The sequence below is a fragment of the Hippocampus guttulatus genome, chromosome 9 (assembly GCF_054856545.1).
Source record: "Hippocampus guttulatus isolate MCC_2025c chromosome 9, RoL_Hgut_1.0, whole genome shotgun sequence".
NCBI lineage: Eukaryota > Metazoa > Chordata > Actinopteri > Syngnathiformes > Syngnathidae > Hippocampus > Hippocampus guttulatus.
The window spans coordinates 8,375,103-8,646,303 of NC_141269.1; the positions used below are offsets into that span (position 1 = coordinate 8,375,103).

Sequence of the window (271,201 nt, forward strand, 5' to 3'; positions counted from 1 at the left end):
CAGTAATCCAATAGTGGAAAGTTCACACTACGCTCAATGTAAATATGAAGAAAATGTATGTGACAGCAGGGTAGGGAAAATAGACCAAAAGATGAAGTCATGACAAGTGCAAATAGTGAGGAATGTTTTCTTATCATCACCGACGTTAGTGTGGGCCAGCTGTCCTGATGATGGGGTCTTATCGGGTGCTTTGGACAGATCAATTGAGTGGTGATAGATTCCAGGAGTTGGGTGGCGGGAAGAGTGTGATAAACTGGGAAACGCCAGAGACGCAATTATTTAAGTTATGGGGTGGGCAAACTTGTGTGGACAAAGGCCACAAATGCATTTTAGAACTGATAGATGGGCCAGGTTATTTGTAGAATGAGGTAAAAAAAATAATAATAATAATAATTCAAATATATCCGGTACATCCATCCCTGGGGGCAGCAGATTTAGCAGATAAGCCCAGACTTTCCTCTCCCTACTCTTTCGCAAACTGTTTCTCAGACCAGCCAGCATGTCCTGGTTCTTCCCAGGCCTCCTCCCATTAGGACAGGAGTGTCCAAACTCGGTCCCCAAGGGCCGCCGTCTTGCCTGTTTTTCCATCTGACTCTGCTGCAACACATCAGATTCAAATGATGAGGGTCATTCTCATGCTTCTTCAGAGCTTGCTAATGAACTGATCCTTGGAATCTGGTATATTTTGGAGCGATGGATAACAGGTAGGACGGCGGCCCGCGAGGACCGGAGCTAGATATGCCTGCATTAGGACATGCCTGGAACACCTCACCGGGGAGGGGGCCGTTCAGCCCTCATTCATGAAAAAAAGCTCAAGATGCTTGAACTCCTCAACTTGGGGAAGGATCTCAACCCGGATCTGGGGTGGGCACTCCACCCTTTTCCAACTGAGGACCATGGCCTCCGATTTGGAGGTGCTGATTTTCATCCCAACTTCACATTTGGCCAGCTAGAATTGTTGAAGAAGCCACATCATCTGCAAAAAGCAGAGACTAATTTGTCGGGCCACCAAACTGGAACAATTCAAAGCCTCAGCTGCACCTAGAAATTCTATCCATAGTCATGAACAAAATCAGGGGCAAGGCGAAAGGGCAGCCTTGGCAGAGTTCTACTCTCACTGGAAACAAATCTGACTTGCTGAAGGTATAAAGTGTTTATATTATATATATATATATATATATATATATATACTGTATATATATATATATATATATATATATATATATATATATATAGTTTTAAAGCTTTATATATGTCCATAATACCAGTACTAGCATTATCTTTGTCCACTTGGTGTTGCCATCCTCAACTTTTACATGACTATATCTATGACTGAACGCGCGTGACTTAAAAAAAAAAAAAAAAGATGTCGGAGTGATGCCCATTCACTTATGTAACTGAATAATGTGTCCGAGTGAAGGCTGCTTGCTCATAAAATGCCAACATTAGACAAAAATGTCCATGCTGTCAGCAAACTCACATATTTTGGTATTTGCATGTACATTGTCTGGTGATAGCTAATTTATTGACAAAGAAAAGTCTGGGAACTCGAACAGCATAACATCGACTTAATACAATGAAAATGGAGTTGAATGGAAAATCCCAAACTTTTTGGGGGGGGGGGGGGGGGGGTGAAATGGTGACGTTTCAAAGGCTCCCTGTGGTGATATGAATGCCCCAGCTCTTGGCCAAAGTCAACTGGGATCGTCTCCAGCTCATCCCAACCCGAATAAGGACAATCATTGTCGAAAATGGATGGAGGGCTTCATGCTATTATCGCTACAAAGAGTGTCCTACAATTTGTAATCCTGTTTATACTTCTCGTCGGCATAATGGCTCCATGTTCCTTTTTTCTTTTCTTTTTTTTGTCTGCTATAGTTTTGCCTCTTCAGACATGTCTGAGAAACAACAGACAAAGGCTACGATATCTTCTCTTTTCCACGGTAGGTGGTCCTCATATACCTCCTCCTGACATCCACTCCTTCCCACACACTCGGACGAATATCACAGAACTATTAATCCCAGAGTGGATGTCTTGCATACACAAGCTATAACATTGCCGGAATCGCTTACGCATGGCGGCTGTGGTTACAGAGTCAAAATATACACTCTCGGCACTATAAACGGTTCCTGTTGGAGCCATTGCTGGTCCGTCAAGGTCAATATTACTTCCACACCCAGGATCAGCTTGTTCGGCGTCAGAGTGGTGTGAGTGAGTGAATGTGCGTGTGGGCAAAAATAAGAATACGAGAGCCGTTGTTGATGTAAATTAAAGTAGAGTGGGAAAAAGACAAACATGAGGTTTAATAAAGAGAGAAGGAGGAAAAAAAAGTAGACTGCGGGCCTCCAATTTTGTACGATTGCACTCTTGTTCTTTACGTGGTGGTATTGTGCATTTCGTCACAGGTGCCAACTACCACGCATAAAAAAACACATTTCTTTTTTTTTTTCATCATTTCTGCTTTGATTTTGCTCCATTCTTCCCAAGCAAACCTCCTCAGCACATGTAAAAAGATGAAAAAGGGTAACATGACCTTCCTGTCCGGGGTTAGCTACGTTCCATTTATCTGTTGGACTACTCCTATTGGTGCGTCAGACGGCCTTTTCTATGTATTTGAGGCTTTGAAGTGAGGCCTCTGCATCACCCCCGACAGGATATTACTCTCGAATGACCTCCGAACAGGCGTCCTCCTAGCGCACGATGGCATGCAGACAGCGTGGAGTGCTGCGAGACATTTAGCATTACAAAAACATAGACTGGAGCTGGAGGAAGGAAGTTCTGTCCAGAAACCTCAAGTCCTTCACTGGCCTTTGATGCATAAGCATGCCAATAAAGGTCATAAAAGTTTGGAATGCCACCAACATTTGGGGGGGCACAAAAACTATTCTAAAATGTGTGCTCCAAAAGAAGGAACGGCCTCAACGAGGGGTGTCAAGAAAGAATGGATGCGGGGAAAGTATGTGAAAAAGCAACCTCCCAATTGAAGTGTATTTATCAGATATGAAAACATTCATCTGCCCATCTATTTTCTATGATGCTTATCTTTATGAGATTTTTTTTTGGAGCTGGAGGCTCTGCTAACTTGGAACAGTGTCCTCTTTTATTGGAGAAGTATATCCTTGAAGGACATTCCACATTTGCAATACTGCCAACTGCATTCATATGTCCATCAGACCTTCTTGAACGGAGCCGTAACATTCTTCTACTGAAAAAAAATGTACAGTGGTACTTCTACTTATGTACGTCTCTTCATACGAAATGTTCTCGTGACGAAACGTCTCAACAGGAAAATATTGCCTCCTGTTACGAACGAAATGTCAAGATACAAATGGTAAAAACACACTATGGGCTGCTACTCGCAGCTCCGAGTTTGCAGAATGCAACATAGCTATAGCTGCTCTGCTATTGGTTATTACTGAGCGTCGTCCTGGCATCCCATTGGCTAAGAATATTGCAAGGCACAAGGATTGTTAAAAGCCAACAAAAGCGAATGTCCTTGGATCAGTTCTTTACAAAATGCCAGGCAAAAAACACTTCTGAGAGAGAACATGGGCTAAAGAGGGCAAAAAAAACCCGACGAGGACGCATCACTTTTTATTCTTTACTCTTTGTTTTTTACATGATGTACAACTCTCATTTATTGTTCAATGATCTAATTGTAACATGTATTTGTTACGTATTTTGATGCATTTTTATGCTTTACGAAACATTTATGTCTGAATTTTGGGGGGGGGGGGGGGGGGGGCTTGGAACGAATTAGGTCATTTACATGGAAAACGCGTCTCGACGAATTTCTTCCAAAACCAATTAATTTCGTATGTAGAGGAACCACTGTATCTGGATCCAGAGGATTTTATTTTGTGCAGCCACTTGACAAAATAAAACGGAGGAAATTCAACACACTGTTTTTTTTCCCCAGTATATTTTTTTTAACCTGTTGTCAGAGATCTCAACAAGCTTGTCGTTGCCGCAGCTCGCCGTCCAAATACTTTTGTCTGGACCTGCTGCGTACTGCAAACTTGATCCAGCACAGAAATCTGCTGGCTTTTCCATTATTTTTATTTCCACAAAAGTAATAGAAGACATTCCAGTATGTGTGACAATAAAAAGAGCCGCTGCCTGCTGAATTTTTCATGATTTGTCTTGTGCTGAGTGACTGTTTAGCCTCTTGATTCACTGACTTAAGTATGTCAACAGGCCTACTCATTGACACTATCGGGTGCTTAAAAGGCCGGCCCTTGACCCCGTCAGTCACTCTTTTAACATGGACGAAAAACACACACGGGAGTATAATTAGATATGGTGCAATGACAGACGATAAATGCACAAATATTGGAAAGGTTATTCCTATTCTTCATCATCTGAGAGGTAATCCTTAAATGCGGCTACAGGTTTACTGGCACGAAGCTTCTGTTTGATTAGTTAGACCCTATGGCGCATTTACTAGGAGCAGCCGGATAAAGGGTATGATTTCGAACTGTCAAAACACAGAGGGTGGGAAAGGAGAGTAGCTTTTAAAGACACAAATAGCGCAGCTCGGAACAAAATGCTTGATTTTACGCGTCGGCGTGTTCTCAAAAGATGTATGTCATTGATGGCGCTTTGCAACAAAAATCTCTTTGAAACCACAAATGAAAAGCTTCATTCTGTTGTGCCTTCGTAAACATTCCGCAGGCCCTGCAGGGGACAATCCACAAACGTGTACAGCGAGCGTGTTACGGCATGATGAAATCCTACCATGAGGCAAAGGGAACGAGACCATGGGAGTTCCATTCATGTGCCACACTGGATGTGTAAAGAGGGCTTTTTACAGTTAATAATCGTGGCAGGAATACATTTAACTTGGACAGAGGTCAACTCAATTGCTCTTTGTCCGTGTTTGCTTTGGAATTGCTTCCAACCAATTCCCTTTTCCAAACCGGTTCTGCCAGGAAAACACCAACAAAGATTTACTACGGAAAAAAGAAAATACACTTGTGGGCTAGCGGTTAGCACTTTTGCGTCCTGAGTTTCAGGGTTGGAATCTTGGGTCCGGCCGGCGCTTGCATTCGGTTAGTTGAAGATTCGAAATTGTCCACAGTTGTGAGTGTGCACGTTTGTTAATATGTGCCTTCTGATTGACAGGCGACCAGTCCAGAGTCCCTGCCTTTTACCCATATTCATCTGGGATAGGCTCCAGCTCAGCCATGATAAAGCACGATAGAAATGGATGGCTTGGTGGAAAACATATTGACATAATTGCTCCCCTAACACTTCAATGTTGTGCTCCGTATGTGTGCACATTGGAGATTTAATGCTGTGCTTGTTGTGGTGACATCATGAAAACTTTGACACACAAATTGAACTGTTGCGTCTGAGACATCAGAAGTGTTGCCTGTCAATAGTTACCACCGCTAATTAGTTTTTTTTGGTTGTTTTTTTTAGAATGCTTGCTCAATGGATTTGCACTCAGCGTTGTGGGGCACTGGGGGCATAGACCAAAGAAGAAGAAACATTTTGCGGGATAAATTGAGTTGAACGTGTGGATCTACAGGTATTTTTCTGCATTTTACTTCAATGATGCATGAAAGACCAAGCCCACCACCAATTTGATATGTGTGACTATTTTCCATGTTGCTGGCCCGTTTCAGTTTCTGTGCTGTCCATCAGATACCTAGCCGTATTCTAAACTAAAAATTTGTCCCAGGATATTTTAAGTAATTGTTTAACATAACTGTCAGACAAGTGTCAAGTGAAGTTAACCACTATATCGTAAAACTAACCATTTCTGGTTCCTTTTTGCCAAAACTAATACCGACACACAACATGGAAAAAATAATAATAAAGCAATATGATTTCTAGTTCATCCTTTAGTTGCTCACTGATCTGAAGTCAGCTTGGATTTTCTGTGTAATGCGATTTCTACGACCTTAAGGACATTCATGTGTTTCCATGAATAATTATATAGAATTACCGTATAATAGTTTGGCCTTGGCCAGCATCATTCCTCCTTATTTCTTCCTTTGTTCAAATAGTTTTAAGGGGCTTTGCAGTGGTTTATCTGTTCTTTAGGCAGCCTAATCTGATAGTGAGGGCCAAGAGAGCAAAGAGGGGTGGGGTGGGGGTGGTCAGAGAGAGAGAGAGAGAGAGAGACAGAGAGAGAGAGAGAGAGAGAGAGAGAGAGAGAGAGAATGAATTTAGGCTAGACCAGCCCCTCGAGCTGTTGCATGTTTAGACTGAGGTCTTACTTCCCACCCCACTGCAAGCTTGTCAGTTTGACTCAGTCGATGGATGCTCACATTTGGATTCTGTCCCTCTGAAAAGCAACTTAAAGCGACACTTCTCAAGGTACTGATTCTTTTTGGTTACTTTGTTTACTTCATTTCTTAAATGACACGTCTTCCACAGTAGTTTTACTTTTTACTTGTTGTGTATGCAGAATAGTAGTCTCGCATCAACAGTGTGGAGAATACTTTAACTAAATAAGAGAAATAATTTAACACGGTCGACTGCTCACTAGTGAAACAGTATTGCGCTAGATGCGATTCAAAAGGAAACTACTAATTATTATTTGAACATATTATTGTGATCAGCAAAAAAGGCTGATTCAGTGCACACATCCTTAATTGAGTAATTTAGTCATTTGATTTGAGTGGATGATTTGTTCGTATTTACGACTTATCAATTTTACAATAACTTTCGATTGGGTTCTTGCCAATAACATGCAGACTGAATTAATTACCACTAAAGGTGTGAACTATCCCCAAACAATAAATGTTAACATATGACGTGAAGGCAAAAAAAAAAAAACCCCAAAAACACCCAACCTCACAAAGGAGCCTGAGGAATGCAGATCAAATTACCTCTGATTGACTTTAATTTCCCTGCTTATAACAATTTAAGCACAAATATGCGACGAATTTATGATAATAGTTTGCTTATGTGCTTTGGCACTGATGGTTAAAGCACATTTACAATGTGCCTTACTTCAAACACACTTCATCTATACAATAAAAGTTGGATGTGGATGTGTCGCAGCCAGTGCAGCTGCATTCTTTCAAATTGGGTGCACATGTCTGAAACGATGTGGAGTGGAGTGACTGAGTGACATGTTCTTAAAGTGACACTGAGACTTGAGACTAAACATTGGTTTGACATCAACATGACATAATAACCATTGGAAGCGGCATTTCCCAGCCTCATCTGAGCCAAGGCACATGAATGTTGAACACACCCAACAAGGACACCTGATGATCTCTCATGGCACACAAAGGCGCCACATCACAGTGATTGGGAATGGTTTAGTTGATTTAAATCACATGATAATAATAAAATGTATTTTTCTCACAGCATGCTGCTCTATGCAAGACTGTCATGTAATATGATAACAGCACGTTTTACACATTTTTTTGTATTATAATAAATTGTATTGATGTCATAATTTGTTGAATTCTTTTTTTTTTTTTTTTAACCAATTCAACATACTGTATCTCCTTTCTCCCCCTGCAGTGGCCTGGACAAAATAGGGCTCAATAGCTCCCTCTTGTGGCTAAGCAACCAAAACAAAGATGAATATCATTTCATACCCGAGTGTGTTGAAGGACCTTTTTCCATAATGCTGGCCAAAATCATGTCAACTGAAATGACTTTATAGCCACTCGGCCCAAGCAGAAGGACCATAAACTATGGAGGCTTCAAGTCCTGCTCTTGCCGGGACTTTCCCAACTGCGTCCGTGATGCAGCCATCCTCCGCCACACTCTCCTCTTATGGCTATCTTCAGTTCTTTTGGCATTATCAGGACAAGTCTGTCATTATGGAACATTACAACTACACGGGCAAGCTGCAGGGGGACCGTTACCGTGACGGCCTCCGACCCGAGGGCATCGCCTTCCTGGTGGTGTGTCTGCTCATCGTGCTGGAGAACGCCGTGGTTCTCCTGGCTATATGGAGGAACAAGAAGTTCCACTTGCCCATGTATTACCTCCTGGGAAACCTGACTCTGTCAGACCTCCTGGCCGGGATTACCTACATGGCCAACATCATCATGTCCGGGCCGAAGACTTTGCAGCTGACGCCGTTGCTGTGGTTCCTGAGGGAGGGAGGAGTTTTCATCACTCTGGCCGCCTCTGTCATCAGTCTGCTGGCCATTGCGATTGAACGCCATGTAACCATGGTGACGATGAGGCCGTACCACGGTGCAAAGCGGGGGCGGATGTTGGCGCTGATTTGTGCGAGTTGGGCTCTAGCGGCCTTTTTGGGCGTCCTCCCAATCCTGGGATGGAACTGCATCCATAGACTGGACCAGTGCTCCACCGTGCTTCCTCTTTATGCCAAGAGCTACATCCTGTGCTGCGTATCAGTCTTTAGTGCAGTTCTCCTCGCCATCGTGGTCCTGTACGCCAGAGTCTTCCGCATCGTCCGTACCAATACGCAACGGCAGCGATTAGGCTTGTCCAGCAGCATGAGAAAGGGCTTGGCCCGAAAGTCCCAAAAGTACATCGCCCTCCTCAAGACGGTCACCATCGTGTTGGGTGTCTTCATCGCATGTTGGCTGCCTCTCTTTCTCCTCCTCCTCCTGGATTTCTTCTGCCCAACGCGCAGCTGCCGCCTCCTCTTCAAGGCCGACTACTTTCTGGGAGTCGCGATGGTCAACTCGCTACTCAACCCCATCATCTACACCCTGACCAGCAAGGACATGAGGAGAGCCATTCTGAGGCTGCTCTGTCGGCCGTGCCTCATGACCAGGGACGGCCAGGTGAAGAAGATTGGCATGCCCTTCCTTGAGTGCAGCTTCAGTAAGACAGAGGTGCCCTCCCAGAAGTTGGAGGCGGGGGCGGAGACAACAATTTCCTCTGGGAATGTCGTCACCGGCCCGTCTCCTATCAAGACCCTCTATCCGAAACTGTTAAAGTCTTAAGACACTGGTGTCAAACTCAAGGCCCGGGGGACAGATTTGGTCCACCACATCATTTTCTGTGGCCCGCAAAAGCAAATCAAACATGTCAGCTTCCATGATGCTTGCTAAAATCTCTTCCAAAATTTGAAATTCTCATATGTAATAAATAATAGCGAGTTATTGTAAGCATCGTCTTGTTACCAAACCCCTCATTACAGTAACTTCAACAATAGTTGAATAAGTGACTTCTTTAAATGGTTTTATATGGTTTCAGTCATAACGGCCCACCAAGGGGAATGGTAACTAAAAGATGGCCCGCGACAAAAACGAGTTTGACACCCCAGCCTTAAAACTTGTTGGCTTGGCTCGCACTTTACAGAAGACATGTAGCTCACCTTTTGGAGGACAAATACCCCTTTTTCCACTGCATGGTATCCGCTCAACTCACCACAGGCCAAAGGAGATGTACGAGGTACTATTTTAGTGTGTGGTGCGTGCCAAGTTGACACCACATGGGTTGATGTAAACCCATATTGGTCTCTTAGTGGTCCTTGCTTACCAGTTGTTGTCCACTTGGATAAAAATGGTTTTCCTTACCACGAGGCCACAAGCCGAGAAGTAAATCCAGGAGAGCATTGTTGTTGTTTGTTAGGATGTCACAGATTTTTTTTCCGGTTGGTTTTCGGACTGACAACCATGGTGATACGGAAGATTGAACACCGGGCAGCAACTTAAATTTCAATTATCCATAGGTGTGAATATAAATCGACATTCTTGTTTGTCTATATGTGGCCTGTGATTGGCTGGCAACCAGTTCTGGGTGTAACCCGCTTCTCGCTCAAAATCGCCTGGGATAGACTCCAGATCAGTCGCGACCTGAATGAGGAACAGCGAAACAGAAAATAGATGTTTGCAACTTGTGAAAGCGAACAACCCAAACAGCAGCGAGCAGAGCTGATTTGAGGCGAGTTGGGACCGTGCAGTGGAAAAGGATTACAATAGACTCGAAGCAGAAAAACAAAGACACGCCGTGACCGAAAAATGCAAGAATCCAACACCCAAAGCTACAGAATCTAAACGATTCCTGTTATAGACCAATTACTGGTTCCCTTGTAGCCAACCATGACATGTACTTGCACGATGAGACAAGGCCACACAAATCTGAACAAGGCAACTTGTGAACTAATTTGCACTGAGATATCAAAGGGAATGGATAAACTGGCTTGCACTCGTGTGGTTCTGTGGTTCGAATCCAAGCCTGGAAGGACACTTTGATGAAGCAAATTACTGACTAATGTAAATATCACATTCAGACTTTCTTTGAATGGCTTTCTTCAACGCTTCAGTGTGGTTTCTCATCGATTCAACACAGATAAACAGAATTTCGTTCTTCCATAAACACATGGATTTTGCTAGATCGAAGGCCCGACATGTGAAGTATAGTGTTCTAAATAGACTGTCTGGCTTACTGTGTTTGTAATGCAAGGTGAAAATGAACAGGAAAGAGAAATGCACACATGATTTGACCACAGACAGTTTCAATGCATTGCGTGGGAGGGAGATGCGGAGACCGTTTTGAAATGACAGTGAAGTCATTGTGCGCCCAGTTGAAAAAGTTGAATGTCAGCCCAACTGAAAAGCTCAACCACACAAGCACAATGTTGTATTTGGATACAGTGACAGACCCAACACATCTTTTCTATTATTTTATGTTTGGCATTAGACTTTTGTACAAATGTTTTTTTTGTCCTCTGCCAGAACCTTAATTGACAAATGATGGAACGTTGTTGGTTTTTTTTTTATACTGTCATTTATTTTGTGAAACATTTTCTTTGAAAACTTGTGGTTACTGTTGTATAGTAAATTATGTAGGTGTTGTAACAGCGTATGGTATTGATTCTTTTTTTTTAATAAAGTATTTAAAATTATTCTAGGATTGGGTTTATTTGGATGTTTTCTTAAATTGTTCATGATGCCTTTTTGAAGAACCACAAGCAGCACGACAGGAAGTGAGCCCCCTCGTCTCACATCTGGTAAGGGCATTGACCTGTATTACATCTACACCTTTTACGCACCATATAACGCACCTTTTATTCCAAGGGTGACCATATAAACAAGCTTTCTTTTTCCCCTTCATCTGCCAACCCATGAGGTTAAAGTGGATGTCAAACCTAATTTTTTTTTTAATATGCAAATTTTATTTTTTTTAATATGCTCAATGCTGCCCCACGAGTCTAAACAGGGCATTCTGATTAATGTTGTGTTTGTGTAATATGAGTTAGGCAGTAAAATCCATCCGTTTTTGTCCATCTCAGCGGACAGCCATTTTGCCACTTGCTGTCAACTGAAAGTGACATCCCAGTTGCTCGGGGCTCAGGTAACAACCAGTCATGGCTCATCTTCAGAAAACAGGTGCAACAAACCAAACTGACAGAGGTCACAAAGTCATATTTACAAAAGACTCAACTGCCCTCTGGAGCGATTATTCAGCAACACGATATTTATAACAGAAAACATAACACCAAACCTATCTCAGAGCAGCCTTAGAATAATGAACTGGAAAAATATGTCTGCAAGGACATCAAACAGTAGGCAACTGGGATCAATTGAGTGGAAGGAAAGACAGATTTGGGCAGTCAACTGAGTGAGGAATTTTAAGGAAAGGCCTTTTCAAGGCTTGTCAGATCATATCATTGCTTTGTTTCGAATCAAATTACATTTTGAAAGTCATGTGTTTAATCAGCTGTGATTGGCTGGCAATCAGTTCAGGGTGTACCCCGCCTACTGCCCGAAGACAGGTGAGATGGGCTCCAGCACGCCCACGACCCTTGTGAGGATAAACAGATTAGAAAATGGATGGATGGATGGATGGATGTGTTTAAAAAAAGATAAAAAGATAAAATACAAGATTAGAAGGATAAAATGCCATGCTCAATCAGATCATCGGCCTAACAGTGTGAGCTGTGATTGAAACGCTCTGCATGCATCTACAGCAGGGGTCACCAACGTGGTGCCCACGGGCACCAAGTAGCCCGTGAGGACCACACCAATAGCCCGCCAGTGCTAGGATTGTGATTTGCTAGTAGAAATTATTATTTAAAAATGTAAACATGGGCAGTATTGTGAGACATCTTTAAGATGACAAGAGCCTGAAAATTAAAATCATTAAGTGTTAAAAATAACACATTCTAATATTATTAAATGCAATTTGGATAAATTTTATTTCAAACGTGTGTCAATTTGGTAGCCCTTCACACAATCAGGACAAATGAAGTAGCTCTCATTCTCAAAAAGGTTGGTGACCCCTGATCTACAGTGTTTCTTGCCACCTTGTGGTTGTAAGTAGAATAGACAGTTGTGTCGACTGCAACCTATAGGGTTGGAATTTATGCCGAAGGGCCACCAAATGACTATTAAAGTAAAACTGTTAATCATTGCATGAAAACGTATCATCTTAATTGCTCATAACCATTTTATGGCATTCAACTGCTGATGCAAAGATGCTAAACGTCGATTGTGTAAAGTTGTGGGGAACGCCACAGATAATATACATAACACAATATAGCCGAGGCGCCTGAGTCAATATCTGATTCAAAGGAACAGGATCGATATCAGGCTTCTGCAGAGCTTGCTGATCATTTGAATCAGGTGTGTTACAACAAGGAGAGATGGAAAACATGCGGAGTTTGACACCTGTGGTTTAATCAGCTGAACCTGGCAATCAAAAATGTCACTTTTCCCTGGGCACTCTGGCTAGGTTCCACAATCCTAAGCAATGCATGTTAGGTTCAGTGTAGAGGAAACTCTGAATCTGGGGTCACTAACATGGTTCTGGCACGCACCACGTCATCCCCAGGGACTATATGAACAGCCTGCATCCCTAGGGCATTGTGATTTCCTTAAGATGTAGATTTGATCATTTGGAATATATATACAGGTAAGTGTGCCATATTTATTTGTTTCTTACCTTGGTCACACATTATTGCTAATTAGTGTGAGAAATTATTTGTGTGATCTCTGTTTTGGTAACAGTAATTTACAATTAAATGTAATGTAACAGAAGTTGTATTTGAGAAGTGTTTAACTTTTACATGAATCAACATGGTTCGTGAAAATTAAATTTACCAACTGTGAATAGTTTTGGGTTTTGTTTTGTTTTGTTTTGTTTTTTTGGTGGTGACACTTCTAAATGTGCATGTACTTCTACATTCCAACATCATAATAAATAAAAACACAATAACATTACTATACACAACCCAAGTTAATCGGCTGCTTTGGTCGAGGCTGTCATGTTGAACATGCCTTCGTTCGTGAGTTTGACTGAGCTGGCTGTTTTCCAGGACAGTACTTTCACTCTGACCCAATCCTTTGTCAATAAAAGCTTGCATCTATTTGATCCCATTGACCGTCGTTGCGTGTCAACTGAGGCCACGGCCGTTCACTCTTATTGTGAAGGGGAGAGGAGGCCCTCGTACAATGCTTAGTCATGGTGAGTTACCGCTTCCCCCACACGCACCGCCCCCCTCCCGGCGCTTCCACCACCCCCCTTCTTATGTGGTGCACAGTTTATCATGGAGGAACTCGGCGACGCGACGTAAGTAATTTTCTGACAGATTTTAAACTCAAGTTTGACTTTAATGCGGCTATTACCGAAATCGAGGGGCTTATTATACCATTACAACACGACTAGTCGGACCCGATTTTGCGTGTTTGTTCTTGAATCGATTCAATGCCGCTAGCTACCGTCTGTTGTTATTATCAGAAGGTAGCTCGTTCACTTTGATTAAACTGAACAGCGAACCGTACCCGTGTCAGTCAGGGACGAGTTCGGGGTTTTCGTAGCGCTACATTAAGGCTTCAATGAATTCATCTTAATTTCGCTGCGTCTTAATTTTCAGCGCTTTACCGCTGGTGTTTACGAGCAAATCAAGCGCCAAATGCAGCATGTGGACGCGGATGTGGATGTGGATGGGAATGGCTGAATTAAAAAAAAAAAAAGAATAAAGCAGAAGCTATGAATGGTGTGTACTGTATCGAGTACGCGGCGGTCCCATTCTGTGTAAATTCATTATGTAAGAGCTGGCTTCACTTGTGGGTCATATTTTGGTACATTCAGTTTCACCGTGAAGAGTTCAGGATGAGTCACCCAGTAACTCGGTGCCAATATGCCAGTGATCAAACGTATCCCACTTTAGTGGCTTGTCCTCGTTTGACCATTTACAGTCAGCGCTTCGAACTCCAACAGCTGCATTGTTGTGGATTTTTCAGAGGAAGCCTGTAGAGGCTATCGTGGAACTGGGCTGAGGGACACAAAGTGGGAATCATGAACTGGGTTGAACTTGGAGAATACAAATACGAAAGCTTCTCGAAATACTCCAAATTGGATCCTCCCGTCCAGGGGTGTAAAAACTATTTTTCATCATGGACCACTTTGGAGTCATGATTTCCCTCAAAGGGTCATTATGACTGCCAAATATATATAAATGTATAATCGTATTTTTATTACACCTGCCTGTACAGTACATTTCCCCCGCATGTAATTCTTCTCTTATAGATTTTAACGAATGGATTGACATTAGAATTCATGGAAAATAGTGTAGATTATCAAGTAAGGGACTTGATGAAAGAATACTTGTGCTATCTATTTTTTAAAAATTAGAACAGGAACTTAATACAGATTTTCTGCCAAAATGAAGAGAGCAAATCAATTTAGCAAGACACATGGTAGACAGACTTTAATTGCTTTAGTCGACCATAACAAATGATGTGGCGAACGGGATCTGGCCTCGAGGCCTTGTGTTTGGAAAAACATTTTAGCATTGCTACCAAATTTAGAGACCTAACCATGAACTCCTCGCCTTTTGATGACTCGTGACATAAGGTGCATCATTGAAGCAGGTGTCGGCGTAATGAATGCTTTGGAGGATAATAAAAGTGCCGATTTAGAGTACTGCTTGTCGTGGGGAGGTGATATTTTTTTTACGTAAAATGCAGTTTGTTCATCTCAGCCAGGGAGAGCAAAACGTCTTGCCTTGTGGTAAATTGCAAGCTTTGCGATTTAAAAATTGCATTTTACTCCATCGCAATGCTGATTTGTATTCAAATAATTGTTCAGCTTGGCCAAAAAAAAAGTCAATTTTAGCACTGAAATCTTGAAGATATTTTATGACGGGATCTCCTGTGTGGTGCAATATTAGAATACAACTCAAACTCAATGTTTGTCTCTGCCTATGAATGATCCATTTTTTGGGTGACTCATCTGTCATTGAAGCAAATGAGCCAATTAGCTCACATATTAAGTAACATAATCGGCAAAATAGTAATTGTGCCACACGAAACTGGATCACATTTTGCAAAAACACCATAAACTGCAACATGCTAAGCTGGAACTATGTGGTCGGTGATTCCGTGACGGTGTGTATTTTCAGGCTGAAGAGACGTGTAAGCAAAACAATACAGCACAGTGGCAGCATGTTTCATATCACTGGGATGTGTGAATGGAACTATTTGATTAAGACTGCATTTTGACCTGAGCAGTTCGTCAAACACCGGAGAGCAGGCAACAGCTTACCAAAGAGGAGTCAGGTGACCTCGGGTGTAAATGCAGCGGCCAGGAGAATCATACCCGAGACAATTCGGCTTCTTTAGCCTCCTGTGGGGTACCTCATTGCCAGTTGCCCGAAGTAGTTCCCCCAACGCCACGTTTGAAAACACAAGCTTGTGATTCACTCTCACGCTCTGCCCGAATGAGCTCTGCGGCCAACTGACCTGTCAGGAGTGGGGATTTAAGCACATGCCTCCCATATAAAGATCAGAAATCTCTTTTGGCAAGGACTTTTTTTGTCGGGTCTGTCAGACAAACTCCGTTCACATTTTACCATTTTAAAAAAAAAAGCGTCATCTTGTTCAAGTGCTCCCGCTGTGTACCGAATCTTTGCCGGTGGAAGTCCAGCTGTGACCCAAAAAAAGTTCACCTGGCTTAGCATGAAGCACTGCAGTTGGGTTAAGCATATAAAATAATATTTTGACTCAAGTCGACTCGAGTCATTTCTTTGGCTCGCATTCATTATTTATTGTCATTATTTCACACCAGGAAAAATAAAAGACTGAGTCATGCTGAGTGTGACTTCATTTCAGTCACACCCAATGTTTGACTTCCAAAGTATGCGTGCACTTGTTCAGCTACCATTAGATGTATAGTTAAGCTACAACCTAAAGCTGTGTTTACACAAATATTTTATCACTCTGCTCAGGACCCAAAAGTAAAAATAAAAAAACCAACATTTAAATGCATGCATTTTTGTTTTTCAAATTTAATCTCAGTTTGCCCGGTGCTTAGTAGAATAAATATGGATAAAGTCCCAGCATGATTGGACATTGTAACATATTGCGTTCAAAATGATAATACTATCTACGGAGTTACACGTGCTCATTGCTTACGTGGTAAGATTTTTTTACCAGCTGAGATTACACAAAGAGCTTCGAAAAAAGATTTATTGTACATACACGGACTTCTGATGACTGTATTGTGGTGATATATTTGTGATTTGTGATACTTTTTAATTCCGCTAAGTGTCTTTATTGCGTGTAGTGTTCACATTTGGGCTGTGCCAGAGTTTGCTTGCAAGGGGGGCTCGGGCCACGTCTTCAAGCAGTCACTGTCCTCGTGTTGAAAGCACCCCAAATGCATACGCGATTGAATTAGGCTTCCTGTAAGCCGCCACTATTACATAAAATCATTCAGCGTTACCACTTGGCACCACATCATGTATCCGTTTCGCTTTTTGATTTTATTTTTATCCTTGTTACTGAAGAAGACTGTAAAAACCCGTTTTGCTTGGTCAGAGCGCTTTGTGCTTTTTTTTCCCCCCGTGTCATACGCGTCACCTTCAACTAATGCGCCTCAGCTATGTCGCATGTGTGAGGAGGGAGTTTATAATCTGTGCTGCGATGACTTCAGGTGGCATGGGCGTCATGATAAGAAGGAAGTGTCGATCGCACTCGGAATAACTTGTGTTGATGCACTTGTGCTGTGTCATGTTGTACAGGCAACATAAGATTGTGTTCGTTGGCATTAAGTGAGCACACACAAAGATGTATTTTGACACCGTATTAAGTGAATGGAGTATTTGAATTCACTTTCTCCCTTCTCTTTCCAGGTGTTAGTTGTGCGGACTGCTCCCTGTTGCCCACAAGCGACTGCACTGGAAGGATTCCAAAACAAAAGCTACCAAATAGCTTCTCCCCGACTTCCATTTCAGAAAAACCGCCAAGTTATTCCTTCAACACCATTTGGGACACTAAACTTGTTTTTTTTTTTTAAACTTCTGTTTCTGTGAAGAGACGCGTAAATTCTTCCCCCCACCCCCTATCTTTTCAGACATCTCCCCTCCCCTGATATTACTGTTTTTCAGTGTGTTGATTGAAAACTTTCCACCGAACCGGTTAAATGGGCTGTCAAGAACGACAAAACGTTGATTTTACAAACATTGGACTACATTGTCTTTTCCCATCAGAGTTTAAAAACTTGTTTGCAAAGCTGTTTTGATGGCACAAAGAGTCTAAAGTCGTTCCCGTTGAAGCTGTTGCATTTTGCTGTCATTTTCCGGCCACATTTTTCCCCTCGCTGGTCAATGGAATTCTCAAGTTCAATGAGCGGTATGTTGGAACCGAGTCACGTAGCAGTTCCAAGCACCTGCGAGGTCTCAGGTAACTTCGCACTGAGTCATAAAGCTTGACACAGGTACTGAACTCAACAAGAGTCATTGTTTCTCCATAAATTTGACTCAAAAGTCAGCTAAACCACAGGATCCACCCAATTTCACCCGCGCTTGCCCAGTGGTGCCATGATACCGCCAAACTATTCTTGTGCGAGAGACTGAGGAGGAGACAAGGAAGGAAATGTCAGAGTGCCTGACAGAATGCAAAGCGCTGGTGACTCCATCCACGCACAACGGCCACCGCGTCTTCAGCTACACGCTCGAGAGCCACACGGCCGCCGCCTTCACCATCATGAACGAGCTGCGTCTGGAGCGCCAGCTCTGCGACGTGACCCTGCGCGTGCGCTACCGGAACCTGGAGGCCGTGGACTTCGTGGCTCACAAAGTGGTGCTGGCGTCGTCGTCGCCCGTCTTCAGGGCCATGTTCACCAATGGCCTGAAGGAGTGCGGCATGGAATTGGTGCCCATCGAGGGCATCCACCCCAAGGTGAGACACCTCGCCCCCTAATTCAAATCATGTTTGATTTGACACATGAGATGCGTTGAATTGTGAGGTCACATAGATCCATCCATTTTCAAAGCCGCTTATCCTCATTAGGGTTGCGGCGTGCTGGAACCTATCCCATGTGTTCGGGCAGTAGGCTGGCCAATCGCAGGGCATACATAGCGCTGATACTTGGGGTCAATTTAGAGTGTTCCATTGACCTGCCATGCATTTGGTAATGTGGGAGGAAAAATGGAGTACCCGGAGAAAACCCGTGCTGACACGGGAAGAACATGCAAACTCCACACTGGAAGGCCGGAGCCGGAATCGAACCCTGCACCCCTGCACTGTGAGGCTGACGTGCAGTGACATTGTGGCCACGGGCCATTGGGCCACCATCAATGTCGAACCCTCATTATATTGCGGTACACTGCACTGAGCATCCAGACACTATACTATGCCGCAGCGCAGGGTTTTGGTTGACGATGGCGTTAGTCACCCGAATTTTTGGGGAAAGTGTTGTCGTTTATACCGACCCAGTCAGCAAAGACATTTGGCCCAGATTCGGCATGAAGCCGGCACAGATGGCATTGCGTCGGCACTGGCGTAAGGCATGTGGGCCAAACATGGCCCAGGAGTGGCAAAGGAGGCAACTGGCTTGACTCTGGCAAACCAGATGTGGGCGAGTTGTTGAGTGAAGTATGTGGCCCAGAAATCAATTTACAACTCTGGGCAATATATGGACAGCCAGTATTGTGCCACCGTTAAATGCAGTTTCAGATTTTTTATTTTATTTTTTCTGCACACAGCCTTGTTTTACATCGCAGACGTATGCGGATTCTATTCATCACACTCACACACACACACACACATACATCGTCATGAACCGAGGAACCCCTCTATCCTGTACCGTTTTGTTTGTTGTCCAGGTTTACTCTACAATGTTTACCTGAAACACTTTTGAGTTGAGATAGTTTTTAAGGGCAAATCATTAATCGACTTGGCCATCAGCAAGCCTTCCTCTCCACCACATTCAACAATGGTTAACTTTGTTTTTGCATTTCTGTGACAGCGTTAAAATGTTACTGAAAGCGTTAAAATGTTACCGAAAACGACGGCCGTCCAGTTTTACGGTGGTGACAGCGCAAATCTGTGGTCATCGCCGGTACCCTGCGGTGGCTTTATGTGACAATGGTTAATCATTGAGATGCTCACTCCCATGAGATTTGCCATCATGGTTTGAAATTCACATTTTATGTGACTCGCCTATTTCAGAACAATTTGGTTGGCCTCCCAAACTGTATGAAATTTGACTCGTGGGGCTAACCATGTTGCCCCCCCCCCCCCCACCACCACCAAATTTAGCTTGACTTAGCGAAATGATTCCCTTTCCCAAATATGCATCATGTTCTGTCCTTCTGGTTATACAGGTGATGAACCGACTGATCGAGTTTGCCTACACAGCCAGTATCTCTGTTGGGGAAAAGTGCGTGATCCATGTGATGAACGGTGCCGTCATGTACCAGATAGATAGCGTCGTCAAGGCCTGCTGTGACTTCCTGGTCCAGCAACTCGACCCCAGTAACGCCATCGGCATCGCCAGTTTCGCTGAGCAAATCGGCTGCACGGAGCTTCACCAGAAGGCTCGGGAATACATCTACATGAACTTCAGCCAGGTACTGTCATCAGACAGATCGTTTCACAGGGGCACCATGACTTGCAAATTTGATTAGTTCCATTACCGAGATTGTAAATCAATTTAATTGGATGCCAAAGTAATCTTCCCCATTGAATTTCATTGAAATGTCATTACTCCTTTCACCGCCCACCAAAAAAACCCCAAATGTTTCTCTTGTTTTATGTTGTTGTTTTTTTTAGTGTTATAAATGAATAGACAATGTAAAGAAATTAATTGGTTTTGTTGAACAGTTTGCATTTTAGTATTTGTGTGTCAGTTTTTCTCGTTCAGTTAACAGCTAAAGGTACATTGCAGCTTGGCATTTTTTTTCTTTTTTTTGGCGATTTATAGGTTAGTCCTATGCTAAAACAAAGGCAATAAAGACTTGCAGTTTTTTCATACTCAAAATTTGACCCAAAAAGTCTAGCGTCCATCCATTTTCTATTCCGCCTATATTTCTTAAACACTGAACTTATCTTGCAACCTTTGGAATTTGAAAATTGCATTGGCATGTACAGTACGTATATACATCACGATCTTGATTTGAAATTGATTTTTGCAGCCCGAGTTCAAAGTTGGTTTCCATCATCCTCTTTTCCAGGTGGCGACACAGGAGGAGTTTTTTAACTTGTCCCACTGCCAGCTGGTGAACCTCATCAGCCGCGACGAGCTCAACGTGCGCTGCGAGTCTGAAGTCTTCCGAGCGTGCGAGGCCTGGGTGCGCTATGACCGAGAGAACCGTCGGCCGTACGTCCAGGCCTTACTCCATGCTGTCCGCTGCCATTCCCTCACCCCCAACTTCCTGAAGGCGCAGCTCCAGTCTCTCGACTGGGACCCCCAGTGTAAAGACTACCTTGCACAAATCTTCCAGGATCTCACCCTGCACAAGCCCACCAAACTCAACTCTTGCCGAACCCCCAAGGTGCCGCAGCTCATCTACACAGCCGGGGGCTACTTCCAGCAATCTCTCAGCTACCTGGAGGCATACAATCCCGGCACGGGGTCCTGGCTCAGGCTCGCAGACCTGCAGGTGCCTCGCAGTGGCCTGGCAGCTTGTGTCATCAGTGGGCTTTTCTACGCGGTGGGTGGGAGAAACAACGCCCCCGATGGCAACATGGACTCCAATTCACTGGACTGCTACAACCCCATGAACAACTGCTGGTTGCCGTGTGAGCCCATGAGCGTGCCCAGAAACCGAATAGGAGTGGGAGTCATCGACTGCATGATATATGCGGTGGGTGGATCTCACGGGTGCATTCATCACAACAGTGTGGAAAGGTAAGTGAACGGTGCTCATAGAGTATGTCAGTTAAGACATAACAGACATGTATAACATTATTAATGCATGCAGAAATTGTTTAGCACGGCTCAAAATAAAGCGGGTGCGCATTGCAATTGGCGGGTCGAAAGTTGCATTTTGCGCCTCATCCAAACACATTGTGTAGGAAAACTTCGAATCACAGATTTTTAACTTTTTCTGATCATTGCCAATAAGAGTTACACGAGGCAGGATGCTGACTTTGACCTGCATTTGTCGCTAGCAGCTAGCGGTAGCAAGAATATGATTAATGGAGAACGATAACACAGCTAAGATGATTAGCATGCGTTGCATCCTCTCGGTAGGTATGATCCAGAAAAGGACCAGTGGCAGCTGGTTGCCCCCATGTTGACTCGGCGTATCGGGGTGGGCGTGGCCGTCATCAACAGGCTACTGTACGCCGTGGGCGGCTTTGACGGGGCCAGCCGGCTCAGCTCATGCGAGTGCTACAACCCAGAGAGAGACGAGTGGAAGACCATGGCCTCAATGAACACCATGCGCTCAGGAGCCGGTGAGTACCAAACGCAAGGTTGGGTCTCTTCGCAAAAGACTATCTTTGACCAACAATATATCTTCCTCACAGGTGTTTGCGCTCTGGGCAATCATATCTTTGTGATGGGCGGGTATGATGGCACAAACCAACTGAACACGGTGGAACGTTACAACGTGGAAACGGATACGTGGAGCTTTGCTGCCTCGATGCGGCACCGACGCAGTGCTCTGGGAGTCACTGCTTTACACGGACGCATCTATGTTTTGGGTGAGGAGCACCGCAAAGCACAGAACTACCTCTATTTTAAATACAAAATATACTTGGAAACAGTGCGAAGGGCTGCCTCAGTTCACGAAAAAAATTTCCGTTCCTTTGGCAGTGACGTAACTCGAATTTGTAATTCAAAAGGCGGCATAGTAAAACCACGTAGTCGTCACATGGTCCAATCCCAAACTTATTTTAGCACAGTCGTAAAGTCACAATTACAGGAAATACTTCCAAGCCATCACTATAAAACAATAGAACGGAAAAACTGAGCTTGCCTTTTGTGTTGTTCAAGGTGTGTACTGTTTACAAAATCTGGAAGAAAAAAAAAAGTTTAAAAACATTTAAAAAAGCAATTGCTATTCACTTGGTGGAGTAGCCCATATATATGTACAAATGTAATACAATGTATTTAATTGAGAAAATTCAGATTTTTTTTTCCGAGTATCGGATCGGGTCTTGGTATCGGCAGATACTTAAGATTTGGACTCAGGTGCCCCAAAAACGTGATCACGATATTCATCGTTTTTATGTCTCCCCTCTAAGGCAAACTAAACAAACATATTCAAGAATGATTGAAAACATTGTTTGTGTTGACAGGAGGCTACGATGGCAGCACGTTCCTTGACAGCGTGGAGTGTTACGACCCCGAGAAGGACACTTGGTCGGAGGTAACACACATGACATCGGGGCGCAGCGGCGTTGGCGTGGCCGTCACCATGGAGCCCTGCCAAAAGGACCTGCCTCAGTATCCCACACCCGAGCGGGAGCGTGACGAAGCTTCACCACAAATTCGGCAGTACAGCACACTGTAACCCCGCCCCCCTCCCAATTTCCCATTTGTACACCTACACATCGATTCTGGAGCTAATACCAAATCAGTATTATAACTTGAAAGGCCTGAAGTCCACTGTCGGCGGCAGTCTAATCAATGGCGACCTTCTTTGGAACCTGACTTGTGTTCTGCCAAATCCAGCAAGGCCTCAGTCCGTGCTCACTTCTGGTGTTCAAAGTTGGCGAACGGAGCCAAATCTTCCAGATTGGACGAAAAAGGGCTGCACGCATGCACCGGTCCATCAGGGGCTGTTTATTTCTCACTAAAAGAGGGGGTAAACCTGTGCAAAAGGGTGATTTGAGGGCGGAATATTGTTTAAAACATCTCATCGAATTCAAAGTCACCTTTTTTTTTTTTGTCACTGCTTAAGTGCCAGCGTCATGCATGTTCACGTGTGTGTGTTAACATCAGTGTACTGAGGGGCAAAATCAAAGGTTCCCATGATAACGGAGGTCTCAAATTAGAAGACTTTCTCATCCCGAATCAGCAAATCCAAACTCATTTGAATTTGGTAATCAACACGAACATAATTGTGGACAAAATTCTCCCTTAAATTGATGTCAAATGTTAGTTATTTGTCATAAATTCGGAATTGAGTTAGAATTGATGCAGAGCATCTAAAGTGGGTGTGGGAACTTTTTTCCTATTGTTGGGGAAGGGGGGCATTTGAGTTTTTGTAAGTCCTCAGAGGACCATGATCAGTATATTGTAAACATTTGATCGGACAAACGTTTATTTCTATATATTATCAGAATTTGTGGGTTAAATATTGTTGGGTCTTTTTTTTTTTTTTACTATTCCTCAGAGGTTTTACTACGGCCCAAGCGCAAAGCCTTGGGGCAATTGCTCAAGGGTCACAAAATAATAATAAATACAATTTTAAGTGCATATCTTCATTTGAAGACCAGGGCACCAAAACATCATTAAAAAAAAAAAATCTACCTTAAAGGCCCTGTACAGTCAATTCTACATACATAGAAAATGAATAGAATAAATAAACAGAATAAAGTTTAAATCCTCCAGGTAACATTTTGATGTGAGATGAGCTCCAACGTATTGAACAGGTAAAACCTGGTCTTTAATGAAAGTGCCAAGACAAGGATTGTGAATTCATGAGGAAATTTAATACTGTAGCTTTTTAAACAACTTGAGTTAAAAGTACTGATTTCTCACTACAAAGTTGACTTTTCTTCTTCTTCCACCAGACCTCAAAAAAAAAAAAAAAGTGACTTCTTTGTCCAAGTGCGCTAACAATTGACCACATAGGACAAATGGAAAAAGAAATGTTTGTAACAGCCGTTTAAGCTACAAAGGTTTCTACATATGTTTTGTACAGTGGTAATTCAAATAATTCTTGTACAAAATTGAAGCGCTCACCTTTTTATTTATTCGTTTGCTTTTCGTGTTCCTCTGAACTGAACATTTTGGATTGAACCAGGCTGGTGTCGTGTTTGAGCAACGAGCATGTGTTGTTGTTGCGTCGAAATGCCTGTTGAAGGGGGCTGGGGGATGTTTGTAAAGAATTCAGTTCACTTTGAAAGGGATTTTGTTGTTCATCTGTAGCTGGGCTGGAAATTCGAGTATTTAAAATCTGCTTTGTACATTTTTCCAACTGAAACCTGTATGTACAATAATTGTATAGTAAAATGTTTCTTGTATTGCGTGGTGTCCTGTTGTTACAGGGAAGTTGAATGGTCACTGCACATCACACGTAATTTCATTGAACAGTTTCAATCTGTCAGAGAAAGAAAAATGATACCAACAGAGGGAGACAAACTGTACTCGACTGTAGTGATCTGCAAACATGTACAGCATCGGTCTCGGTTATGTAGACTGCAAATTTAAAATATTTTTTTTCTTCTTCCACCTATTATAGGATGTCCTCAGTTTATGATGGTCTTGACGTGCGAGGTTTCAAAGTTGCAAATGGTGCACAATGAACCGATTTGTTCAGTGGCAGCGTAAAGAAATCATGGTTCGAATCTTTTTAAACGGTACTATGTAGCATCTATTCATCCTTCCAGGCAGTGTTTCTAGAACTGCCTGGACCCCGGGCAATGAGAACCAGGGAACCCCACCCCGCAAAAAAAATCCTCAATTATGAAAGAGCAAAGATATCGTTTTGCATTCCTAACAAAATATCACTTAAACATAAACGGCAATATGTGCTGTATTTTGTTATTTACCTGGTCCATTCTCGGCATCCAGTGCAATTTGTATGGGGCCCTATGAGGGTGATGTCTTACACTGACACATTGCCTTGTTTCAAAAGCTGTGATTTGTCATTGATATGTGACAGTTTTAAGTGTCTATTAGGGGCCAAAGGAAATTATTTGTGGTGCAAACGGTTTTGAAGGCAGTTCGTTATTTACTGATTTATGCAAAACAAAGTAATAATAATAAGTTTCCTGATTTACTGGGAAAAAATACATAAATTGAGCTTGCTAGCGAAAAATGTCCGACCCCTTTAAGTGCTTCTCTGAACTGGGAAACATCCATTCATCCATTTTCTAATCCGTTTATCCTCACGAGGGGTACGGGCATCCTGGAGCCTTTCCCAGCTGACTTTAGGTAGAACCCTGAACCAGTTGCCGGGCACACATGACCATTCACACTCACACCAAGAGACGATTAAGATGCAGGCGGTGCTCAACCTTTTTTGACAGAAGCTCGACTTCCCGGATCGAAACGCTACCGCACGTGCACGCATACACACACTCATGTCATGATTAGCAACAGCCATAACATGAACGAAACAAATCAAATAAAGTCAATACAAGAGCTTGTGAATTTGTAAAAAGGAATCAGCGCTTACCTTGGTCGAGACCTGAGGCATGGGACGCACTTTGGCTGCGTCTTCAGTGCAACAACGTCACTATCGTAGCTCACGTGTATTGTTTTAATTTGTTTTTCTCCTGGCACTTCAGGTTCCCATTCTCTGCCAGTGCCATCGGTGAATTGCAGATGAAAGAAACTTTGAATGAGAGTTATAAAAATAAAAAAAGACATAAGGCAGCAGCTGTGATGGCAAACTGAAATCGCAGACTGGTGACCGCTAACAACTTCCGTAGGTTAAAGGTGACCTGCTTTGTTATAATATTTTATTTTTTAAAATACTTTTTAGGGGAAAGTGAAACAGAGAGGTTGCTTAGGGTGTCGTGTGCACTAACGCAAAAATATTTAAATATTTCTCGATAACATGCCCATTGACACTTTTTTTAAAAATCTATTTTCCTCCCAAAGACCCTGCGATGGCTTTGGACCAGTTCGCGTGCTACCGGTCAATCTCGACCGACTGGTTGCCCACCCCTGATTTAGAGTGTTCCATTAACCTACCAAGCATGTTTTTTGGAATGTGGGAGGAAAACAGAATACCCGAACAAAACCCATGCAGGCTGGGGGAGAACATTCAAACTCCATACAGGAAGACCGGAGCCCAGAATCGATCTCTGGACCTCTGCACTGTGAGGTGGACATGCCAAGCAATCGGTCACCGTGCCGCCCTGGCAAAGATTTTTAAAAATAATATAATAAATAAAAGCACATAACTATCCATTGGACAGTGCTTATTCTTCCTATAAACGAACAACTTCCAGTATTTTAACAACTTTAACCCTTCTCTAAACCCACCTTATTTTGAAGTGTTTGATTCCGGATAGGTTGTTCAAAGCGCCTTTATTTTTGAAGCGTCATTCCGCGTAAGCAGGAACTCCACGCAACTTGACACCAGTGCGCTCTTCTTTTGAATCCATGAAGACAGCCAGCCTCCCGACACCTACCTGATTCCACTGCAGGTCCTGTCGACTACGCAGGGTAAGTCCAATATTTTGGATGAGTCTGTTTTGAAGTATGCCCGTGATTGGTAACAATGAATTGGGAAAAACAAATCACAGAATCACAGAGTCTTGGGCAGAAAGTGTCCGTTCGTCAGGTCGAACGACTTCGAGGAGATGTTGGTGATTTCGCAACTTTTTTTTTTGTGGTCGTGCACCTGAGATGGCTGTCTTAACGCCTCTTCTACTCACATAACAACAGATGGACTGCATCAAATTTCTCTCTCATCATATGAGGTATTATCAATCCAGAATGTTAATGGAATAGCACAAACTGTAAAGATCCATTGAGAGCGTGTGTGAAACTGGGAAATTGGTGGCTGACATATTGTTGTCAAACTGGTTGATCCACTCGGAATACACCTGACCTGATCCTGCCTCCTGGTTTTGTGTTGCACCAAACACGTGCGCGCTCTGGTCTGGGGCAATATTAATAATGAGAAGAAGAATCTTAATACTTGAGTCATAAAATATTAATTGCAGGCAACAGTCACAATCTTAACTGTCATGGGGTGTTATAATAAGGTAATTTCAGCTAACTAAACGAAAGAATAGAAACGAGTGCCCAATCATGCGTGGATGACAAAGATGTGGATTGGTCACCAGTCCATATTAGCGGACGGATAGGGCGCATAAAAAAAAAAACGCTCTGGTCGGCAGGCAAAGTCGGGGCACACAAAGAGGCAGTTCCTTGAATACTGCATGCACAGAGTCCAGTATTTAGTATTCAAGCCACAAATGCATAATTTGTCACTATGGGCCGCAGGACCTTGAAACACACAAGACGATTCTCGCTCCGGTTTCTTCCCTTCAGTGTGGACCAGCAGTCAGGATGATCCCAGTGGGAGAATTCCGAAACATCGGCATCGAGCAAAACTCCAAGTACCGCGTCCTCAAGCCGTGGTGGGATGTTTTCTCCGAGTACCTGTGCGTCGCCATGCTCATGATCGGAGTCTTTGGCTGCACCCTGCAGGTAAGCGCCGCTGAAAGTTTGACAAAACTCTGAATTGACGTGCTGCCATTAATCGCTCGTAATTTAGGACATTTCAAATAGTATGAAAAAAGAAAGGGAGGGAGAGAGACTGTCAAATTTTCTGTTGTTCAAATAAACTTCACAGATCCATTTCAAGTTTTAAAAAAGTTATTTTGTCTCTTCTACAAATGACCAAATTCACACGCTTTGTGTCTGTCACCATGTCTACATCATGTTAAAATAGCACACACCAGAATACACTGTCATTTGAAAAATTGAATATTTCATGGTAAGGTATCCTCCGGCGCGGCATTATCGACTTTCGGAAGTTTACCACCTCTGCCTCGCGGAGGTTGTGGGTTTGAATCTTCACTCCAGCTTTTGAGGAGCTTGCGTGTTTAGTTTGAGTTTCAGGTTATTTGAAGACTCTTGTCTGAATCGTCCATATGGTGTGAATGAAAGTGAGTGTTGAATGTTTGTATATCTTTACGTGCCCTGCGATTGGCTGGTGTTTCCTGCCTCTTGCTCACTTATCTGAGATTTTGCTCCACCACGACCCCAAATGATAACAAGCACAATAGATGGATGGATGCCTTCCCTCTGTTGACTGAAAGAGAGGAGTTGCCTGAAATTCATGGACGGACACACACACACACACACACACACACACACAAGGGAAACGCGTCTCAACTTGTCAGGTTCTTACGTAAGGAATCCAGAGGTCCAACTTACTTTTCACAATTTTAATGGTACAATTCAAAACAATACCATAGTTATATTTGTATATATGGTATATATATTTCTTGTTTATATTTTTCAACACTATCGTTTTTTTTTGTTTTTGTGTGTGTGTGTGTGTATGTGTGTGGTTTGAGGTACAAAGTGATCATGAGCAAAGGTACAAATCACAGTTGAATGTGACCTCCCGCGGAATGTGGAAAAACTGGATTCGATTTTCTTAATACAGAGTATTTAAGTGTAGAAAACAGCCTCACAGTGTAGAGGCTCTGGCCTCTCTGTGTGGAGGTTGCATTTTTTTGGTCCAGGACCTGCGTGGGTTTTCTCCGGGTATTCCGGTTTCTTCCCACATTCCAAAAACATGCATGGCAGGTTCATGGCCCACTCTAAATTGTCCCTAGGTCTGAATGTGAGCGCGGATGGTTGTTCGTCTTTGTGTGCCCTGAGATTAGCTGGCAACCGGTTCAGGGTGACCCCCGCCTTCTCCCCGAAGACAGCTGGGATAGGCTCCGGCACGCCCCATGACCCTTGTGAGGATAAAGTGGATCGGAAAATGGATGGATGGATAGAAAAAATATCTCAAACACATCCCCATTACTTCAATTGGAAATAATTTAACTAGTCTTAATAAAGCGAATACTTTTCCATTCGTAAATGGAAAGTCCTTATCGTAAGGTTTGGCTGCTGTGGTGGAAAATACATCTTGTACTTGCCCGTTCTTCGATTTTGGAGTCATTACGTTATAAACTTTAGAAAGATTAACGAAGGCTTTAGAAATGAATGTAGGATTCCCGCATATCTTCAGTCTTCATCGTAAACTTGAATTTTGGCAAAGATAGTGTACAATGAAGCTACCACTGTCTAAGTGAACCTTCCACATACTTTCAGTGCGCCGTCGGCATAATAAAGATCATAAAGCGTTACATGAGGTCGGCGATCAGAAAATAGCTCGATAATTGCAAGAGTGGAAACACAATTTGGATATTGACACTTACTTTGACAGGGCTGCTCTTCCCCGTCACCCAATAATCCTTGCGTCCGTTCTCTTCAGCTCACCCAAGACAAGATCGCTTGCCTGCCGAGTCCTTTGACCAGTCCGACGCCCAGCGCCATCGACTGCAGTCACATCCGCAACTACGGCAAGAACCAGACGTGGGAGAGCCTCAATATAAAGCCAAGCCATCCCGTCATACGGGAGGTGCTCGGTCGCAAGAATGACCTGGACATCCACCAGTACGTCTTCATCAACCATTACTGCTACGAGCGCTTTGTGCACTGGTACGCGAAATACTTCCCGTACCTGGTGGTGATCCACACCATGATTTTCATGGTAACCAGCAGCTTTTGGTTCAAGTTCCCCGGGACGTCCTCCAAACTGGACCTCTTTGTCACCATCCTGGGGAAATGCTTCGACTCCCCCTGGACCACCAGGGCCTTGAGTGAGGTTTCTGAGGAAAGGGGCGAGGAAAAGTTGGTCAGCTGGAGGAGAAACACCGTATCCAAAGATCCCACGGAGAGACGAGCCGACGAGGAGGAGACCGCCTTGCTTCAGCGGTCCACCTCCTGCAGGTCTAATCCAGATAAGAAGACTCAAGAGTCTCAGTCGGCTCCGTCCGTGTTGGATAAAAAAGAAGGAGAGCAGGCTAAGGCCCTGTTTGAGAAAGTGAAAAAGTTCCGAACGCACGTCGAGGAGGCGGACATCTTGTACATTATGTATGTGCTGCAAACGTCCCTCAAGGTCTTCAAGTTTCTTTTAATCATCACCTACACCGCGGCGCTGTCTCCAAACATTGAGATTGTGGTGCGCTGTTTGGTTCCACCCGAGCTGACGGGTTTTGACATCTACTGCTGTAACCACAACAAAGCTCACCTCTTCTCCAAACTGGCCTATTGCTACATTTGCTTTGTGGCCGTCTACGGGATTTTGTGCATCTACACGCTGTACTGGCAGTTCCACCGCCCATTGAGGATCTACTCCTTTGAGCACGTCAGGCTAGAGACGGGCATCAACGACATACCGGACGTGAAGAACGATTTTGCCTTCCTGCTCCACCTGGTGGACCAATACGACGACCTCTACGCCAAACGATTTGCTTTCTTTCTGTCCGAGGTGAGCGAGAGCCGACTCCATCAGCTCAACCTCAACTACGAGTGGACCGCCAAAAAGCTGCGCGCCCGTCTGGCTAAGAACGCCAATGACCGACAGGAGCTCCACCTGGTTCTGTTGCCGGGACTTCCCGATACGGTTTATGAGCTGCTGGAGATCGAGTCGCTGAAATTGGAGCAGGTTAAAAACGTCTCCATTTCCCCCAGCGTGGCTAAGCTCGAGAGTCTTCAGGATCTGTCGCTGATATACTGCCAGGCTAAGGTCCAGCTGCCCGCCTTAAACCACCTCAAAGAACATTTGAAGTACCTGCGCCTGAGCTTTCAAAGTCTAGATGAGGTTCCCGAATGGATGTACCACCTGCAAAGACTGGAGGAGCTGCATCTGAACGGCCCGCTTACCAACGAGGTAACTCGAAGTGCCACCCTGGACTCCCTTCGAGAGCTCGCAGCCCTGAGGACCCTCACCCTGCGCTCCAACCTGACCAAGATCCCGGCGAGCATCTGCGACGTGGCGCAGCAGCTGCAGCGTTTGAGCATTTACAACGAAGGCACCAAGATCCAAGGCTACAGCAGCCTGAAGAAGCTGACCAACTTAGTCTCGCTGGAGCTGGTGGGCTGCGAGTTGGAGCGTATCCCGAGCGCCGTCTTCAGCCTGAGCAACCTGCAGGAGTTGGACTTGAAAGAAAACAAGCTGACCACCGTGGAAGAGATCCTGAGCCTGCAGCACTGCCAGCGGCTGGCGACGCTGCGCCTGTGGCACAACAAGATCACCTACATCCCCGATCACATCAGCAAGCTGCACATGCTGGAGACTCTGGACGTCAGCTGGAATAAACTGCGGAAGCTGTCGCCGCGATTGTTCTACTGCACCAAGCTGAGGCACCTGGACGTCTCGCACAACCAACTCGCCGCCATCCCGCCCGAGGTGGGCATCCTGCAGGGCCTCCACTTCTTCTCCGCCGCTTTCAACTCGTTAGAGACCCTACCGGATGAGCTGTTCTCCTGTAAAAGACTAAAGACTTTGATTCTCGGAAACAACTGTTTGTTTTACCTTAGCTCCAGGGTGGCCAACTTGGCCCAACTCATCCGACTGGAGCTCAAAGGAAACCGCCTGGACGCTTTACCTGTGGAGGTAGCGGATTGTCCTCTGTTGACAACCAGTGGGCTCGTCGCGGAGGAAAACCTGCTGGAGTCGTTACCATCGCATATGCGCACGAGGTTGACTAGTAGCTGAGTCGATTCAAAGGTCCAACTTCACTCATTAGGGGTGGATTTACACAGCACATGCATGTGCCCAATTATTTCATGGATAGCGGTGTACACTACACCTGATTTTTCTGTTCGAAGGTAAGGGTGTCTGTCCAACGCACACACGTGGCACCATGACACCCGAGGCTGCAGTTCGAGGATCGACTTTGTGGGTGGAGTTGTCAACTGATTTCCACCTGTAAAATATCAAATTGAAAAAGAAATTTCTGTTTTCACATGACTTGTTTGATTTTTTTTTTCACCTGGCAATATTATTACTTTGTTTCAGGAAAATATTATCGTTATTTTCAAAACGTGACAACTTTTCTACCCAAAAAGGAGGCATTTTCTGAACACCGGAAAGAGCCAGCCTGCATTTTTTTTGTGTGTTGTGGGAGGCAATGGGATTGGGCCATCGACCTGGGTCACTTGAACCTTGAAGTGTGAATCTTTAAATGAACTGAAGGGGGAAATAAGCTTTTTTTTGTTATTTTCTGTTTGAAAATCATTTACATTTTTCTTAACCACACACACAGATACAAAGAGAGAGAGACATTTATATGTACCAAGTATCATACCACTTTGTCACTTCCAAAAGGTGAGGAGATCCATACTTTAAACTTACCTTGAAATTTGTTCATTTCTAATGTAAAATATGATTATTTCTGTCCAAAAAGTGTAACATTTGTTTCAATGTAAAATGGCCATAATATTGTGACTGGTTATTTGTTTACAGTTTGAAATGGCCAAAAGTTTGATACAAGAGCGAAACACAGTGTTCTGATTGTTTTGTGCCTTTCTTTGCAACAGCTAAGCACAGGTTTTAACCGCGTGGGGTCTTTTGGGGCTTGAGGGGGCAATGAGTGTTTCCCACAGTGTCACATTGCCGCCTTTCAGGTGGCAAACAGGCGGAGTGGAACCGTGAAGGGAGCTTTTCTTTGCATGACATAATACACGATGTGTTCTTCTGTTCAACCGGGCAGAGGAAGAACACCGAATTCATACACTGTTTAAAAAAAAAAAAATTGAAAGTCAACAAACTTCCACCAATGTCAACATTGAGCAAAAACTACTGAGCAATTGTCTTGGAGAAAACAACTTGTTTTGTTTTGGTAACTCGCCTTGAGCTGTCAAGATGTTTATTTTAAAGTTCTTTCACCTTCTTAAAAATCTGTTTTAGCTCCTCCCAGAATAAACGTTTATTTTATTTTTATTTTTTTGACAGCAGACATTTAAAACAAGCCAATAAGTGTCAGAAAGATGCGGTCGTACTTTAAACGCTCTATTTTTAAAAATATTTGTATCCATTAAATGCTACAGAGCAGGTTGGTTTGCATTCTGTTTTGTCATTTTCGACCTTTGCAGCATTTTATATCAAGTGGAAAAAAAAGAAAAAAACTTTCATAACGCTTTGTAATGTTTTCCACTATTCACAGTTAGCATGTGTCCCCTTCCACAAGGAACTACAGGATGTCATCGTTGTTATTGATGTAATCATGTGGCACCAGCATCAAACCGGAACTTTGGGTTTATGCGTATTCAGTCTAGGCTGCAGCATAGTCATGTTGTGACTTGCATGTGTAAGACCAGATCACTTTGCAAACATACCTCAGGAATACAGTAAAGCCGTACACTGCGCCCAATGCTCTCAACGTGAACGTTCTTGTTCTCGGCAGATATTTCTGTGAAAAGAAGACAGACGTAATGTGTGACTTTAATTGTCTTATGTTTCTTTTCCTTGTCAGCCATTTGCTGGTGCAATGTAGTCGGTGTACAGCAGGTGTGCCCAAACCTTTTTGACCCAGGATCGACTTTGCGATCAACCAACCTCCCGCGATCGACACATTACCGCGCACGCCCTTGCACCCGCATGCCATGATGAGCAACAGCCATAACGGCCCCAAAGATGAACAAAACAGAAAAATAAAGTAGACACAAGAGTTGACGAGTTTGTGAAAAAGGATTTCCTTTGTGGGAGACCTGACGCATGTGACGCACTTTTGCAGCCTGTTCACTAGCGTAGCTCACGCATACCATTTTAAAATGCTTCTCTCGGCCTCCAGATTGCCATTCTTTGCGAGTGCCATTGGTGAACTGTACACAAAACGAAATTTGACTGATAATAATAATAATAAGAAGAAAAGCTATATCGCAACAGCTCTGATCGCAAGCTGCAATTGCAGAAAGCTAAGCGCTAACAACTTCCGGTGGCACAATTCACGCACCGCCGTAGGTTAAAGGTGACCTGCTTTATTTATTTAAATATACTTTTTGTGCAAGTGAGACTGATAGGATGACAGGGATGCAGTGTGCATTAACACAGAATGTACATTACTAACATGCACAGAGATAAATATTTGTTTGTTTTTTTCCTCTACACCCTTCGCAATCGACTTGGGACCAGTCCGCCAGCTACCGGTCGATCGCGATCGACGAAATCGGCACCCCTGGTGTACAGTTTTTTAAAAAAATGTTTATTGACTTCATCTGGATAGATTAACCCTTCCATGCACCCGTGTAACCTGATAACATGATAAACTGTCCACTGTAGTTACCGCTGTCCCTGTAAGGCTTTAGATTGGAAAACATTAGCAGACACAAAATGAAAACACACATCCTCGCCATTGTCCGCCCTCGACAAGCTCCCACACGGTTGACAGGGCGTATCCTCGCAGGCAACATTTTGTATGAGCAATCCCGTTGCGTGTCTATGCTGTGTTGACCAACATGCAGAAGAAACCACAAACACTGTTTATCCAGAGCGTGTTCACACACACCCAGTCAACCAAGTGTGCCCTCGACACCACGGTGAAGTCATGCAGTTCTACCTAGCGGCCAGGTGCGCACCTCTTTGGTCGTCATCGGTACTGATGTATACTTACAATCCCAGGAAAGTAAATCAGGGTCTCCTTGTCCACTTTTACTTTGGGACAAATCTTCAGAGTTGGAAGAAACATTTTTCGTGGCTCAGGGGTAGACTGGTCATCTCCCAACGCAGAGGTTGTGGTTTCGATCCCCAGTCCCTTGTGACCACGTCAAAGCGTCCTGAAGCAAAAATACAGAAGCCCCAGTCGCTCGTGATGCCGCGTCACCGGTGGTGGAGGAGAAGTCGGTGTGAAGCGCTCTGAGGGTCCTTGCGGATGGAAAAGAGCTACACAAGTGAAAGCCCGCAGTAAGTACTTCTCATTTTGGTGTTGGTGTTTCGCTGTCCTTATTCTGTATAGGTTCTTAAAGAACTGAAGTGAAACATGCACAGTATATGCAGCTCACAGGGCAGTTTTGACTTCAAAAGTTACTTTATTTTGTGCTTTCATCTTCAAATAACAAACTGAATTCTTCCTCTTGCGTATTAAAAGTACTCTCGGTATAAATAACATTTCCCCAAAAAATTCAAAGAATCATCACTGCTATATCAACAACAATAAATAATTTAAGGTCTAAACTTATCTAATTTCATGCGAGGAGTGTAAATTCATTTCAAGTTTCATAACATTAAAAAAAAAAACAAGACAAACACATCAATTGTTACAAATAAACACAAACCACTGGGAGGAGATCAAACTAATGTGCACTCCCAATTCAAAGAGATAAATATGTTTTTGTAAATAAGGTGCCTACATTGCACTGTGCAAAAGAACCAACTGAAAAGTAGCTGCCATGACCACATAACAAGTGCATCATGTCTGAACGTCAAGCTAAGAACAAAACACAAAAAAACTTACATAGATGCCAATGAATTCAAGTCACCAGGTTTGAACAGGAAAAGGAAGACGCGTGGCCCAAACTACGAATGGATGTGAGCGAACAGCAGACGGATCATGTCAGGGCGGTGAGCCGCCCGGGCCACGTCTACGGCCGTCTGCCCGCGGGCGTTGGCGCGGCCCAGGTCGGAGAGCGGCGCCAGGAACTCCACGGCGCGATGGTGACCCTCTCGGATGGCCAAGTGGATGGGCAGGGCGCCGCCGTGGTCCGCCACGTTCACCGAGGCGCCGTGCTCCACCAGGACCTTCAGCGTGTCCACGAAGCCCGTGCGGGCGGCATCATGTACCGGAGCTGTGCCGCCCGCGTCCTGAACGTTGGGATCGGCTCCTCTTTCCAGGAGCAGGCGGGCTACCCTGGTGTTGCCCATCATCATCACCTGCGCAACAAACAACACTGCGTGAGGTGTTCTTTCCGCCTTTTTTTTTTTTGTGCCTGCGTCACCACACAGAGTCGACCTGCCACAACTCTCGTCTCTTCTCGAGCACTGACAGAAGCAAGGGGACCAACAGGCCAAAATACGAAACATATTAAACCAATTACTGGTGCACACTCTGAGATAGTTGCAAGTCAATTGCAGGGCACACATAGACCAGTAATTTGTTCACGCCCACATTCAATAAACCTAATGCATCAACCCACAAAGCATATAAAATCAGAGGTGCAACTCAACTCTTTTTGATTTCTTTTTTTGCACTGATTCCAAATTTGCCCTCATTTTCTCGAGCCCATGGGGTCAATAATAATAATGCTAAGAATAAAACTCATAATAATAATAATATAAAATATATTTCGTAACATTCATGAATGAAGGATTAGATTTAGCAAAATGTGGATTTTTTTTGGGGGGGCGGGGGGGAACGTCATGGCTATATTACAACTCAAGGTAAATTCAGTACTGCACAACGTCAAATACAAACACGAGAAAATGAAAATGTCTCGAAAACCCAATATGCTAGAAAAAGTCAAGACAATTTAGAAATTTACATCGAAAATACATTTATGGACACAAAAAGCCATCTCTGATTATAATTTGCTGCTAACCAGTGTAAAGTAAAAACTCTAAAATATGACCTGTATTGTTTTATGGTGGCTACATTTTGACTCTGGTAACAGATTTAGTCTTTGCCATTGAGTCACCACTGTAGCAAAGTCACCACGTCTGCATTTCAGTTCTCAGGTTCTGGATTCAAATTTCAGTTGCAGCTTTCATGTTTGAGTTTGCATGCGCTTCCTCATCTTGTGTAAATGTACTCTATGTACACGCGCCCATTGGCATAGATTAGGCTCATTGTGAACACTAAACTGTCCAAAGATGTGAATGTGAGCGGCTGGTTGTCCATTTGTGCCCTGCACCACTGTCAGGCGACCAGTACAGGGTCTCCTGCTTCTTGCCCAAAGTCAGCTGATTAGGCTCTAGCTCACAAACAACCCTAATGAGAACAAGCTATAGAGAGAATAGAAAGAGTAGGCTAGAGTCTCAGGACACAGACAATGGATCAGAATGTGGAATTATTGCATCAGTCACATGAATATTTCGGTCCACATCAACTTAAATACGTATTTTTTGCTCTTTTGTTCAGACTATAAACACATAAACACTCAAACTATGAAATGGAAAAGACGCAGTACTTATTCTAAACTGCCAGCACGCTCTACACTTCACCTGTAGCGCCGTCCTGCCGAACTCGTTGACAGTATCGGGATGCAGCTTGCATTCCTCCAGGATCCTCCGCACCTCGCCGAGGTTCCCCCTGGCCGCCGCTCCCGTCAACCCTCGGGCGCCGTGCATCTGAACCATGTCGGCCTCGTCTTCACGTCTGCTCTATGGAGAGCAGACCAGCAAGGACGGAGAGACGTCTCAGAAAAAAGGAGAAACTCAGTCCGAGGATAACGTTGGTTCGGCTCCTTCCGTCCCTATCGCGGCAGTGGCACGTCAACGGAATCTTTTGACTGCGATTAGCTCGCAGGCTAACGGCGAACATAAAGGAGAGCGGCGAAGAGGGGGTTTAAAAGCCTACCTTGGTGGCTTGTTTTGGGGTTGTCGACGTCGCCGAGCTCTCCTCGTCGTACGTCCTCAAGCACGGTTATTAATGAAATATAAGACGACCGGTAAATGTTTGTGGACGTTCGGAAAATACATTTGCGCGCTGAGTGCCACACAGATACGTCTCGAGCGTACCATTTACAAACTGTGAAGAGGAGCACGCGTCGACCAATCACGGCTCGCCAAGAGGGTGGGGTCTTGCCATATATGGTAAAGAGGCGGGGCCAGGGATCCGTTACTACACTATCACCGTGGCAACTGTGGGAGTCGGCCAATCAGAACCCGTTTTGAAGTAAGCGGCCGATTCGTGTACGTTAATGCTTGTGGAGGAACTTCATTCATTTCTGGACTTTTACACAAGACAAGCATCTGGAATTCCACCAGTAAAAAAAAAAACACGATGCAATACTGCAAAGCTGCAATATTATCCGAATAGAATATATGTTGGAAACTCAGGGTAGCATGAAATGAAGCGATACCACCAAAACGGTACTGATGGCAACTGGAATCATTTAAATATTTTTTTGAATGCGAATATGAATAGTTGTTTGTCAGTGTATGCCATGCAATTGACTGGCGACCTGTACCCTGGCTTCTCACCCAAAATCAGATCTGTGAGCCTCCAGCTCACCCGCAACCCTAATGAGGACAAGCAATCATGGAAAAATGTTGATTTTTTTTTTCATTAAGGTTTAACACCCAGAATAATACAAATCCCCCCATCCACATGGATTTCAAGAATCAATATCAACGACATTAATAAATAGCTCGGGAGAAATTGAGACATCCTCATAGTCCAGTAGTTCAAGGGAAATGGTACTGATTACAATCGGAATAATTTGAATAAACAGGTGCTTTATTTGTTTTTAGAAGCTTTCAATATTCAAAATAATTAAAATCCACTTCATTACATCATTAAAATCCACTTCCTTTTCAATAATCAAGATCAGAGACACTAAATAGCTCAGCTGAAATTGAAAAGGCAGTCTCTCTGTCCACGAGTTCATGAGATTACTCGTATTAACTGCTCTTCTTCCTTTACATATTGGTCCGCAGCTGGTAATCTAAAACAAAAAAAGGAAACAACGAAGAAAAACGTTTATTATATTTGGCTGAATATCTTAATATCTAACACAGGAGTCACCAACCAGGTTGGTGACTGGTCCGTAACATGTACAAAACAGGCGAAAGTGTTGAATTGTTTGCTTTCCAAAGGAAGAGCAGATGTTTGCAAATGTCTTATTTATATTTCTTGTCTTTTGTGAGGCTGAAATCAAAGAATTTCAAACATTTTAAGGAAAACAATGACAACGATGAATCAATTCTCAAAATAGTTGCGAATTAACTTAGTGATTACTTGTCAATTCATTGTTTAATTACGCACCTCGACTGGTAGCCCTTTGCACTCATCAGGAGCGCAGAAGTATTGCTCAGTTCCAAAAAGCTTGGTGACCCCTGTTCTATACATACAGAGAGCTATATCTTTTAGTTTTAACTGATATGGAGTATATTAGCATGCTTGTGTACTACACATGATAAAAACTCAAACAGTGAGCATATACTTTGTCCAGTACATTCCACGTCCAGATAGACTATTATCAATAATAAATAAAATGAAATACTCAATTACCTCCACTTTGCGTAATGTAACGGACCCACGGCAAGGCTTGGTAACCACTTTTTTCTATGATCTTCATGTATCGCACCTGTTCAAAACATGAGTCAAACACACGGTGTGGAGGGTCTGTAATTGATTTTGCATTTTCACGCCATTTCATCTGTCAGGCCGAATTCAATGCACATGACTTGGCACCCAACCCACGCCAAAACGCTTCACGAGTGTACACTACTTCGCACTCAGGCAATTTATAGCAATTAAACAGCATACCTGTATTCCAGAGACTGTGAAGTAAGGGATTTCAAATTTGACAGTAATGGGAGGTTTGCCCTCAAGCTCATCATTCTCCACACTGGGTAGACCAAAGTGGGCCCTCATTAGAAACTCTTTGCCTCCCTACAGAGATGGACAAAGTTTTTGTGAGAGCAAAATTGAAAGAAAACATAAATAAACTGGAATAAAACATCATCACTGTCAGGTACAAACCTTTGATGTCCAAATTTGGAGCGTTTCATATTTTTAATACACAGTATACTACTGGTCGGTCCTCACACGGGTCTGTCATCTTGATAAATGACTGACTAATCTTAAGTGTAGAAAAGGGCTTATGTCTTTGTCAACAGCTCAACAAACATGCTGTTTTTTGTTGTTGTTGTTGTTGTTTTTTGAAAAGTGGTGATTTGGGGTTTGCATGGACAATGCCCGATGCTAGCCATATGCAAAGAAAAGTAAGTGGAGTTTTAATTTTTAAACAAACAAAAATCAAGAAATAATTCTCGACGAAAATACATATACCGGTACACAAAAAGTCAGGTCAAAGATATTTCTTACTGGGAAAGATTTGATGGTCCACACCACCCAATTCTTCTCTGGTACATATTTGGCATTGCCTGTACTGGTTTTGAATTTGGGAGAGTCGGCATCACTGGGGACAGGAATTCGAACCTCCACGTTGTTTGCCACAGATTGTTTTTTAAACTGGCCCTTTGCCTAAAATATGACAAAGCAATAATGACGCAGCACGACATGGAAAATGAAAGCTTTTCATGACGAGCTCAGCAAACTTTTGAAACTGTTTCGGGCGCCGCACCTTCACCATGATTTCCACTCGGCTGTGAGAGAACTTCTCAATGATTGATTCAATCCATATCAGCGGTTTCACCTATGACAGATGACAATTGAACACGTCAACATCAAAAGAGTGAAAGACAAAAAGAAAAAGAAGACGTTTACAGTAAAACTAACACAGAATTAAAATAATTACACACCAAGCTTCAGCTCACAAAAGGCTTCTTAGCGTTCACGAACACGCAATGACCAACGCAACAGAAGGAGAACAGCATTGACATTGCAATATAAACCTTTAAATAAGAAACATTTTTAAAAACAAATTTATCAATATGACAGGATGTAATGTCATTATCAAGTATCGGTATTCGTCATTGGCAAGCGAGCACCCAAATGTAACAACTACAAATCATCCTCGGTTTAAAAAAAAAAAAATGGAATCAATTGTTGAACAAATGCTAGTTATTTCAATTGAATATGAAGTCGTTGCAACAATTTTGGTTGTTATTCTCCATGCAAATGAGCATCATTAGACACGAACAACCTATCAGTGTTAAGTCGTAAATAAGACAGGGGAACCTCTGAAGTTGAGCGACCAAGAGGTCTTACCAATTTAACCAAAATATTTGCAGAAAAATTTGCATCTTCTTTGGATAACCGTCAAATCACTCAAGATGCTGGCATACGTCCCAAGAGTGCAGTTCAACGTGCATCAACGAATTATTAGTCTGCGCGCATTTGTGGCTTTTCCTTTAGCTTTATTTGCAACACCTTTCAAAAGACTAAGCGATTCAGAGAAGAATATGAAAAAAAAAAAAAAAAGAACTATTCAAAGTAGAATCAACATACCCCTTGTAAATTGTCCTGAAAGCACAACTATCCATCCATCCATCCATTTTCCGATCCGCTTTTCCTCACAAGGGTCGTGGCGGGTGCTGGAGCCTATCCCAGCCATCTTTGGGCAGTAGGCGGGGGACACCCTGAACCGGTTGCCAGCCAGTCGCAGGGCACACAGAGACAAACAACCATCCGCGCTCACACTCACACCTAGGGACAATTTAGAGTGTCCAGTCAGCCCGCCACGCATGTTTTTGGAATGTGGGAGGAAACCGGAGTACCCGGAGAAAACCCACGCAGGCCCGGGGAGAACATGCAAACTCCACACAGGGAGGCCGCAGCTGGAATTGAACCCGGTACCGCCGCACTGTGAGGTCGATGCGCTAACCACTGGACCACCGGGCAGGATCGCACAACTGCATTTTTAAAAAATGTTTTTATTACAGTCAACCGTAGGTTAACTTTTTCCACTACTATGCCAAATGTAATAATAAGAATAATATAATTGAATTTAAAAAAGTGTGCTGTGTGTATATTGAGCTTGACAACCCATAAAAATATCACTAAGCGTCTGTTTGCTATATGAATCTAAGCTGCGATTATTATTAGTATTAAAAATTGAGATGCTTGATGGACATCTGCGACGCACCTGCCAATTACGTTGCCATTTGTTCCCTGAAGTTCCGAGTGTTTTATTGCTTTTTTTTATTGACTTTGTAAGGCCATTAAGGATGTTAATAGGTTGCTTTAAAATGCCTGTTCAGATAAATAAAATCTCAAAAAGAATTGTTGTTGTATATATTGTATATGTATGTGCTTGATGTTTCCTGAATGGAACGGCAAATGGAAATTTGAATTGTGCTAAATTGGGTGTAGTCCCTGCGCAGTTTGGCACTTTTCTACTCAAATAAATTGACTGAATATAATGCAGAGAAATAAAATATGGTGGTTACCGTCTGGCGCATATCCATTTCCTGGGGGTAATTTTTTTTTCTTAATCAAAACAAAATGGAGATGCACCATAGTGTGTGATATTAGGTTGTGAAAGGGACTAACGTGGGTATTGATGCGGTAGGACATAAGCTCAGACTCCCCATCCGGCGGAATAAAGGAGATGGTGCGGTCGTTCTCGAAGCGTGACAGCCGTACACACTGGTGGAACTTCACATCTTCCATCACCACCGTCTTGCCCTTGTCACCTAAACACACGACAAAACCGTCAAATAATTTGCCACGGCGGATTTGCAATGGCCTTTTTGCGGCGTACGTACGTCCGGTGAGTGCAAAGAGCACTCTGTCGTTGAGACCGAGTCGCAGTTCGGGCATCCCTGACAGCATGGTCTTCAATTTGATGCTGCCCACAATGTCGCTGCTCATCACACTGCCGTTTGCATTCACCTGAATACACAAAGTTGAAAAAAAGAAAATGTGTATCTCAGTATATTAGAATTACGGTACAAAAGTTAATTTATCTCAGGGTCAAAATAGAAACTTGTTATACACAGGATAAGCATGGGAAAATCCTTTTTGGAGGGTCAATTCCTAATCCTAAATCGTTTTGTCTCTTTCTTATAAAATACTCGAAGCAAGGCAGCACTATTTTTATGGCACTTATTGTAAAGTGTCCTTGGGTGTCTTGAAAGGCGCTTATAAATAAAATCTATTATTATTATTACTTAATGCAATAATCAAGTCTACTGGAGATAAAAGCATGGATAAGTGTCTCTTGGTCTGCTGGCAAAATGCAACCTTTCAATTTGGTTGTGTGTTTGTTTTTCAGCTGGCAAAAAGCTGTCTTAGTGATTCCTTTCACATACAGTAATTGCTGAAAACCAAGTCCGAGTTTGCCAGCACCCCAAAATTTTGGACTTTGTCTTTGGTACACCCTGGACTGGTCACCAGCCAACAACCAATCAGACTCACATTAACACCTACATGGACAATTTAGAGTAGCCCGAAAAAGAAAAAAAAAATCACACAAGCATAAGAAGAAGCTGTAAACTTCAGGAAGGCCATGGCCGAGTTTAGAACCCTGAACTTTCGAACTCCCCTAGACTACTATAATCCCCCGCCCCCCTACAAAAAAAGAAGTGCTTAAATTTTAATTTTCAGTTGTATAATTTGGCTTGTTGAAATAGAAACTCACCAACACATTGATGGACTCGATGACGTCGATAAAGACTTCATTCTTCTTGTATTTGATACCCTCGGACCTCCAGGAAACAGCGTTGGTGACCGTGGTCGGCACCTTCGACTTTGCCACCTCAAGTTTGGCACCCTCCTGTGTAATGTATCTACACAAAAAGACAAGATGACCACTGCATTTGTCGTGCAATTCTAGTCGGTAGATTATCTGCGTATGTCTGGCTGAGCCTCACTCCTGAAGGATTTTGCTGTCGGTAGTCTGAGGAAATCCAAAATCCATCAACTCGTCCAGGAGCTCGTAGACAACCACAAAGTTGTCCTGAATGCTCTCCTCCTCCAGCTCCTTAAAATACTCGGTAAACACCTGCAGTTAGCACAAAATAATTGTGCAATGAGTCACTTTTCTGGTTGATTTCCAATGTGACTGGAAAAAGAACAAACAAATAAACCAAATAATAAAGGAAATCCGCTCACCTCGACAAGTTTATAGAGGAAGGAGTACACGAGTGAGGCGTTAGAGTTCTTGTTTGTTGTGGCCACCACTGCAGGAATATCAAGTCAAGGAGCTTTTACACAGTGCTGGCTACCTACCACAAAGACAACTACGTACTTGAAACACATCATATGGTACACAGCAAAGTACTGCCAATCCATACAAAACACGTATTTTTCTATGTGAATGAATCTGTATAAATTCTACTTTTTGCATTGATCTACTGAAGTTAATTATACATTTTTGGGATATTGTCAGTCACTGAGATCCAGCTGGACTGATTCAAGGATATCGCAAATCTGGCTGTTAATTGGGGGAAAGTGTGGATTAGTGTGCATTGACAAAATGCTGTCATGATGCTTTGGCACCTTCAGAGAGCTATTCACTTAACAAGGTGTGTTTACAACTGTGTTTGTCATTTGCAGTGTGTAGTGGTGTACTGCTACATACTGAAAGGTATTTGTAGGATTTGGGCTCTTTTAAGTCACAGAGTGTCTTTTATTGGACCTTGTGATCCGCACGTGAACTCATTTATAACTCATCGCAGTTGAAAGTTTCTGTGCTCTCCATAGAACAAAAGCAGGTGAAGGATACAGTAGAGGTTGCTGTGTTTGATCCACATGAAGTGAACGTTGCCGTGTGACATCACAGGACACGTAAGCCCTTCGTCGTCGTGCTGCATGAGCAGAGGCATGAAGTGGTCAATCTCCGCCATGTCCACATCGCCCTTGTAATTGCGACATATCAACACCTGAACACAGAAGCATATCAGATGGTTTAATGGGCTGGAAAAATTAGAAGAATAGAAGTATTTATTTTCCTTCTTGCCTAGGGTTCTTTGTGTGATTATTATTATTATAAGAAGAAGAAGAAAGGTGTTCTAAACCCTCTTCTGACACATTTGTTTTGGATTCATACAAGGGGGTCATGTTTTATTTTATTCAACTCTATTTGAATTTATGTCAAAATGGAAATCACATTTTATCTTTGTTTGTATTTTTCGTTGTTTTGAATATTGTAGAATTCTAGCATGCGATCTGACCAAACTGAAATCGACGACTGACCCCAAAATTTCGTGGACTTCTCAGATTGGTATTTAGTATAGCCTAGAATGTAGTATAGAATGTAGGAACAAAAACATCACATCACTTTACTAGACTCCACCAAATAAAGGATGAGACCTTTAGACAAAATTGGGTGGTAACATGACCGTCAAGTTATATTTTTATTAGATTTGATTACCAATGTGTATTTGACAACACGTCTGAGGAGCAACTGATTTATCAGCCGCAGGCGTTCTCCACAGACACCTCTCGCTCAACCCGGAAGTAGAGAAATAAGGTTAAATGAGTATCGTGAGCGCTTAATTAATTTTTAACTGCGCCATTAATATTTAACAGTTAAAGTGACATTCACGGCATAAAAGGTACACTTTAGACGAAGAATGTTTCGTCACGTTGGTATTAAAAACGGTCGTTTGAAAGTTTGACATCACACACGCACAAAAAAAAAACAAGGACGTATGTAAGCTTACCTTCCCCTTCAGATCCAACACAAACACAGCCGAGAGAGACATAGTTCACGAAAACGCGCAAAGCAATTTAAAGTTTGAAATCCGAGTCCACAGCTGTTAGTAAATCGATCTCATAGCTGGAAAAAAAAACCACATCGAAGCAATGCTGGCTGGACGTGCTACTCGAAAAGGCTGCGCTTCCCTGAACGCCTCGCGACGTCATCGTATCCAGGTGAAACATTGACCAGGCTCACCTGGGCCTCAGACGGGAGTTCACTGCTCCAGTTGGCCACTAGAGAACGCTGCATGCACACAAATAACACGAGTAACTTTGATTAAAAGCAGTCAACGAATAAAAAATATCACTCTCCACACATACACGCAAAAACACAACACGACCAATCCAGGGCAGGAAAAGGCTCCAGCTGGATGGTCGATTAGTGTTCCCACACTCAAGATAAGGGGAATGTTACTGCCTTGGCCCTCACACAACTAGTCTGTAAACAACCACAATGCAGTTCAGCTTCTGGATAGCAGAAAGAATGGATAGTAATTTGTTAGGAGGAGGGAAAGAAAGAATTAAAGCGACACAAACGCAACTTCCAATGGCATTTAACCATCTTGAGTTTCAGCAAAATTCATAATAAATGACATTATTCGTGTTTATAGCACAATCAGACTGTATTGACGTTACATTTTATCTTGCACTAGTTGCTAGCACCAGCTATGGCTGACATGGCCCATGACGAAAATACATTTGTCCACCTTTGCATTCAATATAAACTCAGTTTTATTGCTCATTGTTCCCCTTTGGCTTCTCTTTCTCCATTGAATTTCTCTATTGTGAGACAAATAAAGGTTTTTCTTATCTTTAATGTTTAACCACCTTTCTGGTGGTTAAAAATGAAAAATATATTTTTACTTTATCTTTATTTATGTAAATATGTCAATCCGGAGCATGGACTTCATCCATGTAACTGGGATGGCGCCTTATCAGTAGTATGTGGAGTGAGGCAACAACAGTACCCTGCTGTAAAAAAAAAAAAAAAAAAGAAATAAAAAGGTGCATGAGTGTTTGCCCAGATGGATGCCTTTCCCCACTCACTCACTCCTTGTGTCTACATGGGTTTGGCTGTTGCTCATTGGAGATAATGTAGACATCAAACAACAGACAATGTGCACGCTGTGAACGTGAGCCATCAGATTCACGGATTACACATTAAACTAGTGCTCTTAACAGAAGGGTAGCGGTAGCAAGAGTGTTTTCCCAATTAAAAGTAACAAAATAAGAAATGCCTCCCCGCACACATATACGAACACACATTGATTAAAGACTTCTGAATTGAAATAGTGAGTCGTGTTTTTTTTCATTTTCACCTTTATTTTACAGAATTGGCCGGGACAGTATATTTGTTAGCAAAAATGCAAAACATGATTCATCTTTTGCTTTTCATAAATGAAACAACAATTCAGAATTTTATTTCATTTGATTTAATTTTAAAGAATTGGGAATGCGGTGCCTTTTACGAATCTTAAATCTCTACTTTTGCCTTTTCAAGCAAAAGCTGTCTTATCTTTTTTTTTTTAATTAAACCACAGTTAGGTGTTTTATTTTATTTGTTGGGCGTGGCTGCTGCCAAAAAGCTGCTCTTATATGATCTCTCAAAATCAAAACACAAGAACAATAAAAAAATTAAAAAGAGAACAGGAATGTTGTCCAAGGACAAACAGAATAGGTGTGAAGCGGAAGAGAAGTCAGCGTTGAAGTCGATTTAGTCAAAGAATGCATTGTTGAAAGCAGCCAAGGCGAGACAAGCTAAGTTAGTGTGGCGCATCATTGTGAAACCGATACTAGCCCATAACACCTCTTTCTGCACCATTGCTTCACAATTAGAGGTTTTATCCCTAAAAGGTACATTTGTTATTTTTGTAAGCCACTGTAACAAAATGAAGCATGAATATAAATGCTTCGCCTAACTATAAGAAAAAAATGGCAATTGAATAACGATGAAAGTATAAAATGTTGCACATAAAGATAAAAAAATATATTCTAAAAGACAACATATGGTTGTATTTATTGTATTAAAAAAGTTAAATACAACTGAACTGTATGCCACAAGGAGCCACATTATGAGAATCATTCCATTAGAAGCATCTCTTGGGAACCATTGTAGAAAAAACATTCACCACCTGCCGCTGATACGGTATATTATGACCTAATAAACTGTTAATAAACTGTTAATAAACAGCATATTTACTCCCCAGTGCAAGTGAGGGAGCTTGATTGGTTCCCAAGCAGACATCTATTGTGAGTTTCTCATAAGAACAATTGGTACCATTGTTAGGAAGCTGACACATACATCCCAACCTTCAACCGTTTCATCTTTGTAGACACTCCCGGGCCACGTTGATGATGCAGTGGCGTGAGATGCGTCTCCTCCCACTCCTTCAGCCAGCCAGCCAATGGGGAGTCGTCGTCAACATGAGGTGAGGAGGATGAGGGCGGGCGGTGCAGGTGTAGCATGCGTTGAATGTGCCCATTGTCTCCTGGGAACGACATCACAATCTCATTAGGATGTGTCAAAACACATGCATGTTGCATGATGCAAAGCCTTGGCATTGCACCTAAATTATGCACGGTGCCATTTGTGCATAACGTTCAAATAAAGTCGACTGATTTAAAAAAACAAACGAACAAAAAAACAACCCAAAAAAAAAAAACCTTGTCAATTGTTTCTAGTGGCATAACAATTGGTTGTAGAATGTGGATGCCGGATCCAGACTAACAGCATTGCACACATGCAGGCAGCAATTCCAACTGATAAAACGTGCAGCGTGTCTGCAGAATCAAGTGTTACTTCTCTGTGACATTTTGGTTTCACGATTGCACACAAGTCTTTTTAAAAGGAGAAGTCAACGGCAAACTTTTCTGAATATGCTCTATGCGGCCCTACTAGCGTAAACACAGTATGCTGATGGGGGTAGCCATTTTGCCACTTGCTGTACCAGAACCTTCCAGTCCTCATTCAACACCTATAGTAGAAGTGTACACAGTGTTCGAGAAAACAGGTTATGAGTGTGCAAAAATTGCAGAATTGGGACAGTGGGTGTTCAGTTATCGACTCGCGCCACTGTGTTGAATCTGAGACATCCAACATGGCAGCACCAGTTATTGTTTTGGCAATTTTGCTGCTAAAATTATATCAAAACTGCAATAATGGAGGGCCGTTATGAATTTTGGGAAACCATATAAATGTTTAATCACCTCCTCATATTGAATACACAGCGCACAAAAAACAAAAAGACGGATAACGAGTTTTAAAATCAGAAGTCAAGAATAATGACTGTTATTGTGGATTACATATGACAATTGGAAATTTGAGTTCAGATTTTAGCAAGCATTATGGAACTTGACATGCTTCATTTGCTTTCGCGCGCCGCATAAAATGATGTGGCGGGCTCGATCTGGCCCCGGGACTTGACTTTGACACCTGTGATGTATACAAATGATAAAATATGTAAGAATTCAATACTTACACTTGAAAAGACTTTTTTCAGCACAGGCAAAGGAATCCCACCAAATGTCGCAATTTTCCCATTATTTTTTAGTCAAATCAGCAGTGATTTGTGGGTAATATGCTTTGGCTTGAGTTAGCATCAATGCAGGTTCAGCAGAAGTGTGGAATAAGGGCTCAAAGTGGGCGGGATGACAGAGCAGTTTGGAGTACGGGGACAATTTACACCAGGGGTTCGTTCCCAAGTCCGGTCCTCAGGAGTCCCAATCCAGCCATATTTAGATGTTTCCCAAACTCCAACACACCTGATTTGATTGATATGATCAGATGTCTCATTTGAACCAAGTGTGTTGCAACTGGGCAAACATCTCCAACAGGTTGGATTGGAGCTCCCAAGTACCCGATTTACACACTCACACCCTCAACGTGAACGCGCAATTGAGGGATAATTGGGACTGGGCCCTTAAATGACATCACGGTTGCTTGGGGCTCAGGTAACAACCAATCACGACTCAGCCTGCGGATGTCACGTGATCAAATTCAGAAAACAGCTGAGCCGTGATTGGTGTTACCCGAGTCCTGTGACATCATTTTCAGTTGTCAGCAAGTGACAAAATGGCCGCCCTTTCATATGGATAAAAATGGCTCCGCAATATTAATCACAATACTGTGTTTAGACTCGTGGGGCTGCATCGAACATGTTATTGTTAAAAAAAAATTGGGGGGTCGACGCCCCTTTTACATTATGTGAAATCACCTAAAATAGCGATGTGAATTTCTCACGATATTTCTTGCCAATACATTTTATACAATTGCAAAGCCCGTTTAGGGAGCATGTTGAGCTAGTAGTGCTAAGTACATCTTGCGGACAGTTGAAAAGTTCTGGCTTTGGATCTCAGCTCAGGCGCTCCTGTATGACGTCTGCTTGTTTTCCCCCCTTGTTTACATCGATTTTCTATGGGTACTAAAGCTTCCTTCCGCATACCACAAACATGCATGTTGGTTTCATTGATGACTCTTTGTCCATAGATGTGAATAAAAGTTTGAATAACCGATTGTCTGCAGTGACTGGCAACCAGGAGGTTTACGGGTTTAGAGACTCTTGTTCTGTGTTCTTTGGATGATCGAAGTCTTATCAGTAACAAGTAACAATGTCAATTCACTCGAAAAATGTGGATATATGATTGGCACCGATTGCAGAATCTTTATCACCCTCTGCATGGAGTTCACCATCAATGAGACGATGGTTAGATAGTGATGGAGATGCCATGCATACCATCACACACAATCTGGCACCTGGTTACTGACCCGAAGCTTAAAACAAGCAGTTTCACAGATGCAGTAAAAGCTTTGACACCTTTTATAGCAGAAATTTTATGTGGCAAAAACAAAACAAACACACACAACAAGTGTATTTCAGTGACACTTCTTGAATTGTTTCAAAAAAGACAAACATAACCTGACAAAGAATACTAGCAATCAACAAGCAATGTAAACTATGGACAAGTTGACACATTCTGCTTTACAACTTAGCACATGTGCCTGACTTTTCACAGTGGAAAAACAGAGTCATACAAAAAAAAAAACACCTAACAATCCACAACAAATTGTGATCGTCATCACTCAAAAAACAAACAAAAACAAAAAGGTTTAATTGCACGCAGCACTTTCTCTTAAAAAGACGCAGTTGTGAACAGATGAAATAACAGATGTATAGTTTGACTATATGGGAGCCAAGATTTAGTATAAGTAAGCTCAAAGTATTCATGTCAGACACATTTTAAGTTTCAATTTGTTGAAACATTAAATGTGTAGTTTTGCCTCAAAATTAAACTTCACACAGTGACAATAACTAAGAAGTTGAAATATAACGCACACACACACAGTACTGTATATATGTGTGTGTGTGAGATATAGTGTATGTATAAGACAATGGCAATGCTAAATTTTAATATGGAGTGATGATCAATATTTCCTCCCACCGTACCATGTTCTTTACATAACAAGAGCCAATTTCCGCAAATAAAATCCCAAAATATGTCCAAAGTATGAATAGGTATGGGCATTTAGCACAACACCACACATTCAGGAACCTTCAAATATCCACACCATTAATAAATAACCTTAGGAATTTTCAATATTTCCCAATTTCAGCGCACACAGAAAAGGCAACAGAGTGTTTTATAAAATAATTCCAGACTATTTACATTTTTTTTTTCATTATTACCGACAGTCACATTTGACATCTTCAATTGAAACAGCTTCTTCATTTTTGGTTAATAGGAAAATTAGCAGCTTAAGCATTTAGAATGCAAACCGCCTACGCTTCATTGAAAGAGACCATAACACCTCACAAAACAAAATGTGCGCAACACTCTCTGGAGAGAGGACAGACACACTTTTACTAAGTAAACGAAACCTGAAAGGGATACTTTATATATGTACACGTGCAGCAGTTTCAAGTTAATATTTTGTCTATTATGTAATTCATTTGAATTCAAATTGAAAGCATCTATTTAGTGTGAATCCTGAAAGAATAAAGCCATATAGTTTCCAGCCAATCCGATTAATTAAGTTGACGAGTGAGATTCCACTTTTGATGTGAATGATTCAGCGCACGATGGTCTACACTTTGGAGAATGAGTGGAACAGGAGGTGTACCAGAAATGGTGCTCATTTGTGAGCTACAAACACGTGGACAATCCTGGAACTAATATGTCCGACCTTGCATGCATAATCAAGTCCCTCAATGGCCTAATTTACGAGCGTGGACCCCGCTGGCATTTTGTACAGCCCCGCAAGCGTCACCTGCATTGCCACAGATCGCAAAGGTTTTGAGAAGTCGCGCAAATCTTTCCTCGGCCAGTTCAGCTCCCATTTCGCCGGCTTGTTAAAAATACTCGGCACGGCATTGGTTTTTAATGTCAGCTGCATGCCATGTCCCATCTCAAACTGTAAACCAGTCCTCGTCTATGAAATGTTCACTGCACACGTGTGCCTGCCTGCTTGTGCGACAAAGCTTGCTTAAGTACACGTTTTATAAATATTGTAGAATGACATGCCAGTGTGCACTTTGTTTGCCGTTTCTGGTTGACCTCTTTTTGCACTGCATTATGGCAGTGATTTTCTGTGTATCCGCCTCATTGTCCAATGTGTGCCTCTTCTCCAGCAGTGAGTTGACACACATTGCATCTTGTTGGACCCAACATGGACATAATCATGCGTTGGAAATTTCATTGGGCAGTTTACAGTAGCACAAGACAGCAGTCAGGAATAAATATGTTATGGAAAAGTTGCAAAAGGCTTTTTTTTCCCCCTCCTTTACATTCAGACACGCACAAAAGAAAAGATGTGCAAGAAAGAGCTTTGTCTTCTGAAATTCTTGATTCTGATGACATGTTGAGGGTTTGACTTGGTGGCATACTGCAGGCAGGTATGCCCCACCCAATCCTCCATCTTCATTCATGTAATGTCTAGTGCTTCTTTGGATTGCGCCGAGGTCACAAACAAAGTGACAGCAATGATAAAATAATTCTAGAAAAACAAAAATGGCTTCATTTTCATGCTGGAAAATCAGCAACCAACCAACCATCAAAGTGAATGTCTTTGACATGTTGGGATCATGCAACGTCAATGTCCTCCGTACTCAGCATTTGCCGCTGCAAAAAGAAAAAGACAATTACATTCAACTTTAGAGTCATTGCGCATCACAGGAAATGAAATGGAGACTGCATCTAAAGTGGGAAACGCATAGGGACGGTTACTGAAGTCAGTACCGACCGATTTGGGTACAGCCGAGTTCCGATTTACGTGAAATCTAATGGTACCGTGGGTCAGTGCCTAAGCGCATCCTTGTAAATTGTGGATGTGAGGGGAAGAGTTGGCAATTTTCCATGGTGCACTCGAACGCCGCGAAGCATGCACACATGCAAAATGATGTCCCTCACTCACATACACAAACATTTCATCGCTGTCGTATCCTCTGCGGATGCACGCCATTTCACCGCAGCAAGTCACGAACAATCAAGCGTCGGAAAAATAATTTGTCCCATCCTGGGTTGAGCAGACATGAGCGTGAGCGTTACCTGAAGATGGACATAGCCTTCAGAGTTCCTGCGGATTTGCATCTCGTCCTCGGTGGTCTTCTGGTAAACGGGGTTGATAAAGTGCATGGTGTTGGTGTTCCTCAGTCGCCAGTGTCTCCATAATAACACCGCTCCAAACAGCAACATGATCATGACCACTGCGGAGAGGAAGGAAAGCACGAAGGGGAGGCTTTACATGTGAGGCGAGAAAGGGGAGGCTTGACGTGTAGGATTTTAAAATTACCGATTGGAATCGCGATGTAGAGAGCGGCGGTGTGAGACGACTGCGCCTCTGCAGGCACATCTGCGTGTCTGTTGACTGAAAAAGTGAGAGAACAATACTTTCAGTTATATGGGGTTTATGCCACGGGCCTCTGGCGATCTCCGCGTCTGTTCATCTCGATGTAAAATTTCACTCAAGGCGATCATTAAAGCAATTCCATCCATATCAATATCGTACATTATACTGGGTGACCTTAAAAACACAACCTGAAACAACAGCTTCAATATGAACACAATTTCTGATTCATATTTAATATTATATTAACATTAATTAACATTACTTAAAATACAAATGTGTTTCAAAACATGGCCCAAATTTCATATCATGGGATCAATTGCATCCTTTCACGGTAACTACATATATAAAATTAAGGGTAAAAATATTTGTAATTCATATTATTTTACAAAAAGAATCATTTCCAAATAGGTTCATTATATATTCATTAGAGAAGCAAAATTGCTCAAATAGCGATAACACAAATATGATTTAGCATAACATTTGGTCTGCAAATCTCAAGTCAGAATTAGCACACCCGAATGCAAAATAGAGCAAACAAGAAATAATACTGCTAATGTGATAAATGAAAACAGCTCAACTGACTTTATTTAGTTTTCTCAAATTCTTTCAAATGATTGTATTCATGGATTAATTAGCCTATACCGAATCTGTTTTCAACTGCTGAGAAGATGCTTCAGATCTCAAAAGTAAAAAATTACCACTCGGTACTCAAAATAACAAATAATGTCGCTGATTGATTGGATTGGAGAGTTAATGCACACACATTTCAGGTTTCTATATCGTGCAGTGTACTTCTGATACAAACATCTCTGGCATGCTATTTTTTCCATTTCCTGTATCGACTATTTCTGCTGAAACAATAAGGGACTTAGAGAGGTTTTGTATTTTAATTTGAATATTGACAATACAATTAATATACATTTGACCTTGTTGAAAGAATATGGACCAAATGACTGCTCATAACCTGAAAAACACATAGGTCGGGTCATTTGTATCTTGAGGCATCAGTGTAAACCGTACAAACATTTTAGAAAATCAAATCACAAAAAAAAAAGACCAAAAAAAATCCCGCAGATTTTCATGCTCAAGCAGGGACTTCTGCGACAGTTAACTTCCTAAAAAATAATAATATTCATAATGCTCTGCAATGTAGCATGTGCCCAAAGAATAAACCCTGACTGAGCGGGGAAAACTGTCTTCTGCCATGAGTCACAAAAAGTACTGAAAGCATTTCACAAACTTTGACTCTGCAGGTTTATACCATTGAGGACATACATGAGTGAAGCTACCGCCAGTGTAGGTGTGACGTACCTTGAGCTGGAGTAGAAGGCTGGGCTGCAGGGGAGATGTTGGGTTTCCTGGGGCGGATGGGCGAGGTAGTCATGGTTGTTTCGGCAGCTTTGGCTGTCGTCGTCATTGTTGTTGTTGAGGTTGAGGTTGTTGTTATAACGGCCCGGTGGTCTGGCTCACTCTTGTTGATTATGGTTGGAGGCGTTACTGAACCTGACGCAGAAAGAGAAATTGAGAAAATACGATTTAGTGCCTATTTGATTGGTGAAAAAAAAAAAAATAATAAGATGCCCACCTGCCACACATTTCCTCATATCGGGCGCCATGCTCATGTGATCAGGGCATGCGCAGGTGTATTTCGGCGAGCGCTGGTTGATGACAGGAGCAGGAAGGCAGAGGAACTCACACCCTCCATTTATACTGTTCCCCTCTGTGCACCAGTTGTAACCTACAAGCGAGAGAAAAGTTTAAAGAATCGGACAAAAGTTTTTGTTCCTTTGTGTTGATCTGAACCGTGGTGATTTCGGTGTACCGCTTGGTTGCTTGAGGTTGTGGTAGAGCACGATACCCTCTGGCTGGTACAGGTCAGCGGCCAGCACCGTAATGTCCTCTCCCGTCACTCGGTTGGCACTGAAAACAGCATTGTTGCCCGTGTCCGTCCAAAATACTTTATCCTATTCAATAGCAAAAGCACAACCAAAAAGTGTTTTAACCACTATGTCTGCGTCTCTTTCTGCTGACATGTGATCAAGACATTAGCAATGTATTGAAACCGAACCAAATGAATAAGTAGTGCACACTCAGCATTTCAAAATCGAACTGAGCCACCATCTACAGCATGTATGGAAAGTCCTGGATTTGAAGGAAATGAAAAATGGGCAAGAGAACTAAAAAGTCCAATTATAAATGGAAGGATGTATAGGCAAGTGAAACTAAAGAGCCACTTAGGAAAGGACAGAGCCGACTCTTCCTACTCAGGAAACTGAGGTCTTTTGGGGTTCAGGGGTCACTCCTTAAGACTTTCTATAACTTGGTGGTGGCTTCGGCCATCCATTATGGCATTGTCTGCTGGTCAGGCAGCATCTCGGCCCAAGAACTGAGTCGACAAAAGTAACTCCAGAAGAAAAATGCAATGCACAATGTCAACAAACTTTTTTCGGACATGACTTCTTCACTGACCTCAAAGACAGCCAGAGAGAGGGGATGCGAGAGCTTTTCTTCGCTGAGAATGAGATTATGTCTGGTCCCACCGTTCACATCCACACTGGACAGGGTGTGTATCTTGGAATCCACCCAGTAGAGGCGCTGGTTGACAAGGTCTGACCAGAAACATTGGCTTGGTCACGATGGCTGTTTGCTCATCTTGTGTGCGTTCAAGTGACAAGCGATGGATGCGATCTTACCGAGGGTGATTCCATTAGGCCATGCAATGTTGTCCGTTACCAAGGCAACGCGGTCGGCTCCGTTCAAGCCGCTCTTTTCTATCTTCGCCTCCTCGCCGCAGTCAGTCCAGTACATGAAGCTGACAAAGACATACGATGATTGGAATCGTGCCCAGCGGCAATCAGCAACAAAGCCCTTCAACTCACTTGTTCACAGGATCCACCGTGATGGCTTTCGGCTTCTGAAGATTGTCGGCGATCAGTGTCTTTCTCTTGTGGCCGTCTGTTGTCGCCACGGAGATGTGCCGCAAAGAACTGTCGGTCCAGTAGATGTTGCCGTGGATCCAGTCAACGGCGAGGCCTTTCGGGGCCTCGATCCCATCGCCGATGACCACAGTGGGCTGGGAGGAGTTGGCAGCCGCGTCGATGTCGGAGCTGCGGGGGAGGAGAGTGGGGCTGAGCGATTCATTCAATTCAAATCAACATTGCAGTGAAGTAGATCATTTGTGGTTCATTTGGCTTTTTTTTTTTTTTTGGTGTAAATCTGAACGATAAGACCAAAAAATGTTGGTTAATAAAGCTGATATTTGTTATTGTAATTTTATTGCTTGTTTGTTAAAAAAAATACATGTGAACAGGACCTTGGGAAGGAAAAAAAAAATCACATTAGAGAAAAAATAAAATTGCAATAAATCCCAAAAGCATTATAATACGTTTATAATATTGCATGATCTATGATAAAGTGACTCAATAAAAAAATTAGCTCAACCCTAATGAAACTGTCTTTGGAATAACACCGACTCGAGAAGCCAAATAAAATTGTGGCCCAGCAGATGACTATGACTCTTTGACCAAAGGCAGATGATTGGATGTGAATTTTCACCTGTAGATTTTCTTGAGCGAAAGGTCGGACCAGAAGATGACCTTGTTTGGCATGTCCATGTCCAGAGCCACGGCGTTCTTCAGCCCGCTCACCACACGCATGTACTCACTGCGATCCACCGTCACCTTCCTCACATCATGCCTATTAGTGAAGTAAAGTGTGGGGGTGGTGCCTGGAAAGACAGTTGGGGGGTGGGGGGGGGGGGGGGTGATGACAATATGATAACGTGATCTCCATTTTGGTCCGATTAATTAAATGTGATGCACACATTTTCGAGCATTACCTGAAACAGCTTTGCACTTCTTGCTGACAGGGTCAATCTCATAGCCGTCTTTACAATCACACTTGTAGCTGCCGGGCTCGTTGATGCAAATCTGACTGCAAATGTCGGGCTCTGCACATTCGTCGATGTCTGCGGGTGGTGACGAGGTCAAAAGGCTGCGGTCAGCTTTCATGCATACATCAAGCTTACAGCCACGTTTCCCTGTCGCTCACCTTCACAACCTCTTTTGTCTGCCTTCAATGTGTACCCAACAGGGCAGGAGCAGCTGTAGCCGAGCTTCTGATCGATGCAACCGTGGGAGCACCCGCCATTCCCGACCAAGCACTCGTTGCGATCTGCGGAGACCCACAAAGGCACGCCTATGAACACGACGTTCAATGACTACTTATGAGAGTATAATTATCTTTGTCAAGGCAGACGATGTGACCCAGCTCTTTAATGACTGAAGTCTCCAGTAATGACAAACCTCAAATTACTCTTTCAAACAAACCGGTCAGATTATCCAGCCGATGAGCTGAGACGGTGAACAAAAGTGAGAAAGAGAGCAGCAAGGGGAACACCCACCACACTGTCTGACTGGTTCATCTGAACTGTCTCGACAGTCTCTCTGCTTGTCGCACACCTTGGCCATGCTGATGCACTCGCCGCTGCTACACTTGAACTGAGCGGGGCCATCGCACACGTTTTCTAGGCAGAAGAAGCGCATGCGTGTGAATAAAAGCAGCAGGCATTGTGGGAAGGCCTCAGCCTTGACACGTTATTCTACACCAATATTAGTGTGCGAATGCCGAAACGAACGTGTACTGCCACATCATACATCCGATTTACACTGTTCAACAAACTCCAAAAATTCACGGCTTTCGAGGCTACTGTTTTTCACATGCCTATAGTTTTCCCACAATTAAATATTGTACATTAAAAATTCCTCATTCACTTCCACTGGGACAGACAATGTCAGCATCCCACACCCTTCGATACAATTGAACATGACTTCACATGCTATTTCACCTGGGCTTTGGTGGAGTCGCTTACCCATTAGCATAAGGGTTGGTGGTTTGAATCTCAGCCTCTGACTGTACATTATTATGTAAATGAACAAGGATCTAATTGCTAAAGGGCTCGATATCACCATGACTAAATATAATTCATTTCATATCAAACAACGCCTTTTAATGATCTATTCCACCATTGGCATTCAACATGGAAAAATTCCAGGAAGTTTCCGAAGCATCAAAACGCTTTCCAGGTTGCTAAACAAAACAGTCAGCTTCCACTATTAAAAGAGTTACCTGCATGGCAGTCGATCTCATCGCTGGAGTCTGGGCAATCATGCTCTTTGTCGCACTGACGGCTGCCGTGGATACAAGTGCCGTCGCGACACTGGAACTCATCTGGGGAACAGGTGGGGTGAGCTAAAAAGAAAAAAAAAATGGATGAAATAACAAAAGACTGAGATTAAAATAACAAAGGATTTGCCATGCAATGCTAAAATCATTCTAGTACCACGTTTTTCTAATCTTTCCAGATTTTCGGTTTGGGCCGCAGCAGCTGCACAAATTTAGCTGACTCGCATTTACCTTCAGTCGTTTAAAAATTATCATCAATATTAGCCAAGAAAAACCTTGATCTTGGTTCAATGGTTGCATCACACTTCAGAGAGAGAATTTTGTAAGGCCTTCTGAGGACGTCATAAAAACTAAAATGGTCGGAAAATGCGTTCATTAACTCACTGCAGTTGACTTCATCCGACTGATCGTAACACTCGGCGCTCCCGTCGCAGCGCCAGCCCCCGTTAATGCACTCTCCATCAGCACACTGGAACTCGTGCTCCCGACAAGCCACAACCTCCTTGCGGGGCTGCTTGTCGGCACAGTTCTCCGGCCACTCGTCCGAGCCATCGCTGCAGTCTTTGTCGCCGTCGCAGAGCCAGATATTGGAAACGCACGCCGTGTTGTTGCACTGGAAGGTGAGCGGGCTACAGGTGGGTTTCAGGCAGGAAGCTTCGTCGGAGCTATCCGGGCAGTCGTTGTCGTGATCGCACACGAAGCTGGCGGAGATGCACTCGCCGGAAGCACAGCGAAACTGTTGGCCCGTGCACTCCTTTGCCACTGCGGTTGAGGAGGGAGCAAGAAGTTGGGTGAATGCGAACACTATGCTAACACACTGCTAATCGGGCTAGTTTTCATAGTTACTTGATAGTAGGGGCAATCGACTGAGAAGATAATTCTGCTCACATTTATGTGACACTGCCACAGAAGTATTTGACAATAGTTTATTACTGTGGTTGTTTCATCATTTTTGAGAGAATTATGATAGCGTATTTCAAAATATACAGGCTGTGTGACGTATAATGCGATCCGCACAGAATAAAGCAGCATTTCCCTTTCTGGGATAAGAGAGTATTTTTCAAGGCCAGCTTGTGATGAAGGGGTGTCGTGTCCAAGTGAAAATGCAGACATAATTGTTGAGCAGTCAAAAATGTTGGATTCTGTGGTCATTTGTCAGGTGTGAAAATAGAAAGCCTCCAACAAATGCAGTCAACCGATGAGGGCAGGAGTTCAGGACAGCACACGGAGACGACGTTGGATTCCCACAAAGCCGACATAAACAACTTGACAGTAAGCCTACAATAAAAATGCTTCTAAATTGGGTTTACATTACGACATCCAAAAAAAAGAGCTCGAATTAGAAAGGAAAACCATACTTGCATTGACAAATAATGCAAACTGAACTCTTCTACGTGACCTATCTTGTCCTACTTATTAAAATAAAAAAATATGGTGTGGATTTTACTCTGACGTAGAGCAACCATCCTCACTAGTTGTGAAGATAACTGCTCTATAATTGCTGACCCAAAAAAACTATTCAGGTATACTGTATCTATACTTTGTGCGAAGCAGATAAGTTAGTAACTTACTGCAGTTTTCCTCGTCCGTGCCGTTTTCACAGTCCGCTTTGCCGTCACAGTGCCAGCTCTGCGGTACACACACATGCTGGGGGGCACCACAGCTAAACTCTGACGCTAGACACTTTCTGGCCTCTGTGGAAACAAACAGGAAGGAAATGACTTGACTCATTGAAATGCAATGAACTCGAGGGGAAGATAGGCAGATAGGCAGAAAGCCCCGAAAACACAAACAAAGAAAAAAAAGAAATGAAAGAAAACCCCATCTAGCTAGCTAGACTCGAGTGGAGACTACAAATCTTCTTCATCCGATGACGGGATCCGCGTTTCATTATTTCACTGAAACAACTTTTTCCATCATGGAAAGTAAAGGCTGATAAAAATGTGTTCTCTGGTTTCCTCACACATTCCAAAAACATTCGTGGCAGGCTAATGGAACGCTCTAAATTGTCCCGAGGTGTGTGTGAGCGCAAATGGTTGTTTGTCTCGTGTGTGCCCTGCGATTGGCTGGCATCCAGTTCAGGGTGTACTCCGCCTACTGTCGGAAAACAGGCGGGATAGGCACCAGCACGCCAGCGACCCTCGTGAGGAGAAGTGGATTACAAAATGGATGGATGAAAAGTTTGACACAAGAAGGAGGTAAAAACGTACCGCAGGTTTCTGGCAGTTCGTCGGTTCCATCGCCACAGTCGTCGGTGCCGTCACAAACCCACCTGCGGGTGATGCAACGGCTGTTCGCACACTTGATCTGAGTGGAACTGCATTCATATGCTGCATGTGGATGAAGAAGAAAGAAAATGAGCAGGTTTAACCAATGAGAACATAATCAATACTGCGTGCATGTGGTAGTAACATTAGATTACGTCAACACACACACACACACAATAATACTGATAATATTGTCATGTTTAACTTGGCAAACAGGATCAACATTATAATCAAAAGGTCACTGAACTTCAGATTACTGGAAAGTGTGAAAACCACCTTTTACGATTGGTTTTACCCTGCTACTTCCACTCATCACAATAGCTTTAAAAAAAAAAGTAAAGGTGCAACAACTTATTATCAAATTAATCTGTAATTATTTTGATACATCAATTATAAGGACCCGGTTGAATTTAAAATTGTCCAAAGTCTTTGACATTCAACCTCACGGCAGTACGTTTTCTCAGATGCATTTTTGTGTCGAATCAAAAGAAAACATTTGCGGAAATGTTGAAATGCAGTGGCAAAACCTAACTCTAAGTCATGCAGGACAACTTCAATTTGAACCACTGTCATGCAGCAAACCTTGTAAGAATTAAGTTCAGTGAGACTGCTGAAGTACGACAGCGCGACTCGCCCGAGTTGTCAAGCAATTTGAGAGAAAGCTTCAAGAGTATTTTGTTGCTGAAGATAAGATGAGACAAGAAAACCTTTATTTGTCTCACCATGGAGAAATTCCCATTTTACAGCAGCAAAATTATGAAAGGGAGAAGCAGAAGAACAAAAAGTATATAAAGAAATATAAATTATAAAAATAATATATATATATAAATACATATTTATAATATATATATAAATATACTGTATATACATTTATAATATAAATATACAATTATAAGATATAAATACAAGCCATTGTAAGTAAGTACCAGTACTATTTATTGGATGTTGAAATGTTACCTAAAACATTGCCTGTTCCGGTTTTATGAGGCAATCGTACAATCTGAACGTATAACATCGTGTGGTAGGCTTCACTGTAGTTGTCAGCATGTAAAAATAGCCCCCCAGCTCCACTTTGTTTTTGTTCAACCTCTGAAATGATGTTGCTTTTTTTCAAGTTTTGAGGTCATGCCCTCAGATCGTCACACCGAAGCAAGCCTGCAGCTCAAAGCTTGGTGAACACCAAAATCATTCACGTGCTGCTCACGTGGTCCATTTATTGACATTTGTTCATCAAGGGTATGGGCTTATGACATTTCACTTGTGGAACACACCGCACTGGCCCTTTAAGAATATAAAACGGAGGGAATTCCAGTCACACCACTGGCTGCTGATTGGTGCCACAACAATGTCACCAAGGTAACCAGACGGCAAGTGCTCGCTGACCAATACTGAAACTGAGGAATATTTTCAGATTATCAGAAATCAGATATCAGTTTCTCTTCGCTACTAGCGAAGAGAAACGATTTGATCCAGAAAAAAAACAAAAAAAAAACATTGTAACAAGCCCCCCTTCCTCTGCTTTGAAGCAAACCTCGATCCCACCCACATGTGACGCAAAAGTCGAGCGGGAAGCCTTTTAGCATTTACAGGAATACTTTCCAAAGTGAGTGCAGCTGTTCTGTTAATGTACACTGACAAACAGACCACAACATTTGCAGCAGCTCCAAAACCCACCCTGCCTTCCGCCGAAAAGTCATGCACGACTCAACTCAAGACTGAGGCCTTGTTTCACAGAAAGGAAAAAGCAGACAAGGCCAAGTTGTCATTTTTCATCACTAATCTTCCCCCTGTGGCCTCGTGAAATGGATCAAGGGCCAGAAAAACGACTGAGGACCTAGTTAGCCTCGTGTGTCTCGTACTTACAAAACAGTTGCACCCCAAAACTCACCACATAAAAAAATCATGCTGACGGGACGCTGTCACGTGTGGTCACTGTGGAAACTCTGGGCTCCCATCGTTGTCTTATTTTGTGTTTGAGTGCTTAAGCATCAGTGTTAATCTTATGCCGCTTTCCCATTAACCTGAAAGAGCCCCACGGCACACTACTCTGCTACGCCCGGCCCCAGACCACACGGCCTCTGTTGCTTTTCCATTACAACAAGCTCACGGCAGGATGGGGGCGGGATAAACTGTACTGTGCAAGCTTGCGCTCAACGATTTATTGACACATACAGTGTGTCATAAGATTTTACAAGTGACAAGTCTCGCCAACTGATTTGGGGGGGGGGGGGGGAATTCCCAATATGAATTGCCGTTGCATGATGTGTTGACGTAGCAAAGAGCAGTTGACTAAATGCACAGTGTTCACATAAAGACGAAAAATACACATTTTCTTTATTCTTCACTAAAAACTGTTTGACATTACCATCAATGTAAAAGGGATTCATTAATATGACCTACGGCTACGACCTACAAGCTTGATCATATATTGCATGAAACTCGTATGTTTTATCCAAACAAGGATTGAAACCAACAATTGATCCTATTTAATGCAGCATTGCCTTGCTATTGAAGCTCACATGAAACACATGATTTCCTGTACCGTCTGAAACCACACTTACTGCTTTTTCATTTTGACAGCAGGCTACGTGCTGCTAGCATAAAAGAGTACATCGACTATTGATGGAGGCTATTTAGACCCCACACTTGGAACCTGGCCATATTGCTGCCATTCAAGGTCAAGTGAACAATTCAAACATGCTGAGTCACTTTATAACAGTTATCTGACAGCAGAAACTGACAGAAAAGACGAATGAATGAATGACATGTCATGACACAATACAACCATCCTTCTTTATGGCCTTTTGTGTCCATTTTTTCCCCCAAATTATTTTCAAATGGCAAATGACAAAACTATACAAAGCTGTGGGATTATTAACAGACCACCAAGGTTTTAATTAAAAAGCGCCAATGGATCGAGCACCATGTGGAGCTTGTGGAATTACAACCAACCAACTTGGAAAGAATCTCTGCGTGTTTTTTCCATTCAAAACGTGAGTACACCCCCTTCCATGTGTATTTCCCAACTTGAGGCCGACGTACGTAGCGGGCTTGTTAGATGAATTGGTGGGTGAAACTGCAGGATGTGGCTCAGATGCATGACTCATCATTATTTAACAGAAAACACAGTTAAGGATGCCTTGTGCCTCACTGAAAGGCAGTGGAGTTGTATTGTTTCCTCAAAGCAAATCAGAAAAGCGATGATAATGATGAAAACGTTATGAAATAAAAGTAAGGGTTGAATAATTTAGTCAACTAGTCATCTTTACTACTCTGCATCAAGCGTTGAAGCTTGAAATCAACTAATCATGTTATGGCATCTCGCCTTCCATTCGGTGGACTGCCATTTTTCTGCTGTAGCTGAAATATGCTTTTTGGAGCAAAATGTTTGGCCAACAGGGGGACACAGTGTTCATGCAGTACATCTGCACTGGCCAGAGAGTGTGAAAATAAGATTATGTTGGATGGGTATGTCTCATTAATGACATAAGTGACCACCGACCTGTTTTTGCAGTTTTTCATAATTATTTTGATAGAAAAGCTAAGTCAACAACTCACATAACAGAAATAAGACTAAGAACCCAACGCTCCACCGACGCCTTTAAGCAAGACCTAGAAAAACAAAACTGGACCGAGGTCTACTCAAACGAAGACCCAAATACAGCGTTTGAAGTATTTCAGTCTACCATAATCTCCTTATATGATAAACATTTTCCATTAACTAAAGTCTCCAAAAAGTATAAAGACCCAAGTAAGCCATGGATAACGAAAGGCATAGAAAACGCATGTAAAAAGAAAAACAATTTATATAAATTGTTTTTAAAATTGAGAACTGAAGAAGCAGAAGAAAAATATAAGACCTATAAAAATAAACTAGTAAATATTATAAGAACCAGTAAAAGAGATCATTATCATGCACTATTAGAGCAGAATAAAAGTAACACACAAGAAATATGGAAGATACTTAACCAAGTAATCAGAAATAGTCCTAAAAAAATGGATTATCCAGAGTATTTTATCAATGGCAAAAATACTATTTTGGAAAAAACTGCAGAAATAGCAACTGAATTTAATGAGTATTTTGTCAACATCGGCAGTAACCTAGCAAAACAAATTCCTGATCAAACAAACTTGTTTGAAATAGATAGATATGTAGAAAAAAACTCCTCCACGATGTTCCTTACTGCTGTAAAACAAGAAGTATCAAATATTATAAAAACTTTTAAAAATAAAAAGTCAACTGATTGCTTTAATATTGACATGACAATAATAAAGCCGATTATAGAATATGTAGTGCGACCTTTCACGCACATATGCAACCTGTCATTCAAAGCTGGTATCTTTCCATCAAAAATGAAAATTGCTAAAGTTATTCCAATCTATAAAAGTGGAGAAAGACATCGGTTTACAAATTATAGACCAATATCACTACTACCACAATTTTCAAAAATATTAGAAAAACTATTTTCTCGCAGACTTGATAGCTTTATACAAAAGCATGTGCTGTTAAGTGAGAATCAATATGGCTTCAGGGAAAAACGGACCACCTCAATGGCAGTTATGGAGTTTGTGGAAGCAATAGCCACTAATATAGACAACAAAGAATTTACTGTTGGGGTTTTCCTAGATCTAAAAAAAGCTTTTGACACAATAGATCACAGTATATTAAAAAACTAGAAAGATTTGGCATTAGAGGTGTATCTTATAAATGGATAAAAAGTTATTTAGAAAACAGATATCAGTACGTGCAACTCAACAATAAAAAAACGAATCAACTGAAAATCACTCACGGAGTTCCTCAGGGGTCAGTGCTTGGTCCAAAACTATTCATCTTATATATAAATGATATCTGCAAGGTCTCAAAACAATTTAAATGTGTCCCATTTGCTGATGATACAACTTTTACTGTTCTGGAATAAATCTGAAATAGCTCCTGACAACCGTAGAAAACGAATTAAACAAATTAAAAAACTGGTTCGACAGAAATAAATTGTCACTTAACCTGAAAAAATCGAAGTTAATTGTTTTTGGCACAAGACCAATCAAACACCAAGCTAAAATTATGGTAAACTCAATTGAGATAGAAAGAGCGTATGAAACCAAGTTTCTCGGATTAGTAATAGACTCAAAACTATGTTGGAAGCCACATATCGATAACGTAAAAAGAAAAATAGCCAAAACCGTAGGGATCCTCTACAAAACCAAGGAAGTGCTAAATAAGAGATCTTTGTACACATTATACACTTCATTATTATTACCATATACTGTGTGGAAATATGGGGAAATGCCTGCAAAACAAACACACTCCCTATTCTCAACCTACAAAAAAAAGCAATTCGAATTATTAATAGATCAAAATATACGGAACCCACAAATCCACTATTTATCAAATTAAATACGATGAAATTTTATGACCTGGTTGATTTTAAAATCGCCCAATTAATGTACAAAGCACACAATAACCTGCTCTGCCAAAACATTCAGAAGTTTTTCGAAATTCGAGAAAGCAGCTATGATTTAAGAGGTACCAACTTATTCAAAAAACTCAAAACAAGAACAAACATCAAGCACAGAAGTGTATCTATCAAAGGTGTTAATCTGTGGAATAATCTCGAAACGGACCTGAAAATGAGTAAATCGCTTGCTGAGTTCAAAAACAAATTCAAAAAAATAGTACAAACAACCTACATCAATCAGAGTTAAAATGATAAATTCAAAACATTAAATATAATGATAAATATAATGATAAATCAGAACTAAGTTGATAAATAGAGAAAGGTATATAAATATCCATTATGAATACAAGAGAAAATTGACACGAGTGTCAGGGTGTGGAAGTATATAATTCCGATACAAACCAAAAGTTGTAAAAATATCACGGTTAAGGGTAAAGCATGAGCCTTAATGGAGACTTCTTTCTTCTCACTTTTTTCTTTTCTGATTGATATAAAAATGATTTATTAGATACAATCACATAACGGGGTAGGACTAGATAAGTTTTTTACTTCTTCCTACTCCCTTGAACATAATAACTGTGTTGAATGAAGATTGATTTCTTTCTTTTTACTTTTTTTATCTACCTTATTTTCTGTCAAATTATTACTGTATATATGTTTTATGTTCAATAAACAAACAAACAAAAAAAGAATAGCGGTTAGCCTCACTAGCGTTGACTATTTGATCGCCGAGCTTCTTAAAATATTCATTCCAGAGGTACACATGGTCTGGCGGTGAGGAACAGTGTTAGCGGCGTGAAATTAAGGCACCAGCTTGGTCAGCAAAATGCTATGTCCAACAATGTACCAGCAACAACCGTTTGATAATGAGACCTTTTTTCATATCATAACACACAGTGTCGCTGTACAACACTGTGTCATAACACTTGAGATGAGAACGATGGCTGAAAGAGAAAAATGGATCGGATTCCCACCGATCACAACTATATTTACCGTAATGGTAAGCAGTATATTTAATCCTTTGTTTCTAAATAGTTTCTAGGGTTGTTCGTCAAAATATGTCCTTATGTGAAATGATATAAGAATATCAAACCAATTATGAAGGGGAAATACACTCTCTCAGCTTGATGTCATTGATGACAAAGCAAAAAGTTAGTTAGATTTGTCAAAAATGATCACGTAACATTCCACTTAACACCTTTTTCAATAAAAAATGGACACGACTGATTTATAGGGTTAATACACATGCTCATATTCAACACAATAACACACGTACTCGTAAATTCTCTCTCACACATTATTTTGGCCCACAGAGAAATTCAGACTTTCTACTATTTCCATGTACCAATCATGACGCAGGAAGCTACACAGCCCCGCCTACCGGAAGCCCAAAAACTGAGTGGCGAAATCATTCATTTCTTTTTCTTTTCTTAAATCACATCTTTAAAGCACTAGCGGAGTTACGTTTTCTAGTACCCAGAATATATATATATATATATTAGAAAAAAACTACTTATTCTATTCATCTATTAACATGAACGCAACTAGTACGAACAAGTGACATTAACGATGTGTGCGTGTGTGTCAGGCTCTCACCCGTTATTGCCGAGCAATTAATAAGCATCAGGAGGCACGAGCACAGTCGCCACATATCCGACACTCGCTAGTTATTCCCCACTCGAACGAGGCGAAATGTCACTGCTGCTTCCAATGGAGGACGGGGCGAGGTTACCGGTACACTGCAGCAGGGGAGCTCTGGTGTCTGGCGGCGCGTAAGCAGCAAAAGCGTCACTGAGAGCCTTGGCGCAATTTAAATATTCCAACCAAGACAGCCGAGAGGGCGGAGTTTCAGCAGTGGCGTGATCTTTGAAATCGGACACCAGGGCCCTCCCTTGGGGAGGAGGCGAGGAGTTGGCAATGGCAACCTTGAAGCGTACGTTTTTCTCGTTACGCACCAAATGAATAGTCTCTATTGTCATTGTTATACAGTAGTGACAGCGAAATTGTGAAATGAGTCCACAAATAATCTCACACACAAATGCACGAACGCATACATTGTTACCAGGGGCGAGTCTAGGTTCAGAGGTTTAGGGCAGGTACAGCCCCAACTCTTTTTCTCTCCGGGTGGTAAAGTGGGGCTTGATTGACACGTAAAGGGCTAAGAAAATAACTGAAAATGTATTTTAAACAACAAAATACTGGAGGGGATTAATTGAGACTGCACAGATTTCTGACACGGCTGGAACACCCTCTAGTTCCGGTGTAGCACTGCCTTGTTTCACCTGGGCTGAGCTCACAGCCATGTATGATCAATGTCACAGTTTTGTATATGTATTTATATTTTAATCTGATTTCATTTCCACCTTTATGAAAAGCACAACACTTTTGGGAAAAGCGTAAATTAGTCATCATCAGGTACAGTGCCAAGTTGTTTTACCTCCCAGGGCTAAGGGGAGGCTTGCCCGATATGTAGCTAGCCATCTTGGCAAATCAATTGAAGTACATGTGCAATTACTCGAGCAGCACCTTTCATTGGTGAAACATTTTAAACCATTTCCTTCTGCAGCAACTCCTCGAATTCATTTAAAAAAAAAACACCTTATCCTGGAAGTGACTCATACATCTGTTTCGCAATAAGAGTCAATTTGTTGCCAACAATTAATATTTCATGAGCCTTAGCAACATTTCCGAATCGTTTTAGTTTGTGAGCTGTGAGTTCGGCAAAGTTGGCACAATGAGTGATTTGCACAGAGAAGTCAAGAACGCCAAGCTCACTCCTGGGAGGTATTCCTTGAATGGTGAAATACCTGCTGGATTACATATTTCAACACTACCTCAACCACCCACTTAACTTAAGGCTTGCATGTGTGTGTGTGTGTCTACACTGAAGGGATTCCAAAGAGACATTTCTTTTAGTGGACTTGAAATCCCTTGTAGTGCCCCTGTGTGCATACATGTGTGAGGATGTGTGAATTTGTGTGAGTTTTTTTATTTTATTTTAATTAAGGGTGTGATGCTCAGTAACACGCTGGGTCAGAAAACCTTTCTGACCCAACTCAACCATTTTTATCCAGGCTTGGGACCAAGAGTGACTAGAAATGGGCAAACAGCATTTTGCCAGCCATCGTCAACATTTGCTAAGAATGTTCCATTCAATTTACTTCCATTAAAAACTGTCCAAAATGGCAACCTGCTTCTGCTCTTCAACCCAAACTGCTGAGTCAAAATAATGAACATAAACTTGGGTAGAAGGGGAAAAACAATCCATATGTGAGCATATTGTGTCCTTGAAAATATTATTGTTGTGTAAAGTATTATTTTTACACTTGTATGTCTGTTCAGAATGTTAAAATATTACTTGACGAAAAATGCATGTGCACATTGCTAATTCCAGAATGTGCAAATCCGACCAACTCAGCAAGCATTCCACAACAGATTGTGTGTGACCTGACCTCTTCAAGCCTGCTTGATCGTTCCGTTTGTCTGAGAGCACACCCTTGCGGTCAAATAGAGTAATTCCATCTGTCAGATGTGCATCGAATGGATTTAGAATGTTTACTTTATATTCACGGCGGCCCGGTATCCAGTGGTTAGCACGTCGGCTTCACAGTGCAGAGGTACCGGGTTCAATTCCAGCTCCGGCCTCCCTGTGTGGAGTTTGCATGTTCTCCCCGGGCCTGCGTGGGTTTTCTCCGGGTGCTCCGGTTTCCTCCCACATTCCAAAAACATGCATGGCAGGCTGATTGGACGCTCTAAATTGACCCTAGGTGTAAGTGTGGGCGTGAATGGTTGTTCGTCTCTGTGTGCCCTGCGATTGGCTGGCAACTGATTCAGGGTGTCCCCGCCTACTGCCCGAAGACGGCTGGGATAGGCTCCAGCACCCCCCGCGACCCTAGTGAGGATCAAGCGGTTCGGAAAATGGATGGACTTTATATTCACTTTTATTTACAGAATATTTCAGCTTTTTTGGAGCTGATCGACATTTATGAAGACTGCTTAATTTTAAAAAAATCTTTTAGTTTTATTCAGATATACATAAGCATGTTTTCACCGTGCTTGTGTTTGGCTGTCCAAAGAATGCATGTTGCATTCACTGAAGACTCTTAACATGTCCACAGACATGAATGTAAGCGTAAATGATTGTCTATATGTGCCCAAATTTAGCTTCGTCTCACCTGCAACTCAGTGGCAAAGCACGATAGAATATGGATGAGGGGCTTGCATAAACAGATACGTACCAACAAACACATTGACACTTAATTTATTGTTACAATGGTCTCTCCAGTGACAATGACACAACACAGCACAGACAGAAGTGTTGATGCTTTGGTTGCATGTTGAACTATCTACCAAGAATAATAAAAGTACAGTCCTAGAAGAGAATCACCAAAACATATTGTAAGCCTACATATACAGAAATATCCAACACTGTCAGGCCGTGGGGCGTTCACAAGCAGAGAGGAGCCAGCGTCCCTCTGGTCTTTTGTCTTAAAATGAAGAGAAAAAAACGGGATAACGGGGTAACAGGAAATGTACACTAAAGGTTTTGCCAACCTTAAGTCACCACATACAGAAAACATTAGGAAGCAATTAAAGATACAGTACATATTGGCTGGATCAAGACCTCCATGTGCTCAAATAAGTTTGAAGTGCTACGAGACGCGCAAGCAGCAGCATCCAGGCTGTTTTGATGCAAACGTATACATACGTGAAGCTCAACTTCTGTGAACCCTCAGTCACGTCAGCATTGTCACTTCACATGTTCTGAAAAGTGTTTCAGGCTCAACATCCAACCCAAACGCACCAGTGTACACAAACGTTGCTTTTTGAATGTCTGACTCTTTTGACCCACGTTCAGTCATGTCCACTCGGTGAGGAAGGCGCTTCCTTTTTGGCAGTTTGAAAACATTTCTGGATACATTCAGGGTTGTTTTTTTTAACAGGATTTAGATGTTCTCTGAACTCCATAGGGCAGATAAGTGACTTTTTTTTTTTAATGTAGGCACATCTTCCCCCTTAACAGAGCCCTAACTGTGTGTGAGTGAAGTTAGATAAGATAAGATATCCTTTATTTGTCCCGCAATGGGGAAATTGTTGTATGTAAATATAGTAAATATCCACTAGATTCTTCCCTTTGAGTCTAATCAACACTGATGATTTAAAAAAACAAAAAATAGCGTTTCGTTGGATGTTGCATTGTGTTGTCCTTTTCATCACTTGTTCTTTTGTGTGAAAGATGCTTTTTGGAAAGGGTCACTCTTTTTAAAAGTGGTTGTTAATCTCAATCAGAACCTTTTTTTACATTGCACGTTAAAAAAATGAAATACTACGAAATGAAAACATTCAACCATATAAAAGTAGTATGCACCATTATGAACACCAATGTACGCTTGAGATCAGCAGACTTTGTGTGAAAACAAAACAAACTGTATTTTCAAAATATGTCTAGTCTCACTATTTGGCAAGTTCAAAGCTAAGCGGAAGAGTTTGACTCCTCGCTGTTTTTGTAAACATTCGGGTAAGTGAAGTGGTAATTACCATTTGATAATTATGTAGAATAAATAAATGGCATAAATTGATCATCATATAGAAAAACACAATTAATTTGAAGGCATCCCAAGTTGTGATTTCACAACTGCAAACACTTGGGTTGGGATTATAATGTGCTCATTTTGATGAATTAAGGACAGTAAATTAAAAAAAAAAATTTTTAATGCAATTTTCTATTCTATATTCCAAGCAGAACTAAACATGACGCAAAGATTAATTTGAAAAAAGTGCTCAATGGAAATATGGGCAAGTTTCTGGTTATGTGAAAATTGTGCAAAAGTAAGATTTTGCTTATCCCTAAATGTAAAACACTGCCGTGAGAATAGCCGCCGGAGATCATGTTTAGCGTCAACCGCTTAAATCAGGCGAGCAAGACTTGTCTCAATAACGGGCGAAAAGAGGAGAAATTGGGCAACCAAAATGTATTTTGAACCGTAAAAGTATAACTTATTTTGTCAAATATTTGTATGCCATTAAAATGAAATTTGGTGTAATTAATTAATTAAATGCCTCTCCTTTGCGTTTTTAATTGAGTCCCATCACCAGCGGATACACATGTCATTACTGAACTGGAATAAAACGCAAAAATATTTAAAACCAGGTTAGATTAGGGACACACATGATGAAGACCTTGACTGAACATGTGCATTTGCATTATTGCAAACCCTTCAGTTTTATCTCCTTTATGTGAACAAGTGGATGGAGGTTTTGCGTACTGATGTACTGGATGTGTGTGAGCAGGCGGAATATCCCTTCATGCCACACCTCTCGCTTCAGGATTCTTCATCAGTTGCACTGAGGGAGTGCTCCTACAGAGTACACACAGACACAATTACAGTGACTGAGTCTATTTCCACGTTTGTTCAGTCAAAAAAGCTTAATTAACCAATTAGAGTCATGCCTTGAGATTTGAGTCATCCAACTTGTGCGATTTATAAATCACAAAAATAGCATTCTCTGATATTATTCCTTTAAAAAACAAACCATAATGACATACGTTGAATTAAACAGTTTTTTCTTCAATGCACATTGTGTTGCTCATTCTGGTGTGCGCACCCTGGCCAACTGGGGGCAGTGTATGACATATAGCAAGATGGCGCCTGTCGCGCGAATTGGCCAGACATTTTTTTATTTTTTTTTTTATATACACCGCAGCATACAGATTTCCAGTACCGGAGACCCAGCTCATCTCTGGACTCCTCAGTACAGCAGTAATATTGGACAATCTTCGCAGAAGATAAGGAATATATGCCGATACGGATACATGGTTTGCCTACATGTGTTCAACACTGTTTGTGTTCACATATTTGCTCATAAATGGTGACTGTTTAAAAAAATTGCACAGAACACAAAGGTGACTAAATCTACACCACTCCAAAAAACTGAGCACTCTTATTTTTGTCCAGGCAGAATTGTGAGATGGTCCAAGTGTACCGAATGAAGTGTTTGGTTTGACAAACGCACACAATGACACACATACACAGACTTACCTCCTCTTGTTCTTCATCAGAGTCATCGTCACTAACGACAGGTTTGGCTCTAGTGCGTCCCGATCGTCTGCTGCGTCCCTTTCCTCGATCTCCGCCTCGCTCCTTCTTGCCCAGACGGATCTTGACCTTGACGGAACGGGCTGAACATACGAGCGCACGTCAGGGCATTGAACTATGGGTATGCAGAGAGGTATTTAAAAAAACATAAAGAATCGCTGCTCGTACTTACATTCCGATTCGGATCCGTCGTCCTGCTCATCCTCCTCTTCGTCGCTCTCCTCGCCCTCGCTCTCCTCCTCCTTCTCGATCTTCTGCCTCAGACTGGTGAAGACCGACTGCAGCACGATGGAATCCTCGTATATCTGCTCGCGTTACATGGCAATAAACCTTATCATCATCCTCATCATCATCGTTTCTAAAGAGGGAAGCCTCTCAACTGGCCCTCACCAGGGATCCTTCCAGGTTGAAGGTTTGAGCGTTCTGGAAAAGCAGCATGACATCTCTCTCCAGGTCACCCAGACTACGGTAGCGATGACCTCGAATCCTCTCCTAGAGTTTGTGAAAGATGACACGTTTAAAAAAATAATAATAATAATTAAACTTATAATGAGGGCTGCACTGTGACATTACCTTGATCTTCCGGAAGTCCACTGGCCTGCGGATCAGCTCGTAGTATTCAGGCAGCTCTTTGCGAGACGGCAGCTGAATGAACACCTCGCTGAGCTGACGTCCGCTCGTGCTGAGGTGACATGATCAAGATGAGACAAGAAAGTTGCCGACCCATGAATGTTGGAGAACAGACTTCTGACGAATACAATAACATTTGAGAATGCAACAGTAGGGAATGGGAGAGCAAACAAAGATTGAATTTAGTGGTGTAGAAGTACAGTATATTGAGTCATACTTTGAGGATGAAAAAAAAGAGGTAATAAATTCACTTTGTGTGTGTGTGTGTGTGTGTGTGTGTGTGTGTGTGTAGACACAAGATTTTTTTCCTACCTTATTTAGCTTAAGTAGTTATTAAAAGTCTACACACCCCTGTATAAATGCCATTTGTTTTGTGATGTTAAGAAAATGAGAACAAGTTAAATCATCTCAAAACTTATCCAACTCATTTGGAACAAACTAACTATTTTAAAGAGGGGAAGTAAAAATAAATAGCCAAGCAGTCAATTAATTTTCTATTCCTCTTATCCCGTTCAGGGTCTCGGGAGCTGATGCTTGTATTTGCTGACTTTGGGAAAAACATGGACTACACCCTGGACCAGGCTCCAGTCAGACGCTGGGCCTAAAAATAAACAGCTGAGAAAATGTGGTTGCACAAGTGTACACATCGTATTATAATTGGGCATTTGGCTGTGTTGAGAATTTGTCACATTTAAACTCATCGGAAATGGAATTCAGCACATACCTGCCACCATTGAAAAGTGCTACTCAATTCACTCCAATTACGGTTCTGATGTTCTAGGAGGCTTTTCTTGACATTTCTGGTCATCACGTTTTACAGCGCAAGACATGCTCCACAGAGAGCTTTGACGACATTTCTCAGTTGTTTATTTGAACTCTCTTGTAAATATAGATTTTTTTTTTCCCGAACTGAATCCTATAGAATATAGGTCAAAATCATCACGGAAAAAGTTTTTAAATTAATTCATCTTGGTCTAATTTATTTCAAATCACAGAAATTCTGCATTTAAAAAGGGAATGGTAGATTTTTTTTTTCCACTGTGCATGGGGGGGGGGGGGCAAAGTATTTGACACACCGGTGCAAACTAAAGCCACAATAATCAACGCAAAAATGATCCATTAAAAGTATTTCGAAAAAAGAAATGCATAAAATAAAAAAATAGCTTGAAATATCTGAAAATGTATGAATTATAATAATTTCTACCATAACATAAAATATATGTATTTTTAAAATGATTTGTTCTTTAAAGCTATTCAAAACAAGTTATTATGATAGTAATAATGATTGATTAACATTTTAGTTGGCATGATATGCGTCCTTTTCCATACAAGGTTTTGGATATGAGAGTCATCGTCCATGAAGACCACACTCACAATTTTGGCCGAGGTCTGAGCTGTAAAATGCTGAATTTTATATCCGGCTCACTTATCGGTTCTCACGAGAATGTGTCGGTCTCCAATGACTGCGTTTAGAACAAAATCAGGAAGCTTTTGTACCCGTCTTTGTATCTGATGACGGCATCGATGATCTTCTTCATCTTCTTGGTCAGGGCGGGAGGATTGGGGGATATCTTCTCAACAGGTGGTCTCCCCCTTTTTCGCTGCCTTTTGGCATCGTCATCTTTATCTCCTCGTCCTCTTCTTCCCGAGGAGCACGAGGGCGCAGGGAGGTCCAGGTCCCTATCCCGCTTCCTCTTCCGAGTGGTCTTCTTGGTACGCACCTCCTCCTCAACCTCTTCCAGGGTGCCCTCTTCGATGGCCTGCTCGGGAGGGAAAACCGACAGTCAGTTGACACTCCGCCTCGCCATGTTTCCTTCTTTCTCCCCGCCCCTCTTTCCCTCCAATTACCTTGAGCCACTGTTTCTCGGTCAGCGAATCGCTGTAGTCCACTTCTTTCCGCTGACGAGAGCCTCGCCCGAACATTTTCTCCTCCTCCTCCTCGCAGGTGAGCCGCTCCACCTCGGCGTCGTCCTTCATGATCCAGGTCGGCAGCTCGTCCTCCTCCATCAGGCGAGGCTTGCGACGCGGGTTGCGGGCCTCTTCGCGCCGGCGGTCCAGGTCCATCCTCTGCCGGAGAACAAAACCACAAAACTTTTTCCATGACCTCAGTCGGCATGTACTCTTCCATCGTGCTGACTCACATTTCTCTTGGGGTCCTTCTTGCACAGGATTGGATCTAATGCTAGGGGGCATACATTTGTGCCAAAGGGCTGCATTTGACTTTTCAAAATGAACATTCATTTCATTTGCAACGTCAAGCGAAATGTGAATTTGCTTACCAGTGTAATGCAATGCAAACATTATAGTATTTACCCGACGCCTTCAGAATCCCGAGTGCTGGAGTCGATCACAGCCAGGCACCGCAGAAATTGCAATATTTTTTTTTTTCAAACCAATGACATTTCAGATTCACCAAAGAAGGCCTGTGAGCTGGCTTAGAGACGTCAACATTTTTCTGCCCTCTGATTGGTTGATCTTAAAATGCACGCTAAAGATTGATTTACAGATAATGCTTGGGATACTTTTGACGGAAAGTGCATCACAGACATGTTACGAAAGACATCTAGAAACGCTTTCAACTGGGCTAATAGGTCTCCTTCAATCATATTTGACTTGACTTTTTAAAAAAAAACATGTATGCTCATCTTTGTTACTGTACTAATATGCATATAAGAATCAGTAATCAGGAGTGACGAAATTCATCATGTTGACTTGTGCAACTGAATTGGAAGCAGTTTTGCTCGGCGACTTGGGTTCTATCGACGCACTCGTTCATTGCATGCAAAACTGTGATGAGAATTATCCGGATATTGCTTGGAACAAATTGATTCTTTTGTCGTAAAAAAAAAACAAAAAAACCAAAAAACATTTCTGCGATCTAAACTATTAAGAAAAACAAACAATTACACTGCGAATTAACTGTGCTCTTGTCAAATGTTTCTTTGTTCTTTCCTTCTCCAGAAGCAATCCAGCTGGTGTTAATCCAAATACTGACCATGAACTGATCAAACTCCTCCTCGCTCCTGGCGATCATCTGGTTGACCGTCTCGTCGTCAGGGACCTCGTCCTCCTCCTGAATACCGCAGATGCAATTGGCAAGCGGAGAATGAGCAAGTCAACCCTTTTTCCCCAAAACCACCGCTAATGTGCTGTGTTGCGGGTGCACGCACACACATTGATCCGTAGGCACACGTCTTGTCCCCAGACCTCGTCTTGCTCCTCGTGCTCTAGGATGGCCTGCAGGAAGGCCCTGCGCTCGTGGCTGGATGACTTCTGGTCGAACATGCCGGCCTGGATCACCTTTTGGTCGACGTTCAGTTTGTATTTGGCGGCGGCCAAAATCTTCTCCTCCACGCTGTTGACTGTGCACAGGCGCAGCACGCGCACCTCGTTTTGTTGGCCTATGCGGTGAGCTCTGTCCTGGGCCTGCAGGTCCTGGGGCCGGCGACATAAAACTAGGAGATGAAAGGCGACTGACACATATGTGAGCATTACGTTCGAATTTCCGGCTTTGGGCAGTGAACATTCTGCATTTGTACATCCATCCATTCATCTGATAAAAGTGTGTTTGCTCATTAAAGTCATGGGGGAGCTGAAACCTATCCGAGGTGACATTGGACCGAGATTCAAACCCAGAATCACTTAACTGTGGAGCAGATGTGCCGCCCAACAAACTGGAATTTGACGACGAAAATATGCCGATCAACGGATTAACTCGCACATGCTTTTTTGCCTTTTCTTTGGCTTTTAAGCAGTGACTTTTTCGAAAAGATGGAGCTGCCTCAACAAGAGGTGTGCAGAGAAGAGCGCTAAAAGAAGAACAGGATGTAAGAAGACTCAAAATCAAAACAATTACAATATCCATAATCACCTGATATGGTCTTATTTCCTGTCCAAGTTAAGCTAATAACAGTAGTTGACTTCATTTTACACCTGTGAAAATTGAGATATTCAACATGCAGCTGCAATATACTTCAATCTTACACTTTTATGACATGTTCCGAATATTAAAATATTCCTCCAAATATTGCCTTTTTATGATGGTGACAAATTAACCAAAGAACAAGTTATTTCTATTTTCATTATTTCCTCTTAAACAATTTATTCTGAATCCAAAGAAATTGGAAGTAAAGAAGAAAAAAACAAATGAGGAGAGAATAGAGGGAAACCTGGTGCGGGTTCCAGTCCGAGTCAAAGATGATGACGGTGTCGGCGGACTGCAGGTTGAGGCCGAGGCCTCCTGCTCGAGTGCTCAGGAGGAAGATGAAATATTCGGACTCGGCGTCGTTGAAGGTCTTCAGCAACATTCCTCTGTCTTCGGCCTTTGTGGTGCCTGGCAGGACAATCCATTGTCAACATCACCTTAATGACAGGCTGGCTTACGTTCAAGAAAAATCTGTCATTATCGCGTTGACTCGAAATGTTTCAGTGAATTCCTATTCATTCAGATACATTCCCATTGAAAACTATTTTGAAAATCTAAAAAGGTACCAGAAAAGTTACGCCCCTTTGGACACACAGTTGATTTCAACTTTGTGTTTGGCATGCAAATTCATTGATGTGATTTCTTTAAGCCGTCTTCCTACGCTTGTTTACCGTAGTGTCTCGGAAAGTGAATCCAACTCCATAACTGGGGAGGAAGCCCAGGAGCAAAACCATCCAAATCCAACTATCAAATGTGAGTGGATTTTTTTTTTTTTTTTTTTTACCATCCAGACGCAGATACTTGAAGCTGCGGTAAGCAAAGTAGTCCTCCATGATGGTCATGAGTGAAGTCATCTGACAGAAGAGCAGCACTTTATGGTTTGTCGCTCGCAGTTTCGGGAGGATCCGATCCAACACCTCGAATTTTCCTGAGGCTCGATACAAGTCAGGGCTGACGTACAAACAAACGAAAAAAAAAAATGGTGATGAGCTTACCGGTGCACACGGTTTGCATGGGGTGCTGTAATTCACACTTACCCTTGGACTATTCCCCCAGAGAAACCCAAATGTTCAGAGAAAGATTCCTGCAAAAAACAGTCAAAGCGAGTCATATAATACCGTATGCATGTTTTGGGAATGTGAACCACGGATTTGGGTCTGCAACCTTACAACTTTTCTTCCGAAAACAATTACAAATTCAATCTGCTACTAATTCAACTTTATCCTTGTATTTTTTTCTGATGACTTCATGCTTTTGAAAAATCCTTTTCAGTGTGGTCCTAACACTCCTGTCATATAAAGAGCAAACAAATTCAACATTTTTTCAGCGGTACCTCGATCTGCTGAAACATATACGGATGGTTACAGATCTTCCTCAACTGCATGATGGTGTTCATCAGTGTCTTGGTGCCTCCTTTGCCCTGATCATACACATCACAAAACAACATTAAAATACTTCCCCCGCCCCTTAAGTTCTAAATCGATCGGATCGGCTTCGCTTGTCGAAAATCTCAAGCATATACTCCACCTTCTTGTCTTTCTCAGAGCCATCGGTCAGCAGAACACCCTTGGCCTGCATGTGTCTGTAGAGCACTCGCTGGAGAGACGACATGTCACACTTGATCACGTACTCCACCTACAAGGATGACACAATGCGCGTTAGTGGAGGAATGGGATCCAAACAATGACTGAGAATCCACCACCAACAAGATTCAAGACCCAAAGTAACAAGACGGCTGGCTACGTGACATTGGCCAAAAGAGGCTAGTCGTGCCTTCTCTGGAAGCTGTGCCTCCACTTCCTTCTTCAACCTGCGCAGCAAGAAGGGGCGGAGCACTTTGTGAAGACGACGGATGATCAAGATGGTCTCCTCTTCATTGAGATCCACCTGCAGGGTGGGACGGACACATTGAGTGGATGTAGAGTAGAAAGTGATAAAACAGCAGTCGGGACCGCAAATCACATTACATCAATTTGTGAGCGTCGCACGGGTTATGCCGTCCACTTCAGACAAATAAACCTTCAAACACATACTTTTTGATATCAGTTGGTGGAGTAGTGAAAAAGAATCCCGCATTTAGAGTCTCACTTTCTCTCCGGTCATCGCAAAAGGGGCATTGAACCACTGCTCAAAGGTGCTGCAGCTCTTGAAGATGGTGGGCAGGAGGAAATTGAGCAGCGCCCAGAGTTCGGGGAGCTTGTTTTGTAGCGGCGTGCCGGTCAGCAGCACCCGCCTCGGCGCCAGGTAGTGCGTGTTCAGCACCTGGGTCAGCTTACAGTGGTGGTTCTTCATTCGGTGGCCTTCGTCCACGATCATATATTTCCAACGGATCTGCCGAGAGGTTGAGAAATGAAGTAGAACTCAAAAAATGACGGCCAGTCTGCCCTCATGGGCTAATCTAGGCCCGAACGCCTTTCGCAAAATGCACGGAGCCTGCTTTCCAACAACAGATGAGGCCCGTGTGTCCTCGCAAAGTCACATTATTTGCAGAACTATAATATGACTAGCTGTATGCGGTGTCAGAGAAGGGCGCAGTTATTTGATCGTCACGCCCACCTTAGCCAGGACTTGCTTGTCCTTAATGATGTACTCGTAGGTGGTGAGGAGAACATTAAATTTGCCGCTACGCAACTGAGGGACAAAAGCTCTTCGGGCAGCCGGAGAACCCTAAAAGCAGCAAATGCCACGTCAAAACTGTCACAAAAGGAAGCATAAAGTTGCACGCAAGACAACAACTAGATCGGACTCAGAAATGCAAAATGTCAAGAATAGATAAAGCATACTTGATTTATATTTGTCATTCCTCATCACTGTATTATTTTTAAGCTCAGTATTTATTGAAGTGGTACTTGGTCTAAAACAGGGGTGTCAAACTCATTGTAGTGGCCGTTTCCCCTGGAGGGCCGTTATGACTGTGAAACCATATAAAGAAGTCAACTACTGGAATGAGGGGTTTGGTAACAAGAAAATGCTAAAAAAAAAAAAATCTCTTATTTTGGTTCAGATTTTAGCAATCATCGTGGAAGTTGACATGTTTGATTTGCTTTTGCGAGTCACGTAAAATGATGTGGCGGGCCAGATCTGGCCCCCGGGCCTTGAGTTTGACACCTGTGGTCTAAAAGGCTCGAGACTGCTGTGATATAAACTTACCAAGTGTGGTTCCCTTGCCGAATAAATTTTAAACCCACCTTATAGGATACTTTCACAACTGTAGGTGCCCACTTGTCAAACTCGTACACCCAGTTTGAAAGAGTCCTGGTGGTCAGAAAGGGTGTTGGATTCAAACACGACTTTCATGTCTACTTTCAAATCTCCTCCAGAACAAAGAGATTTGGTTAGCTCACGAGAGGGGCACGATGATGAGGTAGGGTCCATTGAGCCGCTTGTGCTCCATGAGGTACGTGATGAGCGCTATTGTCTGGATGGTTTTGCCCAAGCCCATTTCATCAGCCAGGATGCCGTTCAGGTTGTTGTTGTACAGCGACACCAGCCACTCGAGACCTTTGATCTGACAGCCAACCGCAAGGATTCCTTATTAAGTGTAGGACACAAGCTGGCATATGACACAACAGTTTAACAAGGTTTAACCGAACGTGACCAGGCATACGTGACCTGCCCGGGATTAGAAAATATGGGATTGCATGACTTCGGTGGGCATGTTTTCGTGCACTGTGCCGTGGCTTGAGTTTCTCTGTAGGTCTTGGATTGTAAAAAATAAAATGTTAAACTATTGTCATTGGCTGGCTTTTCATGCTACATAGTTCTCTGACTGGTTTAGAAATATTGTAGAAAACATCACTAATTTCAGTAGTCCAAATCAAAATGTGAAATGTTTAATTATACAGATTCATGACATACAGAGAAAGTTTTCGGGCAGTAGGCCGGGTACACCCTGCAGTGGTTGCCAGCCAATCGCAGGTCACACACAAACAACCGTCACTCACAATCACACCTAAGGGACAGTTTAGAGCGCTCAATCAACCTACCATTCTTGTCTTTGGAATGTGGGAGGAAACCCGAGTACCGGGAGAAAAAGCCAGGGGGAGAACATGTGAACTCCACACAAGTAGGCCGGAGCCTGGAATTGAACCCTCGACCCCTGTGCCGTGAGCCGTACATGCTAACCAGTCGACCAGGGTTTATATATTTTTTTTCCTAAAGGGGCTGAGAAAATCATTTCTAAATACAGGATATTTAGAATATCAAATACAATGCGGGGCGGCCCGGTAGTCCAGTGGTTAGCACGTCGACTTCGCAGTGCAGAGGTTCCGGCTCCGGCCTTCCTGTGTGGCGTTTGCATGTTCTCCCCGGGCCTGCGTGGGTTTTCTCCGGGTACTCCGGTTTCCTTCCACATTCCAAAAACATGCATGGCAGGCTGATTGAACACTCTAGGTGTCCCTAGGTGTGAGTGTGGGCGTGCATGGTTGTTTGTCTCTGTGTGCCCTGCGATTGGCTGGCAACCGATTCAGGGTGTCAAGCGGTTGGGAAATGGATGGATGGAAATACAATGCAGGAGGGGCTTAACTGGGGCTACAAAGATTAGTAACGCCATCCCTGGAACCCATGATTACACACTTGACTTGCGCAGGCTAGTTTAAGACACAGCATGTTTATTTACCTGATACTGTTTGAGCTGTCCGTTTATCAATAAAGTGGACTGCTTTTCCACCTTCTCTGTGACCGCATGAGCCACGGCGTAGTAAGACTGAAGTCCTCGCGCAAAGGCTGCTCCACTGTACTCATCATCCACATCCTGTTTAGCATTCCTAGGAAGTTGAATCGCTTGGAGTGAGGTTCTTGCACAATAGTAATGAGCGGTGCTATTCGTCAGTTTACCCACTCGATGATGTGTCGCACGTCCACCTCTGACACGTCCTCGCTGTCAGGGTCGCTTATCTTCTTCTTTTCTTCTGTTGGTGCAGTTGAAGGGTGCTCCTCCTCCTCCTGACACACAGCAGGTACAGGGACATAAAGTTTAAAAAAACATTGCCCTTTTTTTTTTTATGTGCCATTGTCGCAATGTACTGTTGTAGCAAAATTAAAACACTCACTTCTTCCTCCTCTTCATCCTCGCTGTCTTCACTATCAGAGCGTGGCGCTACCTCATAACTAAAACATTAAAAAAAAGTATGTTGATTTCTGCAATTGAAAGGTAAATATTGAACAAGTCCAGTACCTTCCAGTTGTAAATGCCAGTATTTATAGTGGCACTGTCCAATGTTTTTTCCCCATTTTTGTTCCATGCATTTCAATCAGACAGAACCAATACCCACGCCTGCCCAAGAGATTGATCATAAGAGTATACATGCCACCAAATTGAAACAAAGTGATTTGCTACTGCTAACTTTGATCTGTTCAGTGTCTGTTCGGTTCTCCTTCTCACCCAGGGTTCATCTCCAGCCACGTCTCCAACTGCCCCGCCTTCGGAGCGTCCACCCCGGTCAAGATGTTGCCACTGTCCACGTGGATGACCTTCACAGGAAGGTCACTCATCTGACTGGTCTCATCCAGAGGCTGCAGAGGAAGTGAGATGACAATTTACATTCTGAGTAGAAGTCACTGACACACACACACACACACACACACACACACACACGCACGCACGCACGCACGCACAAGAAGCATCTAAAAAACACAGCCTCTGGATGTTTGCCATACTTCTGACAGCTCACCTCTCCATCAGGCCCCAAAGCTGGAGTCTGTCCCTCTGGACTCTCCAACTGAACAGGAGAATCAAAGCAGCAGTTTACAATTTCGAGGACTACTTCTGATCTTGTGCCCGTCATATGTAATCAAATAAGGTGAGCTTTACCCTGCACCCACATACCTTCTTCTTCTTCTTTTTCTTCTTCTTCTTCTTCTCCTTGAGGGCCTGCGCAGCCTTGTGCGCACGGACCAGCTCGGTGAGGTTGGCCACATATTCGTCCGTCTGCTGCAGAAGGTAGGCCAGACGCTTGTCCTTCTTCTGGTCGATCAGTTTACGGTAGCCCTCCTCGTCTTCAGCCTGAATGGACGGAATCACGCTAGGGGGAGTTCTGACGGAAAACATGTTCGTCTATGATACGCGGAGGCCGCACGTTACCATGAGTCTCCTCATTCGCTCTTTCTCAATGCGCTCGTTCTCTTTCTTCTGCTCCCTCTCGGTGTTGGCGTGATAGGTACCCACAGCTTTGGTCAACTTTTGCATTTTGCCCGTGATGGAACGATGATACTCCTTGAAGTCTTTGGCATGTTGAAGGATACTGTTGAGATACTCCTGCAATGACACGGCGAGCGATAAGGTGGAACACGAGAGAGAGAGAGAGAGAGAGAGAGCGCAAGCTGTATAAATCCATCCCTCTGTTAGAGTAGACAAACACAATGTTGTCCCGTTTTCAAGTTTCATTTTGTTACATGCTTGATTGACCTCGAAATGCTTGTGTTCAGACATCTTGCACACAATGGAGCACAGAGAATCACGGGTCAATTTGAGCTGAAGGGACCCACATCTCAGAAAGAAAGATTTGTTTTTCTGATGTATTATTTGAAATTTGCATACACAATCAATAAAAAGGCCGGCAGAGGCTGCGAGAGGCGCACACTGAGTGGCTTCATAGAAAACTGCGCCTCCTGCTGGCAGTGAAAGTCGATCTGTTCCTGCGTTGAGCCTTTGTTAAAAAAAAATCTTTAAGTTAGGACGACCCACTGATGCACGTCGTCAGCTGAGTACATGTGTGAACATGTCAAACATCCATACGTTCAGTGACAGGCGCACTTAGACAGATTCTGACTGTTTGGGAGAAAAATTCAAAATGTTATCTTCAAAAAGAGACCGAAACTATGCTGATACTCCAAATGGTTCAAGAACAGAAATTGACTTTGGGTGCACCTTTTTTCAGCCTCAGGGCGAACACCGAGTGAACGTCTCTGACACCCTCTCATAACATTCAGATTTTTGTCATATTCTGCCCTTTTGCCCCCCAAAAAACATATTGTGGAAGTATGACTCTCCCTACCAGGTTACTGTTTTCTTGTAATATGATGTCTTGATTCTCAAATCAAGCCTTTTCCCCCGTCTAATATTACCGTTGAAAAAAACGAAACCCATCGGACTTAAAGTGGAAGTCAACCCAAAAATGTTCTTCAACAATAATATTTTCTATGCACAGTGAAGTTGTTCCTAATAATTTGACTGGTAAACGTACATAGTTAAACGTTGCCTACCTGATGCTTCTGCCTGCGCTTACGCTCTTGTTCGATCTTCTGCTGTTTCTCCAGTTTCTCTGTGATGCGAGCTTCTCTCAGGCTTTGGCGTTTGCTGCGTTTGTAGGCCTTGGAATCCAGCGCCGTTTCCAGAGCCGTGTCACGACGCATGCACACCACCACCTCCTGTCGTAGCTGGACGCACCCGCCGACCGTAAAAAAAGAAAGAAAATAATAATAATAAAAAAACGACAAATCTTTCGATTGAACAAAACGGGTTTTGCTTCTGCCTGCCGCGGCGCTCACCTGTCTCTGGAAGTTAAGCAGTCGAAGCGCTTTGAGTTCGATGGTAGCTTTGGTTCGTAAATCTCCAGCCAGAGAGCCCGGCAAATTCTCCAACTCAGCGATACGATGTGTGATGCGAGCCTGCAACCTACAGCATCCAATCGAGTTATCCTAATTTGTTCTGTTCAGTAACCGGTTGCCGAACTCATTTTTTGGTACCTGTACTCCCTCTCCTGCAGGATCTCCACGGGGTCCAGGCCGCAGGGCTTCTGGATGGGGGTGATTCGGCTCTGCTTGCTGTGGTAAGGCATCATGGGAGGAGGCTGCGCCGGCTGCCCGGGGGACTGCGTCTGCGGAGGCATGATGGGGGAGGCGGCGGGGGGCACCGAAGGGGGAGCGGGTGAGGGTCGTCCCGTCGGTTGAGGCGGAATTAGCTTTTGGGGAGCGCTGGACGGTGCTGCTGCATTCACCAACGGGCCTGAAGGGAAGTACACGAAGGAATCGAGAAGGGGACGTCGGGAGTTTAGTGTCATCTTCCATCTTCCATTCAAGTTTGTGGTGGATATGAAGTAACGTCCCGATGCATAAAATGTGCAACAAATGCATGGTCGTTCAACTTCACGTTTTGTTACATTCCGCATCATTTCATGATCCGACACTGCATTACTGCAACTAAATTAACTTTGAGGCTTATTCTGGGTTGTTCTGGTTATTTTGTTCATGGACATTGTGCGACATTCTTTTTGTGGCTCATTTTGGGTCGCGGTGGTTATTTCTCGAGCGTTAGAGGATGAACATTGTGCTGCAGTCATCCATGCTTCAGCAAGTTTATCACTTTGTTATACAAGTCCGGACTCGCATACCTTTCTGGACTTTGTGGCTAATTTGGGTCGTTTTGGGAACTTTATTGACTATATGTAAGATGATGAACATGGAACTGCACTCATCAATGTTTCAGCATGTTTACAGAAATCATTTCATCATCACTCTGCAACACCACAGGCCTAACTTCTTCTCTGAAGGCAGGAAAGTGAAACAAAAGACTCGAGGTGTCAGAGGCACATCCAAAATGCAACACAATAGAAGCCACAAACCTTCAGGCCAGGACTTGGGAGGTCCATTGTGGTTTTGTCCTTGCATTCCGACTGCTGGGCCTGATGGACCTGGTGGAGGCATATTGGGGCCCATCATTCCTAGAAGGGCAATATATGCTTTTTTTATGTTAAATGTATATTTTTATATACTGTACAGTAATCAAAATGAGCAAGTTGAAGGAATTCTGGCAGAGGTTACACAAGGTCAACATAAAGTCCTCACCGTGAGCGCGACTGTAGCCTGAACTCATTGGTCCTGGTGGCGCGGCTCCTGTAGTCAAGCTCGACATGGGCTGTTGCATGCCAGGCATCGGTCTTTTCCCTTGCACGGCCATCTGGAGGTGGTCTGGCAGGGGCTGACCTCGGGCAAGCATCTTATAGGCCATGATCTGAGCTCTGAGTTGGTGCAGCTGGCTCTGGTTAAAAGGGGTGGGGCCCCCGGGTCCAGAAAGACCACCGGATTCAAGGCCTGACATAAGGGTGGGGACAGTGGCGCTTAAGCTCGGCCCGGGACTGGGTCCTGGCCCTGAAGCGCCGAGTGGTCCTGAGCGGCTGCCTGGGCCCAGGGAGTGCTGGTCGCTACCGGGGCCTTCCAAAGGCGTGGAGGCGGGGGGAGCGCCGATGGAGGAGGAAGATGAGGAGGAGGATGGAAGTAGAGGTCCAGATGGAGGACCATTGGATGGTACCGGACTAGAATGATCGGAACCACCTAGTGGAGAGTGATAACCTGGAAGACACCAGGGGATCATGAAAGGAGTCATGAAAACAGACTGGAAGCTACGGCGTGACAAAAGATTTGTTGCTCGCTGCTTTTTTATTTATTTATTTTTAATACTCAGTCAAGAGGTTGTGGAGTCTAATATAGTGAGTGACAAGTAGCTATGTCACATGTTATCGGTCCACCCCTGGTTGTCATGGTAACAAACGCCATATTGTATATTTTCATGAGATAGAACTCCCCTCCCTCAAAGCTGAGTGAGGTGAACCAGAGGGTGACTAGTGGAAAGTAAGTGTGATGTAATTCTTTATGCATTTTACAAAAGAATGTCATCAGAACTGATGTGGAAAATTGGAATGTCTCCTTTAATCTACAGTTACGGTGAAGACGTTTACAGCCATGTCACATTCATATTGGGATTATATTTCATGTGACCCTACAGCACAAAACAGATGACTTGGTTCAAATTGAAATTAATATATTTTCTGAAAGGGCATCAAAAATGCTTTCCACTTATGTTTAGATCATGGAAAATGGAGTAATGTTGACTGGTGTTATAAATGTTGTTTGTTATATTTTTTCTTATCAAACTGGAGTCATCAGGAAGTGAACCAAATTGTTGTAGTTATCTTGATGTGTTGTTGGTAAAGAGTCTCCCTTTGGGTGCGACCAAAACTACCTGATTGCACAAAAGTCACACTCACACGCCTCGGGATGTCACTTGCACAATGTTGTCGTGGCGGATTACTTAAGAATGGAGTGTTTGATTTGCCAACCTTGTGAATGTTGGTCCAAGGGACTGGGTGGGGGACCCATACCGGTGTGCCCGCCCGGCCTCACTGACAGCCCTTTCATTTGACTGAAGCGACTCTCCTCGTTCATGCTCTTGTCATGCATGCCCTCCATGGACTGAAAACACAATGAGAAAAAAACTGTTACAACTCAGCACTGTTGTTGCTGTTACCCCCATCAGACACGTCATGTTTAAAGCATTGCAGATATTACCTTCATTTAATGGCTTCCACCAATGTCTCAACCAAATGTAATACTTTCACTTTATTACACTGCTGTAGATACTTTTACTCCATTACAGTGCAAAATAATCTTATCTATTCCAGCATGGAATTTAAAAAAAAAAAAAAAAAACTGTGAGGTCGATGCGCTAACCACTGGACCACCTAGTGGTGATCCAAAACCAGATTAATCTGCCTTGGTAGAGGAACCAAATTCATAGTTTGACTGTCCTTACTTTGTGCAGGGGGTGCATGGTGTCCTGGTTGTAGCCAGAAGGGCCTGGCTGGGAGAGTCCAGAGGAAGGGGGACCGGGACTGGGTCCCATCATGCTGTGAGCAGAGCCTGGGGAAGGACCCGGGCTGGGGCCCAGCATTGCCCCAGGGGAGGGACCTGGACCGGGAGACGGACCCGGACGGGGGTTGCCTCCCAGTGGGGGGTCTGGGGTGGACATTGCGGTGGTTTCCTGCAGCAAGGATTGCACACTCATTTTTAATGCAAAAAACAGATATCTAACGATACATTTAAAATTGATTATTGGGCCATAATAAATGCACTTTCCCAACAATTTAGATATAATATTACCTATATGTGTACATTTTATGTTTAGGCATTTAATCGGGACAATACCAACTGAAATCGACAATGATAAGGAGAGGCATGATGCTGCACTGAAAGGTCCACTGTACATTCTGTCCAAACGCCTTAATGAATTGCTGCGCCAAATCACCCCTGCTGCGCATTAACAGTCGCGGCTGCACCGTCCATCCACAGATGCACTTGGACTGACAACATAAAACACGCGCCGACGCGGGTGGATTATTTCAAGAAGTCTGTAAGGCCGCGCTTGATGTTAAACAAAAATGGAGGGGGGTTGGGGGTCAATGGCGGACTGTGCAAGTCCGACTGATCTACCTGCACGAACACAACTGGCAACCCGTGATGGATTTTTGCGTGGAATTTGGGGGGGATGACATTTTGACGCATCAACGTGACACGCAGCAAACGAATCCACTCACCGTGTTCGCAGTCGAGCGATGATGATTATGTTTCACCGACGTGGCTCGAGCGCCACCCCCCGCCACAGTTCGCCTCCACTTCCACGGCCTCGCCTCCTCCTCCTGCTCCGGTACCGCCGCCGCAGCTCCGATGACCGAATGTCTAGTCACCGCTGCAAACAAAGTGCGCATGCGCCGACAGTCACGGCGCGGCTCGGAAGCAAGCACAATGAATAGCGCACAGGTAGACCTCCGTGCCAACGTACGCCGTTACCAACGACGCGCAATGGAGTTGCGCGGCCGCACAAGAATACGTCGTCACTGCCCTGCTATTGTCCTTTTTGTCGAATATTTGTGCGCTGGAATATTTAAAATAAAATATTATATATAATATAAATAAAAATATTTTGTAAAAAAAATATTTCATGTAATAACGTCTTTAAACTCAAGTCAAGCAAAACATTTCCCTTGCAATACGTTCTGTCTCCCGAGTAGTCAAAACACAGTTTTCTGATTAATATTATATATTTGTGGAATACGAATTGAGCAGAAAAATCAGTTTTTTGACTGCTATGACATCCATTACAGGGGGGGCTGCCATTTTGCCCTTTACTGCCACCTGCTGTCCACTAAAATTGACGTCATACCTACGGGCTCAGCGTGCAAACGTCACGTGACCAAACCCAGAAAATAGGTGATCCATGCTTAAAGTACAGTAATATACATTTAGTACTCCATATGTATCCTTATACCGATAACTATGTATTACTGTATAATATATGTTAATACAATTATACTATAAGTGCAAAAAGACTTCCCAAACAACCTGTATTTTGGAAGCTGTTTCTCTACCACATAATGGGAGGTGAAACATGATGCAATAATCAATTTTATCACAGCTGTGTAAAATATCAAGAGCGAGATCCAATACAAGACTTCAAATACTGCTCAATTCATGAATGCTTATTACTGTGGTTTCAGTGGTGTAGAACTGCACTCCATATGGGTACGTTATTTAACTACATAAATTAAAAGGTGCAAACTAAAACGGAGCATTATTCACAAAGGCCAATCAGTGTATACTAATGGCAGTAGGAAAAAATCATCCACAACATTTAAAGTAAATGTAACCATGCACTCAATAAAATGCAGATTAAAAAAAACTACATATACACACAGCCACTATATATACTGTATATACACACGTATATATATATAAAAACATATATACTGTATCGGTATATATATATATATATAAACATAAACATATATACTGTATCTGTGTATATATATATATATATATATATACACACACACATATACATATAAACTGTATCTGTGTATGTATATATATATATATACACACACACACACACGTTATATATAAAAGACAAAAAAATCACTTTAAATCTAAAATTGACAGAACTTCAATACACAATTTTCTGTTTGGGCCGCTTTTTCATGTAACATCTTATCATTGCCTTCAGTTTCAGTTTTAATGAAATGCTCTTACACAAAACTACCAACTTATCTGAGTATTTTTTTTTGAAAGGTCATTGTTGAACGATGTGAAGCAGCATAAAGAGGTAGCAGACAGATGAAGTGATTTCAGTGTTTTGTTTAATGAGGACAACAACTATCAGTAGCAGTGCAACCCTTCAGTAGTAATAAACTTTACGAGCAAAGATGAGGTGAGATGATCATGATCAGTCCCCATGAAAAGTGACACTAGTACAACTGCTGAGGAAGGAAACCCAGAATGTGAAATGGAATCGAGTGTTCTATCATCAGCAATGTCATCACGGAAAACCCTTGCGTGAAATAAAGAGCGGCAGATGAAGAATGCGATCATGAATGCGCGATTGTGATTCGCGACATGAATGTACAGCAGTTCAAGACGTCTTACCTTCAGTGTGACATGGTGTGATACGTTCTTTTATGCTCAAACTAATCATGCACACTCCCACACTCGTACGCCTGATAAATATTCAAAGAATTACAAATAGAAAGGAAACACACACAAACGCACAAAGAGAAAACAGCACAGCTTCTCCCTGACCAATGACATGTGACATTTAGACTTGGGGGGCCCGTCAGGTTACTTTTATCTGTGACTTCTCATACAGAGTGCCTGTCATGAAGGACAAATGGATACATGTTAGCTTATAAAACTCATGCCGAGAAGTAGTTTCTGTTTCCAGGTCAGGCTGCACCAGTAAAATAGACCGTCTGTCTCCTGGTCTCACAGGAAGACAAACTCGTCACTGTTTTGTCTGTGATTAACCCGGGTGGGATTGCCAGGGGGCAGGATATGTGGCGCCGGGCTCGTGTGGTTACTGCTGTGCGCCTCCAATCCATAATCGTGACTCTGGCCCTCCACGAAAGTGAATATCGGGTACTTCTCCGTGGATGATGACAGGGCCTGCGAGTAAAAACAAACACCCGGTCGAGCATCACAAATTTGGTGGTCGTTGGTGTTCAAGTCGCGGGGACAAAGGTTATGTGCGCGGTTGAACATTGGCAAGGTGTTTTCATATCTTTGCACTAGATGGTGGAGAGATTGCCAAAGCTGATCTTAGAGCAGGACATCACAAATAGTATGGGGACAATTCGGCTGGAATATAAAAGCGTTGCCACTGGCACAATAGAACATTCAATTCAATTACGACAAAGATGATGACGACACGCTAAAGTTAAGTTAATGATTAATTTTGAAGAGACAGTAACTGGAAGATTGCTGTTGTGACTCCTGGCTTCATGATGCTGTGTTGTCATTGGAAACTATCTCCACAAATAAGGGATTACAGTCTTTTGTTGAATTATTCCAACGTGTGCACTGTCTGCTTTAAATAGCTTAAGTATTTTCTCAAATAGTGTCCTCCAGTATGTTTGAGTAAATAAACTAAAGCACACACATTTTCTCTCTTCAGGGAAACCCCCCCCATCAAGTCACACCACTGAAACACACACGCACGTGTTCCAAAGATGTACTAGCGTTGTGAAAATGACTTTGGAGGAAATACTGCTGCGGTTTGCAGTCTGAAGAACCCACTTTTACCCGAAACACGAGGTCGGGCAAGACATGATTGTTTCCGTTTACGGCCGTTTATTTACTCTTTTATTTGAGAGGGACAAAGCAGTCAAACGTAATTCCAAGCAAGCACCCGATGCATGTAAAGTTTGTAGTTGGTGCTAATTGTAATCCTCAACTCCAGTCTATAATGCTTAGTGAGCAGTGAAAATGATGTTACTGTGGAGCTGAAAAAGACCATTACACTGAACCTCCCACTGAACATTCGGCAAGCCTCCTCGCTGCCCATCTTCAAAACCCTCCTCAAAACTCACTTGTATTCTTTGGCATTCGACTCAGCATGACTTAGATTTGTTCTTGGTTTTACTGTTTGGTGCTTTCTACCGCCTTTATTACCGATTTGTCTTACTGGTTATTGTGCATGTTAAATTGCTCCATGTACAGCACTTTGTATGCAGCGATGGCTGTTTGAAAGTGCTCTATAAATACTGTTGACTTGACTTGACTTGACATCAGATGCGGATGCTTCGATTGCTTGGAGATACTTGGACACCTCGAGCAATTTGAAAGGTTGTGCTTTGTCATTTAAAATAAGTCACTTCACGTTACTTTTGTCAGACAGTGATTACACTTGGAAGAGGGGAATACTGTCATTGTGATGTTGAAATCCAGCACACCACACACATCGGTCCTCTCTATTATGTAAATTGTACCAAGATGAACTGCGTAGTCGACATCCACCTGCAAATTTGCAGGCTTCAGACAAGATTAACTGCCCAAGGTGCTTTCTGTTGAAAATAAATGTTGCTGTGCCATACCTTTAATGACCTAAATGTGTGAAGACACAACAGCTGTGTGACTGAACCGGCAGACACGGCAACCTACCACTTAGGCAAATTCTATCTGGCAAGCGAATAAACGCCAGCTGTCCCAATATGGCTGAAAGGTGGCGAAAAAGGGGCATTCGATTGGGTCTGTTCCGGAGTTGCATGGCAGCTAGAGACTATTAAACTTACCAAAGTGACAGCAGAACACAAAGACTCAAAGTCTTTCTTGTTCCTGGCGTAAAAGCCGATGGTGCAGCTGGGATCCATTCGAGTGAAGGGCATCTTTTTGGGAGAACTACAGTGGAAGGACTAAATGAAGAAATGGTGGGGGGGAGAGATCAACCGCAGTCCATAATTAAACATGTTATCTGTATTGGTCACACTTTTCACAAGCGTGAAAGTCAAATTGGTCTCAGTCTGATAGGATCAGAAGAGGGGAAATGCAAATCCAGACGGACTGAAAGAAGTGATACGGACACACAAACCGTACGGTGGCGTCGGAGGCTGCGCGAAACTGACCTCGAGTGGAAAGTTGACTTGAGTGACGTCCACAACAGGTTGGCAGTAGTGAGGGTCCAAATATAGCAGCTGCTCATCTGGCCAACGGCAAGAGAAGACACAGATAATCGCCGTGGAGAGTGGGAACATCTCATTCCACACGGTTCTCCTAATCGTTCTTCATAATTAAAATAGCAAAATTTGTGTATTTCCTGTCTCAAATGGTGTGTTGTCTATAAAGGAGGGGCGATCGTCTGCTATGGCACTTTTCCTCACCCCCAGAGAGCATGACAGTGAAACTTTCTGACAAACTCTTAAATGCCTTCTTTTTACAACCTTCAACGCTGGAAAGTAATTACACAGAGGTTTGTAAGCCAAGTCATCATGCCGGTAAAAGCAGTTAAATAGCAGCAGTAGCTTGGCTAATGAACCTGCAGACGTTTCCCCGATGGCATTTTAGTCGCGATCATCCCGCTGCAAACAGTGTGCGTAGTTTCGCAAATGTTTAACTTGACTACACTTTCGGATGACTAAACCTCAACAAGCAAGTTTGGCATGAAGACAAAAAACAGAAGGCACGTGTGCGCTCTGACAGGTTCTGATAATAAGGTATGAGTTTGAGAGGAAAATTATAACAAAAAAACAAAACGGCACTCGGGGAAGCCGTGTCTCACCTTGGAAGCCAACAAAGTAGAGCGAGTGCTTTGGTTTGCCTCCTATGATTCCAATACAACATTCCAGCTTAAGGATGTTCTGGAAATGAAAAACAAACGCTTTGAATGTGAATTTCTTCAATGACTTCCACCGTAACAGGGTGACACAAAGAATCCCACCTTGACACATTCAATGTAAGATGGGTTGAGGGACTCCCCGCCCAGGCGGACAGGCACCAGAATGATGACTGACTTCCAGGCGTGGCTGTCTGATTCTGGGGGGGTTTGGCTGAGTGGCGGGTCACACAGGTGTGCGACGTCCCCCTTGTACACTAAAATAGAACCCACACTTGATAAGGAAAAGACACAACATTTGTTAACGGGAGATTGAATGAGCAGACGTTGAGATGCAAAAGTGTTACCTGTACAATCCTGAGCGACATACACGGCCAGGTTGGGAAGAACACCAGTATGAGCTACGGCTTTCCTACAAATCAAGTCACATTTGAATCCAACGTCAAATGCAAAGTTCGGTACCATTTCATTAAGCAGCTGAGCCTTACCGCAGTATGTGTGCCACGATGGACGGGCCGTACCAGTCCCCGGCCTTCTTTCCAGAACTCCTCCCTATTGCCACTAGCTGGTGCACCCCAAAAGGTGTTGGCGGTTGATCTCCGAACCAGGTGAGCAGTTTTTGGTGGACGGGCTCGGCTTGTCGATTCTGAGGACATTCAAACCTTTTCTTCTCGCTACGATTCGGCGTCAAATCGCTCGGCGGCGTCTTCTCGGGGGTGCCGGACCCTCGCGGAGAGCCGAAAGAGGGGATGGGCACCCCACCGACACGCACCGGTGAGCGTATTCGCAACGCTTCAAAGTCCACGTCTGTTAACTGCTGAGCATCTGGCCAAGTCCAATCTATACAACACAAATAAAGCTGGTCCTAGCAACAAACCGAATACAGTCTTTAATCTTTAACTTTGAAGAGCAAATGTATACTCGTTGGTCAGAATTTTTTGGTACACCAATACATCCGATGAGATTCAATACTTTGCCTATAAAAAGATAGGAAAGCTGAGTTGTGATAAACACGGTCAGAGATGTATTCATTTCACATTACTGTGGTTGTAGTTTGAAGATTGAACTTTTTTGGGTGGGGGGCATAATTCCAAAGGTTTTTGTTGTTGTTGTTGTTGTTTTTTTTTTACACAATCATGACACTGCTCATCACCCACACCTCCAGTGAAGCATGGTTGCGGCAGCGCCATGCTTTGGGGCTATTTTTCTTCAGAAAGGTACCCCTACACTCAAAAGCCATAATCAAATCTGAGCATTCGAAAATTTGGCGGCGGAATATTTGATTGAGCTTTTGGATTCGACCTCATGATGTGGTATATATAGCAAGTGTCCCGACTGTTGTGGCCGGTGATCAAAATAGACTGGGAGCCAAACCTCGAGGCATCAGATGGACCAGCAGGCCCTGAGCGAGCAGCATCTGACCGCTGCGCAGCATGCAGCCCCAGCCACAGTCGGTGGTCCAGCTGGAGCCCTCCAACAGGGGGAACTCCCTCCTGTAGGTCAGCCACAGCCTGGACACAAAAGCCAGACGGAAGCGCTCCACTTGGTCTGAAACACACGGGGAGAGGGAGGGGGCGTGTGAGTGTGTACACCAGGGGTGCCCATTACGTCGATCCTGATCTACCGGTAGATCTAAAACAGGTCCCAAGTACTGTAGATCCGAAGAGTGTCGAGGAGAAAAAAAACAAACAACCATTTGTGTGTCTTGGTACACGTTAGTAATATTTTTTTTGGTGTGAATGTACGCTGCACCATAATCATCCTATCAGTCTCCTTTTCACAAAATAAATATTTAAAAAATAAAATAAAGCAGGTAAATCTTGAATTTATGGTGGCGCGTGATAACGTCACCGGAAGTTGTTTGCGCTCAGCAGTCTGCAATTGCAGCTTGTGATCAGAGCTGTTGCGCTCTCAATCTTTTATCGACATTATTCTCATTCAGAGTTTGCTTTGTGTACAATTCACCGAGGGCACGGGCAAAGAATAGGAATCTAGGAGGGCCCAGGGAAGCACTTTAAAACGGTACGTGTGAGCTACGATAGTTAACAGGCTGCAAAAGTGCATCGCATGCCTCAGTTTCAGGCTGTTTCTCATCATGGCGTGTGCGTGTACGTGTGCGTGTGTGTGTACGCACGTGTGCGTGTACGTGTACGTGTGCGTGTGCGTGTATGTGTCGGTAAGGGTAGATCCCGTGAGGTTAGTTGATCGAAAAGTAGATCTTTGGTCCAAAAAGTTTGGGCACCCCTGGTGTACACTCTCCCCATGTGACACGTTTGTGGCGATGTGATGTTTATCATGTCAGCAGAGGCATGTTTTGCCATCTGCGGAATGCCTTTGATCTGATGAGATGCTCAGACGTTTCAGTCACGTTTCTTTTGAAATGACAGAACATTTCTGGCAAGAATGCCGAGATCGGCTTATTAGCGAGTGATTCTCTTTTTATGTTTGACTTATTTGAGCAGTGCAATGATTAATTGATCAATCGAAAACTCATCAATGATGAAATGAATCCATTACTTTTGATAATCGATTCATCGTTAAGAGACCTTGCTCAACTGAAATATCACCGTAAATGTGTCATGTTTGGAGAATTGCTTCAAACATTTTCTGTGAATAAAAGGGATAGCCTGATCGATTTCTTTCTGCAAAATGTACTTGTGAGGCTTCGCAGAGTGAATCTTTAGTATCGACAAAAAAATAAATAAAAAAAGATGTACCGTAATTGGATCGGGACAACTCGACTGAAAATTAAGTTTAATTGTTGTTTTTGTTTTACTATTTACATAACATATTGGTGAGCGAATGTCAACAAAAGCGTGTTTCACGGTGGCAACACAAAAACCCTGGGACGGGTGATTTCTTTGACAGTATTGCCTTTGTGAAAAATGCATGTGTAAAACAACATCCTGGAAAAGATATTTGGTCTGCATGCCTCCACTTTTCTTACACCAAGCTATTTCTCATGTTCTTTCGTTTGTACTTTTCCATGATGTCAGGCCACGTGACTAACCCTCAAGTGTTTACCCCCCAATGACTAACAATGGTGTTTCCTGACATGTTTCTCTTTCGTTGCCCTTAAATCCCAGTGGGTGTGCCATTTTAATACTTCTTTTTTGTTAAGTAAAAGGCATGAAAAGGCCAATACAATTAGGCGTTGACAGACTGATAACACAGAAAGGACGCAGAGTCTGTATCGCGTTGACCTCACAGTTCTGAGGTTCAGGATTTCAATCTGGATGGCTGCTTTTCAGTGTGAAATTTGAATGTTCTCCACGTGCTTCTGTGGGTAGTCTTCTGAGTCCTACGGCTTCCTCTGCAATTGAGGTAACTCGAAATTGGCCATTGGTATGAATGTGGATGACTGCTTTTTATAAACGTGCCCTCTCTTGCTCAAAGTCAGCTGGGATATCGACCTTGAATGTATCATTCTATGGTTTGTACGTTCCACTTGTTACTCTGCGGACCTGAACAGGATAAGCCGTGTGGAAAACTGGATAGATGGATGATTGATGGGTTACCTTCGCTGTTGAGCAAATAGGAGTGTCCCAGGACAGTGACTGGTGAGATCTTATTGAAAGAGGTTTTTGATTTCACAGTCCACCCTACACAGAAACAACAAAGTTTTCCTCAACACAACGGATCAGCAACTTCACCACTCATCATCGAGGATGTGCCATAGACACATAAATTATGTTCATAGGAGAACAAATTTTCAACAAACCATATTTGACGTTGTTCCACGCTGACATTAATTTGGCTTTGAGTTTATCCATCTCCTCAGGCTCTCCACCTGTTTCTTTGCTGGGATCTGGACTCTGGGGTGGTCTGAGTCCGAAGCTGCCTTTCTGCGCCGGGGCTTGTGGCCTCTGGCCATCCACCAGCTCGCTGTGCATCACTCCGCCCGTGTACTGCACCGCGTTGGGGGAAACAGAATTCATGGCCCGCAGCGGTCAGAGCTGGACTCTGGAGTGCCTCATTGCAACACAGAACAACTAGGGAGGGGGCAGAAGAGGAAGAGGGCGAGAGGAAGTGTTAACTATTGACTCTTTGCCACTTTGTACTCAAGATTCATAAGCCTAGAGGCTTTTGAATGAGAAGCAACATTGTTTAAAGTAACATTAGGAGGAAAATTACTTGAAATACGAGATGTAAAATGTAAAAAAAAAACAAAAATCCCCTCAATAAAACCCAACAGCATTGCAACTACAGTACGGAAAGGTCGACACACCCCTGTTCAAATGTTGTTGCGATTAAAAAAAAACAGGATCAATAATTTTGCATTTTTTCACCAATACATGCAACTCAAATGAAAAAAAGAGAAAGCTTTTCTGGAAGAAAAATAAAAATAGACAACAAAGACAAAGTATGCACACCCTCTGATCAATGGGGATGTGGCTGTGAATGACTTGTTCAAATATAAAACACTTGGAAAAATTGGGGACCGGCGCTGTGCCAAATCAGCATGTTGCTCCAACTTTTTTGCGAATATTAAAAAAACGAAAAATAAAAACATTTCAACAAAAGCTACAACTCTACGTGTGCCCGTAATACTCCGATTTTATTCTCAGTTTCGCGCATTCATAATAATGAATACAGGGTTGAGTAGGCCAGCTGGAATTTGTATGACAGCATATATGAGCAGCAGCAGGTATTAGGTGAGTTTTGCTTCAATAATCTGTTAATTACAAATTAGTAATAAATGACTTCATCCTAGGTACAAGAGTACAACTGAGACGCAGGGTTTTTTATTCCACACGTATGCACACTTACTATTGTTGGCCGCGCTATTATTGTCACTTCCAGGAAAAAGTATGAATGGGTGCAACATTAACAGTTTCAATGCAAACTCAAGTCATTTGTCTACGACCACAACATTGCACAACAATGGGGACTCACAGTAAATAGCTTTGACTTCCCCAACAAGAAACATCAAATCGATGAGAGTAACTATTTGAAGGAACCACGAGACTGTCATTTGACTCAAGACAGAACCTTTTCCCACGAAACTGGAGGTACACATCTTTTAACTATTTCACAGCAAACATGGCTATACATTTTAATGAAAGGTTTAACGATCTGGGGCCACATTTTAACAGGGACATAACCCCGCCAAGTAATATCCGTCATCGGGTCATACCTAATTAAAAATGTACACATTGAACATGAATGCGTTAACATAACATACATTTAGGAACAGCATAGCTAGCTCGCTTGAACAGAGCTCTGTACATACCTGTTACACTACTCGATCAGTCGTACGTAGGCTCATTTTTCTGATTCCCCTTTCTTGCACAGTGACTCTTAGTTGCTTAATTCGCTGGATTATTAGCTTGTTAAAGCTTCCTGATATTAGCATTAGCATAGCCGGCGGCAGCAAGCTTCCGGTCAAACTGGCCTCACAGTGAACTTTCAACGTTAAAAAATCTCCTTATTTCATGATACGAGTTTGTCTATTGAAAACAAAACAGTCGATACATATTTCGACAGAGAAACGCCGATACAAGGGGGAGATGTTCTTCCCCTAGAAAAAGCACTTCCTGATGCTTTTCCGCAACGCAATGCAATTGGTTGACGGAGACTCCATGTAAGGTGATTGGGGGAATGTCATACTCGTCTTCTTATTGGCCCCGACGAGTTACGCGTGGAAAGGTTGGTTGGGGCGGCATGGTGGCACTGTATAGAAAAAAGGATGGATAAAGAAAACAGGCTGCATTATAGTTCATGTTTTGTACACTTTAGTGTGTATTGTATTGTATTGTGTGACGCCATAGAGAGGGGAGGAGCCAAGTTGGGGGAATATTGGCTCCGGTAGTTAGTCTGAGTGGGAGCGCATGGGCGTGAGCTGTGGCTAACAGCAACTCCTTTGAATGCGTGTGTTTATTACTTGTTTTGTTTATTAAAAATGACGAATTTTATTAGCGACTGCGTGCATCCTTCTCTCCGCTACTGAATGGCATTACAATATATATATATATAATATATATATATACAGTATATACTGTATACATTTATGTCAATAAATATTTCCAAATCATTAAACATTTGACAATTAAGTTGTACTTGATACTTGAATGCATGATCTAAAACTATCAGCGTGAATGGCTATGCATAACAACAGCAACAACAAAAACAAATTCGGGAACAACTCTCCACATTTTATTCCACTCACTGCACTTCAGGTGTTTATCACAAACAAAAATTAAAATCAAGGTACAAATAAATAAATTATCAGCTGTGAACAGATACTAAAAGTGGAATGTTTTCAGTGAATTATTAAACTCAAGAAATGTAATTTTGCCTCAGTGTAACGCACGTACAAATGCCCCCCCCAAATAAAGTGCATTCGTAAAAAACTGTAGTCTCAAATGTGTCTCACTAGTGTAAACGCCACTGTTCTAAAAGGCCTGAAAATGGTGACTACAGCAGTAAAATATTACAATTAGTTTTCTCCATAAACTTAACAAGGGACCTAAAATGATGTCAATACATAACAGAGCCCCATCTGGATCCGTACAGTATTTTCAAGAGAAGTCTTTGCGAATAACCCCAAGGAAAATGACCACTTAAGTACGGAAAACTTAACAAAAACAATTGTGTTTTAGTTGAATACTGCTAACACTTGGTCATTTGACACATATAAATGCATATTCAGTAAACCAGGCTGCGTCTGTTCTACACCACATAAAGGTCCGTTTTGTTTTAGTTGCAGTTTGTGATTGCACATTTCAGTCAATCAAGGTGGAACCACTGGGGGTCAGTACAGTACAGTACCATTAAATAAACTGCATGAACTCCTTGTTGCACTGCATTTTTTTTTAACCAGTGGGAATAAAAATTGAAGTACTGTACACCATGGTATGTGGATCACAAAATTAATCATTGGCTCAAAATCAATAAATGCCTTATAAAAGACAAAATCTTGTGTCATGTGCCCTCCACATTTTGGTTTTCTACATGAATGAAACTTCCCTTTAACAGACTGACTACATCTGTAGTCTTTGGAAGATCGAATAGAATTTTTTAAAAGTCAAACAAGGGACTGTCTGGTCTATTATGTGTTTGCACGTTTTAAAATGAAACTAAAATGTAACCGATTTAAGCAGTTCAGTGGTAATAAACAATGCACGACAAAACTGAAGTGAGATCATTTTCGGCCGACATCGTGCAGTTTGCATAATGTAAACTGACTAGCTACTGTTATGACTTACATGGAGATGAATGCGATCATTGTTCTGATTGACATTAAACACTAAAAAGCAACATGTAACCATCTTATTTTGGCTACCTTACACCACTATATCTTTTATTATATATAACCCTATCTCATATTTAGCCCAACCTTTGTTATCCATTGAGACATTTTTGCAAATGCCTGTTTTCCACCTGTTTGGGCTCAAATCAACACATTTGTTGTCGCAGGTGCTCATGTCCTATGTATGTTTATTTTTGTATGAAGGAAGGGCACACAAATACCAAGCCAGGGGGAAAGGAGAGGGGGACATTCAGAAATTTGGCACTGGCCATCTGTTCAGAACCCAGACGAGTCATTGTTTATCATACCATCCACAGTCAGATTTTCATGAAATAAAATGCACACATATCCAGAAGGTTGCTCAACACACTCATAATACAAGCAGGATCACGTTAAAGTTAAAAGCTATGTTTGCTGGGCTTTATTTACTAGATGCCATTTCTCACGGTCAACTTCTATCTCATGCAATGATTTGTACTGTATTCGCTTGCCAACAGCGAGTCAGATTGAGCAACTGTCACCGACAGCCATAGACTATGATTGATGGCCCATTCATTCAAATCATATTTAAAAGTAAAAATCATTTTAAAAAATCTCTCATTCCATCACAATTCTAAACACTCTTTTACGGAATTGGAATTGAAGCGGACTTACATGGGACAGGAGAAGAGAGCCAATCTCTCTTTTTCGTTAATGGATGCTACAGCTTCTTGTTGCTTAGTTTGTAGTAGACGTGTGCACATTGCAGCATGATGTCTTTAACCCACTGGTGAAAAGGACACTTTGATTCGCTCCTCTTTCATCTATAACTGCTTCAGACAACAAAGTGTATGCAGGAAAGTGGTTAAGAGTGCACGATTGTCTGTGTCTCATGTGTTGTTTTGTATTATTTTGTCAACTTTTCTTTTGATAGCGGCGCGGACACCCGCAGCGGCTCCTCTTGTTTTATGTTGAGAGGGAAGAAATTTCATCTGTGCTGTATGTTACACATACAGTACATTTGACAATAAAGTTTATCCAATCCAATGACTTGTAGTATGAATGAATGTATTGAGCAAGGTTCTAGATACAGTAATCCGTCGTTTATCGCGGTTAGTGGGGACCAAAACCACCCGCGATAAACGAAAATCCACGAAGTAGCGACCAATCAACAGATGCATAAAAAAAAATTGCCCCACGTGGGCCTTTGCGCTTACGCAGAGCGCACGCACACACACACACACACGCGCGCACACACGCACACACACACACACAGGCCAGCATCCCGAGGCTACAGCAGACTGTTTATGATTGGTCAATTAAGGATGATTAGACAATTAAGGATGGAAGAGACCTGCTTTTGTTCTTATAAGACTCCTCTCTCTCTCTCTCAGACACACACACACACACACACACACACATTTTTTTTAAAATGAATATGTTTGAAAAAAAATCCGCGATGCACCGAAGCCACGATAAACGAACCGCGAAATAGCGAGGGATTACTGTATTTTATTTCATGAAACCATGTCTGTGGATGGTATGATAAACAATGACTTCTCAGTTAAGTTCCTTGCTATTGAGTGAAAGAAATGGTTTTGATTTGACACTGATTGCAAGAATCTAATGCTTTTAAAGATCAATTGTGAGTTAGTTCTGTATGTATGGAGTTAATATAAATAAACTATAGTAGACTATCAAGAGATCTGAGGATACAAAATCCACCCGGGAATGGCAGGAAAGTTACAGGCATCTGAAATTACCCCTGGAAGTGGGGTGGCTTGGCCACCATGCAGCTCTGCCACTGACTATACCATGTTTAAACACAACACTAATCCAGCATACAGTCGAACAATCAAGAATTTAGATGTCCCCATGCTTGAGTGTGGTACAGATTGCCTACTGTGAGCGCGACCTCTAACACAAGGACAAAGCAGTTCATTTTTATTCAGCAGGAACAACAAAGTTAATATGATGGGTGCCCTATTGTTTTATTTGTCATTGCTGAATCGAGTGTGTTGAGCGCTGTTTGCACTCCTCGGCTCTCTTTCAGGCAAACACATTTCAGAGAGCACGGGGCTATGGATTGAAATGCACCAATATCAGCTGATGACATGGTTGCCTCCTGTGGCAATGCCTGTTTCTGTGCATGTGCGTGAAGGCTTCAATCATACGTGAGGGAGAACGGCTGTGGTGGCCCTCCTGCGAGGAGGAGATAAGCGCTGAGCCTCAGCTGTCAGCACCACAACCACCAATAACAGACCCTTTCTCTCTCTCTCTCTCTCACACACACACACACACACACACACACACACACACACACACACACACACACACACACACACACACACACACACACACACACAAGCGCGAGACTTGACACCCGCTGACAGCGCCATCCGCTGGGCCAAAATAAACAGCCGCATGCAGAATAAACGAGCCCAGTCATCTCTCGCATGTTGTTTGATGCAAACATTCCAGAGAGACTGTGCCACAATTTACAACAAAACAGAGCCACTAAATTTGGTCTTCACAGTTTTGATGACTAAAGCACTTTGCGACCTTCTGATACCTACTTTTACATGTACAGTACATACCATAGGGACATGCATCCACATGGACTCACACATAAAGACATCTGATAAAGTCTTCCACAATACGTGAAGAATCTTCTTATTAAAATAATCCAAAGATAATGCACCTTTATAGTGGATTTTTCTCATCCCGGTGGAAGGTAATGATTGGAATCAATAAATAAGATTTGATAAGCTCTAAAATTGGAATGTACAACGTTTTAAGTGCTTGACTTGTGTTGCATTGTTCATCCAATGAAGGCATTATAGTTTGTGGTTTCAGTTCCGCTTAGGGATCACATTTTGGTTGGGCTGCCTTCTCTAGGGATGAACTTGCAGGGCTTTGCATCACCACGGCCACAAGGCCTCGACTACCGCCTGCCGTGTCAGATCTTCCAGCTGTGGCCGCCTGCTTGTCGTCTGCTGCCTTGGTCTGCTGCTCTTTGCTCCTGGAGCTCTCCTGGGAGCCCAGCTTGATTGGGCCCAGCACGTTCTTGGCCACGGTAGTCAGCTGGCTGACGAAGCTCGTCTTGTCGCCGGGGGAGACGGGCCGTGACTTACACAGCGACGGTCCGCAGAGGGAAGGGGTCACCGCGGTCGGGGAGGGGGAAGGAGAAGGAGAATGCTCCTCCAGAACCTCCAGGCGACATTTGTCCTCCCAGTCCAGGGTTCCCCGATAGCAGTTGACAGGCCCCAGACCCTGTCTGACTTTCCCCAGACTCAATTGCGGCCCGTGCGGTGGGACCACAGGGGCAAGGATCCGAGCAGGCAGTTTGGGGCTCTTGGAGCTCAGGTCTAAAGTCCTTGAGTCACTGCTCTCAGCTTTTCTCAAGCTGTCCCCCATACCTGAGGGTTTAAAGGCTTTCCGCAAAGCCAGTGGACTACCGATAAGTGTAGCGTTAATGACTTTGTCAGGAGTAGCGGCAGAGTTCTTCCGTAAACAAGGACCATTATTAGTGTCTCCCTCCTGCTTTGGTTCTCTTCCACTTCCCCCAAGGTGCTCTTGAGGTGATTTACAACCTTTGGCTGCTTTGAGGTCCAGTTGCTTCGGTGTTGGACGCTGGGTGATCTTCTCTGACCTCTTGTGCCCATCTAGACTTTCCACTGTTTTGGTCGAATTCCTTGTAGCTGTAGTCGTGGTTTCTCCACTTGGTCTTGAACTCAAGGGCTCTGCATGATGCCTTCTCGTCAAGGATGTCTGGAGCGCCGCTGCTTCAACCCGGCTCAATCGCTCCAGGACCGACTCACTTCCGACCTCCCGTTCTCGCTCCCTTCCCCTTTCCTTCTCTTCCCTCTCTCGGCCGGCCAGCAGCGTCTCCCTGCTGAGCGGCGACTCTTGCCTGCCAAATCTTCTCACAGGCTTCAGCACACGAGTCTCCGAGCCCGTGGAAGATGAGGAGCACGGCAGAGGTGGAGGATGAGGTGGCAAACTCTCACCATCTGTCTCCAGCAGACTCTGGAGGCCGAGTTCACACAGGAAGGCGTCCATGCGGTACTCAGAATGTTGCACTTCAAGGCTGTGCTTCCTCAACGGACCCCCGAGTCCTCCTGTCGCACTGGACTGGGTCAAAGGCGAGCCAAGCTTCTCTGCAGACTGTACGCGTTTCAGAAGGGGCGAGCGTGGGGGCTCTGCGCTCTTTGGTCTGGGACGGACCACTGGGGGTGATGAGTGGAGCTTAACAGGGAAGGACTGCGTGGTGTTGGAACTTCCCACAGTGTGGCCCGGTAATGGAGGAGGGGAGGACTGGGTGGGAGACGGGGTGTGGGCCAGTGGGGAGAGAGGAATGTTGCCGGCAGACTTGCAACGGGCAGAGCGGTACTGTCGGTGGAGTTTGGGGGAGAGGCCGTGGAGGGAACTGGGCCGCATGTGCTGGGAAGGTGCCGGGGAGTTTGGAGTGCTCGAGGCTGGAGAGCTGCTTTGAGAGGAAGCGCCTATTAAGAGAAAAATAACCAGGATGCATAAAAAGTCCAGACACAGTACATACCAATTAGGGTTGTCACGTAAAACTCTGAATGGGAAAATTGGCTTGATTTAATCAAATCAAATTGTTACGCTTAAAAAAAATAGGGCTGTCAAAATTAATTTTGGAGTTCAATTTGGAGAAATCCCAAATAATGTGTGCACTTTGCAAAGCCAAATTCAAATACCATTTTCGTTGTAAGTCTTTGGCGTATCGTTCAGCAGTGCAACAATCAAATTCATGGATCAAAGAACAGTCTTTGAATTGAAATCTACTTTCTATTTGATGATTTGACATTAATTTCCAGATCTTACTCAAACAAATATCTCTTGCAAGCTTTTTAGGAAATTGCAGTTGAAAATGCGATTAATCGCCATTAATTATGAAAAATTATGATTAATTCAGAAAAGTTTTGATCGCATGATAGCACTAAAATAGATACCGGTATATAACCAGCCATGCATTTTTTTGGAATGTGGGTGGAAAACCCACACATGCACGGGTGAGAACAGGCAAAGTCCACACAGGAAGGCAGGAGCCGGAATCGAACTTGCACTTCTGCACTGCAAGGCAGACATGCTAACCGGTCGCCAACCGTGCCGTGCGCAAATCGGTAAATTTGCAAATGGTGAACTGCTTATCGGGGTTCACTGTTATTCTAATAACCTACCCAGGTACGATGGCTCAGCTGAGGAACGGTACCCCTGAGTTGGGGACCGGGCAGAGAGGCCGTGAGTCGGCGAGCCGGGAAGACTTTCACTAGAGGACAGCGAGCGGTTCAAAGAGGATAAACTGCGGCTGGTGTGGAGGAGATTGGACTGCTTGGTGATCTTGCGGAACAGCGAGCTTCGCTTTTTACTTTGCCATGTAAAGAGAAAACAGAAATATATACCGTTGATTAAATTAACCATGGGGAAAAAGAAAATATATGGGATCAAAACAACCCATGTGTGTCAAAATACTAGAAGACAGCAATGATGTGGCTGCACGTACCTGTCCTGGCCGTCCTTGCCCGTGGTCCTCTTGTGCCTCCGGGCCATCTTACACTTATAACTGGCCTTGCGGGCAGGACCCACTTTAATGGAAGTGTTCTCGAACGGTGTGGTCGTTACCGTCACCTTGTTGCCGCTCTATGTGGGTGAGAGCCAATAAATGATTAAGGCACTTTATGCGTAAACCCCCCGAGATGTGAAATAAATCAAACACGACCAAAAGCTATTGAATTTGAGTCATTAAAAGTCCACGCACTATAAACACCGGCACGTTCAGCAAATATAAGCAACATAATACGATGCAAATCTACCTTGAGGATAAGCTCAACCACCTCAGTGTGGACCAGACCGTGGACCGGCTCTCCGTTCACATGAGTGATGAGGTCGCCTGCACACAGACCGGCTTCTTGGGCCGGACCACCTTCCTCCACATGCTGACAACACAAATAAGCAGACAGGTGTCACTCATAGATGCCGTTCAAAAAATGGTGTATGCAAAATATATTCTTTATCCATCCCTGATTTAAATATATGACGTTGTGTTTTGCATTGGTGAATATAAATGACATAAATAAAACACAAACAACAGCTGAATATCTTTGGACTAGGCAGGAAGTTGGTGCTCTACTGAGACGAGATTGATTGATGTAAGCAGTGACCACACGCTTCTTACCCAGACGATATGATGCACGCTGTAGATATCGCTGTCTCCAATGTAAACCCGAATGGCCCGAAGGGTGAAGCCGTATTTCTTTCCCGAGCGATGGATGGTGATGGGCGAGCGCAGCACGTTGACAGTCGGGAAAAAGTCTCGACTGGGTGAAGAGTCGCGAGATGAGGGATTGGACGAGAAGGAGTGGGGGGACATGGGGCTGGCCAATGGAGAGAAGCCACCGTGCTGCTCCACTGGAAGAGGCAGAGTTACTAATAGCTGGTTAATTCTCTGACTCCTCCCATCAAGTGGAAGAGCATTTTATTCTTCTGCTTATCACGACATGTTGCTGGCATTAGTAGACAAAGATACGTGATTTGTAGAAAAGAAATGATTGTAAGAATAATTAAGTGAAACAGGATCATTTTTCATTGCACACCTGTCGTTGGGTGCAAGACAAATAAATGCCAACATCACTTCCCTTTTCCCATCACCCTTACCAGATGGTATGATGACAGACAGCGCTGTGGCCGAGGCGGATTTGATGACCTTGTTTCCAGCTCTGGAGTTGCGTTTCTCTCCATCTCCAGACAAATGCGGGTGGCGCGCCCTCCGGAGAACCAGGTCATTGGTGGCCCGGGCCCCCAGAGGGTCATACAGAGGCATCATCACATCGCGACCGACTGTAGCGGGAGCTGGACCCAATGTGTTAATGCTCACAACTCCGGGAGTCTCTCCTTGCTTGGGCGACTTGTCTGTAAAGAATCATATTGAAAGTCCTGGTAAATGTGGTTACAAGTAGGTAAGACTCATTCTTGCACCCACCTGCGCCGTTGATCTCTTTTAAACTGTTCCTCGGCTCCCCGTGGTGTGTTGACGGAACGCCGGTCCCATCCAGGGAGGTTCCCCGAACCCTGATGGGGGTTGGCTTGGATACAAAGTCCGGTTCGCCCTCAATGGGGGTGGCAAAGCGATGCGTGTCCATCAGTGCAGAGAACCGTCGCCGCGCACCCAAAGGAGGACTTGCGTCACCCTCCATGTACAGCGACTCAGAGCAGGAAAGGCGCTTCCTGAAAACAGAGCAGACGGTCAAAGCATTTCGATTCATTTGTTAATACCTCTTTTGAACAAATGTACTCCTAAATCCTACACATTCACATTTCCCCCCAAAATGATTTCGTTTTTCCTGAAGTGAGAGATGATTTTTAGCTCAGATCAAATACTGAAAATGAATTCGTGAATTTTGATTGTTGACAGTTTTCAAAAATTCTACAATACAGAATTTTACGATGGACTATTAAAGACACGTTGAAATGAAGACAAAAATGGAGCTGTCGTGAGCCTTACGGTTTCACGACTTTAAAGGAAGAAATACTGTTGAACGAGGTCGAGCGTTCTCCATGTTAAAATGGTACCGCCACGCAATCAAAAAGATCCTGCTTTCAAACCAAATACTGAATGTGACTGGTGGTCATTGAATCGTCATATCATTGTTAAGATTACAATCATTCCTGCCCCTGCTAATCTTTCAGATGAAATGTGTGTTTAAAAAAAAATACCAGCATTTTCCAATATAGGAGCTAAGTTAAAAAAGATTCATAACTGGAGAGATGAACCCTGATAAATGGCATGTAAAAAAGAAAATCCAATATGTAAGGTAATAAATAAACCATTTTATCAATGTGCTCAATCTTGTTTGAATTCAGAATGCATGAATGATTCGTTGAATTTGAATGGAGCCGGCGGATTTTTGCTTTAAGGACTAAAATAGAGTGATGGGATCTAATTGCAAACTCGTTCTGTTGCATGTGCACTCTTATCTCTCAGGGATAAAACCAGCAGGTAGCTGCAGCGTGACAAGCAGAGATATAGTGGCACTGCGGAATTATGTTTAATCACTCCCGGGATCAGCTTGCATTTTTCATCTCGCTGGGCTAAAAATGGAAACCTTGCGGTGGTGAGAAGTCTCATAGATTTTCTATTCCACACCAATGTGACAGAAGAGGGGCAAAGGAGCCACATCTGCCGATTATCAAGTACGACTGAAGCACTTGTAGTTCTTTGCATAAAATCAACCCGCAATCATTCTTTTCAAGAAGTCTATCGCTTGTGGATTTTTAGCGTGACAAGCAGACAGATTTGGGTTATTCGACACAACCCAGAAAAGAAATGACCACTTCTGTGATATATTGCGAGCTTCTCTCGCTTTGTTTGTGAACTCACGCGTGACTATGAAACGCAAGTGTCGAGTTGAATTTCAGTGAGGCTGAAAGTGGCCATGCAGTCAGACAATGTTGACGAATATCCAGAGCTTTCGCCGCACTGCTTACATTTCGGGAGATCCAGTCCTCCAACTCTTGTCCCGCATGCTGAAGCTTCCCAGGCTCTCTCTCTTAGTCACCTTGTCCTCCCTTGAGCCCTTGTGCTCCCGACGGGATACGGAAGTGGAAGCTTTCTGCTCCAGTTGAGAGAGATGCTCCATGCTGCTGTACACCTTTAAGAGACATCGCGCCAACAATAAGGACACATGGCCGACACCTGTTTGGATTATCATGTAACGTCCGTGTTATTGGAAGGCCAGTGGTCGGGACAGATTAAAACATAGGAGGCTGTCTTTGGGCTTTGGGAAGTTTCAATCAGACATAATTAATCTGTACATTAAAATGATAGTTCGTTTTAACCATTTCTGATCAAATGGCCGCCAACTACAATGTATAATACAGTATGAACATTTAGAGATCTAAAACCATGAACATGTAATCCAGTATAAACATGTAGATTAGAAATACGTGTATATGAAGAAAAAGTGATTTTATAAGGCATGAAACAAACAACTGTAGCGCTTCATCACTGAAAACATTCAGTTAGCAAATGTTACCCGCCATAGTCAACTGCCAGTGCGGCCGACGTCTGGGAGACTCCCTTTCGAAAGCGAGAGACAATTTCAGACTTCGCAGACAGCGAGATTCGCTTCCGTTTACCAGACATGTTTTCAGGTCATGTGCTCAGGACTGCGCCATACCTCCGTGAGTTATGGCAGGAAGGAAAACAACGTACAGAGTCGATCAAGACTGTTGCTAAGCAACGAAGGGGAATCCCGCGCTGTACATTTGGTTCATAAGCAAGATCGCGGCGGCAGTTAGCTTGGTCATCTACAATGTACTGTAAAGCCTTTCCAAGATCAAATGATTCTGTATATATGAGTCAAAATAAAACGGAGGCCAAAAGTGAACAGACTACAACAGCACCATGAAATAAATATAAACAGATATTACTGTTGTCAAGCATACTATGAACAGCTTCGTGCTGTCAAATCACATTGAAGGTGGCAAAATTGTCACCTCAAGACTAATAAAGCCAGTGCTCTACAAGCAACCAAACATATCTTATTACCTGCCAAAGAAATGTGTGCGGGGGAGGACAACAAGAGGAAGAGCTGAATCAAGAGAAACTGGAAGGGATTTCATCGGTTTCACCATGGTAACAAGGAACAGCTGAGGACTCGGCAGCAAAGTGATGTTGACAGCCAGAATATATTTGTGGCACGTTTCATCAACATATTTGGAAGGGTGCTCACTTTTTCAGTTGGCCCGTCTGGGGTGCTATTAAGTCAACTGCAGTACCAAGTTGTTTTATTGCAACACACATTTAATCATCCGATAGGGTGGCATTAGTTTGGTCTCTCTCTCTCTCTCTCTCATGAGTTATACATGTTGCTGTGGTGCAACCCTTGCTCAAGAAACCTGACCTTGATTGAGATGTACTGTCAAATTTTAGGCCCATTTCCAAGCTGCCTTTTATTTAAAAAAATCTTGAAAAAGTGGCGCACATGCAGTTAAAATCTTTCTTGGATGAACATAACATAACGTCTTGGACCACAGAGTCAGCCCTGTTAAGAGTTTTTGATTACATCTTCCTGGCAAATGACACTGGAGAGTATGTGTGTCTGGTTGTATTGGATTTAACTGCAGCATTTGATACAGTGCATCAGTATTCTGTTGGCTCATTTGCAGCACCTGGTGGGCATTGGCAGTAGCCCTCTTGAGTGTTTTAGGTCCTATTTGGCTGACTTGGTTGCTCTGAGTCCCAAACTGCCTCGCTGTCGTGTGGTGTTCCACAGGGTTCAATTCTGGGGCCTCTGCTGTTCTCCAGTATGTGTTCCCTTTGGGTTCTATCTTAAGGAAACATGATAGTTCCTTCCACTGCTATACAATGACTCTCAGAAGTCGCTTTTTCATTGAGGCAACTTTTATCCTGTCTCGAGGAAATCAATGCCTGACTGGCACTGAATTTTCTCAATTTCAATAAAACGAAGACTGAAGTGATGGTGTTTGGTCCCAGTGGCTCTTATATATCACATCCTGTGGACTTGGGCTCCCTGCCTCCTTATCTTAAGCCAACAGTTTCAAACCTGGGCCTTGAACTGGAAAGTGAGTTTAAGTTGGGCCGGCAAATTGGTGCTGCTTCTTTCTTCAATGAAAGGCCTATGCAAGAGGTTAAGTGTGAGAGATCGATACAATGAATGACAGCGGGAAAAATGAGATGCAGTACTAAACAATGAGGGTCTTTAGGTTCAGAGGAACTCAAGCATGAGCGATCAGGTCTAGAAAAATACTTCAAGCCCAGTCAGACCTCATTTGTGTTTCTGTTCTCATTTAATCAGATGGCTGAGCGAATGTGACAAAAGTAGAGGTAGCCCAGCTGGAAGGAGGATTGTAATAAAAAAAAATGACAGTGTGAAAAAGCTCAGAGAGATAAATGGGAGAGGTTGACAGCAGATTCTGACCTTGCTGAATCGAGGGGAGCAGGAGGAAAATTGTCTGATCTCCACCGGCTCGTCATCATTGGTGTCATCCCCGTCGTACGTGTTGATGTGATGGTAACGATCCGAGCGTGCTGGCAAAGGTAGTAAAAAATAGATGAGGCGCCACTTGAGCGTGTGACAGAATCACCGCACGTCCTAATAGAGATGTAGTGTACCATCAAAGTAGCTGGTGTCCTCCTCCGACTCCAGGTGTGGGACGAACTCGGCTTTCTGTCGCAGCAAACTGTTCCAGTCGAGCTCCGTGAAGAACGGGTGCTCCTTCACTTCAAACGCTCCACCTAACACACGCGCACACACACACACACACACACACGGCGTGAGGAAATGTGCCCTTGGAAAATGGCTACAGGTGGAAGAGCTGGCGCAAGAGTCAGCACCTGTGCCCAGCCTGACGAGAGGGTTGGTCTGCAGAAGGACCGAGATGAGGGCTTGGGCCTCCTCAGGTAAGGCATCATCACCATCGGGCCAAACCATATTATCTGACGGAACAAGAACGTATGTGCACAACAGATAATCTGAATAAAATACAAATATAAAAGTAAAAAGGGCCATCTGTCAAACACCTAGAGGGGGTTTCGCTGGAAATACATTGCCTTTTTTTTTTTAATTGTACAGAATCCCTGGTAATCGGGGGCGACAAATTGACTGGAAAATTGATTGCAAATCACTAAAATAACTTGGACTGAGTTGATGGGTATAATATCTTCTCACCAGTGATGACCTGTCCAAATAGCTCCTCAGGAGTGTCTCCAAAGAAAGGCACACAGCCCACAAGAAACTCATAGAGGATGATGCCCATCGCCCACCAATCCACCGGCTTGCCATAGCCCTGACGGAGAATCACCTCTGGGGCGATGTACTCAGGGGTCCCGCACACCTGAGGGTCGAAGCAGGTGGTAAAAAAAGATGGAGCAAAGAAGAAAAAATCGATGGATAGTCTGAGTACAAAATCTAGCTTGGTAAATTCCTATGCGAAAGGCAAATAGTTGCCAGGGGGACTCATGCATCACCCTGACTGATTACGACTACAATCATTTAAAAAGAGTATAAACAAAAGCTATAATGGGATTGCCACAACGATGGAAAGCATCATGCTTCGCTGGTTCAGGAAGCATCATTTTTGTGAAGATGAATGACTTTGCAGGAAAACTAGACAGGGTGGGATGCACGACTGTAAAAGATGGAATGATTCCTTGATTGCCATTTGCCCCTGCATCAATCCAACATCCTGATTTTTTTCCTCTCCTGATTTCATCTCATTGTCCCGCTCGTGAAGGAGACCCGGAGAAAAGTACCTGCTTATCAAGGAACTCTCTTGCGTCTTTCTCAATGTGTCCTTCGTACAGATTGGTGGTGAGGCTCATCAGGCCCATTTTGGACAAGCCAAAGTCTGTCAACTTGATGTGGCCCATGGAGGTGATTAACAGACTACAATAGGAGAGACAATAGCGTGTGTCAAAAGGCAGCCATACAATGCAGTGACTCGTATCTCCGTAAATATAGCTTTTGACCAGTGCTACTGCCCAATACGAATGATTATTGCAACCAACAACAATGATAGAAATAAGCACCATTGTCATGGATTGCTAGTGTGCACGAATAACAAACTACTTTTAAATGCTGACAGATATAGTAGCGAAACCATAGACGATTTTTCATTTTAGTTAATATTCTTCTGACATTTGATGCAGCAGGTGGATTGTGGCTGAACCAAATTGGATTGTTTGGCCTTGGCAGAGGTCTGCGAGTGATTGAGTGCCATTTCAAGTATCCAATTTGCTGCTTTTTTGGGGGGGGCGGGGGGGGGGGGGGTCGGCCACTGAGGTCTTTTTCGCCGTTGAATAATACAATGTAGATGCTTGAACCCATCGTTCTACTTTTGTCAGTAAAGTTTCCTGGTAACCTTCATTTGGATTAAACCTCTCAAGTGGCCTTACTGCAAGACTACGACATTCCCATGGTCATTAAGTCACAACCCTACTGAACAGAAGCACTTTAATTTGGCAAAAATAAATCATATAAAAAATATATATTGTCCCTAAATATATATGTACAAAGTTCCTCTCAGAGCACGCGTGTATGTGTAAAAAATCAATACATATAAAATGACAGACAAAATCAAATCAATCACTTTTCACACTTCACGTTAAAGGTGAAACGATTAATCGAAAAATCGACAACAAATCGATTATCAAATTAATCCACTATTATTTTTGATAATCGATGAATCTTTTTGATACCTAATTTAAAATAGTCCAAATGCTTTGGAATTTCAGCTTCTCAACAATAAATATTGTTGGATGTTCGTAGTCTTCCATGAAAGACGACTGATTGTATTTGTGTTTGATCAAAATAAAACATTTGCCTCTGATCCGTTCTAGAGTGCTCAACCCAGCAGCGGGGGGCAACCGAGCCAGCCGCGTGCTCTCCTGGCAGTTAATTATGTTAATGCCATTTTGATGTTATTGTAGAACCTGTTGTGTGGCGAGAGACAGAGCCTGGCTGGGAGACCAAGACCGATCTCGAGAACTACAACGCTACTTTGTTTCTATCTATTCTATCGCCTTGTGTGTTTATTTTTTGTTTCACGACCACATTTTCCACAGAGCTGACATGAAAGATAATTTAGGACTGACTTGTCTGGCTTCAGGTCTCTGTGAACGATGCCGTAGTTGTGCAAGTACTCCAGGGCCAGAACGGTCTCAGCAAAGTACATCCTGGCGAGCTCCAAAGGAAGAGCCCCGATGTTCTTCAGCAAGGTGGCGCAGTCACCGCCTGCACACATACACAGTCACAGCATCGTTGCTAAATTTGACATGGCAAACACCGAAGGAGTAAATGGAAATGTTTCAGTGTGCAGTACAGATGTCAAGAATCTGATGAAGACTTATTGCTGTCGAATGACGCTGAAATGGGGCTAATAGTGGTTCGGGAACAAACACATAGTCATTAAAAACTCAGTAGCTGAGGGCATTTATTTCAAAAGAAGATGCGTGTTTTGTCCTGATGTAACGTCCGCTCTTCCCTGATTGGTTCATTTCGCTGTCAGTTTGCTCAGGTTTGCCCCGTCTCAGAAATGCGCTTGAGTTGACTGTGACCAGACTCAATCGTTGGCATAGCAATGTTTCTGGACTTCCAGACTAGTCTTAAATACCCAAACGAGCATGGCGGGGATGTGAAAACTCCACATAGGAAGGCCGCAGCCCAGATTCGCACTTGGAACCTCAGAACTGTGAGGTGGATGTGCTAACAACTCTTCCACCATGCCATCAGTTTGGTGTAATTACAGTTGAAAACGAAATTAGCGTGCAGGAAAACAAAATGGCCGTCTATTGACCTTACCCTCGACGTACTCCAGCACCATGCACAAGTGCCTGCGCGTCTCAAAGGAACAAAACATGGAAACAACAAAGGGGTTCTCTGCAAAGGTGAGAATGTCCCTCTCCACAAAGGCCTGCTGGATTTGGTTCCTCAAGATCAGATTCTGCTTGTTGATCTTCTTCATGGCAAAGCGCTGCCGGGTCTCCCTGTGGCGCACCAGATAAACGGCCCTGGACAGACAGTGAGATTGACAACAGACAACTAAGACACAAACATATAATTGTGTGTCTTTAAACCAAAGGTCAGATTTCAAATCCTACTTTAGAAATGAGAATTGCTGTTGCTTCAACAGTCTATCAATTAAAAACATGCGCCAAGGATCAAGAGTCATTCTCAATACGCAACACTTAATTTCTATATATATACTATTTATATACAGTATATGCCCAGTATCCATTTTCAAATGATTCATTGTACAGCATTCCTAGGAAATCACAATGTCCAATCAGGGCCATGCTATTTTGAGGAGGCCACAGGCGACTCAGGTTGTGATTGTGGGCTGCCCGTGGGCACCATGTTGCTAATCCAGCCCCAATGTGAACTGTTAAAATATTCGTCGAATGTAGTCGTGTGCTTTACCCGTAAGCGCCGTTGCTGATGAGTTTGATGCTCTGAAAGTCTTCCTCACTTGGTGGTTTGATGACTCTCCCCTTACCCTGGCAACGGAGACGAAAACATTTTGCCCATGACCCTTTCAGCCACAGCGGTTACTGCAGTGGACAGCTTATCATGTCATCCGGTTACGGGTTATCATTATTGGTGCATGAAAGAGTTAAAAATGAGAATCAATATTGCTTTTGCAATTTGATCACGATCCGAATTGCGATTGGTCAGCCTTGGTGGAGGAGTGTGTTGATGTGCTAGATTATACACGGTGAAGGACGTGTGCACAAGCGCATTTTGTAAGCTTTGATTGTGCGTTACTGTATTTCATTTCTTCGACTACCTCTGTTGAGTCATCGGTCTCTGGCGTGTGCGGACCTTCGCTGTCGTAGCTGTCAAGACTCACGATATCTGGGGGTGGGGGGAGGGGCAAACACGATAGTGAACAAGACGAAAACAAAAAACAGCTTCAAAACAGAAGGTAATGCTTTGTTTTAGCTAAAGCGGCGGGCGTCTCACGTCACAATGTGGATGTCCACGGGCAAACTGTGATTCCGTTTCAGAGCAATGTAGCCAAATGTGTCACATGAAGCAAACAGTATAAAGAAGACCGCTCCTATTAATTTCCTTCAGCGCTGCCTCCCACTCGTGCTGTTCTTTGCCAGCCGAAATGCACCGTGCGTGACAGTCGCTGGAGAACACTGATTATTATTTGAATGCTTCATTTAAAGCACACAAAAACACACGAAGGATACCAAAGAGCATTTGACGGAACAGAGAACCATCAATTGTGTCCATTTGGGTTTGATGTGGCGCACGCAGCCTTCAATTGCGTGCCAAGAAAAAGAAAGTGGCAGAAGCGACCTGGTTGGAATAGCGCGCCCACGTGCGAAGCGGCAACATTCGCCTTATCTTGAGCAGAATTCATCAGAAAGAAGCCAAATATTTGTCATGGATTTACAAAGGAGTCATTCCAGGCTATTTAGCCCATCGTTTTAATGAACAGCCTGCCTTGGTTCAGACCCGAGCCCATCTGACAGGTGTTAATTAAAGGTTTGGAGGCGGTGATGGTGGCGCTGGAGTCGCGATGAATAATTAGAGAGGCTGATGCTGCCGCACGTCTACCCGGCACAACGCCTGCAGCAGCAGCAGTTTTCATTCCAGATGTCACATATTGTCTCATCTAGAATGTCAAAAAATGTCTCATTAATATAGCATACGACTAAAGCTTTGGTGCACATGTAATAGAATATATAATGGAATATAAATATATAAAATGGAATGCGGTTGTCATAGCTTTCCACGGGATGCTGCAGTGTATCAGAGGGAACTTTGTCATGTTTTGGAAATTTGCTACAAAATTGAAGTTACAAGAGACACACGGTTTTGATATGTTCCCCTGGTTCAGTGAATATTTATCTCCAATGGCGTGACGGATGGAATGGGGCAAAGAAGCAAGAATGGATTTGTCACTTACATCCATTTAGAAGTTTTTTTTTTTTTTTTTTGCATAATATCAATACTATATGCATGTGAGTTGTGGGCAATATTTTTATCCACCAGGGGTCGCCATCCTCACGGTCTGCAGTAGAGTGTTAGTGACTGCATGCGTGTGACTAAAAGATGAGGCCTGGCCTGTTGAGTGACGTGGGACGAACAGAATCAAGAGTGGAAAGTTGTCTGGCTGCTAACTGGTTCACCGTGAGCCGTTCTGCGCATTAAATGACGCCGCATCATTCGGTCATGTATGAAAATGTAGCTGCATTTATTTGGGTAATTTTGTTCAATACTGCAATTGAAAGCGCACCGGCCGCTGTTTCCATCCTTTTTAAGGGTGGAGGGATTACACGATGTTTTAACTATTGGTGGTGCGCTATATAAAATTATGTTTTTTTTCTTTTACTGTGGTCATGACAGTTGTACTTTGCAATAGGCCCGTTGCACTTTCGCTTCTTTTATTAACTATATGATTTCAAGGTGTGAGGTGATATCAAGGATTGTTTATCTACGTGTCCAACCCTGGTTTTAGAGGGCCCCTATCCAGCATGGTTTGGGTGCCTTCTTCCTCCAACCGACCTGATTCAAATGATCAGGATCAATGTCAGGTTTCTCTGAACTTGCTGATGAGTCGATCATTTAAATCAGAGGTGTGTTTAAGGAGATAGACATCTAAAACATGCTGAATAGGGGCCCTTGACATTTGTAAACTTGTCATCTGTGAGTTCATATTTTGGGAGAAGCCAATGTCTGCAGGCAATAATTACAACAAAATCTTTTTTTGTGGGAACAAAAACTTTTTTCCCCTCCCACTCACCTTCCAGGGGGTCCCTGGTGAGCCCGAGCTGGCTGATGATATATCGAGGGATGTCCGCCTTCATCAACTGGCCCTCCTTGGCGTGGTCCTCCGCAGCCTCCAACAGATGGTAGAACTCTTCAGGATTAAATTCCTGTTACGAGAGCATAAAGACCAACCAGCTTCAAAATGTGTCAGAACGGATGCGCAGATATAAAAGCAGATTGGATTCATGGGTAAACTGTTAAAATTCTACCTTGCTATCTTGTGTGTGTGTGTGCGTGTGTGTGCGTGCGTGCGTGCGTGCGTGTGTGTGTGTGAGACCCAAAATGTCTCCAAACACATTTATATAGGTGTGAAAGACAATTTACACATTCCCCAAGTGTTTATATCCCCTAAAAGATGGCAAAGGAAAATGACAGGGACTTTCTGAAAACATCATTCATGACTAAATACTAACAGACAACAACAATTCATATCTTTTGACTTTTTGTGTGGATGTACAGTACATACTGTTGTGGTCCTTGAGTGCACATTTTTTGCCATTTAGCGCAACGTAACCAGCAATTCCAAAAGTGCAAGACAAATTACAGTCATAACATGCACAAAAAAAACAATGAGACCGTGTTGTACAACAGCCAACTTTAAATTACTTTTCTAAACCTATCCCTTTTTCTTGTTTTGTCCTGTGGGAATCACATAGTGATTTTGATTACAAGGCAGAGCCGGGGGGGGCCTGCCGGGATCATTTCCTCCTGTGTTCTCATGTATCCGACACACCCCCACGTCCACCCCCTCTTGACCAAATAGAAAAGAAACAGCAGAAGAAGGATTAATCTCCTTCCCCTGATGGCTCGCTTTTCTCAAGGATCATATTTTTGTAGCTAACAGCCTCCTGACTGGCTGACATTTCCAACGCGGCAGACCTCAGCACTGACTTAAATACGAAAAGAACATTTGATCAGTGTCTTATCCCCACTAACCTCAAGAACCGGGACAAAAAAAAAACAAAAAACTCATTCGCATCTTGTCTGACCTCATCCACCCCTTCTCAACGGTCGTCTTGGCAACGGAATGGTGAGCCAAAAGTCAGTGGAGCGTCATCAGTGACAAACATGCGAGGCCATACGTCAGTTAAGTGCTGCGTGTATTCAAAGTCATGACTTGAGACCTGCCTACTTGGATGTACTGTGAAGAAATGAGCAGTGGGGGGATAAACAGTGTTCAAGTTGTTTTGTAAAAACCATCTTGCAGCTATAAAGCACAACAGCACGTACGCCTGGTCAATATATTTTTTTGAAACACAAATCCAATCAAGCAGTGAAAACAAATCAAGGTATCCTTTTTCTTTTCCCCTGATACCAAACAATCTTCGTAACTGTATTTTTACACTAATTTAGCTCTAGTTTGATATTGACATTTTACCATTAGGATAAAAATATTACAGTCCACTGTGAATAGAAATCGAAATTAAAAATTTGATTTAACCCTTTCATGCACCCTGTAACCTGATCACATGATAAGTTGTCCATTGTAGTAATCGCCGTGCCTGAAAGCGTGACTTGGAATATTTGTCTCAATTGAGTTGTAGATACATTTATTATTTTCTACAAATGCAATTGTGGGTCTTGTTTTCTTTGTTTCTGCTAGCCTTAAGATAATCACGTATGCTAATGACAACTTTATTTATAGTTGAGTATTATCCATAGCCATTAATGCAATTGCACTAAGAATTGAAATAAGGCTCTCATGTCTGCGGACCCTGAATTACAATGCGTTTGGCACCCCTGGGTTATATGTTCTGTATTAAAGAACATGTGTTTTTTACTTCAGGCGTGATTTTGAATTTTGAAGAAATGGTTTTGTTTGTGTGTTAAGTAGCACCTTTGTACAATCTCCAGGCGAGAAAGCCATGGAAGCGTATTGATTAAGTTCAATCTATAAATACAACCGACTCTTCAAATAGCAACCTTGCGGTTACCTGCTGTGATACGCCGATTCTCATTATTTCAAGACTCTCCCGCTTCCAATTGATTATTGACCGAAGCGGTGTCTGCAACTTGAAAAAAAATAAAAAATAAAAGTTAGAAAGTCTCACCAAGCACTCCAGCAGCCTGGCTGGGCGAGATATGATGATAAAGAGCTTCTTGACCAACTCGATGACGAAGGTGAGCTCGGAACTCTCTGAGCGCTCGTACGCCTGAAGGCAAATGGAAATGAACGGAGAGTGAGCCAGTTTCGGCCATGTAAGCCAAAGAGAGACGGGAGGCTTTGTTACTGACGTCATGCAGGAGCTTCTCCAAGTTTTCCTGAAGTTCACAGAAGTAAACACTGGTTATGAGACCCTCTCTCGATTTGGTCAGGCAATCTCGAGACAGCTCGGCTATCTGGTGATGGATGAAGCTGAGGACGCCGTCAGCCAGAGGCAGAACGCTCTCTGGGGAGTAGTTGTGGATGAACTCTGCTAGCCTCTCTTCCATCTGAGCTGTGGCCTAGCGGAGGACAACACACAGATTATTCATCTATTGTCGTCAAATTAGTGGGATGATGAATCTCAAAAAGTAACTGTGACTAACTAACTAATCACTCGCCGCAATAGTAATTTTCACTGGAAACATCGAAAGCAGGTTGTTGACCAACCTTTCTGAACGTGAGGGTTACTTTTTGGATAGTGATTCATACAAAGGGTTATAAATTTGACACGCACTTTTGAAACAATCAATTTGCAAGCAATTGTTTGAAGGGTAACAATTATTGGAACATCAATGGGGATTTGTTTACACCTCCGTGGCGTTTCCCATGACATGCTAGCATTAAGCTAGCAGGCTTTCGTTAGGCGACATGTTTTTGTTGAACAATTTGGTGTCCAGAAAATAAAATGGTAAATATAAAATCTGAATCATCTTTATTGGCCAAGTATGTAGAACACACAAGGAATTTGTCTCCGGTAGTACAGGCTACACTATAGTATCATCATAAAAGGTTGATTGTCTTTTGCCGCTGCTGTGGGTAGAATCAGCAATTATTTTAAGGTTACAATTATGAACATCTATGTAATTTCCGTTAGCCCATCAATGTTTTGGATTCTGAATTGGTATTCAGCATGCAGACTTGTATGAGATGAAATTATATTGGTTGGTTGAACATTTTGGTGTTTAAATAAACAGTGTTTCATTCTCTTTTGTTTGATGCATCGGTTTTACAGAAGACCTCCAGCGGGCGTGACAAACAGCTTGCGGCAAGCATACATTGGACTCTATTTTTGTGCGGAGCGTAAGTCTAGCGCGAGGTGTGGTCTAAATCTGCATGGAGGCGGTCTAGACCCGGTGTTGGTATGCGTGCAAGCGGATTGAAAAAAAAACAAACAAACAAAAAAAACCCCTGACATTTTGCAAGCGTTGTCAAGTCAAGTCAACTGTATTTATAGAGCACTTTCAAACAGCCATCGCTGCATACAAAGTGCTGTACATGGAGCAATTTAACATATACAATAAACAGTAAAACAAATCGGTAATAAAGACGGTAGAACGTACCAAACAGTAAAACCAAGAACAAATATAAGTCATGCTGAGTCGAATGCCAAAGAATACAAGTGAGTTTTGAGGAGGGTTTTGAAGATGGGCAGCGAGGAGGCTTGTTGTTGTGGGTGTGAACACAACCGACTTTATTTTGCATTAATCAAAGCTGCTCCTCTTTCTCTGTGCAACTTGCAAGGGGCACACTGACAGTCCTTGACATGGCGGAAAAGGAAAGTGATTTGCTCAAGTCTCGCAGCAAGTCAAGGCGCACAAAGTACACTTAAAAGGAACTGCAGATGATGTAAAGCTGGGTAAGAAGATCGTAGGTCTGAAGTGAGCACTTGGAGACCATCTTCCACCCCGATCTTTCCTACACCCCCCAGTGGGAAATTAATTGACTTATCAATGATTCAAAGGACTGTGGTCATATTTTCTAAATGACATCCACCATACATGTTCACCGAACTCAAAACATCTGCCCGTGCCCCGATCAAATGTAACCGAATGCCGTTAGACTAGCTGCACCAAAACTTCGATGTCATTCCAACAGGCATAAAGTTTAGATGAATTCCTGCCATCAAAATGTAAGATGCACCAAGCGACTGTCAAAGGGCCCACCCTCCGCGCATGGAAATTTCCAGCATGGTGCAGACAGATGAACCATTGGCACTGCACTGGCACAAAAATCAAGACGTGTCAGTTTTTATGATGAAACGCAGCTGTACCATCTCCCAAAATAGAGCCTTTTGTCTTTAATTTGAAGGACTGTACGACCAGAGTGAAAACTGGCACTAGGGAATATTTTACAAAATTTGTTTTCATACATTTAAGTGATTTAAGTGGGAGAGGTAAACTATGAAAAGATTTTTTGTTTGTTTGTTTGTTTATTGAACATAAAACATATATACAGTAATAATTTGACAGAAAATAAGGTAGATAAAAAAAGTAAAAAGAAAGAAATCAATCTTCATTCAACACAGTTATTATGTTCAAGGGAGTAGGAAGAAGTAAAAAACTTATCTAGTCCTACCCCGTTATGTGATTGTATCTAATAAATCATTTTTATATCAATCAGAAAAAAAAAAAGTAAGAAGAAAGAAGTCTCCATTAAGGCTCATGCTTTACCCTTAACCGTGATATTTTTACAACTTTTGGTTTGTATCGGGATTATATACTTCCACACCCTGACACTCTTGTGTCAATTTTCTCTTGTATTCATAATGGATATTTATATACCTTTCTCTATTTATCAACTTAGTTCTGATTTATCATTATATTTAATGTTTTGAATTTATCATTTTAACTCTGATTGATGTAGGTTGTTTGTACTATTTTTTTGAATTTGTTTTTGAACTCAGCAAGCGATTTACTCATTTTCAGGTCCGTTTCGAGATTATTCCACAGATTAACACCTTTGATAGATACACATCTTTGCTTGATGTTTGTTCTTGTTTTGAGTTTTTTGAATAAGTTGGTACCTCTTAAATCATAGCTGCTTTCTCGAATTTCGAAAAACTTCTGAATGTTTTGGCAGAGCAGGTTATTGTGTGCTTTGTACATTAATTGGGCGATTTTAAAGTCAACCAGGTCATAACATTTCATCGTATTTAATTTGATAAATAGTGGATTTGTGGGTTCCGTATATTTTGATCTATTAATAATTCGAATTGCTTTTTTTTGTAGGTTGAGAATAGGGAGTGTGTTTGTTTTGCAGGCATTTCCCCATATTTCCACACAGTAGGTCATATATGGTAATAATAATGAAGTGTATAATGTGTACAAAGATCTCTTATTTAGCACTTCCTTGGTTTTGTAGAGGATCCCTACGGTTTTGGCTATTTTTCTTTTTACGTTATCGATATGTGGCTTCCAACATAGTTTTGAGTCTATTACTAATCCGAGAAACTTGGTTTCATACGCTCTTTCTATCTCAATTGAGTTTACCATAATTTTAGCTTGGTGTTTGATTGGTCTTGTGCCAAAAACAATTAACTTCGATTTTTTCAGGTTAAGTGACAATTTATTTCTGTCGACCCAGTTTTTTAATTTGTTTAATTTGTTTTCTACGGTTGTCAGGAGCTGTTTCAGATTTATTCCAGAACAGTAGAAAGTTGTATCATCAGCAAATAGGACACATTTAAATTGTTTTGAGACCTTGCAGATATCATTTATATATAAGATGAATAGTTTTGGACCAAGCACTGACACCTGAGGAACTCCGTGAGTGATTTTCAGTTGATTCGTTTTTTTATTGTTGAGTTGCACGTACTGATATCTGTTTTCTAAATAACTTTTTATCCATTTATAAGATACACCTCTAATGCCATATCTTTCTAGTTTTTTCAATAATATACTGTGATCTATTGTGTCAAAAGCTTTTTTTAGATCTAGGAAAACCCCAACAGTAAATTCTTTGTTGTCTATATTAGTGGCTATTTTAATAATATTGTATCTCTATGTTGCCTAATTTAAGCTCTTGATTGATTATCATAAATGGAAATGAATGGCAAAATGGAGATGCTGTAAACTGTGGTGCTGTTAAGACCACGTTTCCTGGCAAGTCTACAAAAAAGCCCGTGGTTAGAGTAAATCCAGAGTGACGATGATGAAGATTATGTATGCTGGAGGACATTTCGACTTGAACTGGGGGGGTTCTTCTTTTTAACTTTTTGCCAACAGAACATCGGTCCCTGGCGATTGTCTCTCTTGTGGTTTACTTTTACAGAATGTAAGATTTTCTGTTTTTTAACTGACCAACTGAAACAAATGTGAATCTGAGGTTAATTGTAACCACAGCTGCACAGGTGGGAAACGCTAGTTGCCCTTGCTGGATAAGAGTCAAGGCTCCAGGAATGCCCTTCACCCCTCACATGTACTTTATTTGTAAAAACGGAGTGAGTCAACTCACTGTTCACTTCACAGCTTGTGATGTTTGCTTTTCAAGCCATTTGTGCCTCTGTTCCCTCTGCAGATTTGATTTGTTTTGTTTTCTGCAACCCCCAGGACATCAACATGACACAGTGAATGTGTTTGTTCACAAACAGGAACTAAGGACTTGTTGGCTCCAGAATAGATTTGTGTTCATCGACAGTAAATGTGTGCCACTTTACTAATGCCCTTCCGCAGTATATCAAATATGAATCGTTGTTTATTTATTGAAGTCACATGACAGATTTGCTATTTTTAATCGATTTACATCCACATCCATAAAACATTTTCCACCATTATATGACCTATAACCTGCCTGCTTAGAACTGCCGTGTGGCTGTGTTCACAACTAACCAATCACAGTCAAACTCATGTTAAATCCTTGGTTAGCGCTCAGCACACACCTGCCACCATTAAAAGTGCTTCTGAATTTCAGCTATTATCGTAAATGCTCCGACCATTTTTTTTCCTTTTAGCGAGAGGCTAAAGCTTTTGTGCAAACAATGACTGCTATTTTCAACTGTTTATAATTTCCTCCACTTCCACATTATCTAAGGCCCCAGAACCAGCTGAAGAATATTGTTGTTTTTAGTTGGAACTCGGGCCTTAGACAACATGGAGGGAATGAAGAAATAGCAGTCACAATTAGCACAAAACATTGAGGCTTCTGCGAGAATAATTAAGGGAAAAGCCGCATCGCATCCCCAGTTATAAGAAGCTGCGCACACATGCAACAATCTCAGGCGCTTCTTTTTACTCACAAGGTATATAGGTCACAATGAAATGGAAAAGGTTTAGGTGGAATGATTTAACAGGTCTGAGTAGATTTTACACTGTATATGCACTGTATAGAGTACTGGTAATTGATTCACTACATTTATGCCATGGTGAATATCAGTAAACCTGAGTGTGTTTTTATATGGAGCCAAGGCTTTGTCTTGTGTGTGTGTCTGACCTTGGGGAAGCGCTCCTTGTACACATGGTTCATCATCACTATTTCATTGTCGTAGCAGGATGGCGAGCGCCCCGGGCTGAGGAGAAAGAGACAAAGGCAAAGCGTGCAGGAGTGTTAAAAAACATCGCTCAATGAGAAAATCAAAGAGCGAGTAAAATATGCAGTTGGAAGCATAGTGGAACTCTTGGTCGCACTCTTGCCCCCCCGCCTTGAGAAAAAGAAAATCATTCACAGCTTTGAGAGACATGCATTGAAAGGAGGCTCATAACATTAATATAATCCTTTTTTCAATTTATACGGACACTACAATGGCACACTGAGTGGTATGAAAGAGCATATGATGATGAAAAGATGTCTTGTGAGCAAACACGCTATAGACAAACCTGGCAGATGGATGTGATATGAATAGTAACAATGAGGCATGTCAAGGTACACAATGGGGGTGGCGCTGTGGCAAAGCCCGCACACATGCTGGAGTATTATCTAAAATAGGATCCGCTGAGCGGATTAATAGGCCGGCTGAGAGTTGATAAGTAGTGATGTGTCCTATGTCAGGTACTGGGAGAAGATTTTCGGGGTGTGCAAGCAGGGAGCGTGAGCCTCGTACCCCTGGAAAGAAAGGAGGTGCTGCTCTCTCAAAACGCAGGGCGCAAGATTCACACATCACAAGAAGGATAAGAAAGGGGGGTTTTTTTTCTCCATTATGTGTCACAGAAATTGGCCTGGTAGTTTTGTGGGCTCCTTGACAGCGCTCGCAGTGTGTGTCCTTTCAACCAAGACTGCTGCGATAAAGATTTATTTATTTTTTTTGCTTTTATTGTCACTCGCAACTGCCTGCATATACAGTATATTGAGCGTATGTGTCACCTCTCGATAGGGTAGTAAAATGAATCTGCGGGCAGATCAACAGACAGGAAACTGGTGGCCACCCTTTCACAATTTTCAGTGCCGCATATTTATCTGTATTTCATGGACGAGTCAAATTTTGTGTGTTTGAATGTAGCTCGCCACGCATCCCGTATATGACGCTTGCAAAATCATCAGCATCGCTTGGACTGGATTGGCATGGACACGTTGACATTCCGCGGTAATTTAACCTCCCTGATTATTAAATTTTAATTAATCCCAAATTACAGTCTGCCACTCAGTGCTGGTGCCATGACAGCAGTGCATCATCATCGTAAGATAATACATAGTGTAAAGTACAGGAATGGTTTATATGCACACATCCCACAATTAGAAAATGACACGATACTTGCTGTTATTTGAGTTAATACTCTTAAAAACACCTATTTGCGTTTGAACTTTGGAATAGAACCATTTCAGTCAGTTGTGTTTTCCTGCCAGAAAGTGATTATAATTCAAAAATGACTTGGTAATGATTTCAAAGTACATTTACTTCCCTTAGAAGGACAAAAATAGCATCTGATCAGATTGCACAGATGCCATCACCAGTGCCGCTCAAAGCCATTGAGGGGCATGTGTCGTGCTTCGTTGCAATACACTGTGATGGATCAGTTGATTTTGAGTTTCTGACGATCCAAACCTTTTGCACTTTATAGTTATAAGTCACCAGTGGTTCAATTTTTTCAGTTGACACGATCATCTGAAAATCCAGTGATCGGACCCATTTCTCATCACGCCACCAGATCGGGCCAGTCGTAACACTAAGTGCACAAATTTGTGGAGAGGGGCTGTGCATGGGGCAAGGAAGCACCCGTGAAACACTGGTGCAGATCTGGATGAAGTTGGAGACAGAGGAATTCATTTGTATTTTTTGCCATTGAGTTCAGCCTGTACTGGAGAAAGCAATGGGCCGCTGATTCAGCAGAGAGGGAATTACTGACATCTAGAGGTGCGAGGTGGAATATCATCCATTCCTCATGATTTTTCAATGAAACGGGACATTTTGGACATGTTTTTTTTTCCTTGCCGGAGGTTTCACCTGAGGCTCCGAGAGCGAGGACGGACGTGCGGTGAGCGGCGGCCCCCGTCGTCATCCGTGATGCTCTCGGTGCTGCCAAAGTGCTTGGACAGGAAGTGCAGCTCGTCCATGGTGGGCTGGAAGGGCAGCTGGTGCAGACGTTCCTGGGACGAGCTGGACGACTGGACCAAGAAGAGAGAGAATGACTTTGTTTTATCTTTTGATTTTCTTTCCTCCTTTGATGCCGGTGAAGCGGCTAATAATTGATGTGAATGAGGGAGCGGAGAAGCGAGGAGGAGGAGGAAAGGAAAGCACACAGTGTACCATCATGTGAGTGGGTGCAAGAAAAAACAAAAACATGAACACAAGGTAGTATAGAGAGCGGTGAAGGAACAGAGAAAATATCAAGAAGGGCAGAAGAGTAGACGAACATAAAGGTTAAAACTGCAAGGAATGAAACAGCCTCATACAATAAAAGTGGCCTGCTGCCTTTCGGAGCGGTTGAGAGCGGCTTTTCTGCCAGCTCAGCGGGGAAAACGCCAACCTGGATCAATAGGAGAATGAATGAACGTGCCTCCCAATGGGATGTCATGCTTGGCATTGACCACACAATGATTTCTGCTGTTAAGGAAACTGCTCTCAGCCACTTGGATGCTGAAGAGTGCAATAATGACAAGGGATGCAGGAAGTCCGGTCACAGAAGCTTCCCAGATCCTCCCCAATGGACATACAGAGGAAAACGCCACAGGGTCCTTAAGAAAGCAACCACACACAGTACAAATGTGCCTCCATAGCGTTCATCCTCATTTCAACCTTCATCTTCAAACGATTCCACAGTGCAGTGCCTACATCAGAGCACGCCAACACACAACATCACTTGGCTCCATTTAGAATGACTATATTCAAAATAAAATTATCCATCCATTAATTATCTCTAGGGCAGCCCGGTAGGCCAGTGGTTAGCACGTTGGCTTCGCAGTGCGGAGGTACCCGGTTCGATTCCATCTCCGGCCTCCTTGTGTGGAGTTTGCATGTTCTCCCCGGGCCTGCGTGGGTTTTCATGCATGGCAGGCTGATTGAACAATCTAAATTGTCCCTAGGTGTGAGTGTGGGCGTGGATGGTTGTTGGTCTCTGTGTGCCCTGCGATTGGCTGGCAACCGATTCAGGGTGTCCCCCGCCTACTGCCCGGAGACAGCTGGGATAGGCTCCAGCACCCCCCGCGACCCTAGTGAGGATGAAGCGGTTCGGAAAATGAATAATTATCTCTAATGCAGGGTATGCCTTGGACAGACGGTCAGTCAATCACAGGGCACATAGACACAAACAAGCATTTACATTCATGTTAACATCCAAAGAAAAGTATTCAGTGAACCGAACACCGATGCCGGAGCACCCTGAGAAAAACCTCATAAGCTCAGGGAGAACATGCAAATTCCACAGAAACAGAAATTCAAACCCTCATCCTCAGAACTGTGAAGAAGACAACCCACTAATCCGCTGCCCTGCCCTGCCCGGATTTACATGAGCAAAATATACAGCAGATCTTTCTCATATTTACCAAGGAGAAGGTTAAAAGTGGCAGTTTTCAAAAAGGTTCTTATTTACGCTATACGCACCGCTACTTCCCGTTTCGGACGAATTTATGCATGCATTTAAAGAAGACGTATGAATTCTCCCCACACGAGCGTGCACACCTTTCATCTGCTCTCATCAATATGCAGGGCTGAGGCTGTGGCTAACCAGGCTAGTAATGGCTCCAATAGGCAAGAAGGAATGAAGCAGGAAGTGGAGAGGAACATGTATCGACTGCAGGATGAGTGAAACGGGAGCTACAATCTAAGTAGCAGTTTATACAGCACTGTGATGACACACCAAAAACAAAAACAAAACAAAAAAAAAATGTCAAAAGACGCCAAGGCAATAGCAGATTTTCAGTTAGCATAATGCTACACAACAGCTCATGACATGTCTGCCAAAGTGATTTTCTAATCACCTCTGTGCCACCCACCCCTCCTCATTAACTATCCACGCCAGAGGGAACACAGTGAGGTGTAGGGAAATTTATTGGAACACGTTGTGACTGCGAGGCACAATTCATTTCAATTATCTCTGCCCCGTTTTTTTTTTCCAAGATGACCGAGTGAACGCGCGCAGACAAATCAGGTCAATCATTTCTTGGCAACTGATGAGGTATTTTTAAGTTTTTGCATGCTCTTCTGTGTTTTTGTGTGCGCGCGTGCCGCTCAGAGGCTCGTGGAGCGTGAAATGCTTTCAAAGCGAAAAGAAACAAGCGGAACAGGCAACTTCAGAGCACGACGAGATGAACGGCGTAACGGCAAGTGATTTCACACATGAAAATGTATACAACACGCAAATGTCTTTAGAGGAGATAAATATTCATGCACAGGACACAAATTATTTTTAACAGATGCTGAAATAAAATACAGTTTGCCAGAAGGAAAGAGGCACTTGAAGGCATGGGTGAGCAAATTATGGCCCGCAGGCCAAGCACAGCCAGCTGCATTCGTTATTTGGGCCAACCGAGCATCAAGAGCCCTGTCTGATTTGTTACATTCATTTAGCCATTTCCCCCCCTGAAACTAAATAATTAAAATGTATCTTGTCTTTTTTCTTGCTTTTTTAACCCAGCTAGGATAGGCAGCAACCCAAGGCAATGCAGGGTAAGGCAACTTTAATTATATAGCACAGGGGTCCCCAACCGCCGGTCCGCAGACCGGTACCGGTCCGCAGGGCATTTGGTACCGGGCCGCACAGAAAGAACTTGCCTTAATTCAGTTTTATTTATTTCGGAATACGACAGATGTTTTATTTTGAAAAATTACCGGATTCTCTGTTACATCCGTCTGTGTCACGCTTGACACACGTCAAGCCACGCTTCTCCGTCACGTGACCGATTACGCTAAAAACAAAACGCAGGAGCTCGCAAAATGAGTAAAAAAAAAACTGCTGGAGATCGCAAATGACGGCGGCCTTAAAACTACGTTCGAGACAACTGGATTAAAGTTATGGCTGAATACTCTGAGATCGCCACAATAGCACTGTTGCTATTTCCGACATCCTACCTGTGTGAGGCTGGGGTTTTCTGCAGCAACGGCGACTAAAACAAAATTACGGAGTAGACTGGACATAAACCACATACTTGAGGTGTCATTGTCTCCTATTACCCCGAGATGGGACCGTCTTGTTGCAGAAAATCAAGCTCGGGGCTGTGGTGAGTCGTCATTTTAATGCACTTTGAATTTGCGTTGTATCGTATTTTGAAGGCATTAAACATTACCATAGCGATCAGAGTGTTGCGGCCAGATTAGACGCTCCTTGTGTTTATTATTATATTTCGAAAACACAACAGTTTTCATGCAGCTCATGCCATATTATTTTGTTGTATTATTTCCGCCACACCTTAAATGCCGGTCCCTGAAAATATTGTCTGACATAAACCGGTCCGTGGGGCAAAAAAGGTTGGGGACCCCTTCACAGAACTAAAAGCACAACATCTAAAAGCGTTAAAGGGATACTTTAATCATTTCACAATTTTCAGCAGCAAAAAAAGTTTATATTTTGTCTACAATGAATTAGATACTTCATTATATTTCATGTACAAATAACACCTTCAAAAATTTATAATGTCACTTGCTGTCCACCGAAAATGACATCACAAGTACTCGGGGCTCAGGTCACGACCGATCCTGGCTCAGCTTGCAAACTTCACATTATGTCTTGTGCAGATGTGTGAGTTTTCACAGACATAACGACAATGGCTAATTTTGAACTGAGTATTACACTTTCAGAAAAAAAATTAAACACATTTCTATTCCACTTATCCTCACTCGTATCACGGTTGTGTTGGAGGCTATCAATATTGCATTGGACATACTGTACTTAATGCTGTATACTAATAGATTTAAACATGTATAAATTAGGTTAGGTTAGTGTATGAATAACAAAATACAGTAAACATATACATGTAGTACTGTATATGTTGCTCTATGTGAGTCGCTGTTCTTTTGCTGAATTTCGCTGCTTCTTGTGGACCGTTTGCGGACTTTTTGCGGAATTAATTAAAAAAAAATAGAAATTTATGAATCTGTTTGAAAAAATCCGTGATGCACTGAAACCGCGATAAACGAACCGCGAAATAGCCAGGGATCACTGTATATACAAACAGCCATGCTGCTCACTTGGCATAATCCCAAACAGAAGTGTCAAGTGTGCTCTTTTAAACTTTTTTTGAGGAACTCTTACCGTTGAACTGGGTGTATTGGTGCCATATCCTGAGGATGGAAGCGAAGCCAGTGACCATCGACGACCATCAGGCCTGAGGGAGACAAAGAAAAAGAAGTGGCAAAAATGCCATCATGCACTGGAGAGTCATTTTTATTATCAGTTTAAGTAGCGCGCACACACACACGCACGCACGCACGCACGCACGCACGCACGCACGCACGCACGCACGCACGCACGCACACACACACACACACGCGCACGCACGCACGCACGCACGCACAGTAGATAAAAGAGCACCAGTCCCCCTTTGCATGCGTGTATTATCACCTCCTGTTTCACTGTGCATGTGAAATTAATCCCATCAACAATTTCACAGCGTTAGCCCTTCCCAATAAAAAAGAGATGCAAACCTTCTTGAAGAGGCAAAAGAGAAGTGGGCGGGACCACTAGGTGAGAAGTTGCGTGGGCTGTCCAATGGGCTGCTTCCTAGTGACATACAGAAAACGACCACAACAAGAGCTGTATCAAGTGGGGAGCTGCGTCTAATATTTTGTTTTCCCCCATTCAAAGTGGGAATAAAATTGTGAGTATATGACGAATATCATGTGAGCTGGGGACATTTTTGGAGACATTTTCAACCAAACTAAACAGACATTAGGTCATCATATTAACAAACTTGATGAGGGAAGTAAAAGTTGTCATTGCTGCTTGTAGAGTCGTTAAAACGTGCGTTTTGGCAGATTATGATCCCAAACATGTGTGGTAATTTTTTTGTGTCGATTTGTTTCTGCAAAAGATTGCAGTATTCAGTGATCTTAGCCTCTAAAAAAAAAAAAAATATATATATATATATATATATATATATATATATATATATATATCGAATATATATATATATATATATCGAAGTAATGCCTTGTTACAAAGAAAATAGAATCACTGTTGTTGCCATGGCGATCGAAGAAGATGGACTACTTTTTTGCATCGCATGAAATGTCAACATGATGGTAATTCACAAGCGTATTATTTTCTATACTGACCGATGTGTCCAGGCAGTGGGGAGTGAGGCCTGGGCAGGGTCGGCGATGTACTGGTCAGGATGAGGCTTTTCCGGTTACTCGTTCGGCAACTGCAACACAGCCACAAATGCATCACTCACTAGCTGGTGTGACTCTTGTGTTTGTGTTCAAATCAATTCGCATGAGCATACAGTACTTGCACGCGTGCTCATGTGAAAACATAACATGATGTTATTGAAAAATGAACCACATTATATCCGCTTTTACCATGATTTACACCAAGGAAACATTAAGGTGTGTAATATTCCAACCCTGCCATCCATTTTCTGTAGCGCTTGTCCTTATTAGGCTAGCGAGTGAGCTGGATTGTAATCATAGGGCAAGTTAATAAAAACTACAATAAAATGAAGCATTTACAAAAAATAAAATAAAAAAAACTATTGAAAACTAACAAAACCATTCTCAAAACTAATTAAAACTAAAAGAATAAAAACCAAAAATTAAAGTCAAAGTGAGCTAAAAACTAACTACAGTTGTAACTACGACTTCCTGCAGCTCTTCATTTTACCAAATGGGCTCTTACACTATTTCTAACACTTTATTGCAGCAAATTGTGTTAAATGTTGCCCACTAGGGCTGGAAGGGGGGTTCTCCCCCATCTGCGGCCCCTTCTCAAGGTTTGTGTTTCCCCCAGATTTTTTTTCTCAGTTTTTCCTTGCCTCTTTGTTGGGTTAAGAACAGGGGGAGGTCTTCATATTTGTCAACTGTGGGCAACATGTGAAGCCTCTTTTGAGACTCCTTTGTGATTAAGAGCTATACAAATAAATTTGACTTGACAAAAAAAAAAAGAAAAATCCCAAACTATTACAACTCTTCTTTGTACTGACATTACTCATACATACTTTTAGTGATTAATCAATTGAGGCCAGAAGACCTTTGCCCTTATCTTGTATAATAAATGTTCAAGGGAATAAAGACTTTTTGCTCCAGACTGGAACACTGTCCTATGCAATCTTTTATTTCGATAGGCTTGGTGGCTCTATAACCATGTGGAACAGAGAAAAATTCATGTCTGGCTTTAGTATCTCATTTGTTCAGTGACTCAACTGAAACTTGATGAATGCATCAGCCTGCTCCAGTTGTTTGGCTAGTGCAAGAAAAGAAACCACACATTTCTTCATATATCTCAAACGAGACGCAAAGTCTGTATCTTTGTAAACTATAGCCCACTGTCTGGAAGCCCTCCCACACGTTCTCCTCCCTTATCTCTCTTTCTTTCGGAGTCTTGTTTGCTGTAGCACAGCGAGACATCAAAAAACCAGAGTGGGATTTTATCGATGCCAGTAAGCCTCTGTGGCTCTGGCCAAGGGAGCGCGTTCAGACTTGCAGAACGGAGGAGCGGCATATTGAAATATTTAGGAGAAATGCATTAGCTCTAGATGGAGAGCTGGATGCACTGTCAGTGGCTTGAGAGGAGGAGAGAGGAAGGAGAGGATGGAGAGAAAGACAAAAACACGAGGCAACTTCCCTTTATTGCTGTACATACAAACACAATTATTTTTCATTCTACTCCATAGTTCACCTTCACATCTCGTAAATGCGCATTTACATTTGCGGACATTGAAAGGCTGAATCACTGGAGCACAGTCCAGTCAGGCTCTTGTGTAGTCTTGACTGCTGATTCATCAATCATCTTGTCTACGGGAGACCCGCACAGGAATCAACAAGTAGCCGTGACTCATTCCAACGTGCACAAGTGAAAATTTACATTTGTCAAACTTCACGCTGAGTACAAAATGCCACCATTATGACCCTCCAATATGTTTTTCGCCAATCTGTGAAAGCTACGTTTTACACTACATTCCTCAGATATCCCGTCAGACCATGTGTGTCCATTATTGATGTCAAAGTTAAGGTAAAGTGTTTACTGGTTTTAACCTTGTGGGGGAATCCGTACACATTTAAAGTGAGACTTGAAAATAGTTTCAATCAAAGCAAAAGACCTTCCACCTTGACATTATTCAAACAAATTCAAATCAAATGAGGTTAATGAACAACACATTTTCTTGATGTGCAATTAATTGACCGAGACGGAAGATGAGGAACAATGCCTCAGGAAGGAGGAAGAGGTGACGGCAGGGGAAGCGTGAAACCGTGGCAGCACATTTCAAATTGAACCCCGAGAAGGCAAACGCTCTTGTATGTCTTCACAACAACGAGAAATAGAAATCACCAGACTGAATTTCAAAATGTGATTTCATCCCGCAATGACAACACCGCGAGTGTGCTGGGACAACAAAGTCTTCGTGTGTTTGTCTTATGTGCTTGCCAGTTGTATAATCCATCATAATCCATTGTGCGATCCATCATGTGGGCTCAGTGTGTTTGTGTGACAGAAGACTAGTGCTGTGGCCACTGGTGCTGTCAGGGAGATGGAGTGCGATTGATCGTGGCCAACTACGCATGCAGCCATTGTGTGGGGCGGTTATGGGCTGCCACTGAGTCCGCCTTACACAATATCAGACTTGAAAAACTGTTCCTTAAACTATACAATTATATGAAAAAAAGAGCTACTTGTATTAGACTGAGAGGAAGAGAAAAGGCACAGAATGGAACGGCTTATGGTCCAAGGTATACCACATCATGTGTCAAACATGGTGGAGGCAATGTTATGGCACTGGTATGTATGTTAAGTTTGGCAAATTGGGATTCGAGTGAGGTTGTCAATAAGTAAAAGATTGCGAATGTACAGTAACTAATAAGAAATCTAAGTGAAGTAATTTGAAAACTTCGATGATCTCCTCAACTCCACCGACACGCATTCCTTTGAGGAAGCAGAGTCTGGGGACTGTGGGGTCGGCTCGCCTATCTCTGAGGTTGAAGTCATTAAATCATCCATCCATCCGTTTTCCAAACCGCTTATCCTCACTAGTGTCGTGAAATCAGTAAAAGCCAAAATAATGAATCAATCAGTTCCTTTGAAACAATAGCTCTGTACAGTTAGAGTATCAGTAACGGTGAGTGACTGGCATACTGTAGGAGAGAAAGCAAAAACAACACAAACAAACACACAATGGTGTGATGGCCTTAATTGTGACTCACTGCCCCCATTCCATGACCGTCAGCGGCCAGGTTAATGCTACAGCAAACGTGCGGTAGGAAGGTCAACGATTAAGTCTGCGGTAATGATTCACACAGAAGCTTTGACGACCAATTATCCCCCCTGCAGGCACTGAGCTAGCGCGGAGCCACTGGTCTCTTCTACAGACGTGACTGTGAATGTAAAATGGGAGCTGGGAAAAAAAAACGCACTCATATTAACTGACCCAAAATGATTCCAAGATTTCCTCGAATAATGGACTCTCCTCTAAAAGAAGCTGTGCCTGAATGAATTTGCTCCCATTGAGAGCCACAAATTATGAACGACTTAGCTCTAATAAAATAAATAGTTAAAGAAGCATGTATACAAAATGTATTATCATGACATAAGTAAACAGAACTCAACGTAATTTGTTTTGGCATCAAATAAATGGCCAATGTGCTGAGAGGCAAATATAAGAAACAGCCGGATGAACAGCTCATCTCAGCTCCTCTCAGTATCCTTGCAAAGGATAAAGAATATATGACCGTGAGCAGTTATAGCAAATGTCGAAATGTGTTGCTGTGCTGTTTGTGTTCAAATATCAGTTGTTCAAAAGCCTACATATCCATTTGCCGTTATGTGTTGGCATTAGCAGCAAGCTAGCAGACAAAGGTTTTAGCTATGCGATTGTTTTAGATTCTCAGACAGTAAATTTCAAGAGGGAGTGGCATTAAACATCTGAAGGCCTCTTTTTTGAAATATTGTTCATTATTAGCCAAAGTGATTCTTATTGTGGAGTTGAGGTCACTTCCGTCATACTGTGCTCTTACCTCAAGTTTGCGATCACAAACCAAACTAGCCCCCCCGCCCAAAAAAAAGAAAAATTTGTCGAATGATGGCTGGTATCTGGAAAAGGTCCTAAGTCAGGCCAATCGCATCTCAAGGTGTCACATGTACTTATTTACATGTTATTGTGAAAAGAGAGATTAAATAAAAATATGTTAGAAGTACTGCTAAATTAATACTTTCTGGAAATGAACTTTGTCAAAGTTCGTTTGGCATCAGGAGAAATAAAGCAAAAACGTGTTTTGAACAATGTCATTGTCATTTGCTTTTTTCTTTTTTTTTTTTAGTGAAAGGGAGGGAGGATTGATTCAAAGCACTAATTAAGAGTTTTGCAAGAAAAAAAAAAGGATATTTTATTTTAAGGACATATTGCCAATCCCTAATGGAGATTCATCATTCCAGGTGTGAGTCATGTTTATGCACCTTCGAAAAAGAGGAAATCAAAGTGAAAATACCGTAAACTAAAAATGTGACTGGACCTAACGGACAAATTGAAAGTGGATTAACATTGGACCCTGAGAGGAAATGGAAATAGTCTAGTCACTAAGATTATCGTCTGCTGAGTCACAGGGCACACAGGACACTCCACACTTCCTGACCGTTCAGCCATCGATCCACCAAGACACACTTCCTGTCAGGTGACTTCTCTCTTTTTCTCTCTCACTGCCTGAGTGCGTGTTTACAGGTTTGGGAAGTAGGGCGGAAATGAAAATCATGACATTGTACCCCCCCTTTAGCGGCGTTTTTGACTAAACGGCTGGTCACCGATCAGTCTTTATTGTACTTAATGTGCAACATCCACAGCCGTGGCAACAGTTTCCTCATGAAATCCTCTATTCATCTATTTGGTTAAGAAAATATTCAAATGAAAAAAAAGAGAGCAAGAGAAAAAAAGAGAGGCTTTTATAAATATAAAAATGATAATTCCTGGTGCTAGTATATCATTCTGAAGAGAATACCAGTTTGTTTACTTAGCAAGTAATGAAAAAAAAAAAAACAACAACTGACAAGCAATAATCAAACACAGAAAGTGAAAAATAGCAACTTGCCCAAATCCCACGTCGACGGATAATTAAGTGTACCGGCTGACAGGAGCATTTGCATTGCGTATGTCTGTGTGTGAAACTATCAAAAGAGAAACACCGTGTGTGATGTGGTTTGGGTCAACCCGAACACCAGCCATCAACAGATGGTGCTGTCATGGTACAAACAACAGGACCCGAGGATGGAAAGAAGTTTCCATGTACTTGGTTACATCGGTGCAGCTGCTTTATTTAAGAGAGCAGCCATGCAATATACTGTACACCATCCTAATGTAATTTGCATGCCAATGAGAATGATGTATAACATAGGACATATGCATTAGGTGCGACAAACCGTAGAGATGTACGGACGCATGTCCGGGGACATTCTGCAGAGAAAAAAAAAAAAAAATCCAAGTACTACATTGCTAAACTTCGGATAGTCATTAAAAATGAGTCATAGCAATGTGGTCAGCATGATAACTTCACAAACAAACAAATCAATGGGCCAAAAATACTTTCACTGAAATATACTATGATAACATAGTATAATTATTATACTATATATATTATATATATATATATATAATATATATATACAATATATATTATATAAATTGCTACAAAAAAACATGCAGTGGGAAGGAGTGAGCTCCAAGCGGGATTTACACTGTAGGTCCAAGTGCCCAATTCCGATTGAATGACTACATCCACTATTTCCATGTACACTTCAAGCGACACCATGGGCGCCCCAATTGCATGTAAGTAACTCCACAAGCGGCAACACTGTTTCCCAGATGAAAAAAAACCAATACAAAATATTATTATACATTTTTGTGCTGTGTTTTAAATATATTTTTTCTGATTAAATACTTTTTATAGTCACATTAGGAGCATCAGAAAAAGAAGAAATTGCGGCTTGGCGCACCAACTGGCCAGCTAATGTCAGTGTTCTTTTTATCATTGAGTTCAAACAATATCACTTGAAGCACATTGAAGTACGGTCAGGAATCTTTTTTTTTTATACCACTTGATAGGCATCTGCTTTTGATATGGTGTCAACAAACAAAGCAACTTCAAATGGCAAGAAGACGGCTGCAGGAAGGATTCAGCCAAACAAGCAGACAGAGTGAGTGACTTAAAGGCTATCGTCCTGGATACGGTTAACCTCGGTGGCTTTCTCTTAAATGTAGGCTGAGACATCACCTGCGGCAGTGCCTTTTATCCCACCTCACTCTTGTCTTTTGCTACTTCTCATGCTCCCTCTTCCTTTGTGTTGTTTGCTCTTATTTTCTTCCTTTTCACCAAGTCTGTTTGGCAGTGTGCACAAATTACCCCAACGCTAGCCAGGAAAACATCCTTGTTGCGCTCTTTAGGGATGGCAAAGTTAGCCTGAACTGAAATATCCAAGAAGCCATAAAACAGATTCAGATGAGAGGTTTTTTTTGTTTGTTTTTTGCAGACATTCGCAATGGCCTGGCGGTGAACCCTATTGACTGCGTTAATCCCCCTTTCAAGCAGGGGGACGAGACAATTTGATCTACTTCTGTAACGTCTTGGCAACTATGAAACCAGCCTGGAATTTATTGCTCACACACACATAATGATTTGCAATAACTGAACGATAATTTCATCTTTTCTTCCATTATTGTCAGCAAATACCATACACAGTATTCAAATATGCTAATAAAAACTTTTATTTAGCAACATGGGATGTGCAGAGGTCTCTGTTGCTTATTTTTCCACTACCTTAATGTGTCTCATTATCCCCCCTCCCTCCACTTTAGCCTGCTCTCTACGCTTCTATTGTTGTTGCCTCTCCTTCATAATTCTGTCCCTGAAGTCCACCATCTGTCGCCCATCTTTCCATTACCTCTCTCTTCTCTTCTTCATGATGTGTTTACCAGAAAAGCTTAACAGTAACATTATTCTTTTACACACTCAATGGCCACAAATTTAGGTACACCTAAGGACTTCATCTAAAAAAAAAAAACAGCCCCCCCCCGAAAAAAAACTATTTTTCGAGATAGTTTTAATTTATGTCTTGAATTAGCTGACGATGTATTATAGGGCGCCTGTTGCCAGCGTTTAGCAGCAGCTAAAGTCTGAGCTGCTAGTCGCTGAGCAAGTGCCCCATAGTGTGAACATGCTCATTTTATTCTCATCATGAGTGGGGCCGCTCACAATTAAAAAAAAAAAAGAAATTGGTGGAGATGGTAAAAAAATCTGTATGCGTGTGCCGTGCTTTAGATTGTGCAGGCGTTCCAAGTATACTAGCTGGTTTGAGTCATCAAAAATAACATCCCCTTTGAGATGTTTACCATTGCACAGCAAACACACAGAGCTAGCAGACACATCATCTATTAGAGAGGCCAGGAAATCGAAAGATAGGTGACAGATGGCGGACTTGAGGGGCCAGAACTGAAAGTCTCGAGTTAAGGAGAGGCAATAACAGGAGAGGCACAGTGAGAAGGGGGAAGAAAATAGCGAGTGGTGTCGGGGGAGAGGAAAATGCCAGGATTGGTGCCAGGCAGACAGCACTCTCAGCACTGCACTGCTCGCTGTTGGCTGTCCACAAGCACTCCCTGGACGCTGCCAATAATGCCTTTACTTCAAAATGCTAGCGCATAAACACATACACACAGTCAAGCACACCTTTGGCCATGCCACTCATGAAGAACATTAAAAATACGCAACGCTAACACATATTGTATTCCCATCTGTGTGGGGACACATTGTTGACCTGTTTACCCATCTCTGGCACTCCGTTTGACCACCAACACAAGAAAATGTGACCTTTGACCTTGAAGCTAAACCACAGCCTATTGCCAAGCTTGTTCGGTGTCTGCCAGTATGTCTACTTTCTTCAACGTGTGTTTCTCTTGCTTCAAGCTTTTTTCAGATTACTGTTGATAAATTTTGCAGAAAAGGAAAGATACCAAAATACTATTAAAAAATACAATGCATATTTTTTATTACAATAAATGATCAGATTTATTATTCATAAAGGTTTTGGTCTTTCTAAGATTGGCTGATGCTAAAAAAGGGCAATTGATCCACAAATTAACATGAAAATCATTTTATTAATCTATTTCAATTCGAGTTGTTTCTGACAAAACATTTTCACTTGCAGTCTTCAAAGTTAATTGCGGCAACTTGATAACTGACTTGATAAAATTCTACCAGACAAGTGTGCCGTAAACACAAGTCAGCCAGTCATAAATCAAATGACAATAATTTAAACACATCTGTGGCTTTAGCACTTCAATTTTTCATGTTTCATGAAATAATAAGTGAACATGTGGACTGCACTTAAGGACTTACCTTATCTAGACACGATGTAACTAAAAAAAAAGTAAAGCCGACTGGCCGACCGAAATCAACCATCCTCCCGACAAAAATTACAGCCTTTGCAATTTGACAACTGCATTCTACTACATTATGATCTTGATTTGAATATGATTAATTGTTCACTCCTAGTCCTTCATTTCAAACTCTAATGAAAATAAGCAAAAATAGACACACAAACACACGCGCACACAGGCTTGATCACCATGATGCAACTGAAGTGTTGTTGTCCATATCTCCGTGTTATATTTATCACACAGAGGCAACTGGGCCTGCTAAAACGACAAAAACACACACCCGCACACACACTATATCGCTCAAGCTAAATGGAGACAACTGTGAGACAGCAAGATAGCTGGCAGGGACAATGGAAATATCACCAGAAAATAACACACACACACACACACACACACACACACACACACACACAGGCAGAGTTCACGCAGCAAGCTAAATGCTAACAAGAGCGAGACACAAAACAGACATGTTACCTTTTTGTGCGTCGAAACATGTCGCTAGCAGCAGAGGCTGTGTTGGCAGGTGAACATGAGCGCAGCTGAGCCTCCACTTACACACACGCACAAACACGCACACACACGCACACACACACACACACACATGTGTACACACACGGAGGCAGTCAAGAGGCAACCGCTATAGCCCACATGTCAGTTCAACACACACACACACACACACACACACACACACACACACACACACACAACATAAGAGAGGGAGATTCAGAGATGTGAGACAGGCAAGAGACAAGAGTTTAGAATATGAGGGCTGCATCCCCTGGATTGTGTGCACCAAGCAGGGAAGAGATGGAGCATGGGAGGGGTGGATCAAAGGGGGGGGCAGATCGACAGACGGAGGGAAAGACGTAAGGGAGGGGGGCACCAACACTATCGAAAAGATGAAAGAGTGAGACGGGAGAATGCGAGAGGGAGAGAGGGAGGCGGTGGAGAGATGACAGAGCAGCCGAGCGGAGATTAATTTGAGGACAGACAGCGTGGGGCGGGCATAGTGCTGGGGGGGCTGAGCGGCTTCAGTGAGCGGGGGGCGCATGTGTTATTGTGCACATTTTGACTTGCTGGCACAAGGAAAGCAGGGTGGCACTTTTTTTTTTCAAATGAATGAAACACCTGGTGGGAGTCAATTTGCAACATGATGAATTGAAAATGAATTCTGAAGCCAAATTGCTGATGTAACCCGATGTCGAGCGCAGTCACAATGCGGTTATGGTCATATTGTCAAGATGAATAAATCCTACTCATCTCATATTTTATTTGAAGGCACTTCTTCTTCAACAGGACTGGCCTTTAAGACACATATCAATGTGCAGCATTGTGTCACATTCAAAGCATGCAACAATCACCGCCTTAATCAGAAACCAACAGCACTGAACACAGTGGTGCATTGAAATACAAATTTAATCTGTTCCTTAACCATGCTTGTGACAAACAACACTGCGATCTGAACTCACGCTTCCCAATTTAAATGAAAGGATTCCAAAATTCCAATTAGCCGTTCTGTCCCCACTGCCGTCCAAAAAACAAAAATCTTAATGAGAAACTATCACTCTGTAATATTATGTAATGTAATATAATATTATATAAAACAGACAGTACTAACATAATTAAAATACAGTTAGAAAAAAATTCTACAGCTTTAGTCACATTTTCTCACTTCTATAGTGCGATTCATATGATAATATGATAAGTTCAGGGATTATTACATATGTAGCATCATTATACTGTATCATTTAAGTCTTTAAGAAAATAAAAACTCTTGCGTAGTTACTTTTTTTCCCCAGTATAAAATCGAATTTAATATTCAACATCTTACATTTTCTGGTCCTTATATCTTGTTAAAGCCATCAGGCCAATGTCACTGTAAAACCTTGAATATATGCCTGTGAGTATTGCCGTATGTTCTGTCTACTTGTGTTGGACAATATGTTTGTGTTCAGCTAGCTGTTGCTAGCTAAACACCACCACAAAAATGCTAATTTTTAGCCCGTGTGCCAAAGGTGGATGTTCGCATTCAGAGTGGAAGCTACGTGGTTCCTTCAAATGTATTCAATTCGCTTCGTGTTCTGTTTAATTTGACAGTAACCATCAGCTGAGGGTGTCAAGAAACAACTTGAAGCCTCTTTTTGAAGAATATTTACTTTTTGTATTCACCAAACTGCCGCTAGTTGTGAAGTGGCCGGGATGTGAACTATTTTTAGCTTTCAGACCATCAGTGTTCCTTTGAAGCGACATACTGGCATCCTATCAACTTAAAACAAGAGCCTCAGTAACATATTGATAGCTCAGTGGCTTGGAATAAGAAAACAATCTGTCACGTGGACCTCGTCTTTAATAATAGTCTCCCAGTCAAGACACCTTTGATACTGCCTGAGCACTAGCATTGGCGTTACAATTTTGCTTGTCTACAGTTTCTGTCCAAATCTTAGCGGCTTAAAAAATGCAGGGTACTGTAATCATTGTTGATTTCAAACTAAGTAAATCCGACACCAAAACTATCGGGAGAACCCCGGAGCACTCACGCTCACACAAAACAAACCTATAAATAAAGATGAGTTGAGTATTTTTTCCTCAGTAGTTGTAGGAAACAATCTTCTGCTCATAATGCACCCACCGCCTCAGTAAAATGTCAGTTTGGATGTCATACATGTCACGGGAGCAGCTCAGCAGTGTGTCATTAAGCGAAGCATCATTTTGTGTGACACACACACACACACACACACACACACGCACACGCACGCACACACACACACCGTGCTGCCTCACAACTCCCAAGCTTAAACAAACCCAGCAAACGTTAAAGCTGACGCAGGTCGACAGTTGCACAGTGGTGCCGAGTGGACTAATTGAATAATGGATGTCGTCTCTAACGTCGGAGTAGGAATGGATGAAATATACATGGTGGAGAAGAAATATAGGCGGATGGTGGTGATATAGGGAGGGGCGGTCATAGAGAGTGGCGGGTGTCATGATATGATGAAGACGGCAAGACAAATTTTTTTATAGCTCAATAATTGCATATCTGTGGCTCACCCTCGAATAAAGTGACACTTGAGCTCCACCCATCAGATGACCCAAGTGAGTTTTTTTTTCCTCCTAATCTCCCGCTGCGACATATGGTGGAAGTCAAAGGCCACGGGCAAAACACAGCGGGCCAAGCACACACACACACACACACACACACACACACACACACACACACACACACACACACACACACACACAGACGCCGCAACAATCAGGCAGTAAAAGTGAAGCGGGGTCGTAATTACTCATGCATCGAGATGCAGAGTGTCTACATCGACAGACTCTCTTGTTGCCAGACAGCACCTCTGCCCTCAAGGTGTATGCAGAATACTTAGACAAATAAAAGACACACACACACATACACACGCGCGCGCACACACACACAAGCACATATAATGTATTTAGCCATGCATTCACACATACTCAATTGCTTCTACGGTTTATATGATAAGTAGACGGATAACAAGAGAACAGTCATAAAATGTATTCATGGCTGTAGCCTACAAAATTTTCAAAAAAGATTTAATTGATTCTCACACCCCAAATGATAAGCATATTCAGGGGATTAATCCCCCCCACCCTCCCCTTGCCGCCATATCTGTCTTTGTTTTTCAAGTCAGCTTTTCTGTAGCAGACAAAAGATGCGCAGTCAATTTGGTTTAAATTGTTGCGGCTGCAATCTAGCAGCGGGGAACTCAAATCTTTCTCTCACATAAAAGTAGAAAGAGGCGTGACGGCTCCACAATGAGTTTCAGAACCATGGACAGAGACACATGCACACGTTCGAGGGAATGACAATTGAAACTTCTAAAGTAAGGGTCTGTTTACGCTGTGCTGGTTGATTTCATATTTGTTGAATTTCGAATCTCTGTCCCGTTGGAAATAATGAACATTTAATTTGTTCCGGGGAGAAACTGCCCCATCATAAAACCCTTTTTTTCATTATACAGGCAATGTTTAAGTACAGTTTTAACATTTTCATTTTCACACGAGTGTTTAATAAATAAATAAATAAATAAATAGGTAGGGTAAAATAAGACTAAATACTTCTTAGAGGAGAATTAAACCCCAATTTTTCAGGAGGCAAGAAACACGTACCAGTCAAACACATTATTCTGATGAATACTACATTCATGGAATGAGAATTAAATGGAATCGTTTCTCAGTTTTCATCAGTCTCAGGGAGCCAAAATGTTGAGCAATATCACCTCCTGCTGTCAACGGAAATGAAGGTGACAACTTCACTGTCAAGAGTGAATTCCGCTCGATGTGGAAAGTCACATGACCAACCACCCAAAACAGGTCAGCGACGTGCTCATGACATGATGTCTTGACATCTTTTTTTTTGCTCTCTTGACATTAACACGAAACTGTGCTGAGCATTCCTTTCTTTAACTATGCAGTACGTATGTATAAATGGATGGCGGTATGAATGAATGTAATTTTTTTCCTTTCTATATTTGTGTTACTCACCAACAGATAAATATATTGGTTGTTAGAAAACTACAATCTTGCTGGTTTTCTTACAAACTCAGCTTGTAGCAGACCTGAGTGACGTCACAGACGCTGTGATCGGGACACCTATGATCCCGGCGCCCTTATATTAGTCAGTTGAGACTCCAAGCTTGCATGTCTTAACTGTTGGCTGTGGAACAAGAAGGAATACAATTCTGTGCCTCCTGTATGCAAAGTGCCTTTATTATTATTATTATTTGTGTTTTGCATAAAGCTGCAGCTATTCTGAAAGCACTGTACACTATATAAATAAAGTTGAGTTGAGTTGAAAATTATGGATGGATGGTTGGTTGGATGGGCTGGTAAACAGGAAAAGCCGACTAGAACTTTCACTTGGGGTAAGTTAATTGGAGGCACTTTAAATGGTGGCTGATGTGCACTGACTGTGAGTTTGAATATGATTAGTTCATTTTGAACAACACAGCCACATCCCAAAATGACCTTAGTTGCTTATAGTTTACTTGCCTACATGATGGGGTGGGTGGGGGTGGATTATAGGTCACATTAATTGTGGAAAACGTTTTGAAATTATCCATCTTGGTGTCTTTTATTTTATACCACAAAAACATTCAAATAGGGGTGTGTAGACTTTTAGATCCACTATGGATGGATGGATGGATGACTTGACAAAGTCATTATTAAAAAAAAACAAAAAAACTTAAACTTACAGCCAATGTTATTATGTTAATTCTAGTATGATGCTCATCCTCATTTTTCCCATGTGTCTTTTGGGAGGCATTTAATCATCTTTGTCAGGATCCTTTCAGTCTGGAAATGGAGCAAAAAAGGATTCCGGGAATTCACATGACAAAATCCACCTGTGTAGAGACGACGTCTCTATCACTGTTATCCGGCTTTGCGAAGCTATCGTCGAATGTTAATCTCTGGCTTTAAATGTGACATTTCGAGGGAAAGTTGGTTAATCCTTTCATTAAAAAAAAAAAGAAAAAAAAGTGCGCTAGTATACTGTAAATCACATATCCCTCACTGCTCTCCAAACATTTTGGCTCATTTTCTCTCCTTGGCTCTAAAAGATTAGTCATCATGGTGTTTGGAATTTAAATAATTGGGATATTTAAACTGCCAAAATGTCAGAGATGTTGATTTGTGTTCTGAAGCAAAATCACAAGGATTGTCCATAATTATCCTACGTATGTGCAATGATTTTATCACTCAAATATTAAATTCGACTGAGATATTTGCGAGTTAACCAATACAAGGTGTACAAAATGACCAGCACAGCGAATAATGAACTCTCAAATTACACAACGGGGCCCCAAGTTGCTCAAGGTCCTTGTGGTCCTTCATTCAATAACATCTCAATAAAGCAGGCCAAGCCTCCTCCAGTTTGTCTACTCTTGAATTGAAATACCCATGCAATGCAGAAAATGGCAAGTGAAATATAATGAAAAGCGATATCATCATGTGCAATGACAAAAAAAATATATATATATATATATATACAAAGCAAGAACATACCTGCTACTCTTCCGTGGCAGTGGAAGATCCTTCTGGCAAAAAAGAGAAAAAAGGATGCACATTAGACTTGTCACACATACATAAAAAAAATGCTACTGGCGACATGGGCATGATTGAAAATTTTCCGTGTGCTAATGAGTGCATAAAAACACTGCATTCATTTATTCAAAAAGAGCAGCAGCTCATTTACAGGCTTGAAGTGGTTTCAAGCAATTTCTCGCAACATAATTACCATACCGTATAGTCTAATATTTAACTATTTGAAAAATGAGGGAGTTTCTAATTGGAACTTTTTTTCCCTCTTTTTTTTTTTCCTGAAAGTGTTCACCTTTAAACTATAATAGTGCATGTGGTTTATGGAATACATAGGGCGGAGCTAAAGCCTATCCCAGCTGACTTCCTGGTCACCAGCCAATCACAGGGCACACACAGACAAACAACTATTCACACTCAATTTCACAGCTATGGACTTTTTTTTTAAATTAAACTGAACATGCCTGGTTTAGAATCCAGGAGGCAAACTGATGTCTCATTGTTTATGTTTTTAGTTTTCACTCATGTCTTAAATGTTTTCAGGCGTGCTTATATTTTGTAGAATTTTTTTCATCTCTCTTTCAAGCTTTACTTCCTGCCCTGATGTCTCTCCATCAAATTATTGCGATTGTCTCCACCCCACCTCCATGTATATGGAGGTATCCCTGAATTGACTCACACAACTCATGAGTTGTTTATCGCAGTTGTTTATTTTTACGTCCACACTCTCAAATATACGGTTAATAAGTCACACTAATGGTGGAAAAGGTATAAAAAAGATTAGTATTTATCTTGGTCTCATTTTTATACATCACAAAAACAGCAATTCAACAGGGGTGTGTAGATTTTTATATCCATCGCAGGGGGCAACCTATACTCACGACACAGTCGAACTACAAAATGTATTATAGAATGGCAAACTTACTTTCAGGTGATCCCTCATTTATTGCGGGGGTTACGTTCCAAAAAGAACCCGTGATAAGTAAAATCCATTAAGTAGTAATCTTCATTTTTTTAACAAGTATTTCGTGTGTGTGTGTGTATATATATATATATATATATATATATATATATATATATACTGTATATAAAAAAAAATCCTTGTCTCACCCCTCGGGTGGTGTCCGTCCCTCATTCAGCTTGGGTCCTCTACCAGAGGCCAGGAAGCTTGAGGGTTCTGCGCAGTATCCTTGCTGTTCCCAGCACTGCACATTTCTGGACTGAGATGTCCGATGTTGTTCCCGGTGATCTGTTGCAACCACTCATCTAGTTTGGGGGTCACTGCCCCGAGTGCTCCGACCACCACAGGCACGACTGTCACCTTTACCTTCCAGGCTCTCTCCAACTCCTCTCTGAGCACTTGGTATTTCTCGAGTTTCTCGTGTTCTTTCTTTCTGATGTTTCCATCACTTGGGACCGCTACATCCACTACAACGGCTTTCCTCTGCCCTTTATCTATGATCACGATATCTGGTTGGTTCGCCATTACCATCTTGTCAGTCTGTATCTGGAAGTCCCACAGGATCTTCGCTCGGTCATTTTCCACCACCTTTGGAGGTGTTTCAGATTTTGACCTTGAGGTTTCCAGTCCATACTCCGCACAGATGTTTCGGTAGACTATGCCAGCCACCTGGTTATGGCGTTCCATGTAGGCTTTCTCTGCCAGCATCTTACACCCGGCAGTTATGTGTTGGATCGTCTCAGGTGCCTCTTTGCACAACCTACACCTTGGATCTTGTCTGGTGTGGTATATCTGGGCCTCAATGGCTCTGGTGCTCAGGGCCTGCTCCTGAGCAGCCAGGATGAGTGCCTCTGTGCTGTCCTTCAGGCCAGCCCCCTCTAGCCACTGATAGGACTTCTTGAGATCAGCCACTTCAGTTATGGTCCGGTGGTACATCCCGTGTAGGGGCTTGTCCTCCCATGATGGTCCCTCTTCCAGCGCCTCATCCTCTGTTCCCCATTGTCTGAGACATTCTCTGAGTACGTCATCCGTTGGAGCCTTCTCCTTGCCTCCTTCCTTTCGGCTTGCGTACAGTCTCAGGGTGCTGGATTTGGAATGGAACCCTCCATGCATGGCTAGGAGCTTTCGGGTCTTAACGTCCGTGGTCTGAATCTCTTCCTTTGGCCACCTTATTATTCCTGCAGGGTATCTGATCACTGGCAGGGCATAGCTGTTTATTGCCCGGGTCTTATTCTTGCCATTGAACTGGCTTCTTAGGACTTGCCTCACTCACTGGAGGTATTTGGCCGTAGCCGCTTTCCTTGTTGCCAGTTCGAGATTGCCATTGGCTTGTGGTATACCGAGGTACTTGTAGCTGTCCTCAATGTCTGCTATTGTTCCTTCAGGGAGTGAGACCCCTTCAGTGCGGACTACCTTTCCTCTCTTAGTCACCATCCGACTACATTTCTCAAGCCCGAATGACATCCCGATGTCGCTGCTGTAGATCCTGGTTGTGTGGATCAGGGAATCTATGTCCCTTTCGCTCTTAGCATACAGCTTTATGTCATCCATGTAGAGGAGGTGACTGATTGTAGCTCCATTTCTGAGGCGGTATCCATAGCCTGTCTTGGTGATTACTTGGCTTAGGGGGTTCAGTCCTATGCAGAACAGCAGTGGGGAGAGTGCATCACCTTGGTATATGCCACATTTGATGGACACTTGGGTAAGTGGCTTGCCATTGGCTTCAAGTGTGGTTTTCCACATCCTCATCGAGTTCGCAACGAAGGCTCTTAGGGTCCTGTTCACCTTATACAACTCCAAGCATTCAGTGATCCATGTATGTGGCATCGAGTCATAGGCTTTCTTATATATATATATATATATATATATATATATATATATATATATATATATATATACAGTATGTATATAAACTTTATTTTATTTTATTTTTTACAATCAACTGACACTTTTTAGAAAGAGTGGACAGAACACTGCGTCGACATTGTGGGTTTTGTCATGGAGAAAATTTGACAAACTGTACAGCGATGAGGTGCGGAGACTGTTGACAATACGCTACTGTCACTTAGCCAATCAGCATGCAAAACAAAATGCACTGTAAAAAAAAAAAAAAAGGAATATATAAAAAAAGAAAATGAACCGTGTTATAGCGATGGATTACCGTATGTGGCACTATAAAATGGATAGGAAGTGATTTTGAATGAGATTTGGACAATTATTATATTTCACTTCTTAGCAGATCTTTTCTTAAAACTGGACTAATCGATCATTTCAGACGAGGACTAGTGCCCCTTATAGGCAGATCACCATCTCAAATATAAGTAAATTCATCTCGGTTGTAATGTTGACTGTGAATCCGCCATGGCCAGGTTTGTGATTACACCGCTAATCCAATGAGCGGCGCAACAGCCGATCTCGTCAATGCTCGGGGGGCTTTCTGAGTGACAGGAAACGGCAGGTCGAGCGAAGCAAAAGTCAATTTTAAAACGGTTTCTGCTCATTTTATGACGACGGGACACAGCAGCGAGAACGGTGATGTGATTAAGATCAAGTGGGATGCACCCACTCCGCTGTGCTCGTTGCACCATTCGTTGCCAATTTGAGTCTATTAGACTCAGCGTTGGAGAGATTGTCTTACATATCTCTTGTCAGATTATCCAATAAGGTTGCTCACGTTCGCAACATTAAGGTCAGATGTTGAAAATCAACAACTGTGAGACAACTAATGACGTCCCAAAAGTAAACACTCTCCCCGTCTAATCATTTGGGCTGTGCTCAATTCATTTTCCTCCTCTGCGTCAAACCCTTTGTCTTTGTAACACAAACATAAGCGTCCCAAAAGCAGCAACAAAGGCGAGCTGATGAAACATGACTTGACAGCCGGAGCTCTCACATCAAAACAGTCTCACCACGCGCCTGCAAAACCAAACTCAACCAGTTTCAGTTTGGCACCACGACACAACAGCCGCCTCCCCCCACCCTCCTACACCTTGACCTTAAATAACAGCAGTCTACAGTGATCATTAATAAAAATTTCAATCAGAAATAGTTTGCAAAGCTAAAGGCTGAAAGCCGAACAGATGATTAGCATCAAACCTATTTCTAAGGACTGAGGTATAGTGGTACCTCTATTTACGAAATGAAGTGGTTCTGGAATAAATTTCTTAACAAGAAAATTATGTAAGTAGAGACGTGTTTTCCATGTAAATGCCCTAATCCGTTCCAAGCCCCCCCCCCACCCAAAATTCAGACATAAATGTTTCGTAAAGCATAAAAATGCATCAAAATATGTAACAAATACACATTACAATTAGATTACCGCACAATAAATGAGAGTTGTGCATAATATAAAAAAAACAAAGAATAAAGAATAAAAATGATAGTCATTTACATTTTAACGGCTTCGTCATCGTTTTTTGCCCTCTTTAGTCCAAATTCTCGCTCAGAAGTGGTTTTTGCCTGGCGTTTTGATTCTGTTGGCTTTTAACAATCCTTCAAAAGTGTCCAAGGCAAACATCAGCATAGTGAACGATTGCCTCGGAGCTGCGAGTACAAGCCCATACTGCATTTTTACCTTTCAAAGCTTGACATTTATTTCGTAACTAGAGGCAATATTTTCCTGTTGAGACGTTTTGTAACTTCAAAATTTCGTATGAAGAGACGTTCGTAAGTACAGGTACCATTGTAATCACACACAAAAAAATAAATATTTTTCACCTTCTCTTCCAAGGTTTACAATTTAGAGTGTTCTATTAATCTGCCACACGTTTTTGGAATGTGGGAGGAAACCGGAGAACCCGGAGAATACCCACGCAGGCACAGGGAGAACACGCAAACTCCACATAGGAAAGCTGGGGCCAGATTCCAGGTAAACGTTAACGATTTGTACTTTTGGACTTTGTAACAATTTCTCCAATGCAAATTTATGCTTAGCGGAACACATTTGTTGTCGCCTCTAACTCTGTATTATTGATCATATGCTGTCTGCGCTTCAGTGCATTGTATTTATTTTAATAAATAAATAAATAGGTTAGGAAAGGATATATAGATAAATAAAATAGAAGATTGTGACATCTAATGACAGCCAGTGATTTCCTCTCCATCAATTACATTGAAATTATGACACAATGTCAAATAAACAAACACAGCCAGAAGGCTTATGGACACAAACTGAGAACGTGTCAATGATGTTGACGTCAGCAGATCAATATGTAGACATCTGACCTTTAACGTCATTTGTATGGCACAGTCTTCTAATAAGATTAGCAGCTCTGTCAACACGTTCCCAAAATAAAAATAAAAATTGGAAAATCTTTATTTGAAGGCACCAAAAAACGTATAGGATGAGCTGATGTTTTACATGTCTGAGAATTGATTTAAAGCAACAATGTTCAGTATCACAGGTTCAAAATAGCTTCGACTCATTGCCATGACAATCCTGGATCGTCTATTTTCTGTAATATTGACGAACAAGCAAGGACTCGTATATACACTCTTTACTTTCTTTGTTTTCATTACAACAGATTAAAATGATCTTTTCTTTACATCATTTAAACATGTTAAGGTAAACCACGGACTAGTTACAAGTCAATAGCTTTCTTTAAATATTATAACATCCTCACAAGTCTACAGTTTGACTGATGACAGATGGGATGTCGCTACCTGTGTGATGGTGCTCTTGTGGGAATGTGATCACTTATATATATCTTTTTTTTTCATGAGAATGACTTCACCCATCATGGGGTGCTTTTGCTGGAATGGCTAATGAATTACATCATCAAGAGGAAGTAAGCTTGGCCAGAGTGACTCAGACAGCATGTGTAGTGCAAACGTGTGTTTGTGCATGCGCGTTTGGATCTGGGGTGTCAAGGAGTAGTTAATGGACGAAACCCCAACACCTGCTCCCTCTCTTTATGGGCACCCAGTAGGCAGCTACTGTATGTGATGTTGCCATATTGTGTCTCCTTTCAGTTCACTGGACAATGACAACATTGGCAAGTCCAAGAGCGAAATCAACTCTTCGAACAAAATGATCTTGTTTTGAACAAAAAGAGGGGAAAAACTGCATGCAAATGTGACAATGCATTATAAAACGATATACAGTATATTATTACAGTGGTTCGATGAATCTGTTCCAGCCTCCCTGATAATAACCCAAACATTTTTGTGTGTTTTTTTTAATTAGGAAAAATAGCACACTATAATATCCTATTTTATTAACCCTTTCAGGGACAGCGGTTACTGCAATGGATAGCTTATCATGTTATCAGGTTACAGGGTGCATGGAAGGGTGAAAAAGCATATAACAATGATATCATTTCATAGAATTTAAGAATTAAACTTCTTTTTTATCATGATTTAATGCTGCAAATCATTTAATTGTGCTGTCCCTTCTGGTGTGCCTGCCTTGGCAACCAGGAGGCAGGAAACGCAGTCATCATTACGCAAAAGAAGAATTGGCTTCTTCTTCTGTGAGGGGTGTCCTGATTTGATATTGATATTGGATATCGATCGAATGTATCCTGATATTGGATATCGATCCGATATCAGAGGGAAAAAAAACATATCAGGTTATATTCGATAAAATCTCCGATATCAGCACTTATATACAAGCAGTCCATTCCAGACTCTGCTGCTGTTCTTCTGTTTAGCAGTATTGAATAAATGGGTCATGTTCTCATACTTCTGATGCTGACGAGTCATCGTTTCCATAGTACGACTTGACCAAGTCTCTTCAAGCATTTCATACAAAAAATAATGTAAAAGCGTGCAGAATTCCTGCTGATATTATATCGTTATCGGTATCGGACAGTACTGCAGGGTGCAATAACGGTATCATATCGGAAGTGAAAAAGGTGTGTCGGGACACCCCTATGTTCTACTACTACGTACTGTGATTCAGTAAAATGCCAAAATTAATCAGTCATATTTCATAAATGATAAATAATATACAGTATACCTGTGAGTATTTTCATTGTGTATGTCTACGTGTGCTGCTCCATGTTTGTATTCAAATATACGAAATCTTCAGCAAATAAAAACTAACAAAAAACGAATGCATTACAGCTCGCATCGCAAAAAGCACTGTGCTTTTTTTGGTTAGGTACCTGGAGCTACGACTACTTTTGCAGCTGGCTCATTTAGTTGATATTCAATGAATACTCAACACTCAATGAATATTCAGTTGATCTTAAATTAATATTCATTTCCTCCCTCTTTGTTGATTGTCTATTCATTTTTTAATATTTATATATCTGTCCTCAAATATCCCCCCCCCAATATTTTTACCGAAAATATTTCTCTCTTTTTTTGGTTTGTTTTAAAAAATTAAAAAATACAATACCGGTACTGTATTATATTTTGGAGCATTCAGCTTGTTTGGATTTGTGGCACTCCAGTTATAAAACTACGGTTACAGTAGCTGTCAGCGAGCAGCCTACACACTTGTGGTGTGCAAACCTGGGTGGAGTGTACAGAAATGTTTTTATTTCCTTGGAGTATAAAAAGAGGAAGGAGGTATTTCTCTGTTTCAGTGGCCATTTAGCGAGACATGGTGACAATCAAAGATCTCATGTGGAAAAATCTGATTAAAATAAATCTGGTCATGAGTACAAAGAAGGAGCTGTTTGTTCCAGTTTAGACAAAATAATCTAAGAAAAATGACTTTTTTTTTGTACGTGTGTGTGTGAGTTTGCAGACAAAGTCACAGAAGCATACACGCAACGACATCTTTGGGAAAATGAATGCATTATGCACGGCTTCCGTGTAACAACTACAAATAATTAATTTGCGCTTCGGTCGCCTTGCGATGTTGCAAGAGGGCCCTTCAAAAACGTTCAAATATTTAACAACTTTCTCTGTTTAACTGATGACAGAAGGCTGGAGCATGTGTTTATTTTTTTAATTAGTTTATATTATTCCAAGGAGGGAATGAACAATACTGGAATTTGGAGGGGAGAAAAAAAAAGGGCTATTTGTGCCGGCGCTTTGGGCGGAATCAAAGCTCCTGTTCTGTTTCTGCTGCCAATAAAGTGACGGCCGATTGCAAGGCAAATGTCACACTGAGAATGCTTCACTTTGGTCCAGTGGAGGTCAAGATTTACTTTTAAGCGTTGACTCTTCTCAGAGTGTTCAGAGGATGTTCGGCCAGGGCATTTGGTACCTTCCCATTGGATTTGTTTTTAATACAAAGTACAAACCTTGAACAGTATTAGTTATGCAAGCATTGCAAAACCAAGTAACCTATCTACAAAATAAAGGCAGCCATGACAAACAAAACAACAATGAAACGTTTGGTGTTCTTTATTCTCGACTGTGTCTAATGCCACCAGTTTTCTTTTTTTTGCCTATTCTGGATGGTAGCCAAAAGGAAAAGAGCTCAAACATGGGCACAGTGCAGCTCACTAATTTTAGTATCCTTGAAAAAGTTGTGGAAATTGGAAACGTAATCATACTGTACAGAATCCAACTACTACCTACTTATGCTTGTGAGTTCGGCATGAAAATGAGACATCCACCTAAAGTCGTACAAAGCTTTTATTGAAAAGTCAATTGTCTACTTGCAAAGCTGGATTGCGAATACAGTAATCCCTCGTTTATCGCGGTTAATGGGGACCAAAGCCACCCGCGATAAACGAAAATCCGCCAAGTAGCGTCCAATTAACATAAACAGGTAAAAATATTTTTTATATGTTTGAAAAAATCCGCGATGCACTGAACCCGCGATAAACGAACCGTGAAGTAGCGAGGGATCACTGTAGTCATTCACACTGCTGACGAACATGAACAGGTGGTCTTTGGTCTATGGCGGAGTTTGGTTCCTAACCGTACCTAAGTGGAAATTGAGCCAACCTATATTACTTCATGCAATAGTGAAGTCATGATTACAGCTAATATTTGCATGCAAACCTTTTAGACCACAGGTGTCAAAGTCAAGGAAAAATTCCATAATGCTCGCTAAAGTCTGAAGCAAAATCTCAAGTTGTCATATGTAAGCCACAATAACAGTCATTATTCTTGGCTTCTGATTTTAACACTAGTTATCTATCAATTTGTTATGCGCTGTGTATGTAAAACATGTATGTGAAGGTGTATAATCCTTTATATGGTTTCCCAAAACCGTAACTACAAATGTGGCCCATGACAAAAATGAATTTGACATCCCTGCTCTTGACCATAAATTCGAAAATGAAATTCAAATCTTGGTAGCTACATACTCCAGCTTTTAATATTTTTTTGGGGGGGGGGGGTATGTTCTGCTTCTTTGCCTTGAAGATTGATTTCTTTTTTTATCTACCTTATTTTCTGTCAAATTATTACTGTATATATGTTTTATGTTCAATAAACAAACAAACAAACAAACAATTATAATGAGGATATAATCAGAATTTTTGCTCATATGCAGTACATCTCCCATGTATGTATATCAAGGTTCTTATTTCATAGTTATTTTTCCACCCTCCAATAGCTCACTCTGACTTGTGTCTGCTCGCCTCAATTTGAGGCTCTTGTTTATCCACTTGTAACTCAGAAAACCGCGCCCCTCTGAATGCATCGGTTGGAACAGGACATGCAAACAACCCACGGCAAACGTGGTCCTTCTTCAAGAGGACAATGAAAACAAACTGCAGCAAACAGTGCAATGATCAACAGGGTATTCGAGTCTTCAATTGATTTGGACTGCACCAGGAAGCAGAAATGATGTCTCCAAACTCACAGATGATGTCCGAGTGTTGTTTACAGTGCGTCTTGATGAAGCCGAACAAAGCAGTAAGTGACAGAAGTGAGCTGTCTCTTCTGGAGTGACTCTTATCCCCGTGTGCTTAGCATATTGAAAATGGGCACACTGCCCGGAACAAAATATTGGACAAATTACTCTCATTGTGTATGTGTGTGTGTGCATAAGGTGTCCTCCATACCCCTGACAGCGATGAGGCACGGGCAGTGATTTGCGTGTGTGAGCGAGAGAGCAGTGTATTAAGCGGGCTCCTGACACCTGCCATAACTGATGGCACAATAACCTTGACTTCGGTCGTAGAGTTGGAAATAATCTCATCTGAATACCGAACAACTTGAATCTCATTTTAAAGGAGGGAAGTACGACGCCCAAGCCAGACACCAGACACACGAAAAGTTAGTCTTAAGTGGGGTACACACGTAATGATCATTGGGCTAAATTTATTTTCCCTTCCTTGTGATGAAAGTGAAAAAGGTTGGGGATTTACTATATTTCTATAGTGTAAATGAGTGACCAAAAAAACAAAACAAAACAAAAAAACAATAGATATATGGTGTCAACAAAACAACTTCCTTCTTGTAACCCCACATAGCTCAATATAGCATTTTTCCCAAAAACTACATGAAATTAGAGGAAATGTTTGATTATATCTTTTTCCATGGGTTTATAAAATATATAATTTGTATAGAACACATGATAAAATGACTTAAAATAAAGAAATATAATTCAATAAAAATCAGTTTAAAATAAAAGTAAAAAACTAAAAGTTAAAAAAAATGTTTTGTTTGGGGTATTCAGCCTTCGCATTGCATTTGAATTAAGTATGATTTTTTTTTATGTGCAAATACGCACTTACAAACTAACTTTTAGCGGGCTATATGAATAGAAGTAGAACTACACCACACCACTTCGAAATCAGATGTTCGTCTTTTGATTTTATTGTTGTTTTAGACGCAAGTTGTAGTCCATCATTAACCGAGGCTAATGGAGGAGTTACAGAAAGTTTTGGGGAAACAGTTGATAACAATAACGATGACGATGAAAGTGAGTTCTTGGCCACAAATATAAACCAAACAAAATAAAACCAAAGTATGGTGGTAACGTGAGGTAACTGATGAATTCTTACGCTTCGGTTCATTGCGCACCATTCCTCGGAACCGCTATGTTAGGACTGTCGTAACCTGAGAAACCCGAAATACTGCCTCGACGGGCAGGACCAGGCGTAATAAAGACCACTTTAGAGAAGCCATATGTGAAACATTACCCTCATATCGAAAATTCTGCCCGTCTGCTATGTGAAAAGTCGACACTTGATCGACACAATTTGCCCCCCGTTTCCTTACGTTAACATTGACCGCACTCCTTATCCTGATATTAGAAAAGCCACTTTAAATGGGATCTACCGGAGCCCACAGCTACTTCTTCTCTCCCGCCCGGCTTTTTAGGCCGCCCTTCTGCTTCCTCCCCGGGGGGGTACACGGCGCTCTTAGGCCACCATTATTCCTGCTAATGGGCCTGACAACCGTGCCACATCCTCAACATTTAGACCTCCTCTGTCTCCGATATTGATATCGACCACTTCAGTGGTGGCGAGGGAGTGGGGGGGCTCCATTTCACATCGCACGTATGGGCATCAACACACTCACGCAGCAGTCAGAGTACAGTAAAATTGAGTAGGTACACAAGCTCATTAAAGCAAAAAGCATAGCTTGACTCACTCATGTATGAAGGAAGGGGAGCAACAATCAAAAGGGGAAAAGGAACATGACAAAGAATAAAATCATTACATTATGAGAAAAAAAAACGACTTATTTTTCCACACACAAATGTTATTTCTTTTGAAATCAAGACATTATTCTCATGATGGCGTCTTGATTATGGTATGATTTCTTTCTCATATTATTACGACTATTGTTTATGTTTCTTTTTAACATGAACCCTTTCATGCACCCCAGCTGTCCACTGTAGTAACTGTTGTCCCTAAAAGGGTTAAAACACGTTTCCACTAACTGTTCACACAGATGGTATGAAAACAAAAAAAACAAAACCAACAACATTCATTTCAACTACGTAACTTCACAACATCCTACACTCATTTCTGTCGCGGGCCTGATTTTAGTTACAGTTTCCCTTGGAGGGCCGTTATGACTGAAACCACATAAAGAAGTCAAGAATCACGGTTTATTCAACTATCGTTTAAGTGACTGTAATGAGGGGTTTGGTAACAAGAAAATGCTTACGGTATCACTCTTATTTATTACAAATGAGAATTTGAAATTTTGGTCGAGATTTTAGCAAGCATCGTGAAAGTTCACATCTTTGATTTGCTTTCGCAGGCCATACAAAATGATGTGGCCAGATCTGGCCCCTGGGCCTTGACTTTGATACCTGTGCCCTACAAGGTATTTCTTTTAACACAGGGGCATGCTTTTGATATTGCAACTTTAGTCTCATCAATTCCGACTTTTTTCTTGTTAACTTCTGACTTTTCGCAAAATATCGCAGTGTCGACAGGATCCATTCTCAAGAAATCACAAATGCTGCCTTGATTCACATCTTACCACACGTTATTCTCTGATTTCATTTCCGTCCATAGACCCTCTTGTAAAATCTCAACATACTATTGTCATGCTATGACTTCATTCCCACAGTATTATTTTTTTCATGTTTTCCTGGTCGCCCTAATGCTGCTTCATACCAATGACGTTGTGAGTGCTCGGGTTCGTGTGCGTCTGACAGCAGTTATTCTCTGCCCACAACCTTGAGACGCATTAAGATTCTGGGGTTGGCTTCGATTTGCACGTGTCGCATTTTCCTGCATAAGAGGTACGCAAATCAAGCAAATTTCAAAGAGTGGACATGCGTGAACTAGACCTCGCGTCATGTATTCATACATTTTTGATTTTGTGTTCTTTTATCCAACCTACAGTCGGATCGACTAATGATCAACCGGGCAACATTTGCACAGGAAGTCGTCCAATTCGGCGTGTCTATATTTCATAAATGATGAGCAGTCTTGTGCAGCAGATGGCACGAAGCGCAGTCGAGTGCTTTAATTGTAAATTAGTACATGTTGAGGCAGCTAAGTGGCCGTCACTCGTTGCCTTACGAGATTAATTTCACGGCAGAGGAAAACCTTGAAGGAATCTCACCGCGGTGTTTGCCGCGAGTCACCGGCGTACGAGATATCGACCAACTGACTTCATTCACAAGATGTGGACTAAGCTGCTTTCGGCGCTTGAGGCTCAAGTCGGCTTAATGTACATCTGAAACTCGTACCAGAGCTTTGCCACCCACTCTGCTCGACAGCGCTGCCTTCGGTCACAACTTGGAAAACGGATGTGCTCGGAAATTGGCCTTAATTGTAAACGAGGGTGGCCAACGGCCATTTTGTTGAGCGTTACTAAGCCGCTAAAGCCATCGGGTTGGATTAGAAAACCTAGAAACCATTAACGATGCAACATGCAATAACGTGATAAGCTAAATCGACATCATGTACTTACACTATTTCCCCCAAAATAAACTAACATGCTTCTAGGGATGGCAACAAGATTGACAGTGGGGAAAATTAACAGTCATTAATTGATTACAGGCGCCCTTGGTTTACAATGGTCCCGACATATGAGATTGAGATGCTACTAACAGTGCGCAATGCACTAGTTTGTGTTGGGCCGTAAGAATGCGTGGTCATGCGGTACAAAAACGCGCGATAAGTCATCATCCTAAACTACTGTTTTTCATGTAGTTTTTTTTTTTTAACTCAAGGCCTTGTTTTTAACACAATCACTTACTGAAAATATGACTGTAACTACTGTGTTATGGCCTGGTGCGTAGATTCGCAATAGACTACGGTGTGGTCCCACTTACATACAAAATCAGCTTCTGTTGCCTCTGTTGGACCACCACTGTAGTTGTATATGAATGGAGAGCATAAAGTATGAGTGGAACGAGAGCTCTTTACTAGGGATGGGCAAGTCGCAATAACAGGTATCAGTAACTGGCTGATTCTGACCACGGTATCAGCTCTTCGTGAAGGCTGCCAATACCAGCCACCGATACTCGCAACGTGGTGGTTTGACACACCGGTAAATCATCATGTGTGTCACTATAAATAAAAGGTCTTCATTCAGAATTATCCATTTTTATGTGAACTGAATTTTTAGGTGGTCATGCAAATAGCCAGCCATACCACTAAATTATTGGTTATTCGCTGCAAGCTGACATATTTGTGCTTTTGTGCTCTTTCTGAAATAATCTAAGTTGCCACAAAATGGCGCCAAGGCTCTGTCTAAATAGTATAGTTGTTCAGTTGGTCCAAGAATATCGGAGATGTTGAAGTGATCCAATTTGACGGAGAGACAAGCATATTCGGGAGGAGCTCAGTTGAGCAAGGGTTGCTACTGTGAGTCTTCGCCACATGTGCACTTGTTTCAAAATCAAATCAGATAAAGCCATGAAGATGAGTTCAGTTGAAGGGTGAAGTGAGATGGCTTTTAAATGACAATCAAGTATTCTGGGTTCATGGTTTGTTGTATGTATGGCTTCAATTATGAACATTTTGAGGGTGGACGTCAATTGCTCACAGTTGTTTCTTTTTTTGCCCCCCCCCCCACCCCCCAAAAAGGAACACTTAAACACAATGCAACTCCAAGCATTCTCTTGATTTTGCTTTTGAACACACACACACACACACACACACACACACACACATTATATATACTGTGTATATATATATATACACACACACACGCACACATTTTTTTAATGGAAGAGGATAATTTCTTTCTCAACACTGTAAGCTTGTTTTAATGTCAGTATTGTACTGAGCTACAGCAGTGGTCTACTATATGTGGACAAGTCTTTATTTCCATAGACGCTTTCCCATGTCAGCACTAATTGACATGATGTTCTTTTGCCTTCTTCACAATCTGGACCGCATTATCGAAAGAACTATCAATAAATCGATCTCACTACGTGTGTCCCCACGTGATTAGATTTTAGTGTAATTCCTAAATTTGTCAATCTGAGAATGTGACTTTCCTGACATGTTGTAATCAATGAAAAACTAAAACTATTGTACCGCATCGGATCATGTAATAAATGTCGCCCACTCAACATCCATTGCAGCATTTTCATCTTGTAAGGAGGTTCCCTTCATCTATGACCTCTTGACAAGGTTCCGTTTTTCCCCCTCTAAATAGGGGTTTCCTTGCCCAGATAGGAGGTTTAGACCGAGTGGATGTCATTGATTTTTTTTGTGATCTGTGGCCTGTGAAGCCTTACAAAACTTTTTTTGGGTGATTAATGGTTCAATGAACTTGAGTTGGTAGTGGAAAATGTGATTTGTGCAAACAAATTAAATGTGCATGTCAATGAGCTATCAATAAGCACAGTGGTGAAAGTAATTTGGAGAAGAAAAAAAGGGGAACAAATAGCTCACTGAGGGCATTGTGGCTTCCCTTTTTATCTCTAATTTGTGTTGTTAATGTTCAGTTTGATCGTTAGGGAATAAGTTGACCTATCAAAGTCCAGTACAAGGACAAAGTAGTGAAACTGACTGATAGTTGGAAGGGGGTTTAACAAAAGGGTACTTTTTTACATGCAACCCTAGGCGATGTAGTATATGCATTGTAATAAAGTGGATAAAATATTTTAGTAGTAATTCGTAGCTAGCTAACGGTGCAAACACTATCCATGTAGACCGATAACAGGGCCAAATTGGAACATTTTCACTTCCCTTCCCATCATAGTCGGCGATAACCAATAGAGATATGGTTTGGTGTGATCTATTGGTCATTTTGCACACAAGTTAAAAATAAGTAGCATGAAACAGGCCCATGTAGAGAAAAATATATTGTTTTGCTGTTTTGTGTGTGTGATATCTTCCCTCATTTTGTGAAGCATATGAATGTGAAGGGCCAATACAATACGCACTGAAAGTTAATGATGGCAAAAGTAAGAATTGTTGGTGTTATTGGTTTTAAGGTTGCTAAATACGACTAACGCGTGCGTTGTTAAAACACACACAATTGCACAGTACAGTAGAAAAAAATGACGTGGAGGTTAAACATGAACTAACAAAGAATACAGTTCCTACCTGGAGCCGCCTTCTTCGAATGATGCCAGAATCGTCCATGGTGATCCCTCTTGGAGGGTGTCTCGAGCCCCTGTAGTTTCTTTTCTTAAACGAGTTCACAAGACCACGCTAGATGTCACGTGACCCCCGCCCCCCCCCCCCCCTCCCCAACACGCGCTGCGAGTCAATTTAGCTAGAAATCGAAGCCTGGGTGGTCATTATTTACCAGCGATGTAGTGGATATCACGATGACAAAGAGTATCCTGTACCACGGGGTTGAATCAATTCACTATAAATCATACGTTAAGCAGCGATGAAGTGACAAACACACGCTCGTAAAATAAGCCCCTCCGGTGTCGGGTCCAGAAATCCACGGGAGTGACACCGTGCAGGAGTTCCATGAATGCATCACCATCATCACGCCAGATCAACGGCACATCGCTGTAATCGCGCACATTAAGGCGACGCCGTTGCGGAAGCTTTCAGATCCGTATGAAAGCAGCGTCCACGCAGAATGGATGTGTCCGAGTGCTCCTCACACGCACACGGCTTCGTGTCATTGTGTTCCAGTCCTTCCACTGCCCGCTCTACTTCAACCTCATCTCCGCCACAACAACCGCTTCCTACTACCCGGTGACGTTTAACTCCCCAGAGAACAGACGCTGCGCACGGAGGATCAGGAAGGGAGGGGTGGGGAACGGATGGAGTTCACACATGGGACCCTCTGCCGCCCCGCCACTCCCCTGCAAAGTGGCTGAGCAAAGAATGCGATTGCATGGATCGATTTGATGCGATATTTGTGAGCTCGAGGCATCGAGCTAAAAGGTGGCGAATTAAAGTCTAATGGAGCCTACAGTACAACAAAATACAACGACGGAAGTCCTTCGCCTTTTTTTGCGTCACGTACGGACAAAGACACAAATGATTAAAATTACATGTAGTTGTATTAAGTGGGGCACCGCTCCCAATAACACTTCAGAAATTGCAATGTTGGATCTGGAAGCCAGTTTTCAGTGCTTTTGTTTGCTTTGGCAATTTCTGAATACTCTGCAGTGACTTTTATCTAGAACAATTCCACTATTAATAAGTCCTATTACCAAAACACATTTTACTGTTACCAAAACACATTTTACCACATGCATTTAAGAGATTTCAAGTGTTTCTCCTTGTCCATAGGGCTTCTGCTTTCCCACCTACACTACAACACATAACTAAAATGAAAACTGGAGACTGTCACACGTTCTAAAAAGCCAGTAGAGAAATTCCGGTAGCTCTGTCAATGTTGCTGTCAGACAATTGGCCTTCCCTCTGGCTAGCTCTCTCGCCTTTTCATCACTTTTGGAAGGATGTCCAGTTGTTTGTAATGTCACTCTTGTGCCATATTTTCTCCACTTAATCAACGATGATTGTCTTCATTTGTTTCATAGCATATGTATAAGGGGAAGTCAAGTCCAAAATTTTCTTCACAATTTGTTTCCATGCATCCCACTAGTCAAATCATGGCATTAAAGTTAAAATTGCATTTGTGGAATGTGAAGCAGCAAAACCCACCCGTCAGGCGGCAGCCATTTTGCCTTGCATTGCCACTTGCTGACGACTGAAAATGGCATCGCGGTGCCTCAGGGCTCAGGTAACGACCAAACACGACTGACCTGATTTCTGCTTCTGGTCATATTACATTCACAAGCTGAGCTCTTAAGCACTGTGATGTCATTTTCAGTTGACGGCAAGTGGCAAAATGGCCGCCCCCTGAGGTGGATAAAAACGGGTGAATGCTGCTGTTTAATTCATATTTCACAAAGGCAATATTAGTCTGAATACCTTAGTTAGACTCATAGCCCCTATACAATATTTTATTGGAAAGACAAAAAAAAAAAAAGGTCAAAGAGAAAGCAAAACACTACAATGGAATTTCCACTTTACTATTTTTAAACGACAAGATCCCTCTGATTCTGAGGAAGCTCTCTGCTGTAAATTGTAATACGTGACTGCACAAACTCTCAGGAAAAGGCTGCTCGAACACCTGAACTTTGTTTGGTTAATAACCGAGCTCGAGCATTGAATCATTGTGCCACTGTGGCAATTTATCAAGAAACATCATCTCCACAGACACATTACATGAGATTCTACTCCGGGGAAGGGATCAACTAAACTTCCCGCAAACGCATTGTGGTTCTATTGATGACAAGTGAAGGGATCATCCAATCAACTCTTAATGGAACAACACGGCGGTGTATTAGTAACTGCTTACTACTCTGGAGGATTATGCTAGGGCAAAATCCATCGCCGTGTCTCTGTCGAACATTTTGTCTTTCGGGGGAGGACCAACATATCGCTTTCTATGATTTAAATCTGGACTCTTTGGGGATCAAATGTGGAAGCTAAAAGGCAAATCTTTGTAAATGATACATTAAAATGATTGTATGCTGTATTCCTACAAAAAGTGGCGGGGGCGAAGGGCATTTACTATATTTCATACAACACCACAAGACTCCACACGTGAATTTATCCGAAGGACTGTTTCCATGCATCTGGAGGTGCAGCTGTTTGAGTTAGCAAGAGAGTTCAGATTTGGTCAGCAACAATCGTGTCAATGACCAGAATGTATTTACAGTTATAACCCTGTTTTGTCTTGTGCGGTGGAGAGGAGGTGTCTATTAGAGGGAGGTGGTTATTTGTCCAAAGTGGGTGATGCACTTGAAAACGAATTGGAGGATGCCAGAAAATATTTAAGGAAATACATTATTTTGTTTGTATTGAATTTTCAATGCTTCCAATTTTAGTGCATTTTAAGACCTTTTCATGTTCGGTCAATGTTGCTTGCCGAAATCTTTGAATTTCAAGGTTCATGAGCAAGCCGATAAATCACAGATTTTTTTTTCTGCCAAATATGACAAATTATTAAATGTTTGTGTTGAAAAAGTTAAACCATCCATCCATTTTCGAGTCATCTTATCCTCAGGGTCATGGGCCAGTAAAACCAGATACTGTATTCCTAATTTGACTTTAAATTAAAAACAGTCATGAAGCCTTTACGAAAAATACTGTACATTGGAAGAGGACCTTGGACATACAAGTGCATACTAAATATCAATCGCAATTGGGGGGGGGGGGGGGGGGGTATCACAATGAGATTATTTTCCAAAATCGTTCAGCCCTAGTGTATAGCGAGCTGCAGGTGAAATATTCAGTTCGCGAGCATGACCCAGTTAGCAGCTTGTCGGACTCTTCTATTACGCCGCTTTTTGTTATTAGCATTTAATAATTGATGAAAGCGCATGAATTTTGCATTTTTCTTCCCTCATTCATTAATTGTGTGATTCGGGAAGGCCAGCATGGCACTGGTGGCAAAAGCAGGCACAGACAAAAGCTTTCAGGAATGATGTCAGCCCGTTTGAAAAGACACCCCGAGGGAGGTCACGTGGGGTCAGCTCTCCTGAGCAAAAGCTCGGCATGTGGGCTTGGATGTGGAATACGTCTACAGCTTGCACGATCTCATTTCCTGACACGGTAAGCCCGTCTCACAAATGCAACGTCAGCTCACATCTCTTCAAGTGCCTCGGCCTGCATTCAAATTGGCTGTGTGAGGGTGTCAATAAAACGAAAAATAGAATAATAGCATGCAGGCATTATTTTGCTGATTTATAGGTTGTATGAGTTCACCTTTCTTGTACAAACGTGAGTATAGGCAGGGGATCAATTCATTGGCGTTCTGTCATGGCTGGCATGGTTTTTCTTTTATTGTATCATGAGATGTTTGTTATTCACGAGGTTCCTTGCTTAATAGCAAAATCACACGGAAACAATGTAATTCAGTCTCAATGCCCTTGAAGCTGAATGCTCTGAACGGCTCAATCAGAGGCAAGCTATCCATCAGGACTGTTCAATCTGGAAATCGTACATGAAAACAGGCCGGGGTTTGTCGAGTTCATATGAGTGGGAGGAGACTCGTACCCTTTTTTCTCTATTCTATTAAGAAAACAGCAGATACTTTTGCTTTGTGTTGTTGGAACGAAGCATTTTCTATGCAAAACAAATTATCATCTGTAATGCCCATTAAACTTCTTGATAGGCAATTGCACCTGCATTAGATTACTCGATGCAACCATTCGAGATCATAATTTTCAAGTAGACTAAACTGAATTGCATGTTCTGGTGTGACAAGAAACGGATACCTTTCGACGTCTCCCTTTTCTCATCCGCATGCCTCCAGTCATCGATGCTTCTGCCTTCTCTCTCTCTTTCTTCCCATCTTAAGTACAAGTGGGTCAGACCGTAGCAGTGCTAAAAGCCTGCTCTCTGCAGAGAAGCTCCTCTAAATAAAACAACATGCAATCAGCAGTCATACATGCAGAGAGCTGTCAGAGATACAGAGGAGAGGTGAGCTAAGGTGACTTCAACATCCCAAGTGATCTATAAGCAGCATGAAGGGTTAAGTGGCTTTTAAACTGGGGTGGTGTGACTTGACATGGACAGATAGTTGTGGCGATATCATCATTCTGAAGGTACCGGTAAGTGGTTCAAACACTGACTGGAAAATGTATTTGCTCCTTACATAATTTACATCCATTGCTAGGTATTACTCCATTTTACTAATGCACTTTTCTAAATGTAAACACACTTTAGACACATTTACATCCAGTAAATGAAAACTTATCAGCGCCACTGCCATATCTCAGAAATAGTTGTTCTTGTTTGACTTGTTCTTCCTTACTGGCTGATACATCATTAACATCACTTTTCCCTCCACCACATAGCCGTTATGCTGAACTGGGTCATAATAACATAATATAGTAATGTTTTACTTGCTGTGTTTCCCCTTCTTATGAAACAATGGAAGATTCCTATCTCATTACATTTTTACTTGGATATCTTTGAAAAACGGTTTACCATTCAAAAGGGAGCACAGGTGACCATCAATGGAAATACATTATGCAGGACAAAAGAATATAGCCATCTATACAGGAAAGGGACAATTTAGACTGACATCCTTCAACCCATTCGCAGCTAGTTTTGATAAAAAGGTCATTTAAGTTGGAACTAGTTACTTTGGGGGGAAAAGTTTCTGTTGCCAGTACACAAACAGTTGTCCAATTGTCCAAAACGTCGCGGTGAATTATCATTCAGGGTGAACTAAAGGCTTGATAACTAGATCAAATAACTGATTGAGAGGCTTGTCTCGGGGCATAACGGTGAAATAGTGGTTAGCACATCTACCTCACACTGCTAGGCTTCAGGTTCCTAACTCAGCACTAGGCTTTGAGATTTTTTATGGTTAAATTATATCGTGTTAATCCTTGTCTATGTGCCCTTCGATTGGGTCCATTATTAGTTGCTTGGCACAGCTCACCTGCAACCCAAATGAAGCTAAGCGGTATAGAAAAATGGATGTTTGGCTAACTACTTTGAATGTATTTTGGCAAAGCTAGAATGGTGACCCTCCTCTCTTTCAGTCTGGGGCTGAATTTATTAACGTGGTTGTGACGCCACTGGCCAAATCATTTTTGGAGAATGGGGACACCTTGTGGACAGAGGATGCAGCGTACACAGTACGTCAAAAGGAAAACATGTTGACGGCTGACTGTCAGACATGGTGGTTAATCATTTATGATGGTTAACAGGTGAAATGTTTTTGAAATACGGTTATGTAACGTGAGGGTGAAAAATAAGTTCTCCTCAGCCTTGCGTGAGTCTCCAGTAGACACGCAGTCTCTCACGGAGGATTTCTGTGTCAATCGTCGGGAGAAGAATAGGCACAATCCAATTAGTGTAGTTAAAGAGACGCCCTGAAAAGAAACTAGGACGATGTGTAACAAACTGAAGGATTACAGACCTGCTGACACTGCGTGACCTCAACTATCAGGTATTTGGGGCTTGAAAAATAAGCAAGTAAATACATACAGTGTACATTGAAATTACACAAACAAGCATGGTAAGTGCATCATTGAATAGGAAGATTCATTAAAAGCATGCATGTATAATGTATTCCCATTGCTGCAGGTGTTATTGCATAACTCATCTCAAACTGTACAGTACATTCCCGTCTTACGTTAAACCACCATAACGAAGCATGATTTTTCCACAATATTAAATAAAAGGTCATTCAGAACAGCACAGACATTTGATGCAAAGAAAAAAAATGAATTTTTAAATGAACAAATGTAAATTAAGAAATGCTGATCCGACAACCTTAAAGAACAAAATACTCAAATGAAAAATAGGGTTCACTGATCAGCTTATGAACAATTCTGTGGTTACCATTCCTTTAAAGAAAGAAAAAGCCACAACGATCACTGAAATAAATTGAAGGTGACAAATGCACTTGCTAAAAGCTCCATTTTTGTCTTATTTGTTCGAAGCACATTCTCCAAGAAACCTTGATGCTTGTCATTGGCAAATTCTGGTCTCGTTATTTTCTAGTTATTTCAGTGAGCATTGTGGGCTTTTCTTTTTCTAACAGAAGCGTACCAGCAATCTCTTCCTGGGATGAACAAACTAAGTGTTGACAAACTAACAATAATCCAGAGTGAATCATTCCCTAATGCTGACCAAAGCCAACCCAAACCAGCTGCCACTTGGCAGTGGAAAAGTCTGACCGGTATGTAAATGGAGGAAAGCACAGACTTCTGCCCTGGGTGCTCAGTACAGTATGGCTAAAGCGATTCTAGGTTATCGATAATAACAAAATGAATACTCCGATGCATAGTCTACAAGAAGAGTGTTGTCTCACAATCAAAGCAATGGGTAGCCGTTCCACTGCATATTTCCCGCTGCCCGGAACAGGCACCAAAAAGGTTGTGACCACAGCAAACGTCATAAATACCCTGCCATTGTGATGGACATATGGCCCTCCAATTGGCAGTACAGTGTATTGATGATATCATTTCCCAGTTTGTCTTATGAGGAACTCCATTCAACACTGTCAGACAATGATGGGCTGATCTAATGGCATTAAGGCAGACGGTCTTGATCTGAAATAGATCGCCAATTTAGCCTCGGTGGACATGCTAACTATTTTTAATCCCATTGACGCAGGAGAAGAATTGGCCTCTAAGAAGGATGAGACACGAGGCGGGGGAGGTTATAAATGAATGTCAAGGAAGGATCAGAGGACGAATCAGACGGCACTCAACACATTCAACCCAGCAAGGTGTTGTCTTCCTGCCTCGCACCGGGCATCTAACACACAAGAGACCAGCTTGAAAAGCAGAACCAGCCATGGAAGCCGCTGCCCAGACCGCGACGACCACCACAGCCTTCGACCGGGACTCATTCGCCAAGAAAGCCTTGAGGGCCACCACCAGAGGGGCTTCATCTCATTTCGTGGGGAGCTCCATTATCATCCTGTCCTCCTTCGCCGTGTCCACTCTGGCTATGAACTGTGGGAAAAAGGTCCACGAGTCTCGGCACAAACCCAACATCAACTGACGACGGGTTGCGGGTGGACGGTGCATCTTTCTTGATTGTGATATCATCTTGTAAATAATAATGTCTTCATTGCTTAGTGTGGACACAAGGAGAGGCAGAGTTGTCACTTCAAAACAGCAACTGCAAGGGATTTGCTGCAAAATTTGGCATCCATCTAAAATCAAGACCAGTGCAACGCCTTAACACCTTGCATTGAAGCGAACCGTATGTCTTCATATCTTCATGTCTCATCCTTTAGATTTGTCTGTAAATACTTCATACTTGTTAGTCAGAAAAGCGAGACTGATCTCAAAGATCTAAATGTCTTTGTATTGCATTTACGATATGAAGCGCGTCTAACACATGGGAGCCTAAATCCGGCTTCAAATGCTTATTTTTTTAATTATGAACTTGCTTTTGAAAGTTATTTGAACGAGAATCTAAGGCTCTATTTGAGTGAAGCAATGTTGTTGAATGCAAGTGTCTACCAATCATTTGTTCTGATTGTGCAAGAAAATGTCTTCTTTTTTTTTGCATTGGCAATAAGCTTTATTTAAAAAAAAATAATTAAAAAGCTGTGCAACATTATACAGTATGACCTTCCATGAGTGATTTGAGGGATTTTTGGGTGTCTTATTTGGTTGAGTAATGTGGATTTCCGCCATGTAAAACAAGGCTTTGAACAACACTACAGTATATGTAGTTTTTCATACTGCCACTAGAGAGCACCATTGGGATTAAAATAATACTTTTTGCAACGTTGCCTCATTTTTGCTCCCCTCTCCGGTTCAAACAAAGACTCTGGATACATTTTGTAAAACACATTTTATGAGTAAAACAGATTGAACAAAGGAAAATATTCCATATACTTGCACTGCTGTCTGTCTGTGTGTGTGCAAGCAACTCACAGCACATGTAAGGCCAGTCCTCAGAGAGTGTCCAGACTCTTCAGCCTGCGCTCTGTGAAGAAGCGGTGCGTCTGTGTTGGGTTTGTGACACCACCTGGCGCACTGAAGTAGGACAGCATGGACCTGTTGGCCAGCCGCTGCGCTGCCTTTTCGCCGTCCTCCTCGTCATCGTCCCTGAAGAGAGATTAAGCAACAAGTGTGATTTTTCACACTGTGGTAAGCGCTCATCTCCTCAGGTCAAATGTTTGCCGCATTAAGTGTATGCCAGACATGAAAGCGATTGCGGGTTTCACACTTTAGGGGATGTAAATGTTTATGCAAGCCATGGCTAATTTTTAAAGCATTTTTGTCTTTCTTTTGATCTTAATAGTTATGGGAAGCGCCAATAACTTTGCTGTTCATGAGTTTTTAAGACTTTGCTATGAAACTTGTTTTTGCACATTTTATGGATTACTGTATACCACCAAGGGCAAGGACACAGAAAATCGGCATTTAATTCTGATTAATAAATATGTTTTAGATCTTTGACTGATCCTATGCATTCAAATGATGCATAGGCAAAACTGACTTTTTAATTGGCTGTCGATAAATAAATGGGTGCCTGGGAAAGACCCAGTGTGTCTGTCAGCAAGCCATTCTGAATGTTGTCAGTTTCTCCAACCGTTTCTTGACAACTGGGCTGGCCAAAGAACTGCCACGTTCAAGTCATAGCCGCAGCAAACTGAAATGTGAAAGCCAAAAGATAAGCAAACCCGCATTGTGTTTTATTTGGTGCACAGATCAACGGTAGCTGTGTTAGATGAACATGTGTGACATAGTTGTTGTCGGGTGAAATTATCAGCATGGTCAGGTGGTACTTGGAAGCGAGGTTTTACTGACAGACAATCGCTCAGCTCAAACTGACATCCGTTACACATATGCAGTGACCCGACTAATTGAAAATTAAATAGCAACTTGGTGATGAAGTGCTGCCTCCACAACTGAAAATATCCATACTGTTTTGCAGTCTCCACTCCCTTTTTTTTTTTTTTGACTTTTAACAAGTAGCCAACCCCTCACTCTGCCCCTTGTCACCATGCCAACAGAAAGCCGTACTTAGCATTGGACCCGCTGGAGCTGAAGTAAACCATGGCTCATTTGCAAGAGACAGGTCAGCCTCCTCAAAGACAGCAATGTAGCAGAAAAACAGGGTGTGTTGTAATTGTTGATTCTGTAGACTATTTCAACTTATGAAGAAAAATGCTTGTCTCCTTAAAGAATTTCAAGAACACTTACCAATGGACAGTCACAGCCTTGCTGTCAATCAAGGTTTGGGCCGTGCTCCAGCTAAAGCGCACAAATTGGGGGTAGCCAAACACTGGGTCCAAGTACTTCAGAAGCCACGCTTTAGTTTTTGGGTCTATAAGCAGCAAAATGATTTTGCAAACATTACATCAGTAATTATGAAACCATCAAGCATTCTTTACCGTTTGGGTATCCTGAGCCATATTCTGTATCCACGTCTGCTAAGTTCTCAACAAACTTCCAGTTCTTCACAACATGGTCCCTGGCTACCTGAAATTATAGAGATTAATATTAGCACCGTGACAAGTTGCCGCCATCTTTGTGTCATTTTAGAAAAACATGAAATGAGCACTTCACTTAAAATCCTCCCAAATGCTATTTGAAACATCAGAGGAATTTTTATGTGTAGCGACTTGGAAAACCCTTGTACAAGTTTACTGCAGCCTATTTTTAACTGAAACTTGTCAGCGGTTGAAGGAGGTATGTTGAGAAATAATCACTTTTTTTTTTGTTTGTTTTACAGTAAAAGCATAGAATAGAGCCTGCAGTGATAAAATGGAACAGGGTATTCCAGGGGGACTGACTTTGGCACAGATACTGGCTGCACTGACGATGGGGAAGAGGGAGTCAGCCTTTGGCCTCACTGTGACATCGATGCCTGGGAAAATCTTTGAGAGCTTCTCCTCGTACTTCTCAGCAGGGCCAACTGTGTCCACAAATACCTGCAGAGATGGCGGACAACATTTGAGGTAACCTCCATTGTGTTTCTGCTTTGTGAATCTGTGGCAAGTGGAACCTCCAAAGTCAAACACATTGTGCTCTAGTACTCTGATTGCATTACAGTACTGTAATTTCAAAAAAATGTTTCCATAGGGAACCCTGTAAGAACCACCAGACATTCGCAGTTCGGCATTTTGATTCTTGGATTATTGTCGAACACCAAACTGTACCACTTTTGGAATGTTCTGCTGTAGAAGTTCCACTGCACAAATATGAAAACTCCAATTCACAAACCTCTTTGAGCTGTACGCCACTGTCCAGTGCAAATTGAACTAAACCAATGGCCGTGTCATGTGACAGGGTGTTCAGGTTGCATTTAGTCCTGACAAAAGCAAACGTGTTGTTGGTGCATTCATATACACATTACAAGTGGATGCACATTGTATTGCATTGGCCAACCATACCTCTGTAACATACTGGTGGAGATGGTGTTGGGGGAGAGAATATGCAGGGCCCAGCCCAAAAAACCTTTGGCATCGTTCAGTTTTTGGAAAAGAGTCTCTCTTTCTGCCTCTAAAAGAGTTTTGGAATCTGGAAAAGGATAAGAGAAACAAGATGATTTCTTCCTTGCCTTCGTCAGCTAGTACTTGCTCATATGGGGTTCAGTTGATTTCTGAATGTGTTAACCTCATGATTCTCGACCTGCTCCATATGTAAATTGCGTTGAGATAACGCTGGTTGCGAATTGGCAGTTTATGAATAAAACCAGGAGAAATTACCTGCAACTTTCAAGCCCTTTAGTTCCTCCTTTTTGGAAATGGGACAAAAGCATATTCCATAAACCATTGGACCTGGATTTAAAAAAAACACAAAAACAGAGGTTAAACAGTTTTTTTTTCCATTGTGTGACAAATTTGCATTATGAACCTCGCCCCTACTATGAGCAAAACGGTTGATATTTTTCTCTCCGGAATCCTGCTTCTTAAAACATTCTAAAAACATATGCTCACCGAAACCTCAACATTTCCCTTGCTATGAATGTGAACTGCTGTAAGTCCAATCACCCATTTTAAATTTTCAAATCGGTTGACGCATGACATATATATTTTCCCCAATCCCAAGCACAGAAACCAATTGAAACAGCAATGGTTCTCAAATGTACCCCTTGAAGTAGGTGAAGGCACTCCCAGGGGCATGTGAGCTTTAGAATGATATTTAAAAGTAGCATTCCTGAAAAAAAAATCCTTAAAAAGCAATTATTACATTCTGTAAATACTTATGTGTATATATATACACAATATGTTCATAAATTGTATTTTATATTCAGGAGGCAATTCAATTTAATTCCCCTAAAAATCCAGTCTCCTCCGTACAAGAATAGGTCTCCCCAACTTGCCGATTACTTGAAAATTTTAAGTCATTTTTTATGTGCACAAATCTTTATAATTAAGTTCATTCTTTCTTTTTTTAGTTAGAGACCACTAGACAAATAAGAGTTCCAAAGTTCAATAAATCAGTCAATGATGGCACAGCACTCTCTTTTAAGTCAATCACTCCCTCTTTTATTTTTTCCCCAACCCAAAATGCTTTGTGCTGGTTAGGGGACACTTGTTGAAAAGCCTTCATGAAATGAGTGGATGAAGGCAACCCGTAGCATACCCAGCACCGGTCCCCTGCCCGCTTCGTCAATGCCCAGGCAGCAGTCTTCAGTCTTACACACATCAGGGATGATGGAGGACAGACGGCAGCTGACAGAGTTATCGGCGTCGAAGGCGCTGGTATCCATGACCGCTGCCCGAGAAGACATTTCACATACATGAATACATCGTCGCGTTGGCGACATGACATGTCATGTCGGACACCTGTTTGCTATGTCTACCAATGACAATCAGGTTAACTACATGCTATGCTGGACGCCGACTGTTGCTCGCAGATGATATTAGTACGTTGACGGAATTCCGCATTTCAACTGTGATTCTAGTCTGTATAACGCGCTTTTATTCTTAATGAATTCTTACCTCAGTCGACAGAATAACGACTTTTCACAGCTTGGGTATTTACAATGTGTGCGCGTGTTAGGTAAATAAGACAGCAGACTTTGAAGCAGGAGAATTCGCGCCTCGTAATGACGTAAAAAGCGTCAGTAGCAGCTTTGTTGTATACTGCCGCTCCATGGCCTGGAGTGGAAGATGCAGCCTCAAACTTGACGGCCCTGCGGGGAGTTCATATTCGTTGTATTTTGCAAATCATTCTGATTCAGGTCTTGGCAAACGACATCCAAAGAGAGGTTCAAACCCAGGACCGCTTGACTATGAGGCAGACATATCAACCACTAGCACAGACTATCTACAGTTCTACACACAAAAAAAAATCTGTATTTTCCAATTCATTTCTTGTGTTTGTTTCTTTTGGTAAACAATCTCCCTTTCACTCACATTTTGAATGACGTATTATGTTCAAGATTTCTTTCTGTTGTGTCGTGTATTCCTGAGACTATAGTTTGTATTGTGGTCACTGATGGAGTAGCACACGGCTGTTCAATCAAGGCCTGGGGACAAGATCTGACCTGCCACATCAATTTATGTGGAACACTAAAGAAAATAAAGGATAATTTCTTGCTAAATGTATTAATTATTTTCATTTTAGGGGAAAATCTATACCAAAAGTTAGACATTAGATGCATTTTTTTAAACAAATAATTTCTTAATATGGGCGGCCCGGTAGTCCAGTGGTTAGCACGTCGGCTTCACAGTGCAGAGGTACCGGGTTCGATTCCAGCTCCGGCCTCCCTGTGTGGAGTTTGCATGTTCTCCCCGGGCCTGCGTGGGTTTTCTCCGGGTGCTCCGGTTTCCTCCCACATTCCAAAAACATGCGTGGCAGGTTGATTGGAAGCTCTAAATTGTCCCTAGGCGTGAGTGTGGGCGTGGGTGGTTGTTCGTCTCTGTGTGCCCTGCGATTGGCTGGCAACTGATTCAGGGGTAACCAACTCTGGTCCTCAAGGGCCACTATCCTTCATGTTTTAGATGTTTTCCTCTTCCAACCCAATTGATTCAGATGATTAGGATCGTATCAGGCTTCTACACAGTTTGCTGATGAGTTCTTCATTTGAATCAGGTGAGGTGTGTTGGAGGGGGGAAACATCTTGCAGAATAGGGGCCCTCAATGGCCGGAGATGGTGACTCCTGATATATAACAATAGATGTAATCATATGATGTTGGTTTTCAGTCTTCACGATACTCTGAAAGAAATTACAACTACATTGTGTGCCATGACAAAAAAAAATTGAACACCTCTGGCTCGCACTCCTGACTTATATGTGTCACGTTTCTGTTTTCGGCCTGGCCAGCAGGTAGCAGCATAAACGGACTTTATAACTGAAAACCTGCTGCCAATTTAACTATCAAGGGACTCTGTACTTAAGGATCCATTTTCAGTTTGCCGGAGTATTGTTTATGCCTTGCTGCTTCCTTGCTCATATACCTTTTTTGCTATAGATCTCGTCGTTTTTCGCTTTTGACTAGTGATGGCCAAATGAAGCCTCATGAAGCAATGAAGCTTTGCAGCAAATTGGTTTGCACATGCAGCAAAGCTTCGTGGTGCATCATATACTCTATGGCGCCATCAAGTGGTTCAGAAGCCCAACAGGTCAACAGTGTTAAGAATTCAATGGCTATTTGCTTAAGACAAAGATATGAATGAGCTTGTGTTAGTAATTTAGTATGTGAACAAAATACAAGTGCAAAGGATAATGTGTTATTCATTTTTATTTAGAAATAATAGCTTTCCCACAGGGCGGCCCGGTAGTCCAGTGGTTAGCACGTCGGCTTCACAGTGCAGAGGTACCGGGTTAAATTCCAGCTCCGGCCTCCCTGTGTGGAGTTTGCATGTTCTCCCCGGGCCTGCGTGGGTTTTCTCCGGGTGCTCCGGTTTCCTCCCACATTCCAAAAACATGCGTGGCAGGCTGATTGGACGCTCTAAATTGTCCCTAGGTGTGAGTGTGGGCGTGAATGGTTGTTCGTCTCTGTGTGCCCTGCGATTGGCTGGCAACTGATTCAGGGTGTCCCCGCCTACTGCCCGAAGACGACTGGGATAGCACCCCCGCGACCCTAGTGAGGATCAAGCGGTTCGGAAAATGGATGGATGGATAGCTTTCCCACAGTGGCTGGCTTTAAACAGTTTCTTTTTTTGGACAATATTTCACAAGCTTTAGAAAATATTCTTTCACAAGGCACAGATTAATAAATTTGGGTAGGTATGGCCCAGTTTCATGGCTCTCCTCCGAAATGACGCGCGCCTCAATACAAGCTTCGTGGAAAAGCCCCTCCCATTACTCGACACAAGCTTCGGAGCCTCGACCCATTTCGTCCCATCACTACTTTTGACTTCTCGGAAGCCATTTATTCTGTTTGTATGTTTTTTTATTTTGTGATTCAGCTTTGCTCGCGTGTATTGTGATACATTGTTTTACGTTTGTATCCTCGGTTGTTGTTTTCTCCCCTTGCCTTTTGTGCAAGCGCTTTTTGTTATTTGTTTCTTGTGCTCCCTGGACCCTGTTTGGACCAGCGCTTTATGTTAATACTTTGTCGGTACGATTTTGTTACATTAAAACATTTGTTTGCTACGGAGACCTTGTTGGCGTCTACACTTTTTGGGGATTCCAAACTTGATTCGACTTGCTCGAAACGTGACAGAATACTCCGACCAACATGGATCCCGTAGACGTTAATAAGATAATGACAGCCTTGACCAGCCAAGGACAACTGGTGGGCGAGCAGGGACAAGTGCTTGCGGAGCTCCGGGAAGAGGTCTCCATGCTGGCTCATCGGCTAGAGAATTTGAGTTCCCGGGTGGAACAATTGAGCAACCGAGGAACGCCATCCTCGGGAACACCTAAAGCGACCACCGAGATACCATCCCCCCCGATCGTGGGGCGGGAACCTAGTTTCCCACATCCACCGCGTTATGGTGGCGAACCGGGGCTGTGTGGAGAATTTTTGCACCAATGCTCATTGGTTTTCGACCAACAACCATCCACCTATGTAAAGGATACTACCAAGGTGGCATTTGTAATGAGCCTGTTGACTGGTCAGGCGGCGTCATGGGCGATGGAAGTAAGTAATGCTCAACCCGGGCTTCGGTCTTCCTTCCCTGATTTTGTGGCAGAGTTTCGACGTGTGTTCCACCATCCGGTCATGGGAAGAGAAGTCGGAGTAGGGCTGTTAGATATTCGGCAAGGGAGGCAATCTGTGGCCGAGTACTCTATTTCCTTTCGGACTTTGGCCGCCCGGGGTGGTTACGGAAACCGCGCCCTTTGTTGTTTGTTTCGTCGCGGTTTAAATGTATCTTTGAAAGACGAACTGGCAACCCGCGATGACAGCACAACCTTGGAGGAACTAATTAATCTGGCCCTTGTACTGGACAACCGCATGCGAGAACGAGAGCGGGAACGCGGAGGCGAACGGGGTCATGTCCCTTTCCAGCCCCGACGTGCTGGTAGTCGGCCGGCTCCCCACGAGTCCTTGGAACCAGAGCATCACCCCGGTACCGGGACTGCTGACGCAGAGGGAGACCCCATGCAGCTTGGAGGAGGACGTGTGGGGCAAGAGGAGAGACGGCGCCGGATTCGGGACCAGGCCTGTTTCTACTGCGGTCAACAAGGACGTCGAGTCGCCGACTGTTCCATGACCCCGACCCGCCTTGCTTCGCGCACTGACAAATGTGAGTTTGCACCCAGCACTGACTCACGGGAGCCAAGAAGGGAGGAGTCCAGTTCGGGACCTCCCCAGAGACTGGAGCTGGACGGGGCTATCTATGGTCCTTACACGGGCTCTTCCGATTCGGGCACTGGTGGACTCAGGGGCGGACGATTGTTTTATAGACCTAACGAACTGGGTTGTCTGGTGGAAGAGTTAAAGGACGTTAAGAGGGTTCACGATCTGGATGGGTGACACCTGACGGAGGTGAAACAGATCACCGGCCCTTTAAAGCTAAGGGTTTCAGGCAATCACATTGAATATAAGAAGTTTTATCTAATGCGGTCCCGATCCGTAGCGTTAATCTTGGGGTTGCCTTGGTTGAGAACCCATAATCCTGTCATCACCTGGGAACGTCCCGCGATTGATAACTGGAGTCCGTTCTGTTATGCCCACTGTTTGCAGTCGGCAGCAGGAAGTTGAGGGCCGTCACGTAATGATCCGCCTGAATCCATTTGTTTGGATAAGGTTCCGAGTATCTACCATGATTTGCATCAAGTGTTTAGTAAAGACCGCGCTCAGTCCTTGCCGCCGCACCGGCTGCACGATTGCGCCATCGAATTGATTGCTAACGCCCCTCTTCCGAGTTCACGACTATATCAGGTTTCTCACGCGGAACGAGAGGCGTTAAGAGAGTTCATAGACAGCTCTCTCTCGGCTGGCCTTATTAGGCCTTCTAGATCCCCTTTGAGGGCTGGATTCTTCTTCATAGAGAAGAAGGACAAGTCGTTACGCCTTTGTGTCGACTATCGGGGACTTAATGAGATCAGCATCAAAAACAAATATCCACTCCCGTTGTTAGATTTGGCGTTCGCCCCTCTCCAATCTGCCACCATATTCTCCAAACTAGATCTACGCAGTGCTTACCATCTGGTCCGTATTCGGGAGGGGGATGAATGGAAGACGGCATTCAAGACACCTTTAGGGAATTTGGAGTATTTGGTCATGCCTTTTGGTTTAACCAACGCGCCCGCCGTATTCCAGAGTCTCATTAATGACCTGTTGAGAGACCTTCTGAATGTATTTTGTTTTGTTTACTTGGACGACATATTGATTTTTTCTCATACCCTTCAAGAGCACCAACACCATGTCAGACTCGTCCTGCAGCGTCTGTTAGAGAATCGGCTATTTGTCAAAGCAGAGAAATGCGAGTTTCATGTCGAGTCTACTTCATTCCTCAGTTTTGTTATTGAGAAGAGTCAGCTGAGAGCTGACTCCGCCAAGGTTAAGGCGGTGGTAGAGTGGCCAACACCAACCACTAGAAAACAGCTGCAACGTTTTTTGGGTTTCGCTAACTTCTATCGCCGGTTCATCCGTAATTACAGCCAGAGAGCCCTATGTCTGATCCGGTTGACCCCTATGACACTGACACCGACAATGCGTTTTTGGAATTAAAGAAGGCCTTCACTAACCCCCCGGTTTTGCAACATCCTAACCCAGATTATCTTTTTGTTGTAGAGGTGGACGCTTCGGATTCAGGAGTGGGGGCGGTATTGTCTCAGCGTTCCCCAGTTGACCAGAGACTCCACCCGTGCGCCTTCTTCTCTCGTCGTCTCAGTCCAGCCGAAGCCAACTATGACGTGGAAATTCGGGAACTCCGAGCTGTCGTTTTGGCTCTGCAGGAATGGCGGCATTGGCTCGTTCGCTGTGTACACTGACCACAAGAACCTCGCATACATTCGCTCTGCCAAGAGACTAAATTTATGTCAAGCCCGGTGGGCGCTTCCCCTTACACATTTTAACTTCACACTTACCAACTGTCCTGGCTCCAAGAACATAAGACCTGACGCTCTATCCCGTATTCATGACCCCGCGGAGAGGAGCAGCGAACCATGGAGCATTCTTCCCGACCACTGCATTTTGGGAGCACTTAGGTGGGAGATCGAACGGAGGATCCAGGAGGCCCAAGGCGGAACCCAAGTGGCTGGCTGTCCCGCAGGGAAGCTTTTTGTACCCCCACCTCTGCGCTCAGAGGTGTTGCAGTGGGGGCACTCGTCTAAGGTGGCTTGCCATCCTGGCGTGAACCGGACCTTACAGATCGTCTCTCAGCGGTTTTGGTGGCTGCTTCCTTGCTCAAAGACCTTTTTTTGCTATAGATTTCGTCGTTTTTCGCTTTTGACTTCTCGTGCCGTTTATTCTGTTAGTATGTTTTTTATTTTGTGATTCGGCTTTGCTTGCGTGTATTTTGATACATTGTTTTTCGTTTGTATCCGCGGTTCTTGTTATCTCCCCTTGCCTTTTGTGCTTTTTGTTATTTGTTTCTTGTGCTCCCTGTTTGGACCAGTGCTTTATGTTAATACTTTGTCGGTGCGATTTTGTTACATTAAAACATTTGTTTGCTACGGAGACCTTGTTGGCGTCTGCACTTTTTGGGATTCCAAACTTGATTCGGCTTTCCCAAAACGTGACAATATGTGAGTTCAGTTCACACCCAGTGAAGGTGTGAATGTTATTTTGAACGGTTGTCTATTTCTACATGATTGACTGACAAGTCAGGTGACCAGTGAGCCTAAAAAGATTAGTGCTATAAAAAAATGAAGGGATGTATATTATGTATTATTATAATTCTGAACGTATGTAACCGCCATTAGATGTTCTGTGGCATCACTTGGTTAAAACACACTTAGCACAGGAAAGGAACAGGAGGGCATATGATGTTAAGCCCCCCCCCCCCCCCCCATTGAAGTTGTTTTGAAATTTATTTTGTCAGACATGCATTTATTCAGGTGGAGAGAAGAGGGCAGCGTGCAAGGAAGGCCATTAGTGAAAGGTTGAAATTGGCCTGCTCCCTGCCTCTTAACACCCTCCCCTTCTCTCACTTTCGATCCCTCTTGCTCGCTCAATGGCTCTCTTTGTCTTTTTGCAGTAAAACGCCGTCCCCAGCCGATTAAATGCTAGGAATTAGTAGTCCATTTTAGCCTACTGTGCATACAAACACACTAAACAGCTTAAGCTGCTGGGGCGCTGATTGTGTTATTATTACAGTTCACACGTCAGCAGCGGTTTATAATTTGCTTTTCTCCGTATTCACTTGCTAAGAGCAGCATGTGCTTGATCCTAAATGTGACTGTTGCATAAAATAACATGGTAATGGTTTGTTCTTCACTTATATTGACATAAATAGTAAAGAAACTGATATTACACTTTTTTTATAAATAAATTGATTTAATAGATGACAACAATAATATTTCAACATCGCTATTACTTGTAAGGAAGCAATATACTTGGCAAACACTTTACAAAACGATTCAGAATTATACAAAAAATGGAGGAAGCAAAAGGTGTGGCATACTTATAGCAAAAAAAAAACTGCATGGTAAGAGGGTCAGTATAAAATTGGAAAGTAAGCATCACATATTGTAAAGTAAAGCCCATATGGTATTGAATATTATTCACATCGCCAGAGAGGAAGTACGGTAGTCTATTTGGGCCGCTCTATAGGAACAACGGTAAAGTAGAAAAAATGCGGAACTATTGTACATGTGGCTCCAAGTAATCCTTAAGCAGGACCCAAAGCTGGCCAATCATCTCAACAGACTGGATCGAACTTTGTACTACAGCTTGTTCCAAAACGTTAGCGATCATAGTTGATTCGGCAAATTGTTACAAAGAAAGAAAAGTGAGATAGTTCAACATTTTCTCTTACTGAGCAGGCATGGAAAATGTTCTCTGCTATTGGCACAAAATGACAATGAGAGTTGAGGTAAAGTGTCCAAGATGGAGCGAAAATGTGAAATAGAAGCTCTCTTTCCCTCTCTTTTTCCTATTATTCCCATAAATGCTTCAGATCAAATAAGCAGTAAAGGATAGAAGACACAGAAACACACAGACAGACTGAGTTATCAACAAAGAAAAAAGGTTACCGTTACCAAAAATAACCCTTAATTGGGGGCCAAGTTTGAACGAAACATGTTCCAGAAGCAGTGGTGATGCTGTGTCAGTATTATCATGTCAGTCACAATAAAGTTACCGGTACTCTAGTACATCAACATCAACGACACTACTAATATAAAAAAGGTTAAAAAAAAACAAAACAAGAGTCTCCTTTAGTTTGGTTAATAAATGGGATGATGTCAGTCCAATATCCTTTCCTGGGTTATCATTCGTGTATATAAAACACTCCATTGGCCTCTTTCCAATTGCTGTACATCGTCACTTACATTCCGGATGGCACACATTGTTTCCAAATGTATCGTTTTGCTTGGCTGCAGAACCCCAATGAACAACTGCGGATGCATTTTATCAGCTAAAAAAGTAAAAACCTCTAATATTACATCAATATGGCGGAGACATACAAACACACGCGCACATCATGCGAACTCCCATTGGCAAACACATGCACCCGGTTGCTCTCACACGCTTCCCATATATCCCCGGACTCTGTCCTCAGGGTCTTGTGAGTGTGGTGTAAACAGGCTGCTCCCAGTGTGTGGGGCTGTGAGAGGGAGCCACACTAGAGGGGTCGCCTATGGTGGTGTACAGAGGCCTCTGTGTAGGGCCCATGTACGAGAAGGCTGAGTACAGCCCGGGCGCTTGACTGGAGTGGGTGTAGTACGCCCCAGGGGCCTGGTGGTCTCCGTATTCAAACTGAGCTCTGGAGGCCAGCGAGGGAAAAGCAGAGCCATAGTGAGGGAGGCTGAGTGGCGTGTAGGTGACGTGTGCGCCTGAAGAGGGTGACGACGAGGCCTCGGCGTAGTGGCTCCCAGACCCAGACTCACTTTTGATCGAGGCCTTGGAGTGGTCAGAGGACGTAGGGGAGCCCTGAGGCTGCTGCTGCTGCTTGGAGAGCCAGGCCGAGTGGCCGCTGGCGGCGGCCAGGGCGTAGGCATAGGACGAGGCCGAGGTCCCCGCAGCGGGGGCGCCGGCAATGCCTTGGGGATGCCCGTTGGGGGGCAAGTATTGGTCAAACTCGTTCACGTCGAAAGGCTCGATGTTAGACATCACCTCGTTGCTGATCTCGCCGATGTCCATGGTGCCAAAATCGATGTGCGGCTTGGAGCCGGATGATGAAGGACCACCAGAGGAACCTTCGCCCCCTACACCAAGTGGTCCCCTGGACCCCCCTGATCCTCCAGCCCCTCCGGCTGCCCCTTCGCGCTTGCTGTCTGACAGTTTGCCTGACTGGAGATCTGTTTTCGGGGTGGTTGGGGGTGTCGGAGGGCTGTGACCCTGACCTGGAAGAGACATATTTGCTTAGTTTTACACAACCAGGATTATACATACTGTACATCATTTAATGAAGTATCTTATGAGCCTGAAAATCACATAATAAAAGTGATTCTCTAAGTGGTAGGAACACCATTGGTGGTACATGGGCTCGCTTTGGTGGTAAAGGAAAGAACCACTGAATTAAATCTAGCGCAAGAGCTTCAACATTTATTTAAATCCAATACAGTGCATTTCTTTAATAGAGTCCAGTGTTGTTTTCAAATATTTATTTTGTTACAATTCTTCATGAAACTTTAATGTGAAATACATTTATTTTAATTTAATTGTTATTTTATTTTCCTCTACTTAATCAACATTAGGTTACAATGTTAACCCACTGCATTTTCATGTTTTTATGATGGTGGTACTTGACGAGCGTAGTATTTTTTTAGGTAGTATTTGGTGTAAAATGTTTGAGAAACACTGTACTGCACAATATTGTTGTGACATTTTATCATATAGGAATCACTCTTCCGACATCATCTAACATGATGCTCAATTTCATTTCATCGTACTGCAATGTATGTTCTCAGCAAGAGAACTGGCATTGCAAGTGTGCTGTGACACAAAAATGTGCCATGCCAGATGATCAAGTACAAAACTGGAAATTCTTCAATATCACCTAAATTAGTCTGAAAAAAAAATATTTACAGTATCCACACGGATTAACGTATCTTTGTTTAACTATTTATGCCAGTGATGTACAGTGAAGGCCGAACAATTAATTCTCTTCCACGAGCTGGCAGAAGATACGTAATTAAACTTCATGCATCAGAAATCCAAGCTGCTTGTCTTCAAGAGCATAGGTGTCAAACAGCTCATCAACAAGCTCCGCAGAAGCCTGATATTGATCCTGTTTTTTGAATTAGGTGTGTTACAACAGGGATAGATGGAAAACATGCAGGACAGCAGCCCTCCAGGGCCGAAGTTTGACACCAATGCTCATAAGGGTCATGGGCGTGTTGGAGCTTATTGCAGCACTCTTTGGGTCGTAGGCGGGGGTACACCCTGAACTGGTTCCCGGTCAATCGCAGGGCACACATCGACAAACATTCACACTCACAATTTCACTTTGGGACAAATTAGAGTGGTTCAATTAACCTATGCATGTTTGTGGAATGTGGGAGTAAACCCACGCAGATACGGGAAGAACATGCAAATTTCACACCGGAAGGGCAGGGCCCGGAATCGAACCCATGACCTCTGTACTGTGAGCCGGACGTGCTAACCAGTCGAGCACCGTGCTGCTCATACATAAATTAACCTGTGCATCACTTGTTGGGACATTTTTATTTGGTGGTGAGCCATTATTATGATTTTTTCGTTTATTATTATTATTATTATTTACCTTTATACATTTCAGTTATGGCGATTTCACAAACTATATTGAGCCATATTTTATATTAGAAACACACCAAAAAATGTCACAAAACGTGGATACACAAGTTAAATAATTACCTTGTTCCATCGATTGGAAGACCATGTCATTTTTCTACCTGTCACTAAACGTTGCGGACATAGATCGTTCGACAAAGTTACATTTGAACCAAAAAACAAAACACTTTGGATCATTTCCTGCAGCAAACCTACAGTAAGGACCGCAAAGTCAGAACACACTGACTTTGTGCCAATTGGTTGGGGAATCACCATCTATCCACCAATGGCCCTTTCCAACACTTCAGGGTCACCGTACTTGTTCAGTAGATAGCGCGAAAGTGAGTGACCACTATTTCACAAAAATAAATAAATAATAATAGTTATTATTATTAGTAGTAGTAGTATTAGTATTAGTATTACTATAACAAATGGCTCTATTGGATTTACTTAAATCCAACATGTCGGCCTACATCGGTTTAACAGGATTCACACAAATGTCACAAATCAACGAATATACATCAATTGAGGGTTTTGTTTTTGGGTGGGGGGTTAGGAAAAGAGTAGAAAATTACGTCAGGTTGGCATATTTTAATCATGTGCAACCAAATGCACTTATCCATCCATCCATCCATTTTCTGAACCGCTTGATCCTCACTAGGGTTGCGGGGGCTGCTGGAGCCTATCCCAGCTGCTCTTCGGGCAGTAGGCGGGGGACACCCTGAATCGGTTGCCAGCCAATCGCAGGGCACACAGAGACAAACAACCATGCACACTCACAATCACACCTAGGGACAATTTTAGAGAGTTCAATCAGCCTGCCACGCATGTTTTTGGAATGTGGGAGGGAACCGGAGTACCCGGAGAAAACCCACGCAGGCCCGGGGAGAACATGCAAACTCCAATGGTTTTCTCCTTTTCATCTCTTTTATAATTGATGTTGCCCCACTGTCACTATTGCTATGAGATTTTCCTCTTTTTTCCCCCCGAAGTGAAAACTGTCCCCACCCCCTTCTACATTTTGTCCTTGGCCACTGGTATAGAGTGCCACCTACTCGCAGGGTGGTGGTGGTGATGGTGATGGTGGTGCAGGTCGCCCAAAGGTGACCCGGCGCCCCCATTGTGCTCCAGATGCAGGCTTTTATAGTGAGACTGGGAGTGGCTGGCCTCGCCCTCGCCCGGGCTGTCCGACTCATTAGCGGGCGTCAGTTTGCCGTTCTTGCGTCTCCGGGGCTGATACTTGTACTCCGGGTAGTCCTTCTTGTGCTGTTTCCTCAATCTCTCGGCCTCCTCGATGAATGGCCTCTTGTCGCTCTCGTTGAGCAGCCTGCAGGAAGGAGAACAAGGAGCGTTTTTACTCTCCAAAGTTAATGTGGAAGTTAAAATATGCGCAAATAGCACGCGTTGGCGCCGTGCGTAAATGGAGACGCGCGTGTAATTGGGTGCTCAAATGACTTCGTGGTTGAAGCACAAATTAAACAAGCTCGGACAAACAACACGCTTTAGTTGCTGTTTGTCTTTTTCGCGTTCACCAATCTAGGCTCCTAATTTTCCTACTTTTTGGCGCAAATTGCGCAGGAAATGAAGTGTGACTGTGTGCGCGCGGTGTTCTTTTTCGTACAGACCTCCACAGTTTGCCGAGGGTCTTGCTGAGCTCCGCGTTGTGCAGGTGGGGGTATTGGTCGGCCAGCTTCCTCCTGGCCGCCTGGGCCCACACCATGAAGGCGTTCATGGGCCGCTTGACGTGAGGCTTGGCTTTGTTTCCGTTGTTGACGCGCACCGGCATGGGCACCAGGGTCCAGTCGTAGCCGTCCAGAACCTGGCTGACCGCCTCGCGGATGCCGATGGGGAAGCGATCGTCGTCCTCCTCCGACTTCACCGTGGACCTGTGGTCCCCGGAGCCGTCCGCCACACAGAGCGAAGTCAACTGAGGCGGAGGTCCGGTCAGAGGTGAGTCGTGACCGGGTGGAGCTCCGGCGTGGCTCGGGGAGAGCGAGTGAGCGTCGTCCGAACCTCCGGGGCTCAGCTCCGCTTCGGACATGCTGTGCTCCTCTCCGGACATTTTTAAACTGTTTAGTTTGTTTAACAACAACTTTAAATTGATTTAAAAGAGTTTCAAATAGACGATGTGGAGTTTGCGATGGTGCCACTTCGTGCGGACCCCTCTAATACGAAGCCATAGTGGTGCGTAAATGTGGCCAGATCCTTTTTTACGCACCGAAATCCGCTACACCTGCAAGAAAACATACAATAGAGTACTTCTACTCAACTTTCAAAATTAAATTACCACATTTGTTTCTGATGAGTACGTTTGAAAAATTACAGGTGTACTGCATATATGGCATCTTATGTCGCAAAATTAATCGAACAAATATGAAACATTTCATCAAATCACAATCAAACCCCAAATCTAAAAGAAAATCTAGCAAATCAATATCGCGTAAAACTAAACGTTTCATTCACTTAGAAAATATTATTTTAAAAAAAATTACATAACTTACCAGTAGAGACGCACAGTGGTTCAACATGGGAGTGCGTGTGGCTGGACGTGGAGCCGATGAATGGCTGCTCTGTGTGGCGACACCGGAGCTTAAAGAGCGCCTTGTGAGAAGGACTGCGAGAGGGAGAAAAAAAGTGGGGGGGGATTGAAAGTGGAAAACATTCCCAGAGAGGCAGCATTCCAATACACACACTCGGCCACGCCCACCATAGCTCAACCCAGCGCTTTCATTGGATCTCGTCCCGCCCTGCCAGTAGCCGATTGGACGAGGGCAGGATGGCGTTAACGCCGGGCCCGTCCGTACGTACGTCGCTGCACCGTTTCCAACCGGGAAGAGGTGAGATGTGACATGGGAGTCGCTTTAAACGTATCCACAGTGAGCCCATTTAGAGTACGGAGAAGGCCAGCTTTGTTGCGAGTGTTGACATGCTACATCAAACAAATAAACAATCATCCACTGACTTATTACATCTTGCGGCCGCATTAAATCCGAAAGGGAGGGGAATCTAAATAGCCCAAATTGGCGGAGTTCTCCGGTTTGATTGGGTGTCATACAGGAAATGTCGAATTATAGCTTTTGGGATTAGAATATCTTTGTGAAAATGACGAAAAATGAGCGAGACAGGTGTGTGGGAGTGTCCATACTAAGGTAGCGAACCACAATCTTGCTTCGAGGAATAATCTATAAAGGCTTCCAACAAAGGTTTGCAATATATACACATATAATATGTACATAATGTATCCATCTATAAACAGTGACTCTTATCCCGAACATTTATTAATGCATTAAGTGGTGGTGTCACCCTAATCAAATATTTATTGCTTCTGATTTCAGGTCAAAAAAGTCCTTCATTTACAATCTGAGACGAAAGCAAGTTATCAGAAATTGTGTTTGATCATAGGCCATATGAGAAATGACTGCTAATTGGACTGCAAATATACACTCCAAATAAATGCCCTTTTGGGTCCAGTTTACCATTTATTAGTGGTTGTACTCTATAGAACCAACAGTTCAATGTATAACCGAACCAAATGGCTTTGGGATATTAATCCTATTATAATAACGCCACGGCACTACATGGTATCATGGGTGTTTGACAGAACATCTTTCAAAAGAACCAGAATAATCGACAATGAACCTCCCAGTGGTGGTGGTGCTACATAAAACCAGGTTTGAAATATAGAACCTCTCAAACGAATGATGATTACAATTTGATTTTAAAATTAATTTAAATGGCATCGATTACATTGCAAGTCAAAGTGTCAAAATGAATGAATAACGCATTATTTAACAGATGAATGCAAACAAATGATGTCTCAGTGATGTTAATCCAATGTTTGGTGACTACATTTCAAACCAAAAACAAGATTGTTTAAATATATATTATATATATATATATATATATATATATATATATATATACACACGCGCGCGCGCAAACACACACTCACACGCACGCGCTTTTTAGCATATTGGCATTCCTTTGCGAATGAGCATTAATAATTTTCTTAATAAGTATTCTAACGACTGATTAAAATGAACTTCTAATTAATTTGAATGTCCCTTTAATATCTGTTGAACTTGCAGGCCAAAGTGCTGAATAAAAAACAAACTATTGACTCAGTTGTTCATCCTAAAACAGACTCGTTGGTTGTTTAAACGGACAGTTGCTGTTAAGAAGCGACCATTGAAAAGAAAGAACAGGCCCACATTCATGTGTTTGTCAACCGGGGGGGATTTTTTTTCTTACTTAATGCGAACGTTCCTCTTCCTGCACGCAGAGCGAGACTGATGCTGTGCGTCTTGCCTTGCGTGACGTGGAGGATCTGTACATGCTGGAAGGCCGCGATTTGCTCAGATAAGCGTGTCCTGCTCTGGGTAGGACGCGCACGCACGCGCGCACACACACACACACACACACACATACACACACACACACACACACTACACACACACACACGCACACAAACTCAAGCACACTCACGCACGGTTTCCCCGCACTGGGAGCGCAACAATGACCCTTGTGTCTGTCATGGCTCTCGCTCGTCTCTCTTTGCTCTCTTTGTCTGCATCTCAGGTGAATTGTAGCCATGTGATCAAACGCCCAAGCCTCTATCCATTAACCCTCGTAAATGAAAAAATGGGGAACAAAAAGCAGTTTTGTGCTGCAAACATGAAGAGAGGAAAGGAGGGGAAAAAATGATAACAGAGAACGATGTGTGCGTCCTTTCTCCCCTTATGTCCGAGCATTGACACTAGTCGCGCACACAGAGAAATTCCTCTTCAGCAGAAGGGATGCCTCTGCCTGCCTGCTCTCCGCGTGCGACACACGTATAATATATTGATATATATTTGCAAGTTTCTGGATTTATGGTGATGAGGATGTGGGGGGTGAAGTTGCTTGGTGATGAAGATGAGGGAGGAGGGAAAAAAGATGGGGTGGGTTGGGGTACCTCCACGATGCCTGCACCCCACTGATCAACTCATCGGACCAGGCCTGGAAGTGAGTTTTGTATTCTTTTTGTTTTTGCGCGCGTGTGAGTGTGTGTCAAAAGTGTTTGCTCTTCAGGTTGGCGCCGCGCACAAGGGAGGAAGCTGCGGTTTTGCGCAGAGAAGTTGACTTAATGCACTTGGATGTGCACGACCCCCAGGGAGCGAACTGTGGGTCTGCGCGCGCTGTAATTACGCTCGTCAACGCAAGTGGAAGTCATTTATTGGGGTGGGGGAGCTTCTATCGAACCATTCGTTATGAATTTTTATTGTTGCACTGTAATACCTTTCACTTTTTGCTTCTGATTAAATTAGATTTAGAAATTAGAAGACTACTTCAATACACTTGGTTTATGCATCTGTGCTTAGTCAAATGCATTTATCATTCAAGTGTACTCGTTACATACACATAAATAGAATATATTTAAATATACGGAAACGCAAATTATTAAAACTGCCGGATGAAATTTTTTTTCGAAGTGAACTTATGAAGTTGTGAAATAAATGTAAAAGAAAAGTGCAAATATAATAAAAATGTATTGCCATTTGGTTACATTTTTAATCTTTATGGCACGGCCCGAAGGAATATCGTAAAAATGCATTTTTTAATACACGCACATTATTTGGAATTTACGTTTTAAAATCAAAACTCTTGTTCAAACTGTATTTTTAAGTATAATAAATGTAATATTTTCCATAATTGTGCAAATAACTCGTAAAAACAACTCCAAGCAAAATAAGTTATTACGCGCTTCGTAACATTGAAGGAATAAACCCCACCAGCCCCCGCGCTTACAAGAACTTTTAATTTTAATGAGTGTATATAGCGTTCCTGTTAATGGAGACAACACACACACACACACACACGCACACGCACACGCACACAAACACGTTTCTATATCACTTCATGTGTAGCCATGGCCTGCGGCATTTCTTAAATTGGCCGGAAGTATTTTAGTTCCTTTAATTTAAATTGCTTGACGGCATTAAAAGAAGCAAATTGATATGCACGCAAGATGACGTTGATAAAATGTCTTGTGGTTTGTTTTTCCTCTCCTGCAGGTTGTTCTCATGTTCAAGCTGCAACACGGGCCTTCTTCATTCATCCATATCACATTTAAATCTATTTGGAAAACACACCACTGCCCATTTGATATACTGCAGATCAGCTACATACTTTAATAATGGCTTATTATATGACCTTGGCCTTTAGGTCCAATTAATCAGATTCTCTAAATTGAGTCGTCCTTTTTTGTATGAAGACAAAATAGTTTTTTTTGTTTGTTTGTTATATACACGTTACATTTAGGCTACTTCAAACCAACTCAACCCAAACGTGATACAACTAATTTTAGTTAAACAAAATCTAAAGTCATGTTAAGCAATGTAAATAATTCAACACATGAGGAAAAGTAACCCTAAAATAGCGTACATTGACATACTGTAAACTGACTCATCAACACAGTTTTTTGTGTCTAACAAAATCTAACTCATATCACCTTAGTTCAATTTATCTTAGTAATATATCTTTGCTCATCACGGTTTAATTAAACATAACATTATGCGACATAATGCAACATGTCTTTGCTCAGCCCAAATAAACTAAATTCACCTTAGCCTGATAAAAAACAAAAAACGAAAAAAAACCCACGTAATCTCATTTTACTCCAGGTCTGTGTAAACAAACATATCATAGAATTGCCAAACTTACATTCAACATACTTAGCTCAATACAGCTTAACTCAAGGGACATATAATGCAAATCAACCCTTAAAAACGATCGAAAGCATAGCTTTAAAAAAGAAAAGCATTCACATGCATTTTGTGACATTTCCTTTGTGAGCCTGTTGGTCAGAGCCTCGGGGGTTGGTGGTTGTGGCTGTAAGCAAAAAAAAAAAAACTGGAAAATAAAGCTCACATGGTAGACCAGTGCCTGTGCTAACCTGCCATGTGACTGCAGTAATGGGCCTCTGCATATCTGCACACACACCAACCACAGTGTCACAAGAGTCTGAGACACAGCTCTTCCTGGGATGGGAGGGGTGGGGGGAGGGTAGGTGGGAACAGTGGGGAGAGGATGGGATGACAAGGTCTCATGATCTGTGGGGAGGTGAAAAGGTCACTCCTCAGGTGCACATCAAATCGTTCGAAACGTTTTGGTCACAACGTTGAGTGCATCTTTACATTCTAACACTATTCGCTTCAAGATCTGGATCCAAAATGCGTCTGGTAAAAAGCTACCAAAGTTTAGTTTTGATTGACTCAATCAGGGATTCACCGTGTTTATTATTGTGGCTTGCAGTTGTGTAGACCAGTACTGCATCATAGGGTTGTCCTTCCTTAGGTAGCGATATGCATTGCCAAAATATTAGACATGCAACAAATACAAAGCACACTAAGATACCATGTCAAACAAAACGACACATAATTATGACAGACTTTGTTTTTAAACTGATTTGCACAAATTTTGCAAAGGGCGAGGTATGGGCCTGTAGAGAACTTCACAAATCTCAATGCAGATAAGATAAGGTTTGAATCCAGGAATTTATTTTTGAGACTAAAATAGAACAGAATACCGTTGATTTTTCTTATGCCCACAATGGGTCAATTCATTTCTTTCCAGTAACAAAATAGATAGTAGTGGTGGAAATTACAGAGTAGATTATACCAAAAAACAACAATAAGAAGAGTATCACAAGGCAGCCGCACGTTTTCAATGTGAGACAGGCCTGGACTGCTGTCAGTGTTTTAACACGTGTTTAAGCAGGGACATCCCTAAAAAAATAAAACAAATAAAGATAAATCACAAATGCTGTCTTTTGAACTTTGCACTGAAAACAATCCAGACAGTCCTTTTCCTCTTTGGCCCAAAGGACACCACATCCCTATTTCCAAAAATCATTTCAAATGTGGTCTCGTCAGACCAAAGCATACTTTTCCACTTTGCATCAGTCCATCTCAGATGAGCTCTCGACCGGAGAAGCCGGTGGTGTTTCTGGGTGCTGTTGATATATGGCTTTCGCTTTGCATAGTAAGAGTTTTAACTTGCATTTGTCGATGTAGCAATGACTGACAATGATTTTCTTAAGTGTTCCTGAGCCCAGGTGGCAGGATGGTTTTTAATGCAGTCCTGCCTGAGGGATCAAAGGTCATGGGCATTCAATGTTGGTTTCATGCATAGATTTGTCCAGATTCTCTGAATATGTTGATGACATTATGGGCAATAGATCTGTGTTTCCAAAGCTTTACTGAGTCAAGACTCATATTTCACATTGAAAAAAAAAATCATGACACATGACTAAGCTAAAGAGTTCAGAAGAAATGGATACGTAGGTTAATTATGTATCTTCTGTCATTGAGTGGAAGAGCATTTGATTGTTTTGCCTGTTATGTGGCTATATTGACATTGTATAATTTTCTGCGGCCTACCTGATAAATTCTCATGGCACACTGGTTAGGAATCACTGCTGTGGAAGATGAAATCTCAAAATTCCTTGCAAATTTACGTTGAGCAATGTTGTTTTTAAGCTGTCAGACTATTTACTGACACAATTCTTCACAAAGTGGTAGATCTTACCCGATCATTGATTGTGAACACATGAGCATTTCTGTGGTGTGGCTTTTATACCCAATCATGACACTCGCCTGTTTCCAATCAACCTGTTCACCCGAAGAATGTTATTTATTTATTTTTTGTAAGAATTATTCAACTTTCCCAGCCTTTTGTTACGTCTTTTTTTGTGTGATTCAAATCCATTGCTCTTTTGCCGTGGCTGAACATTTCGATAACCTTTATTCAATTTGACAGCTTGGTCCCAGACTTTCCCAAAAAGTGTCACGTTTCTCCTTCAGAAATATCAGAATTCAAATCTAAAAATTTGAGACGTTGAACCTGCCCAGGCCCATGCAGCTCAGCACCACTTAACCTCGAACATAGAACCTCTTGACTTTGAGGCAGATGTGCTCACCCACGATATTTACATGCATATTCTATTCTCTTCTCTTGCATTATTTACTAATACATTAAAAAACTATCGTGTAATATAATGTAATATCTTGTGATATAGTTATCATTGAGGAATTATCTCTATATCGTGAGTTAAATTATGTTAATGTTCACTGACATTTAGACCAAGTTGCTCGCATTGCATACAGAAAACAAAAACACCCTCTTCTACTGTCAGAGGGGAATTCTTAAAATGTGTGACGTTGGATGGAGAGCAAAGGCTGGAGTAAAAAAAAAAGAAAAACGGACAATGGTCGACAGCAAACAAGAGATGTAGATAGAAGTCAAATATTCACATGCCGGGTCACAGTCTGCATTAAATGGATGTTAATTGGCGGAGAGGCATTCCTGCTTCTCGTGCCACTGCAAGGAAAAGAATGCTGGCATTTGTTCCAAATAGTGACAAAAGAGTCTGAAATGATACCGATTTTCCAGCACTCTGAATGTAGTTTGGCTTGACTTGTATGAAACTCTCGGAAGCAGGGTTAGGCATAATAATTGATTTGTTGATGAAATCATTGTCAAGAATTCTGTTGAATGTGTGAGCTAGATGGTCATTAAATCGTATCTGGAAGCAACAGACGCAAAATGGAGGATGCGGTACCGCTTGGCGTGGAGACAAACGACATTCAAAGAATTGATGATGCAATACAGACCCACCCCAATCGATGAAAAATCACATTATAGATACTGTACATATTATATTCCTTACCACCTGTTCTTGCAGTTTACTGTAAAACCGACATACATCAAGAGTTTTAACCATTGTATATTAACTCTTTCAGGGGCAGTGGTTACCACAGTTGACAGCTTATCATGTTATCAGGTTATAGGGTGCATGAAAGGGTTAACCACCGAAATGGGCATCCAAACTGTCAGACAGGAATCAACCTTCAAAGGGCTGCTACTTTGACATATGCGCAGCAGCAACGCATAAAAAAATATAGTAACATTCACAAGTATGTATTTTCTCTGCTCGGTTGCTTGGTTACAACTGGACCTTAGTTGGGGGACCTTTTCCGCCTTTTTCCACTTAATTATGCGGCATCTCCTCCAGTGGATCTCAGTGCTGCAATATTGTACAACACTAAAGGCACGGAAGACTAAATTCACGCTTGTCTGCATACTGTTAAAAATGCGTGAAAAAGCAGCAAATTCTGTACACCAATTCATTGAGTTATGTGAAAAAGACACAGGCGGATAAGCGCTGGTCCGCTGTTATGACTCTGGTGCAGAAATTCTGCAGAATGTCAAAGAGGAGAGGCTATAGACTAATCGCAACCCCCCCCGCCCCCCCAAAAAAACCCTCTCAGGGCTGGTGTGGAACCAGAAGAAGTCCGTCTGAACAGGGGGAATTCCAATCTGCAAGTATCACTGAGAAAAAGAAAAAACAAAACACGTGATTGAAATATTTGGACAACCAGTTCCAGAAATTCCTGTACACCTCGTTAGGAGCGTATAATGAGATTTTTGAAAGATTTTTGAGGTTGTATGGTTGAAGATGACACAGTGGGGTTGCCGTCACTGTGTGGCTGGAGGGCTATATGTCATCTGGATGTGTAGGCTGTAAAGTGCTGGGAAAAAAACACACACAACGGTCACATTGGGAACGGGTCATGAGATGGTGACACGTGGATAAGAAATAGGCCTGGCATCTTGCTTCGTTTTTTTTGTTGTTTTTTTTACCCTCGAAGGAAGTGAGGGATGCAGGTGTTTGTGGATGATGCAGCGGGACGAATAAAAAATGATTCTGCTTTCTGACCTCTGCCCCTCCTTTTTTGCCTCCTCTCAGTTTCACCCAATGAATTAGTGCAGCTGCACCAGTCCTAAATGGGTGCCGCTCTTTTTTCCTGCTAGTGTATGTGACCCACCATGAATCCTCTCTTTGTGCTTCCCCCCCTCAGCTCCCTCCTTCTAGTTTCTTGCCTCTTTTTGTGGGGGGGGGGGGGGACTTGGGTTGCAATGGTGTTAGCAGTGGTGATGTGGTGACCGTGGTAGAGATGGAGGAGGCAGCCGGAGGGAGGGCTGGATGTTGGGTTTTGGGGGGGGGGGGGGGGTGGCAGCATAGAACTTGTTGGATTACATTCCAGTGCAGCTGTGGAGGCTGGTGCAGGCCAGAGCGGGATCATCATTGCATTGCAAAGGCATCATGAATGGACTATTGTTTGGAAACGCCCGCATCTATTTGCTACTAACTTCATTCTGACAAGGGAACAGAACAACAAGCGGATGAGGGACATTTAGAAATCTTTTCGGGGTTTGGGGAGAGGAGAGCGGGGGATGGAAATCAATGTATCGTGCCTTTGTTCCATTTTAAATTGGCATTCAAATATCAAAAATTGAAAAAGCGTCTGATTATTTTGTTTTGTTAATTGCAGCGAAAGCCCATGCAGGTGGTCCATGGCTTTCAAAGAGGTCTGACATGACTTCTTCCACTTCTGAATACAACCACTAACTTGTCATGATCAATAATCAATCAGAATACCATACAAAAGCACAATATGAGAGCAGCATGTAACAGTGCTGCATACATTATCTGGAGCATGAAATAAAAGGCATCATGTTCACCTTAGATGCTGATTCCTCAATGTAGTGACATGTGCAGATTGCCAGAGATGTGGTTTATAAAAAGTCCCCCCCTCCCAACCACCCATACTTAACTGATCCAAGGCAGCCATTTTAAATATCCCATTGCACATTGTCACAAAAATTCCACAAAAATTACAAATATGGAAATGATGATCTCGTCTCACTTTTCTTACAACTATACATGGCGTGAAATCTGTGCCTGTTTATTTGGACATAAAGCTAATAGTCACAGTAAGCCACGGGCCACTGCGTTATGTGAATGGCAACAGGAAAAAACTGGAGTAAAAACGGCTTCTCAGGGGCCCAGCTCATCTGAGATGGACTGAAGCAAGGTGGACAAGTGTACTGTAGCCTGACGAATACACATTTCCAATTCTTTTTGGAAAATCATTGATGTTGTGTCCTCCAGGCCAAAGACAAAAAATACCATCCGGATTGTTATCTGATCAAATTTCCCAAGCTTGTCAACCATTGTGCAATGATACGTGAGCAACCATTTTTTCATGTCTCGGTTGACTGATTTGTGAAAAGAGTGACTAAACATCCAGAATACATTAATATGACCAGTTATTGTAAATACAATTAAATAGTAAGATCTAATGCAGTCCTTTTTTTCAAACTATCATTTAATTTCATTTCTTGACAGCAAGTTGTAAATGAAAAGAATCAACACAGATCAACACAGTCAAAAATAGAGACATGGTTGTCTTTTTTTTTTTACTGTGACTTAGATGCAAGAGTGATGGTGAAAAGCAGAATGTGATGGTGGTGATGATGATGGTGGCAGGACAACGACGCACACGCACAATGGCACCATTGACAGCAACTTTATGATGTTTGCGCCCTACGGCCACACATGCCAGCTTAATAGTCAGCCATGTACGGTGATTATTTTTCAACCCTTTCAATAAAAATGTTCTCAAGGAACCACTTTACCATAAGCGTTTGTATGTGCTTTGTGCTTTGGCTGTTAATTTGCACTTTATTCCATGTAAGTATTAGCAAAATGTTGATCACACACTTTTCTACTTTGTCAGTTCAAATAGTTTATATGTAGTGATATTTTCAAGCTAGGCTCCTTTTGGCAATTTTTAAATGACCCATGGGAGCAGAAAAGGTACCATGCACTATATTTAAAAGACAAAATTGTCCCAAGGAAATCATGGAATTGAAGGATAATATTGCTTCACTTTCATGAAATTTAAGGCAAGGAAGCACTTTAACAGTCTTATATGTCATACAAGGACAGCAAATTATATATATATATACTGTACACACACACACACACACACACACGCACACACGTTTTTTGGTACACTTTTTTTCCTCCATCACGAGCATGAACACAAGATGGCGGCATGCACGGTTACGGCGGCATCCATGGTTACGTTCTTCCAGTGACGCAGAAGCCATCATCTTGCAGTGAGGCGGATCTAGCCTCAGGGGCTGCTTTTTTTCCGCTCCGTTTGGATTCACTGAAGTCAGCATCAGAAGCCATCCCCACCGAATCTTTCGATGTCCAACTCAAGAGCTCGGGTTAATAAAACGGATGTTGGAATTACAACTGGTTGGATATCGCTATGCTCATGACTGAGGTGTTTTGTTTCTCTCGGAAACTCGGTTTAATCTGAGGATAATTGATGCTAGCCTGCAGCTAGCCAGCAACTATCGTAACTGAGAGCTATATAAGTATAGATCTATTGCCTTTATAAATCCAAAAGCAATACCTGATTTTGGTGTATTGTAAATCCCCTCAAATTGAAGACAAAAGTCTGCGATTAAAGCACATCGTTTCATTGGAAATCTAGTGTGGTGGTAGTGCGGTCAAAAAGATGATAAGTGTGTGTTTTCATGGCCTGTGAATGACGAGATGATGAAGTTGACATTCATACATGAGTTGAACTCATTCACATCGAATTATCATTAGGTAGAGAGCAATAATAGACATAATCATATTAGATATGAATTATGACACATCTTACTCAATGCCTGTCATATTATTTAATAATTTGAGCTTTTATTAAGGAGCGTAATTACAAAATCTGTGTTTTCCAACCTGTTGGGCTGTGGCACGTGGACATTCTGCCAGCAAAACGGGAGATCCGTCAGTCTGTCACTGATGGACGACCGTTTTGGTGATGTCTGACAGAAACACGCCCCCTCTGTCTCGTGTGTTGATTCGTATGGCTGCACTTTGTGCTTCCTGTACAGTATGTGGCGATTCGCACCAAAGAGCTGTAATCCACTATTAAACCAAGGAAAAGAAGATGACGACAAAGACGAGCATTTATAGACAGGAGTACTGCAAGCACAGTTTTGGATTCTACCCTTGGTCACAATGCAGAGCGGTATTGTGGTTAAGGTAGGACATTTAAAATCTTAGATGAAAATATTTAGGATTTTTAGGAAGCTAAACAGTGGGAGGTAGCCACCAGCATGCTGCCGCTGTACTTAACAGTTCAATAGATTCGCAAATTAGTGGATATGCGAAATGTATGCCAATTGTAAGTGTGGGTGAAGCTCTTTGGGTAGTCACCGTATGACGAAGGTACAATGATATATTGTGCACTCCATTTACCATTTTAATCACGTTGGATTTTTCATCTGTTGGACAGTTACATGTTTTTTAGGGGGAGGGGAAAGGACTGACAGACTGACAATTTCAGTTTGGTTTGGCCTGAAATAATGACTGACGGACGATGATCGACGGGTGCCCAGGCCGCTGACAAATGACAAACAATGCTCCGGCAAAATTTTATAAGTTGTCCACCTCTGCTTATTATTATTCAAATTATTATTGTATTGTTTTTCTATCCATCCTAGTGGCATTTGGCGGCAGTCATTATTGGTTTGAGAGGTCAGAATTTATTTTAATTATCAAACTTTCATAAGATTACCTTTCTAGTAAAGTGGTAGAAACTTTAGATGTCAAATTTGGTGTGTATTTCTGTCCCTGTAATACATCTGACAGTTCCTGTTTACTTGCATTGGGCTTCCACATCATTGCTGTTTTCATGTAGATAAATTAAAAAGGTATTTCGGAGCACATGAAACTAGGTGAACCCTCGATTCCAAGCCTCTTTGAAATTGGTTTACTTCAGTCACCATCCAATTAACCAATTAGCTGCTTCTGCATATGAGAGGCTGCAGACAGACAACACATAAGAGGCTTTTAATAAGATGGTCAATTTCTGTCAATATGCTGCTATAGGTAACGTAACACCTGGCGAGAGTGGCTGCCTTTACAGCAGCTTCTATACTTTTTGTTCTTCTACTTTCTCCCTTTCATAACTTTGCTGCTGTAAATTGGGAATTTCTCCATTGTGAGACAAATAAAGTTTTTCTTATTCTTCTTTTTCTGTCAATATGCTGCTATAGGTAAGGTAGCACCTGGAGAGATATGTAGAGCTGGCATGACGAGAAAGTCTACTAAAATGATTCCCATGTTTTTGCTGCTGCTGTCTGTGGTTCTTTAGTCAACATCACCATTGCCGCCTGTGCACTAAAAACACAACCTTCTATAATTATTAGGGGTCAAATATTTGCGCTGTAAAGTCGCACTGCCAAATGAGACATTTCAATTTATCCTCGGTACTTCTGTTAGTATCAGGACCGCGATTTATATATATATATGTTTAAATATTGTCATGTCATCATGTCATCTTCATCAGAACTTTTTTTTATATCGTCCCTTCAGTCAACCCGTAAAATGTTCTTGTTTTTTTCTTCAATCTCAAGTGCTACCAAATTGAGATGTTTGTGTTTTTACCTGTTGAAATGCAAGAGTGTCCTGTTGAAAGTTGTATTTTAATTTTGAGGATTTTTTTTTGCGCCTCTACGTCATGACCACCACCAACTAATTGTTTTCTTAAAATGTGTATTAACTAGAATGATGTAATTATTCATTTATTGGTTTCTATAATCTCAAGAATCTATACAATTCCCACTGGTATAGTTTATTTTTAATGCATATTTGATTCATTGATTAAAATGCCTTTTAAATGTGGCTTGTTACTCAACTGTCATATTTGTTAGTGATGAATACATTTCAATACATTTCTACACAATATATTGCAATGCAATATCCAGTCTCGATCAATAATAAAGCTCCTAGTTTATATCATAAGTAATGTATTCATTTTTTTTCAGCCATCTTGAATGTGGATTGTTAGTCAGCCGTCGTATGTATTTATGGCCGTAGAACTAACATACATGTCACTAACTAACTAACTAAATAAATAAATAGATACATGTGGAAGAACTGGAGCAGACTTGCAGGAGAACATTTAATTAGTCTGTCTGAGTGAAATAAAGAGGAAAAAAGAGGTGGTGCTGAGGAAAAGACGTCCACATGAAAGACTCTGTTGTCCTCGCAGACGGAAGACATGAAAGGCAGCACGACAAAGAGACGGATGAGATATCTGGGCCAGCCAGTAAAATTTGTGACAATTTGTGAAAGCCCTCCTCGTGTCCCCTATATTCTTCTTTGTTCTAGATTGTTTCTTCAATAAAGTCATTTCTTCCCATGTAAAAATGCATAGCAGCACCTTTTCGTGTCACTGTACTGGGCGATGACGTTTGCCTGCATGTTAGATTTTATGAGGGGCCATCAGGGACATCAATCAGGATGACCTCTACACTTTTTCGGAAATTAACAAATGAAATGCTTTTAGCTTTAAAAATTGTGTTGATGAGAGCATTTCAGTCGTGTGTGTGAGACGTAATCCGTCCCTGACTGCCCCTCATAAAATTAATCGTGCAAGGTCTCAAGCTGCAAACAAAGATAGACACACTCACACACACACACAAACAGACACATACACACACACGCACTAGTTGGACGAGTGGCAAGCATGCAGAGACCAGAATCAAAATGGGCATAATGGATTGGACTCAGAGGCTATGCGTTCATGTCACCCACATAAAATTTTATTTTTCTACATCTCCAATTGTAGCGTGGAGTGTGGTGTGTCAGTCTAATCTCTAATCACCACATTTCTGACGTGATTGTCATGGAAATTGTTTTCAGTATCAGATGTAAACTAATTAGGAATCCCTGAAAAAAAAAATCTCACTTTGGCGTCTTGACTAAACTGGTTGCACTGGTCAACAGAAAATTTTAATCAGAGATGGCTTGATGTGTTCCTACATGTATTTTCGAAACCGACTTGACAAAGTTATTTCCTTTTTCCTGAGCACGTCATAAATTTTTGAGATCTTTTCGGGGTTTTTTGTTTTTACCTTTAAAATCTTGCGCAACATGCTGTGTAATTTATAGCTATGATGTTGGAGAAATAAATCCCACCTGTTACTGAACCTTAACCTTAATCCATAAATACAGTATCACAAAATATATTAGAATATTACATATTAGCATGAAAAAACATGCTCAGCATTGCATGTGATCATCCAATCCCAACAATTGAATCTCAGTGGACCTAAAGGGTTGGAATCTCAATTCAATAGAAATGTACTATTACTAGTTGTGATTCATGTGTTGATTATTTGATGTTTTTGTTGTTATTTTCACATAACTCAACACAATGCAAATTAAAACACAACTGTTCTATCATCTCGCCTTTTCTTCTACCATCGATTTATTTATTTTTATTTCTGACAAAGTTGTTTGTTCAAATTATAAGATTGCAGGCTCAAAAAAACAAAACAAAAATGTTACATATTACAATTATATTAGCCGATGGAGGGTGGCATGCTCCTGATTTGAAAGATACCTCAATTGTGAAAACTAAGCCCCAGTACAATTTGAGGTCTTTTCTCAGATCAGTCTTGTTTGTTGTACCCAAGCTGAAAAATGACAATGACAACTTGTGGTTTTGCGCTACTCTCTCCAAATTAATTGAAGATTTGTCCGTTTGTTTTGTATTTTACTGCACTATCTTGCCAAACCAAATGCCCAACTAGTCCAGCAAATGTCCATGTCCTTTTCTAATCTCAGCATTTGTGACAGCCCAGCTCATTTGAAGCTAGGAAAATTAAGAAAGAAAAGAAAAAATTCTCCATGGTCATCTGCAGTGTAATTTCAAAAGTAGCCCACAATCTGTTCCATGATTGAAGGGAAAAAAGTTTCCCAAAGAATCAGTGATAATAAAATAAATCCGCTCCAGTTGGAATAAAGCCTAAAGTGATATTTGAAAGATCGTCATAAAAGGGCTAATCCAAAAGAAATTGTATTCAGCCATATCTACCCAACTCACATATACTTAGCTCATGTTTGATGTTTGGTGGGTGGCGACACGTAAGAGTTACGAGAATTTAATACAGAATTGCACAAACTAAAAAGGGACCAACACTATGGCATTGCTCTCTTCTTTTTAAAAATAGGTTTGAATTCATTTATTTTTTGGCAAAAGTTTTGAAGGGGTAAGGAAGGGCTGATTTTAGCGTTCTCACTTGACAGTGCAGATGTGCTTCTACCGTGTCGAGGCTATTGCATGAGATGGGCATCATTTAAAAGGAATAAAAGCAGCTGCTTTGATTGGCTATAATTGGAGTTGGTTGTGATCACTCCCACGGTAGCGCAGCCCACCCTCTCCCAGATCCACTGGCCTGCATGCATTTGCAAAATTACCAACACAAGATCTAATCTGCCTCTGTCCAATTATACGCCACACATGATGGATTTATGCGGGTCACAGAAATAGAGCCACAAGTGAAATCTGGCGACTTGGTGATGAAGTGCCGCCTTCATGAGAGAAAATACAAATGTATGTTTATAATGTTTTTAACGGGGGTTTGAGTTCTCTTTTGCTTCTTGGCTGTTTGAGAACAAGTTGCTATCGAGCTACAATGTCCTATCTTGGCGCATGTCCTATTGTCAAGGGGGCAGCGTGAGCAGTGGATAGGGCCATCCCCTCAAAACAAGCTAATTTCAGCAAGAAAGATAGATACATACAGTACATGGACAATGCACTATATTTGTTGATTATTGAAGTGTTTTGATGAAAGTGTTTCAAAATAAAAGTGTTTGAAAATGTGAACAAATTTGACTTTTTTTTTACAGCACTGTGCAAAAGTCACCTTTCCATTTATTGTCTTAGTAATGATACAATACAGTACACATAACTAGAACGTCAGCGGGAGAACCTCCAACCAAAACGATTTTAGTTTGGTTGTCTGTCTATCTGTTTGTTGCTTAACAGACTACTTCCTGGTTCATGGTTGCTGGAGTTCCGAAGATGACATGAAAATTGTGAGGGGGGTTGAAGGTTCCATTAGGCTTTTCCAAAACTTAAGGTCAGGACCTAAAATTTGTCATGGGTCACTTTATATTGGGTCACCAAGACTGAACTGCTGCAAGCTACATTATCACTCTGGCAGAGAACAATGAACAGAACAGTTACCATGAATTAATGTTATTTAGCATGAATTTATGTCGAGTATATGTTGAATGTTATGCTAATTTTGGTAAGTGTGGGTCTTGGTCTTTTATGTGAATGGTTTGGGGCTGCAACAAAAATAAATTGCTACATTCGTCTCTTCAATCAGATATTCACCAAGATGGCTCATCATTGGAAGACTTTTTAAAGGCACACATCACCACATTACAAATTGCTTTGCAGCTATGCCCTTAAGGCTTATTCACATTCGTTAATGATTGTTCGTCTCAGTCATATCCGAGTCATGATGAAGTCATTTTAAAGATAAGTAAGGCCTTACTTTTGATTAAAAAAAAAAAAAAAAGCCTTTTTAAGGCAAAAGACTCCCATTTGTGGATTAAAAAATAAATAAAACATTCCACTCGCTGCATCTTATTATTTTTACATTAATTTGTTTAGTATTCATACCTGTACTATCTATAAAATAACAATGTATTACTATTGCATTTGTAATAAGAGCTGCAACTACCGATGATATTAAGAATCGACTTATCTGTTGTTTATTTTGTCAATTAATGAATGATTTAAAAAAACATGTTTTCATTTTCAACCTTTTCTTTCAAAACAAGGCAAAATGTTGGACATTGTTTTCCAAAGGCATTTTTGCACGTCTCATTTAAAATAAATAAATAAATAAATAGTCTGTCCGTTTTAATGGAGGACCACAGAGATCTGAGAATATTTACCTGTTACGAAGCTGAAGTTGAGGGGCTTTAGACAGGGTTAAATTTAAGATGTTATCCAAACAAATAATGAATTAATAATCGTTGAATCAGTTATTGATTAATTGTTGCATCTCTATTGTTTTATCTTTTCTTGAATTACTGTCAATCAAAATAGCTGCTATAAAAAAAGGTAGTGATGCCCTATTAGACATGTACTTAAATTTTTATTGAGGAAGGTAACAGATCACTAAGGTAAGAAAACTTTATTTGTCTGACAAGAGAAAGTCCCAATTTACAGCAGCAAATTATGAAAGGAAAAAGTAGAAGACAAAAAGTATAGAAATAAATAGTTGTCTACATACTGTACAATATAATCTAATTGAATTACATTGTTATGACTATTTATTTTATATATATATTTTTGCTATCACTGTTAAAATGAATGTTGTGAAAGGTTTCATTTGGAATTACTGTACACCATTTGAATCGAGACACATAATTTCGGGCTTGACTTTTTTCCCCCGCTCATGTTAATATCTGTGTTTCAATCTGAACACGAGCTTGATGCAAATAAAAAGGAGGACAGACAGACAAACAGGCGGGCTGGCAGACAAATAAGCATGCAGAGAGACAGAAGAAGTTTGCCCTGTGGTGCTTCCCAGGCAATTCGGACCTCTACTGAGCTGAGTCGTGCTCACTCACACACACACACGCACGCACGCGCACGCACACGCACACACACACACACACACACACACACACACACACACACACACACACACACACACACACAAAGCTCTTCTGTTCCTCCAGCGAGCTGCCTCACAGCTCGGCAGCACACAACAGCTCATTATGGAATCAAAGACACCCCCCACCACCATCAGCACCATTACCGCCATCACCCCCGTGCTTCCCAGTGCCTAAAATGGGTCCCCTGCCAAGCACACACACTGTTACTAGCTCTGGTCACACAGCCCCAGGCCGCCACCAAACTGTGAGGCCAGAAAGGCCAGCAGATACACACACACACATGAAAGCACACATATAGACGAAGACAGCACCTTATTTGGTAGACCACTCGTCAGCCATTAGCAGTCCTTACAGAGGCCACAGAGGTCAGCCAGCTACTTTCCTTCACCGAATTTGTGGAGCACTTCAATCATCTGCATCAGAGGACAGTAGGAGAGTGAAGGGACCCCAGAACAGGAACGTACATGAGACGCTTCCTTAAGTCACACGTGCCGAGTACCTTATCTGGTCATATGATGATTGTCAGGGGACATAATGAAGTAAAACTGAGCAGCAGCGGGAGGTGAATTAGAGCATTACACTTAATTATGCTCAGCTGGAAACCTGCCTGCAACAAGTGATGCTAGTTAGGAGCACAAAAGAAGAAATCCAGACATGTGATCTCCATGAATTGCCTGAACCTTTTCCCCAAATTTGAACATTTTCCCTCCCTTTTGATCAAAGTCAGCAGGGCCGGACTGTCGGATGTCTTTGAAAGATTATCGGGCGCCATTATCCTGTGTTGTGGGGTGTGCAAAAGGGAATTGTAATCTTTGTAAGCAATGAAGAAATTGTGACCCCACCACAAAAAAAAAGCACACCAGGAACATGTGTGCAGCAATACTCTGTATTATTATTATTGGCAGGAAATGATATGTCATTATTGAAAATTATAATCTAAGACAATGTTTAGAAAAAATATATATACATATATTTTACATTTTATTTTATTTCCATCGCGGTAGATTAATGCAGTATCATTTCCAAGCAGCCTGTCATCACATGTGTAAAAAAAATTGTACTGAGTATTGCCTTGTGTTTTTGTGGTTTTTCTTTAATATTGCCGAATATATTATTTCAGCGTGTCATGTTCAGCGGTCTAATTTTAAATTTTATTTTATTTGCAATAATTCTTTTTTATTATATCAGTAAACATTATGAAAGTATAACTATAATAAGTATTTTTTTAAACAGCAAGAAAATAAACACTCAGCGTAAAGTCATATGGGTAGCAGTCTTGCAGGAAATAGTTTAGTCATTTTTTTAAAAAACTGGGCAAAAATAGGATTATTGCATTAACTACAAATAAAATTAAACACTTTAAAATGCAGGAAAGGACTATGTTAAAAAGGATGTTCGATTTCTATTTTCACTGTCACTGTTACGTTTCAGCCACACGGGGGCGCTTCAACTACAGCCATTAAAAACTCACTGCTTAGCTTACTGTCCATCCATTCATCCATCCATCATCTGAACTGCTTATCCTCACGAGGGTCGCGGACGTGATGGAGCCTATCCCAGCCTTCTTCGAGCAGTAGGTGGGGTACACCCTGAACAGGTTGCCATCTGCTTGCTGTCATTATCCTGATAACTTCTATTTTGTCCTTTATGTTTTTCCCAGGGCAGCCCGGTAGTCCAGTGGTTAGCACGTCGACTTCACAGTGCAGAGGTACCGGGTTCGATTCCATCTCTGGCCTCCCTGTGTGGAGTTTGCATGTTCTCCCCGGGCCTGCGTGGGTTTTCTCCGGGTGCTCCGGTTTCCTCCCACATTCCAAAAACATGCATGGCAGGCTGATTGAACACTCTAAATTGTCCTTAGGTGTGAGTGCGGGCGTGCATGGTTGTTTGTCTCTGTGTGCCCTGCGATTGGCTGGCAACCAATTCAGGGTGTCCCCTGCCTACTGCCCGAAGACAGCTGGGATAGGCTCCAGCACCCCCCGCGACCCTAATGAGGATGAAGCGGTTCGGAAGATGATTGAATGAATGAATGTTTTTTCCCACCGCGTGTCACCTGCCCTTCCTGTGATCTTCCTCATCCCACTTTGTTCATGTATTCAATCATCTTTGCTCCATTTTCATCTTTTACCTCAGGCAAAATGGGTAAGGGGTTATATGACTGCACTTGTTTGTCATATCTATCTTAATTTGTTATTTTGGTTCTTTGTCCTTATCCTAATCATGCCAACCTGGTTTGGGGGCCTCCAGAGCTGAACTGCCCTGGTTTCTTTTGGATACAATTTACACATAAGCGTCAGCAGCATTTTATTATATACCATGTTGTGTTGTGGTTTCCTAGCAACAGAGTTCATGAAATGATGTACTGTATTTTATCTAAAACCAAACGTGAAGTCTTCAGCAAAATGGTAGATGTTTTAAAAAATTAATATGATCTTTTTGAAATGTAAATAGAAATTTGATGAAAAGACGCCTCTGATTCTATGCATTCATTTTTATGTGCTTGTCCTCATTAGTATAGGTAAATGGGAGGCTATCCCAGTTGACTTTGGGCAAGAGGCACAGCATGCACTGGTCGCCAGCCAATCTCATTGTACATGTACACAAACATCCATTCACACTGACATTCTCACCTATGGACCATTTCATTAGCCTAACTTGCGCGTTTTTGTAATATGTGAAGAAGAAAACTGAAGCAAGCACAGAGAGAACAATGCAAACTCCACACAGAAAGGCCAGACCTGAGATTTGAACTCAAATCCTCTCGACTGTGAGTTGGATGTGCGTACCGCTGTTTTGCGTTGCCCCTAATTCTAATACTCATGACCCAATTGGCTAAACAGAATATGCTTTTTGGCATTTCTCACAGTAAAAAGTGCAAAAAGAAACAAATAAATATTCAGAAGATTGCGGATGTAGGCACAAATGTAACAATGTAACAAAAAGACAGGCCTAAGTGGGAATTTATCCATTGTGGGACAAATAAAGGTCTTCTTATATTATCTTATCTAATAACATCACTTCAGAGATGTAATGAATATAATTTCTTAAAGTACAATGAATGAATTACCGGTAATATTTTAAGTAACAATCATTAAAAACCCACAGCATAAAGTAAAGCTTTACACACACCCCCCCCCCCACCCCATCCCCCCACTCCACACACACACACAGTGTAATATCGACAGCAAGCTACTTAGAAACGCTTACGTGCTTAGCGAGAGGACATTCAGTGTCGATTCACTTTCTGAGGTACCCTTATATTTTCAAGTACTGTAGTCTTAAAATTTACAGTACTTCCCCACACCATCCCCCTCAATTTTTACAGTAGAGGCATGTCTAATTCTTGAAATTTGTTTTCTAAATCCCTTGATAAGTGGTAGGTAGCTAGCAAGCTAAGTTAGCCATTGACAGCTTTTGGTGTCTATGGACAAACTTTACATATAAGGTGGTATTATAGATATATCTTTTTGGTGATTGACTTGAAGAAAAAGAACGCTTTCACTTGTATATTACAAAACATCTATTTTAATACTTTATTCACTTTATTCCATCACCAGGAGAAAGCACTGCATTGAACAAAATGCTGTACTATAATAATGTGTGGATTGATTTTCAATATTTCACATGTCACAACAAATCTTGCACTCGCACTTCACTGCTTGCCCAGATTCAATCATTTTTCAAACAAACCGAAAGTCAAAAAGCGGACACAAATGGTAAAGTGAAGCCTTCCACCTGTAAGAAAGTGTGGTGTGCAAAATGTGCAAGCAAGGACAAGCCGTATAATTATAATGCAACAGTAAATACTGTTTTTATTAGGTGTTTAATCATACAAAACAACACACTGTGTTTGTATCTACTGATAAAAGAAGAATAAAGTGCATTTTCCTCTTCTGTACAGTACATGTTTTAAAGTTACTTGAATTCTATCTTAAAGGGGAAGTCAACACAAAAATTTACTTCACAATATGTTCTATGCACCTTTATTAGTCTAAACGTGGCATTCATTAATTTTGCATTTGTGGAATATGAGTTAAGCAGTAAAATCCACCTGTTTTTGTCCATCTCAGGGGGTGGCCATTTTGCCACCTGCTGTTGAGTGACAATGAGGTCACAGTTGCGCCGAGCTCAGGTAACAACCAATTATGGCTCCGTTTCAGAAAACAGGTGAGCAACTTAGAACATATTATTGAAAAGAAAATTTGGGGGTTGACTTCTTAACTCGTAATTTTTTTTTCTGCTGTTGCAAATTATGACATCTCCTTTTTGTAATGTTAAAAGAAAAAAAACTAGATTTAAGCAGTGAGAATACATGCTTCATGCTTCCTTTAAGAATGTGCTCTCACTTGAACACAAACTAGCTGTCGGTTTCGTTCCATTAAAAATGAATTCTGGTGTGATTTCGTTTGATCATATATCAATGATACCATTGATGCCAAACAAGCAGAGACCACTAGAAATGGGTGGACCACTCATATCAAAAATGTCTGATTTTGTCAGCCAAAACACATACAATGTAGTTCCTGATGATAGTTGCTTTCAACTGAGCACCATTGGTCAGTTTTAAACAAACTCAAGTTTGTTCCCTTACCCCTCAGTGTGGTTCCTTTTCTCAAATATTCTAAATGGACAATACAAACTCTGGCATGGCTTGGTAACGGTGACTCAATTAGAGCTTGTTAAATGTATTCAGCACATACACCAAATCATGTTCCTGTTTAGAACCCTGTGCCTGCCACTGAACAAAAATAACTTGGTTGAAGACACTCGGTTTGTCGTGATGTATTTCAGGTCGTTTTGATCGTTTTTTGTTTTTTTGTTTTTTTACCTTATGACGAGTAACTGAAAAGGAGGGAAACTAATGACCAAGATTACAAACCCAGTGACTGATTTGCACAGGAGAAAGTGAACTACAGGTGTGATAGCACCCTAACATGTCATATTTCTAGCATCTGTATCTGATTTATGAATCTGAATTAAATTGATCCGTTCCATATTGAAATAAAATCACACTGTATTTACATAAAATAAAATAAAATTTTGAAATCAAGAACAAAAGCTTGATTCCATCAGAGATCAAAACAAGGAAGTCTTTCAGATGAGCTTGGTGATGGAGGTTAATCAATGCCTCAGTTGATCAATGCCGATGAAAATGTACAATTCCAGAAACCAGAGCTAACCGAGACACAAGCTGATACCACACCTGTAAAAACTATTTTTTCTTGTCATCACATGTTCAAAAAGTGAATTGACTCTTGAATTCACCATTAGTGCAATGCTTTGGTTGGACACGCTCAAAGGGAATGTTGGCCTTTCGCTTGCCTCTTCAGACTCCAGATTCCCGACTGATGTATAAAGGTAGACCGGGCTGCAGTTTGTCCAGAGCGATCTGGTTCTCGGTCTCCAGCACGCATAGCATCTCGAGCATCTGCTCCTTTTCGAATGTCTCCTTAAAGCCCACGGGAAGGTCATCTTGCAAACTTGCTGCTCTTTCACATTTAATCCCCAGGCTGCCTGCCTCCCCTTCCTCTTCATCGTCTCCACAACAAAGTGCAACCTCATTCTCATAACAGAAAGCGCTCGGGGAGTGGAGGGCGAGGAGGTGGCGGGCTGCCCTCGGAGCAAAGGGGGATGGGGACCGCGAGAAACTGGAAGTGGAGGATGAGGGTGGCCGTCCGTTGTCTTCCTTTTGACTGAGCTCCCTGGCACTGCAGTGTGGTGTTGTTGGCACTTCGTATGTCTTGTGGAAGCGAGAGTAGTCCACGTGGTAGCGGTTCCCCTTCTCAAAGACCACCGGTTCAAAGCGGTGACCCCACAAGATCTCCTTCGCCAAATAGGAGCTACGGGCTTGAGTGGTCATCGCCGTGGCCTCAACCATGCCTTCCAGGATGACCACAATCTCAAAGTCTTCCTTCTGAAGGTCGGCACAGCTCAGGTCATACAGAGGACTGGTCTTGTTGATCTCGTGTACCACCACAAGTGGCGAGACTAGAAACAACCGATCCAGACCGTCATCGTAGCCGACGTCAATGTCCGTCTGCTCCAAAGGAAGATACTCGCCCTCTGCCGTCACTTTGGGCTTAATGAGCTGGGCACGCACATGCGCTTCCACAATGTGGCTCTTCCGCATATTCCCCAGACGCCACATGAGGCACAGCTTCCCGTCTCGCAAGGCGATGACGGCGTGATGTGAGAAGAGCAGAGTCTGAGCCCGTTTCTTGGGACGCACCATCTTGGCCATGATGGTGCCTATCATGAAGGAGTCAATAATACAGCCCACGATGGACTGCACCACCACGGTCACCACAGCCACTGGGCATTCTTCGGTGACACAGCGAAAGCCATACCCAATGGTAGTTTGTGTTTCTATGGAGAAGAGGAAGGCCCCGATAAAGCCCTGGATGTGCAGGATACAGGGGCGCCACTTGTCCTGCCTGTCCTCTGCCTTGCTCTGGGAGTCTCCTTCCTTCACAGGGAAGTGAAGGTCAAAGTCTCCATGAGCCAGCGCCACTCCCCAGAAGACCAGACCAAAAAACAACCAAGACAAAAGGAAAGTGGCGGTGAAGATGAGCAGTAGGTAACGCCAGCGTATGTCCACACAGGTGGTAAAAATGTCAGCCAGGTAGCGACGTTGCTTATCCTCCATGTTATCAAAGACCACGTTACACTGGCCGTTCTTCTTCACAAATCGGCTGCGCAAACGACCGGTGCCCAGGTCGACGCCGGCGTGTCGGCACGACGGCGAAGCCTGGCAGCTGTTGTGGACAATTGAGTCATCCGTCACTCTCAGAGACAGAGCCCCCCGTTCTTCTTCGCCTGCAGGATATTTTCCTGCTCCTTCATCCTCGGCCTGCATGCGCGACCCGGTCAGGGTCTGCTGAGTCAGAGGACTGTGGCCATTGTGGAGGCCCAAGGCTGAGATCTTCAGGGCATCTTCGTCTGTGGAAACAATGCTGTATCTGGAAAACAGAAGAAGAGTGTGTCCTTGTGAACACTGAATGTCTTCCAGTCTCGCCCAAAGTTTCGGTTGTGTTGCCAAGCCTGACAAGTTAAACACATGGGATTCATCCATCCCTTTCTAACAGCCTATCCTGTCATAAGGGAAGCTAAAGTACATCCCAGCTTGGGTTGGGCATCGAAGCTTGACAATCAAATTTTACATTTTCGGTTACCCGTCTCAATGCTCCTGCTGCTGACCCGAAGAAAGAAAAACTGCCAGAGACCAACGAACGTCTGCAATCAAGTGTGGCTTAACTTTGTTTGCTTGGTTATTCTAAAACCCATTTGCAAAAAACTCTTTTTGAAGGGTGTCACGTGGGCAAAGGAAAAACCAATAACATTTGGGTTCTGTTTCGGATAAAAACTGGGTACCGGTAAGGACTTTAATTTCTCTTTTCACCATCACATCATCTGTTTGCGCTGGGTCCAAGTGGGGGCAATGAACCATCACATTCATCAGATTGATCTGTAGTGAAAAGCCCGCTGTATGTCACAGGTCATGCCTACTTTGTAATTTGCATTCCCAACACCCACACTGGAGTAGCACGGTGTCACGTCATGACTTTCCAGCCAATCAAACGAGATGAAAGATCCCTGCTGAACTATACATTCACGGTTGTGAGTGTCACATGCATCTTTCCACTATCATCCGCTATCATCGACAACAGAGCTCTGTTCCTACGGCCCCGTAACCTCTATTTCCAACTCCATCCAGTAGTAGACTCATAACTACAGTCAATATTTGTATGAAAAATGTTTCAAGTCCACAACTATAGAATAATTCCATTTCTGAGCATGCCTTCTAGTGTTATGCAACCTAATTTTTGCATGGAAACCCTCTGAACTGTTCTACAGAAAGACAAAATAACTCTCGTATCTTGTAGAAGCCCCTACTCTACATCTTAGAAAAGGTTAAAGAATATATTAGAGCTATAACAGTCCCCGGTCTACTTTTTCAAGTTTGGTATGTACTGCACATTTCCTGTATCGTACCTGTTGACTCGCACTGCTCCCATGGCAATGGTGATCATCAGTCTATGTCTGCAAGGGCAGTAATGAAGGTTGGGACGGGCAGTTCCAACCATGAAAATACTGTTGCCGGACTGAGATGCAGTATGAGCTCAGGCCGGTCTGGCATTTGTGACCAGCGTCTTCTCATGACATTTTCTGAGAACAAAAAGAACGCAGAAAAAGTGTGACCCGAGAGAACGTATTGCACAAAAGACATTCATTTTTGATTACACAAGTAAAACACAATTTAGCACAACATACCAGGGTTATAGTGTAATAGTTTGGGATTTTTCAAATCGTTAGGTTTTATTTTGTTTTGACTTATGCTTTTTTTTAATTAAAGGGGAAGTCATGCGCCTCCACGAGTCTCAGCACGCCATTCTGATTCGTGTTGTGTTTGTGGAACATGAGTTAAACAGCGAAATCCACTCAGGAGGCGGCCATATTGCCAATTTATGTCATCTGAAAATGACATCATAGCTGCTGCGGGCTCTGGGAAAGACCAATCACGGCTCACCTGTTTTATGAAGCTGAGCCATGATTGGTTGCGCGTTGCAACTGTGATGTCATTTTCTGTCGACAGGAACTGGCAAAATGGCCGCCCTCTACAAATCCAATCTCAGGTTAGTTCATATTAATTTGGTTCTAATTAGATTAGATTTTTTTTTTTTAATATATGGCGTATTTGTTGAGTTTAAGATTAAACAAAAGGTCACAATGGGTATTGTGTAAGAAAGTAAATTAAACTACAGTTCTCAAATGATTGTTTGACCTTCCTCCTTCTATAAGGACCTACAAAAATAGCGCATGTACCCTGAAAGCTCATGTATGACATAAGTGACAAAGACGAAAATGAAAGACAGTTTTGCTCTAATTATAGTTAGTTTTAGTGACCTTTTTAAACGTAATAGGAAGTTTCAGATCCTTTTCATTTTTTGACTGTATTTTATTTTGTAAACGGAAATTGTTTTTTCAACTTTGGTGTTAGTTATTTGATCAGTTTTAGGTTATAATAACCTTGCAACTTACTCACTCTGGTCTTATGAGAATTTAGTAGGATTTGTAAAAAGTGAGTGAAATTGTTCGAGCAACATGAAATTGGTTACTTTTTAAAATGAAGAAAAATCCGGTTGGTGCCTGACTTTTGATGGTTTCCAAAATATCCAAACCTTCAATCAAATGACAAAAATCAAGCATTTGGCCTTGCCCTAATGCACGGGACAGACAGTTTTGCGTAATGAAAGCTTATTGATCAGGTTCTTTCTAGCGGTTTGCCTTCGGGAGCTTCAGGCCAACCAGGGGTGGAAAACCAGACGGGCATCGGTGGGGACAAAGGTCTAAAAAAGACATATATCAGTGGTAATTTACTGTTAGAGGAACAATTGATCTGCTGGTTGGCCAGATGACAAGGTTGTAGGGTGATTTTGCTGGGCTTATTATGTCAGAAGCAGCAGAACCAAAAAGCACCGTGTTGCATAACCAATAGCGGGTCAATCGCATGCAATCCGAAAGGGCACCGTTGGTTTGTGAATCACTTTGACGTGAGTGCGTTGTGTTCAAGCAAAATAATGGATGGTCTTGGGAATATTTCCAACGACTGCAGTTTAAAAACCTTTGTTCGATACCGTGCGGAATCAACAACAAACAGTCTCCGATACTTGCGGAAGCATTCAAAGACTCTCAAGTACACATCTTGATGGGATTTAGTGTCATGTAATGTGTGTGACAATCTCCCAGACTTCTTTCCCTGTTGTTGCACCAAGGACAGATGTCGCCAACCGGAGGCTGATTGGCCGGATCCCGAGTGATTTTCAACTGGATAATCCCGAAAAAGGAGGATGACGTCAGCGCGACGACTCCGGCATCTGGAGGAAAATGTCCTCTGAATGAAAGCTCAGCCTTTTTCCTGACAAAGTTCTTAAAGACGAGCGGCTCCGTAAGCAACACGCAAGTGCACAAGTCACACATCAACTGCTTGGCTTGACAGTCACCGTGTTAATGCAAGTTCACCTCTGATCAAGTGTTGCATTTTATGATACTATTTACTGCGGCCATGGAAAGAAAAGTTTTGTATACTATTTACAGTGCCAATCACAAAAAACAAAAAAATCCAATTTTCCCTGAATGCAAAACTCAAATTAGCCAACTAGATTCAGATATGTTTGCTTTATTTTTGTCTAGCTATCGTGCCGCTAATGAACAAAAACACAGTGAATATGTCATCGTTATTCACAATAAGCTAAACTTTGTTCAATTTACGATTTACTTTATCACTGTGATAATAAATTCAATTCAATTCGGGACGAGACATTTTGCGCTTTCCCTATCTGCATATTTTTAGAGAAATGTTCAGATACTTTGGCCAAATAAAATTTGTTGCTTCAGCATGGGCAATGAAGCTGATATCTCTGCCGACATGATCCCAGGGGGATTTTAGCAATTAGTGGTTGCCATAGTAACAGTCGTCTTCCATTGATGAGGCGAAATCCTAGTGTTTTGGGTGCGTTTGTCTCCTTGGTTTACTCATTTGGAGTGTAGGAACTCTTTTTGGACACTTGATTAAATACCTTTTGCATCTCAAAAGGGGGTAAACATTTCAGCCAAATGTAATGATACTCAGTTTGATTGATTTAACAATATGCTAATTATGTAGTTTGGAGAAATGAGCTCTTGTAAATTGGTCGTCGTCAGGGTAAAATATTACAAATAGTTCTAGAGCACAGCAAACGACTGCAAAAATAAAAGCTGTCTGACAGTATCCATTCAAACCAAGTAGTGAGTGAGCAAACCGACAGAAGTGAAATTGCAGCACATGACATGAATCGGCAACCACGTGACCTAATCAAGATTCATCGGGAGAAATCCCTCATGCTTGACGTCAGCCTTATTCAAAAATGTCAGCGAAACCAACGTAATCTCATGCAAGGCAAAAGATGGCGAAAGCCCCGGTCAAATACCAGATTACTAGGCCTCATAATCTCTCAGTCCAAACAACAATATGAAAGGTGGTTGCCGCGAGACCCGATCTGAACTATCCAATATCATCTGTGATCTAATGATGTGATCGGAGGGATAAATAATGAGAAGAGAGGACATAAAGGACAGAAAAAATGTATGAGGGAAAGAGTCTTCATCAGAAAAGTGAGATGTTGACAGATTTGTACAAAGTGTAAGGGGGGAAGAAGACAATAGAGATTAAGATGAAGAGATTATGACATCAAAGCACGTTACTGGACCTAATGGTATTTACTAAAGAAAGAAAAGGAGAGAATGAAAGTGTGAAAAAAACCGCAATGTGTTCAAAAGGATGATGAAAATACAAAGTATTTTGATCACTTTATGCAACACTGTGGTTCTCTTAAAAAGCCAGAGTATGACCTCAACAATAGATCAAATTCTGAAAACAATAAAAAATAATAACATACGATATAATAAACAGAATAATATCATGTCCTTTGTTTCGTCTCTACGACGGGTACAGCTGACAATTAAATGACAGTACTCTAAACTAACGATGTGATCTCATAAATACAATCTTAGTTTCCCTTTGTTGTGTGCATTTCTTCTTCTAAATTCTATTGCAGGTACATTACATGTGCTGTAAACTATGCAATCAAATTGTGACTTTGAAAGCAGTTTCAATGATTTTTAGTGTTCTGGTCCAAGATGCACGTATGCCACTTGAACATCAGAATACTTTATGGGTAAAGAAAGTCGAGCATTAGAACTCTTCCAATCCAAATCTGGTATGTTAAAAAAAAAAAAAAGTTTGTAACATTGCATGCTGATTCAGTGCTGTATAAACACAATCGTACTACTGTATATGTTTAAACAAATCATTCAAGAAAAATAGATTTTTGCCAGGCTCCATAAATTGGAAGACTTTTTCGGTTCAAGTACATTTTCCCGACACGGGCAAATCATTAGGATCCTTGCCTGAAAGTTCCAGAACTGACATAACACAAGTTGAAAATTACAAGGGAATTTCCGTCATCGACTGCAATCAATGGTTCAAAGTATGCGGGCGCAAGTGATGATGGGGCAGCTTGCAGACAGAAGCAGCATGTGTGACGTATGTGGGCCTGATTGGGGCCACAGGAGCTGTCCGGTGCTGAAAATCGATGCACGGCCTGCGGGAACGATCGACAGGCGCGAAGAGGGTGGGGGAGTGGTTGGGGCCCCAACTCTTCCCTAAACTGGAAAATGATTTTGGCCATTCAGATTATTTTCCCCTCACTCTGTTTACACCGGCCACATGTTTTACAGTCGACTTACTCAGCCAGATGAACGTTTTGTTGAACTATCGATCCATGTGTTTCTGAGCATTTGAGTTTTCTTATTTGAGTTTGAATAGAGATTCAAAACGGTTTTATATTTTTGTATTTAGCGCAAAAGTGAATTGAATGCATCAACTAGGCAAGATATAATCAAAGCAAACTACATGTCATCGGCATGTTGGTCATATTTTAAATGAACCATCGTCCAACTAAATTATGACACTCACCTTGGTTTTCCGGCAGTGGGAATCAATCGAAGATTGTCGTTGGATTCATGCTGAGTCAAGTCACCGCTCACTTCGCGCCACCCTCCAATATTTACGCCACTTTTTTTCTGTGTGCTTTGTCTTGCACAAACTTGTAAATGTGTCCAATCTGAACTTGGTCATCGTTGCTCCATTGCGGTGAAGCGTTTCACTGCTGCCTCGCTTGTGCATCTGCCTCGATCTGTGCTTGCCTGTGTGCCTGTGTGCCTGTGTGCCTGTGTGCCTGTGTGCCTGTGTGCGTGTGTGTGTGTGTGTGTGTGTGTGTGTGTGTGTGTGTGTGTGTGTGTGTAATGGTGTGGGAAAGAGAGAGAGGTCTGATTATCTTCCTATTTATATTTGCTATTGCTTTTTTTCCCCCAATGTGTAGAAATATGCTGTGATTTAGCCTTTAGCGAAGTCAGACTTCCTAATAATTTGGAATGTCACAAAATTTCTGAATGTATACACCTAAATGCTTTTGTTTTTTTTTTACTTTCCAGCATCATTGGTATAGCATCCCTCCATTATCTATACCACTGATTCTCGAACATTTGTACCAAGTACCACCCAAAGCCATAAAACAACATTAAAACACGGGTGCATAATAGACCTAAACATAAACAAGAAAGAGACTGAATTCCCAAAACTTTAGTATTACAAAAAAAATAAAAAATCCAATAATAAAGTCCAATTGTCATGTGAAAAACTCTCTTATACACAAAATCATTTTGCGAGGGGGGAGAAAGAAAAAAACGTTTATGACAAAGTTGTGATATTTTGCAGAAAACAACACCGTAGGATTTACAAGAATACAGTTGAAATATAATAAGAAAAAAAAATCTGAAATTTTTCAAGACTAAAGATCAAATAAATAATAAGATTTTACAAGGGGGAAACCCCCAACAAATAAACACCACTAATACTAACACTATAAAAAGAAGTAAATTTAATCTTGGTTAATTTTGGTCTCATCAGTTAGCTAGTCCTTGAAGGGTAACTACAGAGGAAGTGAGCAACTAATTCAGGAAGTCATTTCAAACTTCAATTAAAAAAACATTAAAGGAGAAGTCAACTCAAAAGCTGTCTTAAAATAAGATTTTTGATGCACCTCCGCTAGTCTATACACAGGGTTCTGATTAATATTGCCTTTGTAGAATATGAGTTAAACAGTCAAATCCACCCGTTTTTGTCCATTTCAGTGGGCACCCATTTTACCACTGACTGTCGAATGAAAATGACATCACAGTCGCTCAAGGCTCAGGTAACAACCAATCCTTGCTCAACTTCAGGAAACAGTAGAGCCGTGATTGATCAGTACCTGAGCCCTCAGCAACTGTGATGTCATTTTCAGTTGACAGATTTTGGCAAAATGGCCGCCCTCTGAGATAACTAAAAATGGGTGCATTTTGCTCCTTAATTCACATTCCTTAAATGCAATATTCATCAGAATGCAGTGTTTAGACGAGTGAAGGCACTTAGAACATGTCATTGTAAAGAAAAATTTGGGGGTTGAGCGTTCTTCGATTGTCCTAAACATTCAAGATAACTGCACAGAAGCTATTGCTTTACGGCAGTGATCCTACCCAAGCCGACCTCAAATGCAGGCCGCTGCCAAAAGGAGTGATTAAGTTAGTTGTCATTATGTGCTGATTAAAAGAGGTTATATAACGGTTATTTGTGTGGTAATGACACAACTCTTAAAATGGTTTGCAAGTGAAAGTGTGTGACCTTTTCGGGGAGTGAGACAGCAACAATCTTCATAGCAACCCTATTCATGGCTTTCGATGTCCTTTGGCTGTTTCTAAAACCACACCACCTCTGTGACAAAAAAAAAAAAAGATAACAAATAAACAAATTGATTAGCCCATGTCAAGAACAGTACTGTGTGTACACGTTGCTTTGAGGCTATGCCTTTCTTTGAAACATCATTGCAAATCAGACCAAACTTTGTAGTTTCCATGGGAACGGTATCTTCGCCGTTCTCACACATATAAATACACATACCCTCCCGCCGCGCAGTTTATTTTTAAAACTGCATTCTTTTTTGTTTGGTGCAACAAGTTGGGGTTTAGGTGTGTAGGAGGATTCTATATTGCGGCGCCCAGAAGCGTGGGCTGAGGGTCGGAGTTCGGTGGTTCGTCGGCGTGGGCTGACAAAAGGAATGAGTGGGCTGAGATGAACTCGCCGTCCGAGGAACACGATGTCCAAGAAACACGTTTGAATAAAGCCAAAAGTTGTGACTGTTTCTTTCGCAGCTTGATGATTTATGGGCACGTTGTTTTACAATCAGCTAGTCCAAAACATGCGCAACACTTAAAGTGGGTTGCACGTTATTACATTCGTTGTTGATACAACATACTGTTATGGGAGAAGCATATCAATGAAAGGGAGCCTGTCTAATAAAAAGGCGAGCCAAATTTACCTTGTTATAGCCTTGCAGTTGGTAGAATAGCAATAGGAAACCAAAAAATGTGTCTGGGGACAAAACAAGGTGGTCGGTTGTTGGACTGTTAAATAGATATCAACAGATAGATGAGACAAGGTGGTGGATTCGTCCAGGGATTCATAACCGGTGTCTGCTTCAAAGACTGCCACAAGAGATCTTGCGTGCTGTGGTAAATTATCAATTTTCAGTTATTCGGTCCAACATTTATTTATTTACGACAAAGGATGAACAAAGACGCATTCATCCTTTGTTCATCCATCTATGCCAGTGACGTATGGTGACAGGCAGAACAATTAAACGCTCAGCCAATAAATGTCAGAAGATACAATTATCCTGTGTTTCCAGCTATTGACATTCATGGATAAGAACAACTTTGTGTTCAATTAAACAGGCCCAGATTTTAATACGCAGCAAGAAGTTTTTGTGAGAAAATTGAGAAAATCATGTTAATGTTTTCGATCATCAAACAAATGCTATGCAAGGATAACCCAGGTTAACACAAAAGCGGTCAGGTGATGTTATTTATTAAAAGGAAGAAAAAATAACTATTCAAAGCTATTTGGGGCCGTGTGAAAATGTACTTTCACTGACCACACCCAAGGCTGATTAGCTCCAGACCTGTTCAATCAAAAAATTATGAAAAAACTGAATAAAGTCTTTTTAAAGATTTCCTTTTGAACACATTTTAGTAGAGAACATTTTAGTTTCTGAACTATAGCTGTGAACATCATTTTCTTTTTATCTTTCAAGTTGTGTTGCTGCACATTTTATGTTCAGATATCCGTTGTTTAGAGGGTAACAAGTTACAACATTGCCTTTGTAGTTGGTTTGAAAACACAACTTTGTTTTATGTTTACTTTGACAGAAGCCGAGAATGGCAATAAACAGCTTGAATCCTCTTTTTTCCCCCAATAATATTTATTGGTATTGTATTGAGAAGTGAGTTCTTGTTATTTTGTTTGTTTTCGTTAACTATAATAATCTTGACTTGGACACATAATGGCTTCATCTTCCAGACACAAAGAAGGTCAGTTCTTGAATTAACCACCCCAAACCCTCAACAGCATCATGGTAACTCTCCTCTTTATTCCATTTTTAGATTTCATAGGCAGATGATGAGGCGTGTTGGTGTATTTTTTGTCTCTGTGGCCCCGCTTGATGACTCCCAAGCTCAAATGTCATGAGAGCCAATTACTCACTTTGAGAGATCATCCAGGTCAACATGTTTTTAGAAAAGCAGGCCGAGTCGTGCGGGAAGCGTGTGTCTGTGTGTGTGCGTGTGTGTGTGTGTGTGTGTGTGTGTGTGTGTGTGTGTGTGTGTGTGTGTGTGTGTGTGTGTGTGTTGGATTGATTTCATCTTATTATGAATCAGAAAAAAGTCGTCAGTCTAAGAGGGTTTGTCAAACTAGCAAGATCAAGTACTCTTCAGTTTTCAGTGACAATGTGATGACGACCCATTCGTTTTAAGAATATGTTTATTTTCATGATTGTAGTTTGGATTAATGCGGGATGTCACAGCATCATATTGAGAGTTGTATATCGGACTTTGTACACTCATATAGCTACCGGTAAATTGGGTTTACCGGACATTTAAGAAACAACACACTTCTTGTATTGGCTGTACAGCTGTATCTAATGCTGTGGTTAGTAAGTCAAATCATGCAAAACACATTTCGAGTCTCATCGAGAACACAGTGTTTGCTTGTACTTGGGCTAAATTGTGAGGTTAATTTGGTAACTTTACTGGAAATGACACAAACATGCTTTTTAAGATTTGGCATTTGGCAAAAAGGCTCAGACACTGGACGGTCTACACTTTTACACCAATTACACTTGTCAACAGCAGATTTTGATCAGAGATGGCTTCATGTGTCCCTAAACTGATTTTTGATGGCGATTCAAAAAAACGTCAACATTTCATCACAACACGTCATTTTGTTGGGGAGGATATCGTCATTTTTTCTGTCTATGAGTTTGAACTATAAAAGCTTGTGCAACATGGATTCATCACTAAAAGTTGACTCACGACTTGGATTCAAAACAAAATTGTAAAAATTTGTTGAAAAGTGTTATTTATCCCACTTTAATTTCTCAGAATCATGCTGATATGGACACTCTTGTCATACTATCTTGATGAAAATTATGATGGGTTCAAGCCAGCAATATTGTAAACGACAACACCGATTTGTAACGAAAATACTATATTTCAGAAAATGATGACTGATAGTAACTTCATCAAGCGTTTCAGACATCGGCCGTCCTGCTTTCTCAACATACAGCTCATGATCTATGAAGCATTTATAAGAAAATATAAAATTGTTGTGATCGAATAAATGTATACGATGACACATTTACAACTTGTCGCTATGATAAAAAGAATGTTCGAGGGTCAGAGAATATGACACATAAAAGGGCCTTTTTAAAAAAAATTAATTGAAAGATGGATTATCCATTCAGAAGTATGATATGCAAGTTCAAAGGATACTAAAACGGAAAGCTGCAGTTACTGACGTCCGATTCCAAGCATGATCGCTGGTCCCGATCAATATCAGCCCAAGGGTGGACGAGGCTGAGTGTGGCAACAGGGTTAGGAGTGTGTGTGACCTCTCCACTGAGGTCCTCTCCGCTTAAGATCACGCTTATTACGTCACATACTGGACGACAGTGTTCTCGGAAAGTCTTTCTATTAATTATTTGAAGCGGTATATTTTTTAAGTAGGAAACAAAATGAGTATATTAATGGCATGGTCTTGGACTATGCTGCCACGTACATGTCCAACAAATCTGACAAGGTGGACCAATTGACCCCAAAAGGTCTCCAGTGGTGTATTCCAACCTTTATCAAGCCAAGGCACACATTTTACAATGCATATTCTCATGGCACATCACCGGACAAAAAAAAGTCACATAAAGTATGAATACTGAAATAATGATGGTAGTATCTCAATTTATTCACAAATGTACTTGCTCAGTGTGAAATCTGCCCCCATTTAGCTGAACACAAAGTCGACATAATTGCACAACGCCGTCACCTATTTTGTCGAATGGCAATCGTTAGCACCTTTTGCTTTCTATGACACCTATCACATTTTTTGGCCTGTCGCAGTAGGTCACTGGCACTGACAAATGAACAAAGATACATGATTTACAGTCAGTAAATAATATTTATTGGACCAATTAAATGAAATTGAATTATTCCATGCGGGGGCACTTGATGACTTTCTATAGCAAAATGTGCCGAGATGCATTATAAGTTATTTTACGGTTACGGTTGTGGGTATATTGCCATTTTGCTTCTCAACTCAAACTGTGTTAGTAAAACCTCAAAAGGATGAAATTGTTTCCAGAAAAACTTGTGTGGATGCGGTAACATAAAAAGCTAAGTAGTGTTTGAAGTTGTTTCTGAGCTAACTGCTACATAAAAGGAGATTGCATAACATAGCATGAAGTAAAAATAGTTTTCTGTTAATTGCTATTGCCAACATGTTTAATTATAGTCCTTGCCTCAGGGGCTTGAGAGCTTGGTTGAAAAAAAAAAAGTGCTTCATGCACACGCACACCCTGTCATATGCTCTACAGACATGCCCCCCTGTGGCTGAAATCCTAAAGGAAACGTGGCCTCAATACTTGGGCCTCTTTGACTTGATGGTACAGGTATATATCCATCCATCCATCCATCCAACCATTTTCTGATCCGCTTTATCCTCCAGGGAACAACCTGAAGTGGTTGCCAGCCAATCACAGGGCACACATAGACGAACAACAATCCGCACTCACACTCACACCTAGGGACAATTTAGAGCAGTGGTCCCCAAACTTTTTCCTGTGAGGGCCACATAACTTTTCGCTTCTCTGATGGAGGGGCAGGGTCAGTTTGTAACAGCAAAAGTGTGACTGCAAGAGTACCTAGACATAAAAATGTATTGTTTCCCAGAAACCCACACAAAATCAAATAACTTTTTTTGATACACTCGCGGTATTAAAGACGTCTTTCTTCTCAGGACACACCACCTCCGCGACAGCATTCATGCATTTCTTGACAAACTCTCCTTACCGCTGCTTGCTATCAGTTGAGCTAGCCCGAACAGATGGTTCAGCTGAGCTTGGCGTACAAATGTATTTTGCTGAGCTAACGTTCCTCTTTTTAGCGTTGACAGTTTGTCTGCTCTCATTTGCCCATGCAAAAAATCGTACTTGTTGTTGTGACGGGATTTATAGTGTCTCCGCGGATTGTATTCTTTGAATACCGCCACCGACAGATGAGACAGACAATCTTTTCTTTGCATTGAAAAAAAAAATTGTTTCTCCATTTTGGGTTAAATTCCCTGGATTCTGATTTTTTTTTCTCTTACCTCACCTTTTCGCCATGATTACGTTCTCTTTGAGAGGGACAGGTTTAGGATTTTTTTTTCTGGGGTTGCAAGATAACGGCATGAATGGAACAAATGTCACGTTATACTGTATGTGTTTATGAAATTGTTACTAGCTAATAGTTAATCATAAAAATAGTCCATAACTAAGGAATATTTTATTGCAAAAGCCAAATTTTATGATAAAATACAAATATACATAGATGAAAAATAAATCAAAAGACTCTCTGGTATTGTTCAGGGGGGCCGGACCAAATGTGGAGGCGGGCCGGATCCGGCCCGAGGGCCGTAGTTTGGTGACCGCTGATTTAGAGTGTCCAATCAGCCTGCCATTCATGTTTTTGCAATGTGGGAGGAAACCAGAGTACCCGGAGAAAACCCACACAGGCACGGGGATAACATGCAAACTCCACACAGGAAGGCCGGCTCGAACCCACAACCTCTGTACTGTGAGGTCGACACGCTAACCACTGGATCACCGAACTGCCCACGTATATATATCATTTAACTATTTCAACATCCTGTAATTGATTCGGTTGAACATGTTAATCAATTCGGACATGTCCAAAACTGTTTTCTTACTTTATCCCCACCTGCCCCCGTGAAAATATAAGTTACATTTTAATTATGGTTTTAGGTCAAGACAGTTTACATTTTTCTTGTAGGCCAAGGCAATCATACCAAAACAACGATGATTTGGTCTGTGCAAGTCTACACCACTGCAACCATATTAAACAATACTGAGCAATATTATGGTGTAGTTAATACAGTATAATGGCAAGTAAGGGCTATTAATAGCGTAGATCGTGACTCTTCTAACATCACTGCTTGCTAAACTGCTTAATGACTTATGTTTTGCAATTCCTGGCCAGTCATTGTGCACTCTCAGATAAAAGGCCTTACCCAAATTTCTACTGATTGTAGTGGTCTGCTCTGTTCGAGGATCAGATGGTGCCATTGTCTTTTATTTCACTTCCATGCTGATTCACTGTCATGGCAACCATCTGTGTAGCAACTTCTCCTGCTCCATAAGGCAGCTGTCAGGCAGTCCAACATTCTAAAGTATCGGATACAACACAGTCACCATGTGGGCCCATGTGAGGACCAATCAACTTTAGCTTGAAAGAACTCAACCAGGGAACAATGCATCAAAGTACCAGAACAACATACAATCCGTTGGAACCTGAAGCCAACTACTCTGGAAGGGAAACAAGGTTTTGAAGAAGGTAAAGAAGAGTGTCGCACATGTTGCTAACATAGACTTTGTTTAACGCTGGTTGATGACCTTTTTCAATCAGAGATGCAAGTTAACCTTTCTAAATGATTCCAAATACAGTATGCTCTTGTTGTGTCTACTTGTATCCTTTAATATTGTATATCTTGCCTGATCAACAAGAGTTAAGATTAAAATGTTCCAATAATACTTGTTATTCTCATGATGCTTAAGAGTCTCCCAACATCCACACATGAACCGAAAGCTCAATCGCATTTTAATAATGACTCAATGGCAGATGCCGGATGATCACAGGCGACATGTCTCTACCATCTGAGGACTGCTATTGCCGGCATTTCCAGCCCAACACCTTTGACCCGTCTCGTTGCAGCGCCTGCCTGCGGCCAGGTCATATGCACCTTGACACGGCACCAACCGATGCGTCACAAGAGCGGGTGTGTACATGACACTTTTGATCTGAACTGCAAAAAGTGGCGGACTTTAACTCGAGAGAGTTGGATGTGTATTAGGCATAGGTTCCTGAAAGACTATGGCGCATACATACAATCAAAATTTGGGCAATGTCCGTGACAGGGAAATAAGACTCTCAACCAAGAGAAACAGCAAGGTGCTGTTTGAATCTGGATGATTAATTCTTGATGGGTCATAGGGAGCACAGAGAATCTGTTGTAATGAGAGACAGCCATGTGACACATGCACATACTTCCACGACATTAGGAATACCGCTAAGTTGTGACTGTATAGTGATTTCATTCATAGGTAGAAAGGCCTGAAAAATCTAGAGAAGGTTGAGGCGGAGATCAAAAGTCACTTTTGAGGTCCACTAAGGAGTGTTGAGGCAACAAAAGGGATCAAGATATGGCCGGGAAAAGAGTCATGTAGGCGGTACTTGCAATGCAAAAGAGAAATAAAATAATGATGAGGGTGAACGGGGACTAGCTTGTGTTACGTCCGGCGTGCAGTCGACGTGTTAGCTTTGCTCAACGAATGAAGAGCGTATTAATAGTTGGCAGACGCTGCTTTGGATGAATGGTAGCGGTGACGGTGAGTGCAACTTGCATTATCGTAGTGTACAATTATTAATTTCAATGTTGTAGTGTAAACTTGCACTTCATTGTTTTCAATCTTTCTCTGCTGTGTCACATTTCTGTGCTGGTCATTATTGGCATAACTGCTACACTTGCTGTAATTGTTGACATAACTAATTGGGTAACTGTAAATGTGCTGTGTGATCAAAGAATGGGGAATTTAAGTCAGACCAAAACAATGAAATCAGTCTGTTCTTTCAGATCAACTTCAAACTTCATCATTTTTTCCATATTGGTGATTGGGTTGACTGGTTGTGTCCTATTTTTTCTTATTTTTCAGGAGCTGGGTGATGATGAGCAAGTCTTGTCTGAGGTGAATTCAAGCGCCAGCAGTGATGACATCAGAGATGCTTGGACCTACGAATGGAGTCTTGGCCGCAGTCTGAGCCCTGAGTGCGAACTTGATATCTGTGACACTGACACACAATCTAGGTGACACGTTACATACGTCCTGTTTTCTTACGTCCGCAGCAGCAAACACTTTGTAGACTTAAAGAGAAGGTACTTTATGTTTTCTCAGTGCACTTGGGTTTCTACAAGGAAAAGTATAAGATAATTGAGATGGAATTTGTACCAAAAAAAAAAAAACACCGTTGCATACTAATTTCCTTTGGATCCCTACTGGACGCCTCCCTGGTGAGGTGTACTGGGCATCTTCACTGGGAAGAGTCTTTGGGGATAATCCAGGACATGGTGAAGAGACTACAGTGTCTCCTAATCGTCCTGGTAACACCTCAGGAATCCTCCTGAAGAGCCGGACGAAGTAGCTCTTCGGGGCTAAAGTTGCCGCAACCAACTGCTTAATTGACTCTTCTACTTTTGAGCATACCCGCATGATATAATGAGATCCAATATAATAGCTATGTTAAAACTTGCCCTGTGGCTTTCCTGTAGATTGATTATCATGCTTAGTTTAATTTGGCAATCTGTTTGCTTCATCTGCTTGTCTTAAATGTCCTTCACCCCTCTTTTTCCAGCTCTGAAAATAATTCAGAAAGTCCACAGAGGAGCAACTCCCCAAATTCAGAGAGGAATTGTGTCACCCTCGGAGATATGACCCGGATGGACCCTTCTCCACTTCGAGGTGCTGGGAGTCCCTGGATGGACGAGAGGCGAGGCAGGAACAGATCCCGCAGAACTTCAGGTCACTCTGCGTCACTCGGCACAACATCTGTACTACAGAAGAAGCAAAACTGTTTTCCACTCAAGATCTTTTACAGCATTAGCATGTATGTTATTAGGTGGAACTATACCAAATTTGATAAGTCAGAGCACAAAAGCGACGTTGATTGGTTTTAAATTGGTTTTTGGTTGTTGGTTGAAAATTTTTCTGGAATATGTCAAAACTGCAGAGCCGTTTTCAAAGAAACTTTGTGAAGGCGTGGCGGTACATGTACCGAGAAAGAAATCATTACAGTTTGGTGCAACTTTGAATTGAGGCAGATCTTGGACTTACTTTTTTTGGTCTTTTTACTGTTTGAGTCGCAATTGAGCTCTTCTTTCTGCTCAAGAACTTGAATATTACAGGCCAATTTGCAGCATCTTGCCCCATTCTAACGCCAGTGATTTAAATCTGATTATCTTAAGTTTGTTTGAATTTCAGAGTCCAGAAGAGTCAGGGAACAGGAGAGTGGCTACTTCTCTCCAGAACAAAGAACTGATGGTGAACATCTGGCGGAGGATGCCAACAAAAGGTCTTATCGTTACTATGAGAGGGGTCACCCGCTACCCAACAACTACGTTCCTGAGCCCAAAGCCTCTGTCCCATATAGGAACGTCAATCTCGGTATTCCCTCCCAGAGAAGAAACCCTGAAACGTACATGCAGGACACTTGGAGAAGTGAATCCCCTCAGAGGTACTCATACCACTCCAATTTTAGAAGAGGTACTGAGTCGTTGAGGAATTCTCCAACTCGTCATAGCTCAATGAGCCCAGACAGACACAAGAGATCAGACCCCCGAATGCGCTCCCTCTCCAGAAGTGAGACGCAATCTCATGGCTCTTCTAACCTTCCCTCACACGCAACCTCTGAGCGTACATCCAGCAGGTCCAGTCCATCACGTAGACGGGGCTCCTTTGCCTCTCGAACGGGGTCACCATCCAGACTGACACCTTCTCACAAGCACACAGAGTCCTTCTTTTCACAGAATGGAGGCTATGAAGCACGGGGAGGATGTAGCCGAGAATCTAAAATCCCATCGCGAGCTTCCAACAAACATAGTTTAGACTCTGAGAGGCTCTACAGGAATCTGGAGTCCATTTCCCGCCGCGCCTCTTCCTCCTCAACATTTCAACAGAACACAGACGGGGGATCCCAAAGATCTCCTCAAACCAGAGAAGGGTCTCCATCCAGAAATGGCTCACACAGCCGCATCTCACAGAGACAGCCATCCTCGAGAGACAGCAGAGCGAGTGCCTCCCATGGCTCCTGGCAGGGATCCTCACAGTCTGTGCTCAGCATTCCCATCTCGTGTGGTTCTTCTGCTTCGAGACGTGGTGCAGATCACCAGGGGCCTGGTGCATCACCACCACTTGTTGCCATCACGGAAACGGACAATTTCAGTGTGGGGAATACCAAGATCAGTGGTGACAGAAGCAGGAGTAGCGTGAGGAGAGGCATGGAGGCCTTGCTCCTCTCTGAACCCAAGAGGGCTGCACAAGAGCTTGAGGAGGTAAAGTTTTAGTTCACCACCAGCCACAATATTAGACACCCCTGCACAGTGTATACAACAAGTATTATCAGAAGTAACAAGGACAAGAAGTATTAAAAAATAGATGGATAATGTTATTGTGGTCGTAGTTTGCTGTGTCTAATATCTGCTTAATACTACAAAGACATAAATAAGAATATAACTCAGATATTGGTTTTCATTAGACTCTGCAGCTATACAGACCTTACAATGTGGCCAGTGAAGCGTATAATACAAAATAACTCTCAACTAAGAATAACACTCCAAAAGTGGTCAACACATTTGGGGTGTTGAATGATCCCGCTTTTCTAACTCTTAAAATCTGAAATCTGAGGTGGGAATGACAATGGAAGACTACATAGTACTGGCTGACATTCCAACAATCCACGTCGAGACAGAGGACGATTATCCGGGTCTGAGGAGGAGGAACCAGAGTCCAAGTCCTTGTAGAGACCAAAGGTTCCGGACTCAAAGGTTAGTCGAACATCATTGCTGTGCCATAAGACAAACAATGTTTGCTTGGTTGGGGTGGAAGATTACAAAAGCAAAAAGATTGTTGTTTAAAACTTTGAACGGAAATATTAGTCAAACTAAAAGTAGCATTTGGAATTGTAGTTATGGCAATGTATTCATTTCAGAGTGACTTATCCGAAATAGACGGTGTACCAGAAATGATCAACATGACCCTAAATTCTGGGCCAGTTTTCATTCTTGTGTTACATGTATAAATGTTTTATAAATGGTGTACTGCATATAAAAATGTCATCTTAAACAGGCTACTTAGCTCAAGATTAGCTTTGATAAGTTCAACCTTTAAACTCTCTTGTATCTATTACTTCATTAGCGTGTCGCTATCAAATATTGATGTTAACTGACTAACTTTTCACTGTGTTTGAAATTAAGGTTGCATCAAAGTTTGTAAAGCTCAATATATTTCATCCTGTACGAATACTGTACTGTCAGCACAATCGTCCATTAATTATATATTTACAGTGTTAATTTCAATATATTTTTAAAGAGTATTGTTCGATGGTTTCGTTGGGGGCACAAAATTTAATGACATTTAATCCGAGTGACAATGTAATTACTACCAAAATATGCAATTGTTGTGAAGCCATCAACCTCAGGCCGAATTCTACAGTTGGAATTCTGCGTCGGATGAGAGAGGTCGAGGAAGAGAACGAGTGAGAGACAGGAGAGAGAAGGACTCTCAGAATGGTCGATTATTACAAAGACAGTCGACAGCATCTCTCCGTACACAGGTGCCATTTTATTACTTTATTTGGACCAAAACATCAACCGACTGTTTCACACTGTGGTCGTTCCCTCATAGAGTTCAGACAGGCAAAGTGGGGAGCAGAGATCTGCAAAGATGACGGAACAAAGGCTTCCCGACGGTCCACAGACAAAGGTGAAGCCCTTGAATCGGTGTATGTGGAACAAAGTGTTCATTCATTCATTCCAAAGTATCTCTGGAAACAAACTTGGCAGACAGGTTTGTGTTCAAATTCAGTGAACATATAATCTGCTTCCAATTTTACCTTTTACCACAATTTTTCATGAATTTGGTCCTGGCTTCTAGCCAGGATGGCAGAAGACTTGGGTTTGGAGGTGTTCTGAAGTGATGGCTGCCATCTAATGGTGAACACTGTTATTGCAACTTTAAACTGATAAGCTCCAGTAAACATTTTCCCAGGCATCCATTTTCCAAACAACTAATCTTTTTACTTTAAAAAATTAAACTAGGGTCACTGAGTGTTGCCCACATGCCACTGCTCTAGACCGTGAACGTTTATTTATTGCCTCTATCAATAGACTGGGAGATGCTGCAGCCTCATGACAGAAATAGCTGAGGCAACACACACACACACAGCATGATGGATGATTGCCTTAAAAGACGCATTAATTGCAGTCTAAAGTTTTTTGTGTCGCCACATAAAAGTTTGAAGTGCTGAAGAATTATTGAAGTAACACAGCCATTCGTTTCAACAAGAAAATGGGTGTTAAAAACCTTTTCATTTCACCTCCAATTTCATGGATTCGCACTCTTACATTGGATACCATCACCATTGTGAGTACCGGTATCTTTTCTTTTTTTAATTCTCTTGTTCAAGTTTTAATAGGGAAGATCTTTTTTTTTTTAAATATGCTTAAATTCACTCTTTGCAGTCTGTTCTGTTTTGCATGCTTTCATGCTCCAAAACTTTACCACTTACAGAGCAGACATGGCATCTGTAAAGCTGAACTCTCGATTTATAATTATTATAATAATAATAAAACTTATTATTATTATTATTTATTACATCCCTTATAAACCAAACCCTCCCTCACACCATATGAAGAAGTATGGTACTTAAGTTCTTGTAAGCTTTGTTCTGCTTTCGCTAGAAGTGTCATGTCGGTTTTATCTGTCATCACTGACACAGAAACCACAACAAAATGCTTTATCATAGTTCCTTTTCCTCCTCTTTTTGCAGATGCCTGCCACTTTGAAGGGGTGGATGTCTCGACTGGATGAAAATGACAAGGTAAAGACATGTTTGTTTGTTTGGGGGGGGGGCTGGGGGGGGCAATTCTTGTGAAATGTCTCATTGATTTTGTACGATTGCCACCAAATCACTGGATGTAAATTTGGTGTTTCTCCACAGTGGAGGAAACACTGGTTTGTTCTGGATGATGAGTCGCTGAAATATTACAGAGACCCCGAGGCTGAGGAGGTACATTTTAAGGCATAAGAGGCCACTGATCACTGGCATCAGAATCCTCTTATCGCCAAAACCATCACTTTTCAGGAAACCAAAAACACGACATGTTTGTTAAGCCATTAACAGTGCATCATCAAAGAGAGGAAAAACATTTTCAACATTTTAAATTGGTCAATACTTTGTACAAATAACAGATCAGATGGAAAATGACCAAAGATAGACATTTGGAGGAAGAAAAAGGAAAAAAATAGATAAAATCATATAAATTGACAAATTTGGACAAAGGAGTATTCTGCCCAACAGTGACTTTGAGCTTTCTTATAGTTGTGCTTTTAACTGCATTTCATATCAGTCACATTCTTTTCAGGGTTTTACACCCATTCCCAGCCTATATCGATTCATATGAGTTTCATAATTCAAGTTTTCACTATGAATTCATAGACTTCTATTTTTTTTTTCTTCTTGTGCGATAGTCAGATGACTTGGGCGGAGAGATTGACTTATACACATGTGTCAATGTGTCGGACTGGGATGTGGAAAAAAACTTTGGCCTCCGGATTCAAGTATTGTACTTTTTTTTTCTTGGCTAATTGACTTACGCAAAGTACCAGAGTATCAGCATCATTTATTACCCTGCTCAGTTTCGCATCTATTATATGTTCGGCTGCTTCCTGTTTAATGGCATGTGTGTGTGTGTGTGTGTGTGTGTGTGTGTGTGTGTGTGTGTGTGTGTGTGTGTGTGTGTGTGTGTGTGTGTGTGTGTGTGTGTGTGTGTGTGGTTTGCTGGGTCTTTTGATCACTCCCAGACAAAGAGGGCAGTGTTCACTCTCTCTGCAGTGACCTCTACATTGCGGCGGAACTGGGTGACGTTACTGAAGCAGGCCATCCAGAACAACACGCAGTGAGTGTGGCTGCATACTGGGAACTGGCTGTAAAGAAAAAAAAATAGCCTGTGGAAAAAGGCTGTAAAATCTAAAAAAGCCTTTTCTGACATGGCTTAGATCACATTCCAATCCCCAAATACATCGTTTATACCCTGAGGGGTTGACTGAAGAACATAGTTTGCTAATTTGGAGAAACACATGTAAACAGCGCAAACAAGAAGAAAGCAATTAAAAAATATATATACTGTCATTTGGCAAAAACAGAAAAATCTATACACAAAAGCATGAAAAGTATAATGAAAACAGTAAAACCCCTTTCATCGCTCATTCTGGGTTCACAGTCCCGGAATAGCGTCGATTTTCTTTTGTGTTTTTTTTATTTTTGCCCTTTGCGACCATTTTGCTACATTTTGTTTTGAGTTTAAATCTCCACCGTCATGAAAATAAGCCAAATGTTGTGAGTCAGTAAATCAGAGCGACGTTATTGTTTTGTCAGTCTGCTGCACGCCTTGGTAATCACTTCAACGTTTTCCCTTTCTGTACAAAATGCAATATTAGTGGAGTGGCATCCTGACACAGGTCTCCACTTCAGTTCCAAAACAGCATTGGTGGAGCCACCCAGGTATACAAAATTAGAAACGTAGCCAGCCAGCCATGTTCTTGACAAAAACAAAAGTCACCGATGTAGAAGGGTTGAGATGTTAAAGCGCAGTGATATGCTCATGCAGGCGGAACTTTTGACAGTCGATTTCAACACATGACAAGTTTGTCCATTTTTTTACGCCTTCATTTCGGTGTTGAAACAGGAACGTACTGTATTACGGCATTTTCATCATCATCGTCGTCGTTGTCATCGTGAGTACACATTGTTGCATTCTTTCTTCAATCGTTTTGTTATTTGTTGATTTTGTGCTATTTTTGATATATTATAAAGGTTTTAATGTTGAATGATGAAGATCTTAAGTGCCGTAAATGGGATAATAACAACCGTGGTGTATGTATTTCTATATATCGCGGATTTCTTTCAGGTGAATTAAACATAAGCGCGTTATTAGATTATCTCGTCAAATTGTCATCTATTTGTTGCAAGAAGTCAGAAACTCCCGAGTTCATCAAAGAGATTTGGGTGGTCTGCCTGCAGCGAGCCCTTCTGTCTTTCTTCTGATATGTAACATTAGCCCCTTTACTTTTCCTCGTTCTGTCCTCAGCCAATCAGAAAGCGGCGGCGAGAAAGAGAACCCCCTCTCCCTCGGCCCGTCGTCATGCCAACCGGTTGCTCGCTTCACCTGCTCCGGCTTTGAGCCTGCAGGTTCCAACAGCACAGCCGAAGGCCTCCATCTGCCAACAGACATGGACGTGCATGAGGAGGTGAGCTCAGACCCCCTGAGAAAAGAAGAACAGGAGGAGGGTTGGGACCGCGATTGGGCTAAGCGGCTGGAAGAAAGGAACAAGTGGTTTGAGGACGCTGTCCCCTTCAGCGAGGTGGGCAGGCGGTGGGACTGCATGCAGCTGAAGAGGGGGAGTGTGCCTGTGCCCGTCATTGACACCATGGACTCGGAGGTCAGCAGGAAGTGGACGGAATTTGAGAGGCTGTCATTTAAGGACATGAGCGCGCAGTCACTCATCGGAGTCCAGGCGTATCAAACGATCACGTGGCTGGCCTCTGATTCCCGTGTTGACACCCAGACCTGTCAGTCAAGGACTGATAAGGATGAAGCGTTTGTCACCAGTTCACCAACTGACTGCTGGAGGAAGGCTCCCGCAACTTTAAACGGGTCACACACTGTTCAAACAAACACAGCCGAAGCCCTTACGAAGGAGGTGAGGAAACGACAACGTATATTGAGACACTCTTACTTGCTGGGCTGAAGTGGGACTCATTTTCAGCGCTGGAGTTTCATATCTTAGACCTGCTCACTTAGGTTCACAACATTTTAAAGTGAAGATGCAATTTTCCCCTTACTAGTGACTTGCATTCGTACTTTCATTTATCCTCTCTATTTTCATCATCCAGGCGAGAAAGCAAATGGAGAGCACGAAGAGAGACTACGCAGCCATAGTGATAAAAGTGAACAGTCCATGTGGACCCGGGGCCCCCTGTGGGGCCCAGCTGGAGGCCATGGAAGCAGCCCATCGGAAAGAAGTGCAGGAGCTGCAGGAGCAACACAAGAGAGAGCTCAGCGAGTTAGAGGGACAAAGAGACAAAATGCTGGAGGAGGAGCGTCAGGCTTCTGCTGAAGGTTGTGTCAAAAGTCTATCGTGCTTATGCCTGCCGATTGTCAACTACAATCCTGGTTGATACATCCCAAAATGGTAGACAGTGAGTTGGCCATAAAAAGTGAACAGCTTCCATGGTAACAGGAATCTGATGGCAGTGAGCTGTGTATCGGCGTGTCTTGTGATGTTTGAGGATGAGGGCAGGAATCATTTTCTGACGAGCAAATGTTGTTATTACAGCCATGGGGGCTCTGAGAGCAGCCCACAGAGAGGAGCTGGAGAAGGCCAGGCGGATACCTGGCGGAGACGCACACGTGGAGGCACCTTGCAGAGGACATGTGTAAGGAATCATGTTTTCACCATGACACTCTGTCTCCAATGTTCCAATTAACTGTACAAATGCCGTATTTGTGTTTGTCAGGCCGCCGGTAGACGTGTGGCACAGTGAGTTGGATGTGTTGTCTGAGCGTTTCTCTGAGAAATGTCTGCAGCTGAGCCTCACCCAGCAGAGCGGCCAAAGAAGAGAAAATGATCTGGACTGCAAAGAGAGAGAGTTGCAACAGCTTTGGAGAGAGAACCAGGTCAATGGCCATACCTCAATAGAGTGCACTAAACAATTTAAGTTATATTCACTCCATTTGATTGTGCAAGATTACTGTACCTCATCAATCAAAGCATGTAATTTACTTTTTTTTTGCAGGAGCTTAAAGTCAAGCTGGCGGAAGAGATTAGCCGCATGCGTTATTTCATCACAGGACAGCGACCTGATGTGCTATCCCTTGGCAACGTGGCATCAGACGTTGAGGTATTGACAGCAGTAATCTGTGGTGAAATTCAAACCTACACAATTTTGACTCTTACATAAAAACTGTAGGGAAGTACTGTGTATCCCACCGCATCCAGGCATTTTGTTTTGGATTTGGCAGATGGGCGCGAGGGATTTTGGACCCAATTTAAAGAGACAAATTGTTTGAGCAAGTTTGCTTAATGTGTTGTCTTCCATCCCAGTAATGAGTCCCGGATGCATCATTATCACACGCCTCCTTTCTTCATCGCGGCCTTGTTAAATTGCCCATGTTTGGTTCCTTTGAGCAGTATACACTGCCATCTACTGGTTGACCGGCGAAGCTCTCTCGAATGGACCGTCTCAAAAGGGTGGGAAATGCGAATCTTATTCTCGCCATATTGTCTCCATGCATAAAAGCATAAAATCCCCATTCATCAAGGTGGATTTATTTTGTTAATCCGTTTATAGGGCACTCGTTGAAATACCTCTGAACCCCTTGAAATCATTGTAGTCCATCACAGTACTGAATCATTGTTTTTACAGTATTTTTATACCATCTAATAAATGTACCTTTTTCATCAGCATTACTTTTCTTGTTACTCGTGTAGTGTGTGTGTGTATGTGTGTGTGTGTGTGTGTGTGTGTGTGTGTGTGTGTGTGTAGTGTCAAATTCCACTCTTTGGCGATTGTGACTGCTATAAAAGATTGCAGCAAGGAAAATACTTTGTAGTTTTAATACAAGTTGGTGCAAGTATTAACTACTTTGTCCTGCTAATATAAAATTAAAAAAAAAGAATACATCTAGAGTATGTATATTAAGTAGCTTTCAAGGAACACACATTGTTTTTTTATTCTGCTGTTCCACATCCTCAGTCCAAAACACAATCAAGCGCCTTCAACTTCTCGCCTTTCAGACGCTGCTCAGAGCCAAAGAAAATGAAGTGCACTCTCTTAAGAGGCAGGTCAGCTGCCTGCAAAGTGAAGTCCAGTCTCTCACGAAGGTATGGATATAAACGACGCGCCACTGGCCCCAGTGTATCGGTACACCGGCACAATCTAATGAGGTCCAAGACAACAGCTGTAATAGAAATTGTGCCTTTTAAACAATAATAATGCAGTTTTTCATTGTTTATTGTTGCATTTAGAATATATTTGCTCTACATAATAGTAAACAAAGTGGTGCCATAAGAGTTGATCAGTATCAACTATTGCATGACTGAACTTTTTGCTTTAATGTTGTTGGGGGAGTAATGTAATGTTACTATATTTTTATTGCTATAGTAATGGTGTGACTCCAACTACTGCTAATACAATTTAAAGTAATTGTCCAATGCAGATGATCTTAAGTAACATATGCTTGAACTAATATGAAAATGACAATCAGAACTAAAGAATGTTTTAAAAGCAGAATTTTGCTTGAAATTGTGCAGATGTACCTAATGATGTGGCCACTGGATATATGCTACATTTTATTCACATGGAGTGGCTAATCCACTGTTCAAATGTTTTCTTTCAGGAGAAGGAGGCAGCCTATGAGCGCTACAAGGAGTCTTATGTCGAGCTCAGTGACTTGAAGTGCCGAAACAGGTTGGAGATGGACTCTCTCAATGAACACTTGACATTGGTTGATGCCGCACGACAGGACAGAGCGAGGGAGAGCTGTGAACACTGAAGCAATGAAACAAGGAGAAATCTCAGTAAAAGACAAATAAAGCAAATTCCACACAAAACAACTGTGTCATGCAACAAAATTTGTGACACCACCATGCGAAGACAAGGACACGTTTTCATATTGTAATGACTCACTTTAATTGAGTTCACAAGATGCAAACATGCAAACAAGAGTGAATGCTTTCCTTTATGTCAGTTTCACATGATATGTGAATTATTGAAATATGTTTAGGTGAAGGCTCCAGCAAGCCCGTGACCCTTGTGAAGATAAGCGAATTACAAAATGGATGTTTAGGTGACACACAAAAAGACAGAGGAGTGAGATGGGCAGAGGTGGATGGATGGAAGGAAGGACATGTGTCGCTCATCTTCCTCATTTTCCTTTTGCCTTATGATATTCTTCCCCTCAGCAATGCACCCTGTACGTAATAAAAAAAAGAGTTAGGGCAAGTTGTATCATACAATGCAATTAAGTAAAATAGCACAAATTGTATACGGCTTACATAAGGTCACATAAATCACCGTGTCTTAAATTAGTTCAGTCATCGTCATCATCATCCTCCGGGACAAAAATGTCGTGCTCCTCCAAGAGAGCGGCAAAGTTCTTGCTGATCAGAGTTCCCACATAGAGGAATGGCACCACCACTGCAGTCATTCGAATGAGACCAAAGGGCGTCTCAAGGGAAAAGAGGACATATAGACGTTAGAATTAAAAGATGGAGCAAATGATGATAAAATTTCAAACTCCATCTCAGACATTACGTTGTTCTATTCAAACAGCGATTCCCAACCACTGTGCCACAGCATGTTAGGAATGTAGGACCTACAACACATTTTATATGTGGCTCCACTTTTTTAAGGGACCAAAAATAATTGTACAAACCAACAATCATTATTCAGATTGTCATCGTTTAATACTTTGCTGAAAATTCTTGAAAATCAGGGAAAGCCTGAAATCTCAAATTCATAGACATCACCAGAAGCCGCTGTCTTCGGTTCCTCCATGTTCGTTAGTGCCTTTTTTTTTTAGGTTTTGTCTTCACAAAGTGAAATGAATGTTCAATCAGATTAAGGTCAAGTAATTGACTAGGTAATTGCAGACATTTCCATTTCTTTTCATTCAAAACTTGATTGCTTTCGCAGTATGCTTTGTGCCCGTTTCCATCTGAATTGTGACGTGCCATCCAATGAGCTGTGAAGCTTTTTTCATATGATATCAACTAGTGTTTGGGCGCTAATCGGATTATGTTAACTACACATGGTCGTAATTTAGTAATTAAAATCAAACGGGGGAAGGTTAATATTAACTAGCAAACAGTACTGTGCGTCCTGTTCGTCATCTAAACACGAGGTGAAAAAAATATTTGGGAATTAAATGACATTCACTTGACGCAACAATAAAGGCGTATAGTACTGTATATTAGTCAATTTTATGCTTATGAAAGCATTACATTTGTGCTGGACCAAAAATTGCATAGGGCAAAAAAGACACTATTTGTTTAGAACGTTTTTTTTAAAGCTCATCAAGAATAACAGTCATCATTCAACAATTTTAATAACATATTTCCAGAAATGAGTCCGTTAAGTGTCCACCATTATATTTTAGACAAAAAAATGAACTTCCTGGTATTGCCTCTAATTTGTGTAAATACGCCTTCATTGGCTCATTTGACGACGTGGACCCATATCAGCACAGCGATTGGCCAAAGGAGATGTCATATATCTTAGTTTCCGCCACCCGGTTAGTCATGTTTCTTCGCTTTGACAAGACGGCCTCCCAAAACACTTACTTTATCCGGTTTCGGTAGGATTGCCCCCGACGACGATGAAACCGCACTTCTGGTTTGCGCCGTCTTGTTTAGATATGATGTTTTCGAAGCGTTGTTACGACCCAGCAGGCCCGCGTTCCCGACTTTAGGTCGTAGGGAGAACCGTAAAACACTCGTCGCCATTTTCCCTGTGTCAAAACTGTGGGTGGTGTCACTAAATGACGTACTGGGTGTTTCCTTTTGATGACGTCGGATTTCATTTGCAGCCTTTATCATACACCAGGTCGAAGTTGAATGACTTTTTAAATGCTGTTAAACCAAGACCTTCGAACTCCGTATTACTCACTATCGTCACCAACCACAATTTAATTCACAATATATTTATTCGTGTGTTAAAAGTAGAGCTGTTTCACAGTATAGTTATGTTTAACTCCAGTGGAGGTGAAATATACATATTGTTTATACAGCATTTATGTAGCTAAACTATAAAACCTTACTGCAAAATATGAAAAAAAGACGATTGCTGTAGGTAAACGCGCAGCAACTGCCTCAAGCCGGAAGTAGCAGTGCGCGCGCTGTCTCCGCGAGAACGCGCGGGGACGGGAAGTCGAAAGACGGAAGAAAGGACGCCGAAGCTAAACTTGCCAACTTTAAGCCGACGGGCGACAATCATACACAATGTTACAAAGGAAGTTGTGACTTATTTAGAGCATAGATTTAACCAATTTAAACCAAAGCCTGCCCTAGCCTGCGTTGACGTGTAGTCAACGCTCTATCATTTCTCCACACGACCTGGTTACTCCGCCAGTTTTTAAACAGGCACTTAGCCTTCTTTCAACCCGGTCACAAAGTCACTTTTTTGAGTGGGGTGTTTTTCAACGACGCCCACGAGTACTAAAATATATCAGGACACGCTCAGCTTCCTGGCTTAAAGTTTCTACTTGTGGGAGAGAAAGTTGGGGAGCGAGGCCTAGGAAACCGAGGAGGGTTACATGTGTGAGGACCGCGGCCGAGAAGGGACTTACTCGCCACAAAGATGTCGGCCCAGGCTCAGATGCGAGCGATGCTGGACCAGCTCATGGGGACGGGGAGAGACGGTAAGCATGACATTTGTTGCGTGTCGCCAAATAGAGTCTAACGACAGGAGTTCATGTTGTGTGCTAACATTAGCCTGTGCCGTTGAATTTGTGTTGGTGCTAGCGTAAGCTGCACTGCTAACTAGGGCTCGCATGCTTTGCCAGTCATGAGGCTAGTTAGCTACCTGTTGTTCACATGTCAAGTCTAGTATTAAAGTTGGCTTTAAAATAAAGTTGAAATGTTGTGTGGATTATTTTTTTCATGACTCCACGGGCTTTCATTCAATTTTCGTGGGAACCTACACGATAGTTACGCCTGTGTGTGGCTCGACGGAGTGCACTTAAATTAAATTTGACTTCTGCCATCCGGCGAGAGACCTGGAATACCTTAGCAATGTTTACTTAACACATAAACACTCGTGTAAATAATGTCGAACAAAAAGCGTACCATTGAGGATGTATCAACATGATCTTAGATCTAAAAAAAAAAAGCGTTGTCAGAGGTTGAATTTGGGGTTATAATACACACAAAATACATATACAGTAATCTACAACAATATTTGTAACTCAAAGTGAAAAATACCAAATGTACACTCGTCTATAATGACAAATGTTGTCTAATGATGCAAAATTACTTTTTTATAGTATAAGTGCAAAGTGGTGAGTATGATATTGACAGTGATGCTTTAAAATGTCTTTCAATAGGAGACACCATGAGGCAGAGAATCAAATTCTCAGATGACCGGGTGTGTAAAAGTCACCTTTTGGATTCCTGCCCTCATGACATACTGTCGGGCACTGTGAGTATCACTCACTCGCTTGTGCACATGTACTGCATCGAATACGGTTATGAATGCTGTTTTTTATGCACTCATTTGTTCTGTCCTTATAGAGAATGGACCTTGGTGAGTGTGTGAAAGTCCATGACCTGGCCCTCAGAGCAGACTTTGAGATTGCCTCGAAGGAGCATGAATACTTTTTTGAGCTTGATGTGAGTCATTAAGTCTACTGTGGGGATATACAAGTCAAAATGACCTGCTATTAACACTCAGTATAGACGCTTAACTTTGATGTCACTTTAACCACAAAGCTTAGTTTCTCGTCACCATGTTTTAAAGGCATGCACACAAAAGGAAAACAAGAAGACACACCTTATCTTAATATTGTTAGAGTTATCTTTGTTTAGTTTTGAGTCTACTTATGTTTAGTTTTGTGAATAAGGTCCCTATTGGAACACCTATCCATTGACGCTTTGGAACCAGTCATTTGAAGTCATTTATAGAAAAACTGAAGTTGGTTGGAGGGAAAGAACACCACAAGGATCTTTGTCTCGTGACACAGTATGTTGATCACTACTCTAATGGTATAAAATGTAATTCGTTAAATGATTGGTCTCTGGATAAACTTCTTGCTGTACGTCAAAGCATTTCACACTAGCTTTGGTCGCGAGCCGCATATGAAACAGTCCCTGACAAAGTGATCAGTCCTTGTATGTTGTCATCGTGTAAAGTGATCATGTCAAAGATTTCAAAGCCATTGTGCTCATCATCTCTCACACAACTTATTCGCTCCCCCATCCCCGGTCTAGAATTACTGCCAGTATCACACAGTAAGATTTCAGATCTCTATTTGAGCGATTAGAGCAACCGTGAACAGCATAGGTGTTCGCCATTGTTATGAACACAAAGCGGACTTTGCGACTGTTTTGCCACTTGACCTCAGTCTCACTTGACCACCTGCCCTCAAGACATGGAAGCCTTTGCACGTAGCGTACAAACGTGACATCACACAGTAAGAGTGAAACCTGTACGATCAAATACGCCAAGGGTCGATGCCTTTAAAAATAATATCTACAACTTTGAAATGAAGAATATGCACCACGCAACGTATATAGAGGTAAAAGCAGTACGCCTACAGCGTCACTGTTAAAAAGTTAGTCACACCATGTTGTTTTAGGTCAGTAGTCCATCCATTATACCATTAAAAAAAATGTAATCACAGTATACTGCTATTTCCCTGTCATCACCCACTTAGTCCACGCTAGACAACTGTGGGTTTCACCCTCCTATCCCATGAGGAGAAACTTAGTTGCCCTTTTTGTTAAATGAGGAATTAAGGATTGTAGTCTTAAATGTGCAACCACAAATACAATCTAAGGTAAGAACCAGGCTGAGGTAGGATCTGAGCGTTGACACACACTCTTAACCAAACCCTCCTGTCTTCTTAAGATTACGGTAAAACACACACACCTGTGATTTCCTGCGACCCCCCCAGGAGTGAAGAAGACCCCCACATAGGTTCCGCTGCACTTTACAGCTATATCATGCATTTTCATCAAAGGAAACCACAGTGGCACATAGCTACTGACCAAAAGATCTTGCATGTTGGTTTTCAGGCTGCTGAGCACCTTCAGTCTTTTATCGCCGACTGTGACCGCAGGACCGAGCTGGCCAAGAAGAGATTAGCAGAGACTCAAGATGAGATTAGTGCTGAAGTAACGACAAAGGTGACAACTGTGGCGCTAACACCGCCCAAATCAAAACCAACAAATTAACTCCATTCACTGCAACAATAATTCTGATCTCTTGGTTAGGCTGAACGTGTCCACGAATTGAACGAGGAGATCGGGAAGCTGCTTGCTAGCGCCGAGCAGCTCGGAGGCGAGGGCAACGTGGATGAGGCCCAACAGTTGCTTGAAAAGGTGGAGACGACCCGCATGATGAAGAAAGAAGCTGAGGTTAGAAGACAGGATGACTGATTTAAGTCTTAATGGGAATGTTGAGGTGCTTCTCAATTACAATTAAGATACAAAAGTCTTGTTATCCCCTGATTTTTTTTTTCAGGATATTTACAGAAACTCAATGCCAGCCTCCAGTTTTCAGCAGCAAAAGCTGCGAGTGTGTGAAGTGTGCTCAGCCTACTTGGGTCTACATGACAATGACCGGCGTCTTGCTGACCACTTTGGGGGCAAACTTCACCTGGGCTTCATTGAAATCCGTGAGAAACTGGAAAAGCTCAGGGTAAGGCACTTCACTCGAGTCACATATGCAGCGGACGCACTTTGGAATGTTTGAATGTTGGAGTGTTTGCCAACCTTTATTGACAAAGGCGCATATTTTTTTGTAATTATTTTATTCTCAAAAATAGGACTGGGTAATTATGGCGCAGTAATTATGGATTTTTTTTTAATTATTCAAAAGAAGTAAAAAGACTGACATTTTATTTTTCAATTTGATATTTAACATTTTTTAATGTGTGATTTCTTATTGTTTAACCACTGCAATGAGTGTTTGACTGCTTATTATCTCAAGAAGCAAAGTAAAGACAGAAATATGGGAATTTATTTCGGCACGTGTGCATCGTACAAAATACTTGGGAAACAATTATTTTTTCCATCAAACATTTTCTATTGATATTGATCATGTGTCTCACGATACATATAGATTGCTTGATTTATCACCCAACCCTACTTGAAATCTATCAGAATGATAATTTTTGTAATCAAGAATTAATTTAGAAGTATGGTACAATTTCTTCCTGGTGCACAGTTGAACTCGAAACACATTGTTGTGCTACAGCATATTATTTAGGACTCGCTTCACTCAAAGATTTTTCTAAAAGCGGATCTCTACGAAATGATCAAAAACTCAACGTGTTTGTGTCTTTTTAATGTTCAATGTTTCTGAAACGTGAATGTCTGTTCCCGGTGCCATTTTTAATGCAGAAAGCAGTTGTGGAAAAACAAGAAAAAATGCGTACCAGGCGCAGAGAGGAGCGAGAACGAGATGATGAACGGGATAAGCAGTGGGAGGTGGAACGGGAACGAGAAAAGGAGCGAGAGGAGCGGGAGAGAGAACGAGAATGGGAACGAGAGCGTGAGCGCAGGAGGTAAGATGTCCCCCAGCTGCCTTATCCTGTCCTGCCATCAGGTATAATAGTCTTTATATGATTACGTGTTCCCATCCAGGTCACGATCCAGAAGCGGAGACCGATACAGGTACAACTGCTATAGTTTTACATGTAATCAATTAGTCAAATACTAACGCCACAGTGATATGTCTGATCAATTTCCTCACGCACAAACGTAGGGACGGAGGCAGTTCGTCCTCCCACCGGTCAAGACGCCACCGCTCCTCTCATTCTCGAGAGGAAGGCGGAGACCGGGAGCGAGAGAGGAGGCATCGACACAAGGACAAACACCGCTCACACTCGCACTCTCACCGGCACAAGAGAAAGAGGTGGGACAACACCCGAAACATTAAAAACCTTCCCTTGCAGAGTGGCATTCCCTCTTCAGTCTTGGAAGATTAGTCAAACATCCGTTTTGGGGGGGAGAGAAAAAAATGGCACCGTAATGTGGTAGAAAAATTGCACATCCTCATTACATTTAATTACAATGGGGCTCAGCACTCACCTGCCACCATTTAAAATGCCTCTCATAATTATCCCCAAATAAAGTATCATTCGCTCTCTTGTATTGTAGACCACAAAAACTTGCCATTTGAACAAGTACGTGAAGAGGTATAATACCCACTGTCTGTAACGCCTCTGGAGAATGTAATGGGGGGGTTTAAAACCGGCACGTTACAAATTGAAGAAGGGAAAAAAAGGGTGGAGATTATATTTGCCTTGTATGGTGCACCTTTATATGGGGTCACCATTCGCTTCCACCAGCCCCTGTGATCGGCCCCGGCCATCCCTGGGTTTACCCCACCTTACGCCCAAAGGCAGCTGACTCCAAATCACATGCGACCTTAATGAGCATAATAAAAAATAGTGGGTTGGATAGTTTCCACACTATAAAGTGGGGATTAAATTGTAAAGAGACTTTGTGGACACCCTTTATACACATAATCTGTGCCATCATAAAACATTTATTAACTTTACGGGCACATTTGATTATTTTTAACCACCAGACAAGTGGAGAGCAAGTTAACTACTGCTAATAGTGCAACGTAAAATCATCTTTGATAGAAGTAGTGGGAGGATTGATTTCTATTTTCGGTTCTGTGGCCATTACCAGCCGTCAAAATTTGAATGGTGGTTCAGGCATATTACTGAGCAGTCAGTACAGAGACGTGTGGTGCTTTTTTACGTCATAAAAAGTTCAATTTTCAGTTCTATGGTTATCACGTTTTGGCTTTTTTCATGTTGATGACATTTTGGAATATGTTTTCTGAAAAGCCAAAGAACAAGTTTAAAAAAACACATTTAATCTAAGATGATCGATGAGTTTAGGTAACATGTGGTGAGAGGCATGACAGCAATTTGGTTTCTGGGTTTAAGTACAACAACAAATGGATCTCATGCACCGCAGTGTGCAACAGCGTTTCCGGTGGAAATGTCAGATGACATAACAGTTTCTGCTTGCACCGAGTAAGGGTGTTCTATTATTTTGTCTTTTTTTTTTTGTTAACTTTTCTTTTGATGGCGGCGCGGACACCCGCAGCGGCTCCTCTTGTTTTATGTTGAGAGGGAAGAAATTTCATCTGTGCGGTATGTTACACATACGTACAGCACATTTGACAATAAAGTTGTATTCAATTCAATTCAAAAATTTGATTGGGGTTTTATGCTGCTGATTTCAATACAGATTATCCACGAGTGAGTCCAATGCCCATCAAATGAAGTAGCTGGACATTTTTTCAATTTTAGAGCTGCTCACTAACGATTAATCGATGAATCACATTTACACATTTGATAAAAACTTTCTTTCCAAATTTCCATCCTTATTATACAAAAGGGATGTTTCAAATTGACAGTGCAGAAAATGCACGCATACTGTGCTTCAGTTGCTCTTTTAAACTTTAACATGTCAGAAAATAGTGAAACGTGTTGACCATTCTTTTCCTAATTAAAAGCAGAAATTTGCAAATGACATATTTGGATTTAAAAAGATAGGCGTATGCTTCCTGAAGGACTACAGAAAGATGAGAATATTTGCTGTTGAGGGGTAATCAAGAGACACTTTGTAGTGGATGAAACACTTTTAAAGGAGACTTTCAATATCTTTTTTTTTTTTTAGCTCTGCAGTGAAAGGCATTTGACCAACATGCGTAGAGATGGGTATCGTTAATATTTTAATGATACTACTACTATTAACGATACAGCTTATAGATCTGCTCCCTTAACGGTAGTCTTACCTACTTTTTTTTCTTTCGAAAAACTTGTTCAAATATAATTATAGAATTTAAAAGAATTTCGATAAATGAATGGTTTGAATAAATCACTATCGTATGGTTAATTGCAATAAACATGGCATGGTGAGCAAGTCTCTCAACGAGCTCCTCTTCCAACAGGTCTTCCAGAGAAAGATCATCACACACCCGTGACCTTGAACCCTCCCTCCCCCAATTGCGCAGTCAGGAGGGCGCCTTGGAGGAGTGGCGAAACAACAGGGCGGAGTACAAAGACTGGGAAAACCGGGAGAGGTCCACCTCACCAGACATGGGGAGGGAGCGGGAGAGATCCCTGTCCTTAGAGCGGGACCGACATTCCAGCTCCGAGGAGCGGGAGTCCGGAGAGATTTGAAGGACAGAAAGGGGCAGGATGGAACACATCTCTTGATGTCAGTACATTGTATTGTTCAGCAATTATCAACATATGAATTTATGTTCAAAGTGGCATGTGTACATTAGCAGGGTGGAAAGTTAATTGGGGAATGAAGGGATGTTGTCAATTTACGAGGCAGAGCAACTTTTATACGACTTTGAATTGAATTTGTTTATGCCAGGTTGTTTTGACCCTGTGGGAGGTCTGTTTAACTTTCCTCACAACATGCTGATTTCTTTTAAAGTCATTAGTTCAGCTTTCAATGTTTCTCTTTTTATCCCCATGAGGACTCTTAAGTTTCAGTAGGTGTGGCTGATTGTTACAGGGGTTGGAAATATTAAATGATGCATAACCACTACAGTACATTTTGGTCTGGGGTTAGAATGACAAGAGACCCTTGTATTTGTTCTTTTGTTTACTGACTTGAAGCCATTTGGAAAATCTGGTACAGGCGTTGAACATTGGCCTTTAATTCAAGATAAAGACGCTTGGAAATTAAACTTGACGACTCATCAAACAGCTTCTGCTCAGTGTCTGATGTGACGTGCATGTTTACATCCTATCGTGTGGCACGGGTGTGCTGTCTGCTGCGGTTGGTGAAGGGCTTCTGTTTTGCTGTGCTGCCACAATGAAATAAACTTTCTGCTCGATATGCAATGTACTACACTGTGCACCTTTTCTCTGTCTTTATTGTACAGTTTTGTACAGAATTTACAATGGATTAACAAAAAAAAAATCAAAGAATTTGAAACGGGCTGATTTTTAATGTCTGGTTATGGCATTTATCACCTAATCCGTTGAGGAAATTATTAAAGTGTATCTTGTCTAAATTAAAAAACCCGCACTGGATATGACACGCGATGGAGTGATGTAGTACTCCTTTCTGGCCACTGGGTGACAGTGAGGTTTTAAAACATGCAGAAGCCTAATGACGTCACCCGTATTTTGAAAAGAAGCGCGCAACCGGAAAAAAAATGGCGCGGGGAGAATGCTACAGCAAACCAATGCACACTTAAAAACGTCCTTGTGACATTTGATTCACCATGTCGTTACTGAAACCGTTTAGTAGGCGGCCTGCTCTGAACACCGCTACCATATTGGTAAGTCTTTAGAGCTTCATTTACGGCGTAGAATTAAACCGTCTTGTGTGAAAAGTAGTTTTAAATGCGCAAGAGTCCACAGGTATGGGTCAATGTAAATATAAACTGAGAATGAAAGAATGACATTTACAATCGTCGAAGTGTCGAAATACGAACTGTCCGAATTCCCCGAACATTATTGTGCACGAACACTATCTGCAATTAAAAAGTAAAGCTTAGTCACCGATGTGGTGTCAGTGTCCACCAGGTAGCCTCCAAGGACCATATGAGAAGCCAGCGGGTCTGTTTGAAGAGTAACTCGCTGGTGGGACATTGTGATTTTCTAGGAACGTGGTAGACGTGATCATTTAAAATTCTAAAAGCTGCAGAGATTCATGGAAATAAAGTGTCAGATGATGTATTTATCTGTTTCCTAGTTATTCTGAGAAACCTTTAACGTAGTCCGTGTTTTTGGAATGTGGGAGGAAACCGGAGTACCCGGAGAAAACCCACGCATGGGGAGAACATGTAAACGCCACACAGGGAGGCCGGAACTGGAATTGAACCTGATACCTCTGCACTGTGAGGTCGATGCGTTGGGCCACCTGGCCGGCAACAGTTAACATAAAATAAGAGAATAATACAACACAACACATAAAATACAGACAGTCATGCAAACTTAACCACTTTTTCTGCATACAATTTGTTGTTTGAAGCAGTTATAGATGAAAGAGGAGAGAATCTGGTGTCCTTTCACCAGTGGATCGGAGACGACATGCTGAAAAAGTGCACTCGTCTGCTACAAGCTAAGTTTGAAAGCAAACAAGAAGCTGTAGCGTCCATTGACGAAAAATGTGCCTAATTATTAAAAAAATAATTTAGAGGTGCGTGCAATGCGTAGTCAGCAACTATCCATCAATCCATTTTCCGAACCACTTAATCCTCACTAGGGTCGCGGGGGATGCTGGAGCCTATCCCAGCCGTCTTCGGGCAGTAGGCGGGGGACACCCTGGACCGGTAGCCAGCCAATCGCAGGGCACACAGAGACGAACAACCATGCGCGCTCACACTCACACCTAGGGACAATTTAGTGTGTTCAATCAGCCTGCCATGCATGTTTTTGGAACGTGGGAGGAAACCGGAGCACCCGGAGAAAACTAATCGCTGATCATTATGATGTCAATGAATCGTTTATATGGCATTTAGTTTCATTTTTAATTGTACAAATGCATAGAATTTCGTCTTCTCAACAGTAAATATCTGATTTCTGTCATGTGGCATGAAAGTAGTTTACTTTGCGAAAACAATTTTGGAAAGGATGCTTCATGCTGACACCCGCCCCCCCCCCCCCCCCCCCTCCTTTAGCTGGTGGAAAGAGAAGAAGAGTTTCAGCAGAGATTAGCTGAAGTTCTGGTGGAGGAGACGGCAGTCACGTTGAATGTGTGAGTAGTGCTTCATCCCCCAAACTGCTGATATTACTCTAAAAATGTATTTTAATCGTCGTTTTGGAGTCTCTGACTTAGTGAGCTGTGACAGTGTTCTGATTCAATAAAATGGCCATTATTGCCCTCATAAGGAACTAATTGTTTTATGCTGCATTAGTTCTACCCTGCCCAATGGACTGTATTTGTATGGCTCCTGAGCAGCAGTGGGGCCACTTTATATGATCCTGGCTGATGGCGGCTTGCAAATGCACACTGCCAAGTGCCCCATTGTGCATAATTAGGAGTTCTCAATGTCTTGTTCAAGGACACATTAAGACACTCTCTCCTCCTCCACCTCCGGAGCGATGGCCCAACTCATACCTATTAAATTGACAACTGGACGTGTCTGTTTATCAGATTGGTATTTTTCAGTCTGAAGTCCGACTTAACAATGTTGGTTTTCAAACAGGAGACTAGCAAAGAGTCTCCCTCTGCCCTTCAAGAACCAACACAGTCGCCCCAGGATAGACTTGGTGGTTTTTATCGTCAACCTCACTTCTGAACTCAGGTACTGCATGTCTTTAAAACCATGTTTCCAAGTCTGTGTGCTAATAACCTCCATATATATTATAACCGCAGGGCGAGAACATGCAAATGCCACTTAGAAAGGCCACGGCCAAGACTCAAACCCACAACCTCAGAACTGTCAGATAGATGCACTAAGCACTTTCTTTTCCGCTTAAGAAAAATTATGAAATGTCAGTTCAACTATCTATAGGTAGTTATTTATAGGTCTTAAATAAATAAATAACGATGATAATAACAATAAGCTTGCAATGGTGGCCTTCACTGGGTTATTTTATTTATTTATTTTTATTTTTTGTCACAGTCTGCAATCTGCCCAAGCTTCCCTCGAATATTTGGACCCGGGATACTTTCTTGGAAAAGTCTGCTTCATGGCCACCAACGGTATATCAAAGGGATGATCAAACTCATCTGGGCTTGTCATTATTTACGCTGCCCACGTTTCTGTGTTGTTGTTTGCAAAGGACAGAATTTTGAAGCCAAAACTTTTGCTGCATGTCTCTTTTGTAACTCGTAGCACGCAATGCCGCCGTCCCCCCAGAACGCCTGGACACCCTCAGAGGGCTGGCTGCGTCCTTACGCTGCACACTGCTCTTTGCAGAGGATCAGGTTAGTGACAACTTTGCTTATTCCATACATACGCTTGACAAATCCAGAATGTGTCAATTGCTTTTTTTTTTTTTAATCACGTTTGCTCAATCCTGGAAAAATAAATGGGACTTTGCAAGCTGAAGTCCCGTACATGTACACGTAGGCTTTCGCTGCAGCCCCTGAATTGGGATATAATCTCTGAAGACTGCTGAAAATGGAGAATCCAGGCATGAAGAAAATGGGAAAACAAACAATATTATTCCCAAATGAAAGAGATCTTAAAAAGAAAGAAAGAAACGAGCGAGTACATGTTGTGCTCAATCGATTTTAGGTTCTCCGCTGTGGCAGCGGTGTTAATATTTGTCCCCTGCAGACGGCAGATGGTGCGAGCAACGCCTCGGAGAGATTGCTGACCATCCTGAAGGTAGCGGCCGGTCTCGTTCCCATGACGACAGCACTCTATCTGTCCAACCTGACAATGTGCACAGCGCCCTCAAACACTAACGAAGCGGATTTTGATTAGTTACCGCCATCGGACTGGCAAACTCTCTGACTTTTACATGATTATCTTCTCTGTGGTTGTACTCTGCCGTCAATGACCTTTTATTTATTTACAGTCTTGTCCAAATCTGGCAATAGTCGGTACACCTTCACAATCCCTTACAAATAACAAGGCTTTGTCATGGATGTGAACTGCACTCATCATACTTGTGAGGCATTTCTACTCGCTGACCTTATTGAGCTAAAAATCAACCCATTAAGAACACCTCGTAGTATATATAATGCAGTGCCGTTCTCAAATCAGCCTGTTTCGTCTGTGTGTATTTCTGTCCAATCTGTATCCAGGAGTCAAATAGAACATGTTCAAGATCATATTTCCACATAAACTGATTTCTACCCGTGAAAGAGGCTTTAAATGGTGTCAAATATTTAAGCGCCGTGCAGGACCCCCAGGGGTGGCTTGTTGATGACGGTCTTTGTGCCCCATGTCACGTCTTCATCCCGCATTGATGCACGTGTGCACTTGCTATTAATAGGTTGTCATCATGTCAGTTATCAGTCATTCATGTTCATCTGTGGGTTTTGTAGCATGCAGCAAGACACTGGAGGCATACGAGGGGGGCTGAGGAATTTGACGGGTAATTTCAGAATCCTTGCTCTGAAGTGTCTTTCATTTAACATTCATGGCGGAAATTTGACCATTAAAAGAGAAAAAAAATGAGTGGAAGTGGGGAATTAAATGCCATTTTTTAAAAACAATTTTATAGAGCCCAGTCAGGCTTCTGGTTACCATTAACTGGATTCTGATCAAGCTATTCCATTCCCTCCCATTTAATAACAACCCAAAATGCAGTGCCTCGTGAATATGCCCAAAAATAGAACATTAAAAGAGAAATGTCACGAAAGGTGAAAATAAAAAGTTGAGAACATAAATTCTAATATCGCTAGGAAGATGAACTCATCCCCAAATCATTAAAAATAACTGACTCAATAAAATTACTGCAGTGTTGGTCAAGCTCCTTTTTTAAATGTCAACATAAAGTATTAAAATGCCCTTTTGCTCAAATTAGTCTTGTCCTTTTCTCTGCTTAATACGAATGTATTTATGTGAACTGAGCGTGTGCTAGAGCTGCATTGACTACAGTGGTACCCATCTCTAGTCTGCCCAAACTTCTGGGGAAGAAACTTAAACAAAAGATTTTGGGTTTGGTAGTTTGAGTCGCTGTTGTAACAATGCCTCTTGCCAATATATTTAATACAGTTAGCCAGTTTTCCTGTTGAGATGGTGTTGCATTTACAACCATTTATTGGATGGATTGGCTCCCAAAATGTTTCAAATTGTCACTAGTTTGAGCAAAATATGATATTTTGGAAGATGAACTGTCTTGGCAAAATTAACATTATAGAACAATATACTGTATAAACACAATTTCCTTTGACACTCTTTCAAGAGGCAGCCTGACATGTAGCATGCTAATATCAAGCATGATGCAGTAGGACAATTTCTTGAAGATGAAATTCTAGGAAAAGTGTGAATGTGAAAAATATCCAGTGCGCTGTTTAGTGATGTGTAGAAGTTGTAGCATATCCCAAAAAATGGTCAGAAATAACATTGGTGCCAATGAAGGGATTTATTTTCCAGATATTTGAATGGCATCAGATAGAGAACTGCAGTGAGTGTGGGTGGTTGTGCCACATCTCACGTCTGCTTCCTGCGCTGATTCACATTCACTATTAATAGCTTATCATCATGGCAATTATCCATAATTCAAGTTCACGTACGTGGAGCCAGACATGGTGGGTGGGACAAGAGCGTGTATGGAATGTTGCTGGTAGTGTCAGCGTTGATGCTCTTTGGAAATGAATCGAAATATGCCTGACGTTTTACCAAGTCATCTTGTTTCCAACAGAAGGCCCAAAAAGCCAAACTTGTCCCGTTCCCTAACTTAGTATGTCTGGAATTGTGGCTGACATATTTCCACCATTTTTGTTTTACTTCGAAATCATTCAACACGGATTAGCTAACCATGGAAATAGCTTAAGACTGTAACAATGAGAGTCTCAAGCTGTTTTTCCCAAAATAGGTCAGTTGTGTTTTGTTATTTTTGTTAATTATGATGTTAGGCTAACATTTTGTTTTATATTAAATTGTCATCAGGATCAATATTTTTTAGTCTTTTTTTTTTTTTTTTTACAGCACTTGTCAGCAACACATTTATTTGAGAAACTTGAGTAACTGTATTTTTTTGTCACATGGTCCTGAAAGGGGCTTATCATTTACTCTGCCTGTGTCCTTGGTAGCATTTGTTTTGCAATTGGACGTTAACTTTTGGATTGATGTCTTTCCCTTGCCTGCTTTATTGCTTAATTTTAAAGCCGTCAACCAACACAGTGGTTTGCAGGAATGAGAGGGTTGCGACTCGAGATTAATAGTGTATGTATCAAATTAGACCAGAGTAAAGATTTGACAAAATGAAGGATTTATTCCTCATTAAAAATTGCATTTGATCAGTGTGGGTAACGACCAAACATGACTCATCTGTTTTGGTCAGGTGACATTCACAACCTGGGCCATGATTGGTCATTACCTGAGCGCTGAGCAACCGTGATGGCCTTTTGCATACGGTGGCATTTTAAAGCCCACTGAACAAGAGATTCAACCCTGAGCAACTATGATGTAATGTTTCTGTCAACAGCAAGTCCTTCAAAAATGTTTTTAAACATCTTGTCTCACAGTTATCACTGGGTGGTACCACCGCACTACGGTTCACTTACATTACGAAATGTCCTTCCATACTTATTTGTCATGTCCTTGTTTATGATGATACTAATGCAGTGTGTTATACCGGAGACGAATTCCTTGTGTGTTCTACATACTTGGCCAATAAAGATGATTCTGATTCAATTTAGTTTCCTTAAATCTGCCTACCCCCCAACTGGGGTAAAGTTTGCATCCCATTAGTCAATAAAGCCAGGCTTCATTTTTTTTTTTTGGTTTTATTACTGAACACTTACAAACATGCACAACATAAAACATTTCATTCTGTGTGTCACACTTTTGTGCAATGTCTGTCCAATGCACAGCAAACTCTATTTTGGTAGTGGTTCATCTATTTTGCTACATATAATCTTCATTCAAAAAAAAAAATAGCACCCCTAAAGGTTGACAAATTTTCAAACAGCCATATTTCTTTCTGCAAACTGAACATCAGCCGGCAAAGCCCAGCTCTTTGTAGTCTGCATCAATGTCGGCAATGACGACGTCCATCACGTTATTCAAAGCCTGCTTCCCGGCGCTGTCCAATCCTGCCTTCTCCTCCAAGACCTTTGCGATGACTTCTGTGATCAGCTGTACAAAAGTCAGATAGCAAATAAGACCACACATTAACTACACACGATCAGGGAGGACATCGAGGCGTGTCAGAAATGTTCCAGGACTCATTTCACAAAAGAGATTTAAAACCCAAACAGCCTTGTTTGCTTCATTCAGTACTTGAGGAGATGTGGCCGAGCAACTTTTCAATGCCCTGAGCATCTGACAGTTCCTGGCCAAGAAGAACATCAACTTTTTGGAGTGACCTTTGTCATTTGGACTTGAAATCCCTTTTGTAACACCACTCCTGGAACATATTTCAAGATGACCTTGTAATTGATGAGGGCTATCTTGTGTTTTGTGGCGTGGGTCTTGGACAGAGGTTTGAGGATGTTGGCGTGATTGCCTTTGGCTTTCAGCAGCTCCCCCAGTTTCTTCAGCACTGTGACACCGTGGGCAGAAACGGCCGAATTTCCGGCCAGGTTGGCTTGGGCAATTCCTGCAAACTTGGGGAACAGCTTCTGGGTCTCAGGGTGCTCAGTGAATAAGCTGTGAAGAGAAAGTACACTGGGTTGCTGGCTTTTATCGATTAACCTTTCATCCTGGACTGCATCTTATCTCAAAAGCAACTTACCGAGTTAGAACCAGACCTCCGTATGTGTTCAAGTCCGCCTCAACTGGCGCCCAAAACTTCAGAATTGTGTCAAAGTCAGCCATGACTTAAGGATATGTTTGAGGAAACTGTGTGTGGAAAAGATTAGAGAACACTGGGGAATACAAAACTAATTGGAGAGAAATTCAAAGGGAAAAGAGGAGAAAAAAGCAGGACCATTATCCTTTTGTTCCAGTATTACATTTAATGGCCAGCAGCCATTAGGCGTTGCATGAAAGTCTCGATGAATACATTACCTCAGCTTTGACCTCAATGCAGCTGCATTGTGTGGCGCCTTCTTAAAACACGTGCATATTTAATTTTTAATCCCCAAAGATAAATTGTCATCCAATAAAATGTAACTTTCTAATGAGGAAGCCGGTAACATGGCAAAACCTACCTGTGAAAATACAAATGATCCTGCTACGTTATCCAATTCTTCTTGCTACGACCTCTCATCGACCCTAAGGCTTATATATTCCCTCCCTCTGTCCCATCACCAAAATATCCCAGCCCCTACTCAGAACTCCTACCATCACGCACGTCCCTCCAAACAGCTTTAAAAAAAACAGTCCAACAACAAAGTGCATGGCTGCGTTTTTATAATCTTCATTATGATCCTGATTAAATAAAGTACTAAAAACAAATAGATTAAATCATACAGTATTAGTACTCCCTTGTGACTGACAACCGAAACATATATTTTTTAATGTGTTTATCATTGTGATTCTATTTTAGCAACGCTATGGAACTGTACATGATTTGATGACGAGTTTCCTCTGCACGGTGTCTGGGCTCACCCTAAGAGTTAAAGTGAAAAGCTGTAAAGCTGTATGAAGTGGCAGGAAAGTGGGAAGTCTGGGCTTCCCTGTTTCAACTCCTGCCCCCATGACCTAGCCTCGGAACAATGGAAGACGTTCGATGAATGGACCTGTCAAAATCTATTTTTGTTTCACTGTTATGTTCAATACATATATTACTGTAATTGAATAATTATTTGAGGACTTATCCCATATTGTCACGCTAACTCTTTTTTGGGGGCCAAAATTTGAGATTGTGAGTGCGAATGAGTGTCTATGTGTGTCCTGTGATTGGCTGACAACCAGTTCAGGTGTACCCCCCTCTTGCCTGAACGCAGCTGGGATAGGCTCCAACACTTCAAATTCTTGCGAATTCGCACAGAATAGGTGAATAGATGCCATGTTTTGAAAGAATATTTTTAAAATAATACAAATTCGATTTGAGTAAGCAGCTGACAAAGGTAATACGCTAATTTAAAAAGAAGGTTCTGATATCTACTTCCCCTTGAATAATACATTGTTTAAGAAAATTAAAATAATAAAACTGTTGTCTAGTTTTCTAGTTCATTATGGTGAAATTTGAAGAGCGAACCGGTTTTTAAGATGATACTCAGTGAAAAAGGTTTGAGAACTGCGCTTAATTGGTGAAAGGTTATCCCCTCCTTCTCTAAACAGTGATTGGTCACGCCGTAGCTCTAACGTTCTTGTTTGTCCAATCATTTCTTGTGTTTTAATCACGTGGCGTAGCAAACACGGAACCCTGTCACTCGTCGGCCAAAGCAAACTTAATTTCCAAAGTTGAAATTTCTCTTCTGTTTCCTTTTTGATACGGTCTAAAGCAATTTACACTTATAAATTGCATTGCGTAGTACTCCACGTGTTCTTCGATGATACGAGTTTTTCGGAACGTCAGACACCTGTCTACCGCTCCAATGAAACAAACGGGTAACGTGTTACATTTTTTTCTTTGAATGACTCTTTCATTCGTGTTACATTTTGTGCTGTACCCAGTTCCATTATAAACAGTCTAATCACATAAACTAACTAAAAACAACTAACAGGATTATTAGGGATATTACTGATACCGATACGAAACCGTAGACAAAGGCTCAACTCATCCATATAATATAATTAGGTTGATATAATATAATAAAAATATAATTTAACATACTGATAAGTATTGTATATGTAATGTAACCTTCAAACCTCACTGTACTTCATAGCTAGATATGCATAATGCTTATATGTAGGATATATCAGGTCATGAGTGTGGTCATTCTCAAAATCCTCCTGTGCGTCCCCACTTCCCCCTAGAACTGTCTGTACCTGTCCCCTGGGGAGAGATCAAAGGGAAAATTTGGGGTCCTGATCATGGCCGTCCTGTGCTGTGTCTACATGGCTGGGCTGACAACTGTGGTAGCTTCAACACTCTTATTCCCCTTCTACCTAAAGGTAAGTAAAATATTTTATCCACATACATCTAAAAGTTTAATGTTGTTTGCACAATAAATAATCCAAATCTAAACGAGGTGGGTGGGCATTCAGTCTCTGTCAACACCTCTCCCTCGTTGGCCATTGATATATGATGGGTAAAAGTCAATCTGCAACTGCACGTTGGCATTTGGCACCAACAAAGTTTCACATGCCACTCAGAGTACGCGATATAATGATGGTGGGCTCAAAGGCGACAGTGGCTATTTCTCATACTTTATAGTGCAAAATGTTTTCGGGCGCATCTGAAATGAGAAGTCAGGAGACCATATACTGTAATACATGAGTACAGAGAAATAACTGCTTTTGAAGGGGGTGGATAATATTCAAGTGTGTGTTATTCTCAAGAAATTATGGTAACATAAAAATACCACAATATTATTGTTCTGTTTTGTACAGCTGGACTTAGTAATGGTGAAGATCCTTTAAGGCACCAGTGTCTTTGGAGAAAAAATGAATGTCAAACCATAAGACACTGTGCCATGTCGTGAGCTGGCCGTTTGTCACTCATCGCTCTCATTTTTTCTTGTCAGAGTGCCGATATGTGGCGGTGGACCTGGCAGGTCACGGTCTTTCCTCGCATCGTCCCCCTGGCGTCTTTTACACCTTTCCTTCATATGTGTCTGATATTCACAGAGTTGTTGACAGTAAGTGCATTTTATTTTCACGTAGGCTTCGATAACATGTTGATGTGTTAAACCGATTTGGATACACTTGCTATCATTTGATATAGGCGGATTAGTAAAAGGAAAAAAAAAAGCCCCTCCTTGATTTCAATCACATTGTCCAACCGTGCTCGCAAGCTCTGATGTTCTATGGCAAGTAAAACCAATGTGATGTGTACTATCGTGATGAGATGCGCTAGCTGCCTGATAGTCTGTGAAATTAACTCCCACAGCTCTCCGCTGGCGCAAGTTCTCCATCCTAGGCCACAGTATGGGTGAGCATAGCCAAGCGTTAGTCACACCATTTGAATGTTCCTCCTTGGTAAATGCCCACATCTCCATCTTTTTTTCTTTTTTTTTTCCAGGAGGTAATATTGCTGGAATGGTAAATTGTGCGAGTGTGTTGTTTCACCTCACATTCTTTTTAGCCGCCATTTGACAATCGTAATCAGTGCTGACTTCGATCCACCTTGTGTTTGATGCAGTTCAGTGCTCTTTTCCCTGAGATGGTGGAAGCTTGTGTATTGCTGGACTCTTATGGATTCTTACCCACTGATCCGGTAAACTTAATAGAATCATTTCTCTTTCTCAACAACCCTTCTGTTTTGAAATTACAGTTCCTTGTAGCTTCTCTAGTAGTCACAAGTCATGAATATCTTCTAACTTTCAGATTATTCTGAGTATATTTTTCTATTTTCATGGAAGATCACTTGTCATTTCAAATGTTATTTTGAAATGTATATTTTTGTTCAGCACATCCGGAGGTGTACTTACTGTTTAGTAAATCAGACCCCCGCACCCTTAAATTACTTATATAATCCCCCGAAAACGTGTACTCACATGAAAACAGAAAAACTGCAGTTGGTTCAGAATACAATCTGAGGTATTACTGTGCTAGAAATTTGGACCAGCCTTTCTGCTGGCAAACCCACGTTACGACAAGGTGTGTAAAGTTCAGAATTATTTCAGGACGGCTGATAGGAGATCAAAGAATCGGAGCATGGAATAGTGATTGATTGACAAATGATAATTGATCAACTCATTTTTAATTGTGGCTACTGCGTTTTGGAGGACATTTTGAGGTGTCACGAGATACATTTTAAATGTCAAAATTCACCCGAATCCCCCACAGAACACTCACACCTCACAATAAGGTCTTGTTTACAGAAAAACGTGCCTGAAATAATGCGGCGGGGGATGGATGGCATTCTTGAGTTTGAAAAGAAGCCCGAGAAGAGTGAGCGAGTTTACACTTATGAGAAAGCAGTTGAGAGGTACGGCACCGTCTTGTTTTTGTCTTTTAAAACGATTCTGTTTAGCATCTGCCGATTGATTTTCTTTCTTCTTGTCTCAGGCTGTTGGCAGCAAACCCAAGTCTGTCCGAGGCGTCTGCGTGCAACCTTTTAGAACGTGGTCTTGTACAAGTTGAGGGAGGTTTGTTTTCACGTCTTCTCTGCTCTAATTCTCCTCACTTGGAATAATCCCAATTTTTTTCCCCCTTCTGTAATTTCACTGTGATCTTGTCATGTAGGAGTTGTCTTCTCACGTGACCTCCGTATCAATTTGGTAGGTTCCTGTTGTACATTTTTATCTCAAGATGTCATATGCATTAACAATGTTTTTTTGTGTTTGTTTGTTTGTTTGTTTTCCATGAAGAAAAACATAGCTCGTATCACCTTGGAGCAGAGTTTGGAAATGCTCTCGAGGATACGAGCCTCCGTTCTGGTGGTTCTGTGAGTAATGAATTTAGCAGCCACATACAATAATGGATGCAATCTTTTGCTACGATTCAACATTGGAATTCTACACCTCATCTTTTTTTTCCCTCCCCAGTGCGGATGAAGGCTTTGAGAAAATATTTGCAGAACCAGACCAAAAGAAATTTACATCAGAGCTTCTGCTGGGCTATAGACACAAAAATGTAAGTGTGTTCATGCAGCGTCAGTGTGCCTGTAGCTTCCGTTATATTTATAGTTGGGAAAGGTGCAGACAGAGTGAAGCACAGACCAACAAACGGACCAGATATCCGACTGCTGCAGTCAACAGACCGACCACCTGTCTATATCAGGGGTCCACAACCTTTTTTGCCTCACGAACCGGTTTCATGTCAGACAATATTTCAAGGACCGGCCTTTCAGCCTGGATAAATACAACAAAATAATATGATAAGACCTGCATGAAAATTGTGGTATTATCTAAACATAATAATAATCTCTGGTCGTTATGGTAACGTTTAAACTTGCCTTCAAAATATGATACGACGCAAATACAAAGTTTAAGAAAAATACGACCTACCATCGCCACATATTATGCAGAGTGGACCTAACAACAGACAGGCCCACAGAAAGAACTTGTGACAATCAAACAGACAGGCAGACCCAATACACGGTGAGAAAGACACTCAGACAGACTGGCAAACCAACTGACCATTCTGCCGTAAGTCAGAAAGGGCTCACTGGCAGACAAACGGGGACCGACTGACTGATCCACAGTCAGACAGGAATACAATGCGAAAATGACAGAACACTGGAAAGTCAGCATTGATGCAAAAACAGTTGGAAGGCCAATAGAGACATGAAAACAGGCCCGCAGGCATACAAAGAGACAGCAGCCGGGGAGATGCTAAAGCAGCATTCTGGATATTTCGTCAAGTGACCTACATAATGGAATGTGGTCAAGTTCTGGTAATGAGGAGGCTGAGGCGATGCAGCACAGCCAAATATGCTTGGGAGTGGGGGTGGGGTGGGGGGTTGTCTCATCATCATCATCATCGGGGAAAAGGGGTAAACCTTGATATGTCCTTCAAGTTTTGCTTGTTTCCTTTCACTCAGCATTCGGTGGTGAAGGTACCTGGCGGCCATCATGTTCATCTGAATAACCCCGAGGTGGTTGCTCCATTAGTGTGTGAATTCCTCCAGAGCAAAGTCTTATCGACGACGGTCAATGCGGACGAAGTCACTCCTAAGCTGTAAGGAAGTACACAGAGCACGCATTAATGACACTGCTCATTTCAACATTCGAACTACTAATCTCCAAGTTGCCATGTTACTTGAGGTAAACAATTTTTCATATTTGTAATAAATATGTGTTGTTGCCTCACGTGGCACCTTTTTTTCTTTCTTGGTTTCCGACTTGTTACTAGGCCATCTAAAACTTCAGCGATAAATTCCGTAGACGCTTCCTGACACTGCGAAAAACACATTCTCACATTTCAGGCCCTTCGGCTACAATCAATATGGGAAGCAGCCTCTTCATGTCTTTGGTCATGTTTTCTTTCTGGCTGCTTGATTATTTTTATTTTATTACTTTTTTTGTCTGGCCAATCGACTCGTGCAGAATCAGACAGCGGTTGCCATATCACCTGCTACCCCACTGCCTTTGAGCAACCCTTTTAAATCACTGACTTTGAAGTCTCCTGCCATTAATATTTCAGAGGTTGCATGAATAAATCAAAAGGCAACGAGCTGTGGAAAGCAGCAGCACCACAGCGGCTCAGGGGCTGCACATTAGCAAGGTGGTCCAGCTGCTTTGGTCTGTGGAGAATTTCTCATTTGCATCGCAAGCATTTTGCATCCTTGAATTCTACTTCTTTTGTCTTACAAGGCTTTCAAAAGCTGCGGCCAAATGTCCCAATGCGTTTGAGGAGTTTTGTTTTTGCTTTACTATTTAAATGGGAAAACCTTGGATCAAAATGCCTGGAAAAAATATGTGCATGTAAGGCCAGCTGTTGGATTTTGTAATGTTTGCTCAATCAAAAGGATGCATTTAAATTAAACAAAAATAGCAGTATCGCAAACCTGGAACCCACAATGAAGTTTACTGGACATACCATCTCTCCCTGTCCTTTTTCTCCAGTTGGGCAGCGACCACTTCAAGATAAAACTGCATTTAAATCTCTGGGGTTGTGTGTCTTCTTTCCACATTCCAAAAACATGCATGTGAGCTTCATTAAAGACAATAAATTGTCCACAGGTGTGAATGATTGTTTGTTTGATAAGGTGCGCCCCGCCTCTGTGGGATTGGCTCCAATTGACCCCCAATCCAAATTATGAGTATGGAAACGATGAATGGGTTTGGGTTGCAAATTACTGTGACACGCAAATTCTGCCTAGCAACTATTAGTGCTGCACAGATAAATGACTACAAATGGAAATACTATATAAGAGCCATTAATTGTTGTTGCTGCACTAAAATGTAATATCGCTTTGCAACGTTTGAAGTAGTCTGGTACATTGCTAGGAAATGTAATGAACAAAAGCATCAGTAAGTAAGAAGTGAAGTCTTTGTTGTCTCCAGTAGCGGTGATTCTGTGTGGCATCATCATTTTTAAAGGTTACTTGCCATTTTCTGTAACTGTGTTTCCAAGATAATCTCCCGTAACAGGTCTCGTTGGACGAAAGCGAGGATCACAACCTGGGTGAGTCAAACACTGCACACACACATACACACACACACACACACATACACGCGCACACACACTCCACTAACGACCAAGTCCACCCAATTTTTGCTGACACTGCTTCCACCACCCCCTCCGCCCCCCAACGGGTGTTAAGGAAACCTCTTGGTTCTCATCGCATCCAATCAGTCAGTAATAAGCCACTGGGATGTCATTAGAGCTGCAATTAATTTGAAAGCAAAGTATGATGTAACGCTCCTCTCGGAAATGTCGTTCCTCTCATTAATCACTCGAGACTGCATCAACATTGTGTGTGGGTCTCGCAATTTTGGATTTTTTTTTTTTCATCTGAAAAAGAACCGTTTTAAATGTCAGGATCCCGCTGTTTGGAATGTTCAACTAGTCTTTGAACTTTTCCCTTTCTCGTGCTCCATTCTGTTTGATTTATTTGACACCAAGTGCTCCAGGTAAGGTTGTACAATTTCCTGCCCTGAGAGCTCAGGCAACAAGAAATTTGTAGTTGTGTGAAAGAGTGCACACTTAAAGGGGAAGTCAACTCAAAAATATTCTTTATAATCATATGTTCTGAGGTCCCAGGAGTTGAAACACAGTATTCTTATTAATATTGCCTTTATGGAATATGAATTAAGAGGCAAAATCCACCAGTTTTTATCCATCTAAACCAGGATTCCGCCATTTTGCCACAAAGAAAACAGCACAGTGGGATCTAATCTTGTCTTTGGTCTGCCCGTGTGATATTTGCATGGGCAAAACTTTATTTTCAAGATTTGTTTTTATTCATGTATTTATTTTGTGTAGTTAAGTGTGCTGGATTCTGTGAAGAAACATATATTGATTTGTTTTACTCGCTAAACCGGTGGTTCTTAACCTGGGTTCGATCGAACCCTGGGGGTTCGGTGAATCGGTCTCGGGGGTTCGACGGAGCCTCTGACATGGAGGTTAAGACACACCTGGCTCAACATGTCAATTAATTATGACACGACCCCTTGGCCATCACTGGCTGTCCAATCAGTGTTGTAGGAAATTTAGTTTGCTTATTAGTTAATAATTATTAGTTCATTATTAGCTGCTTATTGTATGCAGCGATGGCTGTTTAAAAGTGCTCTATAAATACAGTTGACTTGAGTAGTCAACGTGTGACTCGTACAATTAAAAAAAAAGTGTACTTATCTCTTGAAATTTTATTTACTTTTTTCTGTTATTAATAATGCGTTTTTTAAATATCTTAAATTTGTACTTAAAAAATAATATATATATATATATATATATATATATATATATATATATATATATATGATATAATTGGTTGGGGGGGTTTTTCGCTAATGAAGGGTTCGGTGAATGTGCATATTACCGGTAACTGGTTGGGTTCACTACCTCTCAGAAGGTTAAGAACCACTGCTCTAAACAGATGCATGGACTGGATGTGTTGAACAAACAGTATACTGTAATATGTATCACATATATTGTGATGGAATGGCGAATGCGTTTGATGAATTCGTAATACAAATGTTTGTAACTCTCCAGCGAGCAGTGAATTAACAAGTTCTTTGGTGGCGGCAGTCAAACGATTATGTGGGACACTTTGGGCTAATAAAATAAAATCAGACGCACTGATGTGTCATCATTTTGTCGGAGGCATCTTTTCGTTTGCGGTGATGGCTTGAAGTTTAACGCTGCTCTGGATGGAGGGGCTCATAAAATGCGAAATGGCTGATTTTTTTTTTTTTTATCTCCTCTCGTCCTCTCACAGGAAATAATCTCACTTCCTTTGCCCCTCCGTGTGCTGGCTGTGCATCTCTTTTGGCAGGATTTGTCTTCCAAACCCCAGAGACCGTCGGCTTCATTCTGTGAGTCGATGTTCATCCCTTTTAAAAATGAAGCGTAACATTTTGGGCCCCAGCAGGCCAAGTGTCTTTTTGTTGTCGGCCGCAACACTTTAGAGGCTGGAGACACCATCAAACATACAAGCTTCCTTTATGCTGTAGTTGTTTTTCGAGGCTACACTGGGCACTTCATTAGTTACACTAGCTAAAGACATACAAGTCTGGATGTGGATGTGCATTTGCATTAACCCTTTCAGGGACAGCGGTAACGACAGCGGACATTTTGTCAGGTTATCAGTTTACAGGGTGCATTGAAGTATGTTGCCATATGACCAAAAAGACATCCATCATACTTTTTAATCCAGCATATTGTCAGCATCAATCAGACATAAGAGTGACATTTTCACCAGCCCACTGCAGAAAGCTATGATCTGGACCATTTCAACTGCTGGAAAGTGAATTTTTATTATTTCAGTCTACTGTATTTTCAACTGTGTCATTTGATACGCCGACCGCCCTCTGCTGGGACACGACAGTTAAGATTAATTAAGTTTTTAAATTCCGCCACCCTCGAGCATAAGCGATTCAGAACTTCGGATAATGGATGAATGGGTGACATTTTGCTCGACATGTGCAGCGAGGGGAACGTGTGTGCAACGGGATGACACAGACAGGAAGTTGTAGGATTTGTTTTGCCACAGTGCGTGGGGATTTGTTCGGATTCAGTGGCTGCAAAAGGTTAACTTGTCTTTAAGAAACTGTTAGGTAGTGTGTTGTGGAAGTGAGTGTTGCTTATCGTAGTGTCTTGAAGTAGTGGAAATGCATGCATGACTTGGCTGCAGCCAGCAGAGGCGCTGTTGATACAACACGATATCAGCCACGGGAACTTCAGCTCCATCCCTGCAGCAGTATTCTGCCCAATAGAATAGTGGCTTGTAGAAAAATTGACTGCGCTTTGAAGCCATAAAAGTAAAATGTCATTCGTCATTATCATTTCCAATTTGTAAACACGAGGAAATATCATGACAGTCCGCTGTAATGACCAAATGTGTACAACACACGCCACCTGTGGCACAGACATCAGAAAAAGCTGCTGTTTTACATTGGCCTTTAAAAAGTGCTTGGCATTTCGCAACATTATGATGCAGAAGAAAAACGCACCTTTCTTCTCGTCTTAAAAGTGTCACATCATCATTTCCTGCTTGTAAATGTCATCATTATGACCTTCCCGTCATCCGGCTGCTTTTTATGAATCCCCTCCCGAGGCTAAAAATAGGCGCCAAACTTGCTTGTGCCAAGCTTTTGTCTTTTTCTTGTGAGCAATAGTCATCCATCAGTTTTTACTCTTAAACATCATTGCGGCCGCTTTCAGTCATCGTCGATATGACAGCCCCCCCTCCCCCAACCACCACCACCACCACCAAATTCCTCCTTCTTCGTGTCACTGCAACTGTGCGTTGGCCCTGGGTGTTAAATTGAGTGCAATTGATTTTACTCGGCAAGCCGAAGACATCTGAAGGGCTTGCACCCGTCTCCTCCCACACACACACACACACACATACAAAGATTGAGAGTTATATAAGTTTCCCTCCCACTCCCTCCTTCCTCTCTGCCATGAGCAGGGGTGTTGTCATGGCAACCGCACCCCTCCTTTGAACGTCAGAGGCATGAGCTCGGAGGATGAAGCTGCATACAGCATCTGTCTCCTGTGCTTCTGGGAGAGCACCTGTCGTCTTTCTGGACTTCATTTCTATTTGCATGCCACTCTGAGAGCTGCGACGGACCGTCTTGCCCCGTGCTGACGGATTTGACTGCGGACCCGAGCCGCACACCTTCACGCGCTGGTCCGGCCGTGTGCACAGGTGAGCGCTTGTGTTCAGTCTTTGTTGTTTTAAGGATGTCTGGAAAGAGCGTGCAACTGATTTTTGGCATCAGATATACATGCATGTTACGTGTCTTGTCATCTTCTGCGTGTTGAAATCCACATTGGCTCAGATTTGTGGAAACATCTTTGACGAGGCACGCATTACTTACTCAATACCGTGACAGCTCATTGTGTTCCCTGACTAATTTCAAATTTCAAAAGTAATTCCCCCTTGGAAAATAATGCAGAGTGAATTCATTACATCCATCCATCCATATTCGGGTGATTGGCGAGCTGGAGCCTATCCCAGCTGACTTTGGGCGAGAAACTGGGTACACCTTTTGAGTGAATGCCACCCAATCGCTGGAAACATAGACAACACATTCACACTTGTGCACAGTTCAGTCTTCAGTGAACATATCATCCACATTATTTAAGTTGATTGAGTCGGTGAGAATAATGGTGGCTCTGTAGGACTGTTGTAAAGAAGGAGCAGCAAAATTAATTGAAGTTTAAAATCACAGGTGTCAAACCCCGATCCTTGCGGACTGCTATCCCGCACGTTTTTGAAATTTCCCTCCCCCGGCACACTTGATCCTATGATCGGCAAGTTTTGCAGGAGCCGTACAACGATCCTGATTGTGTGAGTCAGGTGTGTAAGGGTAACGTCTAAAACATACAGGATATGACCCTCGAGGAACGGAGTTTGACACCTGTGTATTAAATCATGATGCACTGAGTGCTATTTTCCTGTTGTTGTTTTAGCACCACAGAATAACTCTCATTTCTCCTCTCTCCCAACATGGAGACCCGCTTCTTCCGCCTCATCCGTTTCGGACGCGCCCCACCTCCGAAGCCCCCAGCCATGTCGTGGTTGTTTTTGGACTGGTTTGTGCCACTCTACCTGCTGGTTTCAGTCTTGGTGCTGGCGGGCTTCGGAGCGTGCCTGTACTTCCTGGAGCCCGGGCTGCACGACACACACATGTGGAGCAACAAAAGCACCAGACATCGCCCACTGGTGGCAAGCGTGAACTGCAGAGATGATGACACAGATGCTCTCATTTGATCCTATGGGAGGGCTGGGGGGGGGGGGGGGGGGGGCTCAACAATGGAAAGAGGAGGGATGATCTGATAAGCCTTATCCTATCACACCAACTTTTCTCTGATCCCAAGCATATTGTGTTTTTTTTTCTTTTTTATCCCGGGGTGAATCCGACTGAAGTGAAACAGATGAGTTTGACTGTAAATGATGCCAGAACAAGATTGTGGAGGGGCATGATGGCCTTTGATAGGCTTGATGTCAACATGCCATTGTCCACTTGTGCCATTTTTTAACATGCGCTGTTGTTTTTTTCTTCTTGTTTGTTTGGGCTACCATTTCAAGTGTCGTGTATAATGATTTTGGTGGAGTTATTCCTAATTTTCAAGTGGCATATAAGACCAGACACTTCAGGCAACCTTGCATAATCCATCAAGAGCCAGTATTTATCTTTTATTTTTACACCCGTCTACTATTGCTTTAGAGATTTGTTTTGCACATAAAACAGCTCACAGTTTTATTGGGATCATATTCAAAAACAGATTCATCTCAATAAATGTGTTGGTTGTCGAAAGGTTTATTTCAGTAGTTCAATCCAAAAAGTGAAACTCATCTATGTATAGTCATTAAACACACACACACACACACACTCTCTCTCTCTCTTTCTCTCTCTCTCTCTCTATGTATATATGTTAGATAGATATATTGGGGGGGGGGGTAATTTGCTAGGTTTTTTTCCAACATTAATTGATAACTCAACATTAGTTTAAAAAAGCTCTTCCATTTTTTATGGCCTTTCCCTCATAAATTCAACCCCAGCTAGTCAATTTCTCTTTCCATAATGTTAAGTTCGGCGTGCGATCCGACCGCACTGATTTGAATACCAATATGGGATGCCATTGCAATTTCTGGGACTCAGCTAGGTACCATCCCACAAATGCCCCGTTATTCCCAATTCTACCTGTGCAAAGTCTAGCAAAATACCAAAAAGAAAGAAAACTCCACCCATGCGTACTGACAGACTGCCCTTTGCGTTAGACTTGTGCTGTGAATAATATTGGAGCCAAAAGAGGTAAGCCCAAAGTTATTTATAGTCCTACTCTGAGTTCAGTTAATGACATGTTGAAATGTTATTTTTTAGCTGGAAATGACACAAGAGAGAAGTTGTGTTAAGGGATATGAATTAAAAACAATCAATTATTTTGTTTTTACATGTTGAATTTTCTGATAATTATGAAAAAGCATTCGAAAGCATCATGGTAACTTCAATTAAACATTACTTTGCCACATCATTGTGTAGTTTTCATGCTAAACGACCCATTTAATTTATAAACATTCATCCCAAAATTAGGCAATGAATAAATTTGTGCTTTGCTGTGTATCATTAACAATTAGAAGATATCCGTTGGGACTCATTGCAATTGCTTTCGACCATGCATCTCTAGTTCCGTTTAACAACCCCATCTGTGTATAATGGCGGTTAGTGTGGTGTCAAACTCTTGTGATGTTCTTCATGTTTCTGTTCCCTTATTTAGCTGCAAAAGATAAGCAAGTACAGGCAAAGTACAGCCTGCGGGGGCCAAGACTGGCCCGTCAAGCATTTACATTAGCAAGAGTCCTGCAATATTGCTTGCAGGAATTTAGGCTCTTTTGTGTCGTTGTTGTCGTTGCTAAAATTATTTAATGAATTAATTTTTTCATTGGTATTTTATTAATTAAATATTTGGTGATTTATTGTGAATGATAAATGTATGTGTTAAAATGTACTAACTGATGGAACGAAATTAATACATACACACACACACACACACACATATCTGCATTTAAAACAAAAAATTGCTTTTTTTTCTCCCCAACCTCTTCTACAAATCATCTGCACCATCTGTCTGTGTTCAAAATAAAATGGGGCCCTTGAACCCCAAATGTTTGCCCACCCCTGCTGCAAATCTTGACACAACAACAGATGAGACGCATGCGGATGGTTTGTGTGACAGTGTAGTAGTGACGATAGTACAATGTGTGACCTATAAAAGTAGCAGATGTATGTTTGTAGATCACAGAAAATGGCATCCCGAGAGGTCTTTTGTTGTATTGACTGTGGGTGAGTCATTCCACTATCATGTGCTTCCTTATCTTTTCACACCAAAAATAAAAAATATGTTCTGTAAGTGGTGATGAGTATGTGTGATGTCAAGAGCAGGACAGACCTTCGGGCAAGGATGCAGTGTGGGTGCGAAACAACAGTGCAGGCTCAGTGTGCAGGAATCACGAGAATGGCGTCCGTCCGCCCACGATGCCCACTGTGGCCTCTCTCGTCACGCTATTTGTCTCCTTTCCTCACTCAAGTCTGACAACAACAGGACAACAGCCTCCATGTGCAGGTTAGTGAATTTTACTGCCATGCATGGTTGTAATAGTTTGGGATATTTCATTGGAGTTGGCTTTGCTGATATAAATACAATTAAATGAACCCCGAAAGCTCATGTATGATATTATTTGACAAAGACGACATTTATGCAATCATAATAATTTCTTTTATGAGCATAAGTTGTAGTTTCTGTTAGTTTTCTTTTTTCAGCCTTTTTGTTTTTCCTAAAATATTTTATTTTGTTGACGAAATTGTTTTTCCAATTGTAGTTTTAGTTTTTTTTGTTATTTTTCATTAACTATAATAGCCTTTTTTTCCGAGTCACTTATTCCTCCGTACAACTAGTGTGTAACCATTTCTCTGAATCAGAAAG

General features: G+C 42.1%; 18 protein-coding genes and 2 long non-coding RNA genes across 33 annotated transcripts; 9 read left to right on the forward strand and 11 right to left on the reverse strand.

The window, feature by feature from the left end:
- The first annotated feature begins 6,226 nt into the window (after positions 1-6,226).
- Positions 6,227-10,762, forward strand: s1pr5b (sphingosine-1-phosphate receptor 5b). The gene is made up of 2 exons (XM_086120915.1): positions 6,227-6,328; positions 7,490-10,762. Exon 2 carries the CDS (start codon positions 7,666-7,668, stop codon positions 8,896-8,898), a length of 1,233 nt encoding a protein of 410 aa, XP_085977041.1. The 5' UTR covers positions 6,227-6,328; positions 7,490-7,665; the 3' UTR covers positions 8,899-10,762.
- Positions 10,763-13,399: 2,637 nt separating this feature from the next.
- On the forward strand, positions 13,400-24,327 carry keap1b (kelch-like ECH-associated protein 1b). The gene is made up of 7 exons (XM_086120497.1): positions 13,400-13,471; positions 17,037-18,084; positions 19,512-19,757; positions 20,361-21,037; positions 21,383-21,588; positions 21,661-21,837; positions 22,435-24,327. Exons 2-7 carry the CDS (start codon positions 17,779-17,781, stop codon positions 22,647-22,649), a joined length of 1,827 nt encoding a protein of 608 aa, XP_085976623.1. The 5' UTR covers positions 13,400-13,471; positions 17,037-17,778; the 3' UTR covers positions 22,650-24,327.
- Positions 24,328-27,332: 3,005 nt separating this feature from the next.
- Positions 27,333-32,893, forward strand: LOC147200173 (volume-regulated anion channel subunit LRRC8C). Its single transcript, XM_086120036.1, has 2 exons — positions 27,333-27,475; positions 29,265-32,893. The coding sequence occupies exons 1-2, from the start codon at positions 27,335-27,337 to the stop codon at positions 31,551-31,553; spliced, it is 2,430 nt and encodes an 809-aa protein (XP_085976162.1). The 5' UTR covers positions 27,333-27,334; the 3' UTR covers positions 31,554-32,893.
- cdkn2d (cyclin-dependent kinase inhibitor 2D (p19, inhibits CDK4)) lies at positions 31,622-37,503 on the reverse strand. 3 transcript variants are annotated; one of them, XR_015101828.1, is made up of 6 exons: positions 37,348-37,503; positions 36,993-37,146; positions 35,290-35,705; positions 34,450-34,718; positions 33,176-33,249; positions 31,622-31,764 (listed from the first exon to the last, which is right to left on the reverse strand). XR_015101828.1 is itself a non-coding variant. In XM_086120037.1 (3 exons), the coding sequence occupies exons 2-3, from the start codon at positions 37,125-37,127 to the stop codon at positions 35,352-35,354; spliced, it is 489 nt and encodes a 162-aa protein (XP_085976163.1). In that variant the 5' UTR covers positions 37,128-37,151; positions 37,348-37,503; the 3' UTR covers positions 34,842-35,351. The 3 variants fall into 3 exon arrangements, 1 of the variants encoding a protein (XP_085976163.1); XR_015101827.1 differs by having other exon boundaries at positions 36,993-37,151; XM_086120037.1 differs by lacking the exons at positions 31,622-31,764; positions 33,176-33,249; positions 34,450-34,718 and having other exon boundaries at positions 34,842-35,705; positions 36,993-37,151.
- Positions 37,504-38,208: 705 nt separating this feature from the next.
- ap1m2 (adaptor related protein complex 1 subunit mu 2) lies at positions 38,209-45,273 on the reverse strand. 2 transcript variants are annotated; one of them, XM_086120864.1, is made up of 12 exons: positions 45,069-45,272; positions 44,129-44,285; positions 43,516-43,583; positions 43,275-43,405; positions 43,043-43,190; positions 42,168-42,294; positions 41,953-42,095; positions 40,082-40,153; positions 39,823-39,981; positions 39,262-39,387; positions 39,004-39,079; positions 38,209-38,437 (listed from the first exon to the last, which is right to left on the reverse strand). In XM_086120864.1, the coding sequence occupies exons 1-12, from the start codon at positions 45,108-45,110 to the stop codon at positions 38,412-38,414; spliced, it is 1,275 nt and encodes a 424-aa protein (XP_085976990.1). In that variant the 5' UTR covers positions 45,111-45,272; the 3' UTR covers positions 38,209-38,411. The 2 variants fall into 2 exon arrangements, with proteins under 2 accessions (XP_085976990.1, XP_085976989.1); XM_086120863.1 differs by having other exon boundaries at positions 41,953-42,294; positions 45,069-45,273.
- Positions 45,274-49,907: 4,634 nt separating this feature from the next.
- ldlrb (low density lipoprotein receptor b) lies at positions 49,908-67,633 on the reverse strand. The gene is made up of 18 exons (XM_086119805.1): positions 67,452-67,633; positions 60,343-60,462; positions 59,704-59,826; positions 58,517-58,894; positions 58,076-58,198; positions 57,351-57,473; positions 56,999-57,121; positions 56,787-56,915; positions 56,504-56,675; positions 55,828-56,055; positions 55,642-55,760; positions 55,418-55,557; positions 54,771-54,912; positions 54,534-54,686; positions 54,260-54,451; positions 52,892-52,966; positions 52,648-52,805; positions 49,908-52,221 (listed from the first exon to the last, which is right to left on the reverse strand). Exons 1-18 carry the CDS (start codon positions 67,504-67,506, stop codon positions 52,183-52,185), a joined length of 2,592 nt encoding a protein of 863 aa, XP_085975931.1. The 5' UTR covers positions 67,507-67,633; the 3' UTR covers positions 49,908-52,182.
- Positions 67,634-70,100: 2,467 nt separating this feature from the next.
- smarca4b (SWI/SNF related BAF chromatin remodeling complex subunit ATPase 4b) lies at positions 70,101-89,076 on the reverse strand. Of its 4 annotated transcripts, none has more exons than XM_086119620.1 (34): positions 88,817-89,076; positions 88,036-88,263; positions 87,563-87,695; positions 86,292-86,795; positions 86,069-86,137; positions 85,194-85,452; positions 84,996-85,122; positions 84,711-84,884; positions 83,590-83,763; positions 83,335-83,511; positions 83,180-83,227; positions 82,891-83,021; positions 82,559-82,616; positions 82,348-82,451; positions 82,126-82,273; positions 80,852-81,015; positions 80,696-80,762; positions 80,064-80,174; positions 79,596-79,838; positions 79,281-79,394; positions 79,035-79,142; positions 78,841-78,927; positions 78,545-78,591; positions 78,292-78,458; positions 77,752-77,915; positions 76,757-77,017; positions 76,578-76,655; positions 75,431-75,649; positions 75,080-75,345; positions 73,526-73,634; positions 73,343-73,444; positions 73,125-73,257; positions 72,896-73,035; positions 70,101-72,214 (listed from the first exon to the last, which is right to left on the reverse strand). In XM_086119620.1, exons 1-34 carry the CDS (start codon positions 88,985-88,987, stop codon positions 72,179-72,181), a joined length of 5,121 nt encoding a protein of 1,706 aa, XP_085975746.1. In that variant the 5' UTR covers positions 88,988-89,076; the 3' UTR covers positions 70,101-72,178. The 4 variants fall into 4 exon arrangements, with proteins under 4 accessions (XP_085975746.1, XP_085975744.1, XP_085975745.1 ...); XM_086119618.1 differs by having other exon boundaries at positions 86,069-86,167; XM_086119619.1 differs by having other exon boundaries at positions 75,080-75,342; positions 86,069-86,167; positions 88,817-89,061.
- Positions 89,077-90,398: 1,322 nt separating this feature from the next.
- Positions 90,399-99,443, reverse strand: atg4da (autophagy related 4D, cysteine peptidase a). Its single transcript, XM_086120620.1, has 11 exons — positions 99,113-99,443; positions 97,601-97,871; positions 97,398-97,481; positions 95,254-95,427; positions 94,368-94,719; positions 94,227-94,291; positions 93,985-94,136; positions 93,826-93,904; positions 93,173-93,249; positions 92,843-92,962; positions 90,399-91,217 (listed from the first exon to the last, which is right to left on the reverse strand). The coding sequence occupies exons 2-11, from the start codon at positions 97,815-97,817 to the stop codon at positions 91,038-91,040; spliced, it is 1,500 nt and encodes a 499-aa protein (XP_085976746.1). The 5' UTR covers positions 97,818-97,871; positions 99,113-99,443; the 3' UTR covers positions 90,399-91,037.
- A 570-nt stretch (positions 99,444-100,013) lies between these two features.
- mast1a (microtubule associated serine/threonine kinase 1a) lies at positions 100,014-163,286 on the reverse strand. 3 transcript variants are annotated; one of them, XM_086119927.1, is made up of 27 exons: positions 163,160-163,286; positions 147,332-147,360; positions 133,002-133,090; positions 132,372-132,447; positions 131,980-132,052; positions 127,737-127,897; positions 125,792-125,867; positions 120,673-120,882; positions 120,489-120,590; positions 118,412-118,544; positions 116,441-116,508; positions 116,074-116,150; positions 115,456-115,664; positions 114,750-114,888; positions 113,409-113,541; positions 112,825-112,990; positions 112,491-112,592; positions 112,269-112,391; positions 112,075-112,184; positions 109,619-109,782; positions 108,114-108,358; positions 107,789-108,043; positions 107,310-107,542; positions 106,948-107,070; positions 106,638-106,774; positions 106,315-106,502; positions 100,014-105,615 (listed from the first exon to the last, which is right to left on the reverse strand). In XM_086119927.1, the coding sequence occupies exons 1-27, from the start codon at positions 163,196-163,198 to the stop codon at positions 103,973-103,975; spliced, it is 5,103 nt and encodes a 1,700-aa protein (XP_085976053.1). In that variant the 5' UTR covers positions 163,199-163,286; the 3' UTR covers positions 100,014-103,972. The 3 variants fall into 3 exon arrangements, with proteins under 3 accessions (XP_085976053.1, XP_085976052.1, XP_085976054.1); XM_086119926.1 differs by having other exon boundaries at positions 147,332-147,363; positions 163,160-163,283; XM_086119928.1 differs by lacking the exons at positions 147,332-147,360; positions 163,160-163,286 and adding an exon at positions 141,770-142,099.
- Positions 163,287-168,697: 5,411 nt separating this feature from the next.
- LOC147200180 (uncharacterized) lies at positions 168,698-171,303 on the forward strand. Its single transcript, XR_015101901.1, has 2 exons — positions 168,698-169,001; positions 170,174-171,303. It is a non-coding gene; the product is annotated as an uncharacterized LOC147200180 (long non-coding RNA).
- Positions 171,304-171,353: 50 nt separating this feature from the next.
- rnaseh2a (ribonuclease H2, subunit A) lies at positions 171,354-175,585 on the reverse strand. 2 transcript variants are annotated; one of them, XM_086120888.1, is made up of 9 exons: positions 175,476-175,585; positions 175,117-175,248; positions 174,237-174,308; positions 173,922-174,048; positions 173,752-173,839; positions 173,322-173,459; positions 172,920-173,007; positions 172,729-172,852; positions 171,354-171,627 (listed from the first exon to the last, which is right to left on the reverse strand). In XM_086120888.1, the coding sequence occupies exons 2-9, from the start codon at positions 175,241-175,243 to the stop codon at positions 171,474-171,476; spliced, it is 918 nt and encodes a 305-aa protein (XP_085977014.1). In that variant the 5' UTR covers positions 175,244-175,248; positions 175,476-175,585; the 3' UTR covers positions 171,354-171,473. The 2 variants fall into 2 exon arrangements, with proteins under 2 accessions (XP_085977014.1, XP_085977013.1); XM_086120887.1 differs by lacking the exon at positions 175,476-175,585 and having other exon boundaries at positions 175,117-175,264.
- Positions 175,586-182,377: 6,792 nt separating this feature from the next.
- On the reverse strand, positions 182,378-188,420 carry LOC147200182 (transcription factor Sox-10-like). The gene is made up of 4 exons (XM_086119448.1): positions 188,295-188,420; positions 187,419-188,026; positions 186,849-187,120; positions 182,378-184,385 (listed from the first exon to the last, which is right to left on the reverse strand). The coding sequence occupies exons 2-4, from the start codon at positions 187,853-187,855 to the stop codon at positions 183,598-183,600; spliced, it is 1,497 nt and encodes a 498-aa protein (XP_085975574.1). The 5' UTR covers positions 187,856-188,026; positions 188,295-188,420; the 3' UTR covers positions 182,378-183,597.
- Positions 188,421-190,365: 1,945 nt separating this feature from the next.
- LOC147200183 (uncharacterized) lies at positions 190,366-201,913 on the forward strand. The gene is made up of 2 exons (XR_015101778.1): positions 190,366-190,797; positions 198,111-201,913. It is a non-coding gene; the product is annotated as an uncharacterized LOC147200183 (long non-coding RNA).
- Positions 201,914-209,731: 7,818 nt separating this feature from the next.
- On the reverse strand, positions 209,732-218,911 carry LOC147200184 (ATP-sensitive inward rectifier potassium channel 12-like). The gene is made up of 3 exons (XM_086120582.1): positions 218,703-218,911; positions 214,181-214,354; positions 209,732-213,147 (listed from the first exon to the last, which is right to left on the reverse strand). The coding sequence occupies exons 2-3, from the start codon at positions 214,270-214,272 to the stop codon at positions 211,515-211,517; spliced, it is 1,725 nt and encodes a 574-aa protein (XP_085976708.1). The 5' UTR covers positions 214,273-214,354; positions 218,703-218,911; the 3' UTR covers positions 209,732-211,514.
- Positions 218,912-227,069: 8,158 nt separating this feature from the next.
- Positions 227,070-238,875, forward strand: LOC147200185 (uncharacterized). The gene is made up of 18 exons (XM_086119646.1): positions 227,070-227,204; positions 228,139-228,290; positions 228,836-229,002; positions 229,462-230,531; positions 230,884-231,023; positions 231,664-231,811; positions 231,883-231,960; positions 233,027-233,077; positions 233,198-233,266; positions 233,728-233,817; positions 234,061-234,155; positions 235,347-235,959; positions 236,153-236,378; positions 236,596-236,695; positions 236,777-236,936; positions 237,056-237,160; positions 238,057-238,143; positions 238,659-238,875. The coding sequence occupies exons 1-18, from the start codon at positions 227,070-227,072 to the stop codon at positions 238,812-238,814; spliced, it is 3,642 nt and encodes a 1,213-aa protein (XP_085975772.1). The 3' UTR covers positions 238,815-238,875.
- A 51-nt stretch (positions 238,876-238,926) lies between these two features.
- LOC147200186 (essential MCU regulator, mitochondrial-like) lies at positions 238,927-240,972 on the reverse strand. Of its 2 annotated transcripts, none has more exons than XM_086119649.1 (3): positions 240,604-240,972; positions 239,336-239,489; positions 238,927-239,232 (listed from the first exon to the last, which is right to left on the reverse strand). In XM_086119649.1, exons 1-2 carry the CDS (start codon positions 240,856-240,858, stop codon positions 239,352-239,354), a joined length of 393 nt encoding a protein of 130 aa, XP_085975775.1. In that variant the 5' UTR covers positions 240,859-240,972; the 3' UTR covers positions 238,927-239,232; positions 239,336-239,351. The 2 variants fall into 2 exon arrangements, with proteins under 2 accessions (XP_085975775.1, XP_085975774.1); XM_086119648.1 differs by having other exon boundaries at positions 239,317-239,489.
- Positions 240,973-241,164: 192 nt separating this feature from the next.
- On the forward strand, positions 241,165-248,871 carry LOC147200187 (putative RNA-binding protein Luc7-like 1). Its single transcript, XM_086119647.1, has 10 exons — positions 241,165-241,679; positions 242,364-242,458; positions 242,551-242,649; positions 244,054-244,164; positions 244,252-244,395; positions 244,502-244,678; positions 245,383-245,546; positions 245,626-245,655; positions 245,747-245,896; positions 247,958-248,871. Exons 1-10 carry the CDS (start codon positions 241,619-241,621, stop codon positions 248,187-248,189), a joined length of 1,263 nt encoding a protein of 420 aa, XP_085975773.1. The 5' UTR covers positions 241,165-241,618; the 3' UTR covers positions 248,190-248,871.
- Positions 248,872-249,170: 299 nt separating this feature from the next.
- Positions 249,171-255,295, forward strand: cenpm (centromere protein M). The gene is made up of 6 exons (XM_086121183.1): positions 249,171-249,310; positions 250,655-250,731; positions 251,183-251,281; positions 251,603-251,682; positions 251,816-251,907; positions 252,263-255,295. Exons 1-6 carry the CDS (start codon positions 249,254-249,256, stop codon positions 252,410-252,412), a joined length of 555 nt encoding a protein of 184 aa, XP_085977309.1. The 5' UTR covers positions 249,171-249,253; the 3' UTR covers positions 252,413-255,295.
- An 86-nt stretch (positions 255,296-255,381) lies between these two features.
- Positions 255,382-256,842, reverse strand: mb (myoglobin). Of its 2 annotated transcripts, none has more exons than XM_086119171.1 (4): positions 256,756-256,842; positions 256,338-256,444; positions 256,033-256,252; positions 255,382-255,739 (listed from the first exon to the last, which is right to left on the reverse strand). In XM_086119171.1, the coding sequence occupies exons 2-4, from the start codon at positions 256,418-256,420 to the stop codon at positions 255,599-255,601; spliced, it is 444 nt and encodes a 147-aa protein (XP_085975297.1). In that variant the 5' UTR covers positions 256,421-256,444; positions 256,756-256,842; the 3' UTR covers positions 255,382-255,598. The 2 variants fall into 2 exon arrangements, with proteins under 2 accessions (XP_085975297.1, XP_085975298.1); XM_086119172.1 differs by lacking the exon at positions 256,756-256,842 and adding an exon at positions 256,613-256,722 and having other exon boundaries at positions 256,338-256,485.
- A 1,059-nt stretch (positions 256,843-257,901) lies between these two features.
- Positions 257,902-268,508, forward strand: serhl (serine hydrolase like). 3 transcript variants are annotated; one of them, XR_015101733.1, is made up of 16 exons: positions 257,902-258,100; positions 258,470-258,607; positions 259,180-259,293; positions 259,545-259,586; positions 259,677-259,696; positions 259,797-259,871; positions 260,479-260,585; positions 260,666-260,745; positions 260,843-260,877; positions 260,968-261,044; positions 261,145-261,232; positions 262,143-262,279; positions 263,695-263,728; positions 265,485-265,581; positions 267,180-267,419; positions 268,230-268,508. XR_015101733.1 is itself a non-coding variant. In XM_086119170.1 (14 exons), the coding sequence occupies exons 1-13, from the start codon at positions 258,043-258,045 to the stop codon at positions 263,679-263,681; spliced, it is 975 nt and encodes a 324-aa protein (XP_085975296.1). In that variant the 5' UTR covers positions 257,902-258,042; the 3' UTR covers positions 263,682-263,728; positions 265,485-265,587. The 3 variants fall into 3 exon arrangements, 2 of the variants coding, with proteins under 2 accessions (XP_085975296.1, XP_085975295.1); XM_086119170.1 differs by lacking the exons at positions 267,180-267,419; positions 268,230-268,508 and having other exon boundaries at positions 263,678-263,728; positions 265,485-265,587; XM_086119169.1 differs by lacking the exons at positions 263,695-263,728; positions 265,485-265,581; positions 267,180-267,419; positions 268,230-268,508 and having other exon boundaries at positions 262,143-263,208.
- The last annotated feature ends 2,693 nt before the right edge of the window (positions 268,509-271,201 follow it).

Coding starts and splice junctions, on each gene's coding strand:
- smarca4b (XM_086119618.1), bottom strand. CDS start 88,987: ATGCGCACTTTGTTTGCAGCGGTGACTAGACATTCGGTCATCGGAGCT. Junction 78,459..78,544: donor TCTGGGGGAATAGTCCAAGG/GTAAGTGTGAAT, acceptor TTTGTACGTCAG/CCCTGACTTGTATCGAGCCT. Junction 75,346..75,430: donor CCGAGAAACAGTGGCTCAAG/GTAATTGGAGGG, acceptor TTCCCTCCCGAG/CAGGCCATCGAAGAGGGCAC.
- ap1m2 (XM_086120863.1), bottom strand. CDS start 45,110: ATGTCTCTCTCGGCTGTGTTTGTGTTGGATCTGAAGGGGAAG. Junction 42,295..43,042: donor TCGAGTCCATCAATGTGTTG/GTGAGTTTCTAT, acceptor TTGTGTATTCAG/GTGAATGCAAACGGCAGTGT. Junction 40,154..41,952: donor CCTACCGCATCAATACCCAC/GTTAGTCCCTTT, acceptor CATCTGTCATAG/GTGAAACCGCTGATATGGAT.
- mb (XM_086119171.1), bottom strand. CDS start 256,420: ATGGCTGACTTTGACACAATTCTGAAGTTTTGGGCGCCAGTTGAGGCG. Junction 256,253..256,337: donor GGAGGTCTGGTTCTAACTCG/GTAAGTTGCTTT, acceptor TTCTCTTCACAG/CTTATTCACTGAGCACCCTG. Junction 255,740..256,032: donor TAGCCCTCATCAATTACAAG/GTCATCTTGAAA, acceptor ACTTTTGTACAG/CTGATCACAGAAGTCATCGC.
- mast1a (XM_086119926.1), bottom strand. CDS start 163,198: ATGGACGATTCTGGCATCATTCGAAGAAGGCGGCTCCAG. Junction 120,591..120,672: donor TGGAGAAGCTCCTGCATGAC/GTCAGTAACAAA, acceptor ATTTGCCTTCAG/GCGTACGAGCGCTCAGAGAG. Junction 116,509..118,411: donor CACCAGGGACCCCCTGGAAG/GTGAGTGGGAGG, acceptor CCCCACCCCCAG/ATATCGTGAGTCTTGACAGC.
- serhl (XM_086119170.1), top strand. CDS start 258,043: ATGATACGAGTTTTTCGGAACGTCAGACACCTGTCTACCGCTCCAATG. Junction 260,586..260,665: donor TATGAGAAAGCAGTTGAGAG/GTACGGCACCGT, acceptor TTCTTGTCTCAG/GCTGTTGGCAGCAAACCCAA. Junction 260,746..260,842: donor TCTTGTACAAGTTGAGGGAG/GTTTGTTTTCAC, acceptor CTTGTCATGTAG/GAGTTGTCTTCTCACGTGAC.
- LOC147200182 (XM_086119448.1), bottom strand. CDS start 187,855: ATGTCCGGAGAGGAGCACAGCATGTCCGAAGCGGAGCTGAGCCCCGGA. Junction 187,121..187,418: donor ACCCTCGGCAAACTGTGGAG/GTCTGTACGAAA, acceptor TCCTTCCTGCAG/GCTGCTCAACGAGAGCGACA. Junction 184,386..186,848: donor TCACCACCACCACCCTGCGA/GTAGGTGGCACT, acceptor TGTCTCTTCCAG/GTCAGGGTCACAGCCCTCCG.
- cdkn2d (XM_086120037.1), bottom strand. CDS start 37,127: ATGGTTCAGATGCACGGCGCCCGAGGGTTGACGGGAGCGGCGGCCAGG. Junction 35,706..36,992: donor TCGGCAGGACGGCGCTACAG/GTGAAGTGTAGA, acceptor TTTGTTGCGCAG/GTGATGATGATGGGCAACAC.
- s1pr5b (XM_086120915.1), top strand. CDS start 7,666: ATGGAGGCTTCAAGTCCTGCTCTTGCCGGGACTTTCCCAACTGCGTCC.
- LOC147200185 (XM_086119646.1), top strand. CDS start 227,070: ATGTCTCTACCATCTGAGGACTGCTATTGCCGGCATTTCCAGCCCAAC. Junction 230,532..230,883: donor CTGCACAAGAGCTTGAGGAG/GTAAAGTTTTAG, acceptor CTGAAATCTGAG/GTGGGAATGACAATGGAAGA. Junction 233,267..233,727: donor GAGACCCCGAGGCTGAGGAG/GTACATTTTAAG, acceptor CTTGTGCGATAG/TCAGATGACTTGGGCGGAGA.
- LOC147200173 (XM_086120036.1), top strand. CDS start 27,335: ATGATCCCAGTGGGAGAATTCCGAAACATCGGCATCGAGCAAAACTCC. Junction 27,476..29,264: donor TCTTTGGCTGCACCCTGCAG/GTAAGCGCCGCT, acceptor CGTTCTCTTCAG/CTCACCCAAGACAAGATCGC.
- cenpm (XM_086121183.1), top strand. CDS start 249,254: ATGTCGTTACTGAAACCGTTTAGTAGGCGGCCTGCTCTGAACACCGCT. Junction 251,282..251,602: donor AACCTCACTTCTGAACTCAG/GTACTGCATGTC, acceptor TTTTTGTCACAG/TCTGCAATCTGCCCAAGCTT. Junction 251,908..252,262: donor TGCTCTTTGCAGAGGATCAG/GTTAGTGACAAC, acceptor TGTCCCCTGCAG/ACGGCAGATGGTGCGAGCAA.
- keap1b (XM_086120497.1), top strand. CDS start 17,779: ATGTCAGAGTGCCTGACAGAATGCAAAGCGCTGGTGACTCCATCCACG. Junction 18,085..19,511: donor TCGAGGGCATCCACCCCAAG/GTGAGACACCTC, acceptor CTGGTTATACAG/GTGATGAACCGACTGATCGA. Junction 21,038..21,382: donor CATCACAACAGTGTGGAAAG/GTAAGTGAACGG, acceptor TCCTCTCGGTAG/GTATGATCCAGAAAAGGACC.
- rnaseh2a (XM_086120887.1), bottom strand. CDS start 175,264: ATGTCTTCTCGGGCAGCGGTCATGGATACCAGCGCCTTCGACGCCGAT. Junction 174,309..175,116: donor GGGCAGGGGACCGGTGCTGG/GTATGCTACGGG, acceptor TTTTAAATCCAG/GTCCAATGGTTTATGGAATA. Junction 172,853..172,919: donor TGGCTCAGGATACCCAAACG/GTAAAGAATGCT, acceptor TGCTGCTTATAG/ACCCAAAAACTAAAGCGTGG.
- LOC147200186 (XM_086119649.1), bottom strand. CDS start 240,858: ATGATAAAGGCTGCAAATGAAATCCGACGTCATCAAAAGGAAACACCC. Junction 239,490..240,603: donor TCCTACCGAAACCGGATAAA/GTAAGTGTTTTG, acceptor TTTTCCCTTGAG/ACGCCCTTTGGTCTCATTCG.
- ldlrb (XM_086119805.1), bottom strand. CDS start 67,506: ATGTGGCGACTGTGCTCGTGCCTCCTGATGCTTATTAATTGCTCGGCA. Junction 56,916..56,998: donor AGACAAAAGAGGTTGTGAAG/GTGAGCGACAGG, acceptor CACCACCCGCAG/ACATCGACGAATGTGCAGAG. Junction 52,222..52,647: donor AAGGCTATGTCCATCTTCAG/GTAACGCTCACG, acceptor TTCTTTTTGCAG/CGGCAAATGCTGAGTACGGA.
- LOC147200187 (XM_086119647.1), top strand. CDS start 241,619: ATGTCGGCCCAGGCTCAGATGCGAGCGATGCTGGACCAGCTCATGGGG. Junction 241,680..242,363: donor CATGGGGACGGGGAGAGACG/GTAAGCATGACA, acceptor GTCTTTCAATAG/GAGACACCATGAGGCAGAGA. Junction 245,897..247,957: donor CACCGGCACAAGAGAAAGAG/GTGGGACAACAC, acceptor CTCTTCCAACAG/GTCTTCCAGAGAAAGATCAT.
- atg4da (XM_086120620.1), bottom strand. CDS start 97,817: ATGAATTCTGTTTCCCCCAACGCGGTGCAGTACACGGGCGGAGTGATG. Junction 94,292..94,367: donor ATCGTGGCACACATACTGCG/GTAAGGCTCAGC, acceptor CTTGATTTGTAG/GAAAGCCGTAGCTCATACTG. Junction 93,905..93,984: donor CTTACATTGAATGTGTCAAG/GTGGGATTCTTT, acceptor TTTCATTTCCAG/AACATCCTTAAGCTGGAATG.
- LOC147200184 (XM_086120582.1), bottom strand. CDS start 214,272: ATGGTTGGAACTGCCCGTCCCAACCTTCATTACTGCCCTTGCAGACAT. Junction 213,148..214,180: donor GGAGCAGTGCGAGTCAACAG/GTACGATACAGG, acceptor TCTGTTTTCCAG/ATACAGCATTGTTTCCACAG.